Raw genomic sequence first — 278,815 nt, forward strand, 5'->3', positions numbered from 1 at the left:
AAATCGATCTAAATCTGACTGAAATAAATGTAGAGAATTTAATTCCATTCGAGCTATTTAACATTTCTTTCGCTAGTTTCGTTGCAAAGGAGACCTTTTAAAAACTAATCAAAGCAACTACTAATTACTTATATCCCATTTTTATCACTATTTGGTTTTGCTACTTATTATCCGCCCTTCGTACCAATTCACAATGCTAACCACATCCGATATCTACTAGATCGCAAGTTACTGTTTTGCTTCAAATTGTTGTATTCCGATGCTTTCCAATTTTGTAACTCTTTTTATGGGTATCATTGAGATAATGTCACTGCCAAAATCATAGTCCAAAGCTACGTTTGGATCAGATATGGATCTGATATGGATTGTTGGAATTTTGCTACAAGGTTTACATATGTGTCATTACCATGCGTCCTAAAAATGCGACCATTGGCTTTCTAACAGTGTAGACTACTTTCCATGTTAATGACGTTTTGTTTTCAACTTTTATACACAAGAAACAGACTACTTATAATATATTCATTTTGGTTTACCTTTGCAGTCAATGCATCATTCAAAATGAAGCCTGTCTTCAGTGATTCATGCATACACTTTGACTCCTTTATACTGTGTGTACATATTGTACCTCGCAAATCCAGCCGTACTAAAAGAAGAAAACGTCTTATCCTGTCAAGTTTTATATAGACCAAAGTCAGTAACTCGAGCCCATTACCTCAATTGATATCACTGGTTGTCGCCCGTTTTTAGCTTCTTTGATGTACAGCCTACATGTCTTACAATTTATCCTTCGACAATCAAGCCATTTTATGTTCCTATGGGCCCATCGAACCTACATTTTGGATTTATTGTGCGGAATTATCGATCCACTGCAGGTTGTACGCTTTATTTTAAAATTTCTGCCAGTTCTTTAGTGATTTGTCTCTTGTCGAGGCTTCGCCTTGTAAGACCACCATCCTCCAACGCTATCGTTGACCTAATACAAGCTCATTACGAGTTATCGTACCTTTGATTTTATTCGCTTACTTCGGCCTCGACGAAATTCGGAAGTGTTGCTTGATAATCGTTGCCTATTTTATTCATATTTCACGCTGTTTTGATAAAATTATAGTTTATTTATTAACTAAGCATTGTCCATAAGTTTATCACAGGGACATAGGCTTCTGATAGGACACTTTCATTGATCTGTTAGTTACGACAGTGTTTTAGAGACCTTGTAATTTCTACACATTAATAGTTTCTGCTTTAGTTACTGGGGCTTTTTTGTGTCGTTTCAGCAGAATGTAAGTCTAAGAGATTTATATGCAACTTCAGAGCATGGAAGTCTACCATGACTCTTGTTTTGTTTTTACTCCGTATAAACACTTTTTCGATATGCAGCGTCTTTCATAGTAGTCAATGGAAGATTGGGTTTCAGTTTTAGGTAATTATTAATCAGTATATACTGATTTGACAATATTTATGAGAGTAGCTAGTTAGTCATATACTAGTTTGTCTTCCTTTGCGCTGTTTTCATCATGCATCTTTTCGGGATCTTTCTGCAAAAAGCTTCAATATATTTTTCGCTAGTCCAAGATGTTTATTATTCACATGAAACGCACGTTCACAGCAATCGTCCTTTCGGCATTGAAGTGAACGAAAGCGGAATAAATCAAGGGATACAACCCTACAGATTGTTGTTGGCGATACCAACTCATTGTGGAGTATTCGCCAATTTTAGGTAGCCCACTAGGCGTAAGTCCCCCAGCATGGCTAAACATGGCTTTCGGGCCTGAAAGTTCGGGCGCATAGGGTTCATGCCGGATTCATTAGAACCAACTCATGATACTGCCGATGTCGGCCGTCCAGCAGTCGCTGGCCATCCTGATATCAACAACCATCCAGCCGACATCGACAGTCCAGTCGACACCGGCAGTCTAGCGACACCAGCAGTCCAGCCGTACCAGCATGGGAACCATTTCCTTCAAATGGTCCAGCCTATAGTTCATTATGGGATATTACTGATAGATCCGTCCGTCTTGCCACGCCGTCGGCATATTATCATTGCTATACCAGAGATTTCAATGAGAAATCTGTTCGGTCAGCTAGAACTTTGGTGCGGACGGTACCGGTGATTGCCTGACCGTCTTATATACCTCCAGCATCCGGACCTTCCACATGCTGTTCATACCCGATCCATTAGATATAATGTATATTAAAACCGCACCGTCGTCAGCCGTCCAGCCGTTGAGCTCACTGGTCCTGCCTATGTCGTCAGAAAGGGAAGGGTGCTTATCCAGATCATTCTGAGAAGCTTCGGATTAAATTCATCAACAATCCCTTCTCACCTCTTCACGAAAACACCATCAGATCGGGAAATGGATGCCCTTAAGATACGTTTGCTCATTCCCCCCCCCCTTAAAAAACAACAAAGAAAGAAAGGCACAAAATAGGCGGTAAGCGAAACGGAGAAACATGGGAGAGGCAGGGTGGATAGGGACCTAAAATATTGAGACTGACGGCACCCTCTTGCCGTCTGACGGAAAGGCTGATTGACTTTGCCGTCTCCATGTTGAACTGGATGAGGAGACTCCAGTCGAATGCGGGCCTCAACTTGATGGTTGCTTTTCGAAAAATAAAGAGCCTTGAACAAATCGCCATGAATTATGGCCATTGCACAAGATCCAAGGCATGAACCTCGTGCGACCTGACTCAGAGGCTCGAAGGTCATGCTTGGACATGCTGGGGAATTACGCCTCGTGAGCTGGTTAAAATTGGGGAATACTCCATAATGAGTCGATATCGTCAACAACGAATCATAGGCTGTCTTGATTAATTCCTTCTTTTCTTCCCTCCGATGCCGAACGGACGATCGCTGTGAACGTGCATATCATGCGTATAGTAAAAATTCCTCCTGAAGCGACCTTTTGCACGTAATTATCTTAGTCGCTCATATCATTTTATATTTCTGATTCCCAGGCATAATTTTATTATTTCAAATAATCTTGACAAACCTGAGCACCGCCTGAAAAGGTGTTACCATTCAATGAGATTTCTGTCTTACAAACAATCACATCAGACTAAAATTCCCGGTAAAACATTCTGACTCTTACACATGATTTCCTTATCGCAAATACACCCTTTCAAACAATCTTCTCGGAGTCTGGTTTCAGCTGAAATATTCTGCGTAAGGTTTGAACCTATGCATTGGCGCAAGGACGTTTTATCCGAACGTATTCAGATACACTGGATATGCAATTACATCAGATGGTAAAAGTTCGCAATGTGTGATAGGTTTATGTCATTGGTGGCATTAAATAAATCAGTATATCTGCCTAAATATACAAATTGCTTTTATTATGATATAAAATATATATTCACATTGATCTCTTGTCTTGATATTTAAAATCAAGTTTGGAGAGTACTAAAAGAGCGATTATCGATCGTAAGCGCACTGACATTTGCTTTTTATAATGCGTGACAACATCAATTTATACAAAGAAGACTATGAGTTGAATTTTAAAAGTTGTACCTCCTAATAAATGGTTTAATAATGACAAATGGGATATAAAACTACTCCTCTGATGCTTTACTGGAAATTGTGATGAAACCGTTACACCACCATTTTATTGGGGGCCCCGAGTGGCCGAGTGGTCTAAAGCGCTTACCGCTACGGATCACTGCCATCTCACCTCTGTCTGCGTCGGGTCGAGTCTCGGATTCGGCTAATGTGGTTATGTGAGAAAGCTTGCCAGGAGCTTCTCGTGGGTCGGTGGTTCTTTCCGGGGGTTTTCCGGGTTCTTCCTCCACCATTAATACTGGCCGCCATGTATAGCCTATCTTGTGCTGAAAAATGGCGTTAAGCCCTACAACAACAACAACAACAACCATTTTATTATGCACAAAACTTAAGACAGTAATTTGTCAATGTTTTCAAGTATCCGCCTTCAAAAGTAAGACTATTTTGACATCCTCGAAGTAAATATATGGAACACAATTGTCTCAAAACGTTGCATGAGATCTCATTTAAACCAAATAGGAACTAATGGATGGACAGGTGAAAAGATGGTCGAACTGATCAATGGACGGACACAGGTAGTACTATATGACCGGCTAAATTAGTGATGGCACATACAAATTGCTTGAAACGGTATAGTTTGCTGCTAAATGTTACAGGATACTTAGAAGAAGGAAAGGGGACATCGTTATTGCTATAATGCTTAACCATTTCTTCACCATCATGGTACCACCCCCATCTACAGATACTGAATTATGCATTGCTGACACTACCTAACAGTATGGTGTACCTGACTGTACTAGCTATTACGCACAATCGTATTTGCTTTTGTATTCGCTGATACCCATATCAACATCGAGGGTTACACAATAAGTATTCTTTACGAGTACAGATGACCTAAAATGACACAGATCATTTCATCCTCGTTATGCACTCACATCACTCCATGAGTTGACACGCTTGCCTGAAATAAAACAGTTGATAGTCTTGTATATCTGACCTTTTCAGTTTTCTTGGATTAAGAATGCATTAGCCCAGAATAGAGATGGCTACGCCCGTCTCTTTCTTTTCAAGTGAACGTGCATATTGTTCCTGCTACAGCGCGCTTTTCACCTGTTCCGTTTTTAGGAATACCTGTATAAACCAGAAACAGTCGCTTTACATTGCAATTCAGGCGTAACAAGATAAATACAAACGCAGCCGATTCAGTTATTTATTCCCTGGGAAAATATTAATGCTACAAAATATGTTTGTATGGTTTGTACAACCTGTGTCGTATCCTGACAAATAAGTATTGCAAGTGAATTTAACCGTATTGCTTTGCAGGAGACATCACACTGTACGGTTGATTAGGCACGTGGGAAATATGGCCAGATTAGCAGGCAATCACTTGTATATTTACGGCAAATACGGTGATCTATTGCCATTAAATGAAAAAAGAGACGATTTTGTCAACGAACCGTGCAAATGACATGTTTCGTCATGCATGCGTTGAAATGTTGCTTACATGTTTAATAAATTAAATGCATTAATAATACTTGGTTCTACCGTCCCATTTTTTAATCCTTCTGCCAATTGTGCACCTAAAGGTACAATATGGAGACATTTTTATAAAATTTAATTTTTTCATTACTCTTACGGACATTGTGTTTTATATCCAGTACAACTTAACTCCTACAGAGTTGACCAAAGTTCCTGTTATCATTAATGAAAGGGTTAGACTGTCCAAAATTACAAACTTCATTGACTGTGGCTTGTTTTGCTATTATATTCGACGTCATTCGATAAAAAAGCCGACCAGCCACGAAGTATATTACCTGCACGATAATTTTCATTGTAAATGACAGATTCTGTGAAGCATATAGCTTCACACTGTTATCAAAATCAGAAACGTGTAAAAAGATTTCCTGCTCCAACCAATGTTTCTGAAAGGCGGAATAGGCAGAAAATGGCGATCAACATTGTGTACTATATCACAAAACAGGGAAGGACAATGAAGAGCTTTCCGAGAAAACTACAGCTATCATCTTAATTATTTTCCTAACATATTGCAAGAGATCAAATCATCACACAGCCTTTAAAACGTTTACTGTACTGACTCAGGGATATACTTTTGCCAATGCGGGGATGAAATAGCTAGTGAACGAAAGAGAGAGATGCTATTTAAGCAAATAAGTCGTACCTTGTCGTAGGAAGCACACATTTTAACTGCATTCCAAGATCATCATTAAACCACTTCGTACTAGATTTCTGACATAAGGGAGAATATCAAAATAAGAACGGCCAATATAAAGCAGAACATGGGGAAAGATGCAAGGAATGTACCAATTCAAAGTACTGAAAGTCTAGTTTCGTCACGTTATTGTGTATATATTTGACCAAAAATAGGGATATGGTGTGATTGTTTTTCTTCTCAATGTGACAGATGTTATGCAAATTAGACCCTACACTGAGAGTGTGATTTTGTGTTTGACATAATATTCTTTTTCATAATTCATTTGCTTTCTTTTTGTGTCTCAGTCTTTCGATGACCGTATTATTGTAAGCGTAGCGTCAGTGTTTTCTATTTATTGTTTTCTATAAGATCACTGATCAATTTGGAACAGATTTTCTTTTGTTTTCTGGCATGGGAAATTAAAAAGTAAGTTTGGAAAACGCATCCATACTTGTAATTTAAATACGCTTTTATTTCATGTGTCCCGTTTAAACGAGTATGCATGAATATAAGAAGTGGTCAAAATGGAAGTGAGACAGCTGTGCTAAAAATACCATCTTTTTGTTTTGCTTTTATAACAATAAAAACATCATCATTTTATCATATACACGAAAACAATTTCTTGATTTATTATAGCGGACTAGATATATGAAGCCAATTGCTAATCAGCCTAGCTTGTCTAGACATTTTCATCTAGTGGCTAGAGCGGCCGACTGTGGCGTAGACGATCCGGGTTCAATTCCCGACCACGATATTCAGAATTCGCATCCCAACTTTTTACATTTAGGGGCTTCTCTGACTCTCATTAACTGGTTGCCATGATGGGAATGGAGTTCGATCGTTCTGATTAGCAAGTCTAAGTTACATTCATTGACGTATGTCAAGAAAACGAGGAGGGGACTCTAGCGGTTTAGGTCACATAATATCCAGGCTAACTGGTCCGGCCCTTTGAATCCACATAAAATACCTCGAAAGTATAGATATTAACGCAATCAGGGCCGTGGATGGGGTAGGACAACGAGGACAAAATTCCGGGCTTCCACAAATGTCAGTGGAATGTGAAATGTGTAATTCATAGTGGTGTAGTGGAAAATTGTTCTTATGACCCACTAATCATGTCGACGGCTCTGTAAGCAATGTACACTTAGACCAGATCGAAACAAAATGTTATCGAGATATTGAAGGTAAAATGTACTTGTCTGTGATATTTACAACTTAGGCAGTTTCCAGCCCTCAAGTCCATGTGATGGCAGTGGTTGAAACCCCGTGTTGAGTAGCACTACTACTTCAACGTTGCCGAGCCACAACCGTTTTTTTTTTTTTTTTTTTTTTGTCTTCCCGGATTGCTTTGTGATTGCATTATTCGGTATGGTAAGGAGTTGCGTAGTTGATGGACGTAGTCGCAAGAGTGTGTCATTACCGTTTCAAAATCACAAAATATCTAATTTGATGAAGTAACGATTTTGTCATGAGCGAAACGTCATATGAGACTCAATGTAACAAATCATCAAATTCTTTTGAGAGAGAGAGAGAGAATTGCCGACTTCAAATAACCCCAGTAATAAATGATGTAAAGCAGGGTGAGCTGGCGTGTGGCCGTCTAGCTCCCTCTCTGGAACTCTCAGACAATTTCAAGTGGGTGAATGGGGCAGACCCTTGACCAAGTGGGTGAATGGGACAGACCCTTGACCAAAAGAGATAATGTGATTCCTCTTGAAATCATAATGTTTTCACAACACGTCTATTCGTTTCAATAATGCACCTAATTCAGATTATATTGGTAAGGTATTTGATAATTACGCATCTTCCCAGTTCCACCACTGGAGTCACCAGTTCACAGTAGTATATAAAAATGGGGGTTCTGGACCACTTTATCAAAAGGTGATAAAGAGTGGTCTAGTAATGCCCGTTTGGATATACTACTGTATTTTGGTGTTTATGGAGCACTGTTTCAGAGGTTCACTCAGGAGCAGAAAATGAAGGTTCTGGATCACTTTATCCATACGTGATAAACATTGTTATATGGAGTCCCTATGGATCTATGCTACTGTGTTATGTGGGTTCTGCATAAATGGATAAATGGAGGTTCTGGACCAAGTTTTCAAGAGTATCCACTCCAACGCAGAGAGATGGGACTTCTGGACTACCCTGACGTATATGAAAATGGTGGAAAATGGTGGAACAATAATGGAGATGTCCATGTAGTGCTTGTGTGTAATGCTGGCGGGTGGCTAATTTGGCCGTGACGTTTTTTTTTTTTTTTTTATTGCTTTGGCTTTTTTCATGACGGTGCCATTGTCGAGGGTGACTTAGTATGTTTAACGCGAAGTACTATGAATTCCGTGATCGGTACACAGTCAATTTAATCTTTGAACTTTCTTAACTCTTCTTTATTGTCGTCGCAGTGGAAGGGATGTTGAGTTAGGTAAACGGAGGCATAGTTGGTGTGAATTTGGTACACGAGCGAGTCGGTATCGGTCACGAGTAGCGTGGCTTTGTTACCATACTTGCGCTTGATGAAGTGGTAATGAAAATCGAGCATGAGCCTTTTGGAGAGATCGAGAACGGCTGCTAGCATTGTTCATCATGAGATGGGGTTTTCTGTTTTAGATCTCGACGAGCTCTTCGTCAATGATTTTCATGTTTACAAAGGCATCATTCTCCACAAACATATCTCGTCGTTGTTGGTTATTGACGATTTCGATTTTCTTCTCATGTTTGATGTATTCCATGTGTTTGTTTTTTTTTTTTGAATACGCTTTTGGTCATTATTTCGAAGAAGACTTTGTCAAAAGCCGTGGTTGGCTCGTTGTGCTGCATTGAAGTCGATTTATGGTTTCATCCATGGAAATTGACAAGACTTGAGAGCCCGATGATCTTTGTCGAGCACGAGACCATGTTGGAGAGATGATGCAGTTTGTATTTTGGCTCTGTTTGCACGATTGGGCACTAGTGTTTTAACCATAGCGTTTTCGAACCTGAACAGGGTGACAAGAATTTGTTTGGCGCAGAACTGATAGTCGTTATGGTCGTCGTGGAGATGGGGTGGATATCCAAGATCGGTTTCGATGAAATAGCCCCAGTCGACTTGATATCCCACTTGTCTTTCTTAGAGGAATTGTTGAACGGTGATCAGTGAAAATCTCCTATGGGAAGGGGGTTGTGACATCGCCCATATTGTAGACATTGTTCGCATCGAGGTAGAGAATGAACACGGGTGGCTTTGTTGGATCATAGTTTATCATGTATTTATGGTTGGTTACGGTATATGTTTTGCTGATGACGGAAATTCCGCGCCGTATAATCGGTGAGCACAAACATGGCTGGAACGGTGAAGAGTTCTACGGTCACTCCAGATTGCTTGAGGATGCAATCCCAGGAGAGTCCTGGTGACGAATACCAAAGTGGATCAGGTTGGTAATGTTTTAAGCGCACGCGTCTGAAATTGTGCAGTACGTCCGCGAGCAGGAGTACATCCGTGTTGAGATAGACGTGATAATTGCCAAGGGTTTTGCAGCTGAATTCGTTCGATATCTTGTTTGGGTATTGGTATTCATTGCCGGTGATCCCTGACAAGTGGACTTGGGAATAAAAACGAATCTTGGGGTGGCAGCGATGTTCCGTCGAAAAGTGAAGAGGCATCGATACTTTGGCAGAGATAAACTCCTTTCTGTTGGAGGAAATCCACTTTCACACCAAATCCTGTTTCACGAAATCTTGTTTCTAGGTTTGTGAACTTAGGAGAGTTCTCAGCTAGTTCTTCCAGTGATGCCGGCATGAACTGGGCGCTATCGATGAATCACAAAGTTGCAATTGTCACGGACATGTACTTTTTGAAATAGTTGGGGATCTTTTTGATCTGATTTCTCACATCGGCATGGACTTGTTTGACGAGCGGATGATTGAGTGATGCCATGATAAAATATCCATCGTATCCTCGTTGATTAAGAGCGATCACCGGGATGAAATCTGAATATTTTCAGCGTAGATTACAATCACCATAAACATCTCGATAACGCCCGGTGACATGCCAATGAACTCTCAATTTGTTATCGTATGCCTTAAAATGCGCTTCACAAATATGACATCTCTGCGCTAAATTGTGTTGTGGCCGTTGTGGTGGTGTAAGTGGAATCATAGTTGCTGAATTTTCTCTGCGGGCGTTGGTTTGCTTCCATTCAGCCACAGCTGCTCAAAGAACCACGGAATGCCATTCTCACCACGATGTGAAGATACGGTGAAGACCAATGTTTATTGACGGAACAGAAGGTTTTATAGCCGTTCGTGCACGGAACATGATTTTGTGTCACATTGTTGAAATAATGGTATGGATCAGACGAGAGTCCTTCTATTTTTTCAAGGATCGCTTCTGACTCAATAGGATATGACACGACTGTTTGTATATTTTGTAGTGGTGTTCGAACTGTAGTGTTCCCTTGTGCGGCATCTAAACGGTTCGTAGTTCTTGGCAGTATCCCGATATGACATTATTGTGCAGTTTTTGTGGCTGAGGAAAGCATTAAAAGCAACGATACTAGAAATATTCATGATTTTTATGCTGAGTGTACTGGGATCATCATGGTCGACTGAAATCTTTAATATGCAAGAAATGGTGTTGTTAAATAAGGTAAATTGATGCTGCGTTGTGATGCTGTTTTCGAGCATTTCAAGACTACGAATTGTTTATCGCCCGCTTTCTTTTCATAGAGTCAGTTGCCGTTTAAGGGCTAGTAGATTGATTTTTGTAGTTTTTTTCTTGATGTGAGCTCGTCGTGATCGTTGTATGATCTCATGCTGTAGTCGAAGAAGTTTGGAAGGTTTATCAGTTTTTCCCTTGAGCGCTTTGTAATTGTCTTGCTGTTGCTTCATGTACTGCTTATTGGTGATGATTTCTTGTCCAGGCAAAGTTTATTGCTCTCTCACTAGCTTACAGCGGGTAGCGCATCTTTGCATACCTTTTAAGTATCCTACGACTCTTTCGATCAACTCGTGCGGAGAGGCATTTGACCATGGCACATTTACACGATACAGCGATTGATCAATGCTAATGAGACTACGAGTGAAATCATGTCGCAGGTTAAAATATTTTCCTGAATCTGCCACTACCTTGTGTAGAATTGTATGCTCCGTTTGCAAAGACAAGTTATTTATCTATCCTTGAGCTGATAGGTGTGTATATATAGTACCGTCGACTGCTTATTTAATTGCTTGATACTTTTGACAGACATATTTTAGTATGGCAGTTAGACCAGTTTCTCTCATCGTAGAGTTGTGCGGCCGTGACCAACACGTCCCTTGGTGAGCGTGAGAGTCACGCTGATGAAGCACATTCACGATAGCATCCTCGAGATCTCCACGACTTTGAGTGTGATCAGAAACCGAGTTAATTCCGCCAGAGCTTTTAAGGTTTCTTTCATTCATACATCTCGTGCAGAGCTGCATGATCAGATCCTCGTCGTAAAAGATCTTCACGATGATGTTACAGGATAACTCCGCACGTTGTCCTCATGTGAGTAACACCTGCTTGCATGCTGCTTTCTGTGTTTTCTCAAGCGTCAGTTCGAGCGTTACCAAAACGTTATTTCTAAGCACCGTCGCGATAGCTTCATGGAACACCATGGGTTGATGTAAGATCACGTCGACAACTTAGCTGGCAGCATTAGTGCTGTGGACCAAACCACAGTCAGACATTTTCTTTATATCCGTGGTGTACGTTTACCGTAGACTATTTCGAATCGACTCAGCTATGTTAACTCGACTGGTTGCCCACGATGTCCACGATGAGATCATCGACAGTTCTCATCTCGCAAATCAACAACGGCATGTCAAAGGGACCTCCACGTAGATACAAGCGTATTTTATGGAGGATTTTATCACACGTTAACATGGCATGCTTGGAACTATACTTTTGGCCTCCATTCGTGGCTTGATGCGTTTCATTATCGTTTGCAAGGCCAGTACGGCTCTAGACAAAATCAACATCATCGCATAATAACGCTTTTATGGTCTTATCTTTATCCAATCAGATTGTTCTGGAGTCTCGTCGTCGTTTCATGCGGTTCCAGATCGTTTGTGGAAAGCCATCACCGCCATCATCGTGTCGTCCCTATACTCCAAGCCGGCGTTTCGGACAAAGTTTCTTTTATTTATAGCATTTCGGAGTTTCTTTTTTCTGCAAAATCGTTTTAGTGCCATATCTTTCTCCGTACATTCGTGATCTTTTCGGTGCTCGTCATCACCTTCCTTTCGGCCAAACCGTCGTCGTTTGACGTAACCCGTTTTCCCGATCGCGTCACCAAGGCTCAGATGCAATTCGTTGATGATATCGTAGACGAGTCCCTCTATGATTTTGGCTAGAGAGCTGATTCTAGATAGCTGCAAAATTTAAATACCTCAAAAATAGTTATCGATGGCGTCTCTGAGCTGCTCATGTCGCATCGCTCACACGGACATTTGAAACGGTTTGACGTCGTGTTATTTCCACCGCTCATGGACCTCTTCCATCGACGATAAACGTGATTGTCATTGGTGACATAGGATGAATCCTGCCTGTAACTATCATCCGACAATAATTAGTGAAGCTTAATGGCCACTCGGACAATCTCTGGCATGGTCCTCTATAAGAGCTTATGCTAGATAGCAACGACCGAGAAAAGATCGTCAACAATGAAAATTTGAAAAAAGCTTAATCTAGGGTTGATAAGTTCTGCTGTGAGCGCTACTGGTTTAAACGTGGAATATTTCGTGCTTGTAATGGTGACGTACTATTCAAGCATGGTAACTCCGATGGCGATAGAACTACTATGAAGCACCTCTATTGTGCTGTCTACTTAGGTTCCATTCAGCCGGCAAGTGAGAATTCTCTCCGTGCCAAAGACACGTCCTCGTAACTGAAACTTCCATATAGAAACAGCGAAAGGAAGATGTATCTTCAATCAGCGCTTGCCGTAGCCACGCTATTTGCAAAACCAACATAGTCTTTTAGCGCCTATGAGTATTTAGACGACACAGACAGGACAATGCCATTTCGATTGTTTGTTTTTCCTGTCAGCAGTGGAATCACCTCGTTACCAATCGTGAGCGGATAATCAGTCCCGACGACACAGTTACGAATCCAGTAATGGTTTCCACTGTAGCGAGAATATTTGTGTTGAGCATACGAGATCCCCTGGGTGTTATCGGTGTAGGGCCACGTCTTTGGATGTCCGTAAAATCTGATCCTTCATCGACATGCACCTGTTTGGGTTGATGATGGTGTCGCTGGCAATCAGCATTAGATCATCACTCGTACCTCTGACGCGCGAACCCTCCACGGTGTGCTTGGTAATCGGATTATAATTCCAATAGCATCTCTGTCGACGTACATGGAACGATCCAGCGTTCCAAAATGAACGATCATCGTCGATCTCGTGTTCAGTCCGGTACTCACTCCCACTCGCATTGTTCCGGCATATGGTGACGTCATGGAAAGATCGCTGGTCAGTTGGCCGGTCACGGAGAAATTTTCAGCGATGACAGTTCCAGTTTTATCGTACTTACTATACAGTGCCACATCGAGATCTATAGACGACACGGTCAGCGACGACACAAACGCTTGTCCGTTTGGAGCTGTAAGTCCGTATAAAGTACTTCAACCCTTGTTTAAGTTGCCTATGAGAGTTCCACTTTCAATGAGAATTTGGTCTGCGCGATTGTACCCACGTGAGATCATCATGTTGAATTGGCATCTGGGGTGGGTAACTCACATCATCGATATTGGTGCTGCTGTACCCGCTTATGTTAAGATTGCCAAGCTACGAATCCTCGGTGATGTACACTTTTTCATCGAGCTCCCCATGGATGACCTAAGTACTGCTCCCAGGCCCCACCAGGGTACGAAACGAAGTTTAATACATGATTCACATAAATAAATGGTATATAAAATCGAACATCATTAACATCGACAAAAAGATGTCGATGACTCCACATCAGCATTATTTTTATGCCAGACTGCCATTACGTGATGGTGGGTCCGACCAGCCGTGGAAAAATGAATGTCCTCATGAACATGTTGCTGAATAACATGATGAATTACGATCGTGTGATCATTTACACGCTCAGTCCTCACCAGGACAAAAACAGTACACTGCATGAGTTTGGAAACTCTCTCTCTCGTAAAACTGTGTTTCTGAGCGAACTGGATTCGGAAATGCATAAGGACACAGGACACGAACATTACCAACGTCTACGCGAGCGCGGATCAAAAAATAGAGCAGCCTGACGCAGATGTATACTTGCTTCCCCATAAGGCCTTTCTGGACGGACGCGGAAAAATACAAACCTGCTGCGTGCGGAAACTTATGTGGAAGTTGAATAAATCACACTGCAAAAAGAAGAATGATCGTTATTCAAGTCGACGCAATATCACCTGAAAAATCAAACCGTTGAAGGTCTCAATGGCTAGTTTCCGGATGATGTTCAATGATGCTACATGCGACCGTGCGCCAACAACATGTGTTGGTTAAGAGATACCATGAATTAAGAGGGAGTGGATACTGATTTATCTACCGTTGCGGACATGCTTGGGGTGGCTTATGTTGGCGATGAAGATGCTCTTAATGAAGGAAATATAAGAATCCATTTTAAAATTGTATGTCAAGCTGGCTACAACATCGGATTCACAGTTGACGCGCCTTTACCAGTACCAGTAACTTCGGTGTATGCTGGGATATCCAAACCGTGTTCAGAGGCGTCAAGCACACACGGGTGCTGAAAAGAGATTATACCGCCCAGCACATTGCACAAGACAGCAGCAACAGTTGACTGAGAATTCACCATGACGTAGTTGTCGCTGTGGATTCCCAAAATCATTTCATTGACGGCGCATGCTCGAACTGGAATTGACACTTGCCAGAATTACCAAAATCTATACTTTAAGCCGCGCTGTATTTACATTCAGCTGCTTGATGATGCTCAGGTGACTACGTCGTGGAGGGCCGTCACCAATCTAGGCAGCGAGCGTCCCAGACACGTCAAGATAGTTCCTCAACGCAGAAATAGCATAAAGTCGTCCAAGCGTCAGACACACGATGACCGATCTATTACCGCGCGATCGTTTTCTTCGTGAAGACCATGGTGCCCAAACTGAGTCGGTTCTTGCACCGTTAGGACTTGCCGCATTGACCGGAACCTGTGCCGGAGCTACCCCAAAAGCGGTCATGGGAAATGGAATTTGCAGAAAAGGCGTTGCTCGCAGCGGTGTCAGAAGACGTGCCATTGTCAACTCGCCCATGGGTTATGCTAACCGACGTGTCCAAAAATAACAGCATTTATAACACTATGTCGTATGTTGCAATATATTTAACGCTGTCACTGCAGCTGAAGGAAAGTATCACTGTGGCAGCCATGCATTAAAAGGCCTGTGTCGATCAGGCTTAAGGCGTCAGCGCTAAAATGACTGAATCGACTCATTTTGAAGCATTGCCAAACCACCTTAGTCATCCAACATGCTAATGCACGGCGATGTATCGTTCTGAAATTGTCGGCGTCACAGCTGTCCAAACAAGGAGGATTCATCGGACCCGTGCTAGCTGGCATCGCTGCGACCTTACTGCCATGATTGCAACGGTCGAGGTCTCCATCTTCCTGGAACCACTCCTGATAGGGGAATTTACCGCAGGTGAAATAAACGGCATCGACCTCGAACAAATATTAGGATGACGCGTTGACCATTTCAGAGGTGTCTTTTCTAAGGATCAACTTCCTGAACGCATGACATCCGACGAGAGCTGAGTGATTAGCCTGCAAAATTGTTAAGATGGACATGACATTCATTGGTTCGCTGTCTTCAACGATCCACGTTACAGCGTCTAAGAGTATTTTGAATCGTTTGGTTTACCTCCTGATTAAGTCGTGAGCTACTTCCAGCAACCTCAGAGAGAGCCCTGTGCAACTGAAGAATTTAATGTGAATGGTACTGCATCGATTGCATCCAGCGCAGGAACAAAGGAACATCACCCATCGAGGTGATTTTGTCGCTAAAATTGTATGCGCTATAAAATATGAACATCAACTTTTGGTGCTTTAAATACAAAATGTTAAATATATTTGATTTAATTTATATTTTATTTAATTTGCGTTTGATTTGCTTTGATTGTTTGTGGGTTTTGGAATCTAGTTATTTTCTTTACATGAAATTGTAATGTAATTTTGTTTACTATGAATTTAATATTTTCCAGAAAATTCAGTTTGACATGAATCAATCCATAAATACCTAATAACATAAACACTTGTTTCTCTTTATAACTTAGTTCCTGGTTTTGATTGAGGGTCAAGTAAACAACTTTTCTCAGAGTAAAATGATTGGTTCTTATCAAGGACATACATGAGCAATGTGATTTTTATATGTAAACATGATCACGTGATCCTCTATTTCGCAATTAGGCATTTCCAAAAATGCGAAATAATTGTGATGTTTAAAGAGAAAGAAAGAGAGATCAGAGTCCGGGGTTTTAAAATGTGATGTCAAGTTGTTTTCTTCTGTTGTGACCTGTGTTGAATTTTTGAGTTTTTGAGTTATTTGTTAATTTTTCTTCAGAATATTTGGCCTCTAAAAGATTGATTCGTTTCTCTGGAAATATTATTGCATTCAAACAGAATTCTTGAAAAAAGGACATTTCTTGAAAATTGTATATGTATTTCCAAGACCGGAGGATTAAGTATTGTGTTACTACATGGGACTGCAGATTTCAACACAGTACAAGCTACAGCATACATCATCGCCTTCCATCTTGGATTCTTCGTCGAGACTCGAACTTGAAATCATTAGAATATTTCAATATTATGACTTCAAATCTTTTATTCGTGGGTTATTCTTGGATTATTTTTGGATTTGATTCTGGAACCGTAAGTTCATGTATTTTAATTTTGCTGAATTTTTCAAGAGAAATAAACTATGTGTTATATTTTTCAAAGCTCTTTGTCTTCACTCTTTCTGGTGTTGCTGTTTATTCGAGCCTAAACACGTAACATAAGAATAGCCAAAACGGATAGCATCGATCCCGTCGATATGCTTCCTAAAAATCATCTCACCATGATCAGATCAAGGTGTGCCGTATGTGGTTCTAACAAATCACACATCGTCACAGGTAAAACGCGCGAAACTGCATTTCCTACAAAATCATCAACATCGCCCACTCAAATGACAACTTAGTGTCATGGCTCTGTATAAAAATGTACCATTGCATACTCTGTGATCTCGACACGAACTGCGAAGACCTTCGCGTGGAAAGAAATCCGTGCGTAGGTGACAGTAAATGTTGTGGACAACAACAAATTCTCGGTGGCGTGCTGGATGTTAATGAGTTGATCGGAAAACTTCGAACCATATAATCCCCTACAACAACAACAGGACGAGCTTGATCAGCCACGTCAAAGTCAAGAACCCTACAACGGTGTCGATGCCATCGCAATGCAACACAATATCTGTTACAACGATCATCAGGACAACAAAGTGGGATGCGACAAGTTCATGCTGAGGGACTTAAAAACAATCAAACTAACAAATTTCAGAGAACGTGTAGACCGGGATTTTGTGCATCATCGGCAGCAAACACAAGTTAGATATTGAAATCAATACTGGATAGGTAAAATTAAAATGTAAGCTGATCTTTCAATACCTGCAATGAAGACACTCGCAAAAGAACTTCATAAACCAGCGCGCAACCTGTTTCCACGCGGCGGAGTCATCGCAGTCGCCTCAGACCATATTTGGTCGGCATATCTCGTCGACATGAGAGATTACAGAAAGTACAACAATCATTTCAAATATATCATGACGGTCATCAATGTGTTTAGCAAACATCCATGGAAAGTTCCACTTAAAAACAAAACAGGACGTTCTATCGTGGACGCGTTTGATAAAATAGTGGGTGCACGCAGACCCCCAAAACTATGGGTAGATCACGGTAGTTAATTTTATAACTAAACTGTCTCAGATTGGCTTCAACTAAACAACATTGACCTGTACATCACACAAACTCCCATTATTGCAGCTGTCGTCGAACGGTTTAACAAAACTCTCAAAATTAGCATGTTTAAAAGATTCACCAGCGATAACACCAGCCGATACTTGGAGACTCTGCCAGATAGTGTTGACCTATACAATCTCGCATGGCACCACAGCATTAAAATTACTCCCAACGTAGCCTCCTTGGCAGACCAACAACAACAGGTCAGATACGCTTTTTTTTAGGTCCAAATTCAAGGTAGGTGACAATATCAGGATCAGAAGACAAAAAGCCAATTTCGAAAATGGATACACCCGATGCTGGACTGAAGAAGCCTTCGTCGTCGATGCTATTCAAAAAACCATTTCAGTCACCTACACGCTTCAAATTTTGCAGGAGAACGAACTCATCCAAGGTTCTTTTTACAAGCTGGATGTATACAAAATCAAGCAAAAACCTATTCAGAGTCGGAAAAGTGATCACCACCCGATGTAACAAATCTCTCGTCAAGTGCTTTGGTTATCCTAAGCAATTCAATTCGTGGATACCCACAGTATCTTTGACTCAGTTGTTTCAGGTTCCGACGACAGAGTCTCTGAAATAATTGTATAATACTCCACGCCTATGTTCTTCCCAGAAACCCTTGTACGTTTCGCCGCATGCTTGTGGAAACTCATCCTCTCAAATATACGCTTGAACACATACTCAAATTTTATCAATTTCAAAGGACCCACTAATTAAACACGCGTCATCCTGTTCACCCAATAATAAAACTGATAACGCTGCAACACCGACAGTTGTAAATGCTTCAGCTTACTTTTGGTGTAATACTGATGCTTGTAACGTTACATCAGGCGCTGATGACTATAACTACGTCTCACCCAATCGTCGTTATCTTACTCGTCTTCATTTTCCTCAACATACATCATCTCATGAACATAACACAGATCCTTATTTGCATACGCTATAACCTCATCTGTAGGAATCAACTACTCCTTGGACTCATCTTCACTCAGTTCCAGTATTGGAATACTGCCGCGAACATTCTTACTAGAATCCAATCAATCACCCTACCAGGGATAGCATGGAAGAGATATCTCTTTATAATACAAAAACACGTCTCCAATACAGCCCAAAGTAGTCGAGAAACCCCATTTCTACCACTGAGTGATCCAGACCTCCATTTCCTACTCCTCAGAGAACACCTCAAAAATGTGGTTCAGAACCTCAATTTTTGCAGGCATAAAAGTGGTCCAAAACCCCCGATTTCTGCAATGGAGTGACCACCTCCAAAAAATGGCACAGAACCCTCATTTCTACATAAAGATCACTTCAAGAAAAAGTGGCTCATGACCCCCATAACACAGAAGTACATCCAACGGGTCCTTATCACGTAAAAATGGTCCAGAACCCCCATTTTTACGTCCAGAACCACAATCACCCTACGTTAGATTGAACACTCGTGAAAAAGTGGTCCAGAACCCCCATTTCTCCATAAGTCATAGTGGTTTAGAACCCCCATAACAGAGTTTTATAGATCCATGGGTGCTCCCTCGAGCACTTTTATCACATAGTGATAGATGGTCCAGAACCTTCATTTCCTGCTCCTGAGTGAACTCCTGAAAAAGTGGTCCATAATCCAAATAACACAGTAGTATATTGAAAACCCACTCTTATCACCGAGTGCTAAAGTGTTCCAGAACCCCCATATTTATACTACTGTTCACTCGTGTGTATCATGTTATTTTCAAAAAGTATTTTGTCTGCTCACTTAGGACTACATGTAGAATGGATGTGTGTCAAATCAGACAAATATATATTCTGTTATAGTGAATGAATGTAGGTCACTTCCTCTTAATGAAACCTAACATATTTAATAAATTAAGATTCTCGATCGAATATATAGCATTCAGGTCTATGTTTAATCAGTTGCTGTATGCAGTACACCATTAATGCAGGCAGCATTGTGCAAGTACAACATTCCTGCTAATAGAAAGTTCGTTGTATTTACAGTTTTCCGAACATACTAAATTCTTCCAATTCCAAAATGATAATAATTCTCGTGCAAGCAATGACTTATCATCCAGGTCATGCAATTCTCTATAGGGCGTATATTGGATTGTTAGGTGTGGTAAGTACACCTTTATAACAATGTGGGTTATACAGGGAATTCCCCTATCTCAGTTGAGCTATCTCATTGGTTGGTCATGTCACAATGAATTACCGTATGTAAGAACTTAACAGTATGAATGTTGTAAAATTGTGTTATTTACCTGGTTATAGATCAAATTTCCTATGGTATTGATCTCATTCAGTGCCGTCGCATTCAGACGATTACTTTGGTGTCTAATGGGTATACGAGGCATGAGATCTCAATTTGCTAACTTTCTAAATGATTGCAGGTGTAGGCTGATACAACTATATATGCGTGTGTGTTTTGAAATTTTAACGTAGATTTAACAAGTTTTCAGTCATATCTCTACGATGTCTATAGTGTGGCAGTTATAGTGATGTTTAGCACTGGGGCATAACGACCCAGACATATAACATATCCCACACAGTCATATCATCCTGACATCAGACCAAAAAGTCCTTACACAAACTTCTTGATGCTGAATGCCGAGCCAGGCTGCTTTTTGTACAAATTTTTATAGGCCTTTGGTATCGGCCGGGGATCGAACCCGCGCTACCCCCCCGTATCTGAAGCGTGTGTGTTGTATTCTAGACTACAAAATGAATCAATGTAGTTATTGGAAAACAGCAGTGACGGCACCAAGATCAAGTTTTCTTCTTAATTTAACATTGATTTCCATACGAATGTGTTTTTCTAATTCTAAATCTGTGAAAGTTTTACATACATTTTAAACCGATTGTGTGCGTGTGTCTGAGAGAGAGAGAGAGAGAGAGAGAGACAGAGAGAGAGACAGAGAGAGAGACAGAGAGAGAGTTAGAGAGAGAATAAAAGAGAAAAGAAAATGAATAGACTGTTACGATAGGCTTCATCCAACTGCGAACAGTTTTAAACAGAAGAAAAAGAAGACTAAGGAGAAAACGAAGAATACAAGAAGAGGAAGAAGAAATAAAGAATATGACGATGAAGACGACGACGAGGTTGATGATGGTGATTGTGATTATGATGATGATTGTTTATGCTGCTGATGATGAACAAGAAAGTAAAAAACACCGATAATGGCCTCTTGTTTGTCATATTTTGATATCAAAGTTGTACAAACTACATCCTGAATGATTCCGTGAATCATATTTTAGATCAGTGAATACTAGATATATCATCTGTATAAGTCGGGGTACTACAATTGAATGGATTTATTTTTCTTTCTCAAATGTTGCTTACTCAGCATTTCCTCTAAAGTTGTTGTTGTAGGGTTTAACGCCAGTTTTCAGCACACGATAGGCTATACATGGTGGCCAGTATTAATGGTGGAGGAAGAACCTGGGAAAACCCCGGAAAGAACCACCGACCCACGAGAAGCTACTGTCAAGCTTTCTCACATACCCACATTGGCTGAATCCGAGACTCGAACCCACGCAAACAGAGGTGAGATGGCAGTGGTCCGTAACGGACAGCGCTTTAGACCACTCGGCTCCTCTGAAGTAATGCAAGAAATATGTATCCATATCAATGGTCTGATTCTAGCATCTCATTAAAATGGATTAGAAAGAGAAAATGTTGAGTGTAACTAGAACATTTAAAAATCATACAATAAAAATAAGCAGTTTACTCATGTGATAGTTTCCTCAGAAGGAAACAAAAACCGTTATTTTCCCGCTAATTAGTTCAGCTAATCAGGAACTTGTATACTTTTAAATACGATATTTATTATTCAACGATACAATGACTAGTTGCTTTGCTCATTCGATAGTTAGTTGTATCCTCCCATGCGAACACGTGTTGTCTCCTACATACATTTTAAAACCTCAATATTTATGCTCTTTCTTCAATTAGAGCTTTTTCATGCCAGGCATGTTTCAGATTTTTGGCATTATTCTCAAGAAGATCTATGATGTTACGGTTTTATCTTTAACTTATGTCTTTTTCTTTTTAGTTTTAGAAAGACCAATTACACTCTTAGAAACAGAAAATAATATTTGTTTAAAATCTTAAATTGATCTTTCTTTAAACACTATACATGTATATTGTATATAGGTCAAAGGTTTTCATAAATACCAAGCCCAGTACCTCATTTTGGGTTTATACCCCAAAAGTTAATTTTGGATGAAAGTGACTCCGTTAAAAAATAATTATGTACGATATAAAGCGTATCTTAAATAAAATAGAACATTAATACTGCAAATGTGTTATTAAGATTATTGTTGAAAGTTATGGTGTCTTATAAGGCTTTATCTTGCAATATATAATATGCATAAAATAAATAGGTCTTTCAATCACGATGCTCATGATTATAATTATAGATACACACACACACACACACACACACACACACAGATATATATATATATCTATATATATATATATATATATATATATATATATATATATATATATATATATATATATATATAAATATATATATATATATATATATATATATATATATATATATATATATATATATATATATATACTGTAAAGGAAGAGTCCATTTCACAAAATGGGGGTGTAATTCCGATTTTATTAGAATGACTGCATTTATAGGTACGATAAAAGCTGATATTGCCTCTGAGGCACAATAGGGTAGTGTGAGTAAAATGCTTCAGCATCAATGTACTACCGCCGACTCCCTTTCCATTCCGACACGGGAATTAAACATGTTGAAATAATTTAAAAGGAACGCATGCAATACTAAACCTGTACCTTTACGCTCTATATATCTCCCACGTCCTACTGCACTCGGGAGGAAAAGTCTATAATAAAACGCTAAAGCGAACTTGATATCGCAGATAGACTGCATTTAAAAAGAGCTACCCAGTAGTCATTATTAAGAAGGACTCTTGGCTAAATTGACCTGTAACTGGTTTGACAAGGGCAGTCGTTCGAAATGATGTTCGATTCCTTTCCTTGAGCAGAAGCTGACACAAGTAGTTAAAATAATGGATTGCAAGAAAACGAGAGGCGTACCTGGGGAGGTAAGACGAAGTATTTTGTCGTTAGCAACGACTGTTTAAGAAAACATGGTGAGAGTCTATGCTCAGGCTATTGATTGTGAATAGACTTTCAAAAGAAGTTGTGATGGATAACACATTGGCTCGAACGACAATGCCTAACCGCTTTGCAAGTGCTTGTTTTCTGAACTCGCTATTGTTAGATTTTTCTTTCGTTAATGTATCTAAGATTTTTACCTATGATATAAGATCCGCTGCTTCGGCAAAGTTCTCATCACTGTATAAATATTTTGCAGAAAAGACTTTTTAGGTTGTATCTATCTATCTATCTATCTATCTATCTATCTATCTATCTATCTATCTGGCACCATAAAGTAGTAATGAATGGATAGCTATATGAACTTTTGTATAACTATGGCATCATTGATTTTTCTCAGCCTGTTCCATCCATCCGTCCGTCCATCCATCCACCCACCAACCGATCCACCCATCCACCCATCTATCTATCTTTCTATCTATCTATCTATCTATCTATCTATCTATCTATCTATCTATCTGGTACCTTGAATTAACAGTACATGTGTAGTGATATGAAGTTTAAGTTTCGAAAGTGTGTCATCATTGATTTCCCTCAGCTGGTTCCACAGTCCTATCATTTTTAACCAGCGTCACCCCATGAACGGAAGGCAATCCGTTACTTATTACTAGAATCAGCTTTCAAGACATACCACACGTAATTATTCATTTCTGATTTTTTTATGATCCCAAGCCCAAAATTCCAGAGCACTAAACTAAAATTTTAGTCAACATGCAAAATTATGATTTTGTTCGATATATTACCGCGAATTATTATCATTATTATTATTATTATTATTATTATTATTATTATTGGTTTCTGGGTGGGTGCATGGGTATTTGGTCATAGTTTCCTAAACTCATGGATAGCTTTCAATTCATAGAGGTGTGCTTATGTGCAAGTGTAACTCTGTTAAAAATATTACCTGTGAAATTAACTCATGTTATTAAGTTTATCATTTTCGTCCGATGTATCCAGAGCCACAGTGTATTTTAAGGACAGTCCCATCCTGATCTGGAATGTGCGCTTAGTTGAGGCGATATGGCTGGCTGGTGAAAATCTTTTCTTTGCCGACAGTGTGCTGCATATTTCTCTGAATTAAGATACATATTAGCATTAGCTGCACGTAAATAAACAATTTAATGATAAATAATAACAACAATCTGAAAGCATTCACACGTTGGAAGATATTTTGAAAAATATTGCCAAATGTTAGACGTTAATGTACAAGTTACAGAAAGGAGATCTATTAGCTTGTTATTAACTGCAAAGGCAATTTGACAGTTAGAAAATACTTCAGTGGTGTCACTCTTCCATCTTAATTCACTGACGACGACCAACAATTGCGCTAATGAAATAAATATTAGAATCAGCATTACTTGATATGAATATTGTCATGTTATGAATGATAACCAGTTTCTAGAATGAGACTAAAAGGGAAAATCAGCCTGGTTTGTTAACGGTGCAGTTAGCGCAAATTTGTACACAGTAAAAGAGCACGTGTTTGTTTATTGATACTATTGGACATATTTGTTGTTTTCGTGTCTGATACATCATGTGACCTTTATCTTGATCTGACTTGGTCCTCACCGTGTGAATTGAGTTTGCATATATACCATCCCATTGTATATTTTCACCACTAATCTACTTTGGCATGCAGATGTGGGATTGTGCTTACCTCTTCATATTCGACTTTTATTCTTTCAACATATTATAATTTGCAAGAAGTCCAGGTTCTACGTTTGATATATTTTAGCTCGTATCGTGGGCTGAAGCGAGTGCACTGCAATCTCTTTTAAAATGACATACATTAAATACACCAGTACGCTCTCTTAGCAAACATAATTATAGATATCACATGTGGGATTGATTCACAGTGTAAGCCGCGATAGGAAAGAGAAAACAGAAAAAAAAGTGGCGACCAATTTTTTTAATTTTTTTTTTTTTTTTGGGGGGGAGCCCCTCTTCAAGGCCCCGTTTTACGAAATTATTTCCTGTCATAAAGACCTCCATTGGTAAAATAAGACGCTTTTATGAACAGAAAAAAGAAATAGCAAAAGGAAGTGCCAGCGACCAGGTTCAATGACGTTGGATATCTGTTGAATCTTGGGTGATTATTATATTTTTCTTTTTCCATTTTTCTTGTTTCATTGCAATTGTTGGAACGCTTAGTGCGAAATTTTAGAGACTAAGAGGGATTTTGGTTTGTTAATTTGTAATTGTCACGTGTTTAGCCTCGAAATAAAGAGTAACAAAGGAAAGAGTGAAAACAATAAACTTTGACAAATGCAATACTTTATTTCCCTGGAAAAATTCTGTAAAAATAAAAAAATTATGAACTTACGGTTTAATAGAATCAAATCCAAAAATAATCAAAGAATAATCCAAGAATAAAATTTTAGTAGTCCTAATAACAAAATGTTCTTCTGATTTCAAGTTCGAATCCGACGTAGAATCCAAGATGGAAGACGATGACGTAAGCTGTAATGTAGGGTTGAAGTCTACAGTTCCTTGTAGAAAAAAAAAGAATTATCACACCGGTTTTGGAAATCTTAATAAATTTCTATTAAGAATCGCACACGTGTATTTTCCAGGAAAAAATAATGAATCCTTTTGTATCCAAGTAATTTGAAATAACTCCAGTCCGAGTGGTTTGAAATACCTCCAAACAGCACAACATACAACTCCAGTGTAACAGTCCAATTTCTACTGAGAATAATTCTCCAAAACAAAGGTTATATCGTCTTCTTAAATGTAAACAGAGGGTCACGTGATCATGTTCTGGAAGCTCGTAGAAATTAGGTACTTAAAGATCACGTACAAACAGTGTGACCCTGACGAAAACCAATCATTGTACTCTAAGAAATAAATTAATTGTTTACATCTTAAACACGGTTGTCCCATCATGACCTCCACAACAAGCAATCGTTTTAAAATAAAAATAGAACTTGTTTACGTGGTTGTTACAAATTTTGAACCAAGGTCAGGATCTAGATAGACTCCTGGTGTTTATAAAAGAACAGTCAAGGTCAAACTATTTTCTGAAATAAGTATTACCTCTAGTGAATAAATTTACATTACAATATGATGTAATGAAGAAAAAAAATTACCAATAATTAAACTGAAATAAATATATGTTAAATCAGATTTAATTAATTCAAATATACATAACAGTAATCAAGCACACATCTCCCTAAATGAATCCCGGATGCTTTAGAATGAACACCCTTAATGGGGTTTAGAGGGCCCAGGTAAGTGCACCTGGGTTAGTTTTGTTTAGATAAGTTTACCATTACCCATTCAACGATATTTGGTCTTTTTTCATAGCTCGCGGGTACCCTCCCCCCCCCCACTATAATAGAATCAGTCGCAGATGCTACCAATAAGTCTATCGCGTATTTTTGGACTCAACGCCATGAAGCAGTTTCCATTGGTCGATCGAAGGTTTGTCTGTACGCCTTAATCACTCCACCACCGGAATTTGATAAATATGCAAATGGAATTAAATATATAACTAAATCGAAGAGACAGACACTGAACATACACACGACTTTAGATCGTATAATTTATTTATCAAGTATTCTAGTAGTTGAAACTTTATATTTAATGTCACAGGTAAGTTTCTCTAACGAGTGTACAATTATCGACTTTTACTTTTTAAATCTCAGCGACTTGTTAGTAACGTATAGATCTTCAGCGCAATCAGACAAGTGACCGTGCTGTGGCAAACCCTGCGTGTTATTATTAGCACATATGTATTTTTAGCGGCTTGACACGTGCTATCGGGGATGTATAAACGATGAATAGAATTCAAATTCCTTTATTTTTTTGTTTGTTAGAACACAATTACGTTATATTGAATAACTGACTAATATCAATGTGTATTGTGTGATGTAGGTAAAAAAAAAATTGGGGTTAAACAACTTCGATATAGCTGAGATATATATACATTCTGCTACATGCTGTATTGAGCTTCAATGAATATCAAAATATTTTTCAGCAGCAGTTATTGATTTAAATTCCTTTATCTCGCCTTTATCAAGATTCATTGATCTAACTGGTCATGGTGTTGTATTTTTGTTTCTCCGGGTTATCCATGTTTAGTACTCTCACTTTCTGTGACAGGTTCTAAATTTTGTAGAATGTTATCTTGTTTATTGGAGTTAAAATGATCAGTAACTAAACCGTCAGCTATCACATCATTCGTAAACAAATCTGTGCAAAGATATTTTTTTATGCGTTTTTACAATCAGGAAATATGATATCGATTTGCGTTTAAACAAAGTTATTGACAACGCCAACTGGTTTTTAAATACGACAATGTCTTACAACTCAGGCGCTGCTCTCTTCATATTTATCATAGATCGGATAACATCTAAATTCATCTAGATGAAAATTGTTTTTTTAGTTTTCTCCATAGATACATGTCTTATCTTCTAATGTAACACTATTTTTCGGCAGAGGAATATCTGTCCAGATAATCCTTTGCGTCCTTTATTTTGATGTCATCATAAGCATTTTGCTTCAAGTAATATCGTTTAAGCGGCCAATATTTTCGTCCGCCGCAAGAAACACATACCCGTGTCTTTCCCTTAACCCGTACCGAACACTTCAACATGGTTGTCAAGTACTGCCACAGCGAACACTGGCCATGTGATATGCACAGTACTCTCCACGACAATTATTTTCACAAGGTGTGACTGATTCGATCATGAGCCATCGACAACTATTTTTGCCCGATGCATATTATATTATTGGATAAATTCCAATTGAAGATAATACTTTCCCTGATTATATAGAAGACTAATTCTAACTGCAATAACAGTATTTTAATCTAACCGGGATAAAATCAGCCCTCAGAAGGTCGGAAATTGCACAAGCAAAATTACTAAACGAGATAAAATCGTTATTAACTGTAACAGAAATTGAGAGATTAACAAAACTAGAACCAGAAAAGAGTAGAGATAGGTTTGTTGAACTACAACGAAAAACAATATTGGATATTTATCCACAAAACACTATTTGATTTGATCTAGATAGATATACCAGAGTTAAGAAACAAATACCATTTCTACTACAGCTGCATGCTTTTATCAAACAAGCCATGAATGAGTTTATCAACGATGGTATTGTTCATGCTTGGTCAACGTTTGAAATTGATGGCGATGGAACATTTATTGATTCCACAATGGATGACAAACGGGCGGCTACTATTAGTAATAATCTTGTTAATGACAGTATGTACATATTCAGAATAAACTTTATTGTCGATCATATCGCACAAGATGGTTCACAATGGATTATTCGGGATAAACTCGACCCTGTTAAATACTTATGTCAACATAGCAATGTAGTCACAATATATACCAATTCTAAACCGAATATTTTTACTGGAATAAACAAGCCATGCTACAATAACTCTTATCCAGTTTCCGCAATTGCTTATACAATGTATTGTTTAAATAAACCATACATAGCTGCTCTTGCTGCAATGAAAACAGGCTCGACAAATTGCGTGGCTCAACATGTCTGAGAATATTTCGTTTCAAAACGCAGGAATGGACTCAGGGAATCACGAATGCAAAATATTCACAATGGGAAATCCTTCTTGTCAACGGAGCTAAGATAGATGACGTGGTTATATTAGTAAAAAACATTAAAGATTCAAATAATTGTAAAAACAATAAGCCATAAGATTTTGTATAATTCTGGTAAATACTGTAGTAAGGGTGCTCCAATAGTTTTATATGATGATAATTCACATGCGTGGACCAACTCAATGACAAAATTTCCAAGGAAGAGAATGATACGATTTTACGACGCCGATATTTTTGAGGGAATCTACAACTTAAGTACGCATGACCCTGTATGAGTCTGGCTATTTCACGTAGATGAATCTTTAGATGAATTAACATGTTTTCAGTTTATGTTATCACCTGGAGTTATTTATCGGAATGAATCACTCCAAGAAAATATTAAATATATTTCGGTAAAATATAACGTAGACAATGACGAATTACTCAAAAACTGTTTTATGGCGTGGTCTGTCGTTGTGCGTATAATCCAACAAAATGATTCATGGCGACCAATTCCAAAAAAACTTCTCGAAGATGTATCACAATCATGTGTCAAATTTGAATTTGGTTATGGTGGTCTATGGAACACAGACTATAATTCCTCCGATATGATTATGTCGACAATGTCGCTGCTGATTCGGCGGTGTTTCTTGGACTTGGCGAGTGTCATCGTCATTTTGAGCTATTCGGGTACCTATCACACGAAATGACGCAAGTTGCAATAATCCGGCTACTACCAGCTATTGATCTTACTGGATTTGCGGAGATTGAATCATTGAAGTTTTTAGCGAGTATTCATCCGGTTATAGCAATTTCGTTTGGTATACATTTTAATAAACCGTATACCCGTGTCAATCGCAACGTTTGCTGCGCAAAATATCAACTTGGTTGGGTTCCAATAGAGTTATTACGATATATCTTAAACACTAAGATTTTAACGTCGTTAACAGTAACCTCTGCGACAATTTAGTACAAACAACAAAAGGACGTTTGGTTACCACAAGACAACAAAGATATTTGCAAAGAAATTATTGGTTAATTTACTCAGTGTTTATCACTTCGTTTTACAAGAATATTCAAGGATCCAGCAGAATTAGATTTTGTTATTAAGGACGCAGCGGCAAAAGGAATATTGGAGTCAAGGAGAAATGCAATAATACGAGATGGAGCAGTTATTGACCTGATAATTAGCTACTGCGACGGCAATTCTTCTCAGCTTACTAATTGGAGATCATCGACGATGTCATACTCGTATATAAACCAATTACCGATGATCAATAGATTTCCTAGTGACGCTGTTAGAGTCCCAAAGGGATTCTTTTTATATTAGTCGTTGTAAAATGAATCTCTTTGAGCCATTTTTTTTATAAGGACGTTACGGATACTCATTGGGGTTTGTGGCCAATAACACACGAACAAATACGTAAATATTTTGAATCAGTCGACGTTAAGGCACCTGATGTTTATCATCGCATCGATAATTTATGACAGATTTCATCATCACCATTGTAAATGGTCCAATCACGAGACATAACAAGGTATATCTGAATGGTCCTGGTAGTTTTGGTGAATCAACCCGTGCGATAAAATTATTTAGAATTTCAGATTTGATTGCGATGATGCCAACTCACCGACTTTCCGGATAGATGAGATAATGTAGTGTCAGCGCGTACATGTATCGCAGTTTATTTAGATGGCTTTGTGATGCATGGACACCTGAACGAATGGGTGAGAAATATATTCCGAGAATAATTATTTGGGACGAAATATGCACGGTGTCCAAAGAAATATTGATTGGCTACCAACAAAATTTAAGGCATTTATTGTGTGTGGGGATCCAGGTAATCTCCGCAGTTTACATGAGATCCCCTACATGACTGGCTGAAAACTACTGACTATTACGAGGAAAGGTTGTGCGACCGCCGACAACATAATGAAATATTACGACATTAAAAATCGTTAATCAGTCTACAACCAGATAAAATTAAATGTGAAATCATGCTAGTAGTAAATCCAGAGATACTTTTGTCTAATTATTTTAACTTAAGGAGCCCTAATGATCTAATAGTTGTATCCAGGAAAATTGTACGAAATTACATGCAGTGTAAATTATGCGATCTTCACAACAAAAAAAATTATCCAACTAAGCAAGTCCGATTATGTTACCGCCCTGCAGATACACGCCGGCAAAATATACTGGTTGACATTCCTTGTGACACCAATAGTGTCGCATGAAATAAAAGCTCGTTCTTAATGATATCGTCGTGGTTCAAGTAGAGGTTGTACAACAAGTGTTGTCGTTAAATCCATCGTGCTGAACTTTGGAATATGCAATAACAAATCTTTCTTCTCAGGGATTAGCAATATCAGATACTAATATCTAGATTGTCGATGACTAATATCTAGATTGTCGATGATTGCATTTTATTTGTAAATCTGACAAGGAGTCAGAGTAACATTCATGTGATGATATGATATTATAACATCATGACTGATGTAGGTACAGATCGGTTGCGATCCAATTACATGTTTTCAACGTGTGCATCAGCCACTCTAATTCGTCCGCCAACACCTTCAAGCAGCATTGTTTGGTCTGATATAATAACAGCGATTAATCTGTAACCACCAGGATCAGCCTGTAATGCACATATTCGAGTTCGGAAGTGTATGTCGACGGCTGATTCCCCAAACTAATATAGGTGTTCCAGTGAAACATCATAGATCGCATACAACGTAGTGAAGTCCCGCAGAAATATCTGCAAACCAGATTCAACATCCTGATCACTCCCGTTTAATGACACCAAGCGATAATACACACGTGCAACATGATTCCATTTGAAATTCACAAGCACTTCTTCGGATGATTCCTGATGTCCATTTATTCTAAGAGAAACTTCACTAATCCGGAGTGTGTTAAACACCATTGAGTTTCGTTCTTGTGAACCTACTCGGGTGTTTTCCTGCATCGCTATAAACACGTGCCGTGGCGCTGAAACTCCTTTCTGTGATGCTATCTGCCATGTGAATAACCCATCAACATTCATTATCAACCCCGACAGCCTTGACGTACCACTGATATCCATAAAAGAGATCAGCGGTTGTTCTTCAACGAGTTTTGGTGTTATTTTTGGTATCCACTACGAAAGCTTTATCCGTTTCACTTTACCATCATCAGCACCATCAGGATGACCGATTTTATCGTTGTCCGTAGCTTTCGAACTAGCACTATTGTGTTTTCAGCACCGAAAATAATTTTTGTGACATCTCTACAAAATAAAAAAGATATTTAACAGCGGCATTACAAAAGAAATTTCTTCAATGTAATTTAAGATCGATCGACCTGGCACAAATCCTAAGCTGAAATTATAATTCATTGATGAGACTGCATCTCCAGCGCTGTTCATTGTTACTTTACGATTCTCAGGGTGATCACTGATGTCCTTGGCGAACACGACTGATGGACTGGCGGATTCAATATTTGTTCCGTCAGTGATATATGTGGCACTTTAAACAACGCCGTAACACCATTAATAACAAAACCAATTCCATCTCCTATTCCATATGCCCTATCATCTGCTTTCAAAAGTTGGCCTTCGATCTCAGTGAATGCCGCGGTTGGCAGGAAATATATGCTTGTGTCTTGCACATTTAGCTCGATTCGTCCACGTCCGTCAGGTATACGTGCATCATAAGAATAATACTGATAATCACGCACTGATGCTTCTTTTGAGGACCGGTGCGTACCTATCAAATGCTGGATCAGAACCACACCAGAACATTTTTTTATATACGTTGTTGCCTAAACCAAAACGACCGTCGAGCCAGACCACTTCCGAATATCAGACTTGCTGTTATATTTCTTCTCTCTCGTCGGCTCTTTGTTATTTTGTCGGTGATGACACTTTAGCTAATTGTTCAACCTGGTGGCATCACTTCGTGCTCCGCAGTTTTACAGGCTGTGGTTTCGTCGTACTAACCTTGCGAGTCTGTCTTTGATGATTGGGTATGCTTTACCAGCAATATCACCAATAGTTCCAATTCACTTATCACTACCAACGTCTATGGCTCTCATACCTAATTGTTTTGCGATCCATTCTAAGTACATCTTGTATAGCATCGCCATGTCCATCTCCGTGTGATCATTTTATAAACTGATAATCTTGAATTTATCATCCTGACGTTTCCAGGCCTACATTGGACATTGTGTATAATTATGTTATTCTGTTACTACCCATATAATTGATCACTCTCTGTAGTAATTGTCTGTAATTTCATTGATCAGCGTCCGATAGACAGTACTGTCTATGACGCCACCGCTAAATAAATGCTGTAAAAAAGCATCTTCAATTATGATTTCGCAGGAGTTTTTTCCGGCTTGTCTACCACCAATCAGAAAGTTTATCCGGTATCACATGCGATTCAGGGATCACATTACGACATTGATTTTTACGACGTCGATAGCGCGTGGCAAGGCCACATCCAGTTGCTTCTTCTTCATCTACACGAGGCGGTCCAAATTGTAATCTTTTGGCCGATAAATTATCTCCATGTAATGGGGATTATCTAGGTTCCTTGACTTAGTTCAAATTGTTTGGGTGACGCTCATCAGTTTCGTATTTTTCATAGGGTTAGAAATGTAAAGAAGAATAATTTACCCTGGTTACTTCGCTGGTTATACTAGCTAATACAAATGACTTAGTATATCTTAGATGTTCTTCAAAGAACCTTTTATTCCCTTATTTTGATATGTGATTGATGGGTGTAAAATGGGTTTTAGAGTATAAAGCATGGCCTTACTTCAAATATGTACCTTTCAAACAAACTGCTAGCTCCGCTTGGTCATTTCCACTTCCTGGAATTCAGAGGTATATTGTGAAAAAAAGCTGATAGCTTAATTTAGATTTTACATTTAATATATTTGGTAATTCATTCTTTGCACTTTCAGAAGGTGTTATTTTCTAATTTGGGAACATTTATTTTTCCTATTTTAAAAACTGTTAAAGGTAGTGGATTTTAAACTAATTCAGGATGATGGTTTTAGCACAAGAGGGCAGTCATTTTAGTTAGCTTTATGCTTAGATCATTTACAGTATCTTCAAGTACAATATCCAATGACATTTAAGCCACAAGAAATGAAATTAACATCGAGGTGTGCCAACATTCTCTCCAATTTTCATGTTGCAAATGTAAACAACTTCACCTTACACCCACTACTTTCTCAGACGACCGTACTATCTATAGAGCAGCCCCCATAAAGAACCCATATGTATTATTATTGTATGATTTAATGTTGGCTTTATGACTGAAACAGTTCAGTATTAAGCGTTTAAACAGTCCATTTCAATCATTTTCCTGTATTTCCCCAACAGAACAGTATATATTAGTGTTAGAGTCCGCCACAAGCCCAGTTCCCCACTTATGATGAAAAGTGAGCTATTTTAAAAATGCACATTACATTGTTTCAACATAGCAGCCAATTTTATGCTGAAAGACAGAAACATGAAACTTGTCATAATTGTTCCTCAGATGTCCTCAATAAATTATTCAATTTGAAAAGGGATGGAACATATCAGGTTGAAGGAGGTCAAAGGTCCATGTTTAGAATATTTGCTTATTGTCTAACATGGATGAAAGACAATTTGCTTTTTTCAACATTTATTTCTTAATTCCAATACAGATGACTGAAAGAAACATTTTAACTATATATTTCTTTCACTTAATGAAATCTATTTTTGTCTTCACTATTGTATTATAAGGCTTTTAATATTAACATAATTAATGTCATTACACATACAATACTGTCTAAAGGCACATTGTGTAAGCAAGAGGAAACAAAGCATAATTAACTTATTTTCATGCATGTACTCAATATTAATGTACCATTTTGTTCAGAACACGATACATAATGATATGAAAGTAAGACAAATAATTGAAAATATTTTTCATATTTGTTTTAAGGTGTCTGTTGCAAATGTAAACCACTTCACCTTACACCCACCAATTTCTCAGAAGTTCCTAAGATCTGTAGAGCGCCACCTTAAATAAAAGTTTCTCCATTAATTTGTTGTAAACCATGTTAATTTCGAGACAAAAAACGAGTCCAGTTTTTGTGTGTGGTGAAATTGGTAACGTACTATCATACAAGCATCTGATTGGATAGTTCAATGAATCAAAACTACTTGGATAAAACAGTATTGTAGCCCCCTTTTCGCAAAGCGAGACCCTGACGTTATTTGGCCTTGATGAGGGGCTTCCCCCAAACATCGGTCGCCAGCACCTTACCCCCATTCTAGCGGCTGCGTGGCATAAAATCGTGTTTACTTCATAATGCGACAACACCTATTTTATTTATTTCATAGTGTGTCGTGACATATTGTATATACTTATTAGTGTTTTCGTCACAGTGTGGCATCATATATTGTGTTTACGCCAGAGTGTGGCATTAAATACAGTGTTTACTCCGCCGTATGGCATGATATAGCGTGCATGATGGTAATAGTTATTTCATAAATGCAAGTCGTTCGGAATTGTATAGATTGTTTTCATGGCTGTTTCAATAGATCTGTTGTATGTTTGGTTTTATTCTTAAGGATAAACTTTGGCTTGAAAAATTCCGTCTTGTAGCACCAAAATGTTTCATCTCAACAAATTTGTCACCCGTTATTTTTTTCCATCTGCTCTTGAATCTGATACATAAGTCTATCAGCAATTCTAATCGTTTGTTTCTAATATCATTATCAACCATGTCTGCTAAGTACTATTTTCTGAATCAAGTGTACTGCTCACAGTTATTGAGCATAAATGTTACTTCATTATCTGGCTCATTTTGTTACAAGCGTAATAATGAACAGATTATTTTTGTATTTGTTTTTGGGTATTTGCAATTCAAATTACAGGTTTCATGAGCAGGACATTTCCACATTTGACCTCAGTAGAGTTTTGTCTTGAACCTTGTATTCAGAGGCATAGCGTACTCACCTATGGTGCTAAATATTGTTTCTCTTATTAGCATAACAAGTACCTACTAACCTAAATGTCTCTCATCTTATTTGTGAATTTTGTTTGGCTCTTTTCCGTTCGCTGTCGACTAATTTTGCCATCCAACATAGCCATTTAGTTTTGATTTTGTCCAGGTTGCTACGGTTCCATTATAATAACTTGCATTTCAATATACGTCAGTTTTGCTTGTGTTCATTTCTTTTATATTATTTTATGTGTTCATTATAGCAGAACATCTGTTTGGATGTAGTTAATGCTTGTACGTAACACAGATGAAATAAAACAATGAAAACTGACGGACCTCAAAGTTCTTGCTTTTCACGTGGTCTAAATACGACAACCACACTGTTTTTGTAGTAATATAGTCGTATTCATGAATAGTATCCTAGTCTGTGAAAATATAAAATGATTGTCGCATATGGAATCCAGTTGTATCAAAATTCGTCTTTATATAGTCATGTATGAATCCGTGAACGCATGCATATAACTTCATATCTAGATAATATTCAAACAGCAATCGTCGCATCACCATCGTAAAGCATTTTATTTCGGGTATCGCTGGAGTAATTTGGTTTCAATTTGAAAAATGTATGGATATATATATATATATATCCATACATACAAACATATATGCCACCATTATAAAGTTTAATTGTCACTTTTGTTCATAGTTAAAAGTTACTGCATTTGTATATGAAGACATAAACGAGCATTGTAGGATGAAGACTGCACGACCTTGTGGAGAGTATCTATCCGACAAAATTGGTTCATATTTTCCCATCAAATTCAGTAACCCTGTTATTATTCACTCATTTCCTTATCTAACCATAGGCTTAGTTATATATCAAAATACACTACAAGGAACACAGTAATTGAACTTAAGCTGTATTCCAAATAAACACACAACCGCAGATCCATCTATACACAACAACGATATTAATCCCCACGTCAATCCACCCAGCGGCATTTGTACTTGGTCGCGTGCTTGACATCACTTTCAAAAATAACTGTCGTTTTTCCCTATTTAAAATTGAAATTTTAGAGTTCCATGCTATATAATTTTCATTTCATTTTGAGTGAGGCATGGAGGATGTTATTGCACTCGAATGTAGTCCAAATCATATTACAATTTCGAAATGTATAATTCAGCGTTTGAACACATGCCACAGCTCATGTAATTCAGATTTGCAGAACTACGAAAGTTCATTTTGAGGAAAATACAAACTCTGAATTTGTAAGTATATTTATGCCATTCTTATTTACATCTAAAACAGACATATTTATGCCTGATCACTTGCATGTTCCCCTAGCTATGTTATGACCTGTGTCATGTATGGCGTCTATTGTCTGCCTAAATCCGAACGATTGTGTCAACAAAGTTAACACACAGATATGCAAAGCAGCTGGTGTGTGACAAACCATTCAGCCAGTATCATTTTCGATGCTATTTTGATACAGACATGAGAGCACTGTTGATAATCTGAACCATTCCATTAACGGCAAATTACGAGCATTTCTCCTAAATATTTGTTTAAATGATCAGAATAGCATTTTCAATACTGCTCGTGTTTGTTGTGGAAATTGCGAATATCACGATCAGTCATTTGATTGTTTGAAAGTTCAATTTGTGACTCAGTAAACCTTTCACATTGTTCACTTGAGCATTTCTACTATCAAATAGACGAAAAAGCTGATATAGTTCTTCCACAAACAAAGCCAATAAACTAAAACATAACGTCTACTACGGGATTGTAAATGGTTTGTTTAAAAAGTAGTTCCTTCTACACACTACACTATAATAGTTGTATGCACACGTGTTGTGCATGTGCGTGCAATATCAAAGTGTAGAATACGGGATGATTCTGACAATGTGAAGTTAACGGCGCATAAAAATAAAATAATCATCGATATGGTCAACTAGAATATCAATATGACTCGGGCACAGTTAGTAACTGATGCAAATTCACACGTTGAAGTGCTAACATTAGTATCACTAGTGTTAGTAGTATTAGTATTAGTTGTAGTTGTATTAGTATTATTGTTTCAATACCAATAGTAATAAAGGTACTTTGAATCATTGATTGATTATGTTATCCTCTCATACCTTTTTCATATTCTATCTTGCAACCGTTGCCTAAATTTACTTTCTTTTCGCATTTAACTATTTGAGGGAAAGTCATGCTATCATATACCTAAGCGTACCATTAACAACCAATATCCTATTACATTTCTTAGGATGTTCAAGCTGCTGATGGTTTACATCAATATGAAAATCTGGATGGTGTATCCTTTAGCGGGTCAAAACAGACATTGCTCTGTGACACTACGTGCAAGAAAGACAAAGAGGAAACCGGTCTTCCGCTGTTCAGAAAGAGACAAGGACTTCGAAGAATTTTGAATATCGTTGTCATTTTGCTAGTAGTAATAGCTATCATTGCCGTAGCATTACTGACCCTGTATTTCTCCACTGAAGGTACTTTTTCCGTTATGCATATACATATATATATATATATATATATATATATATATATATATATATATATATATATATATATATATATATATATATATATATTTAACGTTATTTATTCACATAATTATGTTTCGAGCTAGATATAGTACCATTCCACGCCACGCAACCCCAAACTAATTTCAAATAACAGCTATTTGCTCTAACGCAAAATTTTGAGACACCTAAACAATTTGCGAAGGGCTGTACATGTGAAATGCTTGTACCTGAAAAATAAATCGTAAATGAGTACATTACATGCAAGAATGTAAGCGCGATGTGTGCAGATTCATGATAAAATTGTAATGTTCAAACCTGTTTTCTCCGTGTTGTTGACACATACAACCGAAATAAATTGGTACCAGATCTAATGTAACTCTAAACTTAAAAACCACTTTATCACTTTTGTGTGGATACTTAGTATCCTTGTTCTTTGTATTGATACTGTTTAATGATATCATTATCATTTGAAACTATTTGCATGCTTGATGTATCGCATTGTCTATCGTTGCTTCATAATCGTTTTTATCTTCTTACGAAAATGAACCTTTGTAGACAATGAAGTCATCTTTGCAACTATAACATATATTTAAAGTAAGAATTACTATTGTTGAAATGAGTTATTTTCTCACCTGTTTATATTCTATCTTATTTTAGGGCATTTCATAATTGCTTTCCTAAAATAGGATCACTACTAACTGATACTTATGTATCACATTTTTCATCAGTAGGCATTACGAACCCAATCACTTTCATGGGAGTCGCTTAGTAATCCATTTTTAGAAGCACATTCATATAAATCGAACTTTTAATTTGGCGATCCATTTCCAGCGATTATTTAAAAACTCAAATTTAGGGATTTTAAGTATTATGAATGCTTGTAATCGTAGTTATCTTGGTATTTTTTAATTACTAATACATTTAGAATAATCCTTACTTTATCATGGGAACTAGAATTTTGGTATATTTCTTCAACATATAACGATTTCCAAACATCTGTTTAATTTACATGTATTTTTGTTTATTTCATTTTTCTTTTCTAAAGTTGGTTCATACAAATATTTTAGAAACACAAGTAAAAGGGATTCAAACATCAATGAAAGCGATTAGAACAATGACAGATGCCAAGTCACAATCGTCTGATGACAACTCCCTACCAGAATCACAGATAATAACTGCAGACAATTCAAATACAACAAAGGCAAATATTACCATAGAACAACTAACTGAAGAACATTCAGCACAGGGAACCGCAAAGTTGACATATATTTTCTTTCCAAACACAAGCCAACCAAACGTGACATCGACTCCACAAGCAAGTAAAACGCAGATGAATACTTCCAGTAATTATATCATGCAAGACAAGAGCAAACCAACACCTACACGCCAGACGATTTCTAGCGGGAATAATTGCAATTCATCAGGTAATCAAATTTAATTGTATTGCCAAGAGTTGACGACTATCCATGAGTACAATTATTGCTTGAATTAAAAATTACACAAAGAAAATCTGTATCTCCAAAGACAATGGACTCCAACCTGCCCCCACTGCCTAGTGAGAGGCATGCGCACGAATATAAACGTTGATAAAGACATATTCTTTACTGCAAACAAAATTATTAGTTATACCAATGAAAATATGTTAATTCATGTATTCAATCTGTAAAACCAGTGTGTGGCTTTCCTTGTGGAGAATAAGGCACCACAGACATGCTGAAGTTCGGAACGTTCCACTTGTTTTGGCTTTTTATGTATGATGTTTTTATGAAGTGACCTTGGCAGGATAAGCTATTGATTTGACTTTCGAGAGCAGAGGGTATAATCCATTGTTACATAGCAACATTCATCTTCATAATTGTTGGAGCAACTAAGAAGTTTTTTGTCTCTATTTCCTGTATGTTTTTTGCATGCTAGATGAGAAGAGAATTATTCCATATTTTGTTTCATGCGATGTCCTGAAAAAAAAACAATTGTCAGTGACAGACAGTAAAGAATATTCCACTGAAACATCAATGGTCTATACAAGTTTCTGTTCAACAGAGTCATATTAGCATTTTGTAAAATAGTTTTGTTGTCTGAGTTTCGTTTTTTTTATTGACTATCGCAAAAGTCGTATATACTGTACTTTATAGTATAATTACTTATTATAACATCTTTTATCATCTAGCTAATTTATCGCAATTTGCATTAGTTTATGGTCCATACTAATTATCAAAGGAAGTGGAGGTCTTATAGGTAAGCGTTATACATTACGAAACTGGAAGACACCTATATGAGGAGTGATATGCTAGATTATTGTATGGCTAACATATATTTTTCTGATCTACGTCTTCGTTTTATTTGATGTGTTAATTAACAAATTCAGATTGTTTACTATAGATGGGAGATATTGTCAAAGCGAATGCATTCGACTAAGATAAGACTTCGGTATTACAAATAGGCACTACAGCTAATAATTCATAACTATTTGTTGTTTAGCGTAGGCACCGTTTTGTCTGAGTTTGATATAAAGCTTAATGTTTCATTTATGTTACATTTAATGCGATATTATGTTAACTCTGTTCATTAGTAATGTTAACATCTACAATTAAAAATGCTAACTGGAGAAGACATTAACGTTTTCTGTATATGTAATTGTTCTCAAGTTTTCTTGCCTCCTGAAACATGTTACGTTTAGTGCATGACTTGTACGTAATCCAATGTCGTTTCTGTTTTGCAGACTTTTTATATTACTGGGTACAATTGACGTTTCAGGGGTCTGTCTGGAATGACAATTTACTTGATAGTAAGAGCTACGAATTCCAGTTCACATCAAAGCTACTAACTACTGCTGTAAGTTAATTTCTCATTAACCTTGTGCTTAGATACTTATTCTGAACCGGGTGTTAAATTAAATAAAATGAACATATTTCGAATCGGTTATATTCATGTTGTGTCCGAAAGTGTTGCTTTAGTGGCTGAAACAGTACTCATGCAAAAAAGTAGGTCTACTTTGAAAATCTCATGCTGTTAAGACCATATTGCTCATTGATATAACATTACTTTTTGCATTATTGTTTTATCGGATATTTGTCTAATTTTACTTCCGTATGATACGTTTACACTCTTCGTGTGTTCCTTTATCTAAGTGTCTCTGTGTTATGTTACGTATACTATACATGTTATTACACTTTAATTACTAAGCATACATAGTTAACTAGTTATAGCGAACTATCTTCTATTACATGTTTTTACCGTAGTATACACAGGTCATGTCGAATCGTACATAGCAATACCTTTGACACAAAGATTGAAATTAAACTTGGAATTTGGAGAATGTCCGTTTTATATTGGAAGTCAAAACGTTGGAACACAATATTACTAGTAATATGAAAAGAAACTTATACCGCTTTATTTTATGTTTGACTTGTCTCGTCTCGTTTGCAGATGATGAGTGCAATTTCAGAGAGTAAATACAATCATGAAATCTGTAGTTTCACTGTACAGGGATATAGGTATGCTACCTTAATGTACGATATATGTCTATTTTAGTTAGCAAATATAACATATGGGCTTCCGATTATGTGAATATAATTGTAATAATGTTATCTCTTAACCTCCATCCTCCTCCCAGTTGCTATATACATTCAACTATAGTTTTAAATTCATTTGCAACGAGCTGCAGTAAAAGTATTGTAGCCCCAATGTTCTTGACAGATTTAGAGTTTTCCAGCTTTTCTTTTTCAAATCAAGTTAAATAAAGATTAATATTCATAAAAACATCAAAGATATATTATTTGATTCTGTCAAATCAATTTATTCAATTTTCTAAATATAATATAAACCAACCGTTTTTATTTCGTTTTGATTGCGTACAGTGTATACGCCTACCATTTCAGTGTTTACGTTAGTTACTTTGCATGTAACTCTCTTTATAGAAGTTAGTATAAAGTAGTTCTCCGTACAGTTTATACAGAAATAAACGCAGTCTATTTATATATATAAAGTTTAGATAAAAGAAGATATATGTGTACTATCTTGATTTTCATTGACTTTTGTGCCCACAGGATATTTTTAACATTATAATTTCGACTTTATGATAGACGTATGTCCTTTTGAGAGAATACAATATAAAAAATTCGCAGCCATTGACTACTGTTTGACCTGCTGGTAAGAACACAATAACAGCGCTTGATTCGAAAACTAAAAGGAAGAAAGTAGCCGAGTTGGATGAGTAATTAATGTGATTTTTGTTACAGCTTAGTGTTCCAGGACACCGATGCAGTGAATGATGTATCCACTACTACCGTGGTTGTTGAGGGAATTGTTCAGGGCATCTCTAACTCAAGCTTGAACGAAGAGGAGTTGTTACATATAGTAACCTCTGTGCAAATTAAGAATTTTGGTCACGATCCATCCAGAGGAAGAGTGAAACGTTTGTGTCCATTTTTGGTTATTTTATTGCATTCTTTCAATTCTTGATCTATATGCTAGTATTGCAAAGGGAAATATAACAAGTTGATTGAAGAAACTAAACAATCCCATAAATAAACTATAACGTAGCCATGCAGTTTATGCCTATCTTAGCTTTATTGTTAGTCATTATTTCTGTAACACTCGCGCATTTCCTTCGTAGCACAATATTCACCAGCCGAAAACCCCGAAATGACACAGAACGTAATTTTAGTTCCTTTGTGATTACAATATGTTTTTCTTCTGCTATCATTCGGTGACTTTACACTACTGTAGTCAGAAAATTTAAACTTTATTTAGCAGCATATTTCTGCATATGCCTTGTATATTTTCGAATTTATTTATGTGGAAAATACTTCTATTATTAACACAGGGTACGCGACATACGACGAGCTCGTCAGTACCACACCAACAGTCCATCTCGATTCTAAGACAACCACCGTCAAAACAATTAATGAAAACATCAGCACAGAAACTACAACAACTGAGTGGCAAGGGCTCACAATACCTGGAAAAGCTACCTCTACAGCAATCCCTGCAGAAATTACTGATAAAATGACTACCATGCCTGGAACAACACAGTGGGCATTTTCCAATATAACACGGACGGCAACTGTCACAACACCTTTAGCTCATTCGTGTTCAGCTAATGGTAAACAATGATATATGTCTTTGAAAGTCTCCATTTAAGCGCTGCAAGTGCGCAGGCATGCATGCATATAAAAAAAATGCATGCATAATTCCATACATACATACGTACATACATACATACATACATACATACATACATACATTCATACATACATACATACATACATACATACATACATATCAAATGATTGCCTTTCACAACTTGTCTTTAAACACCGCATTTACTCAAATATTATAACATATCTGTGTAATTTTCGACAGTCGTTTTGATGTCTTCAATTACATTTTAGACCTTGAAGTAAAGCTGTCGGAAGGATCATATGGCCGTTTGGAGATAAAACGCAAAAACTGCCCATCCGATTTATGGGGGACAGTCTGTGATGATATGTGGGATAATCTAGATGCGACTGTTGTATGCCGCCAGCTTGGTTTCCCGTGAGACCTTTAATTTTATCTCTGAATACACTTTCAATCAAATAAATTTCAAAAGACCAAAAGTATTTTTTAGTCAGTAAATTAAAGTCAGAAACGAACAAACATTAAAGAACTGCCTGGAAAATAGTGTACTTGATTGAACATAAATCAGTGATAAATTAATTGCTGACATAAAAGTCTGTGAAGCAATCTCGCTTTGCATTAATTTTAAAGAAAGTCGGATTCATCCAATATTCCATATTCTCTTCCATACATTTTTCAGTTGCCCATTTACGATTGGCTTCACAAAGTTAAAACAAAAGATTTACAATTAAACACCTAACATCATATTAACATAAAATTTTATAATACGACTATAGGTATGTGCTTCACGGCTTTCTACCCAGATAATGTTTTATATGTTCAATTGTTAATTCGTAAGTAGCATAAGACCGAAAGAAAGAACCAAACCGAGACGATTTTCATTTTTGTCAACCTTTGATTTTTTATTTTTTTATAATAACATAAATAGTTATATCTGTCTTTTCTCTTTTAGTGATACTACACCCGTATATGCGTACCGGGGCGCCTTTTTTGGAGAAGGAATAGGTTATATCTGGGCGAATCGTTTTGACTGCAGAGGAACTGAGACAGATATATCCCAGTGTTCGTTCCAGGGTTGGGGAAATATTCATTGTTCTCATATTCAAGATGCTGGGCTATCATGCGGTGAGTAAAATTTGCAAGTTCTGTTTTAATTATTGACATCTTGTTCGCTTCAAAAACTGATCTCTTTTAAAAAAGACTATTGCTATTCCAAATTAGAATAATTTAGATGTGAGAAAAACATTTATTGTGACAATGATTTATCAGTGTATTTAATTTTAGAAAGCAATCATAGTAAAACTAGCAGTTGTTTCAAATAATCTCATGTAAAACGTCGCATATTAAGAACACAACAAACAAAAACACGATATTAAACGGGACGTAATTGCAATAGATACGATGTGAAACTGTAACATGTGCCTATATTTAGTTTGTACTGGACATGACACATTGCACTCCATATGAAACATAATTTAATATTTGTTTCGACTCGGCCTAGCAAGATAAACAGTACAACCCCTATTTTGCGCAATTTAATGCTTTTGTGTAATAAATGATCAAACTATTTCTCAAGTAATGTTGTCAATATAATTGAAACTGAGCTGAGTAACGTTCTATCTTTAAGGTCAGGAGTTTCCAGTGAATAAAACTGCGATGACGACGTTACCTCCAAGGAAAACTACTATCACATACCTCCCTACATCACCATCATGTATGTATCAATTTATAAGAAGAACGCTAAGAAAAATATAGTTATTGTCTAAAAGGAGCTATGTTTATGACCGAGTTTTATTGTATTTGTATTAATTTAATGCTGAAAATAATTTGATTTAAAGGCTATGCTTTGAAGCTATTCTTAGATTTGCTTACTACTTTTAATTCAAATGATAATCAGCATCAAATTGCAAAGAGTCTTGTGTGGGCTTTATTTAAAAAAGAACTTTTATAACCCTCAAAACAGCTTTTGAATGCCATGATCGAATATTGTACACTCAAAAATATTTTGGGAAGATTCAGTTCGTTGGGTATTGCAATGAATATCTAGTAAGTTAACTTTATGGTGGACATGTAATGTTTAAGTTAGGTTATACAGTAAGTAGCGTGACACCAATGATTAACCCGTTTGTTTTTCCTAACCTCAAAATTAAAGTCTTGCATATTGCTGGTTTTGAAATACATTTCGTTTCCATTTCTGGAAAAGGCAAAAGGTAAATAAATGAAAAACTGAAAAATTCACTGTCACAATCTGAAAACCCGTGTTTATTTTAAAGATTACAATTCTCAAATTCGACTGGTTAACGGAAGTAACTGTCTTGAAGGAAGAGTGGAAGTATACTATAATGGTGCATGGGGCACAGTATGTGATGACGGCTGGGATTTCTACGATGCTGTGGTTGTCTGTAGGATGCTTGGATACAGGTAAGTGATTCCAGTCTTTCCGAATCAACTAATTACTTGCCTTGATCTTTATATTATCATTTCGTTTCTGAAAAGTTTCAATCTCAAAAGATTGACCAATGTGGACTTAATGTCTAAGTTCTTTTATTAAATGCGTCATTGCTAAATGCTGAACAGATACTAAATATTTATCTAGAATGCCATATTTTAATCACCAACAATAATTCCTTGTTGACAGAAGTATGTAACAGCTTAAAATAGTGTTCTGTTTCGATATAAGCTTGATAATCCATCTAGTCGTATAACAATCAAATATAAATTAAAACGTATATGAAATAATCAGGTATCTGATTAAGAATTATATTTGCTTAAAAACTACGTTCACTTAAGTGCAGATAAGCTGTTTCACTTTTTGGGGTTTGATCTGTTTTGTTGACATGTTTAAATAAGAGAAATCAGGTTTTATTTAATTCAGTAAAATTTACTTCCAGGTCTTCCTTTGTTGCATACCTGGCTACTCCAAATTGAGATAACCTTCAATAACACATTATTTTATTTCATGCTGCAACATAATTTGTCTGCACTTTCTGAACGAAAATCTTTGATATCTTACTGCAGTGGAATATCATACGTTTGCACTGTCCGTCAATAGACACTGATACTCTTATCTGAAGTTAAAGGTCTGGATAGTCCAACAGTAAGATGACCACTTCCCGTTAAATAAACTGAGTTCTGATGCGAAAAGTGACCCATCATGTTTATCCCTATTGCGCGTTTTTGCATTGAATTGCGAAGGAGACTTATATTAATGATGACTCAGTAGGATATCTACATATTGCTAGCCAATTAGATCTAGCATGATTTAAAAAGAATATTTGCTTGGTACGAGTAAATAACGGATATATTCCACTAGGTGGGGAAATAATTTCAATATTTGTTTAAGTGACTTCGAAAAACGTCACACGCAAATATACTGCATTTTTCACACACTCAACGAAATATTTCCGTCATTTACTCTTTTCAAACATATAACATCTCCATGTTAAATGAATTTAATTTATATGTGGGTAACTTTTGGGATTGGCTAGGCAAAATAAGATCACATTATGTACGGTATGAGCTGCGCTAGTAATGGTCTTCATTAGATGATAGAAAAATGGTCTTTCGTGATACTGGATAATTCAAAAGCACATACAACTGTAACCAAATGACAACCAATCATAATCTTTGATAAAGGTTGCACATCTCCAAGTATTCAATGGGATATTATCCGTAATCTGTTGGAAATCATAAACTTAACAGGAATGCCAGGAAGCTCATTGGTTGTTAATTATAATAATATATATAAATCTAATTAACACATATTGTCTTAGTACTTCCTCATTTTGACCAGAAGGAAATTTACATTATTGGATAGGTTTCTTGGGGCAACAGAGTCTACGGAGTCACACACCTTAGTCTGGACTTGTTTATGTTCAGTCCTAGCATACGTATCATAGCATAAAGGAATTAAATCGGATCAAAATAATACTATTCTGAACAAATTTGCTTAAGATTCAATCCGATAGATACAGATACATTTCTAGTCTGTAGTGTTCAATGCGGTATTGTTGAGATAATCGTAGAGAATATACAACGACCATGGAATAACTGTAATACTTACGTGCAACTAATATGTATTTAATCATAAACTGCAAAACGCTTAAAATACAAGTTAATATTAAGCTATGCCTCTTTCCAGCAACCACATTTATTTTATTGACGTTCACATTATTGTTTGCTATTAGACATATTTGTTTAAAGTATGCTAGCACGGATGCTCGTTTCCCATGAAGTACTATGACCATTGCTCCTTGCATTGATACTGCCCTATCACATGAATCATTATAAATTCAGGACTTTTGCACCATCCAGTGCGTACGAACCCATACAACCCGCGCACCCATATATATATATATATATATATATATATATATATATATATATATATATATATATATATATATATATATATCCAATATGTTTCAGTATATGGTAATAGTATACTAGTTTCATTATCAGCAAGATATATATTTTTCACTCCTGTCAGTATGATTAGTATCAAATGATGCGGCATTGACTACATTCTCGTTAGTTTAAGTACACTGCCTTATACTTTAAAACCTGTTTTGGTTCTGTTACATAAGAATATGAAAGGTTTCTTGGAAAATATGCAGGTTGAATATGAACATTGATATATATATATATATATATATATATATATATATATATATATATATATATATATATATATATATATATATATATATATATATACTCATTACCTAGTTTTATTGCATGGAATTGGTATTAATTCCTTTGTTTCTTATAAGATATCTTATTTTATCAGTGCTGTTGATGCTATTCATCATGGCGTAAACCAGTAAACCATTAAGAAGTGCATTGCAATATGCATGGCTAAACACATAAACATATTCTATAGACTGAGTTTTACAAACCCATTAAAGATACAGGAACAGTTCAAAATATGTTATATTTGAGATGATTGAATGCATGCAATGGCATACAGATGTTATATGTATAGTTTTTATATATAGAAGCTATTCTTTTCTCACCCAGCACTGTTGGAGCTACGGCAGTGTGCTGTGCAGGATTTTCCTCCAATAAAGATCTAGATATTTTTCTGGATGATGTCAGTTGTAGTGGATATGAAAGCTCGATATACAGCTGCAGGCATAATGGATGGTATTCTCATAATTGTAACCACTATGAAGATGCTGGTGTACGCTGTGGTAGGTATACTGTATGACAGATTGAGAGAATAATATAATCAAAAGATCATGCAGAAAGATGCTGAAGAAAATATTTTCCATTTAACAGTACACTTAGCTAAGGGTTCGGGAAAGAAATTTACTAACTGGTCAATCATAATCATGTTGCCGAAAAAGTATTTCGCAACCATACATCCCATGTATTCTTTAACTGAATCATGGATTTAGGTGAAATTATAGAGGCTGACACTGCTGTGGAAAAACGAGAAACACTTTCTGTAAACCTGTCCAGTTTTATCCACGGGTTGTTTTTCTGATACATTTATAATTCGTGGTACTGTTATTACCGTATCTCGTTAACATGGTCTTAAGCACGCATATTAGCTGGTTATTGTTATGCGTGTTACATGCTCTTTAACAGTAGATGTTCTTCGTTTATTTTACGAATAAGGTCATTGTGGTTTTAATATTAATGATCTGATTTTATATATATATATATATATATATATATATATATATATATATATATATATATATATATATATCATTCACTGATCATAAGCTGTAAACGTAAGGAAGTGCAATTACAAACAAGGATACATTCGATAGTGGTGTCATTATTTAAGAAATGTCTGATGTTAAAATACAATTTTAAGCTATATATTTGCGGAAAGGATATAAAGTTCTTTGCACACGGCATGAACGAGTGAAAATAAATAAGGTTGTTCCACTCAGTGCTGTTTGACGTGGTCGGAAATATGAGGTACCATCATTGAGAACCGTAAATTTTAATTTAACCATGTGAACAAGGTTACTTCCTTGAATATTGTATGAACAATACAGTTATTATATAGATGGTTAATACCTTTCAACGCATGAATTTTCAATCAATATGCGACATAAATTACATCTAATGTTTGCAGCAATTAGACAACAACTTAACAAATGTATGACATGCATGATTTAATGTTTAATCAATATGTTGGTCTCTTTCAATAGGAGGTACAATTAATCAGTGCGTGTCAGCAATTCCTTCTGTGAACTGCACATTTGACACTTCGACCTGTTCCTATGCTACAGTTGCTTTGTCAGGAACAGCAGTCTGGAGTTTTGGCTACATCTACTCATATTTTTCAAATCGTAAGTAGTAAATACGTTGTCCATAATATATATATATATATATATATATATATATATATATATATATATATATATATATATATATATATATATATATATATATATATGTCAGTGTGTGTGCGTTGTTTGCACATATGGGGAGAGTCGATGAACTTTTGGTGAGACATTTTTAAAGGTATGACAATTTAATTTTGTATAAGCCATCTATAGGGCAGTTCTACATTTGGCAGTACATGCCAAACGTAATACCGTCATTTGGGTTGTTTAGTGTGGCTGATAGGTTGGAAGACTTGGTGGTCTATAGATTGAAACAATGCCTAGCATATATGCATAAGAATAACAGAGACTAATAGTTATAACATGGAAGTACATTGACCCGCTGCTATTTGCCAGGACAGATGGTCGGATCACCTGTATGTGTCCTGTATGGTAATACATATATTTGTTCAGTTTTAACTCGCAACTTTCCAATCATATTAGGATTTCTAGGAGTGTCAATACCAACTTCCATCATTAGATATACCGATACCGATACATTATATCATTTGTCCGATATATTTGAGCTTAACCGAGGACAAAAAAAGAAATCAGTTCTTTTCATAAATATTTCACCATTAAAATAAAACAAAACACTTCACGTATATATGATCTAAGTAGCCGTATACTGATCTGGAAGCATTTTTCTTAGTCTGTCACCACCTACTTATCTATGTTGCCTATGAGCGCTATATATGAATGAACATTATTTTAAGCTTATCGAATGTGCTTGTTACTATGATAATCGAAGATATGAATGTATGTAAATTTCAGGAGAAAGGCTTGGAAATACGAAATAATAATAATAATAATAATAATAATAATAATAATAGTAATCATAATGACATTAAGGAAATACAAATGATAGTTTTGTACCACGTCAGGAGAGTGATTTTAATTAAAGTCATTGATGGAACAGGCACATCTAATGCTACTAAACACTTATGAACAAGAACAGCTTGTTTATAACAGTTTAGACATGCAATAGGATCTAGAGCTTCCACAGTTTCTCGATTTTACCACGTTCCTTGTCGGTGCATCTTTGTTGTTGTTGTTGTTGTGGGGTTTAACGCCATTTTTCAGCACACGATAGGCTATGCATGGCAGCCAGTATTAATGGTGGAGGAAGAAAATGGGGAAATCCCGGAAAGAACCACCGACCCACGAGAAGCTACTGGCAACCTTTCTCACATACCCACATTGGCCGAATCCGAGACTCGAACCCACGCAGACAGAGGTGAGATGGCAGTGATCCGTAACGGAGAGCGCTTTAGACCACTCGGCCACTCGGGGCCCCTGTGCATCTTTGATTAGACTCGATGGGAAGCGTTACTCAGAACTGGAGAGACTGTCAGCCTGATATGAAATAGCAGCCGAATTTAGTTTAAACTGTTTAGTTATGGCTTTACCATTGATAAAGTATGTAAAGATGTATTGGCGTTTCAAGCCTACAGCCGAGCAAGTTTTTATGTTAAGTTTATATACGGATGCTAGATCAATTTTTAAACATGTCGTTATATCTTCTAATATGTTTGGTCAACATTAGCGTTTAGCATACAAAAACATATTGTGCTATTTTAAATTATGAAACCTACTTAGTAGAGGATACGATAGATGTCACTATCATGGTAATATAAATTAGAAAGACGATTCATGGTTACAACCCTAGGTAACAGCCACCTGCTCCGGTAGGTCTAAACATTATATCGAAAAGACTACTTTAGTATCCCTCTTTACACTGTAATAAAATATGTAACATATTAAGAGTTTCTAGGGTTAGTCAAAATATGGGGAAATACACCATGTCTTACCTTATGCAGAATCGTTGCATCATGCCATTGCGATGACCAACAACAACGATTACAGTCGCAGCAACCAGCATGTGGCGTAAGGGCAGCATCTACGCAGGGTGAGGCCAAGGTCGAATTAATTATCCACCCCCACCCGAAAACAAAAGACGATGTTGAAGCCTAAGCAAATCTTAACACAAACGTTGCATGCGTAGTGACATTATGGTCCACAAAAACACCTCAAAATATAAAATAACTGAGGTGAGGAAAACAGGAAACTAAAACGAAATCTACGAATAAAACGGGCAACTAAACCTCTATGCAACATAGGCTAACATAAATAAAACAAATTTCATGCATGCAAACATAAACTGTAAAATGCCAGCACTTAATCGCAAAATAATATCACAACCACAAATGTTACTTTTACTGGACAAAAATGTTAGTAAATGGTATTTTTGAATTGTTCTACGAAATACTGAAATTAAGCTTTTGCTTAATACAGTTTGAGGATAAAGAGCTGTGATACAAATAATATTATTACTTGTACAAATAACTTTCAAGTATAAATAGCTTAAACATACGAGTAATTATTATTAAAGAAAAAAATTTTCTTTTTACGAAGAGGACTGCACTTGCCATATATTTTATGTTACGGGTCTGTTATTCCCGTGCTGTAGCTGGACAACTGCATTACTGAAAAAAGGGTTTCATACTTTTCTATCGTTAAGTAATCACAAAAAGTACTTAAAACTGAATATTATTTTTGCAGTGAATATGTATATTAATTTCTTGTTTTTTTTACTGCTTCTAATTCTACCTCTTTACACTTTTTGAAGTTTTGCCCTAGTCGACGAATTCAGCCAATAATATGATGATGTGTTTGTTTAACCCAGGAACATGGATACACGCATGCATACATACATACATACGTACATACATACATGCATGCATGCATGCGTACGTACGTACGTACGTAAGTACGTATGTACGTACCTACATGCATACATACATACAAACATACATGCATGCCTACATACATACATACATACATACATGCTTACGTATTTACATACATACATGCATACATACATACGTATTTATGTACATGCATACATACATACAGACATACATATATACATACATACATACATACATGCATGCATGCATGCGTACGTACGTACGTACGTAAGTACATGCATACATACATACAAACATACATACATGCCTACATACATACATACATACATACATACATACATACATACATACATATATATAGATACATACATACGTACGTACGTACGTACTTACATAATACATGCATATATATAAGCATTTATAAATAGATATATTCATGCAATATATTCTAACAATTCTTGTTTGCCATGTTCTGGTAGATTTTCTCTGAGCTGTTTATGTCTAATTTGATTGTCCATTAAGCCATTTTAATGGTGGAAATCTTGTTATTTTTCCCGCGCTAGAATTTGTGTTTATATATAATATTGGGGCTGATGGTTTGCTCCTTTATTGTTTCATATTTCATTGAATTACTTGGCTAATCCGTAACTAATCAGATGACAGGTCGTTATCTGTGTATTAAAATATGTACGTATCTATCAAACTATCTATGTTTTGTTATATTTCAGCATTATCAGGAGTAGCCTACTACACGAACGGAGACGGATTTGAAACTGACAAGGCATATCTCAAATCCCCTGAATTTTCGGTTAATAAAAACAATTCCTATAGTATTCAGTTTTACTACTGGATAAATGCATCCGCCGGAAATGCCTTATCACTCTACATTAGTGTTAACGACGTTACCCGCAGTGTTTGGGAAATGCCATCGCGTCACCGAGAGGAGGAAGAGACTTGGATGTACCAATGTGTGACTGTTGGAGAACTTGAGACTTCTAGCATAGTTTCTGGTGAGACCTAGTGCTGTATTGTCGCTTTTGGTATTGGCGATGATTGCGATACTAGTTTATTGCTGTTGATTGCAGCGATATTATCTAGCACTTTGACCGCTTTCCCTTTCAGTTATGCCTAAATAATTCTTCGTTTATAGTGTAGTAATGAATATAGAGAAGACGCCAACCCGCATGAATTCGAAATTAACGTACAATACATCATAAGCAGAACACTTGTGCATAATAACTGATAAATAATTTTAGTATATGTAAATAACATGCTGAGGAAAAAATTATTTCTCAAATTCACTTGACGATCTTTAACCGTTAAGTTATATGCATTAATGTAAGCATCAGCCGAAGCACATATGTCTTGTTTAATCTACTTACACAACTGAGATACATTTCAAGCATATATATATATATATATATATATATATATATATATATATATATATATATATATATATATATATATATCATAGTTCACCATGAAGAACAGGCAATGGATGGCGTTTCTGGTAATGTTTGTAAGTAAGAAATGCTAATGGTTTTGGATGCACATAACAAAATATTTTGAATTATAAAACATTTCGAAATAAAGTAATTAGAAGCACAATAAGTTCGAGAGCATTTGCTATTATAATCCTCTTCATTATTGTTCTTTTCAGTGTCTTTTCTGGCGACTAGAGGAAATCAAAGAACCAGAATTATTGCGATTGATAATGTTGCATTTGGATCAAAAACGTGCACATGTGCGTACTTAATGGTTTTGCTTGATTAGTTTGTAATTGATTATAAGAGTTTTAAAACTTAAAACTACATTCATGTTCACAAGCGCTCTGTGCTGAATGATGTTTAATGGATGAGTGAACACCTCTCTTTTGCATAAAGTGGACAAACGCTCTGATGAAACAATTGTAGAATGTTGAAATACTTGACGATTTTGGTTAGAATAGATAAATATTTGCTTGATTAGTCATATGATGTATAGAAATTTCGACCCTCACACGAGACAAATATTACGGAAAGAGATTCAGTTTATTTAATTAGGTCTTGCAAAAATGTGTTCATTTTGAAAACTTTGTAAAACTAATTGAACATTACCAACAGGATTACTCCCTGTAAAATATTGACCATGGCATATATTTTTTTATTATTATATTGTGATTGTAAGGTTTATGGTTACACCGTCAATTTTTGCATCTGTCATTAACAATAAATAAACTTTTTTTCTTTTCTTTTCCATCTCAGACGGGCTTCAGGCCGGAATATGTGACTTTGAACAACCAAGTGTTTCAGCGTATTCCATCAACTGTACGAATTGCAAAACGAGTGCACCATTGTTCAGGTGGCACTGGGCTAAAGGTGCAACTCCTTCGAACGGTACAGGACCAAACGTGGACAATACATTCGGCAACGATACAGGTGTGTACGCAAACTCTGTATAAGAAGAAAAACATAAAACCATGATGTCATTTGTATGAAGTGTGCATGTAATACTCCTTGTCAGCATTCAACGTGCACCAACTGATCGGTGTTTAGTTTTACAGATATTCAGAATTACACCAAATTTTGCAGATGCAACAGCTTGTAAAATGTCGTTCTCAAATTACAGATGCTTATAAATTATACATAAGCCATTGTGGAGTATATTGTAAACACGCTAATTCACTATAGTCTATTGCTTGTCAAAAACGTACATAAAATGCATTATTCAGGTATAATATGTTGGTCATGCAGCCCAGTATTTAGTTGATTTCTAGGTTTCATCACCACTGAATAGACATTTAGAGTTTATGAAATAATATCACAGTTCATCAAATCCTAGAAGAGAATTTCTACATTGTTTGCTTGGTTTTGATTTTGTTTGTACGTATCTCAATTCATATAATATTGGATTCTTTACAACGTCTTTTCATTTCGGTCCTTCCGGCCTTGCTTATGTATGTGATTTAATTGTCAAAAGTATCAAAGGATGTATTTTTTGCTAAAACAATATCGCCTATCCTACGCCAGTAATTTTTTATTATTCGGTTTGAAAAAGCACCTAGTGTTTTATTTATTTGACAGCAATCTGCTTCATCATAGTTACACGTTTTGCAGCAATACACAAAATACGTAACAATTATATATGTTTGTATAGTAATTGAAACCGGATCTCTTTGTCCTAATTATTGAACCTACCAATCATTAACTTACAGGCCGATATATGTATGCCGAAGCTACTTATGGACTCGAAGGTGATGCTACAGCGTTAATCTTTCCAGATGTTAACACTAGCATGACATATCGATCAATCCAGTTCTTTTATCATATGTATGGAAAGGATATTGGAACACTTAAGGTACGTAGGTTAAAAGAATGCATAACATACCGTTATTTTCCGGATCATCACAATCACTTTATATGAAGCATAACATTCATTTGTGTCCATACATCAGTGATTAATGAACCAATAAATACTCCATACCGCAAACCGAGGGTAACAGATACAGTTGTACAATACATATTCCGACGCATTTTTAGAACAAAGATTTAACCCAATATCCTTCTGGACCCCAGTGCATCGGTTTCCCCATCCAGGAATAAGTAGTCATCATGTAGCATTGGCGAGATATAGTATTCCACTTTCTTTGAATTATACATCAGTATACAAATGAGTATATTTTTCTCTAATGTTTCTGAATGGTACAAGAGACTTACCAGATTTGCAAGATTTTCGTTACTTGTGCCATTTGCAGGAATGAGAAAGTTCATAGATCCTGTACGTTAAGTCAGAAGACAAATATACAAAAATATGTTATTGTTGTTAAAGCTCGGAGTACTTACGCAACGAACGTTGGACGTTTGCTTATAAATGCTTTTCACAACCTTAGAGTCCGCTGGACATGCTTGCCAAACCTTAAACTAGTTATCATCGCATCCTCCGAGTCCTCGTCTGGAGTTTCTTTTTGGCAATATAGATATATCAACGCTAAATTTTCAAGGTCGTTTAATTGCCTATTCAATGAATGACTTAGTCCGAATGCATCAAAGTAAAATGTACTGTACATGCTGGTACAGAGTTTACAGAGCAGTCAAAACCCACACCATAACTAAACTAATTCCAGTAAGTTTATCCCTCAAAGATTTGGTACTGTAAACCATTCACACATGACACGTTTTTTTTAACTTTCTCAAAATGCCAACACCTTTGACAGTAAATGGCTTTTTATGTTCAGCTTTAAGTGTAATTTAAATATTTAAAAATATGTATTTAAATATATTTTTTAAACTTCATTAATTACTTTGGGGCAAAACTCCATCGAATATAATGTCTGGGTAAGATGAGTTACATTTATCTTTGTATTGTGGAGGATATGATCAATGCAAAAAAAGATAATAATAAAATGAACCACCCTTTGACTATTGACTTGTTTACGATTTTCATCATAGGTTGCCCTGGAGTCAAATAACAGAGAAAGTATTATTTGGCAAAAATCAGGAGGGCAAGAACAGTTTTGGAAACGAGATTGTGTGGCGTTGCCAGCAGATGCAAACGTCAGGATCAAATTTGTTGCCGTAAAGGGACCCGGACCACTAGGAGACATAGCGATCGATGATATTCGTTTGCTGACTACACTCTGTCCTCGTACGTTTAAACTCGTTAACATTTTGAATATAAAGCTTTTACTGTAATATATATATATATATATATATATATATATATATATATATATATATATATATATATATATATATATATATATATATATATATATATATATATATATATATATATATTTGTGTGTGTATGTATATATGTCTGTGTGTGTGTGCTTGTGTGTGTGTGTGTACGAACACTTTATTCTGTACCATAGTAAATACTGACTTTGTATTTGTCTCCAGTTAATTTTTCAAACGCTTACACTTACACCTTTAATGGATTATAATTTACGAATATTTAGGCAGTTATCTTTAAGTGATTGCTTTGTGATGAGTTTGATTGCTTTGTGATAAATTTGATATACAGCGTAATATGTAATGAGAATGGTAGCTTGGTTGATTTACTTGGACGTAATTTACAGTCCTACGCAATATTTTGCCTGCCTAACTACTTCAACGCTTTGTCTATTTCACATTTGACATTATCATAAGCGGGGAATAAGATGTTTCCTAACATATTACTTCAATGCCTACGCATGCTTAATAGGTAGTGAACATGTCCATTACATTTTAGAACATCTACTGAGTCGCAGGTCAAGAACGGTGTTTAAATATAGAGCCTTGACTAACAGTTGTTCATTCCTGTCTTAAGATTAGTCTGTGGAATCATTTTTAGTTGTGTTTAGATGTAATTAGAGTGGAATGATGTTTGTCTAGATTACAAAGCACTCACGGACGTTTTGGAGTAAAACATTTTGTTGCCATTATTGAGAATTCGTAAAAAAAAATTCTATATTACCTCATCGTTATAAATCAGCACATTCAGCACTATTGGAAATCATTCGGAAAATTCTATACTTTTCAAATTGTGATTGGATGAATACGATTATTCGGAAATAAAAGAGTGACTTTTCAATTTTCTGTTATTTTCCAAGGCAACAGGGTTCTGTTGAATTTTAGCTTACAGTTAGGTTCACGACCGTCTGTTACTTAGCGTAAGACCTCCACTCACAGCAATGCAGACTTTGGTATATTTGCACAAAAGTAACTATTTTAAGAGTTGATATTTAACAAGTAATCAAGTATAAATTATGTCACTTCACAACTTATATACCGAAAACTCCCATAAACAATTTTAGAATTTTGCAAGATGAATTTAGATGTATTTTATGAGGATGAATGTCTTACCTCATTTAAAGTTCTTGTCATGACTTATCCCTTAAACAGCTTTAGTCATGAAACGAACGGGCAGGTCAAGATCAAGGAACAATACACGGACGATGAAATCATGGCAGTATCTTGCTGAGCCCTTTACATTGTATGAAAATGAATGTATGTTTATTCAACGATACAAAATGTCCACTGTATACATTTTTTCCAGATGTTATCTCCTGCTTGAAAACTTTCAAAGAATGTGGGTATTCCAGGACATCAACCAGCAGTAATTTTACGTGGGAATGGAACGGAGAGACATCAAGTAATTATCTTACAGCATTCAGCACAAAACTCTACCTTGAAACAATACGTAAAGTAACAAATTAGTTCTCCAAGCTATGTGGGGTCTTTAATGATTTCAAATGTTAATTGCAAGCAGCGAAACTTTAATGTTATTCGTGATAGCAGACATACTATTTATAATAAATTGATAACTTCGTGCGATTGGATTGGACGAATGGAGCCAACATATTCTCATTTTCGTAATTTGAAGTACAATGTAACTGTGTACGTTAGAACTATGTAAGCACTCCAAGAAAATGCCATCGAAAAAATCCTGAAAATTGTCAAAATTTGCTTTACATACTTACGAACGCATTCTATTTTCTATCGTTCCTAATGGATGCCACTCTCAGGTATTCTTTACAATTATTAGGCATTCGGTTCATTTATACATTGTGTTTATGCTACTTTTGATTACATAACGTATATCTTCTATTTTTGGTAATCGTATTGCTTCCCTATACTTAATAATCTTATGACATAGTAAAATGCACGATAATTTTGTACAATATTTTGGGATCCTCGTGATTCCAAAACTATCCACTAATTGTCTACGGTGACATCTATATTTGGATAAGGCTTGTATCAAGGATCCATAATCCAGCTTTCATTGCAAAAAGGTTGAATAAGGAATGACACGAGGGAAACATAAATCAAATAGCTAAATTATAATAGCCCAGTCTCCGCTTAAAAGTCAGTTAAGCCATTCCGGTAATTCGAGTACGGAGTTAAAACTATGCAATGTCTAACGACCTTCTCGTAGTTCCTTAATATAATTGCTTTATGTTCCATTCATATTTGCTAAAGATGCTAGTAAAACTATTTTCCACAATCAATAATTTCAAAATTATTATGCTTCAGTTCCATCGTCGCAAAGGGAATGCAACTTTGAAAATGGAAATTGCAATTTCACATATGATTTCTGGCAAATAGTGAATGCACCATGGACATCATACTGGGGAGTAACTTTTATTGATCCTACCTATTCCAACAGCGGTAAGCGTTCTTAGTTTCCTTGTAAATCGAAGTCACTGCGCATATAGAAGTTTGAAATATATTCAAGACAAGTTGCTAATTGGACAAATTTCCTCTGAACAAATTCGTTTCCGGAGAATTGCAATTTTCAAGGTATTTTTGTTTTCTGTCATAGTTTTTGGATTAACCGTGCATGCGCCTTTAGACCTAAACTAGATATACGCGTTGTCGAAGCACACGTTGTGGGCTCTGAAGGGCTCATCAGCTCCTTGTGTCATTTGTGTAAAAAAGTTTACAAATGTCACATTATAACCTGATGTTTGTTAAACAATACCTGTACGAGAAGAAGAGCGTAAATACAGCTACAGCTTTTAAATCATATGATACAGGCTCTAGATATGCATGAAAGAAATAAGTTGTAGGCACGCTAACACGATCAGGGCAAGTTACGATTACTATCATCAGTTGTGTCTTGGAATGCGAGGAATAAAAAATAAAAAACAAATTATCATCGAAACACTTAATACACGCATTCATGCAACACTTTGAAAATACTGATGAAAAGTTAAACATGGAAAGAAAGTAATTTGTAATGCTATTCGGAAAAGTGTTTGCACAACTACAAGGGCAAAATGCGAGTTTTTATATAGACTTATAGGGAAAGGAACCAGATAGCAAAATCTAATTTCAAGTTTTTGTCATTTATGATAAGATCTGCAACAACGATGAGTTCACTTTTCGTCCATAAGCAATGAATGAATGATCGATTGACTGATTGATTCACTTGGCTGATTATACAATAAACTTCGGTTCTCCCTCTGTCCGTTTAGACTTTGAGATAGGAATGTATAAAAGATTGGCGATCTTCTACTTTGATTGAGTTAACAAATAAATCATTTGAACATAAACTGTGTAGAGTAGCAGAGATTTTTTAAACTCAGTGTAGGTTAAAAAAAGGACAATGATAGGTATAGAATATGGTTTTATTCGAATCTTCAAACTCTAATACTCCTTGCTGCAACTCAACCAAAGATATCTTTGAAAAGAGATATATTCTGAACGTTTCCTTTTATCAATCACGAAGATTTTTGATCTTTATTTATTGTGCATGTTTATTTCGGCAGTACATTATAGTTTATGCTAATATTGATCGTGATATCTAAGGTACTATGTTATACCATAATTCCATTCCATCACATGTTTTTCTCTGATATGTGTGAACATTCAGCGTTCAAACAGTCAGAAGTTCCAAACTAATATCACTTACTAACTTTTAACCATTTTGTTAATGAACATTTCCGATCGAACTTGTTAAACTTGAACACGTGGTTTATATCCTTCCAAAACATATTTGCTTTTTTTTTCTAAAGTATAACAGACGAAACATGGTAGTAAACCGAGACATTATTTCGTGCTATTTCGTGAATCATGTTTAAATGGATCATTGTAGTAACTCTCACGTTTAAACCATGAAACAAAATACAATATAATTACATTTGTAGCGTATAAATTCATGCCATTTTTTTCTGTTTAGGTCAATTCGTGGTTATTCAGGGGAACTACTATTGGAGTGGATATCTATATACAGCTTCATTTCCAGTGGACACCACAGACTGCGAATTATCATTCTTATACAGCTATTACACGACTAGTGATTTCTACGTCCAGTTGTATCAACACAGTAGTAACGGCTCCCAATACTATCTTTCACTAGATTACTATAGGTATTACAATGCTTCAAATATTTGGAACAGAAAGACGGTGATGTTGATAAAATTGAAGGAAATGGCCTTCATATCTTTATATGTCAGCGGATATCAATTCGCATTTGCTGTCGACGAAATTCGATTCTCAGATTGTGGTAGGTATCATAATCTAAATGAAAGTATTGTTACCTGCATTGTTTTCACCCTTTTTCCGATTACAAACTTTCATGTTGCTCGATAAAAATTGAAAATACATGAGTATGTTCTTCTAAGTTTCACATTAAATAGGTCATGTATTTCTACGTACGGACGGACAAATTATTGAAAGCATTATATGCTGTTTCTGTTTTTGGTGATGTGGAAAGAATTAAAAAATACTATTCAGTAAGGCGTGGGAATGATTTCACCGTTTAAGTCTTCGATCATACTGGTGCTACAGTTAAACCGTTAAGATCACTCGCTTATACGTGCAGAAGGAATTTGGTAGTGTACGATAGACCGAAAGTGTGTAAATTTATTGGTATTTATTTATTTAGAAACTTTGTAAATATTGCATGTTCTCTGCACCTGTGCAAAAAACCTTTATGTTTCTTTCCTAAATCAAGCTTATTAATTGTATTGACTGGTCAAATTATTCTAAGTGTTCGTGTTATATCATTGAAACATTATTTTATATTGAACATTCAACAGATGCATCGTCAGGGACAGCAGAAGGCGAAATAGCAGAGCTGTTGTCTCCAGTATTTTCTTATCTCGGAGGGAAACACTTCTTGACATTTTACCACACAATTAAATCCAACGACGTTATTCAGGTATGTACGTTCATTAGAGGGGCGAAGAACCATGTTCGCAATACCGTCTAATGTTCTTTATTATTCTGACAGTGAATAGACATATTTTCACTTGTATTCCTATAAAGAAGAAAATCAGTTTTTATCGGATCATAAATTTGAAAAAAATATTAACAAATAGTATGATACTAAGAAACATAACTCTCAATGTTCTTGTTGTATTTATAATTGTGCATAACGGATTACATGTTCAACATACTTGATGTAAATTTAATAATCATGTTAACTTTTGGACCTCTACATTTGCTTTTTATATCACAATCACATGAAAGGTATTCCTCATAATCACCCCTATGGATGTGTTGAAAACTTCCTTCTTATGTCCATACGTTTAATTTTGTCATTATTCGTTCATTGATATTTCCATCGCTGTAAAGGTCAGCGGATCTATATATTCATCCGACCCTCTATCTCTTTTATATATACCTGTATGGCCTTTTAATTCAATCTTTTAATTAACCATTACCCTAGCCAATGCAGGCTTTTGTTTGTAGAATAGGCTCGATGAGTCATCTATGCATGTCGGAAGAGGAACTTTGTGTGGAGACAACTATTTTATGTGGATTGATCACATTATCGTTTGACCAACGGACCATTTAAGGGTATGCCGAGGCGAGACCGATAGTAGCATCTCAAATGTAATACGCTTACGTTGTCCCAACCTCGGTTAGACGAGTGGTCAGAAGTCGTAGTGTATGTTCCATAAGCTATTAACATCAACTGTATGGTCTATGCTAAAACCATTTTTTAACTGATTTGAATACAGTTAACAAGTCACATTTGTGATTAATCAACAAAATTTATTCTATATGTAAGTGTATCAAACTATGTAGCGCTAACATTAGAAACGCAATAAAGAAACGTATAACTTGGTGTTCTTGTTGGGAACATAGGCGGATGGGGAGCCCGTTTAACAAATTATCTGATATAATGGAAACACCAAGCAAACGCACAACTAATTGGAACAGGAATAATAGCAACCAGTGACTAGGATGTAGACATTCGTCCTCGTTTGATAAATTATCCTAGAATTCTTATCTTTGAACCGAAGTCATGAGAACCGAAACCAAACAAAACTATCATGTTTAGTAATTGCTAAAGAACATCAGGGCTTGGGGAGTCAGCCAAAACGTGTACAAGGAGATTTCAAAAGTGTATGTTACTTGTAGAGCATAATTGCAAAACTCAAACTGACAATCCGCTTCGCTTCACGACGTTTGTGGTAGTAACCATTAATCTTCACCGTTCGTCAAAAGTGTTTGTTTGATCTGCATATTTAGATGGCCGTATTGAGTCTGCGATACTTGAACTCTCAATTCCCGAAACGTCTCACAAGTGAAGCGAATCAACATTCGCCGTAATGGCAGGTTGAGTTCAACAAACACATGTTGACACAGACCTGGGTCACGTTACCTTTATTGAAAATTTGAGTACACCCCTGTCGACCTTTTCATTCCTAATCCTATGATGTGTTTTAACTTGCAACTATTATGATCTCCAGAACGATAGCGCAAGTAGACTGCAATGTGTTCCAAATGTAGGCTCGGGGAGCACGAAAGTGTGCTCTGCCCATTTCTGATCTGAAAGGATAGATGCTATCTTAGAAAAACGTCAAACCTCACAACAGCTTTTGAATCAGTGATGTTCAAGTTGTTATCTGCGTGTTCATTTACATAAAGAACACAACACCTCAGTCCCATAATTATTTGAGTACTACGTTACAGGCCAAAGCTGCTTATGTATATCTAAACTAGATATCATTTTTCCCAATCGATATCCCTCCAATTACTCCAATCCATCAGTAGGAACATGACCTTCTATTTGAACAGTAACCAACACATTTTAACTTTGCGATTTTGACGGAACGATACATGTTGGTACTGCAAAGAAATATACGGGCTTTCTTCCTAACAATTTTAGTCTTTTTAATGACAAGTCTCATACAAACGTCCATCCTGCCACAGGGTCGTACGCGTTGGTAGATCCCAACAACTACAATCCATCTGTTTTCGATGTGACCTGTGAAGTCGGTAACGACCTATATGGTAGTTACTCCTTAACAATAACATTGAAAAAGGAACGATTTTCAATGCTCAAGGAACTGATGACAGATACAAAAGTAACAGTGCAGATTGATTAAGTTTCCAAATAGTTTTGCCGTGTAAAATAAAAACAAAGAAAGAAACAAATAAAATGAAAGTGTCCACATAATTCCAATATTATTAAAAGAACCTTTTGCTCTCAGCAAGTTGCAAGACTGTCTTGATGGAGCACCATCAAAACCAGTTGATTTGTAAATGAACTAACCTAACGTATACGCAAAGAAACAGAATTTAGAAATGGACAGAAACATAAACCTGTTGGCATGAACTTCTGCCTATTGCATCGTACTGATGACGTCCCAATGTTTTATATTGATGGTCGTGTTATTCCTATTTTGAAACTGTAAATTGTAAGGTGCATTTTTGAATGCAAATTAACATTCTTCTCTATATTTAGTACGTTAGAGACATATGCAAAACGACTTTTATTAAATAAGACCCATGACAAACAGTGACGCTCAATTTCGAAAATTGACTATAGCTCAATTGTGTATATATTAAATCGTACCTATAGATGTTTGATCCGATACAGAGTTAAGGACGTATGCTATATTGCATTTAGAATATTCTCTTGATATGATCCTCTATGAATGAAGCATCACTTTATCTATGATGAAATAAACTGCTTCTTTAGAACACTAAAAAGCAATCTTCTAACCCATTTTGCTCCGTAAGTGATATCCTGTTTAGGCCAAAATACCAAACCGTCCACTATAAGAAATCAAATTTCATTCCATCATCCAAAGAACGAATTCGTTCTCACCTTAAAACAGCACAACTCTTTGTATAAATTATTAGTCCATTATGTGATTAAAAGTCGCCACGGTGTTTACTACAATCTCCCAAAATAGTGTTTGCCTTTTGTCATTTCAAAATATATTTAGCAATTCGTCTTTTTTTATAAAAAAATTACATTCCATGACATAAGAGGTTTGTATCATAGCTACATCCACGTGTATACCAATGGTTCGAACGATGGAGTCAAACACAGAGCTGCCAAAAAACACATATCACTATCCTGAACTTGTTACCGGTTAAATTATCAATTTCAATGCAAATAATATAACATATAACATATTAAAACATTAAATGCAAAATCAAAGCTCTCAAAATCAACTTTACTTTTTCGCACTCCCTTTCAACATTGAAACCCTAACTAATCTTTAATCTGCCAATCCGTTACACTCCCAGATATTAAAGATAAATCATGTCCTCGTACAATCTTGGGATGGGTATTCAGTATTTTTGCTTGCCTGATCGCATTTGTATAAAGAGTAATACAAGTGCAGATAAAGCAGACAAATATGCGCTGCAGTACCATTTTTATTGAAAGTTCCATATACTGACTTCCACAAGTTTTTCAATCGTCATGTGTTACAGTTTTGGTAAATTATCTGGACTGAAAATTCGACAAACTTTAGAACATCACACCCACTATTGAAGAATGGCATTCTTCTTTAGAAAAAATCGGACAGATGATGCATTTTGTAGATCGCGTATTGGATACACATAATTGACTGATGCATACCATCTTAGTTTCAACTGACACTTGAACACACTCCTATCGAGTGTGTCAATTTCAGCCACGTGAGAAAGATGAATTGTAACGGTACTTACACAATGAAGCTGGATGAAGACGTACCGCCAGAGAATGTCTCAGACGTTTTAATGGAATTATACAATAAATGTTCACTATGTTTCTATGGCAAACTCCATGATCTAATTTGTATAAATTCCACAGGATTTAGACATCACTACATTTTATATTGTATTTTATTGTACTTTATGTTTACCTTTATTTGAATGGGTTTCCAAATATTCGCGTTATATGTTTTTGCACCTCCATAACATTAGCTATGATTGGTACCATATAGCCGTTAAAGTGCCGAAGTGTCGCACAATTCTACTATATTATTATTTTACCCACGATCATCTTAAGTACGGGATGAAATCTATCAATTTTATCGTGAAATGTATTGCTTACTATGGTTTCAGCTGGTTACAATTAACAACCCTGTGATAATTAGATTAGATTTACTTTCAGTAAATAGATGTATTCTAATAAGACTTTAAGAAATCCCTAAACGGCTGCAATCATATTTGACAGAAAATACTGAGAAAACTGAAACGTTGTAGAAAGTCGTTATATTTATTCGCTATAAATCTCAGCAAATTAATTTGTATGCAAGTTATTTGACCTCAGAACGTATATTTTAAATTATCAATACAAATTATATTTGAAATTAAATTACTTTATTCCATGTTCGCATTACTAACGTCCGAGTTCCAAAAGCATTGGTTTTGAAATGTAATATTAATAAGCATGCCATCTATATTTCTAACTAGTGAGCATATTGAAATCCGTCAAGAAAATACAATGGATGCAAATAATTGTAATTTAGAATATTCATAGCATTTGTTTACAATGTCAGGTTCTCCTACGAGGAAAGGTTGAGAACAGCACAAAATTAGAAGAAAACCTGGTCACTTTAAATTCTTTCGTAGACGAGGATGAACTTGTTTGCATAAATCTCCCAGATGTGGTTGGCACAATGAACGTTGTATTTCAAGCAAAGAAAGGTGACAATGAAATAAAGCAAACCACGGCATCAGCTTCCATAACCAATGTAAATCTCCTAGAAGGACAATGCCCAGGTAATGATTTTTGTACAAAAATACATCGTTTGGAACAGGGCGAACCGTACTAGAAGCATATTATGGACATTAATGAGCAAAGAATCACACTTGGGGTTTCGTTGCAAGATACAGTAAGATTTTCAATAAAGAGTTTTCTTCCTAGTAAAGAAATTCAAAACAAAAGAAAGGAGAACTATATAGAGAATAACCTGAAGCTGTACTTATTTGATGCCTATCTAATAATATATCACCTTTCATTCGATCTTGTCTCAGGAAATGACTGATTTGCGTTGCTTAAGCAGGCGTTGCTTCCACAATGAAACGAAATGTCATCATGGTTTTTAGAGATTTTGATTGACATGGTAACTCCAAATTTTCAATGATGGGACGAACCGATAATGTGATAGAAAAACAAGTTAGGTAAGTTAAAATTTTAAAATTGGATGTTTTCGGGTGCAGTACAGACGACCACTGTACTTGATCACAAATGCTGTCCCGGTTTTGACGTGTAATTTCAAAGAATTATTTTTGAATTTCTTGACGAAATTTTAACACCACTTATTCAAAGTAATATCATTTTTGTTTTTACAGATACCCTTGATTTACGTAACTGTACTTTCGAAGCTGATTATGTTCTGTGCGGAATAGTAGTTTCCACTCCAGGACCATCTATATGTGATACAGCAGCATATAGATGGACGAGGCATTCTGGACCAACGTTGACCGAAGGCGCAGGTCCTAGTACCGATCATACAACCGAAATATATGGAAAGAGTTTTAGTATGTTAAAGACATTGGAATTTTGACGTTGTAAAGCATTCAAAGACCGTATTTTTACAAAATATCTCTCATCTTACACGTTTATATTCTTTGACCAGCATACTCTCTTTTTGTTTAGTAAGAACGAATCCACTTGAACAGCCGAAGTTATCATTTCTCGTCCATATAGCGATCAAGAGACATTTATTACTCTTTCACTGTATTTAGATCTCGAACCAACATATCTGAATATAGCATGTACTTATTCCACAGTTACTAATCCTCAATTTTTGTCACGAAGTTATAAATATTGCACACAACTACGATCTGAATCTACAGATAAAGATATTCAAAATGTTGATCAGATATCTATTAAATAGGCTTCATTTGACGGAAGAAGGACCAAAATCAGCCAGAACATTTGGCGTAGTGAGTAAAGAAACAGAACACCATACAAAAATAATGTTATTAAACGCTTAGTTCTGTATTATATGCGATTTTGTTCTGTTTTAGTCTTATTACTACTACTTCGACTACTACTACGACTACTCCTGATATTTATTTTATGATATTTGTTATTAGTATTGTCGTAGTGTATATAAGTGATCATGAAAATAGCAGTTGTATGAACAGATAAAGTACATATTATCAAATAAATATTATTAGGGACATTATTGCTACTTTCATGATTACTCGATATTATTATTGAAATTATTACTATTATTATTAATGTTGGTTGTCCTGTCATAGTTATCAAACACTTTCTTCTTTTATAATTTATTTTATTAGCTGATAGTGGGCTAAAAGCTGTTGGATATTACATGTATGCCGATGCGTCTTTCGGAAACCAGGGTGACGCAACTACTCTACAGCTCAAAGAATTTACTGTTGGTAATTTCTGCTCACTGGAATTTTTCTACCACACGAGAGGAAGTTCAGACTCCAATCTGATAGTAATCGAGACAATTCGGAGACAGACAAACCTGTTTAGATCCAGGAATGTTGACGTCTGGATTCCAGGATGCATAATGTTGAAGAATGATTGCAATCTGGACAATAATTATACAAGAATTATCCAGTTCCAGGCTCAAAGGGGTGCAACACCATATGGTGACATAGCTATTGATGACATTAGTTTGTCCCATGAGCCGTGTCCTGGTAATTAATCTGTGCTATTCTTATATTCTAATAAAAACAAATCAGTTATTTCAATCGTATAATGGGATAAACGCTCATTTCCGTGAACCTAATTTGTTTTCTTGGTAACCAATTAGATTGAAATACCTTTAACTTTAAACACTCGCACCGTGAAAACTTACTGGTGTTAATTTGAACGATTTAGACAATCCATTTATACTTGCATGTGGTTTTGTAAATTTCGTAAGAGTTGGTAGTTTTCAGATATGATTGTTTCTTTTTTCTATTTTGTCTTTTGGAAATATGATCATAGATAATCATACAATTTTGTGAGGTATTCACAACGGTGATCGTTTTTTTATCTGACTTGTTTTATTTTGCAGAACATAATATCGCCTGTGATTTTGAAGACAGCATGTGTGGTTATGTAGGTGAACCGGGCTGGGTGTGGATCAGGTCTTCAAATGGTAAATATCACAATGTCCAAAGAAAAGTGGTTCATCGTTAAACGAGAAAAAAATATACGCCAATGTGGTAATTGAGAGTCTTTGTGCAGAACTCAGTATTGTTAGCATTGGTTTACTTCAGGCATGCAAAAGACATGTTTGGCATTGGCATGACTCAGAAATACAGTATAAACAGGATTAGAATCAAATTTAATTGCACTTCAGACGCTATGTTTTAAATAATACATATGTCAACAAGGAATAAACAAATGTCTTTATATCTAAATCAAATCCTTCGATTTTTATAGGCATGTAAGCCTGGTAAATCGAGTCATGACTATATATATGTGTGTGTGTGTGTGTGTGTGTGTGTGTACACGAGTAAGGAACAGTTTGTGTCAGAACCAACTTAAACATCTAAAATTAGGAAACTATCTCATGATTTTCGTTTAAACACAACGAAACCGTTACCGTTACATCTGGAAAACATTCGTGCAAAAATGCGTTAACCAGGGAAATATATTTTTACAGGCAGTTATATGAGAACGGAAGAGTTGTCATCGAAGCTTGTATTTCCACCTATTCGAGGTCCCTCCTGCATTTCCCTCTTCTATTCAGCGACTGATTTACGTTCAATCATGAATCCGACGAACTTAAGTCTGCATATTGGCGGATATGAATATCCGCTTCAAGTAGATGGTATACGCAGAATGATTAATGTTCTTATCACGTCTGAGATGTCATACCTGGAAATGTACATTGCAAGTGAAATGTACATCAGCAGCGTCTTCTTGCTGCATAACATAACTTACAGCTCCACTTGTCGGCCACTTGGTAAGCATTTACCTGTAAAGTCGTAACCAAGGTGTACGTTATAATCAGTCCTTATTCAAATCTGTAATAAATAGTGCTGCTATTTGGTTATGCTTAAAATTATGCACAATACCAGCTTTTTTGAGAAGACACTACATTCCTTTAATCAAAGCTATTAGTATAACTGTTGAAGAAAACTTTTGATGTACAAAACTATACAGGTGTCTCGCTCTTTAACGGAAATTGGCTTTTGTTCTGATCTCCCATTCTAGATATAAAACTATTTTATGTACGATGTTTACTTCATAATGGTTCTTTGTTTGGAACATGTACAGCTTGCATATATATGTATACCAAACACAAAATGTAATCCTTCTTCCAGAATGTCAGGCGGGAGACTTTAGCTGTCAAAACTATTGCATATACGACAGTCAGGTTTGTGATGGACAGATAAATGACTGCGAGAATGGAGAGGATGAGAATGAAATTACGTGTCGTAAGTAACCTTATTATTAGCAGTTACATAAAATATATTTAGACATGACGTATTTTCATAATTATTAGAACCTAATAGTTTCTGGGTTAATTCAGCCTGACTATAAGTGACCTTTATTAGCTGTGTTTCGGTTTTAATCAATGCAATTAATACACATTCCATTATTCATATTATAAATGGGCTGCATTATATAAAAATAATATATTTATGAAAGACACTGATAATTTAACAGCTGTGCAATTACATTCTTTTAAAACGCTTTTCTTGGTCATATTATTCTATACCAGCAAGAACTGATATAATAGATATGAACAGGACAAAACTGGTTTCATAACTACCCAAGACGAATTAAGCTCTAACTAGTAATCTGAATGCAATTACAAAACAGACTTGATAAGATAAGCAATAAATACAAAATAACGCGCTGAATGAATAAAGCTTCGTCACGATATGTGGAATGCAACATTTGCACTATATCTAGTAGGCCTACAGTTTATGCATTTTCATGTCGGTTTAATGTCTGAGAAACCAGCAACCTAGCTGCAATTTACATATTAAAGTAGGAGCAATATTGCGGTCTAATTTCTTTATATAATGCGGAGGTATCTGCAGATTTTATCCCAGATAATTCGTGCTTGTATATTAGGAATACTAACAGTAACAATACTAGTAATACTAGCATGTGCGACAAAGACACTTGTCACAGGATGAGGCCGGGTTTGGACTGGATTAGGGAAGACACCAAAAGCAATTGCGTTTACAAGATGTTTATTTATAAACGCAATTTAAATATTAACAAATCTGACACCATTATAAATCAAAAGGAAAAATATAAAGTTCCTAACATGGAACTATTAACAACACTTAACTCAACGAGAAAAAACTATAACATGAATTTAACAAATGGAATTTCAAACAAACGTGAATTAAGTCCTATCACCGATCAACAGCATAAAAGTATTTGATCTACACCCCAATATAAACAAACTTGAATGTATCGTTCATACAACGATATTGAAATGTATGCAAATTTGAATGTATCGATCATATGACGATATTGAATTGCATGTAAATTTGAATGTGTCGTTCAAATAACGATTTTGAAATGCATGTAATTATGAGCCTATCGATCGTAAACCGATATTTAAATAGGAATGAATGAAATTATGAACCTATCGATCGTTCATATAACGATAGGAATGAATGAAATTATGAACCTATCGATCGTTCACATAACGATATTGCAATAGGAACGAAAATTTGCTGAGATAGCAATAGTGGAAATAACATGAAACACTATATGTAACTATCGTGGTGCCCATTTGACGTCCAAGATGAAACTCCGGTTCCACTCGCTCTAGTCAACGGCCAGAGAAGCACCCACGCATTGTCCGCTCCTCTCAGTCTGTTGAAGGATCCCTCGAGAGCCCTCACATCAATCACAGACCCGATAGTCGCGAAGCCCTGGTCCCTCGCATCGAGAAAACCAGTACACTCTTACGGTCCAACGTCACCATAACACAGCGTATACGTCACACGAAACCACACAGAGTTATGTGACTCCACATCAAACGATGTATAAGGTATGGCAGGCATGTATAAGGCAGCTCTACAGCTGGTGACTCCACATCAAACGATATACAAGGCATTTCATAAGGCAACTAAACTTATAACAACTAAACTGTGTAGTACGTATGACACGGATAAGTACTTCTTCATTGATATATGTTGCGCATGCGCGCACATGAATTCGTTACCCATTACATTAATCGTTCAATGCATGCAGCGTATAATTAAATATCACTTTGTCTGTTCAGTAACAACAGATAGCTAACTCGAACCAGACTAAAGTATTTATAATATGGCGTTGTATAACCTAGGTATTGACTCTCTGTAGAATTTAGAATAAATTATAAAACATCTAAAGTATGAAACAATTCTGTCATATAAAACGAATAGTAATAAAGAATACTTAAATTTCATTACCTCTACAGCTGGAGATTTGCTCCCGTAAAGGAGTAAACCTGACAAGACTCGGCGTAATGTAATTTGGTTATAGAGAATTTGCTCTATATGTACACTAGCTGTGACAGATATGCGCAGTTAGGTACTTAGGTTTCACGCTGCAGGCAATTTGCTCGTGCAGCAAGGTTTGAGTTTCGTTCAGGATTTCGAAATAACTAGAGCCGAAAAAAAACATACCACCCTCGGGTGACGCTGTACGCGGCAACGAAACCCGAGTACATTTTTGACAATATATACATATTGATATAACTCACACAATTTCGTGACAACACTAGTAGATCTCAATGTGTGGGAAAATACGTGTTCTGCAACTAAACGTATGTACAACTACTATACCACCCAATAATATCTTTGAAGGTTTCTACCATTGCATTTTTCGATTTCTCAGACAACTGAAGACCACACTCTTACATACGAATACAAACTTACATTCTCTGTTTTGCACGTTCTATTTGGAACATGTATGTTCAGTTTCTCGTTCGTCACTGAGCAAAATAATGTGTTGCCCTATATCATATGTTGACTAGGTTTCCTAACTGTTAGAGCGAAGGGGGCCTAATGCGCAAGTATGGTATTTGCTTGTGTTTGGGCTTAACTATGCATGGGTTAGGATGCATCTAAAGTTATTCGGTCTGCTGTTGGTTATTTACTACAATAATGGTTGGGGGTTGACTTCAATATCACTCAAGATTCCACAAGGGACCAGTACTTTTGAATGATTTGACCTACTTTTGGGTTGCGTACATGATAAGTTAAATATCTGGTTCCAATTACCTTTTCATTTTCCCCTATGTACATTTTATCTCAATAACGTGCATTTTCTGTTTGAACTGTTTGATTCACCGTCTATGTTGCCTCCGCTCACTAGCTGTTTAAACACTTAACTAAGGGCTTTTTAATGTATGTTTCGAATGTCTTTATTTGACACATTGGTTACATGTTCTACAACTTATCCATGACACATGCGATGTATTCCTGGAACTAATGATAGATAGATAGATAGATAGATAGATAGATAGATAGATAGATAGATAGATAGATAGATAGGACAGACAGATAGATAGGACAGATAGATAGATATGATAGATAGATAGATAGATAGATAGATAGATATGTATATTTATTTATATACGCATACATGCTTATTAATACGTTATTTTACTTAACAGTTCTAAAGAAACTAAAAAAATTCAAATCGTTTCAGCTATCGAGGTATCTTGTGATTTTAACCGAAGATACATGTGCGGCTATTCATTTTTCATGGTGTATCCCGTTGTAGAAAATGACACAGGTAGGAATTCAAAATTCAGAATTCCATCTTTATTTCCTCCTTGATGGATATGTATAACAGATAAATGGTATATACACTAGAATGACAAGGACAAGACGAGTAATTACATATATCAATCACAAACTGGTACATATAACCATAAATGAGATATATACATTACATATTGATACATATATAAATATGAATATATTTTACATTTGGAATTCTGATAGCGTTTTTCTACCATTAAAATGAATCATTTTTATATTCTCTGACTCAGTATATTATGAGGTACACGATACAATTATCAAATTCGAGAACTAGCTTAGATAGGAAATCAAAAGTTATGATCAAGTATATAGCTACGTAATCAATGCTGTGCAGTCAATTTATCCGTTAGGCGACCTAGCGGGATACTTTTGAGTTCATTCATTTATTTGTCGTTGTTCCGTTAGTCATTAAACGTCACAAACACACATTCTTATAAGTTATAGCTTTCATGTGGAAAATATAGCAGCTGACAACATATAATTTATGTCAACTTCTGGGTTATTCGGTCCACAGCTGTATGGTAATTTCTTTCCTAACCAGTGCTGAACAAATTCTCCTTCAAATATGTTATGAACATATTCACCAAGTACAATATCAAAATCTGTGATAATCTGCGACCAAACTGGATCCCTCATTCTTTGGGTTTTTCAACACGAGATAAGAATATAAGCAATAACATAAGTACACGCTATATTTCAATCTTGGCAATTACGAAGTGTCATACTGTATGGCGTAACCAGTAAACTTTGACCACTTTATGCTCTTTGTCTGGATTAATGGAATGATACGTATTGTGGAATCTTTGAAAAGATGGATCATTAACGCATATATGCTTAAAGCGATTATCCTCATTAAATTATGATGTTCCATAAAATGTGTTTCCTTTCCTCCTTAGCGGGAATGTCTTTTGTCTGTACAAAACTATAGATAAAGTCTTTCAAGTCGTATTCGTGTGGAATTATATATATATATATATATATATATATATATATATATATATATATATATATATATATATATATATATATATGTATATATATATATATATATATATATATATATATATATATATATATATATATATATATATATATATCGGAAAAAGACCTATGTGTTTCATACAGTCATTCCTGCAAAGAAAGTTATACAATCTCATTAAGAATATTCTTTAAGACAACGTAATCTCAGGTATATGACATAGTTTGCGTAGGGAAAATAGTTTTCCTTTATCAATTACAGGCGCAATTCGGTTCAGCCCAAGCATGCTTTCTCTTATTACTGATCTGATCTTACGAGAAAATTATTGAATGTGCTTAACATATTGATGAGAAATGCATCTAATATTTTAATACCTTTCGATTCAATCTTTGACCATACCACGCAACCATGAAACCTCTGTTGGAATAACATTTTTACTTATAACTGAATTGCAGTACTTAAGGTTTTAATTTACATTCAGTTTTTCAAATCCCTGTAAGGAATTATATTGATTTGCTATCCTAAGTACATGCTTTTTTCACTTTTGCTACGGAGCTCATGTTGCCGCTCTATGTGATACCTACGTGCTGCCCGATTTATTGTTGCGAGGTTTTGAAAATTAAGGAAAATTGGAAATTTTATGCTATATGGATGTTGCGAAATAAGGCATGTTCCAAGAAAGTCGACATGCATTATTATATATGTACACATTAAATCTTTTGCACATTCGTTCATCCAGTTTCAAATGCCAAAATGACAGCTGATAGTGTTTTACGTCATACGGTTGGGGAGTAGCATTTGCCCACTAATGCGGTTTTCAACCTTTGTTCAGTAAATAAGTTCAACCCGACAAATCCAAATTAGAACACAACAGGTTGACGCTATGTTACTCCATAAAATTACGACATATCTGTGTTTAAATCGACAAATTTTGCTGTTATACAAAGGTATACTTGGTAATTATAGACGTAGTCGTTCCATTGTGCGAAGAAATAATGTTTACAATGTATAACACTTCTTGTTTATGTCCTATCGCACATTTATTATAACAAGTGGCTTGAAATACATCTGTATATTGGTAAATCAAATGAGACTAACATATATGACGCTTCTGGTAGAATATTGCAGTCCTGACTTAATTCAAGCCATCCTTATCGTCATGAATCAGAAGGATCATAAATATGTCTTAATGAAAACACTCTTTGATTGCAGATACACCCAACACCTATATAAGATTTAGAAGTACAAATCAACTTGCTTACGCTGAAAGTCCAGCCAGACGTTACAGCGGAAAGTCTTGTATACGCTACAGATATTACCAAGAGGGTGTAGGATGGCACAGAGTGGCAGCAAACTTTTCCAGTTTCTTATCAGACATAGTCCTGTTCAGTGATTATCTGAAGGCAAAACAATGGACAAAAGTGCAAGTTAATTTACCTACGGGAGAGTACAGTACTGTCTTTGAATTCAACACGGATTCTTCTTCCTCTGAAGCACGAATAGATGATGTGAATATTCTGGATGGACCATGCGAAAATAGTGCGTTATAAATAAAACAAGATAAAGAAAACTTTATGAATTAAATAGTATTACCAAGATAATTCTAAACTGTGTTATTTGTGTACTGGAAAACAAAATAAAATAATAGTAGATTACATATACATAACGGGAGATGATATCCGTTGATTCTGCAGATGCACGCTTGATTACACTAGGCAGAAATAGTATTTGATACAAATAATAGTACCTGACAGGATAGAAAAGTTTTATTTCTTATTCTGCGGAGATTGGAACCTAGGTCCGCAAGGAAACAGCATCATCGCCTTATTTGCAAGTAATGGTTTATGGACTGATGTCTGCTGGCATATATATATATATATATATATATATATATATATATATATATATATATATATATATATATATATATATATATATATATATAGATAGATAGATAGATAGATAGATATAGATATATATAATGCAAATCATATGGCTAATAACAGTCTTTTCAAGTGCAATGGATCCAACAAGTGATCACGTGTGTCAGGGACTGATTAAGATAAATGCAATAAACTGACAACGAACAGTACAATCTTAGAATCTAACTAGCCTGAGCGCTTTCGACTCTTAATGAGTCTTTTCAAAGTCAAGCAAAAACCATAGACACGACAAACATATAAAACACAAAAACCGTTGTGTTTGCAAAACTTTACATGGCTGTTTCTACAGGAACTAAACCTTAAATCCTCCATGTTTCAACTAGCTTATTTCAACCCTTTGCGGATGCTGGAAAACACTCTCATTGACCTAGAAAATCGACGACACCTAGCTCATCGATTTTTAGGTTAATAAGAGTATTTTCCAGCATCCGCAACGTGTTGAAGGGCGAGACATATGCATCACATTTACAGCAATTTACGACATGGATGTGAACATTAAAATATATATGCTGACACAATGTGCAGCTCTCACGTCAGTTAAAGCAGCATGATACGCAGTCATGTAAACCTCCGCATACAAGACAAAGAAATCCTTGGAATTGTTATCGTTATTGCTAATGCTTTTCGTAACACTTAAGGACATCTGTTTACTAATGAAGTAACAGTGCAATGTTCAAATTAAATCAACATCAAAGCTACAACAGCAGAAACATAAAGAACCACAATATATCAAAACTAATATCTATCTTCTCTACAGATAACAGAGAAGCTAGTGCTATTGCTATTTTAAGATTCCTTTGTAATTAATGATGATAACAGATAACACAATTTTGTTTTAAATTGTGTGCTGCCATGCAATATAAAATTTGTTTCTCAAAGAAAGAAATATAACTCACAATTCTTTGAGTTATGTAGGCCTATATTATATATCATTTAAGGAAAATTTTAAAAATTATTTTGTTCTTATACTTTTCTATATATTAAAACTACATCAGATGCATGCCTGAGTTTAGAAACTAATAAATGTATAACAAATTCTTGATTAAATGGATACATATGTTAAACTGTATTGTGCAACATCATAATTTCAGATAAGTAATAAAATCCATATATGCTATGATGGTTCAAGTATGCGAATATCTTCATACATATAATGCCTTTTCTTTCTTCTCTATAATTTTCAGACTCAATCTCGTGCAACAATGAAACAGAGTTTGAATGCAGTATATCGCTTTGGAATGAGGATATAATTGTCATATGTTTGTCACGTGATCTGAGATGCGATAGTAAAATTGACTGTCGTGGAGGAACTGATGAACTAGAATGTCGTAAGATTAATGTCCTGAATATAAAGCGTTTAGTCATTTGAGCTTAATTGTCTTAGTGAAGTGCCATTTAAGAACTTTTTGTCATGTAGAAGTTAAAAAGTGACTCATCGTAGCACTCTTATGTAACATCAAATACAGTTGAAGTCGTCCAAATCATAAACATGTTATTGTCTTATTTTGTTTGTTGTCCACAACAATATCTTGTCACTGCAAACAAAATTAAATATAGCAGGTGCTGTCAGACAAATTGATGTTTGGATTGCGTATCAGTGTAGAAAGATACAACAGATCAAACACGGGTGATAAAAGAATTTGTATCGTAAGTAAGTTAGTGTATTAATGTTTGCTTGAAGCCGTGCTGAAAAGACGTTTTGAAGATATAAACTTTATGTATCCATATACTTATTTGAAGCACACACCTACACTGGTAGCTCTCGATACAAGTAAATTCCTTATAAAATCAGAAAGTGACGTTAACCTTTTTTTTGTACGTTGCAGCTTTAAACGTAACTTGTAATTTTGAGGACGGTCTTTGTGGATACTACGACAAAAGTGAAAACTACAACTATGGATGGAGAAGAGAGAAAGCACCCTATGTGATGGGTACTACTAGTCTTTATGACCAAATGTTCGACTCGACTGGTGAGTATACTGTAATTAATATAACTATTTTCGAATTTTAGTTACACTATTACATTTTGCTATCTAAAAAATGTTCTCAAACTGGTCAGTTCAATACACCAGTCATAGAAGGGTATAAGTGGTCAATTATAGTATGTATACATGTTAACGCCATTGCAGGAGTTTATATGTATTTTGCCTTCTCATTTGTTCCTATAGCTCATGTATTTCTTATTTATGTACTTTCTTAATTACTTGTTTGATATGTATCAGATCGCACGTTCCTTATATTTATTAGGACAAGATATTGCATACGATTTGCTAAGTTACTGTAGCCATCATAGCGGACTCATGAATCATATCTCTTCATTGAGAATGGAGTTCTTAAAGTAAATGTCTTCAGAACTACTCGACATTTAATATAGATATAACCTTCTGAATCAAAGACAGACAACACGCAGAGGTCGGTAATATGCACAATACTAATTCTGTCCCGGCAAAGAGATATGCACTGAGGCCTTTATTATGTTAATGAGAGAACTCCCAAATAGGCTCTTTCTCATATGGAATGATGAATTGCATATATAGCAGTCCAACCTAATTAACAGGCCTGTGTTTGCTCTTATGTCTTTATATCTACGAAGATACTAATGTGTCCTGTAAAAAGTGGTTTATGATAAATGATGTTCTGAGGTAACAAAAGGTTAATACTGTAAACTACATCAATATTCAATAGATAAATGTAAGATTCCTCGTGGTTATTTTGTCATTTTATTCTACTGTAATTACAAATGACTTCTAAAAATAAACTTTAATTCAAACGATAAACTAAATTTGTTTTGTGCTAAGCATTTGTGTGAGCAACGAAAACAAGAGGGGCAATAAGACCACGAAGAAAGTGAAAAAGACTTATTGGCCATAAATACTTATTTGTACTATGCAAAATTGCACGATCAATTCAGTGTATAAATTTATATATATGACATATTTGAAAAGAAAGATATATTGTAAATGAACTGCCAAAATGCTCTAAAATAACTAAGATTCGAGACAAATGACACACTTAGTAGATCATCTGAACTATTTGTCAGTCCTAGAAAATATAATGCAGCTATCTGGTAAAAGATAGCAGTTATTGAAATATTAAAACTATTTAAGACAGCACTGATATCGCATAAGTGACACAGTTCATATATATTCCTTTAATTCATATATGAATAATTTCGTACAAGGTTTTAAATATTCCTGATACCTTTGCCAAAATTTGAATATAAATTGTAATACGGTTATCTCCCTTCGTGTAGGCAAGCCTTTCCTTCAAGGGTTTTTATTCCCTATTGTGGAAGACGTGGATACATATGAATACTTTGCCATTTTCGCCGTTTTTACTTCTGTGTAGTTCATAATGTCTTTGCTTTTGGTTTTTCAACCTCACGTGGACATTGTTTTGTGACAGTTTTAAAATTATCTTAGACAATATGCGACATATACGGTGATTGCACTTGATAGGACTTGTATTGACTATACGATATATATATATATATATATATATATATATATATATATATATATATATATATATATATAGAGAGAGAGAGAGAGAGAGAGAGAGAGAGAGAGAGAGAACCACGCAGCTACTTTCACTGTTGAATGTTTTCAAAGCAATTAGTTAAAGCAAAATATGTTGTTCACTTTGCAGGCTCATTCATGGTGGTTGGGTCGATCGATTCATTCTCAAGCAATACTGATGAACTACTAACGCCAAATTTTACTAGCTACAGCTATGTTTGCAGATTGAATTTTTCCATTGCCTACTACGTTGACTATTATATGAACATGTACATAAACCTATACAATAAAGATGGCTATGTAGAACAGCAAGCTAATATATACAGTAGCCAACAAAGAGCGGTTACCTGGCAAGAGAGGTCACTGATTATACCCATGGGTCAATATCATATTGGATTCCACGCCAGTGGTTGGGGATTTGTTCTTGCTCTTGATGATGTGCACATCTCTGAATGTACGTCAAAGTGTAAGTAAACGTACTTTTGAGAAAGCCTTTCATCGTGTAATAGTTTATTTTTTTAAATGCTAGCAGCAACACCTTCGAATTTAGAAAGTCTTAATAGTTTCACATACATGAACGGCTGTAAGTAACGTATCTCCCCTACTGATGTAGTTTAAGACAGATTTTCGAGCAAATGGATGACCAGAAAGGAGAAGAAAGAAATTACAAATATGAGAGTACATCTTAGCTGCCGCGCGTCGTGTAAAAGGTGGGTCTGCGGTCGGGTTGATTTTTTTTTTATTTGACAATTCATCACACGTGAACTTATCATATGCTGAGCCAGAGTACTTTTTCACAAATGTTCCACATTTCCTTAGATTAAATTACGTTCGACAGAGTAATGACTAATGCTTTGCCATATCGAAATTATAAATGAAGGTTCCATTATTTCAGAATGATGTTAACTGAATATACAAGTACAATTGTAGCACACGTACATTTATAATCAAATATTCTCCAATATCAATGTTCACAATTGGTTCTGTCAGAACAATTTTATCACACATATGTCGTAGATTAACTATATAGCAAAATGTAGTTCTATAAAGATACGTTGCTTTCTTACATGTAAAGTTAATTTGAGAACTGTGCATTATATATATATATATATATATATATATATATATATATATATATATATATATATATATCGCCATGTTTTTGTTTACCATTAATCTGCAACCTGCGTGTGCAAAACTAATTTAATTAATACTTGATATAATTGGTTGCGGATGTGTTAAAATATGATCAGTTTAATTCCTATTACAATGAGATTGTTGTTTTAGCAATTAAAACTGATATATAAAGTGCATATTGATGTTAAACCTTTTCGACAGCCTCTTGCGACGTAGATACAGAATTTCAGTGTCAAATCTCGACTGACAATGGAGTTATGAATGTTTGCCTGCACATAAGCGCCAAATGTGACCTATACAATGATTGTTTGGATGGAGTAGACGAAGATAATTGCTGTAAGTTGGTTTCATTAAATGAATGATTTTAAGTTCTGCCTATGCAGGAATTATTATCCATTGAGCTGTATGTATATATTTAACGGTAGGTAGAGTATATTATAATGTTTGTATGCTGACCATTTGTTGACGCTACTCTACACTGACTTCATTACATTTGGTACTCGGTTTCTCATGATACATATAGTTATAAATACTGTCAAAAATAAACCTGTGTTTATAAGTTCGACTCCTTTGAAATTTGAAGGTAAGTGTACCTGTATCTTTGGCATATTGTTCTGTAAAAGTAACTTCGTTTGGAATTTATGAACTCTAATTTTCTTTTGTACCATCAATTAATATTAAAACTGAATGAAAGTGTTTTCCAATATTTCATTCAGATCTAGCGTTCAGTTTCAAATATGTGGCCAATTAATTTCATATATATAGATAATACTATCTTACGGGTTAGAGAATTTTTAATTCGTACACTACGGAGATTCGAAACTAGGTCCGCTAGTAAACGGCACCCAACGTTTTGTTTGCACACACGAGACGATATTCCCTCACGACTAAGCACACATTATCGACTGAACCACATTGAATGTGTGTTTCTGTTCTGCCTTTGATTGTTCGTGACCATAGTGTGGGATACATGTGAATTATTTAATTGACACTCTCAAAAGGCAATAGGTAATATCACGTTCATTTCATTTTGAGTGATGCAATTAGTTTGTGATTGCAGTTGACAGTGTAGCTGAAATTGCAGTACTATTTATCGGCGTGTAACCAAGTTTTAGAACCCATAACATGGATTTGCTTAATTAAGAAAGTACATTTGGTGGTAAACAAGATGCAAAATTGTAACACTTTTTGCCTTTCGTATTAGCAGCTAAAGCAGAAGTGTTTATGCCTTGTCACTTGCATGAATGTTGTATGTACTTCAGCTATGTAATAACATGTATGGCTTCTACCTTGAGTCTGAACATTGTAACAAAAGAGTTAACTAGGAAAATTGCAAAGCAGCTTGCGTGTTAACAGTTCATTCAGCCGATGGAAATAAGTATTCATCGTCCTGGCTTATTGGCTTTTATGCCCTTATTATTTCATAAACACGTTCAGTTTCCTCGAATATAGTACTCCGATTCATAAAGGTCTACGTCTAGGATAGTTATGTGGGAGCCCATAACCTCAATATCCTTATCTATCCTATTTGTCAGATCACAGAGAGCACTGACATTAGTCATTTTTACGAAAAGTTACGTACATTTCTCCTAAATACATGTATAAATGAATAGAATGTTGCTTTCACATTTGTTGTTGACATTGCGAATATCACATTCATATGTTTGCTGGTTTGAAAGTTAATATGTAACTCGGCAATCTCGTCCACATCATTCACTCAATCATCTGAACATTCAAATAGGCGAAAAATCTCTGTTCATTCAGCAAACAAATCTAACAAAATAAACGCTAATAAGATTGATACATTAGCGTACATTGTTTACAACTAAAGTAGTTCCTGGGGGCCCCGATGGCCGAGTTGTCTAAAGAGCTCACCGTTACGGATCGCTGCCATCTCACCTCTGCCTGCGTCGGTTCGAGTCTCGGATTCGGCCAATATGGGTATATGAGAAAGCTTGTCAGTAGCTTCTCGTGGGCCGCTGGGACTTTCGTGGGTTTTCCCGGTTTATTCCTCCACCAGTTATACTGGCCGCCATGTATATATTTTCTGGTGCTGAGAAATGGCTCAATCTCTACAACAACAACAAAATAGTTCCTAATGCAGGATACTTTTTCTGGACACGTGTTGTGCAATATGAAACAGTTCACTGTGGAGCATTACTGCACAATTCGGACACTGTAAAGTTAATGGGGAACAGAATAGCATCTGATAATAACATATATCTTACATATTCAGAAATACTAATTTCTTATCTTTTGACAAATGTTGTCTAATTATTTATGTGAACATATCCATTAAAATCGACTGCTTACTCAGTTCATGCTCTATTGCTTTGATAACGAAGCTTGTTGTCCTTATTTATACACGTTGAATGTTTTCAATGTCCATAGGATTGTTTCATATATAAAAATAATATTGAATTGTGATACAAATACGCCAACAAGATTTTTGTTTTCAATCAAAAATTATGACTTCAACTACATCATCTTGATTTTCGCAGTGTCAAATGTTACGTGTGATTTTGATGACGGATTGTGTGGGTATAACAACAGGAGGAAAAACTACCTAAATGCATGGAGAGGAGAAAAGGCTCCCTATATGATGGGTAATACCAATCTCCATGATCCGAAATATGGCTTGAATGGTAAGTATAAATAAATGAAGTACGTGATTCACGATATTAATCCGTGTCAGTGTTACAGTTTTATGACGCTAAGGTGGTCTCAGCTGATTCATAAAGCTATTAACATCACGTGTAATCATTAGGATATTCAACTGCATGGAATTTTCTTATTGTTCCATGTGTAACCCGGTATAGGTTTCATTTTACTGCAGAAAGTTTAAGTATGTATCGCACTTTGCGGTGAATCAAAACCGACGTCAGCCGGTGTACAGGGTATATGACACTCATCGACCTGCCTGCACGCACAAGTCGATGTACAATCATGCCAAAATAAAATTCTGCTAAAAAGTCCGTGCTAGATTCATACGACAGACATTAAGGTATATTTACATAATTGTCGAGAGTTACAAGTATACATCAAAAACAGCTGAATTTGCTACCCCTGGAACCAAAGGGAGAATGATTTATAATATAAGACAAAAATATTATTTAATACAAATGATACTATCATACGGATTAAAGAATCTTTACTTCCTACTCTAGATATAGCATACCAGTTTTTGTCGTTCATACTTGTTCGATACATATGTTTGATCCATATTTACTTACAACATCCGGATTCAAATAATTGTCGTGCTTAATTCGACGTTCGCTCGTATGTATTTTGCAAAGCAATGAATGGAAGTTTTATAAATCAAATTCATTCCTTCCGTAAATCTAAAATTATTTAAAAAGCAGTTAAAGGAGCTATGTTATATTAGCATACCAGTCTTTTACGGAGATAGGCGAATGAGCTCGCTTTATAATGTAAACGTTTGACATTACTTATTTACGGCCCCGACGGATCCATGTACCATGTCAAACTTGTTCTATCCGCTGACTCAGAACAACACGCATACGAAGATTTTGTGTGCATATATATATATATATATATATATATATATATATATATATATATATATATATATATATATACACAGAGGGAAAGGGACAAAGAAAGTGAGATATGGCAATGTTCATTCATTTTGATTGTTTCGCTCTAATTCTTATTACAAAAGAACCACTGAAGATGATGATACTCTGCTTTTAGCTGGTCCCTACCTATGTTATTAAAGAACCACGTCGATTACTAATGAACGATTGCTGATGGAATGTGCAAGAGTATAATAAGAGCGCTTGACAAATAAATACCTATTCGGCTTGTTCTATTTAAAAGAGACGAACAGCGTATTCTTCAAATTGACAATTACATTTGCTATTTTCAGTGTGCAACTGAATTAATTTTATGAAGATTTCGGACGCAAAGTTAAACATGGAAACGCAGTATCATAATCAGGATTATAAATACCATCGTTTAGTCTAAAATGTAAAACCATTACTGTAACTTAATCGTCCGTTATAAAGATACACCATTGACAATTACCTTACTAAACGGAACGGCTAAAAGTATGGGTGAAATAGGCATGCTTCCAACCTCGCTTGTTAGGTTTTACTTTAGAGTGTAAGAGTTTTAAAAGTATTTCTTAATTTAATGTTTTAAATCGCTCCTTGAACCTCGATACTCTTATTCTACATCTGTTATTATATGCTTATAGGGATATAAACCCCAAGATCTCGATGTTCCGAGGTGTTTTAGTCAATAAAGTTGTTGTTTTTGTTTATTGTTCATTTTTTAATTTGCAGGGTCATTCATGCTGGTTGGGAGAACCTATGATTACCTTAGGTCAGATGTTGAACTTTTCTCGCCAAATTTTACCAGCTACAACTACATGTGCCATTTGAATTATTCTGTCGCCTTCTACGTCGACAGCTATATGTGGATGAACGTACATCTGTACCATAAGGACGGTCAGGTCACTGATTTGGATTTTATTTATACCAGCTATGGATCACAGGCCACATGGCAAGAAAGATCAGTGCGAATACCAATTGGTCGATATTATATTGGATTCAACGTCTATGGGTCGATGTTTGAGCTCGCCCTTGACGCCGTACATATCTCCAACTGTGATCCTCAATGTATGTAAAAGCACATAACTTGTCATTTTACCCTACTGACAATTATTTATTAACATGAAATATATGTAAACACAAATGTTTCGAAGCTTATATTGCACACAGAAATGAAAAGGAAAACGCCTGTGCAAGAAAGGTCACTCATTAGGCAAGCATAAATGAACGCATATTTTTCTTAAGAAATACAAAGTATACTAAAGACCACAAAGAGGAAACTGATGTTCTATTGAAGTGGTTTAATTGTATTTTTGCATGCAATAGATGTATATGGAATCGCACAAACGTGATCAAATAGGTTAGATCGTTATAATTCGTTAATAACAGGAATGAAACTGGTATAGCGTACTTGATTATACTTGTGATATTCTAGAGAAGTCTGCTTAACTTCATTTCAACTCTTTTATCCGGGCCTAAAGACTTTTCTCACTGTTTCATATACAACCGTCAATTTATAGATTATTGCTTCATGTGTATACCCTTCGTTTCTAAATAGAAATTCATTTGTGCGGTTAATCATTGCACGGAATCCAAACCTAAATCGAATGAATTATATCTTTCGAATCCGTAAAATTGTTTTGTGTAATTATCAATAGAATGTTATTTCACATAATAATGCATCCAATATATAAGTATATACGCTTGGATACATATATATATATATATATATATACATATATATATATATATATATATATATATATATATATATATATATATATATATATATATATAAAGTAGTTTATAACGGTCTCTGTGTGTTTAAAGTGTTATGATTTGGATTTGTAACGTAGCTTTAACATTTGTTTAGTCATATCACTACGATGTCTGCAATTTGGCAGTTTGTAGTGTTATTTAGCATTGGGGCATCAAGACGCGGACCCAGTCATATTATCCTGACACCAGGCCTACCAGTGCTAACACCAACCTCTTAATCCTGAAGGTCAAGCGAGGCACCTGTTAATACCAGTTTTATAAGACCTTGGTATGACTCAGCCGGGGATCGAACCCAAGATCTACCTAATCCGAAGACCAGGATCTAATCACTAGTCCACCGGAGCGGTGTAAAGGTTTCTACATCGTTTTGTATTAGGAGATTATTAATAATAAGTGTATTTGTTCTGAGACCATAAATCCCTTTAAATCTATGCAAATCAACAATAGCCCCTTTGATGTTTAAAAATATCACCATTGTAAATAGTCTAATGTTATATCTGTTCTTCTTGAAATTTGTTAGATCCTTCAACCTTTCAAGTGAGTTCATCCGTAAATTTGTTTTCATAAGATTTCATTTCTGGGGTAAACGTGTCTCTGATAATAATTTTCAAACCAATAAAAGCATTTGTCTCTTTGATTAATGTCATCACATTATTATGTCATGATTGAAAATGGTATTTTACTTAGTATATTTCATATTCCAAGAAACAAACTACTCGACTATTTTATCAATTAATTCTTCAAATCCATGTTCTTCTGAAAGCGAAACTTATTTTGTATGTTAATCATTACCAAGCTACATTTAGAAAAGGTTTGGTACACCACTTCTCTTGTAATTGTATCACATGTGACTTCTACATTTGCAAAATATAATTCATTCAATTCCTTGATTTAGTAACACAATGAACACACAATTAATCTTCGGAACATTTGAAGCTTTCAGAACTGTTTCCTTTCCAACTGGTATTAAGGGAAGCTTTTCTCAATGTTTGAAACAATTTGTAATTATTGATATTTGTTTCATCTTTACTATTTATCTAAATCAACCGTAAACCTGATTGTATAAATTAAGTCATCCACCATAAATTTAACATGTGATTAAATGTTTCCGCATTGAACATCTTGCTACCTAATCCAACCGATCTTCGTTTGGCAATGTTAAATTTCAGTCCTGAATATCTTGCAAAGAAGTTTTATACTTCAGTATTGGATTGCAAAGACTGAAAAGAATCATCAAGAAATAAAGTAGTATCATAAGCAGACTGACAATAACTTTTTATAGTTGATTATCATTTAAATTGATAAACAATATTTGCCACATAATGATAAGATATATGTGAATAGTGTATCACCTTGTCTATAACCCTTGCAAATATTGAAATAGAATGCATTTTGTAAATCTGGCGATAAGATAATAATGTACAACGTTTGATACCAATGCCTTAAATCTGGACCAGAATAAAAGCATTCTAGCACATTAGGAATACATTTGGATGAAATAGAATGAAGTTTTATTTCTCAGAATCGAGTATCAAATGTACACCTGTAATTTGTACCTCTTGTGTAATTTGCATAATATCTTATACTATCCTCGTGTTTTGCCGATATATCTTCCTTGTACAAAACCATGTTGATTGTTAGATATTATTTCATTCAATAACGCCTTGATTCTTTTAGCAATATCTCCTGATGCCGATTTCTATACAACCTTCAGTATAGCAATTATGCTCCATTTCATATAGAACTGCTTTATGATCCTCCTTAGGTACGCAAAAATGTATTGCCGCGTCCTAAAAAAGTTGAGAATGCCCCTGTTTGATATACTACAAAAATTGTTGTAATTACAAATTCCCTAATGTCAATCCAAGCGAATTAAAAAATTAAGTTGTGAAACCCTCCGGTCGTGGGCTTTTTTCATACTTCGCAAAGAAGCAAGCGCTTATGCCTTCTGACCGTAAAGAATGCTCTTGGAAAAGAATAATACTTGTATGGTATTAATATGAATCTCTACGTTTATATCCTCTACCTCTTTTTACCAATAATACAGATTATTATTCTTCTCTTTAGCTATCCCTAGAAATATAATTGACCAGTATTATTTGTATTTTAATCTGTAATTAATTTTGCAGTATTTTATTCATATAGATTTTTTTTGGTGGGGAGACTTAACTTGCTGAAGTCCCGCCCTCTTCTACAAACATTACACTGTATAAAATAAAAAGTTATCGAGACATTGTTCGCATAATTTCAAGCTATATTTATTTAGAACCCCAATATTTATAGCTTATGAGTACCAATGTAGTCCATTTTCTAAGTACAGTACTTGCTGTACAAGTTCATTTTCTTTTTTTTCTTTAAACTTTTTTATGTATACGAAATAGTGTTCTAGCAAAATTATATTCCGCTAATTTGTGACGAAACTATGTAGGTGTCATTGTGAACTCCATTATGATTATATATCTCTTCTTCTTTATTTTCACTTTCTTTACAACATCAAGTTTTGTCTCCTGTGAAAGGAGTTTGCCGATGATAGGTCTATTGGCATTTTTGTCAAACCTTCCAAGTCGATTGGCTTAGCTGATATCAATCGCTGTTACCGACTGCAGTTTACTATTCAGCAGATTTAACTTTTTTAATGTACTTATCTGTAGTTTCCTTTTGTCTCATTCATCTATGTTGATAGAGTCCTAGCTCATTCAATTTGTCCTTCAGCTTCTTGTAAGCATCATTGAATCTGGCAAGATAGGCCGTCTATGATTCGTTCTCTTTATCAAGAAAATAGGTTATATTGTTTAAGTTCTTATTCTTAATTGTAATGAGAATATTTTTTTCTTTCTATATGCTTTCTCGCTCTTAGATTATTGACATTTTTTTTTCTTTAGATCATTTTTTATTTCCATCTTGCTGTTTTAAAGAGGTGCCGTAAGTATTTATTTTATGACCATCAGTCTAATTTTAGAGACGATACAATTTTTGAAGGTAATATTTTATAACGCTTTTCTCAGTATATCAAGTTTTGAATTGTGATTATTGGAATGTCTATTATGTTAAGTCCAGATTAGTGTCGATCGGACAAATTTTACTACCAAACTCATTAAAATAATTTATTATTTCTTTTCGAATATAGCGATATTTTCCGACACAGCAGACTATTTTGCTGTTTAGGTACAACTACATCCAAGTGTATTTGTAATATGAAACAGAGTAGACAAATAGTATATTTACTTTGGTCACAAATATTAAATATTGCAGACTATATTTCAGCGTATAGTTGGTAACTTCTGTAGGAATGTACATTAGTTCACTTACGCATCGCCATCGTTATATATCGGTATATTAGCATAATATTCTTAATCCACTACATTTATAATCCACAGAGACTAAAGGATAAACTCAGAATTGAAGCTTCACAGAATATTACTATATTTCTAGTCAGTCTGAATAAATAATACTAAGGAAATCCACGAAATTAAATACCTTTGTGATCAAAGGTATGGCACGTGACTTAACCCAAGTGATCTCTAACATACATACAAACATACCTACCTACATACCTACCTACCAACCCACCTACCTACCTGCCTGCCTACCTACCTACCTACCTACCTACATACATACATAGGTTGATTTATATTAATACACGATTCAGATATCTCAACTGAACACGATAGACATACGTGCATAAATACAAAAGGACAATTAGTGTGCATAATATTTGTTTGTAGTATTATAACTAGACATAAAGCGAATTATATCCAAGATAAACGTGTAGTATTAGTTCCAATTTATTAAAGAAGAATAATAAAATATATTTTGACAACGTTGACCGAAAATGTAAATGAAACATTTTTTCCAGCCTCTTGCGATATAGACACCGAATTCCTTTGTCACGTTGCAAACGAAGATGGACTATTCAGTATTTGCCTGCATAAAACATCCATTTGTGACCATTACAGCGATTGTATGAATGGAACTGACGAACAGAACTGCTGTAAGTTGTGTACAATAATATAATGATTTCAAATGTGATCAGTTACTTAGCGCTAGGTTTAATGTAGTACATGTCAGATATATATATATATATATATATATATATATATATATATATATATATATATGGATAGATAGATAGATATTCGGATATATATATATATATATATATATATATATATATATATATATATATATATATATATATATATATATATGTATGTGTGTGTGTGTGTGTGTGTGTGTGTGTGTGTATGTGTGATGTTTTGCCAATAATACAACCTATTTTAAGTGATGCACGATCTGTGCCATTCAATATGTTGGTGAATATGGGATTTTTGGGGGATTTTATTCCCACTATAAAAGTGTGTTTAACTCGGAACGGAGGAACATATTATTGAATTCGCGCCGTTGTCAATGATTGTGAATATATATTCACATAGGCTAATATAATAAATTATAAGACAGCTCTATAATCCTTTACAAAAGGATCAACCTTCATAGATCTGAGTGGATGATAAAAGCTATACAGAAGTCCGGCCGCAGAACACGTATCCTCCACTGCTTGCCCTTTGACTGATATAACACGTATTGCAATTGCTTACAGCCTCAACTGGAGTTCCCAAACCAGGAAAGAAAATGAATCTTACTGGATACGCCGTCTTAGAACATTAAAACCAAGCATTATAAACCAAGACGACTAGAAAATACTATCACGAACAAATACAATTTTCTTTTGCAGGTGACACATTATAGATTAAATAATTCTCTAAATTTGCTAAATACCCTATAATGACACTATAGCAATGAAATATCCGTGATATAGTTTCAGCGATATAAAGTTACATAAAATAACAGATGTCTAGGTCAACAAAACTATGTTCCAGTATAATCAAGAGGTTGAAATAAACTAGTTGAAATATAATAAAGTTAAAAGTTTAATTACTTTAGAAACAGCCATGTAAGATTTTGTAATCATAACCGTTTTGCTGCTTTATTTGCTTGTCTTGATTATGTTGTTTGTGCTTTGAAATAGACTCATTAAAGAGTCGAAAACGCTCAGGCTAGTTATTTACTAGTTAATACTGTTGTTTTTAATTTATTATTATTATTAATACTATATTATATTATATAATATATATATATATATATATATATATATATATATATATATATATATATATATATATATATATATATATATGGCTGATGGATTTTTCTGTCATGGATTATATATATATATATATATATATATATATATATTTGCTAGCTATAATTAAAATTCATCTTTCAATGTAATGACACTTAAGTTGCTTCTACAAAATAATGCATGGAACAAACGATGACCTTGAAAAACCTTTATCCAGTCCAATTAGTAACATACGACCATAATCCTGATGAATAAAACGCAAAGAAATGGAACTCAAAAATTTTACAACACCCGCCTATTTTGAATCACTTGCTTAGTCGTCTATTCCGTTCAATGCGATCAAGTGAAGAATGGCAAAACTATTAGCAGTCATGAAATAAACCCTCTCATAATGTGCATCAATTTTTCATTATAACATGGATGTACGTACGTATTCTATTCTTAATTTTAATTATACTGGAACATCGCGACTAGAACTACGGCATTGATTATGCTAGTGACTTTGTATTTTCTGTGACAAAATTTAGCTTTGTCTGGAATTATGTTGTACAATAATGAACAAGTAGATTATATTTTTGTCAAAACCTCAATTACAACTGGGAATGTGTGTAAAACTGTGGGGTGACAATTGAGTCAGAAAAGATTGGACTCAGAAGAAAAGATTGGTAACAATTTTGCCAATCTTATGCTATGCAAGGCACCGACTAGTTTGTTTTATTTGGATTCTGCATTATATTTGGTAGATGAAGTCAAAACATCGCAATTATTCTTTTTTGGACCTATCAAATTATTTAATGTGACGTACAAACCGACAATTTACGAAATACATAGATTGTTAGATACAAAGAGCGAGTACTATATTACTACATGCATGCACCAATCTATGTCACTGAAATGAGAGAAGAAATCTGAATTTACCACAATAAGATTTTTATGTATAATGTTAATTTATTCATTTTTCTTTCTTTAGCGTTCAACGCAACATGTGATTTTGAAGAAGGCTTTTGCGGATATTACAATAAAGATAAATACGGATATAACGTATGGAGACTAGTGGAGGCCCCATATATGATGGGAAATAACATGATCAATGACCAGAAATTTGGATCTGATGGTTAGTTAAATATATTTGACTGACATTTTACAAAATATGTTTTCATATGAATCACTGTTTATACTTTCTATGTCAACATCTATAAAATGAAATTAGTATGGTTATTATGTCCCCCGAGTTTATTCGTTTAACAATTTATGAAAAAAATAGAACTCATTTAAACTACTATTTATTTCTATCTCAGGTAACATCATTGTAATATGGGTCAACTATCTTTTTTTTTCTTGGCAACACTGTATCCAGGCCATAAAAAATCACCCGTAAACGTGAAGTTGGGCCATTCATATCTGGGAGACTTCGCCGTGTTAAATAATATGTTTATATGTCAATACATACATGTAGAGGTACGTACATATTTGTATGCAGTTTTATACTTGCATGTATGCTTTGATTTGCTTACTTAAGCACAATATAAAATTAATTTCAACATGATAATATTATAATTAAAGGTATACAATGAGCTAGTTTGAACCATGCAAATCAATGGTATGGCATGACGTAAAAATTCAAAGGTGGTCGCGTGTTTTAGACGAATGATCATTGTCACATAAAACTGAATTTCGAACAAATATTTTAAAACTTAGGCGTTTTTCGTTTCGGATCTGTTAGTTTTGTTATATGGTTTTGAACGATCCAACACAGGTGGGTTACTAATATTATTATGACGAGGACAACTTTCGAAATTGTTATAGAAAACAAATTAGAGGTAAATATTATTTTATATAGCTCTACAAAGTGTCATAAAATATGGAAGAAAATGCATAAATTGGCACGTAGAAATGAAATTCATATTCAGCTGTAATCAATTTAATAGTATTATTTAACCAGTGTCAGCTGGTCAATAACTAAGACATAACAAATCTTAGGTTCGAAAATGTCATAAAAGATTCATTAATTGGTTCGCAAGTTATTTATCAATACGACAATATGCAAGAAACAAAAACATTATTTAACACTGGTCGTCTGGGAAAATCAAATACACTAAGTCTAGATCACCTGTTGTGCCGACGTGACATTAAACGATTACGACAAAATCCATCGGAAAAATACATACAACTGAGTCATATTTATAATGAAAACAATAGACAATGAGCCCTAAGATAACATTAAAAGATAATTATAGGATACTGCATAATAATGATGAAATATGAAAGATTTTTCTTTATCATACTGCAAGAACTTGGGAGAGAAGTATCAATCCGAAAAGAAGAATTCATATTTCCCCATACAAATTCAGTAAACTTACAAGTATGTACTCAATTTGTTATTTTCTACCTAACAATTAATAATGATAAGAATACACTACAAGAAACAACGTAATTGAACTCATGCTGCAATCAAAATAAATACACAACCGTGCATCCATCATTGCACAATAACATTATTAATGTGCACGTATGACCGCCCAGCGACATTTGAACTTCGCCCCGAGCTCGAAATTAGTTTAAACAAGAATTATCGTTTCGGTCTATTATAATTGAAATTTAGAGTCATAATGTGGAATGAATGCGCATTGCAACATTTTTTCCAGCTTGTCTGGAAAGGATGGGTGGGTTTTATCTGTCGAAGATTATACTCGGCTTGCGTTTCCGCTTGCGATGGAATTTGTTTATTAGCTATATCAATTCGATACGAAGTGCATTTGATTTGAACAGGGAGCACATATTGACTCTGTGTTTCTGTTATGCCACTGATTGTTCGGAATCATAGTGTGGACAAGCATTACTTATTTCAACTGAAATTATCAAAAAGACACAATGGAATATCATGGTCATTTCATTTTGTGTGCCTTAATTACAATGTAATTGAAATTGAAAATGTATCTGACATTGCAGTACAATTTATCGGTGTGTAATCACATTTTGGAACTCATGACATGGTTAATGTAATTTGGATTTGCTGAACTAAGAATGTACATTTTGAGGTAATTCAAGATGCAAACGTGTAAACATACATTTTGCCATTCTTACTAGCAACTAAAGCAGACACTTTTATGCCTTCTCACTTACGTGATCTTTGTAGGGATTTCAGACAAGATTATTGGTGAAATAAGCATGTTTCCTTCCTTGCTTGTTTGTTCTTATTTAGAGTTTAAGAGTCTTAAACGTATTTCTTAATTAAATGTTTTCTGTCCCTCCTTGAATCTCGACAGTCTTATTCTACATATGAAGTTATACAGTTATATAGGGATATCAACCCAAAGGTCTCGATTGTCAGCGGTGATCGCGCCAATAACGTTTTTTGTTGTTTTCTTTAAATTTGCAGGGTCATTCATGGTGACTGGAGGAGCTTATGAATACATGAGTTCAGATGTTCAATTGTTATCGCCAAATTTTACCAGCTACAACTACATGTGCCAATTGAATTATTCTGTCGCCTTCTACGTCGACAGCTATATGGAGATGAATGTAAAGCTGTACAATAAGGACGGTCATGTGGCTGATTTGGATTATATTTTTACAACATATGGATCACAGGCCACATGGCAAGAAAGATCAGTGCGAATACCAATTGGTCGATATTATATTGGATTCAACGTCTTGGGGTCGATGTTTGAGCTCGCTCTTGACGCCGTGCATATCTCCAACTGTGATCCTCAGTGTATGTAAAATCATATACCTTATTATTTTACCCTACTGACAATTATTTAATAACATCAAATATGTGTAAACACACATGTGCTGAAGCTTAGGTTGCACACAAAAATGAAGGAAAACATAACTCCATTAGGTCACTCAATAGGGAAGCATCAATGAACGCACATTTATATTTGGAAATGTAAGGTATACTGATGAGAAAAACAAAATGGGAAATGTTCTATTGATGTTGTTCTGAATGCATGTTTTCATTCGTGACGGCGTGAGCTTGATCAATTAGGTCTGAGGGAAATAATTCGTTGGAAGCAGGAATCAAATCCGTATAAAGTAGTTGATTATAACTGCGCTATTCTAGAGAATTCTGCTTAACACAATCCTGATTTCAAATGTTTTATCCGTGGATAAGTCTCTTATCACTGTTTGAGATACGAATGTCAATTTATGGAGTATTCTTCTATGTGTATACCTTCGTTACTGAATATAAATTCATATGCGCTGTTAATCACTGCAAAGAATCAGTGCCTATCTCGAATGAATTATATCGTTCGAATCCGTAACAAGATATTGTTGTAATTAATAATATAACTTTATTTTACATAATAATAGATATAAAATATAAGGCGGCATTGTACAATTATATATATATATATATATATATATATATATATATATATATATATATATATATATATATATATATGCACGTTTGCTGCAATAACAGCTAGCACCGTTCGAGATGTAATAAAAGGAAACATTTTTTCCAGCCTCTTGCGATATAGACACCGAATTCCTTTGTCACGTTGCAAACGAAGATGGACTGTTCAGTATTTGCCTGCATAAAACATCTATTTGTGACCATTACAGCGACTGTATGAATGGAACTGACGAACAGAACTGCTGTAAGTTGTGTAAAATAACATAACGATTTCAAATGTGATCCGTTACTTTGCGTTTGGTTTATTGTACTTGTGGGGATGTTGCTCAAATAATCGAATGTATCTTATGACATGCAATATCTGTACCATTCAATACGTTGACGAATATTGAAATTGTTGGGTTTTCTTTCCCTGACGAAAAGTTTGCTTAGCTCGATACGAAGAGAAACCGTTTTGAATTCGCGCTGTTGTCAATTGCTTGTGACTATATATATATATATATATATATATATATATATATATATATATATATATATATATATATATATATATATATATATATATATATATATATATATATATATAAGGGCGGCCGTGGTTTTGATTCCCGGCCGAGTCATACAAGAGACTTACAAAAATGGTACTAACAGCTGCCTCGCTTGACGTTCAGCATTAAGAGGTTAGTGTTAGGACTGGTCGGCCTGGTGTCCGGATAATGTGACTGGTTGGAACATCATGCTACACGTCTGCGCCATGATGCCCCAGTGGTAGACATCACTATAAACTGCCACATTGCCGACATGGTTGCGCTATGATTGAAACATTGTTAAAGCTACGTTAAAAATCAAAATCACATCACACACACACACACGCACACGCACACGCACAGACAGACACACACACACACATATATATGATCATATGAGTCAGTCGGAATGCATTGCTAATTACATTATCTCATATTACTCTTTCTTGAAACAGAAGTGCCTTGTTGCAATCGATCGTTTTCCTTGAAAGTCATAAATATGTGCTCAAATTTTGTACTGAAATGTTTTAATTATTACCTTAAGACTATTTTAATGGATTACTAACAACTGATATACCTGAATCGTACGTTTAAGAGACAATCATCATTGTCGGCTTTGAGATAAGTAATCTTCTTTTTAATAGTCACATGGTCTTGATTAGATTAGCTGATATCATTCAGAGTACTTTAATCTAAATGAAATCTGTTTTATAAAACAATTACAACAGATCAATGGCGACCTTACATTTGAAAAGAAATTGATTTATTATACAAAGATTATTCTTTTATATATTTACATTCTAAAGATTCCCAAACGTTTCCAAACTAGTTTAAGACAGGTTTAAAATCTTGAACTTTTTTCACTAAAATACCGATTTTGTTATAGAATTGTTCGCATAGGTGGTTATAATCGCTTTCTAGGAACCACTGCAAGCTATAGCTAAGATCCGTGTTTCAAATGTAACTTCTACAAAATACTGTTTAACAAATAATGACCTTTTACAGAATTTATCCAAACGAATGAATAATATGTAACATTGGTGGTATTACAACCATGATCATGATGAACAAAATGCAAACAAATTTTACAACACCCGATTTGTTATTTTCATCCATTTACTCAGTTTTCTATTCCGTTCAATACGATCAAGTGAATGATGGCAAATCTATTAACAGTTTTGTATTAAAACCTCACATTATGTGTATCATAATTTTATTATAACATAAATGTTCGTACTTATTATATTTTCCTTTGTAATTATACTGGGGCATCGCGATGAGAACTACAGCGTTGATTATGCTAGTGTCTTTGCATTTTCTCTGCGAGATATTGCCCTCTCTGGAATTATGTTTTACAATAATGCACAAGTAGAGTATGTTTTTGCCAAAACCTCAATTACAACTTGTAATGTGGATATAACGGTACGGTGACAATTCGGTCCATGAATTAGACTCAGAAAAGATTAGCAACAATTGTGCTAATCGTATGAAATGCAAGACACCAACTATTTTGTATTTTATTCGGATCCCCATTTATTTCGAGGATCAAGTCATAAAATATATCAATTATACATTGTGGACCTATCAAATTTGATTTAGAGTGTGTTTTTTTACTCTTTTTACCTTTTTGTCCTGGCGATGATTTTCGGTTGTAATAAGATAACCGGGTGGGATTTTTCGGATTTACAGCATAACACTTTTGACGATGATATAAATATAATGTTTAATAATGGCTGACTTGAATGAGCAACTAATTATGAGGATGTGCGTCTATATATAATCCAAATAATGGATTAAAATAACATAACGCATAGACTTAGTGATGAAAAATACAAATAAATTAATTTAGCAAATACAAAGACAAGGGGTGACTGATTCACAATGATTTCACAATGAAACGATGGATATAGTTTACTCAGGTAGTAAACGATGTAAAATGTTATTCATATAGTAAAATGCATTCACTCAGGTAGCGAAAGTATCGTGATAAAAAAGAGGGACAGCTATATAACTTATCTTTACAGTCACGAAGGATACACTGGGTTTCAGGAACTCCACAATTAGACCACGGCTAACAAATTACATGTACGGAGATACACTCAGTCATCAGTACACTGCCGGCTGACAAGACCTATCCGCACTGTAAAGGAATTTACGTACGGTGAGCTATGTATACACATAGTTTGTGCATTGTAGGCATTCGGTTCGTCCCATCAAGAACACTTCGCAGGTGCGGCATGGGATGAGCCGAACTCACTATTTCAAAATATAATACAATACACATAAATCACCTTCGGGTACCGTTGTACACAAAGAAACGAAACCCGAGTACATGTATCCAATAAAAGAAGTGTTTAATCCCGTGACATTGGCGCCATTTGATTTCTTTACGGAAATAGTTTTATTTCAGTCATATCCTAGAATCTGGCCCTAAACTACGAGAGCGCAAACTGTTTTGATTTAGGTTTCAGCATACAAATTTCAACTTGACTGACATCAAACTGATGAGTGCAGTAATGCTTTTGTTTTTTATAGGGACGAAATGCATGAAACGGCACTCTGTAGATATATTAGGTAAATCTCGAGTGAATCTCATGTTATAAAATATATATTTTTCATCGTTCTCATTTTTGTGTGACTCACAATTTTGTAATAGGTAAACTAACTGCAAGCCATTTAGCAAAGTATAAATACCACAATTATTTTAACCTGGGACATTTCCTTTTCCTTTTCCTTATCCTGTGTATCTACGTGGAATTTTCATCAGCTGATAAACGTCTTATTCAGTCGGTTCATGAATGGTCAGTTGCAACCATTACGGAGTTTTCGTTCCAATGCACGCCGTTTTAGAAATTGCAGTATGTCTTATGCTCTCACTGTATCCATGTTACTGCCTAACATACACCAACAGGTTGGTACATCGAAACTGACAACTTGTCTACTGAATGTTACCATAACAGTATAATTCTTGAGTAAATGTGAAACGAACCCAATTAATGATCTTTACTAAACAGTCTGGATACACCTATTTGTCATCTTTTGCAAATGACAAGCGGCTTGATCATCATATTCTTGATTATAATTTAGTGCTGGTTAAGCACGTAAACATATATCATTGATCAATAAACATCAAAGGAAATTAGAGAACATTATTGTTGAATTGTTTAGGGCAAGTATTATGATTTGGCAATATTAGTTCAAATAATGCAATCGTACGTTTCAACGAAGTACATTATTTAAAGTAACAGATAAACAGATAATGTATCAAATACAAATACAAAGATTATTAGATACGTGCATCAATATATAAAACCGAAACGAGAGAAGAAATCTGAATTTACCACGATAAGATTTATATGTATAATGTTTATTTATTCATTTTTTTTTGTTTAGCGCTAAACGCATCATGTGATTTTGAAGAAGGCTTCTGCGGATACTACAATAAACATAAATATGGATATAATTTATGGAGACTAGTGGACGCACCATATATGATGGGATATAACATAATTAATGACCAGAAATTTGGATCTGATGGTTAGTTTAATATAATTCTGACATTTTGCAAAATATTTTTGTAGATGGATCAAAATCTTTAATTATTGTTAATATATTTAATTGTAATTAGATTGTTTATTGAATTATTAGCCCTCAATGTTTATGTAACTTGTAACTGTTATGAAACAAATAAAATTCTTTGAAACTACGATTTATTTCTATCTCAGGTAACATCATTATAATAATTGTCAACTCTTTTTTATCTTGTCAACATCTACTCTAAACTTGAGAGAGATACAAAGAAAAACGAGCTGTAGGATAAAGGATTTATCTATGTTCAGTTACTTATATTTCGTCTGATATACTTTCAGGTTCATTCCTGGTGGCTGCAAGCAAGAATCCTTCCACATGGTCAACTTTTGATTTAATTTCAGCGACATTTAGCAGTCTAAATTCCAACTGCCGACTGAGTTATTCAATTAACTTCAACGTAAACAATTATATTGCAATGTATGTGTATCTTCACGACGAGATTGGTTTTGTCAAGCAACTTGACTATATGTACAGCTCGTCCGTGTATGTTGCCTCTTGGAACGAAAGGTCGTTGGATATACCTGTAGGTCACTTCCACATTGAATTTCTTGTAGAGGGACGAGATTACGAAATTGCTGTAGACAACGTATACCTGTCAAATTGTGCAGCAAAAGGTAAATGCGGGACATTTTGAAAGAATTTATATGACGGTCTGTCAAAAATGAAAGCACAACAAATCCTTATCTTATGGACTATGTATAAGTAATAACGATATGTTGATTAATTCAATTAAATTGTTCAGACTTTGATTGTTTAATGTAAATTAAAATGGAGTGATAAAATAATGTACACTATTTATAAAATTTCATTCATGAAATAAAACAAACTTGCATAATTTATAGCCTAGGAAAACAAATCATCATGTTATTATATTTAAATTTGATCATTTTTTCTCAAGCGGCATATTGCTATGATGCAATCGGGTTCAATAATAAATTCATGCTCTTTTGGATAAATATTAAGGTTTGGACCATACGGCTCATTTAAACTCCCCAAAATAACCCCATTCAATGAAATCACCTGCGTCAAATACTATAAACTGGATTAATTAAAAATAATGACACTATTGTCTAACCTTAACAAGTGGAATGTATTAACAACAGAGGTTTATCCGATACAGTTTCCATGTTACTTGTGTTGGTCTTAATTAATAAATAAACGTGGTTATACTTCCAAATTGATAGATGCGTTATTGCCATTATTATTTAAATAGTTAATACGTAGTTAATATGAACATAGCTTGCTAGAAATCAGCTTTGTAGATCGGCCATCAGAGCGGACACACTCCATTTACTATGTCATGAATCAGTCCTTTGCGACAAACGTTACGTCGTAATGATGTTCAAATATAATGTTTTAAGAACCTTTTCACATATTGCGTTTTTTTTAGGAAATACGAACTTTAGTTAAGAAGTTTCTTTCAGATTCTGGCATTTCAATTATGAAGGTCTGATTGTTCTAACCTGGAAAGATAAAATACAGACTGTAAACAATTTGCATTCAATTGTGTGTCTATTGTCAAAGATTTTCCATCATTTAAGCAATCTCTTCTTAAATGAGAAATCCCATCAATTTATTCATTATTACTTGCATTCTAAAAGCCACTTGCAGTAACGAAACTGAATATAGATGTCAGGTGTCCACGGAAAATGGCGATGTCAGTGTGTGTCTACTGAGAGAATCACTCTGCGATCACAATAATGACTGTAAAAACGGAGAGGACGAAACATATTGCGGTACGTGAAATCTTTAAATGATGGATGAGTTGGTTATAGGGTACATTAACCTGTAGGCTATAGTGTCAATATGCAAATGATTTCATAAAGACTCTGTTCGGTAAAAAAAATTCACTTGGAAAGGAAATTATTATATATGTTTAATAATAGCAATATCGCTGAAACATAAAAGAATACAATACTGTTTATATACACTTACTTATGTCAGCTCATTGTAATAGTATCAAATACATAATAGCTACAGCGTAATGGTAAGGTATTGTAGCAGTTATCATGCCATCAACTTTACTCAAATAACGGTTTGACTGATTTAAAGTGTTTCACACCCTTTCAAGATTGTACATCGTACAAAAATGTCATTCATACTATAGATGATCAAATACCCAATATCTTAATAAAAGATATTTAAATGAAGCTATTCCTTTCAAGTTTGTCATCATTGTTAAGGCTTCGCTTCTTTTAGGTCTCTTAGACAGCAACTTTTAAACGACATTGTTTATGGAACGTTAGGAACACGCTAATACAACAGTTGGGAGGTGAGCTTCGCTTCTAGATGTTATAAATGCGTTAGAAACGTCATCACACACTTGACGGTTCATTTTTAAATAAACTAATTAATACTATACTAATCATCTCTCCTTATATATATATATATATATATATATATATATATATATATATATATATAGCTTGTTTTATTTTTCTCTCTTTCTCTGCGCTTTGAACTCCCTGCCTGACAGCTAGACGCCAGCTGGAACGGTTGTTTGCACAGCTCTCCCAGTCACTGACATTGATGATCTTCATATCCTTCTTGCAAACATCTTTGTAGCGCAGATGTGGTCGTCCAATTGGTCGTGCACCTTCTGCTAACTCCCCATATAACAGGCGCTTGGGAATGCGCCTGGGTCCATTCTCTTGACATGGCCAAGCCAGCGTAGGCGCCTCTCGCTGAGAATGGAGAAGATGCTGTTCATGTTGGCGTGTCCTAGAACCTCTGTCTTGGGTACTTTGTCCTGCCACTGGATGAGCAGAATGCGCCGCAGACATCTCAGGTGGAAGCTGTAGAGTTTCCTCTCGTGTCTTGCACAGGTGGTCCAAGTTTCACTGCTGTAGAGAAGTGAGCTGAGTACGCAGGCTTGGTAGACACGCAATTTGGTCTTCTCGGTGTGGTTGGGGTTGTTCAGACTCCTGGTTAAGTCTGGCCATCACTGCTGATGCCTTGGCAATCCTGCCGTTCACCTCAGAATTAATGGTGAGTGAGTAGGAGATGTTAGACCAGAGGTATGTGAAGTTCTCGACAACTTCCAAGTTCTACCCATCGATGGTGACAGAGGGAGGGGAATCTGCATCCTGAGCCATGACGTTCGTTTTCTTCAAACTGATGGTCAGTCCAAATTCCTTTCAAGCATGGGAGAAGCGGCATACCAGCTACTGAAGTCCATCTTCAGTGTGTGCTGTCAATGCTGCATCGTCGGCGAAGAGCAGTTCACGGATGAGTACCTCTGTGACTTTAGTCTTAGCACGGAGACGGGCGAAGTTGAACAGCTTGACGTCAGCCCTGGTATGGATGTACACTCCCTCGCTGAAGTCTTTGAATGCGTACTGGAGAAGCATGGAGAAAAGATGGCAAAGAGCGTCGGCGCAAGGACACAGCCTTGTTTGACTCCGCTGATGACTGTGAAGGCTTCAGATGTTGCGCCATTGAAGCACACTGTGCTGTGCATGTTCTCGTTGAACGACATAATGACAGCAAGCAGACGTGGGGGGCAGCCGATCGTCTGCAGGAGTCTGAAGAGTCCACTCCGACTAACCAGGTCAAACGCCTTCGTCAGGTCTATGAAGGCAATGTAGAGGGGCATCTGCTGCTCGCGACACTTCTCCTGCAGCTGAAATAGTGAGAACATCATGTCTACAATTGACCTGCCGGCTCGAACTCCATATTGGGACTATGGGTAGACGCGAGGCTAGGATCTGCAAGCGCGCCAAGCCAACACAGGCGAAAGCCTTTCCGACGATGCTGAGGAGGGAGATGCCCCGGTAGTTGTTGCAGTCGCTACGGTCTCCTTTGTTTTTGTACTAAGTGATAATGCTGGCGTCACGCATGTCCTGTGGTATGTATCCCTGTTCCAGCAAAGGCAGAGGACTGTGTGTAGGGGCTGGAACAGTGCTGGTTTTCCGCTCTTCAAAACTTCAGGCGGAATGCCGTGGCTTCCAGGAGCCTTCTCAATGGCAAGGCAATCGATTTCTTTTCCGAGCTCTTCCAGGATGGGCTGTGTGTTAAGCTCCTCCATGACAGGCAGGTCTGGAATGGCGAGAAATGTATGAGGATATTTAGAAGGCGACAGGACACCCCAGCGACAAGACCGCCCCCCTCAAGTCCAGGACGGGCGAAGTCTTCACAGACCAGTGGAAACAACTGCAGCGATGGGTTGAGCACTATCTCGAGCTATATGGAACCCAAAACAATGTCAATGGAACTGCCCTGGACGACATTCCAGACCCGCCTGTCATGGAAGAGCTACACACACACACACACACACACACACACACACACACACACACACACACGCACACATATATATATATATATATATATATATATATATATATATATATATATATATATATATATATATATATATATATATATTATATATATATTATATATATATATATATATATATATATATATATATATATATATATATATATATATATATATAAGATTCAGAACCCGATGAATACATTGATTGTAATATAGCTATTGAAAAAAGACTATCTTCGGATTTATTTTGATTTATAATACGGGATACATAGGTGCATATACATTGTCTTTACACTTTTTTGTAAAGAAAACCGATCTTTATAAGCAATAATAAGTGGTTTATAGTGATACTTCACAACGTAAGATTGTGGTGATCAATTTGATCGTATACTATATTTTTATCAGTCTGTTAGCTGATGCCTACATGCATATTATTGATTTGTGTATAAATGAATTGATAAATGCATTTAAGGATGATCAAGCAATGCGTAAAAGTAAACAAAATTACTTGAAGCTCATGTTTGATGCAATAGTCATATATATATTTTGTATCACACATTTCTTTTGTTTCATTAAGAAACTAAGCTAGAAGGAGTTATTTAACTTTTACCAATCGAGAAATCCCAAACATACAAAAATCAACAAATTGCTTAAATTAAAAATCGAATGTATCAACAATTTTATTTATTAATATTGTGTTCATGAGGTCACGCTTTCTTAACTTGCACTGGAGGACCTATTTGTATTCATATATATGAAGCTTTTTTTTAAATAAAACTTTTATATTGACCCACATATTATCGATAATTTTAAGATTAAAACATCAGGGAATGTCAATATCGGTATGTTTCTTCAGCAACATTTCAATTTGTTGAATCATTGAATTGTATCAATATTAATATTCAGCATGCTACTTTATTGTATGTATTATATTATCTGGGTCTCTGGCAAATTGATAGTTCGCTGATATGGAATCAGTTTGTACTTTTCAGGGACCACTAATGGCAGTACAACCGTGTTTTCCACCATAAACGCAACAACAACATTGTCAGTTGAAGAGGATTCAACATGTGAGATAAATATTTTAGAATATACGTTTACTTGCTTAAGGAACATAAGCGTATTTTTTGTTTTATATCATTATTGGCTGACGTTTTTATACTTGTTTTGTTCCACGCATTTATTGCGTTGTTTGGCATAACTTATTATTCGCAGTAGCAAAATTAGCACTATTAAGACTTTATTTAAAATAACATTAAAGACGTTATATTAATCAATGACGTTTCTACATAGCCTTTGCTAAATGATACGCCACAGCGTGTCAAATGTTTCGTATGATAAAAAGACAAGACTCAAATACAGATAAATATTGTTGTATAAATATTCAAACTGTGTGAGAATGGTATAAACATAAGCCAATGATAAAAGCATGTGTACACGTACACATTTAACAGCTGTTACAAATACGTATTGGTGCCTTCCATAGGTACATATCACTCTGCATTATTTGGACTGCGAACTGACAGAATTACAAAAGCATCACTATTGCACTTTTGTCAATAGTTCAGTCAGTTGTCATTTTATGATACGAAAATCTTAGCAACAATTTTTTATCCATGGAAACAATCCTGACTCTTGACCTGTGCATGTTTGTTTATTTATGTTTGTATTAAGTTAGTTAATTTGTTATTATTAGTGTTATAGTCCGTAGTTGTAGAAATATTAGTGATATTAATTATGTGTCAGTTACAAGTTAAACTATTATATTGATACATTTCTCTGCTACTTTCTGAACTCAGTGCTTCACTTAGATTAAACCTTTTGTTCATATTCTACACGGTCTTGTGTACTTTTGGTTTACTCCGCATGCGTTCCAGCCTTTTCTATATTGCTTATATTCAGGTCAAAGCGATTTGGATAACGCATTTTTATACAGATCATTTAACGTCAGCTTATTTTTTAATAACGTTTACTGTTCTGATCAAAACAGGATATCCAGGATATACATTTAGCTTACACACTTTGATACTACTTGCCATCTGATTTTGGTTTCTTTATATTTTGGCTCTAATTCTAAAATAACCCACTTTTTATATTACCACCTCATTTAAACATATACCTAGCGTGCGAATCACTCTAAAGTAATTATAGTTTTATGCGAATCGTCAGTAAATTGATTTGTAACTCCGATGTTTCGTTCTTTGATCAAAATATCTCAGTCATATTCTTATATAACATTAGCGTCTTTACGATGCTGTCCTTTGTACTCACACAAATGTAATAAACTCTCACCTTTTCCGTTCCATAACTATGACAGCCAGCATGACTGTTTATACAACAAATAACTTAGTAGAGGTGTTGTACACGAGATAATTGTTTGCGTCAAATTAGCACATACATAATCGCTGTTATTTTAGCTGTGCGTGTAAATTCAAAAATTTAATTATATATTTATAACGAAAACTGATTATTTTAGTACTGTAATCATATAGTTATAATATAGAATACACGTGTAAATTTAATACACATTGTAATGTGACGCCTGTTCATGAATATGCCTTGATATAGTGCCTAATACCCATGCCATGTATAGTGGACAAATTAAATCAGGAGTTCTATTAAGTGAAATTTGATATTGCTTTGGGATTGATAGGCTCGTGAATTCATTACCTTTGCTAAATAGCACGTGCGAAATAATATGTATACGATTATACTTTATATTAACACAGATTCAACCTTTACAACTGGGCCCAATTCGTCTTCAACAACAGCGTCATCAGGTACCAGTATCAGGAACATTTGCATCCGCGTTGTCTTTGTGCTGTCTGACAGATGATTCATATTCATTTCTTTCTTGCTATTGTCCCTGGTTTGTTTTCTTGTCTTTGTGTAAGACGGGATGAATAATGGGTGGGACACAGTTCACATGGCAGAAACTTTAATTTGATTGTATTAATATAATTCAATAATTCAATCACAGTATTAAATGTTTTTAGTTCCTGACTAACAGATTGATAATAAAACGCACGGATTATAAGGCATACTGAATGAATGTCAAAATGATAGCTTGAATTTTCAGACAACCCTGGAATACTTTTATTAGTACGTTACTAATACTTTGGCTAGGGAATAAGAACACACAGATTAATATACTATATTTGTATACAATAATGTCCATGAACGTTAACGTTATTTAATAATACTTGTTGGACTAAGAAAACACAAATAAACTGTATAATATGGAGATTTTGTGGCTGATACTCGGCATCGGCGACTTGAACGTATTGTATCCTGGGAATATGTACATTATACATATTACCGACTCAATCTAACAATCAGATCTTTGTCCTGAATATAGAAGATGGGCATGATCAGCAGTTAAACCGAAAACGACTTTATTGGCTTATTGCTGAATTAAGTCTATTATTTATATCCTTTCTTTGCATTTCATTCACAATGAACGTTTAAATGCAAAACATGTGCACATTATCTATGTGTTAAAATTCACTGGCCATACTCCAACATTTTCCTATTTATATCAGATTTGCATTATAAGATTAAAATAGTTATACTCGCACAAAAAGAACAAAAATATCAAGTCTAAAGAAGAAATAATAATTTAATTACTCGAAATAGAAGTGTGCAACGCTGTTACTTCCCCTTAGTTACGATTTCCCACCTATAGAGGACGAAACCGGAAATGACGTACATTTATCCATACACGACGAAGTACATACTTCTTGTCGAAAAATAAAACACTATAAGCTATGGGTAGGGAATATTTAGATGAAACTAATGAAAATTAATTTACTGTTCACCCACATATCGGTATGCGTGCACGACGTATTAGACTGTGTCGCTTTCAAAACTGCTCCATTGTGTCAATTTATTTTGAAAATTCCTGTTAACGCAGGTAAAAAGAATTAATGCTGGCTTCCCTGTGTCGGCAGACTTTATAAAAAAATGAAAGAAAATGACACACTTAAAGAATCCAAAAGGAGCCAAACTTGACTTCCTTTTGTCAGCCGATTTCAGAAGGAAAACTCGGCACACTAAAAAGATACCAAAGTCAAGTTTCCGGGGATGGTTTGCATTGCAATAAAATAACCTAGGTATCTGATATCCTGTCGGTAAGTTCAAACAATGAGTTTATTGCTCCCTTCCGCTTGTGTTTATCACCTGGGCTTCTATTTGTTTGCCATGTTTAATCATAATTGGTGTTTGCAGGGCAAATATTATAATCAATAATGACTTGCTTTAAAAATACTTTTGTAGCTCATGCTAGCAAAAGGATTATCATTTGCACTCACATTGAATTTATCTTAAGATAATGATTTTGTTATTAGCGAGATAACGACGTATAGTTAACCTGGGTACAATAAAATCTGGGTTAGTTTTCAATAAGTAAATTATCATGCGCAAATGGCAGGTGTCTTCAAACAATCGGGTGATACTTTCGTCCCATTGGCGGTTTTGTTATTTGACATAAGCGAAACACTACACTAAGGATGCATACGCAAGCCGGCATTCGCTACATATGCTGAGTTCATTGATATATATATATATATATATATATATATATATATATATATATATATATATATATATATATATATATATATATATATATATATATATATATTAAAATATATATTAAAATGATTTTTGCTTGATGACAAAAGAAAGAATATTTGATAACAATGCAAGGTTAATTTCTTTCATTTTATTTTCAAACAAGTGTATGTTTATCAATTTATTTTGTACCGTAAGCGTGGAGGGTGGGCACAAATTAAGCACAAAATTATTTCCTTTCTAATTTATACGGAAAAATGGAGCAAATCTGATTGACGATATTGACCAGTAATGACAAGCTTTCAATTTCCGCGTGCAAACACTAAGACAACTTGAAAAATAAAAACAAACAAAATTAATTGATAAGAGCTTAATATTGCAGCAACTAAATACTGACAAAATGCTCAACATTGTTCTCTCTCTTTCTCATGTGTAATCTAGTATGTATTGCATGCAGCTGTGTTACAAAATTAAGTATATTTGTTATAATATCTCATGTACACTACCCTTAGCAAAATGTAAACGTATTATGTCGAATGTTATCTGTTACGTATTTTTTTATATAAATGATTATCGATAATTTGATCGGAAGACTTAAATTGAGAGTACCGTTGTGCAGATGCATATATTTTTTAGCATAAAAATATATATAAATATTTTGATTAGAACAAGCAAGATATGTCAGTTTGTGTTTTCTCTCATAAATATGTAAGTTATGAAGTACGATTATTTTCTTTCAAAAAGTATCAAAATAGTTTAGTTAATTTTTTATTTCTTTCTTAACAAATATCTTACATAACACCTACATTTTTTGAAGAAGAAGAAGAACGTACAAACTATTGTTAAGTTTGACCGAATTGTATTTCGAGTTGGGCAGAATTGTATTTGGACCAAAGTCACTATAATCAAGCATTAATGATAAACTTTCCCATCCTTCCCCTATTTGATCCGACAGATTAGATACACTTTTTTCTGGTACACGTGGTGTTTCGGAAAAAAAGAACACTTTTTCCCATCATCACTCTTTTGGTTACATCCGTATGCAACACAGTGCACCATATTTGCTGTACAAAAGAACGCTAGTACGCTATATAACAGACATTTTACTTGGGGAAATTAAGCACTTGAATGGCTAGGCTGAATATTAGGGATACATGTACGTCATATCCGGTTTTGGCACTCGGAAACTACCGTCTAATTAAACATTTTATGGTGTGCATACATAACCAATGCGTTTTATTTATAACTATAATAATATCACACGTTTGTACAATATAGGTGGCCAGTGACCTTTAAACGTGGCGGCGTGAATGCAGGTGTCAATATTAAATGAAATGAAATCCATCTTTTGAACTGAATAAACGCTTTTCGCAATGGAAGAAATATAACAGGTCAAATAAATTAGTATTATCTTCTGTCAGTAGTTGAATCATACTCTTTCGCATCTTTTCGCAATGGACTCTATTAAATCTTATAGTTTTAACTCTAATGGGTGGGCAGTCCGTATTTCATACCAGAAAGTTTTATGGATTCAATATGTATCATTATACATTAATGTATGCAACGTGAATATTAATTATGTAACTTCGATAAATATTAATAACAGGATATATTTCGCACCAGGGAGTTTTAGTACAAATGTTTTTATCAGGGTACTTTTCCAATGCAGGTGATTGTGTCCTGAATCCTGTACAAACGTGCACAGAACGAGGTTTTAAATATGTGACAAGGACAAATATAAGGGGAATAACAGATGTGACAGATGCATTTAACATTTTAAAAAAGTTTGAAATTTACGCCCACTATCTAAGTGGAATGCCGTGTACTGAACCAGGACTCACATTGTACTGTGGATGGTATACTACTGCTTGCCAGAATGGAGAAAGACGTCCAGTATGCAGGGAATCGTGCGAATGTAGGTGGCGTACGTCTAACAAGAAGTTCTTTATGTACAAAGAAACAAAAAATAATATTTGTCTATCCGTATATTTTGGCATGCATTTCTTTATTTTTTGTCATGTGCAATCGTATTTCACATATCCTATTGCCACTCCAATTAATGAGAATGAGTGTCTCTGTGTGTCCAACTTATATGAATAAGTTTAGTTATTGTTCATTTAATTAAGCATTTTCCAATTTTTTCATTTTCATGCCATTTATGGAACATGAATTGCAACTGGTACATTTTTCGTTATATCACATGACAAGAGCACACTGCACGCGATGTCTCTTTAGATGAAATGGACTATGTCCAATATATATCCAATAGAGTTAGTATGCTTGCAAAATTTGTATATGTTCATATTAAAGTTTGTTCTGTTCAATTAGGACAGTGTGTATGGCACTAAAACTGTATTTTAGTTTTCGTGTTAATAAAGAGAAAACTAGACAAAGTGATGATGTATGACCATCACAGCATATTGTAATATATGTGCATCTTCGTAAATGTATCTATTCATGCAAATCGATAAGTACTTTGTTTCATAATAGTGTAAAAGCATGTTTGCATCCATACTAGACTATATACAATGTTTCATTCAAAGACGATTTTTGTCTGTTACCGCCTTAATGAAAATGTCTTATATTTCTTTTCTTTTTATATTTTTGCCACAAATTAGACATTTCTTTTTCCAGACATTTCTATAGGATGCGGCGATTGGGCAACCTATCTAGGTCTCGAGAATTCAACAGAAATTATGGGATATTATTGCAAATATTTGCCATATATGAGCGAGGAACCGAATTGTCTTAACATTAATATATCAGGTATTACTTAACAACTCTACAAGTGAATTGTCATAACATTTCACTTCAAGAAAACGAACACTTGAAATATATTTAAAACAATGTTCAATATTCAGTACTATATGTAAACGCAGTATATCATTGTCAGTAATTTATATAGAATTATCTTGAGTATAATGCAATAAATGCATCGATATTTTATAGAGGCTGTAAGCACATGTTTTATTTTATCTTTTTCTTCAACAACTGTACTAACGACTTCAGTGTGACCGACAGTTTTAAAACATGGCAAAGACAGAAAGGCAATGCATGACACATTTCTGAATTGAGGAAATCATGTTATGCGTTGTCGCTGTTTTATTTCGGTTGAAATTATTAAAATAATTTCATCCACAGCCTATTTTATTCACTTCGTGCACTACATGTTTCTTTTGAGATGAAAGTTAATATTAAATACTTCAAATAATGAATACGAAATTTAGTACAAGAGAGAAATTGAGCTTGTAATCTGAATTTACATCACATTTTTTTTCTCACAATAATAATCGCTAGTATTATAATAAAAGGTATTGCTTATTTTCCAGCAATTATACTACCAATACAGAATAAAACAGGTAATATTGTTTAATATTTATTGTATAATGCAGCTTACAGGTATCATATAGTTGTAAAGTATTACGTATACAATGCATATAAACTGTTTTAGTTTTACCATAATTGTAAGTAATTGTATATAAAGGAGGAAACACGTGTACTATTTTCTCATAATATTGAACAGTAAACCAAAGGAATTTCGGCAGGTATACTTTGTAAACAAGCAAGATAAATGGCTCCTATAATCAACCTGTGAGACCGGCATAGAAGAATCCCATTATCTGGTCCAGTTAAATTAACTATTCAAGTCATAAAGTTACTTAAGCAGAAATTTGTATTCTCTAGTAATGTTCAGTGTTGTATTAAATAACGGTACATTTTATATTTAGTAAATGATATATTCGATACACCGATCTAGTTTTGATAGCGGGTAAATGTTATTTCACTTGTCAGATATGTGATTACATATATTAATGAGATCCACCCATTTCAGGACTAGTTATTTTTTAATACGGATATGAGGATTCATGCTTATAACAACATAATATTTCTAACATTGATCAAAATCTAATTGAAAAAGAAAATCAATGAAGTGATAATTAAAGACACAAACCAAAGTACTGAGTTTGAAATATGCTATAAGCCCCGGATTAACATGACAATATGTTACATGTAGATACGCCTGTCTGTTAGGAGAGCTATTGTTGGCTTCTTTACACAAATCTATTTTCAGTGTATGGTGCATGTGTAATAAACGCGTGCCATTAAGTATGTGTCCTTCTATAAGTATAATCATCAGAGCTGTGCAGCTTACTTTATCGTATGTCAAATTGCAATTTTGGGATCAAATATAGCTGTCTCCTTAGTTTTATTATAAGCAATTAAATCTTTAAAACTAATGACGATTTTTACAACGATTATAATATTATTAAAAATCAAAAATGTAGTAGATAGACAAACACTCTATAGAACGTTCATTCATATTTTCTTCTCAAATCGTTTGTTAGAGGGTTCTAATATTCATATGTCAAGGTTTATTTACTACAAATTTGTTGACTGAACACTTCGGTCCAGATATTGTTTAGCTCTTCCATATGATCTTAGTGTATCTATTGTACATTTGTGCACCGTTTATGGTGCGAATCATTTAGACACAATCGTGCGCCTATCTGTTCGGAATTTGGTGTCAGATTGTACGTAGAGTGCTCATCGGTATCCAAAAGTACTTTGCAAAGAATTCTTTGGAAATAGATTTTCGAAGTCATGAACTTGATTTACAATCAATAATGTCAAACATATTGCACATACGCATACATAGTAAGTTCCTCCCTTTTATAGCCAATAAGTCGCTGTTTTTATGTGATGTTTTGTCGCATGTCATCAACGTAGCAATTAATGCCAATTTTCACAGTACAATTATCTCTGAAAATTATATTATAAAACATTATAAATTGTTAACATACAAACCAAATATTAAATTTTGTATGTTAGTGACATCAATCCATATTGCTGAGAAATAATATTTCAAATATCTTTAGCACATGATATTCTGAAATGTATTTTTTAATATGAAAATGCACAAGCTAGTACTAAGTTCACAGGCATTTGCTAAGTACCACTGTATTTTCGTTTCTCTGCTTAAATGCAAACGTACTGAATATTTTACCCGATATTTTCTAAAAAGCTAAATCTAGGGCCATGTGAAATTAAGGGCCCACTTTAATTATCAGATGCTATTTTGAGTACGTAGCCATATTATATCCAGCAGTTTATTCTTCAAAAGCAGCTTAATGAATGTATCTGCATATCGTTAAGTGGTATTGCTACCACATGTATATGACAGCCGGATATGTCACATGTTCCTTTCTAGAAGATTGTGTCCAACATTTACAAAACAAATGGTAATATTTGATGAAAATGACACCATATAAATGTCATGATTAATACAACAAATTCTTTATAATTACCGCCTGCAATAATAATTAAACAAATCCAATTATCTGTCAAACAGCATGCATGTGAATGAAATGAATCCATTGCAATCTACGCAAAATTATTTTGCTGCATGCAAATTAAATGTGACTTTACTTTTAAATAAAACATATTAAGTCTGTGTAACAGTGGATTTCTTTATATATATTCTGAACTATTGATTGTTACTTAATTTAATTCTCCTTTGAAAACATATGACATATCTTTCATAGAACTAATGCAGTATCCTCCTTACAAAAAATTATTTTAGAATACAAGAAAATAATAGAAGATGTTAGGCTGATTGGTGGAACTGAACATTATAACGGCCGAGTTGAAGTAAAAATGAATGGTGTATGGGGAACAATTTGCGGAAATATAAATTATATGGCTGCTGCACTGCTCTGTGAGTTCATGGGATTCAGGTAAATTGACCAGCATTCATTTTAAGACATTATTTAGTTACCATAACAAACTCGACAAAGACGGCAATGTTTGTGGGAAGTGCTTAAATGTCATCCTTTCAGCTGTGTTTTTCAAATACGCTTTCTCCATCTTTCTCCATTTTTCATATCCGATATTTATGTTAAATGCTATTTATTTGTAAGTTCGATCCAATATTTTTCAAATTTAATTTAGTCGTGAAATAAACTAATGGCTAGATATACGATTTATACATGATTACCCATCATAATGTGATGGCCAATTGTTTATACACAGAACAGGCCTATCTATAAAATGTTTCTAGGTATTAAGATATTGGTTGTTGTTAATGATTGAAAGGAAACAATATGTGCCTTCTTGATTCAGTTCGCCTGCACAGCTAATGTATGGATCAACATATGGAAGTGGACCTGACCATCTGATATCAAACATTGAATGTGAGATGAATGAGAAGGACATCAATAATTGCACGATTGAATATTATAACGGCTGCTACTGGTTTGAAGAAAGCATGGGTCTTCAGTGCTGTAAGATTGTTTATATTATATGTTACTTGTATGCAATATGTCTTCATTCTCTTCTTTAAGTAATTAGAACGGGAAGAACTTTATTTTATTGATTGTTACTGCATGTTGAAATGAAGATTTATAAGCAAGTTTCAAGTTCAAACATTTGAAACCTTGCTTGCGTTATCAACCGCTCTAAACATTTTACAGTGTTTTACATCTGCATCGCATTTCAGGACAAGCATACATTTCGTTTTTATTGTTGCTTTACCACAGGCATTTTGCTATACAATAATGTGAGTATCTCATTTTGTGAAAACTATTCTGAAAACTAGTGAATTATACAGTCTGGCCTGGAATCTGTGATGATAATGTCTCCTCTTGACTTAACTATGGCGTGACCAACACAACAATACTTGTTTCCAAAGGTAAAGGAATAACAATTCATAGACTGTAATTAGGTTTAAGTCACATTTTTATATGACAAATAACGTATTTTATTTATTTTATCCCAATCATAAGACGAAACGCAAAACATAAATTTAATTATAAAGTAGAGGAACATATTGTGTTTAGAACTTCTGAAATACATAATTTACATTCGGATCGGATATTAAGCTTACTTTATAGGTAAATATATACTTTTATCTTTAAGGACATTTTTGTATACATAAAAACATCATGTCCTTAAAAGCTAATCACTGCTTGTAATAAAAAATGTAATTGAATGAACATGTTATATATAGCGTAAGACTAGCGCAATGAATTATAGAATAAGGAAAAAGTAGCAGTAATTCAAATTTGCGTAGGTTCAGTCTTTTCAATATTTACAACCTGCAATCTACATTGGCATGATACGCTTTGTTCAAAACATTTTTTTAACACCATTTATATCTTAGGTCAAAGACAAATATATAATTATTTTCAACTTATAGCTCCATCATCTGTTAGCTGTACGTTTGAACCCTCTACATGCGGTTACAATGGCGAGTACTGGATGATTGATAAATATACTGGTAAGAGTGGTACAAATACATAAATATCGCATATCTACATATTCATACATCAGTATTTCTAATGATGTTCCTGTTATTGCTTATATTTGTCTATCTAGGTATCTTTCTTTTTATTTGTAACATTTGTAACATTCCACAACATACCGTTATACCACTGTCTAGATCGAACGTGTGACTGTATAATATGGCGATTTACTTCAGCTTAAAGATTGGGATCCTTTATCTTTATACTGAGTGCTCAAGTACGCTCGCCTTAAACGATCACTGCCATCTTACGTATGTGGCCCTGGGGTTCGAATCTCTGGTTCGGACAAAGAGAGTATGTGATAAAGATTGTCAGTAGCTTCCCGTCGGTCGGTGGTTCTCATCGTGATAATAATGTCATGTATCAATTAATATGCGCTTAAACATGGAGTCAAACCCGAAACAAGAACAACTGTTCCGATATTGATGTCAACTGCCTAACTAATGATTTCCTTTATCATATTGTCGCAGAATAGAAACCGAGTGGGTTTTAGGACTAAATGAATAAGACAAACACAATGTGTGAAAGATCGAAATTTATGAAAATAATTGATAAAGAAAAAAAATGGTGTAAAAATTAAATGATTCTCTCACGCTTTCAACATATGATTTACCCAATCACTTTACACAAACGTTAGCACAGTGAAAGTAAACAAAGAATATGAACTCAATATGACATACAGATCCAAGAACCTCATTGACTGCATATATGTTTTCAAACAGTATTATATACTACAAGAGAGATTCACATTGCCTCAAGTATGGACTCCAATTAAGATTCAAAATAATCTTATGATATTGAAATGTGTTTCAAAATAATGTCTTAAACTATGAGAGAGATTCACATAATCTCTTGGAACACAACTAAGATTCAAAATAATCTTATGAACGCAGCTAAGATTCAAAATAATCTTATGAACACAACTAAGATTCAAAATAATCTTATAAACATACAAATGCGCCCAATTAGAGCAAGAATTGAACGAAACGTATGCCTCTAGACCCCTTGTACAGTCGCACGATTCCTTGGGTTGGCCCACACTCTTATCGGCCACTCGCACCCTTCATGCATGCACCATATGTACAGTCATACGTATACACACGTAGAGACAGCATACAATCCCCTTTTGAATTAGGTACATCTTCGTCTGTGGCTCAGACATACGTACTTCCATTCATACGTATCGACAGCTGGCAGCCTTAAATACTCTGGAAACTCCAGACAGCTCTAAACAGCTTCAGATAGATCTAGACGTATCTAGTAAACTCTAGTCAGCTCTAGCCATATTCACAGTCGCAGTCACAATCAGCTACAATAAAACCAAACTGGTCATAATAATAGTTTCTGTGAAATCTCTAGATATATCCTACTACATTAACCTCTAATAGTGACTTATAATTTAAAGTTCAAATTTGCGTTGTAATAAATGTATTATTACGCGATAAGACATTAGAAACCGAATAAGCTTCGCAAATCAAATGAAATATAAATTTAACACTTACCCCCATGGCTGGAGAACAACGGAGAACGTGCACTCCTTGACGTGACACAAAACAACCAGTGTAGGTTTAGAAATTGATCTTCTTACTTAAATCCATGGGATAGTGAGCAATAGTCAGGGTAAAATACCCGTGCATATCATGTTATTAATGTCCCTTTGTCACAAGTAATTTCCGGCGAGGTACATGTTAATACAGTCATTTACCTGGAAAAACACGCATTCACCCACGATAACGTTGTACGCATGTACAACGAAAAATAGTCAAATAGTTCTACAGCAAAAACGTTCCGTTTTGCCTAAATCTGTGACACATATGTTATCATCTATCAGTGGTGTTTATGATTTACGTTTAAGTTAATATCATTACGATTTTATTTATAAGCTAATTCAAAGCTTTGCTTAAAATTTTTAACAGGTGGAATGACTCTTTCTCCAGCAGCTAAAGAAGGCACCACAACCTTCCTTAGATCTCCTGTATTCACACTTCGATACAGTGGAAGTATTTTATTCAAATACAGAATAAGTCGAGCGGCAAAAGGAGCATTCGGCCTAAATATTACGTATGATGGTGGTGAAGAAAGTCTGTTCTCAATAAATGCAGAGTACGATGGAATTTTTAGTGAATGTGTAGAACTCACAGTTTACAGAGACCGGAAGCTGCAACTTGTTTTCTATGCAAATAGAGGACAGCCATTTGACGGAACGAATCTGACTATCACACTACTGGAAGTAACCTTGCAGCAGACAGCCTGCCAAAAAGGTATAACACGTGTATTTAATTTACTACGTAAAAGTCTGTATATATCCTTTGAAAGAATTTAATGAATATCCTAATATTGATCAGCACATAATTTGGTCCTAAGGTAAGCGAAGCATTTATTTGGTATTCTGCATATAACTACTGCCATTTATATGTGATCTCAGAAGGAGAAATATTAACATTATGCAATACGAAATGCAGGAACTTTTTAATATGTAAATGGTGTCCAAAACTCGAGACAAAGAAATTTATCAAACCGTTCCATAATATATCTTAAGAACTCAGTCAGTATTAATAATTATTATTTGCAATTTGCGCATATTTATTATGTATATTTAAGCGAACATTCAAATTCAGTAGTAAGTTTTTATACGTTTTCCATTTAGAAATGATTAATACACTTGAACTGTATAATATCACGTAAAAGTTGAAGTACATTGCTAACAAATGCACGTAAAATTATGACCATTAACTAGCTTCAAAGTTCATATATTGATAAAAAAATAAATAATTTGCGCAGAATAGTATGATATATATATATATATATATATATATATATATATATATATATATATATATATATATATATATATATATATATATATATGTGTGTGTGTGTGTGTGTGTGTGTGTGTTTTAATAATCTTTCATTTTTCCCTTTGTCAGAAATGTGCACATTTGAAAGTTTAAACAGTTGCCTTTTTTCCTACGGGTGCATTGATCATAATGCCTACAGATTTCATCTGTCCACCGGCACAGTATTTTCGCCTTTCACTGGACCCAATGCAGATCACACATATAGAAACAACACGGGTAGATATGTTATAGATTTTTAAAAAAATAAAAACTGCCATATGCCTGAAATTGATGCCAAGAAATGCATCCTGCCGTTTAATGGCTGTAAATTAGATACGTGCTAAAGATGTACTAGAAGTGTTAATTCCATTATTCTGTCTCTTTTTGTATCTTAAACATAAGCAATCATGGCCCAATTCTTGCATTTATTAATATATTATCTCTTAGAAAAATACAGATACGTGATAGCTGGACGGCTAAATTGTTAATTATTAATGTTGTAGACTTCCTAAAGTACTAACTACTTTGTTTAAATCATTTTAAGCAGTTAGTGGTGTGATTATTAGCCTTGTGATATTCCATAGTATGTTCGTGTATATTTTAGGCCACTATATGCTAGCTGATTCAAGTTATGGAACTGCGGGAGATTCAGCATCATTTTCTGTCTACAGCTATTTTGAGAAAACTGAGAATCTGTTTCTGCGATTCTTCTACAATTTGAATGGACAGAATGTAAACTCTCTCGAGGTATGGTGTTCTACATAGGAAGTGATCTCTTTTTAAAATAAATTCAATTCGAATTACATAGGTGATGCTTTGATGGAAGAACATTGTTTTGGTGGCAATTATACTCAGTCATAGTCACACACATTTGGTTAGTGTTTAGAGAACAAAATGTCGAATATAGACAAAATTGATTCTACCTTGTACAACAAATAAACCTCATATAGCAATTTCCAATGCCTCATACATGTATTGTTTCAACTGTTATCACATGTTGTAACAATTAACGAAAATCAAATATATCCCTGAATATTATTATCACAATTATCTGTCAATGGTCTGAGTTAATTGAAGAACATTTAGAATTAATGTACATTTGCTTGAGATTTCCATTCTGCTGCAAATCCTGATTACATTTCGTTCAACTCTCAATTAATATACCTACGACTGTATATTTTTCTCAACTAGTTTTCAACGTTGAAACCTTGCTTCATAGAGAAGAAAAAATCTTAGTGGTAGTACTCACTTTGAAAATGAACATGAACTTTGAAATGAGTATAATTGACAATATAACTATCCATATTTTCTTTCGTTCTGCGTTGATTTTATTTTGTTTTAAGTCACTTATATCTCAATTCTAAAAATTATATCTTCATAATTAAGGAATTTGTTCGCTCCACTACTTAATACGCAGGCATTACTATCATAATACAACTCAGCATTTATGAGCTAACCTGTTGCATGCTAAACTATTCCATTGTCGTTCAACTACAGAGGCATTCCTCAGTAATTAAACATAAATGAGAGTGCGAGGTCGCTTTCGTGAAATAGAAGCTTCAATAAACTTCTGCAATGTCGCTTCATCTCTGCCTCAGTTATAGCTCCCACCTGCTTATGGCATGTGGCATTGCGAGAAATAAAGGGCGGCATCTTCTGCACCATTTCTAGATGAAATACCAAAGCGTCACGATGATGTATTGTCTTTAGATGATGAGAAAGCAATTTCTAGTCGCCATTGTCAGTTTTGTTTTTCGATAGTTTTATTAGCGGTTTTCAGTGATATCATTACGTCTTTAAAGACCAATTAGTTACTGTTTTACTTTACAACGAACTTGTTAAGATAATTCAAACCAAATCAATCTTATCGCAAGTGCAGAGAAGTAAAATTAGGCGTCTTCATTTGGCTTTGATACAAAACAGAGTGTAATCATAATTTAACGCTTTAAAAAAGCATCCACATCAGTGTAGTCTTCCAGCTTTGAATAATTTGTAAGAAGAGGTAGGGGGCCTTGGCATTTTCTGAATTGTCTTTTACTTTCTTGTGTTTAGTTGCCTTTTGAATCAAATGAAAATTTAATGAACGTTTTCATAGCATTTTGAGCGTTTTGGAGCGTAATTTCAACATGATGATCAAAGTGCACTACATCCCATTTTTCTCTCAATTTAAGGTTTTCTTAAAAATGGAGAAATCTAACGAAAGCAAGATAACTGAAACCCTAAGCGGCAATCATGGACCAAGCTGGCATTTGTCCTGTACAGTTCTAAATATCTTGAAGGAAGGAAAATATGTATTGGTATTCAAGGCAAAAAGGGGCAATGGCACACAAGGAGACATTGCGATCGACGATATTACTGTCACTACAACGCCTTGTCCACGTACGAATCAATCGTTAATATGTTATATCATTTAACTTGACTTCTCATTTCTATCTCTCATGATATGATGTTAATAATGTATCCATGGACTATACACAGTCGGGGAGAGTGAACGGCATTGATCATTGCTACATAGCATCCAAGGCAAAACAAACATTCAGGCTTGGTTACGCATTTACAAGCATACATACATATATACATACATACATACATACATACATAACCTCATATATGTACATAGAGTACATCTAATTTACACATCAATGATAATTCGAGCATTGTAGAAGACGAACATTCTTGGGCTTAGCGGATTATTGAGCATTCTAGCAGACATTTAAAGACGTTGTAATGCCATTTATAAAGGCTTTTCAAGACTGTTTTGCGCAGTGAAGTTGAGATTGTATCGGTTATTAAAATATTTCTATATGTTGAGTTAAGTATTACCACAATGCATAATTAGCGAAGACATGTCTTTATGTATCCTAATATATGCCTTCGCATTGCGTTTATCGGGTCCAAATGAATATATTCTTCCAAAAGGAATGATTTATTTTCATGGGATCTAAACACAGTGACAGACTATTTATAGTTTTGTACTTGGTTTTTCAAGTATTTTTGTTTTTCTTACAAGCTGCTATTTTCATGTCGAAGACAACGATGATGATGATAATGATGTTTTTATTATAATTGTTTTTATTATATTTGTTATTTTTATTATTATTATAGTAACAGTTATAGTATGTTCGAAAAGATACAAAGACGGATCAGAAAAACAATAAAGTAACGTATCCTGAACACTATAATTCTACATACTATAATTGATATATAAATAAAGGAAAGGAGGCTTGAATAATAAGACATAGAGGGATGAAGACGCACGTTATATGTCAATATTTTTTTTAACCACATATTAAAATAGACTTTGTCTATAGTGTTTGCAGTTTCATATTTTTGACATTATAACATATAAATATATCACTTAATGTGATTGTGATTGGACCAAATATGCCCTATAAATTATTTTCCAGTATTTTCGTTATTGATTAGTTGCGACATGGGGAAACGTTTTAAACCCGTCATCTGGATTTTCTTGTTTTCAATCACCATTTTGGCCGCCATTTTTGTATTCGAGTCACGTAAGGATTTGGGGGAAAATGGTCTCGTTGGACAGAGTATGGCCGCTTTACAACAATGGGGCTTATTACATCAAGTATATGATATTACAACATGAAAAGTGGCTAAATCCCCAAGACAACAACATCAGCAAGAAATAAAGCTAAGGGTGTTGTTCAGTTCATAGCGAGTGAAATTTGTTTGCATGTTCTGCAGACTGCCTTTCCAAGTCAAATACGGCAAATATCCTGTCACAAATACATCTAGTAAATATTGGAATATATGCTTCAATAAATGAATATTTCAATAATGTAATGTTTAGTTGTGAATGGGACATGTTATGTAACGTAAACAAGGACCGTGTACTACAAACACTTACATCACAAACATTCTGTGTTGAAAAATGATTTTGTCTGTGTAAAATGTTATGTTTGTTCGGAGGGACGCTTCTTCTTTGACGTATAGATTGTGAGAACAGTATAATCAACTTTTAAACATTAATACTAGTTCAGCTTTACTTGAGACTATTTTCTACACACACACAACAAATTAAAGGTCCAACGTCTGTCAGAATGAACGAAATTATTCGCAATAGTTTGATATTATTCAACTCTTTTCATAAATTCAAGATTAAGTCCTCTATATACAAACAATATATATTGCATACGCATGATATTTGAGACCTGCGAGATTCATGCCTCAACTCCATGTTTAAAGCGAAAATCAGTAATAGTGTCACAGGACTATATCACAAACCGAAAAGGTCATACTTGATTATTCTAATTCATCACAGATTTTATTCAGGAAGAAAAATTTGTGTAGATCTTTTCTTTTCTCCAATATGACTGAAAAGGTGTCAAAAGAAGTAACAATATCGGCACGATTATTTCTTTAGATATATTGATACGTCCATAGATATATTATTACTCCCATGTTATCTTGTTAATTTCTAAAGTACATTGCCTTGGTTTTAAAAAAAAAAACTATTTTGATAGTATATTCTCATTTTGCGACTATTCCAAATATAATAACAATATAAGGATGAAAATATTCTTCATACTATTCATAACCTAAAAGTCACATATTAAAGAAATTGCATTTTTATGATTAAAGAGCAACTTGCCACTTAGCCTTTGTTATTATTACTTTTTTAAAATTAGTGTTATATTTTTAAAGTTCAAAACTAGACTTCACCACTCTGATCTGAATAGTTTTCCAATCTAGTTATTTATTTACTATAAAGCCTACAAGGTGTTCACTATCATCCAAGTCTACATTATTTTTCAAACCATTTTATCTTACAAACGAAATTGCTTAATCTATTTTCACTTAAATAAATTACTTTTTAGATATAATATCTTAATTTTTAACTTTGTATTTCCTTCATGATTCCAGCCATTGTTCTTATTACTTATTTAAAATTAGTGTTATATTTTTCAAGTGAAAAACTAGAATTGAACACTCATTTCATTGGCAGAGAGAGAGTTCCAAATGGCAATCCTAATATAGAACATAATTCTGAAATATTTCAAATCTGGCAGGAATTTGCTTGTGAAGTTTGAAAGTTGCTTTCGAAAATTAGACATCTCAAAATTCCATTGCGTTAGACGAACAAAGAATAAATACATCAGGTATAACTGAATTATGGTTTGTTTGCACTTAATGATAAACTTAACCCACATAACTAAAAAAAAACTACACAGTGTAGGTTGGCGTCATTTCCTTTGTCGTATACTTCTATGTACCATTTTACTTTTCCAAGTAGAACAATATGTTCAAAACCATTTCATAGGGACTCAAGTTAAAATAAACTTTATGTTCAACTCATTCTATTAAAAGGAATATTTTTTCACATACTAAAGGGTCAGCTGATAATGTAATAAATTCCAACATAATTATTATTATTATTATTATTATCATTATTATTATTATTATTATTATTATTATTATCATATATATATATATATATATATATATATATATATATATATTTATAATTGAGTATGTTAGAAAGTATTACAGAATCAGTTGAACCTTGAATAGTTTATTTTTAGTCTTCTCTCCACACACACACACACACACACACACACACACATATATATATGTATTATACGTAGAAGTGTTGTTTTATCTATATTTGGCTCACCGTTTAAAAAACAAGGTACGCAAATTAATGTAATCTATATCTTTATATACCTTGTCCTCTTGGTTCCCTGAACTTCTGTACAAAAGATCCTCAACTAATAGAATACAGCAGAGTAAACTCTTTGTTTATGTTTCAAAATGTTTCCACAACAAGGAAAGTGTCATCTTGTACTGCCTTAACACAATTGATAAGCATCCTAATTCTCTGTGATGAGTTTATGTTCAATTCTTAATTAAATAATCATTTATGTATTACAGATCCGGTTTCTTGCGACTTTGAAGAACCATACAAGTGTGGATATATCATTAATTCTTCCGTTTACTACTGGGAATCAACCAAATCATACGTTTTAAATGTATTAGGTCATCTTGATGGTAAATTACATTTTTTTTGCAATCATTTAAACATTATTTATGAATGGGGGGTTGAAACATTTTATTGTACGACTGTGATGTGGCTTTATTCCGCCAATAAGAATTGAATCCATTGAATCCATTTGTTATGTGAAATACAGTCTGACCTTTGTATTTCCCAGTTGAAAAAAAACTTCATTTATCCCTTACTTTAATACGTCCCATAAACGCTTTCATGCTCTAGATAAACCATTTCAAGCAGATGATACATGTATACTTTTAGATGTATTGTCATACTATCAAATACTATATAAGAGTGTATCCCATAAACGCTTGATAAGAATTTTCAATTATGAAAATATTCCGTCAAGAATTTAATTTTATCTTTGCAACGTTTGAATAGTCTGCCCTTCATGCTCTAGATAAGAAAATTTCAAGCAGAGGATACATGTATAATTTTAGATTTATTGTCATACTATCACATCCTTTATACGACTGTATACTTTCTTTCGTCGATTTCTTTGGAAAGCTTGGATACGAGAGAAGGGTTTATCATTTTTTTTGGACCCCCCCCCCAAAAAAAAAAGGACCACTTAGTTATAATGCCATGTACCGATATATTCATAGACTGTGCATCCTCAATCGGTGTTAATCATTATTTCGATTAGGTTTTATTTTCACTTTCCTTTGCAGAATCCAGTAACAAAGAGATTAGATATGAACTATATGCTACCGACTTTTCTGCATAACGTGTACCCAAACTGTTTCAATATTTGAGTTTTATTTTCCTACTGCATTTACGACATCTATACTCTTTTTATTTGCTCTGTTTCATTGACAAATTAAAATAACTTCTGTGCAGGATACCACATGCAAGCAGTATCAGATTCAGGCATTGAAGGCGACAGAGCTGTGATACAGAGTCCAACGTTCGATCTCACCAGAAGTACCAAATGTGTTTTCTTTCAATTCTATATGGCTGGAAATGATGTCGGAAGTTTGTCCGTAACAGTCTCATACGATAACGGAACTAAGACAGAACAAGTATTTTATATATCTGGTAACCAAGGGAATGAATGGTTCCTGGCTAACGTTCCACTCAACTACACTGGGTACGATAACGTTTCTGTAATTTTCACTGCATTCAAGGGACAAAACGGAAACAGTGTCGTCGCCATAGATGATATCGTCATATCTGAAAGAAACTGCATTTGTGAGTATGAACAACTACAAAGACCTCATTGTATAGTTTATAGGAACATTTTTATATCTTTGTTGTTCCCGCGTAATACTCCAAACTTCCGTTGGCAAACTAACCAATACAAACAAACAAGGAAAAGTCATCTTCCAAATTCATGTGTTCCTATGCAGTTAATCATCTGTCATCTTTGGTTCTGAATTAAAAGGTTCTAGAGCTGCTTTAAGAATTTAATTTCCACTCTCTCTCTCTCATTAGAATGTACGAATATGATGCATGCCTGGATTCAACGTCTGTACAGCATTACTGATCCACATAAACACGTTGGGAATAACACACAATCATTACAATCAACAATATGGTTCTCATTAGAAAGATAATATATTTCCTCATGCGTATTAAATGTGTTCAAATGGATGGAAGCAGTGAGGATATATTAGTAAAAGTGTAGATAAAAAACAAACATACTAAATGTTACCATCATTGATATTTCAAATTTCGCCATCATGGATCAGAAATACGACGCAAAACACATTCTTTGTCCAGCATGCGATTCGTTCTACGGCAAGAATATGCATATTATTCAACTGTTAAAAGTAATAAAACATTTCATTTTCAGATTTTAGGTTCCATAATCATTTCAGATAAAATAAAATGTTTACTTTATTCAAATTGCCACATATTTCTTATTCAAATAATAACACCGTAATATTCATATTAAAATTAATATGTTGCTGAAATTGTAAGCATGCCAGAGGTCAGAATTATCTATCCCACCCCCGCATTTGGGATCGATTTGTTCCAGTCTCCATATGGACGAATGATAAATGGGATCCCAATTCTAGAGCGCTGGTGTATTTAACTCTGTGGTGAAATGCGACCACATCCGAATTAAGTAAAAAGGAGCATCTCATGTTTTGGTCCAACATTAATTTTTCAGTTTTGTCTGAGGTTAGCATGTGTAGAACCGTTTAGAAATCATTCGAATATAATACGGCTGCAGGAGTTAATCATTTTCTACCAGAACAACTCAAAATACAATGAGTAAAGCTGTGAACGTTAATACAATCGGTCAATAAGAATTCATAATATAATATATATATATATATATATATATATATATATATATATATATATATATATATATATAGAGAGAGAGAGAGAGAGAGAGAGAGAGAGAGAGAGAGAGAGAGAGAGGGTGAGAGAGAGAATTATACCTGATATAGTAAACTTACATGTTGAAACCACACCAATTAATCGTTGACAGCATCAGTCATTGACTTTTATTAAGTGATTTTACATATATCTATCAAGAAAAGGCAAAAGCAAACTTTGCCTTCCTTGATGATTATTTCATACTGAATACGATATAAATAATATTCCAATCTTACTGCACATTTCAATCAATAGTCGAATCATTACCTATTGTGCAGAAAATAGTCGAATCATTACATATTGTGCAGGAAATAGTCGAATCATTACATATTGTGCAGGAAATAGTCGAATCGTTATATATTGTGCAGGAAATTTAGTGAAATAATATGCATATGACAGTTATGCCTTATTTAGAAAAAGAAAAAGACTAAGTTCGTTTCAAGATATTTCCAGGTTGCTGTCTCATATGCGTTTTTACACATATGTGCTGAACCGGTACATCCATTTACCATTTCATCTGATTCTTTTGTATCATTATTTTTCAGCTGGAATACAGCATGATACATGTGATTTTGACAGTCCCTTTACTGGGGCATACCAGTCAGATTGTTTCTATGATTCTCAATACCAGTGGACACGACATGTCGGGCCTTCTCTGACGAACGGAACTGGTCCACAGTTCGATGCAAATGGCGATCCAGGCGGTAACATCTTTATGTCATTGCTATTTGCACTTGTCGTATGTGGAAATAAATTTGGCAATTTAAAGCTAACATTTAGAATAACTCCCTGTTTGTAGTTACTAATTATTTCATTGAATAGTATACTCTACTCTTAAACCAAGCTGCTGTCTGCACGACTAATCTCTCAAATGTAATTTCGTTAGTATCAGGAAATACATTTTTGGTATCTTACCTGCGACAAATATACATAATGGACTTTAAAACTAGCAATATAGCCAACATATATAAAAAGTCAGATAAATATCTTTTAAACTATTTATTATATTCAAATACAGACTGTTGCAAAAAATCTTAAACATGAAATAAAGCTTTTACTTTTTAAACGAATTCGGGTTTTTTACAAAATATACAACGGTCGTATAATTTGTTTCTAGAAAGAAAATCATGAACAAACTATTCAATTGTAATTAATTTTAGGAGAGCAGGTTTTCCTCCATTTTTGTGTCAGTTGTGTCTAAAAGTAAGCAATAGTAACTGTTCACAAACTAAACACGTTATTAATTTCAAAATGAGTATATTTTTATTATATTTCAAGTAGTACTAAAACAACAGTTCTATAGACAACATATTTGATAATTACAATGTTATTATATATATATATATATATATATATATATATATATATATATATATATATATATATATATATATATATATATATATATAATTTGAGCGGTTAATTTTACTGTGTTTACAGGAGCATACTTAATTGCTGACAGTTCCTTTGGAGCAGAGAACCACTATTCAATCGTTTTCTTCCCGGGTATTATAACATCTTCGACCACAAAAGTTACCTTTTACTACCATATGTATGGGCGTGACGAACAGGTAGCCGATCTATCTGTCATATTCGCCACGGAGGCTGCATCCTTGGTGCTCGAGGATTTGTGCTGTGACAACGAAGACATATGGAAATTCAAATGTGTTGCACTCCCCTCCACATCACATGGTGTCCTACACTTTAAAGCGAAGAGGAAGAAAGGAGTTTTTGGGGATGTAGCGTTAGATAAAATTGGCCTTCTGGATGGAGACTGTCCTGGTATGTATTGGTATGCACTGATGCAAATATGTACAGTCTTATAAAGTGTTTAAATCCATGCTACATATTGATTTATTATATGCTCATATTTGTCTATGTTAACCTTACAGTGTCAGAATTGTGCAATATTTTACGATATTGCACACCTTTTTTTGTATTAGGAACTACTTTGGAAACAAATTGAATGAACTAAAGCAAATGTTTCTTGGCCTTTGCAGCTGCTTTGCAATATACCGCGTTAACTTGTTTGATACATTGTTTGGGATTTAGGCTAGCAATAGAAGCCAGACAGGTCATAACATTGCTGGGTCCGTACAAGTAGCATGCAAGCGACAAGGCATAAAAGTGTTTTCTTTAGCCAATGATAAGAATGGCAAAAGATAAACTTACAGTTTTACATCCTAAATTTCCTCGTAATGTACTTTCTCAGTTCTGCAAATCCGAATTACACGAGCCATGTTTATGGGTTCCAAAGCATGATTACACATTTCGAAATCGTACTGTAATTTCGTCTACATTCCAAGAGCAATAATTCCCTCCTTACTGCACTCAAAATGAAATGAACAAATTCAACTGCGTCTTTATGGTATATACATTGAAAGAGTTCATATTTTTCCCCACATTGTGATTCCAAAATTCAATGACAGAACACAAATACACTTGCAGATAAGTCCGGACGCTGCTTCATTGCTGCACAGATCAGATGTTAATTCATGCAGAACTGACACAGATAAATCCAGTCTAATCACTCACAATACCAAAATATATTAATTTCAGACCAAATGGAAAGGTTGTTGCAATGCGCATTCATACACAATATGACTCTCCATTTCAATTTTAAGTAGACCAAAACACCATTTTCTTTCCAAAGTGATGTCAGGCGCGCGACAAAGTTCATATTTATCTGGGTGGAGTTGTGTGCGCATTAATAATGTTGTTGTTGTGTACTCATGAATTTGCGCCGCTTCTGTGTTTAGTTTTGGAATGCAGCATCAATTCAGCTCCTTTGTTTCTTGTAGTGTATTTCTGTTTAGGTAATCAAGCCTTGGGTATAATAAGAAAATGAGCATATAACAAAATGGTTACTGCATTTGTATGGGATAATATGAACTAGTTTTGTTAGATGGATATATTGCACTCCCAATGTTGTGCAGTACATCCATCCGATAAACACGTTATTATTTCCCCATACAAATGCAATAACCTATAAATATCAGAAAAAATCGTTCAGAAGCAGAAGAACATGCCTGAAGATCAGGAATGTGCATGTCTTTGCATGAACATGTAATTTCGATTTCAAGTTAAATGAGGTTAGATTGCATAATTGAGCTATCCTTTTAAAAGCGTTAACAACAAACTATGATACCGATATGTTGATTTGTATATAGGTTCCTGTTCTAAGTTGGAAATATTATACACATACTATACAAATGTCATAATTAGATGTACTGTGTCATGTCTAGAGATTTCATAAGATTACTTATTTAGGCTATCATGAGGTTTTTAATTTTTTACATGACCTTATCACATATAATTATTTGAGACCGACTCCTAACCACAATGTGTCCTCATTTACCAAAGTAAAAATCCCCTTTTCGTACAGGTGGCCACCTAGGAAATCTATATACTATTTTGTTATATATTAGATTTCAATTTATTTATCTAAGTTAGATGATGGTGTTTTTTTCGAAGATCTTTTCACCTGATTAACGTTAATTTGTTTTGTGTAATAGATGCTAGAGTGTATAGAAATTGCTATCTCACTTATCATCTAATGATTTCATATTACACACCAGCGAACCATGATATTTTACTCTGCATTTCCCAAGCTAATTATTGATCATATCAAAGATTTGATTTCTTGTTGAAGATAACCCTCTTTTCTAGGTATATCTGTGTCATGCAATTTTGACCACACTGATTTCATCTGTGGATACCAAGGGACCTGGACACGGATAACAGATGGTTCCAGTAAGCATTTATTTCTATGTATTGCCAGACAACGTTAGAATTATAGCAGCGAAGCAATGTTGTTTCTTCAATTGATTAAGATCGATCAATGTATCTAGTGTGAACAGCAAAATTATTGCACATAGCGTTTTCAAAGTATGATATGCTGATTGATACATCATCATTCAGAATAAAACGAAAATGATGTTATCTTAATAAACGTAAGCAAATTTGAAACCTTTCGTCAGATATAGGATATATGTTTTCGCCACAATTTAACCTATAGTTGTATTGTTCTTATTTTTGTTTAGATTACTTCTTGAGATCAAACGGTAATGACAAGTTACGTTCACCATATTCAAATCTGAATGGATCAACCTGCATCACCTTCAATTACCAGTTGCTGACAAATGATTTTACATCAGGACTCATTCTTAACCTACATTACAAACTTGCTGCAACAAGCCAGTTTGAACGAAAACTCCTATTCAATCTAACTGGACATCAAGGCCCTCTGTGGAAAAAAGGTCAGATCCAAGTAAACGAAGAAGGCGCGTTGTCATTTTACATACAATTTTTATCTTCCGGAGCTGGGATCTTTTCTCTCGACAACATATCGGTCAATACAGGATTATGCAGTCCACTAGGTAAGTACCTAAACATAAAAAGAAAACAAATTAGTAACCTTTTATTATACCTTAATTTGCATAATATATTCTTCTTTCAGTTGCAGGTCTGAAATTAAGAAAACATTATAAACTTCAGATTAGGTCCATAGTTATCAAACATATCAAAAATATTTTTTCTTTTCATACATGTGGAAAATGTATTGCATGACAAACGCTAATGCGAGACAACCATATTCAAGTTAAGTTATATTATATTCAATAACCATAAATTGCTACATCTTAAATGATAACAAATATGTATTGTAAATGAAATAAAATATGTCCTTTCCATTTCAGAATGCACCTTAGATGAGTTTCATTGTCTTGAAAAGTGTATACCTTCCGTCAATGAATGTGATAAGAAAGCTGATTGCGCCCTTGGAGAGGATGAAGAGAGAACATGCCGTATGTTAAACATTTTATCATAACATTTTCTTAACGTTATCAGGAGAGCAAGCAAGTGATATATTAAGCCGTTGTTTTATTCCAGTCTGATATATAATCAAAGATCCTTTAAGGACTAATCTGATACTTTTTTCTTTAACAATCTGCAGATATCTTCTAACTGAGCTAGGTGCATTTTCTTTGACTAAACTCAGTGAAATATGCTGAGACATAAAAATGTTACAGCTGTTAGTTAATCCCTAGAATGTGATTTAAACCTTTCATTTACACAAATTATATATTCCAACCTTAGTATATAGTGGACATAAAAGTATACTTCAGAAACACGAATTTATCATATTATGGTTCCACCCTCATAAAATACCATCAAGACTTAAAGTGTTATTATATTCAATAAAATTTATTAATATGCTTTATATTAGATAGAAATAACTCCATATATAAGGCAGTGTTGATTTACCAAACGTAATGCCTCAGCATACGTGCTTTTATGCGCTATTTGTTATCATTGTAACGATGAGCCAAATATATTAAAAAGTGTGTCACACCTGTAATTGTCTGCTGCTATTTTCTTTTTTAATCTAATTTTACATCTGAAGACCCAGATATTATTTGCAACTTTGAAACAAGCTACCATTGTGGCTACAGGAATATGAGTTCATCTGATCAGTGGAACTGGGTTGATTCAAGATCATCTACGTTAGATGATGATGGTATATTTGGTAAGTGTAAATTAGTTATTATGTTCGTGTAAGGTTGACTTGTAGTTTGTATTGATTTTATATGTGAACAGCTAATTTGATTCACATTAAAAGTGACCCCAGTCTATCACAAGGAATCAACATTAAAACAGCAAGATGACGCATGCTTTGTGCAATTATTACGTCACAAAATACGAAAATTTTCCTAACATTTGAAAAAGCTGTGTCCATCTCTCCATATTTATATGGGCCTACCCTCCGGAATTCTTGTTCTATCTTATAACTGCAAAGGTCTTTGCTAAAAGCTTAATAATATAACTGATGTGGTGTATAACTTAGACTGTTCCAGAAATGAAAACTTTTGTCCCTCCTCCTCATCGTCTTATTCTGTTCTAGGTTTTTATAGTAAGGCTGTTTCATCATAAATATTTATTGAAATCTTAACATCTGAAATGAAATCAGATTTTTTAAGTTGTTTTCTCTTTTAATTCGAGAGGATTTATTTCAATTACTGGTCGGAATCACAAAGTGGTCATTAATATTTTCAAACTAAATTAATATTTTGGGATATTGAGACTTCATTTAGAGGCATGTTGTAAATATAAATATCGTTATGATATATCAAGCATGTTAGCACATCAACACTATTCCAGGCTATTGATAAAAGAGCACATTCAAAATAATAACTTATTCAGAAAACCACAGGAATTCAGTTGGAATGCTTTATACTTTCTGGACTTGAGGTAGAACTTTTATGACCTTTTCACGTGGTATTCAACTGAAATAAACCATTTGTTTAATTTTACTGAACGTATTGTTTTTCGTTGTTTTCTGTAACTTAATGTATGAGTATAGCGTCGCAGCATTATGTATATATGTGTGCGTGTGTGTTTGTTTTCGTATGTGTGCCTATCTCAACTAATATATATATATATATATATATATATATATATATATATATATATATATATATATATATATAGTCTGTCTATTTGAGTTTCGGTGCATAGGCATGGCTTATTTTATTGACCATTTATCTATCTATTAAAACAATTTATAGCTATTATTGTAATTTCTTTAATTTATGTTTAAATAAGATTGAGTGAACAAATTTGTGGCCCATTATTAAGTATTTGTTTATATATTACATATTATAGGTCATTTTCTCCTTGCAAAACCATCATACTATACCGCGATGAGTCTGAAGTCTCCTGTGGTAAAGATTAAAGAAAACAAATGCCTCCGTTTCGACTACTACAGTACTGGAGTTTTAAATGTATCTTCGGATCAAATCAGTCAGACGCATTGGGTAGATACTAACCCATACAACTACTGGAGATCAGGACAAGTAAGAAACAAATACCGTTATTGCACATGCACACATCAAGACACATAGCCAAGCAATGAGCAGCAATTATCACCCTAAAGCTAACATGCACATCAAAACCTACTTACATATATTGGGTATTTAATATTTATTGAACTTTGATGTTCTAATTCATGACTAATATTTGGAGATCCTTGTCTATACATTATGTTTTAAGACTGGACTGTTACTCCTGTGTTTATTTCAGTCTAGCCTCATTTTTGATCATGACGATTAATATGTACCATGATAATACAAAGGTAAGAATACACTGACACCCAAAACAACTCAGAACAGCTCAGAAACAGCTCTCGCTTACTGATAAAAGGCACACAATGTGAAGATAAATTTTCAATGTTGCAAAATGTATCAATCAAAATGTAAATGTTAAGTATGCTTACATTTAACCTGATGATCTCTGCCATATTGTGATTATGGCAATAATTTTATCATATCAGGCCGACTCAGTTAGTTCAATTAAATAACTTACCGTACATATTTCGTATTTGTTTTCAATCAATCTAGAAGGTTTGTAAGAAATGTTATTATGTTGTATATCTACCTTATGTCGTTAGTTTATATTTCATAATCTTACATATATAATGAGAAATAAAAGAAAATTCGCGGCTGTGAATAACAGAGATTAGCGTTTCTATAGCCAACACGTCAGGATAAGCACATTTAATCTGATGCAAAGATAACAACCCCCACAGAACGAGTGAATAGTCTCGTTTTATTCGCCCCATATTTGACGATCTGTCTTAATTCATTATTCTGAATAACAAAGTGATTCGGATTCTCAACATTCAGCCCATCGTTTCAGTGAGTGGATTATCTTTTATGTTTCTACTTGAGTTTACATTGACTAAAAACCGCTCATGTGGCCTAGTGGTTAGAACGTCCGCTCCGTCAGATAATATCTCCGTAGAGACATATAGGATATATGAGGGTTCTGAGTCGATTGAAGGAAATATTTCGCTAGTGAAATGCAAACAACATACCGTCACGATTGATAAAGCCACGTGTGATAATGGAACATGTTTCCAAATCATGAGTGAAACATTTAACTGTATTTACTCGCAAAAAGTAGATTTCCTATACGTAATATATTTATGAAGGCAGAACCATTTGATTTGCATAAATGTGCTGTCAAATCCAGTAATGCCATTAATGTCTGTACTGCTACATCGATAAAAATGAAGTTCCAAAATTTAACTTCCATTTTAGCAGAGAGGGTTTGCTGAAAATCTTCATCATAAGTATAATGTTTCAATTTGTATATTGAGTCACATTAATCACTGTTTTCAGACGAAACGGAAGACATTTTTCTTTTTATTAGCACATACATTGCTGAAGTGATTGATGTTGTAGCAATATAATGGAAGGTCCAACAGATACCCAATTAAGGTCCAACAGACTTCAAAACGTAACATCACTGAACAACATATTTAATGATTGTGTGCTAGTAACCTTCATGGACTGTGACTTCAATGTATACGTCCGTATTCAGTGGTGACTTGGTGTGAGTTGGCAGGCTGGCAGTCTATTTTACAACAGCCGCTACACCACAAGCTATGTTATCACTTAATTTAGGCTTCAACCGATATTAAGCAATGCCTGATTTTGCTTTCATTTTCAGGTATGGTTGTGCTTGCAAGGAAAGATAAAATCGCTACTTAAACGATTTTAGTACATTTTGTAATAGAAACATTTTCATAAACAAATAAATGCTGTTTATTGTTGGATATAACAGGTAAACAATACTGAATGGGTGACACAGCATATCGAACAGCAGCAGATCATATCACTATAGTAACTCAAAATGTGGACGAATCGTGCAGAACATTAATTATAAAACAGTCGATACTTGCGGCTTATTTGTACTGCTTGCGGTTGAATTTCAGGCATTCTGGATTTCACATTCTTGTTGAAGTCATGAATGCATACAAGAGGGCCAATAGTCTTTACATATTTTGAATTCATGAATGCATACAAGAGGGTCAATAGTCTTTACATATTTTGAATTCATGAATGCATACAAGAGGGTCAATAGTCTTTACATATTTTGAGATATGCTTATCCTCGTAGGAAGAAAGAATGGGAGAGAGATACATAAGGAAAAAAAGAAAAGTGAAATGTGCCAAAATATGGAAATACAAGCATGCATAATACACATATGGGCAGACATACTACCTAAATGGGAAAGTTCCAATTGTGATAAATCCATTATGAAGATTAAAGTTACATCAACATCTCATCATGAAATAAATAAATAAAATCGATATCAACATTAATAAGAAAATAATATGAACATAACTTGAGATGTGTAATTTAAATTCGCATTTAACAAATGGTCATTACAAATATTTGCAAGATAAACTGTATACATGACCCTATTTCAATTATCAAAAGCCTTATATTGTAACTGACAAAATGATGATACATTCAAGTATGTTTGGTACTCACAAGTTCTATAAATTTAAACATATTAGGTCTTTTGCTAATCCTAGGGGCCCGGAGTGGCCCAGTGGTCTAAAGCGCTGTCGGTTACGGATCACTGCCATCTCACCTCTGTCTGCGTGGGTTCTAGTCTCGGATTCAGCCAACGTGGGTATGTGAGAAAGCTTGCCAGTAGCTTCTCGTGGGTCGGTGGTTCTTTCCGGGGTTTTCCTGGGTTCTTCCTCCACCATTAATACTGGCCGCCATGTATAGCCTATCGTGTGCTGAAAAATGGCGTTAAAATAAACCCTACAACAACAACATGCTAATCCTAATATTGTTGCACAAATCTCTTTGGAAAAGTCCCCAAATTAATGCAATAAATGTGTAGGAAAATATAGTTGTTGGAAATTTTATAAATTTTCATATTTTGTATGCTTACTTATTGCATAAAATGTAACCTTTTTAACAATATCCAACCACAGTTTTGTATAACACTTCTTCATAATAATCTGTTTAATCATGTCAATAGGTAATCTGAGGCGTGATGTTTCATCTGATAATATTATTTTAGCTGGAACACTAGATGTACACCATTATACAATTTCAAAAGGCACATAATATTGTCACTTTTAATGACCTCTAAGAAACAAGCGTCCAATCAGAGTTTTACAGGGAAAAATCAACAACATATATACTGCAAAACATCTCACCCATTTAGGACTGGCCATGCCCCAATCTGGCTTTATGCAAATGATTCAACACAGGAATCATCATGGGAAAGCACCAATCACATTCCTAACAATGATTGACTTGTTCTCAACTAATATGTAATGCATATATTATACACTGGTATTTTTAACAAATCAAGCTAGAAAGAATATTTTGGCACCAGTGCTAACCTTTGACCGGCTGTTGTGGTAGAAAGGTCTTAGTATCAGCAGCAACAAGTTACAAGGCAACCCTTTGTAGTCAGTCCTGCTACATCATGGTAGACTTGACACTGAACTGAGCTCTCTAGGCTGTATTGGACACCTGATGACTCGAACATTCAACCCAAGAGCTAACAGGGTCACTTTCTTTCTGCGTTGAATATTCTTCTGTAGGAATCAACGTTCTAGTTGATGTCCTTTGATGTCGACATAGCGAGAGAAGACAATCAACTTATATCTGGTGAAGCAGAAATCCTGATGTCTGAAGTCAAGAATATATATGCAATTGTATTACAAAACAGTGATATGAGCGTAGATGTGGAAACATTCCTACCTATATCCAGAAAGTTGGTGAGAATAAAATAACCAATCAAATGCTAAAGAAAATGTATATTATGGATCCAATACGAAGAAATGATTGACATTCTAAGGAGTCTCATGAGAGGAGAAAGAACTGACAACTGGAATCTCCACATTTCATCCAGAGGCAGATGATCCCATATTATGCTGCAGTAGAGAACAATCGCATAATATCTATACAAAGACGTATATATATATATATATATATATATATATATATATATATATGTACCTTAATGAAATGATACAATTCCATACAACGTGATGGGATTCAGACGAGGTATAACCGCTGCCTCATAACTAAGCAAGTGTTGATGAGTTAGGACCATAGTAGCACTTACAAGAGGTAGAGATCGGTCAGAACTTCAGAAACATCTCTGCGTAAATGCAATGCCTGCCTGCACTGAAATCAATCACGCGACGCAAGAATTTGCAGAATAAATCTTCCAGACCAGTGATCAGCACCATGAAACATCCTGTCACCTTGTTTGAGATATCAGGTGTTTTGTGGCAGGAAAATTGGGTTATTTTTGCTGATTCATTGTAGAAGTAAGTACAAGACAGTCAAAACGCATCTATTTGTATTCCAGTGTATGCCTTAGATAGGGAAGCCTTACTGCATCGTTTGCATTGGAATACATTTTAAGAATGCATTTTGTATATGCACTACGTTACAAGAAAGTATGGGAGAAATTAAATGGTGTTAGACGGTTACAAATAGGTTATGTCGGTGAAAGATGCAACAGATGTGAAGATCAGCAACAACAGACACAATTATATTAATTCACGGTGATGCTAGCAGTAAAACAGAATGTGTTCTTGATAAATAAAGATAACACATAATGTTTCATATACATACTAGAAGAATGTCTTCAGAAAGATGGATGTAATACCATACATGCACTTTGCGATGCAGATGTTTTTATAGTGCGGACTGAAGTTGCTGCAGCCACTGAAAAAGACGTGATGATTGTAGCCAATGACACAGACATAATTGTGCTCCTTTGTTAATGTACCAGCCTGAAAAGCAGATAAACATTAGTTCAACCAGAAAACAGGCGTACCTCTAGGAAAATAAGAAACTGGAACATCAAAAGCAGCAAGCCGTCCCTGGTAATCTAAACAAATTTTCTTCACTTATTTTCTGTTCGGTTGTTATACAACCTCACAACTGCATGGAACTGGAGAAGATGGTAGATTCGTGATGATTAGGCAGCTTGAAGACTTTGCAATGGTCTTCAACAACTCCAGTTCTGCTGATGGTAATATGGTTGTGGCTGGTGAAAGGCTTTGGACGGTGTTCATAGTAATAAATATAATGATACCTTACATGAGCTTCGTTTCAGGGACAACGTAAAGAAGACCAGACTTGCCCACTTGAGGTCACTGCCTCCAACGTCTATTTAAACCAGGTCCACTCCTACGTGTCTACTATCACGTTGACGTCCGACAAGGCCATGATAAATTAAATATAAATAGAAAGAAGTCTAAGATGCTTTTTGCATGTGGCCTGTGATGCCCCACTAGCACTCTGCTGATTGTTGGAGATGATAACATGCAACTGATTGTATCATTGTAGCACTGCAGGATGCATGTGCCGCAAACACTATCTTTAATATTCATCTCCTGGAGGTGAATGTCAAGCTTTTCCTTGCACCAATGCTCCTGCTACGAACTGTGATATGGAGAAGACAGAAGGTTATGAGAACTGGCATAGTGATTTCTATATGTTCATATATAACTGTTGCAAGTAGTACTTTATTGTGACTATTTAGATATTGCATTAGACAATTTGACAGTAATTACACCTTAAATCGCTGTGGTCATTGATAGTACTTGTACAAGTTCCATATTATTGTCTTAAATTTAAAGGATGTTTTCCACGATCTTGACAGACACCAACAGAGTAAGCATTATGTTGATGTTAAGTAATATTTGTGTGCTATAACGAGCTAACTTTAAACTATTACAATCATTGGATTGTGAATTTCGAAACACTGATCTCTGACAATGCAGTTCACTATATAGTAATTATATTAAACATATATAAATTAGTAAGTTTGTTATATTTGCTTGAATCGTATCATTCAAGTACTAAACTATAATTGAATCAAGTTTTAATGTTATATGTAAACTGCAATCAATGCTTCAGTGACTACGTTTCGAGAGTTCTACTTCTGAATGAAATGTATATCCGTACAAAGGTACATCATATTGTAATGTATGTAAGTTTTCAATTTGTCCAACTACTATTCCTGTACTTTCATTATCATGTTTAGGAACGTGTTAGAAATGAACTGCATACAAATAGTTGCTACTGCACAATATATGTATAGTATGTACGCTGGAAACGAGGCTTGCCGAGTTCCCATTTAATGAAACATTTATGTAACGAGTGGTATGTCATTGATAGAGCGTACATACTATACATATATTTTATTTATATCACATACAAATGCACATATTATCACTTTCAATAGGGTTACGATATGCTCCGGGTAACTGTATTGACCGAGTGAATGAACTCCCATCCTTGCGACCGCTCCCCTGGCATAGTGGTTAGAGAGTCCGCCTTGGATGCAGGAGGTCGTGGGTTCGATCCCCGGCCGGGTCATAACAAAGACTTACAAAAATGGCACTAACAGCTGCCTCCCTTTGCGCTTAGCATTAAAGCGGTTAGCGTTAGGACTGCTCGGGATGGTGTCAGGATAAGGTGACTGGGTGGGACATCATGATACATGTCTACGGCATGATGTCCCACCCAGTCACATTATCCTGATGATGCCCAAGTACCAGACATCACTATAAACTGCCACAATGCAGACATAGTAGCAGTCATGATTGAAAAATTGTTAAAGCTACGTTAAAAATCCAAATCACATCAAATCACATCCTTACGAGTGTGTCCACTACAAAATGTATTTCTACGATTTTTCGTGTTGTTCACAATCACATATGCAAATTGATAGTTCATTGATTTCTTCTTGAGTTTTATTTTTATTCAGATTTAATAAAATCAATATAAGACACACTCATGATTTAAGCATGAAATTTGTTTTAAGAAAGTAGTGCATTACAAACACGGTTAGCTTCTTGCACACTGAAACTTAACTGTCAGGCATTCGAGTACTGGCGTATGGAAATTAGCGTGGAATATAAACTAAGCGAAAAGACGAACCAACAAGAGATAATTAAACTATATTAATATACTGACAGTTCATCTAAGTCATCAGTCTGCTTTAATTAACATTTCTAAAGATTATACAATTTCCTCTCTCTCTTTCTCTCTCTCTCTCTCTCTCTCTCTCTCTCTCTCTCTCTCTCTCTCTCTGGATCCACTAGGGTTGGTGTAACCCGGTGCGGTATCTCATGGTGTCACCCCATGGAACTCCTTTCTACATGGTGTCACCCTCTGAAAGTGTCACCCGATGCGGTCAGCACCCTCCTAGTGACGCCACTGCTCTCTCTCTCTCTCTCTCTCTCTCTCTCTCTCTCTCATTTGAACGGTTTGACTACACTTTACCATCATTTATTGGTCCAGAGACATCGTCGTATCACAAAATCGAAAAACATCTACGCTCGTATTTTCAAGAATTTTCGCCCGTATCTAGCTACAATAATCTAGAGAGAGAGAGAGAGATAGAGAGAGACGGGGGGGGGGGAGATGGGGGCTACCATTTTGACATTTTTATGTTTAATAATTAATAATCGAGTTTGTAAACATTATAATACGTTTAATAAACAAAGACAACTTTACATACGCTACAGTATATGTGCCTCGTAACCGACAAATTTAACATACTGGCCTAGTGTCGACTGGCGATTGCAGCTATGTAACATTGATATTATTAACACTGTAGATAGATCCCAAGCAAAGCGTAAACATATCGTTATGGCGAACGAGAGTACCGTAGGTATTTGTTACAAGTTTAGTTGTAATGTACTCATCCAGCGCCATATCTTTTTCTTTCTCACTCCAGATTTTTGCTTTTTTTTTGTCCCTTTAGCATGAAAGGGAAGAAGGGAATGGAAAAATAGAAAGGATTCCAATGAAATTGAGTACCATTTAAATTTCATTTAGAATACAGGCTCTATTAATACTTTTTATCATCATTTTCATATGCCATTTATGATTAAAGAATGAGTAGAAATTTTTCATTGATCTATAGGCCTACAAATGACAGAATATTTATATATTCGTATTATTGAGCCATGGACGGATCACAACTTGATCCAATAGTGTTGGTATATAAATATGCTTTATACCAACACTTTAAATGGCATTTTATTTTTAATGTATGTGGTATATATATATATATATATATATATATATATATATATATATATATATATATATATATATATTGTTATACGCACACGGGTATTTACTTGACCGAGCGGTTGTCAAACCCTGGCGCGATTCTCGCTAGAAGTCATAAGTTTCCCCGACTTTCCAAAGACTTCCATACAACCTCAGTTGTAAATCAGAAAGCCCGACGTGTCCATTCTATACCTAAATTTTCCTCTAATTAATGCAAGACCACAGAAAAACCAAACTGTCAACTATCCATCAACCGTACATCTGCGTGTTTTGGCTTCATTATGTTTCCGTACCACCAACCGTTCACGCCTTAGAACCTTTGTGAGTACTCCCTAACAATGGGAACTATTTTAACTCCGCCACCTTAGGCCAGTCAATGTATGCTTTCCAGGCACATTTCGCCGATATAACTGCACCATATTCGGCCGCATGGCGACATAAACGGTCTCTGCCAAGTCCCTTTTTATTTATGCCCTTGTGTAATTTACCGGTTTAATACCGTAAGTGCTGTCCTTGCAGTCACGCTACCAATGTATACCACTAGATTTTAATATGTACTATTTTACGAAAGGGACAGTCATTCGGTTCTGGTCGGAATTCACTACTAGTGAACCAGGACATCATGGAAACACACTAACACTTCACTCCGTGACGTTTGCTCCTATTGATTAGCTCATTAGTTCGGGCCAGGAATATTTCCATGGCGCCAAATTCCAATAATCAAACAAGTAATCACACAAATCTAAGAATTGCTTAAAACGGGGCACTACAACCACGTGCACATACTCTAAATTTACTACATTATATATATATATATATATATATATATATATATATATATATATATATATATATATATATATATATTCGTTGATATCTTATAGACTGGAATTGACATACCTAATTTTTATTCACTATTTATGTTTTGAACAGTCTATTCCTTGTAAGCAAAACTGTATTGTCTGAAGAAATTTTGTTTCAATTCGAATAAGCAACTAAGGTATTTTGAATGGAAATTGCCTAATTACTCTATTCGACTATTCATTGTTTTCAGTCTTTGAAGTGCAAATTTCTCCATTTTCAAGAACCATCTCGTTTTTATTGGTATCTAAATCATATTCCCCATTTTAGATTAATGTCTATCCCGGTGATGTTAGTATATACTTTTGGGCACGTCGATCCAGTCCCTATGATCAAGGGTCTGTAGTTGCCATTGACAACATCAAGCTTTTGAATGGAACCTGTATGGAACATAAACCAGGTAATACAAATTCTACCTACAAAGATGTTATTTCGTTTTCAAGTAATCATAATTTGCACTGATTCTGAAAATCTAATGTATTTTATTCTTTTTAACAGCATTTAAAATTTCCTTAAATGTTCATTAAGCATGATCAAGAGTGCATAAGTGCATACTTAATACAACACATAAAGTTCTTCATATTTTGTGTAATATGTGCTTGATTTCATCCGTTAGAGAGAACGATCCAGAGGAAAACATTTCAGATAGTTGCCAGCTAAGGAAGTAGAAAATATTTGGATAGCTCATTTAGGTTTTGGTGGAAATATTTAAAGAAAAGTACTCAAAGGTACAGTTGACACTTTAACATGAAGAATTTAAAGTCGCATTTTAAACAAGTGGTTACGAGTATTGTCGAATATATAAAATATCTTGTGATTAACGTCTATAGACTTTAACCAACAGAGTGTGTGTCACACAAATTATACACATGCAATAATTTATAAATAAACTAATATATGTTTAAAATCTCCGAATAAAGAAAACTGCAGTTAATATAAGTGTTGTACCGTAAGAACAATAGAAGTATACTCTGTTATTTGAAATTGCAATGATTTGCTGACAAATGCAAATACTAATTACGTAAGAGTCATTATGTATTGTCTTCTTGACTGTAAGCTTGCTTCACATACAGCAAACAATTAAGATAGCTCGCACTTGCATATTTCTCCTCCAATATTCACATTCATTCTGTATTTTTTTCTTCTATATTAAGACATATAAGGTAGATGCCAACAGAAAAGACGTATAGTAGCTATAACTGTTATACTGATGATAATAATGGACTTTTCAGCTCCTAGCGATTAATCTACTGGATCCCGTCCTATTGTTGTTTTGTAGAATTAAATTAAATCATATTTCCATCATATTAGCCTCCTTCCAAATCCTCAGATATAACAAATACTTCTTATTACCTTTATGAATTATTAGTTTCACTTTTAATATCTCTCTCAATGTGGTTTTATATATGTTTTTTAGCAAACTTTCATTCTGTGAGGAGCAATGACCTAACATATAAATTATACCAGAAATATCGTGAAAGTTTCTTGTCTATTCATTTGAAATGGTTTAATGGTTTGGGGCATTTTCGACATAATCTTGCATTTACAAACCAGAAATCTGCATGTACTCTGCTGGGGCAGCCATTTAAATATTTTTTCTTCTCTATTACCATAGTCTGTATGAATTCTGGAAAGTTACATTACGTTTTGTTAATCAAAATATTAATCAAATGCTAAATAACAGTCGTACGAATATGTTTAGTTTACATTAGATAAGAAATTGTGCTAAAACAACCCCATTCATTTTCATGCAGAATGTCCTGACACAATGATCCCGTGCGAAGATAATTATAAATGCGTTGACCAGGAACATTTGTGTGACCTTGTAAGGGACTGTTTTGATGGATCTGATGAGAGCCGTAAATACTGCAGTAAGCCATGTTATTGACTTTGAGTATTTTCGACTTAGCCTCGTTATCAATACAAAGCAATACATTGAATTAAAGATGGCCGGTATAGCCAGACGTGCACCAATACATCAGGCCGATGACTTGTTACAGGGTCAATAGACAATATCAAAGTGATAAACACTGTACCAACAAACTGTTTGCAATGCACAAGCTCATTTTCCAGAACGTTGTTTGCCTTATGTGAAAGATAAAATAAACACAATTTGAAATGGGCTTTATACCGCACTCTCTACACTGTTTTATCCTTTGTTATGCATAAATGTACATCATGTTCAAAATGGACTTATATAAGCTTTTAATAAAGACCTATATAAAGCCTCCTTATACAATTATCTAATGTTATATATTCATTGTATTAAACTGACTTGATTAGCAGGATTAATTTTAATATGAAGAGTAGCATACACCTATGTTTATTTATACTGGTCTACATTAGCATACATGTACAGCCAACTTCGGTATGTACAACATAAATTATATCTCAGTTTATTTAGGCAGATAAATTAAACTATATGCATTGATGTCGTAGCTCTCATTCACTGATCTTAACTCAGTTTGATTATCAACTCAAGCGTTTTCTCCCCGGTACAAATATGGCAACTTAGACAATAGATTAAAGTGTTCGAATATGAGAACATAATTATACCATTTCAACAATAAAAGAGACCTTACGATTTCAATCAGAAATTTTGTTTTTCACGGTACTTAAATATTTGTAATTGCGCTTGCGCAATTTATAAATTATAACAGTCAACGAGCAGTGCAGCGCAGCGCAGACCTAGCTGTTGTGATTATCTAATTTGTAGTGGGTGAACCATGTTTGTGTTTCCTAAATTTACGTTATAAAAGGAAATTCACTTTCGTCCCTTTGTAAAATGCTCATCTGAAGGCGACCAGCACTAACAAATAATTAGCATAACAGAAGCTTACAGCTTGATATGCCGCAGCTTTTCATTTTTGTTTCAACGTATTTCAGGTTTGTTAGATTGATCTATCAATACATTTTTTTCAGATGTTTCCATACAGTGTAATTTTGAAACAAAATCTAGATGTGGATACACAAATGTTTTAACTGGTGGTACAACCTGGAATCATACAAGAGGAAGTCTTTTCCAAATACCACAATTCGATAAGACCTACGGAACTCAAGAAGGTTAATACATGTTGATATTTTAGATTGAGGAATTTCTCACTTTGGATGTAATGAATATGCATCAAAGCCGGTTACTTAGTGTAAAAACGTGGAATGTTTTCGATAGAAAAAGTACTTACACTGTGGCATATATACGCCAGATCCACACACACACACACACACACACACACATATATATATATATATATATATATATATATACACACCTACATACATACCTACATACATAGGCCAGCACATTCATGAGAGCACTTATTTCATTTGTAGATTCATACACACATACATACACATAAACATACACACATACATTGCATTTTATTCAAGATTACGATTTGCCGAAACCAAACATCTATTGTAATAATCGTCAAGTAATTCTTTAATTATTGGGGAGGTTGTAGTTCATAATAATTGCATAGGATTTCTTTTTCTCACGAAAAATAGTCATCTACCTGTTCAATTCATTCATATCTTTCAAAATAAAAACATTAAAGTATTAAGATAATGAAACATATCATTTTAGTAGGATGTTTATGTAGTATTGCCCTTTACCTAGATGACTAAGCATTAAAGACAAATGGCTTTAAAAAACCTTGATCATCGTGATTTCTGGTTTGTCTAGGGCAAAGCAAAGATTTAGTATTTTATTGCAAGATTTCGTAATTTAAAATACACTTTTGTTCAATATAATTTTGCACATTAAATTCAGATAATGTCCTCTAAAGATTAACAATGATCGTATTACAATATTCTAATGTGTTCGGTCAATCGAGTAGTTCCAGTAAAAGCATTAGACCGTTCAAAACACTTGCAGCACAATGAAACACCTTCATTCTGATATTTGTGCTCATAACCTTGGATGTAACTGCCATTTTGCAGGTCATTTCATGGTTGTCTCTAACAGGCAAGATCCAATGGACCATTTTGGCGGAAATACTGATTCGTTTCGGATGCTAAACAGCAATGCATCTTTAATATCTCCCACTGAAGAGATTGAATCAGAGTCTTGTGTAGAATTCTATTATTACTTGAATGGAAGTGCGGTTCGACCCAATCCTCTATCGGCACAGCTCTTGGTATACGTTAGCATTGGTAATCAGAAGACACTCTTGTGGTAAGTTAGACATACCTTCAGACATATACATTCCTTTTATTTTCTGGATTTGGTTCTATCGATGCGGTGCATATTCTAGGTAGCAATACTCACGGTCACAATTTTTATGGCTGATAATAAAAACAGATCCTAGTAGCTGCTTGACTGTGTCTACCATCGCCCAGCTATTTTAACGACATATTTTGTGATCCTGGAGATGTTAAGGTTGAGATCAGTGCATCAACTACTTCATCGAAGCTGTTCAATAAAAAGCACTAGCACAGGAAGTCGTAATTAGCGAAACCAATATTTTAAACAAATTGCAACAAAATTAGACTACCATCTTATGAATATTCCAAGATCTTTAAAAAAGCCAAGAAACCATATGTTGTCAGATTTACGATTTAACAAATATACAAATATCTATACAACGATTTGTAAACACATCCGTGGTAACCCAGTATACCTTCCCTTGAGCAACTTTAAGCACTGTGCACTGTGAAGCACTCACAACGTTTTGACAAATTGATTGTTAATGCGTTCTATATTTGTGCTTACACTGTATGCAAAAATGCTGAAAGGTGGAACTAAATGGGTAATTTTTCCATACCAAGATCTCCTCAGAGCATTGTCGACAAATGAATTTTACTTTGAATGTTTGTGGTTGAAGTAGATGTAAAACCGCCGTAAATGTTGCCTAATTGACCACGATTCGTATCATGAATCTCGTATGAAATCTTCATTGCTAAACTGAACGTTGACCAGTATGCTTACTATTGAATGGACTGGTAGAGCTACAGTATCATATGCCCACAAATATTTTGTTTGAATTTTTTAATTTGGGTTAAGACGTGAATATACCTGCTTCATACAACGTACAGTCTGCATAAAAATAGCACGGTTTTATTCCTCACTAGGGTGTCTAGAAAAAGCTCATTTACGGTACGTATTTATAAATGTGCAACACACAAAGACACGCACACACACATACACACACATACATATGTATGTATATATATATATGTATGTATATATATATATATATATATATATATATATATATATATATATATATATATATATATATATATACAGAGAGAGAGAGAGAGAGAGAGAGAGAGAGATAAATATATGAACTATCGTATGTCTAATACGGTCGACTCCTTATAAAAGAAACAGAGGGATACAATAATGTTAATAAGATTAATTGTTTAATCTTTTTCATAAGCAACCTTATCTACTTCTTTACATGTATGTTCACGCCAATGAATTATAATGAATACACAATTACAAGATTCTACAAGCTTTCATCCTATATTATTCACGATATTTTGCTTTGACTATAGGTATGACCATGTCAATAGGACGATCAGTGGATGGATAAAGGGGTGGGTGCCTATCCCAAAGGGCAAGGTTAGTGTCGTCTTTGAAGCAAAAACATCCATCACTTCCGCAATATGGCCTGGAGTTGTCGCCCTTGATGAGGTGTCGCTGAAGAACGAGACCTGCTCCCAGTCACTGCACTGTGGACTAGACACTTTCAGATGTACAATATCTCGAGTTTGTATACCTGCGTATCTTCAGTGTGATGGCGGAAATGATTGCACGGATGGATCAGATGAAGACAGCTGCAATAGTCAGTTACTTTTGCATGTGTCAATATATTTTCCCTTTATTTCGTTTTGCTTGAAAGTCATTCTCTCGTAATGATTTTGTATGATTTTTTATATAAATACTGGCGGTCTTAGCTGTAACAGACCATCCGCATCACCTCCATACAAATAAATAGATAGTTGTTATAAATGGCATTAGAAACCACTCTGAAATTTAAATTCAAACAAATGAAGTAAATATACACTTTCCACATATGACAAATTGAAGTGGAATATCCAGACCTAAGTCGTTTGGATAACAGTCTAATTTCCCTGATTTCAGAATTTTCCCAACCAACACTTTGCGTGTGCCAGAATATGGCAAAATTACATTGTAAAATATAGATGTGTGCATGAATTTACATTGTTTCTTTATCATCTGTGTTTTGAAGACAAACACCAAGTGCATTAAACAATAGTCACTGTTAAATTTGGATTTGAATGTAAGAAACTTTTATTTGAATATATTTGACCATGTATGAGTTTTATCAATATTATTTGATTAAACAAATACATGTAAATGTAGATGGTTTTCAAAGAAGACCAAACTTTGATTGAGGAATTGTAGAGGCGAAATGTTAGAAGGAGTGTTAGAAAAAGAGTCAAAATTAAAAATGTAAGAAATGGGTAGATATACAGTTCCATTTTGGATGTTTTCTTTTCAAGATAAACCGGACTATGAAGTAATGCTAGTAGACGGTGATATGTCATATGGAAGTGTTGCAATATTTTACCAAGGAAAGTGGATACCTGTCTGTTATGGTTACGATGGAGACCTTATCGCCTCGCTTACGTGCAAACAATTTGGATATTAGTAAGTAAATTATTATATTATTCAGATAGCAATCATTATTTTGTAGATTCAAAACAAGATGCACATTCATTATACGAATCATTAAAAATAATTACGTTGTGTTATATACCACCGCAATACAATTTTAATTCGTCTCCAGTTTCGTGCAAACAACGAAGATAGACAGCACACGCAGTAAACTAGCGTAAACAGACACTGACACCTTAGGAAACTATGTAAAAGGCAATTACGAAAGACACGCAGAATTCAACAACCACTGACATAGGGAAAGATATATCAAGACTGCTTTCAGGACAAAACATTCAGGGATATTGGTATATAACACTTGTAATTCATTCGGAAGGCTATATCCTTTTGATATTGTGACCTTAAGTTTTAAGATTATTTTTGATTAAATTCATAATACGTTGAATTCCACTTATATTTACATTTTAAACATAGAGAACTAGACTATTTGTTATTTGTTACAAAATCATGATGGCTTTGCTTGTTTCTCTTACTCAGTTTAAACTCATAACGTTGTAACAGCTGACAAGATTCTTACCATGCTATTAATCAAACTGTCATTAAATCTCCGAGGAAACAAGGGTGCGTAAATTGCTTTACATACTAATTTATTTTGTGGCGATTGCTCTGTTCTTTGTGCATACCCTAAAACATATCTTACCAAACTAAAAGGAATTATTATACAATTCAATGAAAGAGGTAAAAATGAATACGTGTGCAATCTCGGTTAATGGATTGGTCTCTTGACGCACAAATAATTTGTTAAACATTTTTCCTCTGTAGGATTTCACTGGTAATGAAAAATTATAGTCCTGATAATTTTGTACGATTCAATAGTGACCCAGTTTTCATTTCATTCTGCAATCGACTTGAAGGTAATCAAGATTGCATGTGACGACGAAATTAGCTCGTTAAATATTGTCATGTTTGTATTTTAGGATTGTTGCGGAATTTGTTTTTATTATTTAATATTGTTTACGCTATAAGGTATGTCATTTCATGGCTTTGCCAGGTACTGAGACTTATCATTCGACCATACTTTATACGTCTCGTCGGAAAAGTTTATTCTAAATAGTTTCACTTCTAGGATGTGTGAATACTCTAACAACGGTATATAGGATGACAGCTAAATAAAACCAAATATTGATGTATTTGGTTACTTCATTGGTTTTGAGTTGATTATTGTGTGAAATTTGTTATTGAGTAGTGTGGGTTAAGGTGCCCAGAAACACATGAGTTGTGTTCAAACTTTCAGCTACGAACATTATATAGCAAGAGAAGTTGTAGGCTGTAAAGAAGAGTTCTAAAGTCTTTATAATAATTAAGTTTGGTACCTCTTTGCTAGTCTCCATTTCATTCATGAACACATTTAATGAAACGAGAATTTCATCAAGCGGTACACGGTCTTCGGCTTCGCTTTTTACCAAATAACATGTTGTGTCCTGGAGGTCGGAAGGTAATATGTTTAGCTAGAATGTTCGAGATAATTGGATATTTCCAATAAGGATTGCCAGAACGTATGGACTGTCGGGGTTTCTTGCCTTGGAAATACAGCAAGACATCAATATACTGACGTATAAGCATGATATAACCAGTAAAGCTTAAAAATGCCGCTGTCCTCCCCCGACACACAAATATACTAAATAAATAAGCAGAAGAAAATAAGCAAAACCAACATTCAAACGAAGACGACATAAGAAGAAAAACAACTGAATATTATTTTTTACAGTTATTATTCCAATGAAGCTGATAACGCCTCAATTGTATTTTTCAATTACGATAAATATATCTGAAAGTCGGGGGTAGCAGCAGAGGGGGCGAATCGGACATTTTGTCCAATCGTTATTTTGCTTAATTATTACTTTCTGCACTCAACGATCTAGTGTCGTCAGCGCCTGGTAAAAAAAAAAACGACGACGTCGTTGGGGGGATCGTCGCGTCGTCATTTGGTTTAATTAACACCTTCTGCGCGCCGATCCCCAGCGTCGTCAGCGTCCGGTAAGCACATCGACGACCGCGTCGATGTCATTGCCCCCTCTGCTGCTAAGTGGTTATTTACAATGAAAATTATTTACAACTAACCGAATATTTGGTCAAGTCCGATACGATATCGTGTCCGAGGATCATGTAAATTTATCGTTACGAATCCATGTGGGGTCGACTGAGCATGACTAAAAAAGTTTCGAAAAACATTAAAGTCCATGTCACCGCCGCACCATGTCTGCCAAATATTTCGTAGCGTGTGTGTATCAACGCCGTTGAACACAGCAAGAATATTACAGTTGTCTCTAATTACTTTTGGAATCTGAGTGTATCGTTGAGTGACATATATCACGTCAGTGTTTTTATGCCTGCCTCTGGAAAATATCCTAGCTGGGTTTTTTTGATTGTCTAACATAACATCATCGTACACGACTAGATTGTTAACGTCGCCATCAATATCATCAATACCCGGTGCATCATTGATATCCGTAATAAACTCAATAACATTTTTTTTAGCGATCGCTGATGCATTCTCGTTGAAATCTTTCAACACCTCGTAGCATCGTTGATCATCTACGCTAGGAGCAACCAAATACAACTTATCCCACTTCATCCATCTCATTATTAAATTGAGTAACAATTGCGTCTTGCCGGATCCAGATGGTCCGATGATAATCATCCGGATCGAGTTTGGTAACGCTGCAACATGCTTAACTGGTTCTCTTGTTTTAGTCGCCGAAAAATCAATTATATTCATATCTCTATACATAAATTATGGATCTATATTGTGTAAAGTGTAGAGTGCGTACTGGCACAAATGATATGACAACCGTTACAACAAGAAATAATAGATCGGCGCTTACTGGCAAGTGTGTACAATGCGGTACAAAGAAATTTAGATTTATTTCTATTAGACCCGGAGATGTTTTAAAAAAAAGCGAGGAGGTGACATCGCAGCCAAATTGGCAAAACTCCCCGGAACACCGTGGGCAAAGTATCCAGGAGAAAAACACCTCCCAGGATATAACTACTGTGGCCCCGGAACACGATTAGATATTAGACTCGATGATCAAAATCAGCCCAAACCCGGTGAGTATCCAATAAACGCTATCGATAAGGCGTGTCATGCTCATGATGTTGCTTACAAAAGTAGCGATCTGCAACAGCGTCATATCGCGGATGTAAAATTAATTCACGCATTAAATGCTATTCCTGATAAATCCGTCAAAGAAAAATTGGCCTCATGGTTGGTAAAATCGGCTATGAAAGGTAAATTAATGATTGGAAGCGGAGCTTCTGGCGCTGGTAATTGAAAACGATAGCGTTTATAATAACAACATGGAATCCATCTATTATTCTCCGAGAGGATACTGGAAGGGGAAGGCCGCAATTGGTAAGCTTGCAAGCGCTGCAAAGGTAACAAAGACCACTGCGGCTAATTGGTTATCCAAACAGGCTATATGGCAAATCTATCTACCACCGCCTAAACAAATCAACTTCTCGCGCTTTGATGTCAGCGTACCTAATGAAGTTCATCAGGCTGATATACTATTTTTGCCGCATGACAACGGTTACAAATACGCGCTAACCGTAGTTGATGTTGCGAGTCGATACAAACAAGCGGAGCCGTTAAAAACAAAGTCGGCAACTGAAGTAGCCGCTGCGTTTGAAAGAATTTATCGAAGAGGCCCTCTGCGCTGGCCAAATCTATTACAAGTTGATCCCGGTAGCGAATTTCGCGGCGCTGTTTTATCAACGCTGAAACATCATAGCGTCGCGATACGACGAGGTCATACTGCGCTACATCGTGATCAGGCAATTGTTGAACGATTCAATCGGACACTCGCTGAACGGTTATTTGGATATCAATACGCGAAGGAATTCATCCAAGAAAAACGATCTCGTGAATGGGTTAAAAGGTTGCCAGGTGTAATTGCAGCGTTAAATAACGAGATTACCCGAGCAATCAACATGAAGCCCAGCGACGCGATTAAATACGAGTATATACCCGGAAAATCAAAAATAAATAGCGTTTCCAAGCCGATTCTTGGCGATGTCACTGTTAGATATCTATATGAACCAGGAGAGCTTGAAGGCGGTAAAAAAAGGGCTACCGATCCTATTTGGAGTGTTACCACACATAACATATCAACGATAACACGATCAACTGGTAGACCACCGATCTACAGACTGGATTCAACTGCTCCTCAGCGCGGATTTACACGCGAGCAACTACAAGTGATACCTAACGATACTCAATTGCCCCCACGTGGTCTTAACTAGCGCCGTTGCGTCTATTGCACTCAAGACAGGTCAACCTCACATTGTTTTTGACATGACCGAGACTGTTATCGATCCTATCCACGGTAAATTGGCGAGTGTCTTTATCCGAATAACGCCAACTCATTATACAATTGCAACTCGCGCAGTGATTATTCTGTTGTTGTCGTAGCGAGATTATTAATTCGGCATCAATATCAAAACGCCGCTGTTTTTTTTTATCCTGTTGGCGGTAACCCGAGAGTTTTCTATCAATGACGCTTGCATCGATGGTGACTTTGTCGCCGGCTTCGTCGGTGGCTTCGTCAATAACAATTCTTCGAAGCTGATTTATCCTTCGTACTCTGGACACTGCAAGATAGACTAGATTCGACCATTCGATGCGATTATCAACTATCCAAACAATTGTGTCCGTGATGGTTAGTCCCTGCGAGGAATGTATTGTTGTTGCGTATCCTAGCGTCCACGGGGATTTATCAGCACGTAGCGCGTCCTCGACGACACCGATATCAACGAGCACGATATCATTCAGCACGAGAATTTGTTTTTCTGTCCCCGACGCTGTCGGGGCTGGAATTTCAACTTCAATGTTCTGCCGCCGTGTGTCCGCGGGTCTATAACATAACGGCACTGGACGCGTTGGAAACTTTTCCTTATGCAACGTAAACAACTTCCGCTGAAGTGTGTCTCTGACTATCTTTCTACTCGCTACAATCAAATCGTTTGGTCTCCATGTTTCCCAGAATTCATTCAACGGCGTTTCCGGAATTACCTCGCGGATTATTTCACACTGAACTCTATCCGGCTGTAATCTGATTAGTTTTTTAACCTCGCGCAGTTGTTCATCAAGTGCTCGGTAATCAGTATCGGTTTCTTCATAATAGTCCACAAAACCCCTTAACCAATCATGTGGACCCTCGCCGACAAATGGTGGTGGTTGGCCATGGTCGCCACACATGATCACCGCTGTATTCGCGCGCAGCAACCACTCAAGAAACATTTGTAAAGTATCTAACGAAACAGTACATATCTCATCCCAGATGATAATGTCGGGAATAAATTTTTCACCCATTCGATCAGGAGTCCACTCACCGCCGCTGTATCGAAAAAAGCTGTGATAAGTAACGGCGTCAACATTTCGTTGTTTTATCTCTCGCGCTAGTCTATGGGTCGGTGTAAGCACGATTATACTTGCCCGCGTTCGAAATAATTCAATTGCCCGAGTCGTCTTTCCTGACCCGCCACAGCCGCTTAAATAAACCGTCTTGTGTCTACAAATTGGATCAGAACACGATGGTGCATTAGACCATTCTGACAATTTATCACCACGTAAGTAGTTGTTCTCAACGGTGACATCTGCTGACGAGGAATAATCGCGTCGTATTTCATTTTTAATTCTCCATGTACCCCAACTCTCGTCCGGACTAGTAAACTCGGCTATGTTTCCCTTATACGCTACGTCAATATAAAATGAATCAACGGCTACTCTAACCGCGGTATCGGGGAATCTATTTATCATCGAGAATAAATTGATAGCGGCATAACCCAGCATAGACGCCCTCAAATGTGGATACGCCGGGCTGTCTCCATCGCTGTAGGTAACAACTGTACCCAACCTCGTTCCATTGGACAAGAAAGCTGTTTTGCAGTTCACGTATCTATTTTTTGCCACTGCGTCCTTGATTACGAAATCATATTCTGCGTCATCTATAATCAGCCGTGAGCAATATCGTTTGTAGTCGCAGTTTTTTCCACCTTGTGTGAACTTACCAATTATTCTTCTACCGAGATCTTTTGCCTCGCGGTTTCGTTGGTTAAATATCCTCCTGGACCATTCGATGATATATTCCTCGTCGGCATCAATGTTTTTTCTGGACTCGTCAATTATGCTATCTAGACGCTCCGGTTCTGGTAACCAGACTTCAGTCTGCGCCCGGTATGATATAATCGCGTCACTGACAATCAACGAAACTAGCATGCTACAATCAATCATATACCGTAGCAGCGCTATTGGCAGCCACTTCTTTTCAGCCATGTGTCTACCGATCCAAATATAGCAACAGCGATGGAGTCCTGCCGCGAATTCAAATGATACTATGCGAGCGAATCAGGTTAAATCAAAATCAGGCAGTGGTCCATTAATAGCAACACGAGTCATTTCATGACTGGGGTGTCCAAATCGTTTGAAATACTCAGCGGCGGATCCATACCCGAGAAAACTCGCTGGATAACAGGCAACCATATCAACCGAGATCATAGCGTCGCGGTTGTATTCAGTGTTCCATAGTCCACCGTGATAGTATTCCAAACAACTGGATTGTACATCCGGCAGAAATTCCTTGCGCGTTGGTCTCCACGCATTTTTCCTTGCTGCAACATGAGCTACAACCGATGGAATCGTAAAACAATTTGTTAGCAGTTGTTCATCATGCTCTTCAAATTCTATGGCGGTTTTTTTCATCCTGTTGTGAAATGCTTCAGTGCGATATAATTCGCCGTTTGGTCTTACAAACTGATCAAAGGTATCCGCATCGTTTTCAGCGCTGCGAAGTAACCACACTGATACAGGGTCGTTTTTACACAAGTAGGCAATAGCATCAAATAGTTTCCTCTCCGCGAGAAAACCGTCCTTGGAGAATTCTTCTCCTAAAAATTCTTCGGGGATATACTTTACTGTTCTATCCCGTGGAAATATTGTGATCGCGGGCGTCCATGCGTGTTCGTTATGATCAATAATTTTGATTGGGGCTCCCTTCGATTTATACTTCGATTCGTATAATACTTCACCGGTTATCGTTGTAACGGTTATTGGAAATCTCAGCGATGTTTCTAATCTCGCTATGTCGCTGATGGTTGCTCCACGCTCTTTTACGGTTAGTTCCCACTGGTTGATTTTGCTACGTCGTAAATCAGTCAATTTGTTTCCTCGACATGCATTTGTAAAATGCTCTATTATTCGTTCTGCTACACAATTTATCCCAGTTGACTGTTTCATCGGTTTCAGTTTTCCGATATCAGGTTTCTTATTTAACGGGTATATTCCATAAACAACTGCTGTTTCAGGATACGCTCGTTCATAGTATGGTCTATCAATTCCGGTTAACAACCCCGGCTTGGAGTCGCGGCTGACAGTGACTGTTTTCTTGTCGCTGAGAACTGGTTCAAATTTATCACGTATGATCCAATCGCCTGATTCCATCCGGACAATGAATTTTACTCTGAAGAAATACCTTTTACCGTCAAGTTGTGATATTATCATTGCTGCGCGGTTGTCGTTCATGGTAGCATCAACAACGCCATCAATTCGAAATGTTGACCAACTATGAGATGCACCATCACGCTTGAATTCCTCGATACAATCGCGTATTTTACTCAACAGGGTTCTATCGTTTATTAACGCTTTTGGTGCGTCCTTGAGGACTCTATCGAAATTGAACTTAATATTTTTCCGGGGCTTAATTGCTGCTAATCTCTCGAACTCATCCATATAATTAAAACAAGTATTTAAATGAAAGAATATAGTATAATGAATCACTGCAAATGGTTGATGATTGGGTCGACAACCCCGTGCAATAAATCATGTAGAGGTGAATTCTGCGGGTATCATTTACAAAGCGTTCGTAATGGTTCTCTTGGCCCCCTCCCGTGCTTGGTTTGTCACGTCGGTGTAAGAGGAAAATCGCAGTTGTGTATCAATTGTGGCGAAAAGCGATACAGGGAACTAAAACGCTATTATGACAAACGAATAAAAAACGCCGTCATTGACCCCACCGCTGACTTCGTCATCAAAACCCCCCAAGACTACGTTGAAAGATTTATAATTAAACCAAATAATAAATTAGACAAATAGTATTATTATACAAATGGACCAAGAATTTCAGCCGCATCCTGTGCTCGTCAATTACGAGGCATCTCGCGACGGCATTGTTAGAAACCGCAAACTGAAGAAGCCGGTTGGTACCGTAAGTAATCAGGGGTATCTGATGTTTGGTGCCGGAAAAAAAAATATCTCTGTCACAGAATCATCTATGAATGTTTCCACGGATTAATCAAAGATGGTCTCGTTATTGATCACATTGATGGATACCCTCAAAATAACAGACTGTGTAATTTGCAAGCTATCTCTCAGAGTAAAAACACCAAAAAAGGTAAAACAGGGAAGCACGCAAAAAAAGCAAAGAGCGTCAAATCGTTTGATACAACAACGCACGAGGAAAAAACATTTCACTCCATGAATGCGGCAGGAAAATATTTTGATATTTGTATGCCCGCAGTGCGATTTGTTGCAGAACAAGTATATCAAACAGCAATCTCAAAAAAGACCGGGCATAGAATTCGATTTTCGTATATAGATACGAAGTCACCGTGACAAGGTCACGTCTGTTCCGGAAGAAAACAAAGTATTCAGTATTGTTGAACACCTCGGGATTGATACACGGGGTTTCATTTTTTTTTATTTAAAAACAAGATGTTTTATAAGAATAATGAATATCGAAGACATCAATAATATATTAGCCGAGATTTCAAAATTAAAAAATCAAGGAATTGAATTATCTGATGGTCTCGACAGTGAAAAAATATTATCCGATTATGAGATTATTAACGAACAGTCGAAACGGGGGCGTTTTACCCTGGCCCGCGAGTACTTTTTTATAAAACGATTACAACATACGATCAATGAAAACTTGTACCACAATGACGCAAATGCATTCATTGGACTATTTACTGCCGTTGAAATAATACGAAAAAAACTCGGACGTGTTTATGAACGACGCCGGGAGATTTCTAGTAAGATCAAAAACATTAGAAGGATTATAGACGAAAACTCCGTGGAGCCCCCGATGGTACACTCGGCGGAAAATTAGAAAATTGCGGATCAATTTACAATAATGGTAGGTGAATCACTTACTACTCGGCTAGCCAGAGAGCGGCTAGCAGCGCTTAAAAAGTTCATACCGTTACGAGACAGAGTGAGAGAGAAACTTCAAACGCGACAACAAATGCAAACTGATTTTATTGTTGGAAGCGAACAACTCTTTGCCCCGGTAACTAAAGCGACTAAGGATGTTACGGCGGCAACTGTACCCGTTCTTGGTGCGCTTGAAAAGATAGCGGCAGAAACAGAACAAACAAAAAGGTCTTTAGAAACACTCCCTGCAAAAATAGCGGCTGCTACAACACGGAGGCCACCACCACTCGCTATAACCGAACCACAAGAACCTTATGTTACAATGGCCGACGAAGAAGAACTAGGTGCTACTGCGAAAGAACCAGAAGAAGAAATACCCGAAGAAACACCAGAAGAAGAAATACCGGAAGAAAAAGAAGGGAATATACCCCGTATTGTACTCAAGAAGAGCACAATAGATCAAATTAGAGGCTTCAGCAACAGGGAAGAATTAATTAATTTTGCTGCCAACAATTTTGCTAAGAGCATACGAGATAAGAAGCATATCAATAGCGGTTACGAGAAAAATATAAAGTCGTTAAAGGACTGGGCAAGAATAGTGTATTTAGCAAGTAAACATAAAGATGCATTACCACATCGTAGTAAATCCGATTACGACGCATTCCACAAGGAAGTTAAGAGTATAACACCAAAAAAAGGAAAAGGATACTCTGTTGGTAAAGAATCCTACGGCGTTACCTGTCCTGGTAGTGTTCTCAGTGATATATCACGGCTAGAGGTACTAATTGGAGGAAAACGAGCCGGAAATAACTCTACGGAAATAATCAATGAGGCCGCTGATATTTGCAAGCGGTTATTTACAGGCGGTATTATGGACATTAATGCATATCGAACGCTCATAGACGAACTCGTGGATGATTAATTGGAAAACTGGTGTTTTTAATAAGGATGATCATACACTACAACCATGATAAACCAGTACTCGTCTACGTGGTAAACTCGCGATTGCCTGTTTACCACGCGTACTATGGAGACGGTCTCGGTAGCACCATTGCGGGGTTATTTACAAGAATGGCTCCAAAAGTAGCGCCGTTAGCCAAACAATTAGGAATGAAGGCTATTGATGTTATTCGTGATAAGGGAATTAGTGCTATTGGAGATGTTGCCGGAAAGGCGCTTTCAGCCGCGCGGGACAAACTAATGTCGTTGGTGAAATCCAGGAGAAAAAAACAGAAACCACCGGTAATGCCATCAACGACAGTGATGCCTGCAAATGTCAGTAAAGTAATAAATAACGCCGTGGAAGAAAAACTAGAGTCGTTGGCGGCGACTCAGTCGTTGGCGACGACTCCGTCGTTGGCGACTTCGCCATCCGCCGATGCGGCAACCAACGCGCTCATGAACGCGATAGCGGGGAGTGGTTTAAATTCAAAGAATTTACGACGAAAATATCGCAATTGAAAACATCAACATGATAAATAATAAAATGTTTGCGCGTACCGCTGACCCCGCGTTTGATATGGACGCCCCAGTGCGCAGGGATGATTCTGTCCGTGATTATCAATATTATTCTTATTATGCAGCGCAACCCGACCTACGATCGCGAATTGAACTTCAGGTCCAAGATACCAGTAAATACTTTCTGCCGTGTGAAGCGTTTATCGAAATCGAGGGAGAACTCGTGACAAATGCCGCCGATAATGCACCATACGCAGATGACCATCGTGTTCGAGTTGGCTTCGTCAACAACGGTATCATGGCGTTATTTGAGAGCGCCAGATATCTTATTGACGGGCGAGAAATTGAATCAATAGAACGCGAGGTTGATGTTGCAACGACGATAATTGGGTTGGCGAGATACTCGGATGATTATACAAGATCGGCGGGCCCATCTATAATGTTCGCAAAGGACACCACTAATAACGCTGACCATCTTCAGTACATCAACGTGCTGGTGGAAGGAGATACCGCAACTAACCCACAGGCTGAAGCAGCCAATCCAGACCGCAGAGCAAGACCAGGCGCTAATTTCACTGTTATAAAAAGCACCAACAATGATTACAATCTAGGATTCGCAGCACGAGTAGGAATGTTGCAAGGACCACGCCGACAGTTTTCATGCGCGATTCCACTCCATCACATATTTGGATTCTGCAGAAATGTCAGAAAAGTTGTCTATGGGGCTAAGCATACAATCGCGCTGACGCGAAGGGGCGATGATAACAATGCAATATGGCGTGCTGCTGGCGTCGCTGCCGGTAAGGTTGTTTTAACTAAAATGGCATTGTGGATGCCGGTGTTGACTCCATCAGTTACCACGGAAGCACGATTGTTAGCATTTATGGAACAGGGAGGGAAATCGTTGTTGAGTTGGCTAGCGGTAACAACTGATGCTAAAGAGGATAACGTCGCCGATACGTTTACATGGCACCTGGCATCAAAACAAGGTGTTTCAGCCCCGCGTCATATATTTGTTGCGTTACAGAATAGGGAACGATTGGGTAATCAAGAACGCAGCCATATGATATTTGATCAATTAGGAGTCAGGGATGTTTCGCTGAGAATAAACGGACAACAGGAACCATCCGAGGATATACAGCTTAATTACGGCGACAACCATATCGCACGTGTGTACCATCGATTGCTGTCGTATATGGGTCGTGATCAAAACGTCGACACTGGTTTGCAAATATCACAACTTGATTTTAAAAACCTGTATCCGATTTATTATTTTTCGTTGGAACATCTTGATTTAACGAGACAATCCGTCGTTGATATACACTTCCGAGCTCGTATAGCCCCGGGTGGCGCCGATTATAGAGCGGTTGCTGTCATTCTCAGCGATAAATCAATGCTGCTAGAAGGCGTTGGTGGACGAATGAGAATCGTTGATGCGCCAGTGGAAAACATGTAATTGAAAACACAAACGCGTTTACAATAAAATGTCGTATAGTGTCGTCAGTGTAGAGTTGACTGATGGTCAAGTCAAGAAATTACGATCAAAGTCGGCTAAACAATGCGGGACCACAATAACGCTGAAGCCGTCGCAGATGGCAGGTGGTAATCATAAGATATCGTTGAAGGCGCGTCAAATAAAACATTTCAATGATGCGATGAAGAATAAAAAGGGTGTTCAAATAGATTTTTCAGCCGCAGCAATTAAAAACATGGAAAAGACCGGTGGGATATTTCCGCTGTTAGCTGCGATTCCAGCGTTGATTGCCGCGGCGGCCCCAGCAGTGGCTAAGGCGGCGGCGTTAGGAGCCGTTGGTACTGCGGCGGGGATGGCATTGAAGAAGGCAACCGGGAAAGGCTACAAAAAAAAACGACCCGTGGCCGGAAAGGGTCTAAGACTACCGGGAACCCCGTATTCATGGTACTCGGGAAAGGGTCTAAGACTACCGGGAACCGTTTATTGACTCGGGAGTCAATGACTCCTGAGTCTATGACTCCCATGTCTAATTTTGATTTAATAGACGCCGCAAACGCGCTAGCGATAAAAAACTTCAGAGGTGTTTTTATGAGGGATCAGTTACCGGCGGCCCCAAGGAATACTGAAACAGGCATAATTAACCTCGATGGGTCCTCCGGAGCGGGAACTCATTGGGTTGCATACGCGATTGATCCGCGTGCGATCGTCTATTTTGATTCATACGGGTTAGCCCCGCCGAAAGAGTTCATGCGGTATGTCCGGGCGTGTTCAGCCCGGGCGTGTTCAGCCCGGGTTTTTTATTCCACGCTGCCAACACAGCAGTTAAGTGACCCACCGATATGTGGCCGTGAGGTATTGAACGTACTTGCGGCGATTTCATCATCGCGAAAACCACCTCATATGGTTGTAAACGAATACACTAGTGGGGTCGTAGAAGCTCAACGGATTTTAGAGAATAACATTTACAATAATAATGATTGATATCTGGGGGCGACCGGTTTCGGCGCTGAAAGAATCCACGGAAACGGCCGCCGCCGACATAAAAAAACTAATTGAGGATGAAATCGCTGATATGTTGAATCTAACAAGTGTTGACCCGGGCGAAATAGTTGTATTTCAAGACCGCCAGGGTAAATTGAAATCCGGTAATGTGTCACTGAATGACGTTTTAATACGACAGCGTGATGCCGCCGAGGACACTATCGCGCTGTATAACAGCGACGGACGACTCAAACCGGGTGAACATCTGTCGACGGTGACGGATAGGGTAACATTAGTCCAAGACGGTTTTATAAGGTTAGATAGATCGGTGACCGATATACAACTCACTACCGCTAGTTTTTTTGGGACCCCGACGGTGACCGAACCAAATCTTGCAACAATAAAAAATACTATTTCGGAGTTTACGACGCTGTCGGGCCAATTTACCTCGTTACGAAAAAATACTAACAGGATCGATAACGCCGTTGATAAATTCTTTGGTAAAAAAAATGTCAAACCGGATGAGATTACAATAACTATAAATGATATCACTGCGTATGGACAGGAAATAAAAACAATCAACACTAATGTTGCAACGAACAAAAGGAGTATAGACGTGCATGAACGGGAAATAAATACACTCATTACTAATGTTACAACGATCATAAATAATGTGGACGCGCATGGACAGAGAATAGAAACAATCAACATTAATGCTATAGCGAGCAAAAAAAGTATAGACGTGCATGAAGGGGAAATAGAAGTACTCAAAATTAATGTTATAGCGAACAAAAAAAGTATAGACACGCATATACAGGAAATAAATACACTCATTACTAGGGTTGCAGCGAACAAAAAAGATGTGGACACGCATATACAGGAAATAGGAACGATTAAAACTGATGTTGCGGCGATTAAAGACAGACTACCTAAAATGACAGAGCAACTCGAAAAAATAAAAATCCCTCACGAGAACACCGTCAACACAGTATACACGATTCGGCATGGATCATTCGCTTGGACTCCTACACAGAATACAGTAAATATCACCGCAACTGTTAAGGGCATTTATCGATTGACACTGGTTTCAATGATGCAGTTTAATATATTATCGTCGAGTTCATCCGGGTTTAACAATACAATATCAACAATTATAGACAAGGACGCAACTGAACCGTTCACAATTTATGCCGTTGATAGAAATCTAGCCGGGGCAAACATTACATGGTATGTGGAATTTGTAGCGAATCTAAGTGAGTAATTAAAAACACTAGCTCTTTTAGAATAAAAATGACCACCAAGGAAATTGAATCAGAGGTATCACCGACGTCACATCAATATCGATTCGATACCGTAAAAGAATTTTCCGCGAACTTGAAAACGCTTTCCGAACAATACCGTGCAAAAATAAAAAAATACCGCCGAAAAATAACCACCATCGACGCGGTCGTGTACTCGGTGTCGGGCATAGTAGCTGGCGCCGGTGTTATTTTATCCACGGTAACCACGATAGCCCCGATCGCTCTTCCAATCGCTGTCTCCGCAATGACAACAGTTGCTGGAGTCGCCAACGCAATCACTAGGAAGATATCATCGTGTTTTCAGAAAAAACTCAACGAGTATACAGTAAAACATCAAATAGTATCCGACGCGTACTCGAAATTATCCGGGTTGATCTCGTTATCGATTGATAATTTGTTCATATCCGATGTTGAATTCTCCACGATGGTCCAGTTGTATAGCTCCGCGATGTCAAAAATCGAGGATTTTCAACTGGAAGCCGGAACCACCTGGTTGTTGAAATTAGACACTAAAGACAACGAATAATAATAATGTCGCTGAACCCCGAAGGGTCTCAATTACTTCAGCGGATCGCGGAGAATACCACTCCGGTACAAACAAATATGATATCGATAACATCAACGAAACCCGAATTCAGTGTAAACTTTCCATCACCGGTTCCAGTAAAGGAAATAGCGCTGGCAAAATTGCGAGTATATCACAGTTGGCCTAATATCCGAGCGGACGCATTCAACGGACAACAACCTAATAACTCGCTGGTTTTTGCACGGACAAATAAACCCAATGGGACCCCAGACTGGGAGGAGGTTACAATACCAACTGGGTCATACCAAATAGAGCAAATCAATAAAGAATTTCAACGCAGAATAAAATCGATCACAGGAAAAGAATCAAAAATCGCTATTACGGTTCATGAACCGACGTTATCGTCGACGATTGAAATAAGCACACCGGGATATATGGTTGATATTTATAACAGTTCAATAAGAACCATACTAGGATGGCCTGAGAATCCACCCGCGGACGCCCCCCCCATCAACTATCCTCAGATACGATAACGGAGATGGTGGTAGGCATATTGCTCCATACAACGTAAATATTGCATCGGTGATAGCAATCAATCTGGTGTGTGATGTTATCGAAGGGAGTTACCAGGTGGATACCAAGCAATCAAATCAGGCTCAACAGGGATATATCCTTTATTCGTTTTCACCAACAGCCCCTCCGGGATTTTTAATCGTTGAGAGTCCGATTAATCCGGTCTATATGCGATGCCATGATCGGTTTTTAACGAGAATTAATTTTAGAATTACCGATCAGTCAAATAACCTAATTGATCTGCAAGAGGAGGAGTTAGTGATCACTCTGTTTGTAAGATCATAAAGATTTTCATTGTAAATAACCACTTAGCAGCAGAGGGGGCAATGACATCGACGCGGTCGTCGATGTGCTTACCGGACGCTGACGACGCTGGGGATCGGCGCGCAGAAGGTGTTAATTAAACCAAATGACGACGCGACGATCCCCCCAACGACGTCGTCGTTTTTTTTTTTACCAGGCGCTGACGACACTAGATCGTTGAGTGCAGAAAGTAATAATTAAGCAAAATAACGATTGGACAAAATGTCCGATTCGCCCCCTCTGCTGCTGGGGTTGGGGGGAGTTGCAGAAAAGTTTGTCTTTACGCCGAAGTGTCGTTTAGAGAATGCCGCAATAATATTCTGCAATTTGCCATATATAAATATCAAATGAATCAAACACAAATGAGGACTTACGAGTAATGGTAAGATCAAAGGCATGATATAGTTCCAGCCGACGTAATAGATCGTCCATCAAAGATCATTGGCGACGGAACAGGTTTAAGTATAACGCATGCCAGTCATTTACACCTTCATCAAGGTTCTCTGTCACTTTCGTTCTTAAAGCTATTATAAAATAAGCATCCACCACAACCATGTCATCTTTCTGTTATTTATATTGGAACTCGGTTTTAAATAATGAAATTATCTAATTTGTAATATCGAATTTACATTTATATGTTTTCAAATCGTTCTGTGCTTAATCTGTGCAATGTCTACCTAGACGGTAATATTTATATAATTACGGATAAATTTGCAGTTAAACGTATAGTTATTAGACCCATTTAATCGTAAAATGATTAAAACTGCACAGTTTACCATTTTATTATATGTTCATTTTTTTCCCCGTTAACTTTACATTGTCAGAATCGTTCAATATTCCCCGATACTGAACGGGCGCGACAATACACATATAGCATTCACGTGAATAAAGGAATTAATTTCTATTTTAAACAAACAATGACGCACTTTTGATTTGGAAACAAGTCATATACACTCGCGATAGAGGCTCTTTACGTTGTGGTAGTTTAAATTTGTTTCTGAATGCACTAAAACATGTTTCGTGGACTGCAATAAAACCAAGCTGTTTTGGCACATATCTGCGTTGAATTAATGTTACGGATTTATTCTAGCTACATTATATAAAAGACGGATGATTGTGTCCTTACAAATAGTATACAAGTGACAAGGCATATACTGTCATCTTTATCTGGTGATAAAAATGGCAAAATAAAATATACTTACAGTTTTACATCCTGAATTTCCTCAAAATGTTTTTCCTTAATTCTGCAAATCCGAATCACATGAGCCATGTCATAGGTTTTCAATCTGGATTACACATTTCGATATTGTGCTGTAATTTCGATGATAAGTGCAATTGTATCCTCCTTACTGCACTCAAAATGAAATAAGCATCAAATTCCATAGCTTCCTTTTGATAACTGCAATTGAAAGACTTCATATTTTTCCACGTTACGATTTCTAACATTCAATGACAGAAACAGAAACACATTTGCAGACGTAAACACGCTTCTCCCGCGCCACTTCAATCCGATGTATTTCATGTATAATTTGCACAGATTAATCCAGTCCAAAATCACAAACTTTCGTCGAATCGAAACAAAATACCAAAATATATTCATTCCAGATCAAATGGAAAAGTTGTTGCAATGCGCATTCCTTCACAGTATGACTACACATTTCAATTTTGACTAGACACGCCATTTTCTTTCGAAAGTTATGTCGAGCGCGCGACTAACTTCAAATTTATCTGTGCGGAGTTATGTGCGCATTAATAATGATGTCATTGTGTAATGACAAATCTGCGTTTGTGCATTTAGTTTGGAATACGGCATTCATTCATTTACATTGTTTCTTCAGTGTATTTTGTTAAACCTTAGGTATAATAAAAAAATGAGCATATAACAAAAAGGTTACTGCATTTGTATTGCAAAATATGAACTCGTTTTTTCGGAAGGATATACTGCACTCACAAGTTCGTGCAGTACAATGTCGTGTCGAAAGCTGAATATTCACTGTGCTGAATATACTATTAGAAACAAATATGTAGTGTACGTCCGCTGCAGTAAGTTGGAGAGACGAATATATTAGGGAAGGAAAAAACCGAAATTAAATGGACGACCGCAATGTTGAATAAGAAGCCCGATGGCAGCACATTTCAATTCTTTTGAACTGCATGCATCTAGGTTATAGCTTCCTTGACCCTATGGCAAAGTGCTGTTATTTGTTGCCATAGTGACCGTCATACATTTCAGTTACAATTATGTGGGTAATATTTGTGATCCGAGTTGGCTCAGGCTTGGATCTAAAACATATATCATCAAGGTCTTGAAAACAAAGCCAATAAGAGACTTTGAAGTCTATTAATAGGGTATTCTAACATCGGATTCTTACATATGTTTAATCATTAATCAATCATGGAACATATGCTTATCTCATGACGATATTGGCTTAGTACAGTCAAGAGTGAGATCCACTTACATTTCGATGTGTTGCCTCGGGCACATGAACATGTTGAATACGTGGATCTGATCCTATCTTGAACAAGTTTGATAAGTACCCTTGCCTTGTAACTATTCACACGTTATTTAATAAGCGAGATACACCTCTATAACCTACATAAACTCGCATAACCCCAAAATGGATCAAACTGCAATATGGGCCTATATTATCAATAGCTCAGGGATATTTGGTCTTGGGTGAGATCAAAAATATCAATATATTATCTTGTGGCGTCAAAAGTATCAGAGAAGTTTGAAAAAGAGAGACAGCAATGCATAATACTGATATGATCTTGTGCAAGAGGTTGATCAAACATGTTCAGTTAAGGCTGTGGTCCAGGCTATACACTGCCATCTTTAAAACTATGGTCATAAAAATAAAGCTCCTTAGTAAAGTTTTAATGATATATGATAATGGATATGCGTAATAAGTGTAAAAGATGCGATGGTTACCCCCACTGAGACTTACGCTCTTTCTGAAGCGCATGAAAATCTCAGAAATGTTCCGCTCTGTGTACAATTTATACCGAACTCATTTCGATGCGGTAAATGGGGCCGTCAATGAACTATAATTCAAGAAACTCCCGGGGAGAATATTGTACACTCAAATAAGCTCGAAAAAGTAAGTGTTTAACCTCGTAATTGTCATTTTGTACTCAATTTCGCTATTCTCTACGACAAATGCGTCACAAACATTTTTGTATGGGTAAAGTCGTTGTTAACCTAATTACACATCTGTTTCAACCATTTTGATTCATAAATATGTCAGGAGCTCGAATTCTACACCCGATATATTTACACCTGCATTCTGTGTTAACCGGGTACATTATAATAGTGGAGAGTCGTCACAGACATTTCTAAGGATCTTTAAAGATCTTACATATCATTATCTTCTTAATGCCATGAGCAGATCTGGTGGATGTGGGAGTAGGTTCCCTTCCTCAACCCCCGTCCACCTCGACGAAAAGGGCACGAAACAGACAGAATGTCTCCTGGAGCATGTTTTATGTTAAATTTAGATGATTACAATTATGCCACAGAAACGCTCAAAATCGACGTTAGCTCTAGGCAGTCCCCTCCGGTCCACCACCAGGTATTTCCTCCTTCAGACTCTCGGGTATTATCGTAGGCTCCCCTAAACCATACTACGCAATATTCCCAAATCCACCACTGGATAATTACATAAATCGCAAAGCTTGTTCGTGCTCAGATGTTCCATGACATCTTGAACGTATTGAACATTTCCAGTCGCTATTTTTAATTTGGTAGGAGACATCAAAAACACATAATAGATAGATTGCAGTTTTGTTCATATGTTATACAATATCCCTCTATCCATACCAATAACTGCGTCACTAAAATAAACAGTTTCAATGTCACTAAGATTATTTCATCACTATTTTTACTTTTTTAGCCAGCTCGTCTATAGACTGATCGTGAACATAATGACATCTACAAGCCTAACTTCTGCTTTGTAATTTCACCCTATTATTTTATGATCCTAGCAGCTACAAAATTATTCCTGAATGGAATAAAGTCATTGCCGTTTTATTCCTTGTAATATTTTACATTTGCATTGGGATCGTTTTTATCAAATTATATTTAAGTGTATTTCGGTCACATCCCGATTAGTTATGAATGAACAGCTGTATGCAGTTTGGATATTTTTTGCAATACAAATTACATTTGCGTGTGTCAAATTAACATTGGAAAGTAAGCGCTATATCATCTCTTGCTTTGGGTTCAGTTGTGTCGTTTGCATGGATGAAAGATGTATTTTCTAACTTAAAATGATTTTCTTATGTCTGCTAACCTCATAGACTTCGTATTTTCTGTGTTAATTTTCGATAAACTAATGTGACAGTCGTATCAAACGAAATGTAAAATAATCTAATGCAATTGGTTCCTGTTTCATCTGTTCGTTTGTATCTCATACGGATTGATACATCATACAAAGGACCGTGATGGATGTGTTCGTGACTAAAATTCATTAGTATACACTCTCTATACTACACTTGGTACATCTGAAAATGAACTTTAAGTTTTTCGAATCATTGTTCATGTTTGACAGTTATTATCCTTTTGATAAATGCCTGTGTGCACTCTTTGGTATGTCTATCAATGCAAACATCAACCTCTAGAGCTTGGATATTCTAAATAAAAATATTGATAGAATTCGTCTCTCTTTCTTATGGTGAATTAGGGTGATTATATAATATAATTTCTCACGTAAAGTCAACCATGATGCTGCTTAACCAGAAATAAAAAGTGCACAACATCTTTGCCTGCCATGTAACTATGGTATTTTCTGCACATATCTGTCGTACGTTTCGATGACATAATCCGTCAGAAAGTGTACCATTTAAACAAATATAACGTCATCCTTCAGAGCATGAATTGACTAGAGTGTACTGGAGTGACCTTTTGATAGAATATATATATATATATATATATATATATATATATATATATATATATATATATATATATATATATATATATATCCTAAGTTAATAGCCAAATACTACATACTTCTGGCCTTCTAATACAACAATACTCTCTACCTTGCTTGGATATACTGCAAAAGCAACCGTATACCTCAGACAGAAGTATGTTTCAAATAATTGTATTCGTATGCATTCTCTGAAATTGGTCGGATTTTGTTAAACGAAACTGTTCCATTTTATTTTGTAAGATCCTCAATAAGTTTTAAATAAATATGTACTTGTGTATATATATATATATATATATATATATATATATATATATATATATATATATATATATATATATATATATAAGAATACAAGTCATATGGTGAATAACAGTCCTTTCAAGTATACTGTATCCAGCTAGGAATCAGGTTTGTCAGTGATTGCTTCACAAAAATGTAATAAACTGACTACGGACGTTGCAAAACTAGTATCATGAGTTTTTTCAAAGGTAAATACCAAACATAGACATGACAAACAAATGAAACAGAAAAACCGTTGTCTTTATAAAACTTTCCATGACTATGACTTGTTGCGGATGCTAGAAAATATGTTATATTGACCTAGAAGTCGATCTGCCATAACTACATCTGTTTTTTATGTAAATTTCTGTATGCGAACATTATATCCCGGATATTTCATTGTTATAGTGGCAGTTATAGGTTATTGGGTGACTAATAGGAAAATTTAGAGAGTTATTTAAAAGAAACAATGTCGGCTGCAGAAAGATACTTTTATTTGTGAATGTCTATTCTTTTCTAGTCTTCTTGATTTCTAGGTATAAACCGGTTGGTTTCAGTGTTCTAAGGCGGCGTATTCAGTAAGATTCCTTTTCTTTCCTGCTCTCGGATCTCTAGTTGGGTTTGTTTAGGAATTGCAATAAGTGTTATATCACTGAAAGTGTGGCAACGGGAGGAGAAGTAATATGCGACTGGGCTTCGGTACAACTTCATTTCCAATTATATCTATGAAGGTTTGTCATTTGTGTAGCTTTTCAGCTTCTCTGACATACTGAATGATTCAGATATTACATGTGATGAGATAAATTACATTCTCTGTTTTGCACCTTTTGTTTGGACCATGTATGTTCAGTTTTTCTCTTGTCACTGTGCTAGTCATGGTCTCTATCATATGTTGACAGGTTTTGAACATTTTATCGCCGCAGAGGCAATATTGACTAGTGTGGTATTGGTTAGTGATTGGTGTTAGCTTCGCCCTGAGCAGGAACTCTATGAGATATTTTGGTCTCCAATAGGCTAATACAGGCTTGTTTGGGAGGATTAACTTTAGTGCGTCCGATGATTGCACGATGGGCAAGTGTTGTTTCCCGGTGATTTTACCTACTTTGGGGTTGTCTGGATGGTAGGTCAGGATAAATTATATCCTATCGGCCTTTTCTCTCCACATTTTAGTAGGTCATTGCTGTTTGCTTGTTTCGCATCTTGAGCTGCCTCCGCAAAAAGGTCATTGTCGTACCTCGGTAAATTAAATGTTTAGATATTTCGTCAGACCATTTTTGGAATGTTTCATAGTCGGAGCCAATTCTGCATATCCTCAGTGCCTGGCTATATGGGATGTTCCTAATGCGGTGTTTCGGTTGGGAGGATATACTGGTGTGTGACGGTTGGCTTTGATCAGATGTTTATATGGAGTTTCTTTTCGACCAGTCATGTTGTTGTGTACAGGAAAACGTGGTTTGATTTGAAGACTTCTGCCACGAATTTTATCGAAGAATGGAAGTTATTTATCTTTAATATGAAGTCATCCAGATTTTCTCTTCCATGTTTCCACTTCATTTCTATATCATCGATGAAGTGCACCAACTGGTATGGTACATGGTCTACTGATGCTAACAGTTGACCCTCCAGTTTCCCAATATAAATATTTACATAAGAAGTGACCATTTTTGTACCAATTTCTGTTCCATTGATTTGGACGTAGTTTCTTTCCTTAGATTCAAAGATATTGACGTCTAAACAAACAAGCAATGCATCTGGCAGTAATGGTTCGCACGCTTTGCTTTTTAGGAGGTAAAATACGGTGTCCCGAAGATATAAAGGTAATCTGTGAACATGTGGTCTCATGAAATGATCTAAATATTCTGATATCCTTTCTTTGGGATGCCAGTTACCGGAGATCGTAGGTCTGACTGGGTTTCCTTGTTTGTGGATTTTAGGTAGAAGATCAAATTTACCTGTCCTTGGGTTTTTCTGGGCTTAAGTAGTTTTTAGTTTGCTGGTCTATGAGCCCGATTTGGTTCACCTCGTCAATAATATTTGTGATGGTTTTTGCATATTCCAGTGTTGGATCATGGTCTAGTCTTTGGTAGAACCTAGTGTCACTTAGTTACCTATTTCCTTCACTAATGTAGTCTTCCCTATTCCTAACGATCACAGCGGAACCCTTACCTGTAGGCTTAATTATGATCTCTGTTCTGCTTTTTCAGTGATTGTATGGTATCTTTTTCTTCTTTTGTCAACTTAGAGCATCTGTTAGTATGGCTGATGTGTTTGGAAGTGTCGTTTGCAACTTCTGAATATGGTATGGTCGCAGCTAATACTTTCCTCGGACTGATGTATTGGCTGTAAGGGAAAATGGGCCTTTTATATATTTATAATTTATCGCTTCCTCCTACAGTGGACGCTACCGATCTGGTATCGCCTATTCCTGGCACAAACCTGTGACGCAGACGATGTTTGTTACGTGCCAGTACGCTCAAACGAATCTTTCCCAGTGCTCCATGTATGGTACATACTCCACCTGCAGTTCTTATCAAGCTGTATTATGTAGCAATACAGGTATGTAATGATGACAGATGCTACAAATCTATCTATATATCCATTCTACATTATGCACAATTTTAGGTCAAATTTACAGGATCCTATTTGATGTCATTTTTAAAACTTAGTAAGAAGAAAAACCAATTAGAATTATATTATATTATTGTATTAGTTATGAAATATTGGAATTAGATGTCAAGTTGATGCATGTATTAAACGCCTCTTCAATGTACGAGACAGTGACTCTATTACTGGAAGAAAGCATTCGGTTCAATGTGTATTATAAGAGAGTAAATTTGCAATTGAATACCAAAATGGACAGTGGTAATCAATTAAAATATCAATAAAATGATGATATGTTTAAATTTATAATGATGTACCAAATGAAGGCAAGCGACAAATTTATTAATAATACTTCTTTTATTTCGCCATCTCTCTCTCTCTCTTTCTCTCTCTCTCTCTCTCTCTCTCTCACACACACAAGCACACGTTTCGTAAACCGTATGTCTACATTAAATTACATGTTTAAAATGACCTTTCTAAATCTCTATACAGCGTAGAATTTGCTAAAACAGGTTTTCCCTTAATCTACAAAGAGCAGTACACACATAACCCTTCATGGTTGGAAACACTATAATTGTTATATACATATTTTATTTTTTCTTAACTTAGAAATTAAAGAAAGAAAACGATTTCCCTTTGCTTGTGTATTTGATCACTAGTTGGTCCGTATGCTGCACAATTCTTTTCTTCCCTTGAAATGACAGTCATTAAACGCACCTTTACACCAATTAACTGTCAGTTTGTAATGTAATCATGTCACACGTAGCACTGAAATGATTAAAATATAAATGAGGTAATAAAGTTGGTAAATTGATTGGAGACAAACGCATATTTCATTTACACTAATGGTTCTTAAAAAAGCTTGAACAATTTAATGTTGAAGGTTTAAGTCTTAGTTGACCTTTAAGCTCCTGCTTTATCCTTTGTTACTCGATCGGTCCGTCAATACTGGTTTTGACCGCCTCGTCCGATTCAGTATGAAACACGCCCTTCGTGCAAGGTGTTATAGAGTGCTAAAGTGGTTACTTCGCAAAAGTATCAATACATAATCACTTCAGTCATTATAAGATGTTTCGGTATATTATATACACGTGTTTTAAACGTCAGTATTGCATACTGCAATTGTATCTAATTATTAAGAATTCCATTGATACTATTACATAACTAAATATATTTGTCTTGTTCTCACTGTTTTCTTACTACCTTGCGTGTCGTAGTCTAGGTTATTGTTCCGTTGAAATGGCATTTATATGAAGCAAACGGAAAGGCGTATTTGCATTCACCAACACATCTGCGTGTGCAGATAGTCAGCTAGTTTCAAATGGAGTTATGTGAAGTTTGTCCTGTCATATTTAGAAAACAAACAACACGTTCTAACCAAAAGTGTTGTCACACAATTAATTATTTTCTTAAACTAGAGGGGTTTTATTTTATATCAACGAGCTTTTTCTTTGATTTTGTTTCATAAACTGTGGTCATTGTTCTTACTCAATACAAAGTCGCAATATCAATACAACATACTCTTAAGTGAGGAACTGGCTTTGTGAAAATAGTTAATCAATGTGAAAAACTAATTCAATTGTCACGATGTAGTATTCATTTATTAATCTCAAGTTGATAGTTTATCATATAAATATAAATATTGGTTATTGATTAGAATATTGTTTGTATATAGAAGTCTAATTCATATTGAACCCTACTGCATATATTCACATAAATCATCTTGGTTATCGCTTGTTTTTTTTTTTTTTTTTTTTTTTTGGTGCTTTTTTAGAATGTTTCTCCGGAGAACGTATTTGTCCAATGTCCACCAAATGTGTTCCTGTTCAATACTTCTGCGATGGTATTCCAGACTGCCCGTCTGCTGAGGATGAGAAAAATTGCGGTAATGTATTGCCGTGATAAATTTATGTTGCAAAAAGTTCATGACTGTATTATTCAAAGCTCACTACAATATCGAAAATATAAAACTGAAATGTATTTTAAGTGCACACCATTCGATCGGATGAGTCCATACATTATTCTACACGTGCAGATTTTGTGTCTACTTTTCTACTTTTCTATATTTCTGACAAAGATGCAAGAAACAGGTAATCCGTACAAACCATGAGTGATAAACCATTAATATGTTGCACGTTCAATCTTGTTTCCATATTTAATAATGTTCCTATGATCCTAAAATATTTTTTGAAAAAAGACGTAAATAAATAACCCATTTACTGTAGCATACAGTAATGTTAGTTTACAACATTAATAGGTAGAAACAGATTAAACTCGATTGAACCAGAGAGTCTTCTTTTGCCATTTAAAATCTTGCATACTTATGATAATATTTTCGGACTAGTCTTATTAATTTGACCCATATTGTTAATTACTGCTGTCTTTCACATTGATATATAACAGTATGCAATAGCTGTTTATCAAACACACATAATCCCAAGTCCCATTAATTTTGCAAGCTTATTAATATGCACATATAATGACGTTATGTGATTTAGTAATCACAGTTGTTTTTAAATTTGATTATACAAATTAAATGGTGTGATAAAACCGCAATGCAATCATGAGAACACTTCCAGAGAGATGACGCCGATGGGTCGAGATTTTAACATGAAAACAACAATAACTGTATAAAGAGAAAATACTTATTTGGATACGATATAAACCTTTAAAATTAGCTAAGCTACGATGCAGCATCAAAGAGAAGAACCATGCTGAGTTAACAATTTTAAGTGTCAAACACCCAGGTAGCTATTCACAATGTACAGTGAGGATTACTTCGAAATTAGCACGCCACATACCGCAACGTGATGGTTAAACATCAAGTTATGAAAATCGAATAAACTTTGTGTGTACTTGCTGAGGGTAAATACACACATTTGTTTTGCCTAAATTCTTCCTAATATTAATTCATTCTGCAGCGTTTACTGACGACCGATCGAGACATTACGGAGAACACAATTAGATACAAACCTACTATGTGACTCCGTATATCGCAGGCAAACAGAATAAAACAAATATGACCGATATAAATATGTAATTACAACAATTTATGAATTTTCGAAACAACACTGGGCTGAACAATTAAAATGAAAAATGTAAAGACATACACCATGCATTCAGGAATATCATTATAGATCGAAAGCCTGAATATATATATATATATATATATATATATATATATATATATATATATATATATATATATATATATATATATATAACATCGAAACATCGGATCCTTTCAAACTTTCTTCTATAAAACGACAGATATACTACAATTGTCAAATAAATAAAAACAAATTAAAAAAGAATACAATTTATAATGCAAACGTATTTAACTCAAAATGAATCATGAAAATAGGATGATGTGCCACAAAAATTACAAATACCAATTACAAGATGTGTGTACTATACTAAAATATACCGGGCAGTATATTTCTTCGCATATGTTGTACTGTTTTTGCAAATACTTTCTAGGCCTAAATTTAAAACAACTTTACAATATGTATATCGGTTTAAACTAGAGTAAAATATTTAACAAAGGATTCTTTATTCATGCATAAGCAAATAATCTGTTATCAGTGCTACGTATGCATAAAGTTTATATTAGGATACATTGACAGTGTGCAAAAGCGTATAGGCATCTTATTTACAATGTAGTCATTACATTTGTTTTGCTAACCTTTCAATACATTTGTAGCCAGGTGCAACAGTTCAGAATTTGAATGTGCAAACCATCAGTGTATCCTAATCTCGCAGAGATGTGACGGGATTGCGCAGTGTAAAGATGCTTCAGACGAATATCGCTGTGGTAGGTGGCCCCATGATTTTGTATTACATTATCATATATGAAGCATTTATTATGGTCGTACTGCCATTTTTATTTTGAATTAATCATTAATAGTTAAATGATTATTTTTTTATGCCAGTACTATTACTATATGACCATATATGGGTCGAAACATTTTAAACTCTTACTAAATGTACGAAATAGCAAAGCCTTTGACGAAATTGTGTCATGTTTGATAATAAAAATTGAGTAAATTGCTTATTTTATTCAAGAAAGAGTTGTTTACTTAGTGTATCCAATGATTTTATTTCTCAGTAATCATAGATGACAGAAATGGTTCCATCTCTATATTTCACGCGGGGTCTAATTATCTCCCAGTTTGTTCCTCAAATATGACTTCTGTACTGGCCAGCATACTTTGCAAAATATCAGGCAGAGGGTAGGTACACGCTTATACACATACAAACATGTATACATATTAGGCTTACTTACCAACAGACAGACATATGGATACACGCACACAGTTCACACAGAGATATATATATATATATATATATATATATATATATATATATATATATATATATATATATATATATATATATATAGCTAGATAGATAGATAGATAGACTTGTGAAATATAGATTAATTTTCTAATGTTGACTAATAAGAAGCATTTAGAGATTTAACATACCAGCATATAGCGATTTTTGGATCTACTACACCTTTTTCAAAAGCAAGCTAATATAGAATACTTAAGCACAGATTCTCAAACAGTCTATTAAAATAAAGACAAATGTAAACTCCTCTGGCATGTCAAAAGTGAAATAAAGAAAGCATATGGATTAATACATACTGGTTATGCCAAACAACCTTAGTTATTGCAACATTGTTTTAAAACTGTTATTATTTTTAACACTTAGGTCAAAACAAACATTTACAGTGTCAGAAACGTTAATGTTATACAATTATATTTCATTTGTAGAATTGCATCACTGTATAACTCAGCACAAAAAGCTGTAAATGGACTGGCACTATCTCCTGATTCTACAGTCTCTGGGACGCTCTTACCCGGATACCGAACGTTGATGTAAGTTGTATATTCTTGGCAATTTGCTAATGATATGTAAGTATGTAGAAGGTTTTTCTCGAACAGTATATACAATTATTATAAAGTTTAATTTGAAGGATTGGTCAAATGGCCACGTTTTATATTAGACGAATACACATAATGAACATTTGTTGCTGACCTGCCTTTATGTCTTTTTCGAATACGTTAACCAATCAAAATACCTTAGAAGAACTTCCACTACCTAGCAAATCCAGCCCTCCTAGATACTACGTTTAACTAAAGGGAGCTAAACGTTGTCTTCCGACCTATTTGGCGGTCGGGCAGAGTTACCTCCCTTTAAATATAAGACTTGGCGGCACAGTGCAAGAATATCCCAGTCATTATTTATGCTCGTGACAAGAAGGACGAGCTGGTTATGAGAGAACTCGCAAAAGCCAGAAGCTACGTGGAAGATGTACAACTACAAGTTGTATTAGTTTTTAACTTCTAAAGAAATTATACTCCGTCTATATTGTCAGCTTGTTCTCTCTTTCTATACCGACAAAATTCTGCTTTTAAACGTTGCCACAATGTGTCGTCGTCACACAATTTGATACTTGTACGTAGAGACTAAGCAACTTATTTATTTTATACGTGCAAGTCTATAGTGCTCATATATCTCATATATGTGTAATCTCTTTACAAATGGGTACATATTGGCGAGTTTATATCCAAGGCTTACGTAGCGTCCGGGCGCCTACTTTAAAGTGCTTACTTGTACGGTCAGTCTCTGGGATATTTTCTCTACAAGTAATGCCTCATAATGGACTTTGTCGCAACTACTGTGTACGTTTCTATAACGGTGCCTCAGTTCCCCTTTACAAGTAAGTTTTTTGTGTAAGATGCAGACACCCGTGTACATTTCTCTATTTATTCCGTTATGGTAGGTCAGCGCTCTATAACTTGCCTATTAAGTTACCTCCTGGACATTCGTGTTGTTATAGGAGACCCTTGCGTCATGTTTATATGCATAAACCTTAAATCATTTTTATCGAGCATTTACTCTCTCGCACGTGTAGCCTATGCTACTTCGTAATTTAGGTTCGGGCTATATTATTTACATATGCGCATTTCTTTCTGCTCTGAAGAACTCCTTATAATTCCTTCATTTTTTGTATATAAAGGTGAGTTCTTTTGAAACAGTATTTTTAGCCTTGGAACACCATGCTTCAATGATTCTATCTTTACAGCCGTCTTTGACCTTACCAACAGGTAAGCATTGTAACTGAAATCGTCTGCAACCACCTGTTCCAGGTAACCATCATTTGGAGTAGCTTTGCGCCCATACGATACTCAAACATCACATGTGCAGGCACACAGGCTATTAAAATAGGTGGTATTATCATTAGATTTTACCCGTATGCTTCCTTTCTTTCTTAGAATTATCAATTTCTGGGTCACCCTTTTAATGATTTAGCTCTGCACGGACATTGGGTTATAAGAAATGTGAAGGGCTACAGATTTATCTGATTTTCTCCATGTTGTCTTACAGATTATAACTATGGGGAAATCGCAAACAACATAGAGTTCAGACCGAAGACGTAACTAGACTGCACGCTTATATTTCCCACGGTGTGAAACAAATTGTGAACAAGGGAGATAATTCACCTAACCCTTTAGTAACGAAGCTCCAGATATTGACACGCTCGGAAACAGTCCCGGAACTCAAGTAACCAACACAGTGCATATCATTTGCCTCCTCGGGGTTCGCTTGATTCCTTCTACAGAATGGGACAGTGCTAACAAACATCCAAGTTGCATCTCATTCAGCAGACATACGGACATGTTACATGGATCAATCTACCATAACCCGCCCCAACTGATAATCCTAGCGATAACCTCCTCACAACAATGGCCTGTTTCCGTTGAGACAGGCCTAGGCCATATACTATGGAACAATAACAGCCCGGATTCCTGTACGCCGGACCCGACTTTGCAGATTTGTGCAGGGAACAGTCTAACTCATACCATCTCGTGATATTCATTCGACATGATACCACGAGCAGATCCTCACACTCAACGTATGTCGCTCCTCATTTTATCTACACTCTGCTACGAGAAGAGCCTCTTTACTCAGCAACTGTCTTGAAGTCACGTTTTCCAGGAGCGCTCGGTCATTCATTACAAATCTCTTTTATTGCTCCCAACGACAAATGTCTTAAGATACTTCAATTCATTTATCCTCGCCCCTTAGTTCCCATTCGAACTACTACAGCTCCATGAGGGAGCCTTTGCAATCAGTGTGTGTTTAGAAGGCGCATACCTTCATGTTTATATTCATAAGGCCCCCAGGACGTTCCTGCGATTCACCTACAACATCGTATATTAATTTAGGTCACCCCATTTGAGACCCAACGTCGATCTGGTGACTTCACCCATCTCACGGATCCGACAAATATAGTAATGGCGCATGTACGGACCATTTATTTGAAGGCAACATCAAGTTACCTTTACAGCATCGTACAATATCTACAGCGAGTTACCGCTAACCAGTCATGGCCCTTGTTAGCAATCTGGACTTCTAATCAACAAGGAAATATCCGACCTAGTGGAATCTCAACGATTCGTTCATCAAGGTTGTTGTTGGCATCCGTTAGTCTCGAGAGACGATGAAACTGCGCCCATGAGAGATGTCCCGATTGGTGGTTGTGCAGCGTCTGCTGTGGCTATGTAGTCCAACGCGGGAGTGGCAGTCCTTGCTGCACTTGCTGCACTTGAAGGATGCGTCTTGTGCTGGTTGGAGATGCTTCTTCTTCCTCTGCGATCGTCTTTCATCAGCTAGCATGCATAGCTTGTCCTCTCCGGCTTTCAGACCAGTGACCAGAGCATCTCGCCATCTTGATCTGTCTAGAGCGAGCTCTTCCCAGGTGTTGACATCGATGTCAAGGGCTTTCATGTCGTGCTTGTAGACATCCTTGAAGCGGAGATGTGGCCGTCCGATCGACCTTTTGCCAGAGGCGAGTCCCGAATAAAGAATGTCTTTGGGGATCTAGGTATGGACTTCAATACACAGGGACCTTATTTGTCTCCTTCAGAATAGAACATTGAAACGACCCATGATAGCACCTTACTTTCGAGGAATTAAATCCACACGGGCATGCTCGACACGTTAACGGACATCATAGTCATAGGTCGCGTTCTACTGCATTACTACTTCTCTTCCTGCACGAATGGAGTCCTTATGTTTGCCATTTCACCATCCACACACAATCTGCACCACATTTAGGCACCATCGGCGGAAAAGAGGATCATCCTAACTTGGCTCATGGCGGGTATGCATATATGGTCTACCCGCTTGAGATTACAGTCTGTACAAATGCATGTACAAACGTCTGGGTAGACGGTCCACTACCATCATTTCGGGTCTCCAGCGGTACCTACTCTCCCCAAGAACAATTATCTTCATATCATTAATTCTGGAGCTGACGGCCATTGTGCAAACAAGAGTTCTCATTCTAACAACTCTGCAGTACTGACATTATCTCAGCAACAAGGAATGTCTCAACCTTTCAATGAGATAATGCTTTATGTGCATCAACAAGGATGGCCACATTCCCCAGACCAATACGTCATGGTGTGCAATTTATCTCAAACAACAAAGATGAACTCAAATCCTACAATGGTGATTTATCTTCAACAACAATGAGGACCACAGACCCCAGACCGTTGCGTTATGGTGTGCGACTTATCTCAAACAACACCGAGGAACTCAATCCTACAATGGTGATTTATCTTCAACAGCAAGGATGACCTCAATCCCCAGACCATTGCGTCATGGTGTGGGACTTATCTCTAACAAGAAAGTGGAAAGCAATCTTACATTGGTGAATTATCTACAACACCAAGGATCACTCCCATCCCCACACCTTTGCGTGATGGTGTGGAACTTGTTGAAGTGGTGTTGTGATCAACTAACCATATAGGTACACCATATCAAGGGTCTCCTCAACGCACTGACCGAACTTCATCAAGAAACAATCGACTTGATCAAAAGGAATGGTCTATTATATCGCTCGGTTCCCATTTAGTTTTGTACCCGATGTGACCGACCATTACGAATGCCATACTCCTATCCTATGCAACTCCCATCCCGGAACCAACAGCTTGGGCAGTGGACGACTTATCTTTGGATTGGACCCACCTCAAACACTAACCTCCCAACACCTCTGATCCATTGTGGTACACTGCACAATGTAATCAGCATGTAGCCTCATCCTCGTCACAACACTTTGTCGAAAGGATAAGGGCGCTCACCAATTATGTACTTTTGAGAGAGTGACGCATGTAAGGTGAAGTTGTTTGCATTTGAAACATGTATGGTGCAGAGAATGTTTGCATACCTCTATGCTACATTAATGTAATGTGTCTGACATTTCTTTGGATATTGTACTTTCGGAAATTATACATGATCTAAGCACACTGCTAACTAAAATGCTTCTCCCTTGTGCTAAATAAAATTGGCCTGAATTGTCTACAGTACACTATCTGTAGCAGCTATTAAAATAGGGAAAATGAATTTTGCCAGAGTAGAAAATACCAGCTTCTGAAAGTCCAATGAATGAATTACCAAACATATGAAATGTAAAAAGTTATCGGCTCTTTTTTATACAATCTACCTCTGAAGTTCAGGAAGTAAAAATGACCAAGTGAAGCTAGCACTTTCTTGAAAGGTGCACATCTAGAGTAAGGCCAAGCTGTCTAATCTATAACCCATATTACACCCATCAATCATAAAACAAAATAAAAGGGAATTAAATGTTCTTTGAACTATACTTAAGACACACAAGGCCTTTATTAAATAACAAGTAAAACCAGTGAGGAAATCATTTTTCTGTAAAATTCTAACCGTATACAAATTACGAAACTGTAGAGCGCCACCCCAAAATAATTATAAAAATGTATGCAATTATTATTCTTATTTTCATATCATTATTTATGATGCTCAAAATAAAATGGTACATAGATATTGATGTCAAGCATAAAAATAAGCTAATTATGCTCATTTTGCCCTTGCTTACATAATTTGCGATGAGGCATGGTTGTGCGAATAGTGACCTTAATTATGGGAAACTTGGAAGCATTAGACTATAGGAATAGAGTTAACTTAAATTTGGAACTGTTGCATTAAATAAACGAATTATCTAGCGAAAATGTTATTTTCATTTATTTGCAATGCAATTAAAAAGTAAATGATGACAAAGCAATTCGCTTCTTCAATTTTAAACAATAGGCAAATATTTTACGCTTTGACACTTGACCTTTATGAACCTCATCTGTTCTATACCATTTCAAACTGTACATTTTTTTGTTGACATTCCAGGATTAATTCTGGGTAGTTTCATGTTCCTGTCTTGGTTGCTATTTTGACAAAATGTAATGTTCATTTATAAAATAGCTCACTTTTTATCATAAGGGGGGTCTGGACTTGTTAGGGACTCTGATAGTAATAAATACTATTCTATGGTGGGAAATACAGTAGAATTATTCAATAGGACTGTTCTGATTCTTTCGACTTAAATAGTTCAGTCATACAATCAAACTTCAATCATACAATACTAATACCTATGTTCTCTTTAAAGGGGCACTCACCAGTTATTATGTACTTTTGAGTCAGTGACGTATGTAAGGTAAGTTGTTTGCATTTGAAACATACACAGTGGAGAGAATGCTGGCATAACTCTATGCTACTTTAATGTAATGTGTCTGACATTTCTTTGGATATTGCACTTTAGAAAATTATACATGATCTAAGTACACTCCTAACTAAAATGCTGCTCCCTTGTGCTCAAAATGATCGGCCTGAGTTATCAAAAGTACTCTATCCGTAGCAGCTATTAAAATAGGGAAAATGAATTTTGCCAGACTAGACAATACCAGCTTCTTAAATCCCAATGAATTAATTACAATATATATATATATATATATATATATATATATATATATATATATATATATATATATATATATATATATAAGATGTAAGAACGTTATGGGCTTTTTTTATAAAATTTACCTCTGAAATTCAGGAAGCGAAAATGACCATGTGGAGCTAGCACTTTTTTGAACGGTGCACACCTGAAGTAAGGCCAAGCTGTATAGTCTATAACCCATTTTAAAATCATGATTCTTACACCAAAATAAAGGCAATTAAAGGTTCTTTGATCTATACTTACGATATAGAAGGTATGTTTTAAATATCCAGTATAACCAGTGAGGAAATCCGGGAAAAGTATTTTTCTTTAAAATTCTATCCTTATGAAAAATACGAAGCTGTAGAGCGCCACCAGATGTGAATTAACTAATCCAACAATCTTGCATCGAAATTTCTTTATTCACTCACATAACCACGACAGCAATTATTTCATTCTTGTCCGGAGTTGTCTCAACTAGGACCTCATAAATAAACATGTTCTAAACTAGTCGTGGAGAGAATCGCTTAGGAGTGATGGCCCTCCACTCAGAAAGCATATGAAGTCAACGGCACAGTTTCACCCAATGGTGGTGCGTAAACAAGCATATCTTACCTCTCTAGGCATCGATACCGCAGATAGAGAAAAGAGAGAAAGTTAGTGCCAAGTACTATCCAAGGTTAACGCTCCACGATCGCCGTCATTAGTTATTATCGTAGAGGATATCGGAAAATCCCAGGACTCCTCTGACCTTGTCCCAAACTCCGTGTATACACAGCCATAATGTTGACCCTTTTCCGGCTGGAAAGGATACTTTCTGAGTCATTTTCAATGGAATCGTTGGCACTCCTTTTCATAAACGACCGGCTTCCACATGGCATTAGTAAGTGCAGGAAGAATTCTTGAAATACATGTCTATCAGCAGACCCGATTTACATGCAAGATGGGTCAGTATTTTTCATGAAAAGCACCTTATTTCATTGCCGAGAACCGTCTCACTTCCACGGGTAGCTTAACGTTTGTCACGAACCCTCTGACTCATCTGGACACACCAACAAAAGCCTACATACAAGACTCAGTCCAGGATTCCATGTGATGCGTTAATATGAACAGAGCCGTTGCGTCGAGGGAGATCATTTTCTACTTCACATAAAAAGACAGGAGTATAAATCGTAACAGAATATCACGTCCTAGAGTAAGGTTGTTATTCCCTCAGCAAATAGGCCCGAGCGCAACGAACATTTACACACTTTGGCTCAAGAGGTATGTGTAGTTGCCACCATCCTAACATTAGACCGTAACTGTTCACTAACCGACAACAGTCAGTTTTGGGATGGAGGTCGGAGTCCACATTCTCTAACATTTATACCCGAATTTGTCATTCCTTAGAGGCTAATTCGATCTGGTAGAACTTATACCCGCAGCTCGACAGGTTTCCCTTCCAGATTATCGACAACTTCTTAAAATGCAGCTTCACGACTTTAGCAGGATTTGGGTGTGGTAATTTTCCTCTTTTGAAGCCGCGCTCCTCCAGTCTTTTACCTAGAAGCTGCCTCAGCTCCATAAGGTACCGCAAATAGTATCTCATGGGAAAGGGAATGTAACCTCCTTCCATCTCTTACATATTCTCCTAATGTTTAATGAATGGGGGAAGCATTAGAAGAAGAAACCATTTTTTCCTAGTAAAATATGTTTCTTTGAAAATACTTACACATCCATAATACACAACCACCCATCCAACCCCCAACTCCCAGACTTACATCCATACAGAGAGTGCATTCCGCTCCAAAATAAATGGGATTACTTTACACTGTGTCGCCAAGTCTTATAAGGGTCCTGTAAGGGAAATACACACTGTCCGACCGCCAAATAGGTTGGCAGACAATTTTTAGCTCCCTTTAGCTAAAATCAGTATCTGGAAGGGCTGATTTTGCTAGGTAGTGGTAGTTATCATATGTATTATGATTGTGTAAGTATTTCACATGGACAAATTGGTTTCTATAAGGCACCAATCACAGTGTAATAGTTGTGCTATTCTAAAATTAATTTGATATGGGATATGACAATATAAATGAATAACATGAGGCGTTTATATTTCCAGTCATAACGTCAAGTTAGTATTAAATGTACAGAATGATAGCATATTTGTATTCTTCTTCTTAACATGGTTAATTCTATCGGAAGAAAAATATCAATATCTCTGGAGAGAAAACAAAACTATTTATGTAATTGATAGCTTAAACCTGATATCGATGTTATTGCCTTCTCGGTTTGCCTCTTTCATCGATACGAGGTTAACGGAATACCACGTGATCCATGAGTCAAGAAGGCGTGTAGGAAATGTATGCGAACGAAGCCTTGTTAAACATGTACTTATAGATCATGATCGACGCGCAGCTCAACATGTCAACTGTCTAGTTTATGTGAGCCATCTACTAGTGCACACGACACGGTTATTTTGACAACCTTCAATGAGGCTCTGTCAAGGCGATCGGGACAAGCGGCCACGGAAAGAGCGTGTTTGCCCGCACGCTGATCTTATCAGCAATAAAAGGTCACTTCAAGTGTTTCTTCGTCATCTGTCTATCTATACGCCTGAAAAAGGCTAACTTGTGACCATCAGCTCAAATTCCAACATCAGTGTGTGCATCATAACACCAAAAGTATAACGCTGTTGCCTGAGAAATTTCAAGTGCAAATTACATGGACTTCCATCTTGAATCGAATATGGTAATAAATATGATCATATTCAAATATTTATCAGTAATTCTAGTTTATTAAAACCATATATTTTGTGCCGTTCATCACTGGTGATATTTATATCACTACGATGGATAATCATTCCAGTACTTTTATGTGAAGTAAACAAAAGCTGAAGCTGATAATGAATTCCAATATGGCTTGTTAATGTTATGTACGCAATGGCACTTGTAGCCTGTATCTATGTTCTAATTACAGACGCTCAGTGAACCATATCCAAAACATCCAAAACTGTTCTGGATATCGCAGAACTGCTAACTTGGTTTCCTGCCAAGCCCGCAGACACGTCAATGAATGCTAATGACATTTCTTAGTTTCCAACCTTGCCTGTGTCGTTAAATCAACCTACACCTCAAGGTGTACATGTTTTATTGATTATGTACTTGTTTGTATGGAGATGGTTGCAGAAACAATGCCCACCACCCAGTCAAAGGCTGGTGTCGACTCTTTGATTTAATTGCCTTCTGTTTCGCAAATGTGTAAATTGTTGGCTGTAAATATAATTTGCTAAAAAAGCATATAATTTATATCTCCAACAGATCGAGAACGAACTGTGATATTCTGTCTCGTATTGCTCAATTGAAACAGCTGAAAATGATAAACGACAGTTTCTACCAAAATGGACTTAGAATCTAATGTTACATGGACAGTTTCTACCAAAATCGAATTCGAATCTAATATTGCATCAACCACGTTTGCAAAAATGCATATATAATGTAGTTTTACATCCACGACAGTTTATGCCAAAATGCACTTTTAATATTACTTTACAACGATAGTTAATTCCACACTGGATTTAAAATCTAATGTAACAAATACGAGATACTTATGCAACCTAATTATTATCTCATTGCAGAGATACCTGTTACCCGTTGGAAATACAGTGCCAGCTTATAGGTAAAATCATTTGTAATATGCTAAGCAGGTAGTGTTTGTTAAATATTATAATATCTGTGAGATTTCTTGTGTATTTTATTTCATTCAAATCTTATTCAGTGGCATGCATGGTGGTCACCCGTTTCAAAAACGTTATCGATATTTAACCTTGTTTTCTGTTCGCATATTGTTAATACATGTTCTAGCAAGCAAGAGTGCGGTTCTTGCTGCTTCTTCTTAAAAGGGTTAGACGTTTCACTTTAAGGTTGCACGTTAACTTCATTTAAATCTTTCACATCGATCGAGGTAACAAAACACATAAATCGTCAAGCTCTCTGACGTCTGTGTTTTATTTTCGTTATGACTGTAATATAGCTATCTGACTACAAATCGTATTACAGGTTGTACCATCAATGACAATTGTAAAATACGATAACGTCAGCTAATTATTAATGAGGAAATTTGGTAGCTGCTCAGAAGACACGTCCACATCTACACCAATAATAAAGCAATTCAAATCCAATAAAAAAAACTAGTATTCACTAGAACATGACGTTTTTACAATAATGGAGGCACGTATTTCCCACTAATTGAAAACTGAATCCATTATTTGAGGACCAATATTGAGGAAAGGGACAAACTATCGACCGCTTTGTCATTAATAAGGCCTGTTCCTTGATTGGGTAGATCAGCAGTTATAAACTTCATCAGTCAATAAGATTCTCAATGGACTGCAACTATTTTATATTAATTTGACAGCAGGGAGCTATTACCTTATTGCAGTGGGGCATATTTTAACGAGTATCTGGTCACGAACGAAGTAACAGAAGAAGCAAAGCCAACATGTTTTATAAATCTTAACAATTAACTTTACTTATCAAATTTATAAAATGAAAATTTAAGAGGAACTTACAGTATTATGAAGTTAATCCAAAATATTCATAAACATTTGTATTTAAGTCATAACGAATTGAGTGTTCAGATCAGATCATTGATTGTAGATATCGCTTTGAACAATACTCCTTTGAATAATCCACAATAGTCCCAGAATAATATTCTCGTTCAATGAGCAATCTGTGGTTCCATTGAAACATCCTAACAAATGTCTCCTAATTATCTAATCACAACATTGAAATACATCTGCAGACTGATTTTTCACCATATAGAATCAAAATCAGAAATAGGAATGCATCCAAAATAGGAAAGAATCTGATTGTTTAGTTTTCGCTTTATATGAGTCTATTACGATTACATGTCGCAATATACACTACGCGTGACATATCTTACTACACAATACAATATTTAAAAATATATATTCATGTGATATAACCCATCCAACAGGACATAACGTACTTCTTCTAGGAAACCAACTGGCCTAGACCCTCCAGAAAATGAGACAATAAACCAAAGATGTCTGAAGGTTTTATTATTATAAACCTGACATCATATATTAGCAGATCCTAAGCAATCTGCACTCGTAATTTCTTAAATATTATATTATACCCCAGTACATAAAATACCTATAAAATATATTGACTACAGATGATCTATATAATTTATTGTCATGAATAAAACCTACACGTAATATCGATTGTCATAAATGACGAGTCACAAATTATTAAGGTGAACATAACACCGTAACACAATGGAAACGCAAATTAAACGACATAACATGATTGCAATATGCATTCATTTGATATTTCCATTTTAATTCCTAAATAGGATATCTGGCATGCTCTCTATATAATTGTGATCAGCTGCGAGTAATATAATTTATATATAAACTATTATCTAGGATAAGAAAATATCATTCTGATAAAATATAAAATACAATGTAAGATCCCTAAAATATCAACCGCCTAAACATATGTATGTATGTATGTACGTATGTATGTATGTATGTAGGTAGGTAGGTAGGTAGATATGTGTGTGTGCCTGTATGTATGTGTGTTTGTGTGTATGCATTTTGATTCTTTTCTATTTCATCTCCACAGAGTGCGGTACTACTTCTTTGACAGACGAAGTGGTTCTGCCGAAAATACTTTTCGGTCGTGAAGCGACATTAGGCCAGTTTCCTTGGCAAATAGCCTTGTTTCTCTATGGTTCGTTCCACTGTGGCGGATCCATCATCCATCCGAACTGGGTTCTCACTGCTGCTCATTGTATTGAGTAAGTCAGGAAATTAGTTTAGTCCATTATTACCCGCATTTCTTTTTTATATAGTAGAAACTTCTTAAGAATCATCCGTCTGCTTCAAAACAAGGCAGATTTTCTACGTTGTAGACATCTCCATGTATTTTTATCATAATTTAAGTTCTGTATAGAATACGTTAGGAGAATATGCAGTTTTCCACTATATTTCCTAGATAATTCAAATTTAACATACATTTAAAAGAGAAATGTTACAGTTGTTATAATACTATTCCAGTATTGTGCCCGTCTTTTGCTTGCATACTGCAATCACAAACTAACCCGACCTTTTATTAACCCTGAGAATACTCCTTAATACTGATTATTTCTTCGTCGTTCAATGAGTTCTTGTCCTTTGTTCATATTCTACATGACATAAAATTATATTTTCCTAATCTGTACGACCAAAGCGACTCTTTAAAATTGAACAGTTAGCCGGAACAATGAATATATTTCTTTTCTTATTCCCTGTATTTGTCCCAAGTGTCATCTATTCTGTGTATTTGTTCTACACGACGAGCTATTAGTTCCCTCGCTATATTTGCAATCAATACATTTATGGAACTTAAGACTTAACAAAGATAGTGATTAGAATCCTTTTCCGAACTATATATACAATCGGTTTACCAAAGCAGTTTTTATCCTGAGGTCAAGCCCCTCGTTACGAAGTTGGAGTACTTATTTTTGTTTTAATTATTTTGCATTTGAGATTTTAAAGATGTTTTTAGTGTTTAATCTGTCAAATTCTTTCCATGCACTGCATTTTGGTAATCATTTATCTGTTGTGGATAGAGCCTGAACATTGGCTTCCAACGGCATGATTTCGAATAAATGAGAGAGATATATCCTTAAAGGACTTTATCTCTGCTATTTGCAGCAAGTGATGTATGGAATCACATTATCTGCACACTCACCGCCTTCTTTGCTGCCATGAATGTCTGACAGTGTGTACGATATCTATACTACTTTCCTAACTAATTATATCCTGCTGTATTAAGGGACATATCATACCACCAATTCGAATATATTTATATGTGAGCAAGAAATACATTGCTGAGGAATATATATATCAACGTTATCTGCTCAAACATGTATTGGATGGTTTTGGATGATGTTTTCAAAGAAAGAAATAATTGCTCATCAGAACTTGGCAATATAAAACTACATTTGTGACACGTGCTGTGTAACGAAAAAAGACTTTAGTGGTTTTGACCTAGCGTTGATTCAGTAGGGAAAAAATACTTGAAAATCAGCCGTCCTTTAAAAAGTACAAGACTCTGTGATGGATCAAGTAAACCTTATTCTTAATGATGTATTGTCATCAATCGAACATTTTGGAGCCGCCTTCCAGAATTAAGGATAAACCTCAATTGTTAAACCTGAATTAAACCAGGCGAATTGACATATGTTAGATATTTGTTTATTTCATTAGATGGCTGGTGCCACATGATCAATAATGCTATGAATGACTTGAATCGTTCATGGCAGTGGTAATTGAAGAAAGTATCAATCTGTATTTTCGTCTTGGTTTTTATAATAATGTTGATTTATAGTTTGTCCATATCAAATAAAATGAAAAAGAAAAGAAATAATAAAAATAAACAAAAATACAACCGTTGTCTACAACAGCAACAAAATCAGACTAAAGAAAATTAAAACCAATGGAAAGGGTTCCTTGGTATATGATAGAGCGTTCACAATATTACAATTGAGAAATATCGCTGTGCATCAAGGACGGCGTTGAAATTATTACCTACCCGTTAAAAATACCGTCAGAGTCCAAAATATAATTACACTATGAGTAATACTAGAACGGTTTCAATATTTGTAGTCAGAGATATTGCTGTGCAACCATCGCGGTAAATAAGTCTTATTAACAATTAAAGAAATTGTATTACAGCCCAATCGTAATTATGAAATTGTATATACACTTCAGCGATCGCAAAAATTTCCAGTGAGAAGAAAACGTCGCACAACTTGCATGATAATTGAATATTTTCGACGGGGATTGAACCCTACTATTGAACTGCGAAGGCAGGTGACCATTCAGTACAGGATATTTATCTGGGTTATTTGTTGGGGGGAGATTAGAATGGCCTTATTATTTTCTTCGACGGGTTTCATAGGGACTGCATACCATTTGCACAGTGCAATGTCACAACTTTAAGGCACCGTTGTACAAACTGAATTGTCAGCTTCATCAGTTACATAAAAAAATCCATCTGCATTTTCATATAAACGTTTTTTCATTAATTGATATTTGATTATTAAATGCTAAAGTTTTGGTTAACATGGTTCATTATTTATGACACAGTTTTGATTATGAACACGTAAATCCTTTAGCTGTGTTATGGATGTAAAACTGGGTTATGACATATTTTCCGTGAAATGATTTTTTTCTTCAAATTATATAATAAAAAAAGCAATAAACATACTGTATTATCAAAATTATAGTTCATTATTGCAACATAGTCTCACTATATGTATGAATAATAGCAGCACGAAGCTCCCCACTAATATGATGGTCATGGAAATGTAAAGATATGATAAGCAGGGCTTCACGAATCCTGTCACTTTTTTAAAAATAAAATAATCTTGACTATGTCTATTTAGCCATGCACTCTGCATCAGGTCAGAATGTTTGTCGATCTCGATCCCGAGACATTAATAATATTACATAGGATCTCCTCGCGATCATTTGAGTTCTTCACAAATAATACACCTTGTGCATCAGCAACTCCTCGGTAACACTGGTGTCGTCTGGTATCCAGTCGTTAAGAACAACGAAAACACTAAACGTACCTATATTTGCATGAAAGCGTGGTCAAAAAAAAAGGAAAACCTTTATTCTATCCAGTAGCTTTCGCTCGAAAATAATTAAACAGATTTATGGTCGTTCATTTCGAATAATACCAAGATTGTTATATCCGATATTACGATACATTGCGTGTCTGTAAAACATGACATAAGATTAAATAAACAGATTACCTTATGATTCGCAGGGGACTGAAGAACTGAATGAGATATCCCTTCCTCTTTCTTCTCTGTCTCCATTTGGTCAGCGGTAGAGTTCAGCTTCTCTCTCATCATTAAAAGTTCCCTTCTTGTTTAAGGCGTTTTTAAAAATGGCACATTGGTTCTGGCTAGCAATACCATTTTATCCGCAACAGCTACCATGCCTGATCAAACTGTCCACTATCCTTTTACTACGTCATCAAATTCATTATTAATGTTTTGTCGTCACTGTCGGATGCTTCGTCCTCTGGGATCTGATAAGCCACATTATGAATAAATATTCATGCACTTTCCTCTATGTATATTGTATGGTCTGATATTAAGGAGAGAGAATGATACGTGGATGCACGAACGCTACCAAATGTTCCTCAATTCACATAAAATAAATCAAGAAAATTTATACAAGAACGGTTTCAATAAACTATAATTTCTGTAAAACAAAACATTTAAAACTCACCATGCAATGAACGATTCCTTCATTTCATTTGAATATGAGGTCGTGGACATTTTCCCAAAATAATAATCAAAAAAATTACAACATTCCTAAAGGTGCTCGTTAAAATATTTATTGAATCAAACACGTGCAAAGGTTATAATCAAGGGTTCTGAAATATGTTGCACCACATTACAACGTGGCTTCAGTGTCCTATGGTAAAATATACTTCCAACTATGTATTTCGCACCACATCACAACGTTACTTCAGTGTCCTATGGTAAAATATAATGTCCAACTATGTCTTTGTGTCTTCTTATTTGCTTAATTAAACTTTCAAATTATATGTAGAATTTACAAACTATCATATAAATCTTCTTGATAGCATCAATGATAAATATGTTATTTTTATCATCTTCTGTATTTTCTAATTACAATTTTCTCAAACAAAACAAATTTATTTAAGGAATACGGAAAAGTGGTGGGAAAAGACCGATAATTGGATTCAACTCAGTTTGGTCTGATAGCCAATTAAAATGTTTATAAATGTGCGGACAGTTTAACCAGTTGTGCCTTAGATACTGTTACAAATAATCGTTTTATCCTACATAACTCTTCTAACCTCTTTACACTTTTCGCGGAACAAAACCTTTCCAAACGTCATAGATAATATCACAGATAGCAATATCTAAAAATTTATAAAATTTAAATTTTCAATTTGCTAAGGATAATAAAGGACTTGTCATCCATATTTACATATTTTAAGGTTTGATGTATTACTCAAGCAGCAAAGAATAATAGAATTCATCACTTACTATAAATACATGAAAACTTATATAAATTTCTTCATGTTCATTGTTTATTAAATATTTTTTTACATTAAATATTAATTTAGCCAAAAATACATTGTTATATCCAAAAACCGAAATTACCAAGAGTCTAGTATCGGTCACTATTAAAATGTAAAATCACTTCCTAGTAATCATGACGTACATAAACAATGACGTCATATTTTCGGTGCAGTATTTCTTCAATTCTATCGCTATAAAAAAGCAATGAACTCACACACACACACACACACACACACACACACACACACACACATATATATATATATATATATATATATATATATATATATATATATATATATATATATATATATATATATATATATTTATTTATTTATACATGTGTGTGTATATATGTATCTATACATGTACCTACATAAGGATATACACATATTAATATTAATATTTATTTTCATTGCGTTGCAGTTATTATACTTCCGAATACAGCATCAGGATGGGCACAGTCGGCCTGACTGACACATCTCAAGGACAGGATAAGCTGGTGTCAAGGACATATAGTCACCCTCAATACAGTTCCTCTGACTTAAGCTATGACATTGGGCTTTTGTACTTCGCAACACCAATTGTGATGAATGACTATGTCCGACCGGTTTGCTTGTCTTTTCAGTCATTCTACCAAGACTTGCTGAATCAGGGTCCTAATGCAGAGTGTTACATAAGCGGCTGGGGCAGAACGGAAGAGTTCGTACTTGGTGGTAAATATTTTATAACTGGACTGATTCACTTCTCAGGTGCAAATCTATACACTTTCTGGAACTTATTACTCATTCAGTTTTGTTTTCCTTTTGGAAGAAATACATAAAAAATAGATCATTCAGAATTTATAAATACAAACATCTGGTAAGCGTCTTAAAGGTGTATATGCAATGCACGAGGGCGTGTTTCGCTTGATAAACATGCCAAGATAAGATGATTGTATGAAGGTAACGTATTATTGAGGAATGACATGTCAGGCACAACGTCTACATAGTTGTGCTTGTTACCAGAAGCAATTTGTCCAAGAGTCAATAGAGGCCTTTTCTACTCTAAAATCCAAGTGGTATATTGTATGCATATATATGAATGTCGAAACAACAATGTAGGTGCCAGTGTTTCCAAAACTACCTTGTAGGGAAAACTTATACCTTAAAAAAAAAACAACATATTAACGGGATTAAAATTGATTTTGGTTAAAGAGACTTAGCGCTACCTAGTTTGAAATTCAAAGCAATATGCATATCTTTAATTAGGTATAAATTGGTTTGGAAACAGTTTTAGCATGTATGAATGTAGTTGATGGATGCTAGATTATGTCCAGCTGAAATAAGTTCCCCCAAATTATGTTTCTCTGGCTATTCCTGCGTTTGGTGAACTGTCAATGATTTTTTGCAAAAGCATTCACACAAAAGTTAATCAGTAAAGCTGCAAAACATGATGAAATATAAACATCCGCTGGAGCATCGACGATATGATAAACAGAGATATGAAGGACAATAAATCAACCATGAGGAATTTATCTGTTCACCAATGAGTACAACAAACACAAAAAGTATACAATGTAGCCAGGATCCAATAAGCAATAGCAACGCCGAGACGACAGAGACTCAGCAAAGCTAGATGTAGAAGATTTAAAGGAAATAATGAAAGGAAAGAAATTAATGAGAAAGAAATTTTCGAAATCCTTTGGGAGAATAAAATGAACATAATTGGTTCGACTGGACGACTACAAAGCCCAATTGCAACAATGCCAGCATAGATCCACGCTGGGCGAGGACACATGATAGACAAACTAGCTTTTTGACGTGAAATGCTTCACACATTAATTTAAAGGTATAACCGCGTCTGTGTCTCATTGAATTTTCGCGACAGTGTCTCGAAATGTTAGCTAAATTACCGACTTAGTTTTGTGCATGAACGATTTAAACATAATTCATATTGAAATACAGCGCAACACCATTCATTCAATACATGCTGAAAATGACGGGTGTGTACATGTAATCCGCCATGTTCTTCCTGAGTTTTGGAAAAGTTCATTTTTTGATTTCTCAAACAATTCAATGGGAATCGCCCACATTAAGGTCTCTCCGGTGGCCTAATTGGTTAGAGTGTCGCGGAATAGAACCCATGTTGAGTAATAACAAAAAATTAAAAAATGCAAAACAAAATGATATCAGCGTATCCCTCGCATGACGCCTACAGAAGGGTCCCAGCTAACGCCCCCCCCCCCCAAGTCCTGCTTCATTTTGCATCAAATCCATGTAGTTAATAATATTCACTATGTATCCGCACATGAACTATAATAGTATGTATTGCGTATATCAAGCAGCTTAAAATGACTTATTTATCTTTGTGAACAATTTTATCCAAATTTATCTCCACAGCGGGATCCAGAATTAAAATGATTTCCACCATATCTTCAAAACATTATTGCAAAACCAGTTTTTTTTCACAACGTTTTATTGACAATATGAAATTTCATTTGTGAAACATGTAAGTTTAGGTCAAAGGCAGCTAATCGTTTTCTGAGCTACTGAAGTGTCACGAGGTTTACAAATAAGATACTTAAAGGAATGATAGTCGCTGATCAGACGACTATCTATCTATCTATCTATCTATCTATCTATCTATCTATCCTTCCATCCACCCATCCATATATATATATATATATATATATTTTATCTGCGTCACCAGATTGAAAGTACTGACTGTAGAAGATTGGACTTATTTTGCGAATTAATTTATGTGGATAACAAGACAGAGAATTTGTCTGAGAGTATGATTTTATTCGCTTCAAATTTGTCCTCCTGGATCAGTAATTCGTAGGGTACGATTTCATGCTAGTATTGTAGAAGGACACCCTAGCGTCAATGGAACTTCTATGTTAAAAAAGGCAGTTGTAAACCTATCGTCAAGGAGAATTTAACATGGAGAAATTAAACATAGGATGTATAGAAGCAAGGGATTCTGACTGTCTAGCGTAAAACAAGTTGGTTTGTCTAAAGACAATCGGAATGGAACAGATGGATGGCGTCATGGTACTGGATATTTGCAACAATATCCGCCAGGAGTTCTATAAAGTGATATGTCTCGCTCTGCCAAGCATTATATCCACTTCTATGCCCCGCCCCGCCAAGTGTTATAGCTTATATATATAAATATAGTATAGTGTGTCTGTTTAGTGACAAGGTAAATGGAACAGGTGGGGTGACATCACGGTACTGAACATTGGCAACAATTTTGCAAGGGGCTGACCTCAATCAGGCCAAACAAGAAACAAAAAGAAATAACGCTTGGCGGCGCGGGTAAGTTCAACTAGCTCAGCTGTGAAACCATATGAATAAAACAATTCTTGGCGGGACGGGACATATAACTCGATATAATCTTGGAAGGACCGGAAATAACTACTGTGCGAGACTGACCAACAAACACAAACATCGCCTGGCGGTGCGGGACATATCACTGAATAGACATAAGCAAACAAATACAGAAACAAGCAAGTGAAGGAAAACATCCCTTACAATAAATTCACATAATATCTATTATCCACACAGAAGGGAAGAAAATAACCCCGATATCTACTATCCACACAGAAAGGAAAAAAGAATATCTACTATTAATACAGAAGGGAAGAAAATAACCCATTACATACTATCCACACCAATATCTACCATCCACGCAGAAGGGAAGAAAACTACCCCAATATCTACTATCTACACCAATATCTACTATCAACACAGCGGCAAAGAAAAATATCAATATCAATTATCCACACAGAACAGAAGAAAAGAACCAAAATATCTACTATCCACACAGAAGTGAAGAAAGTAAACCATTATCTACTATTAACACAGAAGTGAAGAAAGCACCCATTAAATACCATCCACATAGTGTAGGGACAAGAGTTTTTTGTTAATGAAAAAACAAAAATACATACATACATACATACTCACAAACGTACGAGTGAACACATACAGACTAACGTACGCGCGCACAGCAACGCATAAACAAACACAAACACATACACACTACTTTATAAAGTCAGAGCAACGAAGTGTTTAAAGTCACCCTTTTTTTTAATCCTAGCAACACACCAAGACAGACTAATATTTTGGCATTTGATTAGTATGTTTTTCTAGATTGTTGGGGTATCCCTTGAAAGGGTTGTTTTGTTAAGAGTTTTATCAATCTCATTAACACCTGGGATTACGTCCCCGTCTGGCAGCAGGCATTCCGACAGGATAGGGTCTACTTCTTCGGAAAGAGAAGGAAAACTCCTTGGTGTCCATACGGCAGTCCACAGGGCTTCAGCCCATCTCCTGATGTTGCTAATGTTGCTGCCGCTCTCTCTGCTTCTGATGTCTGGACTTCTCGGTCCATTCTTCTTGCTCCTTCTTGATTTCGTCTTTAAAGACGTCTTCTTATAGGTATTGGACTACTGTTAACCTCCTGATATTCTCATCAGGCTCGGGTATCAGGTTTTGCCTGATACTATGCAAATGGACGCCTCCTTCGTTCAGATTTGCTAATCTTGAAGTCATCTCCATAGGTTGACGCATTAACAATGGATGGCTAGACTGGAGACCGTCCCCTTTATATGGCTCAAGAGTGGACGCGATAGAAAAATCCCTATGATATTTTTGGGTGGGAACCCTATTTATTATTTCATGGTGAGGGATAGAGATAAAAGTCAAATGGCATGTATTTTGAATAAAACATGTTTAAAACAAACCACTAACACCTTTTTGAATTTATAACATTTTTATTTAACGAACAACTAACCAGCACATATTATAACAATCCATACAATATCAGCTAACACATTTTTGACAAGATTTACAACGTTGTGAAGTCAAATTAGACTTGTACTGATGGAGGTCATTTTACCCTTGATGTACACTACGATTCCTAGCTAAAGACAAGATATATTCTCCCATTTACCAAAGAGGGATAAGAGTCTTAAATGACTTCTAATAGTCAGGAATGACTTCGCTCAAACTGTTGACTTCTAGAGTATTATCGAATTCGGTATACAAGATGACATTCACTGTGTTGGGTAGAGCTTCTTCAAATTGAATTTGCGCATGCAGTTGGCCAGATTTTATAGGGTTGAGATATCCTTCGTTGCTGCTTTGGACTGGAGTGAAATCAAATGCCAATAAAGCATAGTCTCCTGCATAATCTTTGTACGAATTGAAGTGGCAGGTGTTGCTCCCTAACTGTCCCATGGCTTCGTACAAGTACAAGTACTATCTCAAGTAATTATTCTCGGCTAACTTAGGTTCAAAGGATCTGGTACACAAGGTGTTGCCATCGCGACTGACTTCGATCTTGGACACTGTGTGGTGCTTAAACTCGAAAGGATTGACACTAACGGCTCCGTTGAGGGCTTCGTTGCTGAAGATACCAACGAGTAAACGCTTGGGTAACTGTTCTTGAAGCAGATGATTTTTAATCATGGATCGGAGTTCAGCGGCAATGGTGAATGTTTTCACTTCCCGACTTCGTATCGGACACTTGGCGGTCGTTCTCCTCAAAGTGTGACTAATGTCCTTTCCCACTTTAGGTAACATGTTCAGGCATCGCACGTAAATTCTGGCTTAATGGATGATAGTTTTGTACTCGTTGGCACAAGCCATCAAATGAAAAACGGTACTGATGGGATTCCGTCTCAGGCTAATATGCACTCCGTTCAGCAATTACTTTTCTTGCAACCACTTGTCCAAATGCAAACGATTCATCCGATTTTAACTACGTCCTTGTAGGATGTTCTTTTGACGGTCGTTAAAACCCACATTGTGAGAATCGTCAACTGCTGTCGGAACTGTGTCGCTAAGCTTGTCCACTCATGCTGTACCAGGTTTCCATACCACGCAAGTATCCAGATGAGTGTTCTTGGCCTCTTTTTTGTATATCAAGAGATTTTCCAGGTATGCTAGGTAATGGTAAGTATCAATGCTGGAGCTGACTAATTTGTTATTAAAGTACAAGTCCGCTTCGCAGAACAAGGAATTAATGCTACTCTAGCATCGGCTCCCGGAGCGGTGTTGTCCGTTTGATTAATTTGACTGTCAGGTACACGCAACTGCAATTCGGATCAATGTTATCTTCGGGGTGTCCTTTGATTTCAAATTCGATGGGGGCTGAGGTCGTAAAAGAGAAGAAGGGATACTATTATACCCATTGGGATTCTTGCATCGTCATCATGGTGGGTGGCATGGCAAACAGATCCAGTTCTGACATGGAACATTCGCTATACTCTAGGTACATCATTTTTTCTCTCTGTGATTTAATAATATGATGCATCTAAATCTCGAAGGGTTCTTCTTATCTTGATCTTTCTAGTTCTGAGTGTGTGAAGTCATCTGGAGTGGTGTCTTCGTCGACTCTTTTTGCCTTGCTTTTGTTGAGGCATCATTGAAGCAGGAATAACTGGCCCAGCAGCTTCGGCACAAAATGTCTTTGCCAGTTTGAAGCAGGACAATTTGGCCAGCTCTCAAGAAGGCTTCTTTGGGATTTTGTTTGTCGATGATGATATTTTGGAGAAATTCTTTGCAGTGCGTCAAAGCGTAATCTTTCAAGACGTCCAATCATCGTGTCATTATCGGTTTCAAAACGGGGCACCGAATGGAACGCCGATTTCAACATATCTCTTAACAATGTCCTCGCTGTAGAGCAACTCTTCGGTACACTGGATACATGACTTACAAGTCGTTATATAATCTCTTTCGAATGGGGAGTTGCACTGTGACTTTCCATTTGGAAAATGGAATATTTTGTCCCAGATCTCCTTTATTACCAATGTTGACACTGTAGAAATACAACTTACTAACGGGCAAATAATGAGGATAGAAAAATGCACGGTGAACGTGATAGATGTTTACACTTTTCTCGTCAGCAATGACGGCAGAATCCACTTTGAAAGGAATTACTTACAATAACGTGCGAACGTGTGTCCCACCATTTTGTACTCCACCACATCGGATTACACGAAGATCAAATTCAATCTTTCGTTCAATTTTACCGGATGACGAGACAACTCTAAAACTGTTTGTTGCTTAAAATGCTTATATCAGGGGAAAAATTACCATTAGATAAAGTGATGTTCTCTCCCCCACCTTGCCACGTAAACTAGGGTTAAAAGTAATATAGAACGTTTAGGCATCCGTCAATTTCATCAATAGGCAATGTGCCACTTGATGATGCTCGATCGTGACATGCTTGTTCTGTTTGGTCAGGGCTTTGCCAAACTGAGTCTCAAAAATAGTGGCAATCGTTTCAAACAATTGTTGACTATTACAATATTAGCCTGCAGGAATTTTCATCTCAAACATAATCAAGTATAATTGTTTTGTGATAGTTGTTGGATTGGTAAAAACGGTGATCATTGATATTCAATATTTATTGTAAGTATATGATTCGGATTTCTACCCAAAACATCGTTTGATTTTCGGTGAGGTTTAGGAGTTGTGTAATGGCGGTAATGGGATGGCTTTGATCTTGCTTTCTATTTTCACTTCGGGTTACCCTTCTTTCTTTTCCACTTCTGTCGTAGGAGGCGTGGATATTATCTTTTTATCCTAAGCTTTATCTTCATGTTGTGGTGAGGGGGAAGGGCGTTGAAATCTTACTACGAATGGGAGCTGTTGATGGTGTTTGAAAGACTTCAAGTGCCTCTTCTTCCTCAGGAATCCGCTTGACTGCATCTATCATGGAAACTGGAGGTGGTGGTCATGGACTTTTCATCAGGGTCTTAAAATCTTTCAGAGTCGTTAGAGCTATATCTTCTAAAGATTCTTGGCGAAAGAATTGCAGTTGTTGTAACACTTGTCCGTACCGTTGAGAATTTTCCGTTTCCGATCCATTAACGATTGCAATTCGTGGCGTAACTAGGACATTTTGGTCTAAGAAGGATTTGGGAGACAATTTGCGGGGTCCGTTGTTCTTGTCAACGATGGAACCTCATCCATTGTTTGTAAGGCACTAAAGTCAGTTATCTTCCTTCCATTGATTCCATAACTCACGCCTGAGGTCTTTGGACCCCAAAGGTCTCTTTTATATTCTAGGTGCTTTTTAATCTTGATTTCATGAGTCCTTCAGCATTGACCCAATACTCCTTTCAACAAGGGTCCTAACAACATGGGCAAACATTCTCTGTGTTGTCCCAACATTGTGTTCTTGTGACGGACGGGTATTTTCTTTTGGACCATTGAGCGAGGAACGTGTCGATGATTGGCTAAGCATTCTTTTTGATGTTGAAACAAAGGTATCGTGACATTCAAGACTTTGAGGCAACATAACCACACGGTATAGACGTAATCTTTGGAGGATGTTTGAATGAATTGTTTTTGCATGGATCGAGGCGCTTTGCACAAGACGGACAACACGTCTAAATGTTTCGCTAAACGAGGGGACAGCCATTTTCTTTTCTTTCCTTGGTGTTATCGGAGAGATGACTTATGAGGGTGACATCTTCGTGTGGTCCGACACAAACACTGGTACATATGGTCTGGTACATGTCATTTTTAAAGTGGAATGTGTCAACACTGATTGTCGGTCCGTTGTATCATCTTCACGGCAGGCATGACTAAATTGGAAGAGTTCTTGCTTTGATAATCAAATAAATACTGTAACATGTCAGATCTTTCTTGGACTTTGATTTTGGGGGCAGGTAATGTGTGATCAGCTGTCTCAGTAGTTGAAGGGGTGGAGGGTGTCTCAGCTGGAGGAGAAGTTCCTGGAGACACAGGTTTCCATTATTTTATCAATTTAGGAAAGACGTGTATCCAGTTGGATTAGGCTAGTGTCACCAGCAACGGAGAAGTGGAAGAACCTGAGACTACTAGAGACGCCTTTACCCTTGATTCAGGTCGCGACTTGTGGATGTAAGTTTGCGTCCTTTCCAAAGTAAATCTCTTGCGGGTAGATGCTGTTTTCTGGGGGTTTTCAGAGGTCGTTCCCTTCCCGGGACTGTGACATGATCTTGACACCACTGTGCTTTTTATTCTGGATCCATAGGGGTCAGGGAGTAACTTTTTTCCTTGAGGATGACTTTGGGGTCATTGGGATCCCATTTTAAGAGGGAACAAACGATGACACCTCCACGAGATCCGCTACCTCCAGGTTTCAAAACGATTTGATTTTTGGTTTGAGAATCGATGCGGAGATCGGCCAGTTGTGTGATGACTACTTTGTTTCTGTCAAAAATGCATTTGGTTTGTTGATGGATTTGAATGTCACCGTAATCCATCGTAAGACTTCTCTGAGACTCACTTCTAAGACACCAGCACAGACGAAAAGTGTTAGAAGTTTTTAAATATGTTTAAAATCAACCGGTACGTGTACACAGCAGGCCCTCTGTCTTGACACCAGTGGTGAGACAGATATGTACGAATTTAAAAATAATCGGGGATAGTGGATTTTAAATCCATGAGTAAATCGGCGTAAGTGGATTGAGTGTCATCGTCATACGCATGAGTCAGCCAAGGTTTTCCTACCTGTTTCGCTAACACTTGCACTTGCTATTTATCTCCAGGATTTTTAAACAAGACCATGTTCTGAGCATTGAGAATGATGGTGCGACGGGCTTTTCTTTGTTGAAACAATTTGGGTGATGTAAATAAACTGGCATTCCGGTGATGCCCTTTGCTCGTAAACCAATTTAATTTCTTCTTCGCTTCTAAATTGTCGTCGAATATGTCCTGATGAGCTTGAATGGGGTCAGACATGATCCCGTCGTCTTTGCCAGGAATGCCTTCCACAAACACGATGGAATCGCCTTGACGTTCTCGAAGGAGAATGTACGCCGATTGCCACTCTTTGTAACACCACACGATACATTGAGGTGCACGATCGGTCAAATGATTTTTATGTTCAATCAAACGTTTGACAAATTCGTTTTTTGCCTGAACCGCGCGGACCTGCAATTAACATGTTAAAGGGATGTCGAATATACAAGGCCTTCCAACTAGCACGATCTAAGTTTTCGTTGATGACATTGAAAGTGGAGAAAAAGGGAGCAGAGACAGCAGACGTAGCCATAGTGCAGGGAATGTCACTTTTGAAATAAGACAAACAAGACAAGAGTTGTTCAAATTTTCAGGACACGTTTATTTATTGCAAGTTACAATGGAATACGAAAGAAAAAACTACTTAAAAGACAAAGGGTTAAGTAAAACGATAAGCTACACATTAAAGCAATCAAATTTGATTATAGACATGTCACTGTTTAACCCTTTTGGAGACGAAAGATGTTCCGGCTAGCTGTAACAGGAGTTCTGCTTCTCTTTGTTGTTTGGCTCGGTCAGACTGTTGAATAAGTTTCCAGGCTCTTTTCCATACTACCGTGTCGTATTTGTCGGCATACGTTCATCCTACCACGATGGTACGAGCGAAACACATCTGGTCTTGAGGGTTGGTAATTCGGACGAGGCTAGTTTTTTATGCTAGACAGTATCAATCCCCTCCCCCAATACATCTTACATTAAATTGCCCCATGTTAGTTTCCCCTTCACGCCAGGGTACACCCCTTAGCCGTGTTAACATAGAAGTCGCATTGACGCTAGGGTATCCCACTACACTACTGATGATGGTCATATACCATGATGGTGAATCTGATGACTGTACTATGTCACAGACAAATATTTCAAGTCGCTTAGATCATAATGTTACTATCTTGACAAATCATGGTTAGCAAAAAACAACTATTTGCCAAGATAGTAACAATACAATCAATGAGATTTAAAAGTATTTGTTTGTTACATGATATGGTCATTAGATCCACCATCTTGAAATATGCCTAGCGTTTCAAGAGATAGTTATACGTTTTACCTATACCAGTAAATTTCTCGATACCCATTTTTTAATATTTCATTATAATTTGCAGTAATAAAAAACTCATTTTGCTTTTTCTATATTTTTACAAGAGAACGACCAAACCATTTACCGGATTTGACCTAAAATGTTTTTCTTGGTCGCTGAGGATCTTTTTGTGAAAGATGTATCTAGAGTATTGTACAGCATAAGCATGTTATAAATACCACCCTTTCAAAGTTCCATTTTGCAATGTTTTTTGTTTCCTGACGCACACTAACTTATTTCTTGCTGTCATGTAAATAATATACTTCAGGGCATTTTTGCTCTTTGGTGATTATGTTCATGCCAGCTTTGTTTTTCTTCGTTCGGGCGCCTCTCCATATGTCAATATATTTATTATAATTGTCGTTGAAGTGAAAAAAAAGTTGTAAAGGTTTCGGAAGGATGGTCTTAAAATACTATACAGTGTTAACGAGAAATTGAGGCAACTTTTGAGTCTTACTACTGTAATTTCTCTCGTCTTTAAGTTTTTTGCTAAAACAATGTCTAAAACTTTAAGTCATAATTCTTTTCAATTTATGTTTTTGTTTTTTTCTAACCTTGCTGATTTCTAAGGGATACGTATTAAAGGGTAATAAAACTTTTCTTATCATTTGTTTTGTTAATGCGATATAATATATAGAAGTGCTTTTATTGTTTATGTAAGTAGAAATACGTCAATATATAGTTAACGACCTAATATTTGTGCGAATGGACAAAGAGACAAAATATATCAGCAGTGTTTATGGGTGTTATCATTGCAGTGACAAACTTCCTTGTGTGTATATCATATTCGTGATCTATTTGGGCGTTACGCAAGCTTGTTTAAGCTACACAGATGTTGGTGAATCATACGTTCAGATAGACTGAACGCCTTAACATTTAAAAAAGATTCCAATTCAGGTTAGTAAATCGGATTTAAAATATATAAAAAATTAATTTAACTTTTTGCTTCAAAATATAAGCTGAATGAAATTTTCACATATGATTATAGTCAAACTGATTTTGCTACACAGAAACTATATAAACTTTTAGTAGGTCGATGCTATATACATTGTCCAATAGGTCTTTGCGATATATTTACAGCAGATTTGATAAGTGGTGACGTCATTAATCTACATAAATCGGCCATCGAGTCGTGAAATATTGAATGGTCTTATACTGCTATTTGTTTCAATAATTTTTCACCACAAATTTACCAATCGGGGATTATATTAGATTATACTCAAAGGAATAAACTAGGTCATCATGAAATGAGAAGTTGCATGAGGTCGATAGACATTTTCCATTTGATTTCAATACAGGTCTCAAAACTTTAGTGGGTATTTAGGTGACAAATATGTGATAAACTACTTTAAAATTGTTTATTCGCACATTTTACGTCGAAATCTTGATGCAATCCCTTATGTCAATGTGCTTTTTGTACGGTGATGTAGGTCTGAAAATATGAAAACATCAATCCTTATTTCAAATGCACTAGGAGCTATTCGAATCTCCGCTACCTTTATAGAACTATTCTGTGTGCAAATGTACAGACTGGGAAACGACAGACTTCCCAACAGTTCTGTTTGATATTTCAAGACAACTTTTTCTGTGATAAATGTTCAGCTGGGAAACATGACTGTACAACTAGAATGTGAATAACACACAGACGACGGATCGTTATAGCACCATAACTTAAGTAAGGACAAATAGTCACATTTGCTAGTGCACGCTGGACCAGTAATCTTGACGTTTCGATTAGTTTGCATTTATTTATTGGATATCCCTAAACAATTGAGTTGGTGCAAATTATTAAGGTATATTAATAATTGTTTTCAATTTTGATATCGCATCAACACATTTTGAATGGATTGGTACACAATATATATTCACCTCCTTGTTGCATTGTATGTAATATTGCACAACATTACGATTTCACTATGTAAAATGGTAAAAATACTATTTCGTCAGGAAAGGGACATTAAACAATAAGCAGCGTTTGTACTGACACGTTTGAGATTTACAAATTAAATGCATCTAGCTGCAGATGATCTATATAAATGATGAAACACTCGTATAACACTCTGAGTTTTATTCAGTAGATCATATAATTAGATAACGGTACGCACTTCCATATGCAGTTACCTTTATATAAGTACAATACAAATATTCAAAACGAATGTATCAGATAAGAGTACAACTATGCAAATCGTTTTTTGTAAGAAAACGAGGCTTTGGCTCATCTTATAAATAGATCATGTTTTCACCATCCCTGCGACCCTTATGGAACTATATGATGCATTGATGTAAACGATCGTAAGATTAAAGACAAACGTGGAAATTACTTGAACTCTATATGGTATTCAATATGTCTAGCTCGTTGACTACTTCAAATTAAAATGACAGGTGGGGTTTTGAAATGAGGCTAATGAGTTCGGGGCTTCATTCATACGAAAGAAAAAATGTTAAACATCGCAACAATATATTAAAGTTATATACTTGTGTATACATGTGATAAATTTAACGAAAATTTAATGGATTACTGATAAAAGTAAACAATCGTGAAATGTATTTTCCATCCGCTCAAATCGAGGCTTAAACTTGATTCCTAAATTTCAATGATGTCTTAATATCACACATATACTTCCGTAATCTACATGAAAACTTTAATTTTATTTCCGTCATATTTTAGACACTGGCTTCAGATCAGAGAATTTTAAACATACTATCAATTACCCATCTAAAAACACTTTACTGGCCAAACAAATGATCCATGGATATATTTTTGTGTAACTAATTGTCAATAACCAGAATTAATTCAAAGCTCATTTGGACAGTGGACGTATGCTGCAAGTGATGGCATTGCCATAATGTACAACCGTTAATAATTCTCTAATAAAATGTAAAATTGAGGTGCTTTCCTATCTCTGGATGACAAATTGTTCCCCAGAGGTTAAATAGAGATTAATAATTTCGATAATAACTTAGTAGGTCAGATTAGATTGACTGGAAGTGAATGTAGAATTTACGACGCCACAAATAGTGCATATCACTAGTACATCAATAACATGATTATATCAAGTGCGATACAATATTGATACGTATTGATTTATCGTACACAACCACAGCCATCTAAAATTATACAAAACAGAAACATATATGATATTGGATTGTCAAGCGTATTATAAGTGTATTTGTTGCGGTATATATTTGTCTAATGTTCGTTCATATGTGCAACAGAAATAAGTAATGTACTAATCGTGACTTCCATTTATAGACGGTAGAACAGATAAACTTATGATGACAAAAGTGCACTTGATTGCCAGTGATGAATGCAAAGACAGCTTCCCATTCAGCATTCAAGACACAGTTGTATGCGTCAATAATGAAAATCTTGGTGAGCCGGCATGCTATGTAAGTATAAATTCCTTACATCGCTAACAATATAGTATTGATAATTAAACGTCGATGTGATTGATTCGTATAAAATGCAAGTATTTCTTTCTTACGATATTTGAAAACAATATATTCTTTGAATGTGAATTACTTGAAATTTACAAAAGTCAACGTTATTAATTTCCACATGATATGTGATTTCTTTTAAAAATTATTTGAATATGAACCTAAAATATATTTCTAAATAAATACATTATCAGGAATCGCAAGTAAACGCTTCTATATATTAATTAAATCTGTTGAGGGTTTTATTCATGTATTTGTTCCATCCATTTCTGAGAATGGTCGGATGTTTTCAGTGGAAACACGTGTTCTCCAATCAGAGTTGCCATAGTGTATATTTTTTAATGTAACGTTTCAGCCATCTTAATTTAAATTTGTTTCTGATTGTTATGACCTTAAAACAGATACAGAGAATATCCTAAATCTTAATTAGTTCACATTTGTGTCATTACTATTTCAAGGTGATGGATGTTGAGGTGTTTCAATGTTATACCTCACAATGATTCAAATTTCTCATCGAGGGCAGTTTTTCATATGTTGTTAGATACTGAGTCGAAAAGTACGCTTCCGTGTCTCTGGAATAAAACCGGTTTGATACCTTTCAGTTTTTACTAAGGCTGGTTAAGCCAATTTTCCGTGTACGTTCTTCTGCAGGTCCGTTCAATTTCGCGAACATATATATGGTATAATTGACAACAGTTATGAATTAATCGAAAAATGTTATATTCTTTATAAACACACATAAACGTCAAGTCTGTTTCAAAACATATACACAGGGAGATTCTGGTGGACCCCTGGTGTGCAGAAATAAATATGGACGATTGCAATTAGTTGGAATTACCAGCTTTGGCTCCGCCGGAACGTGTACAAGAGAAGTACCGAATGGCTACCAACTAGTCCACCCCTATTTGAACTGGATAAATTCTATAACAGGTAAAGATATTACACATACAATCGATATTTTTAATGAACGTGAAAACGGCCTCAACTTCAGAGGCAAGATATCACAAATGTATGCATTTTGTGAGTTCCTGAATATAGATATACCGCTCAGCAAATGAAACTCTATTGCAGTGATCAAGAATTTTGAGTTTATATATATATATATATATATATATATATATATATATATATATATATATATATATATATATATATATATATATATATATGCTGTTTCCTCAAGTATAGATATGCAGAGTAGTTTCCATCCTGATCGCTAAATGAAGAATATGCATAACTAGAATTTATTGTTCAGGTCTGTCCTTGAAAGTATAACTCGTTAAATGTCAGACTAAGCGTCACTCTAAAACGAATCAGCAGCACCCCCTCAGATGTAACTATAGTTGTTATATTCAGCACATTCTCTAGCTCAAGGTGAAACAATTTATGATTCAAAACCTGAGCTCGCTGTCATGAAGCATTTCAGGTGAGAATACGAATTCCGCTCAAGATTGTGCACGGTAATTATTTGTTGACTATGATATTATTCCTGCACAAGACATATTTTAAAAATAAATGCTGGGTCTTTGAGGTTCAGATACTCTCACTGTGTCATTGTACAAATTTTAACAGTAATTACTGAAGTCGAGAATTTGTACGAAATTAGGACCTCAAATTGAAAAGCTGTGTTTACCATCACAGTTAATTATTTTTTCTCTTTTTCAAATCCAAATGCTTTTATGTAGTATTGTGCTCGTGTGAGAAAGTCACATAAAAGCATGCAGCCCAAATACATAAGAGCGCACTAAATGGAAATGATATCATCTCACTAAACCCCTTTAGCATGCCAGTAATATATTTTTATTTTTTACCTGAGTAACCTGTAAATCCTGCCACAATTTAATGTTACTCGGATTTGTCCGGATAACTTTTTGGCACCAAGGTGTGATCAGCTATCTAAAGCGAAATGTAGTCCGGAGGACACCCGTCATTACGTAAGATTGCACAACCATATTCACCTTACACACTTTAGGTCACACAAGGTTCTGACTGTAATATACTAAACAAGACGCGATGGCATTTAAAGAACATTTTAACATTAAAGTATAAAACAAGGCTTACAAATCAAACATGCTCCTCTTTTCGACCAACCTTTATTTGATTCAAAATAATATGCGCAAAGTTTGCTCTTGGAAAGGTAAATAAAATGAATAAACAAATCTAATTCACCTCGTCAAATTAAGGTTGCGCTAAAATATAGTTCCAATATCACTATTCAATTGATATCATTACAAAATAATATGGCATGATGATTACAAAGCGATATTGTGTGTTCAAATACCTTATCATAAAGAAAACGGTTATTTTCCTCAAGTTTACATACCGAACGTTTCTTAGCATGTACTTATTTTTACCTGTCTGTGTAGTTTAGTAAGGTCAGTATCTTAAAAGGCAAACGTAACTGATGATCTTCAGTACGAGGGAAATAGTTGGATGACCATTTATACGAAAAACATGCTGTACTTAGCCAACAAATCTTAATGCAAACAAACAGGTGCCCAATTTACTCTTCAGACGCATATGCATATTTTGCAAACGTACTCAGGTATGTTGGATATGCAAAATAGACTTTCAATATCTCAAGCAATATTTTATACATTTATATAAGGAACGGTGAAATACTGGTGGTGTGAAGTCCGATTTGCATCTCTGCAGAGAAAAAAAAACAATTGCATATATTACTATAGATGGCAAGATTGTTTTCGGAACTCTTGATACTTTCCGTCCAGGTGGCGGAATGTGAGCGCGATCGTGCTTTATCGTAAACTATATGGAAGCACATCCCCCATAACAGCATCGCAAGAGTATACTTGATCCTAAATATTTACCACAATGAGCCCGACAATCAATTTTAAAAAAGATGATTTTGAGTTGAATTCGTACAATGTTTTTCGGATGCTGATAAATGGCTTGCCACTAAAACGTTATATATGTAAGTATTCCTGTGATTCATTGGTGTAAACTGGATTCAAATGCATTAGATCGCCGTTGAATAGTCACAAAATTCAGTACATTAGTTTCTTATTTATCAATTACTCTGCTTCAAAAATAATCACGTACAGTCTAGGAAGGTGCTGAAAAAGCACGATGCCGCGCCACAAATAACCCCTGTACAAACTGGAGGAACCGACCGAGAGATAGTTCTACTGACGTACAGACGGGTTACAGTGTAACTGTTGAAGCATACAAATAGGTTTAAATCTAATATTTATAACTGTTTTATAAACATCTTACACTTTTAGAATTAAACTTCACTAACTTCAACTTCTGAGGAGAGAGATGTCGGGAAGTATGTTGGTGTTTCGTAAAGGTAAGTTTTGTCATCTTATTTCAATAATTGTTTCGATTTACGCCTAGTAATCTTTATTTTCCCATTAAGCTGTAACTGGACTAATTAGAGCAGTTTAAATCGATTGGTCAGTTTTATATTATAACACACTTTCTTTTCATTTTGTACATACGTCATAAAACTTACCGTTGTATGCATAAGACTGCACATGCAAACTGCTTTATCGCCAGTAGAACGTTGCATTTCACTTCTCTGAAATTCATTATATACGTGTCGAACCCATTATGCCATCATGGCGTCAGGATTTTCACTGCGATGTTGTGCCACAAAGAACTGTATGTTCAACTGTATGTCATCAATGCTAAATTTGTATCGCCGGTAAAATATATCACTGTACAATTTGAGTTAGTCCAAGTATTTAATGACTGTATCTGAGTAGTAAATTATCAACTCTCATTCGAGGAAAATACAATACAACAATGTGCTCTTTGGCACATGTTTCATCAGGAGGGGACATTGCGATCCTTTCCATTGAATTAGCGTTGCGATCTTTAAAGGTTGTACGCCACAACAATCTACTAGAAACTTCACATTTCAACAATTGTTGGTGTTAAAAATGTATATCTCTTTAGCTTAATAAACATGTGTACTAGAATGCTTTATTTGTGTTGATACTATGATGTGCCCTTAGTCAACGCTTACAGCGCGCCCATAGAATCATATGTGTGGGGTATCTCATATCCGTGTAACTTTTTTCTTATTTTTTTAAACTTGTCCTGGATCTCATAAGGCGTTCCAATACAAGCCAAAAAGGGCCGGGTAACCTAGGTTTTTGCAGAACCAATCAGTCGCAATTAAATACGACTGCACCCCAAAATAAAATCATTATTACGTGTTTGTTTTCTCTAAGAGTATTTTAACCAATAACGTAATTCATTCAAGCGAAAGTATTATTAACGCCTAAACGAAATATTAATGTATGATGAATTTAACCTCTTGGCTTTCGAAGCGGATAAGGATACGTTTCAATCGGCAGATTCCGAGAAAGCAAATTGCACTAAATGAGAGTTATGTCATTCAAGCTGAATGCAATACAACCAACAGAGCACAATCACTTCTATTGTATTTTGTTTATGTGTAGACGTATGTGATTAACAAATAAAAGAGAATAGTCTCGATGAATGTGAATTGAAAGCAAATCCACTACGTTCAAATCCTCAAAATCAATAAATTTCCTCCATCTTATTACTATTACACTATTAATCTTTATCGGTGTATTTCACGAACGTGGCAATTAACCGTACGCTTATTTTTTGTTTCAGGTGTGTGACTGAAAAATTAATATGCTGTAAATATAGGCCAAGCCTAAGTTTTTATTTTGTTATTTTATTATTAATCTTAACAGTAAAATGTAATGTCGAAAAGTTTCCTTTATATACCACTTGTATATTCGCAATTGTCTTTTTCTCTTTTATATGTAATTAATGGGATCCATATTATTCATTTACAAATATTGTAAAACTTATATCACTGCTCTTGTAGGTGTATATACTTTTTAACCGCTCTTTTAGATGTACATACGTTTACCACACTACGTAGAAGAAATATGTTTACCCTCTTACAATTACATTCACTGCTAAAAAAATGTTAGTGTCTTCAATGCGAGCCAAGTTGGAATATCATTAACACGAAATACATAATGTAGCTAGCCATGATTTTTTTATATCAATTGGTGACTAATTCCTACAGGAATAATCATCAAAATTGTAAGGAGAAAAATAAATAAATGCAAGGATCTGGAAGACATTTTTGAAAACATTCTTTATAACTTGGCTCAATATTTCACCTAGTTTATACCATAGGGAGAAATAAAATCCGTGATAATAATATGTAAACGGTTTATGTCTATCTTTTTGCGCATGTTTCTCTGCAGATCCGTTACTTCGTTTGAAGAATATACAAAATCCAATTCCCTAACAATCATGAATATGTGCTTGATACGACAATATAATATAATAACATATTCGTATGAATGATTCACAATTTAGTCACAAATAGTTGTGCTAACGAAGCATTGTATGTTACAAAGAGCTAAATACATTTAGATTCTAGCACAAACTGTTCAAGGTATCATTTTTCTTCTTGTTGAATATTGATTTTCTACATAATATCCACTGAGTATATCTAGATTATAATTCTAGCGATGTAATAAATTGTGCAAAGGAATTAATACCAAAAGAACACTATATTCGTCTTCTATTATTCGGTTCTTTTCGGAGGTACTTTAAATAACGGATTGTATGTCTCGGTGTAGAGAACCGTGGGATGTATGAATCAGCCTGTGTGTTTGTCCTGATGTAAAAGATACCCACTTTTGAAGCGTAACTCTCAACACTCTAGATGTCTTTTAACCCAACTTGATACCAATGTTATAGGAGGTATATCTTGCTTGTAACAAAACATAAAGCATATTGTTCGTGGTGTCATGGAGACACTCTTGCATCGTAGCTTGCATAAAATGAAACTTTGGGCAAGTAAATTAAGTAATTATTCTATAAATTTGTTTCACTCTCTTGCCTGTATTGCAAAGGTATCACGTATCCGATGGTGTTGCTCTCGTCACCTTGCACAATAATCCGCCAAAACATCACCCCCACTGTCAGCATGCATTACAGTGAAACGATGATGTACAACTTTCTAGGCCCGTCTGTTTTTCAGATGTCCAGTCTGTCAGTATAATTTGTTTATTAGACAGTCTGTCTAGTCTGTTCATCTACCTCTCTGTCAAGTCTTTATAACTGACAACATCTCCATTTGTCGACAAAGAACTCCGCTTCGAAGTTCTAAGTCTCCGAACTGTTCGAGGTACACTCAGGTTTAGCAGGCATGTAAAAATGGCGCAGAAGCCCCTATTGGTGGTTAAATGTTCATCCTTGCAATTCCAACTACCGCAACATAATGTGTGGCTAACATTCAAGCAATAGTTGTTTTAATAGACAAATGTCAACAGCCGTTATTAAACGCTCTTGCCTGTTACGTGGCGATTACACTACCAAATCCTATGTTTTAATGCGCTTTAGTTGTAATAAAGAAACAAGTCAAATTCCCTGATACACGTTGCCTAATTTTCATTTTCTAAATTGCATACAAATTTTTGATAATACGTACATATACAAACATCCTATGCTACAGTGTAGAAAACTGCTCCAGACTATCGAGATCTCTGCCTTTTCACTGCGCGCGCATGGACATACCCTAGCTTTGCAAAGGAGTACAAGAAAAAAAGGAGCAACATAATCGGTTAATTAATACCTGGATATGTTTGAACTCATCCACTCAAAATTGGAGATTTTCAATATCTCGCCATACGTTTACAAAATATACCGAATCACGGAGAAAATATTTAAAATTAAGGATTTTAATTTTTGCAATCAGGTTTTGTACAAACGGAAGACTTTAAGCAAGAGATGAAAATAGCTTGCTTCAAACATAAATGTTTTCTCTATCCGACAAAACTCTATAACATATAAAAAGCTGCAAAACATAAGAGACCACAAGAATAAATGGTAACGAAGTATATACTTGTGTTACTGAGAGAATCCGTTAAAAGTTAGAAGACAGTAGCCCTACAAACAAAATGAACGTTTAAAATGTGAAATAAGTGGAGAAATCTGGACTTTAGCAAACTAAGTTAAAATACGCCCATGATGGGAGTTTGCTTTATTCACAAGACCAGATGGAACACAAATAGTACATCCAAAGTCAGTTCTGTTGCGAAAGCGAAGCTACATAAAAAACACTTGATGATATATTATAGAATTGAAGTCTGGGCGTCATGATAACAAGTATCACATAACGAATTTTAGGAAAAAGAAATTACCAGTTTCCAAACTTTTTATATCTGCACCTAGCCAGGCCGAACAAAAACAAGTGAAGATGGTCCACATTATTTTGAACAAGATCAAGCGGAAATACATTCATATTGATGCAACAAAGGCGGCATTTAAGTTTACTTAAAATTTCAATCAATGAAGGAATAGCAGCTACTGACACAAATATTCAACCACGTATGCTTTTCTCGTGAAAACATGTTGTTTCAGAACGACAATCAACCGTTTGGAAATGTTACAGATGAAAAAGAAAACATTTGATGGACAAACTTGAATCCGAAATGCAAAATACCAGCTATGCGCATTATGTGCAAAAATATATTTAAGCTAGTATTAATAGAGAAGATAAACATAAAGACTGAAAAATGAAATGAGAAATTGAGAAATGCATGTAAATGTGGAACAAAATAAGTAAACCCTAATGTGGTTAGATGCAATTATCAAGGTTCAAATGCAAAATATTGGTGCGCATTTTTCTACATTCGAAAAAATTAGTTTGTTAAGCGAGAATCTTAGACAAATGCTTTTGTTACTAAATAACCAAACTCACAGCACAACAAACTTACAGGAACTGTAGCTTGTCTCGGAATACCATTTGGTGCATTAAAATGTATGTTCCCATTAACCAAGTAACAAAGTCAGCACAGCAACTGTATTTAACGACCTCAATTTTTTTTTTATTCAATAATTAATCTCTTTTTTAAATATCCTTGGCATCCGTCCGTCTACCGGAGACGATGGCATAGCTCCAAAGTACGCTTTTGCTTATCCTTCTTTTTAGCTCTCTTTTCAGCTTGTTTTATTCTTCTCTTTTCCTCTGCGTTTTGAACTCCCTGCCTGACAGCTAGACGCCAGCTGGAACGGTTGTTTGCACAGCTCTCCCAGTCGTTGACATTGATGTTTGCTGTCTTCATATCCTTCTTGCAAACATCTTTGTAGCGCAGACGTGGTCGTCCAGTTGGTCGTGCACCTTCTGCTAACTCCCCATATAACAGGTCCTTGGGAATGCGACCTGGGTCCATTCTTTTGACATGGCCAAGCCAGCGAAGGCGCCTTTCGCTGAGAATGGAGAACATGCTGTTCATGTTGGCGCGTTCTAGAACCTCTGTGTTGGGTACTTTGTCCTGCCACTGGATGTGCAGAATGCGCCGCAGACATCTCAGGTGGAAGCTGTTGAGTTTCCTCTCGTATCTTGCATAGGTGGTCCATGTTTCGCTGCTGTAGAGAAGTGAGCTGAGTACGCAGGCTTGGCAGACACGCAGTTTGGTCTTCTCTGTGAGGTTGGGGTTGTTCCAGACTCTCTGCTTAAGTCTGGCCATCACTGCTGCTACCTTGGCAATCCTGCCGCCCACCTCAGAATCAATGGAGAGTGAGCTGGAGATGTTAGACCCGAGGTATGTGAAGTTCTCGACATCTTACAAATTGTACCCATCGATGGAGACAGAGGGAGGGGAGTCTGTGTCCTGTGCCATGACGTTCGTTTTCTTCAAACTGATGGTCAGTCCAAATTCCTTACATGCATGGGAGAGGCAGCATACCAGCTGCTGAAGTCCATCTTCCGTGTGTGATGTCAAGGCTGCATCGTCGGCAAAGAGCAATTCACGGATGAGTACCTCTGTGACTTTAGTCTTCGCACGGAGACGGGCGATGTTGAACAGCGTGCCGTCAGCCCTGGTATGGATGTACACTCCCTCGCTGCAGTCCTTGAATGCGTACTGGAGAAGCATGGAGAAGAAGATGGCAAAGAGCGTCGGTGCAAGGACGCAGCCTTGTTTGACTCCGCTAATGACTGTGAATGCTTCAGATGTTGCGCCATTGAAGCACACTGTGCTGTGCATGTTCTCGTGGAAAGACATACTGAGAGCAAGCAGACGTGGGGGGGGGGGCAGCCGATCTTTTGCAGTAGTCTGAAGAGTCCACTCTGACTAACCATGTCAAACGCCTTCGTCAGGTCTATGAAGGCAATGTAGAGGGGCATCTGCTGCTCGCGACACTTCTCCTGCAGCTAACGTAGTGAAAAGATCATATCTACAGTTGACCTGCCGGCTCGAAATCCACACTGGGACTCTGGGTAGACGCGGGAGGCTAGGATCTGCAAGCGCGCCAAGGCAGCACGGGCGAAAGACTTTCCGACGATGCTGAGGAGGGAGATGCCCCGATAGTTCTTGCAGTCGCTACGGTCTCCTTTGTTTTTGTACAAAGTGACGATGTTGGCGTCACGCATCTCCTGTGGGATGTATCCCTGTTCCCAGCAGAGGTAGAGGAGTGTGTGTAGGGGCTGGAGCAGTGCTGGTTTTCCGCTCTTGAGGACTTCAGGCGGAATTCCGTCGCTTCCAGGAGCCTTCCCACAGGCAAGGCAATCGGTGGCTTTTCCGAGCTCTTCCAGGGTGGGCTGTGTGTCTAGCTCCTCCATGACAGGCAGGTCTGGAATGGCGTCCAGGGCAGTTCCAGTGACATTGTTTTGGGTTGCATATAGTTCGAGATAGTGCTCAACCCATCGCTGCAGTTGTTTCCCCTGGTCTGTGATGACTTCACCCGTCTTGGACTTGAGGGGGGAGGTCTTGTAGCTGGGAGGACCTGTCGCCTTTTTGATACCCTCATACATTCCTCTTGTATCCCCGGTATCAGCAGCTGTCTGTATACTGTTGCAAAGGTTCAGCCAGTAGGTGTTGGCACAGCGGCGGGCGGTCTTCTGGGCGTTATTCCTTGCAATCCTGAGGGCTTGTAGTGTTCTGGGGCTAGGTGCAGCCTTGTATGCCAGGAGGGCTTTCCTCTTTGCCTCAGTCACGGGCTCCATCTCCTCCCAGTTTGCCTCATACCAGTCGACATTCTTTCGCTCCCTCTTCCCGTATGCTGTGATGGCTGAATTGTACACAGAGTCACGGATATGAGACCACTTGGAGTCAATGGTGTCATCAGGTGTCACTTTGGTGAGGGCTTCCTTCAGTTTGCTGATGAGCTGCTGTGTTTTCTCTGGGTTGCTTGCACAGCAGGTGTTGATACGTGGGTGGCCCTTCTTCTTGGTGTGGTGCAGCTACTTGGGTAATATTCGCACCTTGCTGGCCACGAGAGAGTGGTCCGTGTCACAATCGGCACTGTGGTAGCTGCGGGTAAGGAGGACACTGGCCAGTTCTACACGCCTGGTGATGATGAGGTCTCGCTGGTGCCAGTGGCGTGAACGTGGGTGTCTCCACGACACCTGGTGGATCTCCATGCATTTGAAGAAAGTGTTGGTCACACATAGGCTGTGGGAGCAGCACATCTCCAGCAGTCGCTGACCATTCTCGTTGATCTTGCCCCTTCCGTAAATGCCGAGACAAGTGGACCAGGCCTCATGGTCAGCTCCCACTCTAACATTGAAGTCTCCTAGTAAGTAGAGGCCTTCATTGTTAGGGATAATGGATATTGCCTGATCCGGAGCCTCATAAAACTTGTCTTTCTCCTCGTAGGTGGAGTAGAGGGTTGGGGCGTACACGCTGAAGATGTTGACCGGGCCTAAGGATGTTGACAGCCGAAGGGCAAGGATTCTCTCAGTACCTGATGATGGAGGTTCAATGAAGGCAAGTAGCGTGTTCTTGATGGCAAAGCCTACACCATGCTGCCTAGGTTCATCCAAGGGCTTCCCCTGCCAAAAGAATGTGTAATTGGCTTCCCTGATGGTGCCGCTGTCAGTCAGTCGGGTCTCCTGGAGGCAGGCAATGTCGATGTTCAGTCGGGAGAGTTCTCTGCCAATGACGGCAGTCTTCCGTGCATCGTCGATCTGCTGTAGGTCAGTGGTCAATCCAGGACACATGGTCCTGATGTTCCAGGTTGCAAAACGAAGAGTTGGAGTCTTTTTAGTTCTTCTTTTAGTCTTTCCTGGTGCAGAGTTTTGTGGCCCACTTGTCGAGATGGTTCTCTAAGCTCCACGCACCCAGTGAAGCAGGCAGGCCATGGCGGGCAGCACCTTACTGACTGGGGGCTGCCCAGCTTGAGGCGGGCGGTAGCTGTCCAGTGAGACCTGATGATCTCTCCTACCGTCAGAAGTAACCCCTGGCGCCAAGCTCTACGCCAATCGAGCTTTGACTTAGAACCGGTAAACTGCTACTTCTCGTGTTGTGCCGACGCCGTACGACGACGCTGGAGTGTCCTCTCCAGTGGAGCTATGAAGCCTGGGCAGGGTGGTATGGAGAATCAGCTGTTGTCCATGCAGCAGATCCCCCTGGACCACGCAGCTGGTATGCCCAAGGGAACGACGGATGCCGATACAGCTTGGCACCAACGGCGTCGCAGGAGTTGCCGGATTGACATTGAAGTCAATGTCGCACCGCCTTAGGGACTCCATCTCCGGATTTTCTGTCGGGGTTTACTCCCTTAGCCTTTCCCATGAGTGGGTATAGCCACAAGGCAGCAGAGGTTTGGAATCGGAGTTTTCCTTCTCCTAGATGAGCTACCATCCAAGGTTTACGAGTCCCGTCTACCCGAAGCAACTGGTTTTAAGGCACCAGTGGGCCGCCTTCATCCCTTCTCCTGTTAGTAGAAAAGATTGTCTGCCGGGCTACAAATCTAAGCCACTCGCGAAGGCCAGGAGCTGGATTTTAGTTGACAGAGGCAGTAAGAGGCGCAGGCCGTATGGGGCATTTTAGAGGATTGGGGCGCTTGTCTCCCACTCCCACCCCGGGCAATGTCAACCTTAGACCACTTTTTTAAATAAAAGCATTTAAAACAATCATACTTTAAAACAGACAACAATTTACAATGTTTATTCAATATTGCCTATCCCATTATATTTAGGACATTACGTACGGCCTGAACTCATGATTTGCCCGGATATACAAAAGTCTATTTTCTTCTCACCAAATAATTCACTGATACTTGTATTTGTTTCTTAATCTTCTTTTTAATTTGTTTGTATCAATCAAAATGTATTCCAGTAATTGTTGTCTAGTGGGTCCAAGCGGATGTTAGGTTGTGTTTCCGACATTATTCCAGGTATAACTAAAATATCTTAAAATACATTTGCTTTTCTATAACGATGAACAATTTGAACATTTCCTAAATCCATACTATTTTAGCCATGTTACAAATGAAGATGTTTTGCCATTTATCTTTATTGCCTTAGGTGCCAAATGTGTTATTGCACCTGCTTTCGTGATCTTCAAATTCCCTACACCACGGGACTTTATCTGGATGTATTGTGTATATCTTCGTTACTCTCTCTCTCTCTCTCTCTCTCTCTCTCTCTCTCTCTCTCTCTCTCTCTCTCTCTCTCTCTGACATCAAACTCTACCCTTATTGCATCTATCAGTATGCTTGTGTTACACGAGCTGCCATTTATGGATGCTCCACATCGAGGGTGAATTCTGAAGCAGACGTAAAGCTGTTGATGGTTTCTATAGAACACTAGTAGAAATTGTTGCAAAAGCTATCAAGATAAATTATTGAGACAACGAATTTATTTCTCAGATACTAATATATGAGATGACAGAATTGAACGATATCGCTCATCTGATAATCAATTGATCAATAATCATGAAATTGGTTATGAAGAGTTTAGTTTTCTCATCGAAGGGTACAGAAACTGAACAATTCTAAAGTAGATGATAAAATCGGAAACATAAAGCAAATGATTTAGAAGAATGAAAATTTAATGAAATGATACATATTAAAGAAACTCATAGAAATGAAAAACATACGTTAAAAAGAACAGATGTCACTCGTGGATGTGCTACTTTTTCCGACAAAAATTATTGGCACAGAGTTTGGAGACCAAAATATCATGTTACGTTCTATCTCAAGTAGATATACACTGCCTTGGGCTCACTCTACAATCCTACAGCAGCAGGGAAGTTGTACAGACCAGGTGGCTCAGATAAATTTAACCCTCCCACCAAACATTTATCCGTAGAAGCCTCAGAAAGCAGAAATAACGCCTCCTACGCAAAATAATCCGCAAAATTTCCCCCCAAATTGCATTTTCGGGCATAAAAAAAAGGCGGCTTTTTTGGGGGGGGGGTATTGTAAAATTTGTTTGTTATTGCAGGATTGGGTTGCACTTTTATGAGTAAATTTGATCGAGACCAACTCGATATCTACTACGTGGATCATGAAGATTAATCGTGACAAAACCGTGTGGTGTTGCCTGAGCGTTACTGAAAAAATTTTTGAATTTATTTATGTCCATGTCGCCGTTGCACCAAGTTTGATGAATATTCCTCAGCGTGTGAGTATCAACGCCATTAAATACCGATAAAATATTACAATTATCTCTAATCACCTTTGGAATTTGCGTATATCGCTGCGTCACGTAAATCACATCGGTGTTCTTGTGTCGGCCACGCGAGAATATCCTAGCTGGGTTAGTTTGTTTATCCAGCATCACATCATCGAAAACAACAAGATTATTAGTATCGCCGTCTAAACTTTCCACTGATGGAGTTTCATTGATATCCGTTATAAATTCTATCGTGCCATCCTCAGTATTATCGCTAAATTCCTTCAGTACTTGATAACATCGCTGATCATCAACGGATGGCGCAACTAAATACAATTTATCCCATTTTAGCCATCTCATTATCAAATTTAGCAATAACTGCGTTTTTCCAGATCCCGACGGTCCAATAATTATCATTCTAATCGAATTTGGTAATGCCTCGGTGTGCTTTACTTGCTCGCGTTTTTTCGTGGCTGAAAAATCAATTACATTCATGTTATTAGAATATTATGGATTCATATTGTGTTAAGTGTCGCACTCGAACTGCTACGCTAAATCCAATCGAAGTCGTTACGCGCAACAACAGAAATGCAATCAAGGGAGAATGTGCGGTTTGTGGGACAATTAAGTTTAGATTTGTAAAAAAAAAGATAGAAGAACCGGAGGAGACATTGCCGCCTCCATGAAAAATCTGCCAGGATTGCCTTGGGCAAAATATCCCGGAGAGAAACATTTGCCAGGATACAATTACTGCGGACCTGGCACAAGACTAGATATAAGACTTAATAATAATAATCAACCAAATCCTGGTGAAGAACCAGTAAATGCTATTGATAACGCATGCTATTATCACGATCTCGCATATCGCAGTGGAGATTTAGAACAACGACATCTCGCTGATGTGAAGCTAATTCACGCAATAGACGCCATTCCTAATAAAAAATTCAAAGAAAAATTGGCAACTTGGTTGATAAAAGGAGCAATGAAAGGTAAATTAGTCTTAGGTGCTGGTAATTTATAATGGAACAAATATATTATTCTCCGCGAGGATTCTGGAAAGGAAAATCAGCAATTGCCAAACTTGCTAAAGCGGCAAAAGTAAAACAATCCACCGCTGCATCATGGTTATCAAAACAAGCTATTTGGCAAATTTATCTTCCTCCGCCTAAGAAAATACCATATGCGAGTTTCTCTGTCAGTGTACCTAACGAAGTTCATCAAGCCGATTTAATGTTTCTTCCTTACGATACCGTTGACGGAGTTATATACAAATATGTTCTGACGGTTGTTGATATTGCAAGTAGGTACAAGGAAGCAGAACCATTATCGAATAAAACAGCAACGGAAATAGCAAAAGCATTTGAGAAAATTTATTCACGATCTCCATTAACATGGCCGAAGCTTCTCCAGGTTGATCCAGGACGAGAATTTCTTGGCGCAGTTACTGCGTTAATGAAAAAGAATAATGTTAAAATCCGTCGCGGTATTGTAGGTGTTCATCGCAATCAGGCCATCGTTGAAAGATTCAACAAAACACTAGCGGAAAGATTATTCGGATATCAATACGCGAGAGAATTTATCCAAGATAAACGATCTCACGATTGGGTAACAAGATTACCTCACGTGATTAACGCACTAAATAACGAAGTAACACGAACAATATCAATGAAACCCGCAATTGCAATTACAAAAACAAATATACCACTAAAGCGAGGTTCTACTATTTCGCCCGTGCTAGGTAGTGTCACGGTTAGATATTTATATAAAGAAGGAGAAGCCGAGGGTGGCAGAAAAAGAGCAACCGATCCAAACTGGAGCGTTACAACGCATAAAATATCGGCCGTAACAAGATCATCGGGAAGACCAGCAATTTATTTTCTAGATTCACTAGCACCACAACGAGGATTTACCAAAGAGGAACTACAAGTAATTCCAAAGGATACTCAATTACCGCCATCTTCGTTAATGTGAAATCTAATTCTACCTAACTGAGATAATTTTCTTACTCGAGAAACAGCTAGATAAACTAAATTTGACCAGGAAATTCTATCATCGACAATCCAAACTTGGCCATCTACTGTTAATCCTTGTGATGAATGTATCGTTGCTGCATATCCAAGTTTCCATGGAGATCTTTCAGCATTTATCGCATCATTGACAAGATTAATATCAACGAAAATAATATCATTCAAAACTAATATTTTTTCTTCTCCGCATGGCAAAGTAACATTAATATTTTGTTTTCTGGTATCAGCAGGCCTATAGCACAACGGAACCTGCAACGTTGGAAATTTCTCGCAGTGAAGCTTAAATAGTATTTCCTGAATAGCATCGCGAATAATTTTCCTACTAGCAACAATCAAATGATCTGGACGCCACAAAGTTAGAAAATTATCCATCGAAGTCTCGTCAATTATTTTTCTCATCACATCACATTGAAATTTATTAGGTTGCAACCGAATCATTTTTTTAAACTCAGTCAATAAATTATCATTAGATCTATAATCAGCATCAATCTCTTCATAATAATCTACAAAGTTTCTAAGCCACTTGTGAGGGGATTCACCATCAATAGGATCAGGTTGTCCATGATCGCCGCACATTATTACCGCGGTATTTTTTTCTTCTAGCCAACTCAGGAATGATTTTAGTATAACTAAATTTACTGTGCAAATTTCATCAAATATTATAATCTTGTTGATATATTTGTTTCCCATTCGAGCCGGATCCCATAATCCACCACTATATTTGAAATAACTGTGATACGTGCAAGAACTAACACCACGCTGCTTTATTTCTCGCGCTAGTCTGTGAGTTGGAGTTAACACTATCATATCAGAATTTGAAAATAAGTTTATTGCTCTTGTTGTTTTACCACTACCGCCAGGACCATTTAGGTAAACGAATTTATTTCGTGAAATCGGATCAAATGCGGATGCTGCTGTTGATACTTCATCGCATTGGTCTTTATGAAACTTATCGCAATCTTCTACATCAGCGTCTTCGCAATAATCTAGAATATCTTCGTTTTTTATTCTCCAAGTTCCCCAATCTCCATTGGCAATTAAATTTTCCAATCTACACTGATATTTCTTATCGATATAAAACGAATCCGTTGCAACTCTTACCGCGATATCAGAAAATTTATTTATCATTGACAGCAAATTGATACTCACATAAGCGAGCATCGATGATCTTAAATGAGTATACTGCGCCGATTCTCCATCGAGATAAGTTATCACTGTTCCTAATTTTTCTCCATCAATAATAATATTTTCTCTGTTGCAGAATATTCCACGCGATACTGTATCGGCAATAATAAAATCCATCTCAGCATCATTGATGAATAATCTAGCGTGTCGGTGTTTATGATCAACTGATCCTCCTTGAGTGAATTTACCAATGATTTTTCTTCCAATATCTTTCGCGTTCTCGCAGTCCGTGGGTAACCACACTTCAGTTTGTTTCCTGTAGGATATAATCGCTTCACTTACCGTCAGCGATATCAACATCGACGAATCCAACATATATCTCAACAATACCGTAGGGACCCATCTTCGCTGAGATAAATGCCGACCAAACCAAATATAGCAGATTTTATGCAAATTCTCAGCAAGTTCGAACGAAGTAACATGAGCGAATCCGGTCATGACAAAATCGGGTAACGGTCCGTTAATTGCCACTCTCGTCATCTCGTTGGTGGGATGACCGAATTTAGCAAAGTAATCCGCACAATCGCCATATCCGAGGAAACTTCCAGGATAACACGCGCTCATGTCAACAGAAATCATATCTTCGAAATAATACTTGGTATTCCATAATCCTCCATGGCCGTATTCGATACAGCTAAGTTGAATATCATTAAGAAACTCATTCCTTGTAGGTTTCCACGAATTTCTTTCTCTCGCGGCGTGAGCGGCAACAGACGGAACAGTAAAGCAGTTTGTCAGCAACTGATCTGGATTTGACGAATATTTCTCCGCGATATTTTTCATCGCTTCATGCAGTATTTCATCACGGTAAATATCTCCGCGTGGCAAGATAAATTGATCGTATCTTTCTTCGCTAGAAAATAACCAAACCGATATTGGATCAGACTTGGCTAATAATTTGATATATCGGAACATTGCATCAGAATTGTCTTTTGCGCCATCCGTGGAAAATTCCACGGGATAGAATTTAACAACACGATCTCGTGGAAATATCATCACTGACTGGGTCCACGCATGTGAATTATGATCAACAATTTCGATTGGAGTTCCTCGAGATTTATATGGTGATAAATATAATATTTCACCCGATAGCGTTTTTACCGTAATAGGAAATTTAAGTTTCTTGCTCAGCGCAGCAACATCATCAATCGATGCGCCATCAGTAACTGTCTTTGCCCATGAATTAATTTTATCCAATCTCAATTGGGTCAGACCAGATCCGCGACGAGCATTTTTCATATGCTCGATGACGCGCTCGGCAACGCAATTTATCATCGGTGATTCTTTCATCGCGGGTAAATTTTTCGCATCAGGATTATTATTCAACCGATAAATTCCATACACTACAGCACTGGAAGGATAAGCTCTAGCGTAATAAGGACCATCAATTCCCAATAACAATCCTGGTTTCGAATTCTTATCAAGAACGACGTTTTTTTTTCCACCGCGCACTGGATCTCGTTTATCGCGAATAATCCAAGTATCATCGGGCATTTGTGCAATAAATTTTATTCCAAATATAAATCGCTCTTCTTTGTGTTCAGATTTTATATGCTCGATTATCTTCTTTGCTCGCTCCAAATTCATTGTAGCATCAACAAAGTTAGTTTTCCACGTCGACCAGGTATGAATCGCTCCATCATCGAAAAATTCTTTCTTTGCACGATCTACCTCAGGTATGATATATTCTGCCTCATCAAGATCAAATAAATCCATTATTATATTTTAGACAAATGTTTAAATTATAATGAATCAATGCGCTTGGATAATAGTTGGATCAACAAAATCATGCGATAAATCCTGCAGAGGTGAATACTGTGGCGCTCATATATACGAAGTTCGACGAGGTAACAAAGGACCACAACGATGTTTGATTTGCCAAGTTGGCATTCGAGGAAAGACAAGATTGTGTTTTTCTTGTGGAGGAAAGAAATATCGTGAGCTGCGGAGATATTATGAAAAGAAATCTTCCTCAGTAATTTCTTGTGAAGAAGATTATATTAATCGTTTCAAAGCAAATTATGATTTAGAAGTATAAAATATCATATATGGAAATGAAATCAACGATTCCTATGAACGAGTATAGATCTCATCCAACCATCGAGGGTTACGAAGCATCTAAGGATGGAAGTGTCAGACACATCAAGACAAAGAATCTTGTTGGTCATATTAATATGAATGGTTATATCAAAATTTCAATCGCCAAAAATAATAGACGAAGAAGAACAGATTACTTCGCTCATAGATTTGTGTTTGAGTGTTTCAATGGACTCATCAAGGATAATTTGGTTATAGATCACATTGACGGAAATAAACTCAACAATAAACTTTCCAATCTTCGAGTTGTGACTCAAAGTGAAAATTCAAAATTTGGTAACACTGGAAAGCATCCGAAAGATGCCAAGTCAGTTAAGTCGGTAAATCAAGAAACAAACGAAGAAATTATATTTGTGTCGATATATGCTGCTGCGAAATTTTATGAAATTACTCCAGTATCGATATGGCGAGTAGCGGAGGGAATAAACCACAGAACATTTTCCTACAATCTCGGTGAGTGGATTAAATTTTCCTACATCCCAATAATATTTGATTCGGAAAATGACGAAGAATAATTGAATACTACAAAATTAGTATAATGGACGAAGAAACAATAAACGATATCATTGGAGAGATTAATAATTTGAAAAAAAAGATAGATCTTCCATCGGATCTAGATACAAATAAAATTCGATCAGAATTCGAAACAATTGTTCAAGGAAAACTTGAATACAAATATACGCTGCCGTCCGAATATAAATTAGTAAAAAAGATCCAGATTGCGATATATCAATCACTTGCGACAGTCAGCGATGATCGCATCGAGGATTTTGTTAAATTGTCGATGTTGGTAGAAAATGCTAGATCGACTTTATCCGACGCATACGAATCAAGAAAAATTACAAGTTCACGCGTTAGACAATTGAAAAAACTTGTTGATGAGAATAAAGCAAGAGAATCCTTGATTCCTAAGACGGCATAAATTTACAAAATAAAAAAAAAGATTAATTTTGAAAAATTCTTCTGGGTTTTATTTATTTTTTTCGTTTGTTTTTCCCTGGGATACAGATTTAAAAGTCAAAGACTTTCGATTACGATCTCACCAACAAACTAATACTCAGCGTTTCTCCGCGAATATCAAGTAAATTTCCATCTTGATTTGTTAGTTTGAAATTTATTCTTGATAATAATCGATTATGACAGCGTAGGTAAAACGGATTAACCGGCTCCTTTATTATCAAATAACCCGGAGAGACTGTGGGAGAAAATGTATATAGTACAAAACCCTGTTCCACTTTTGATATTGTAGAATCAACATTATAACTTCCTTCTACAACATCAGCGTGAAGATAAACAGCAATCACTTCGGTTATATTAACAATGTCAGGAGAAATGTGCCTTCCTTTTCCAAATCCATCATTATCATGAGTTAGGATTGTTTTTATCTGTGATTTCTTCTTAACCCACGCGTCGTGTAATTTAGGAAATAACCTATCAGCCGTATCAGTGACAAATTTTCTCATCTCATCAACGTTATAGCCGGGAAACTTATAATTTGGCAAAGTCTTTTCGGTTAGGTTATGTCGTTTCTTGAAAGCGTCAATAATATAACCAAATTTACCACCCATACCAATGACAGCACTATCTTCTATATGATCTATCGCTTGGTTGTTAATAAATTCCATATCGGCGGCTATTTTATTTATCCGTTCCGTTGTTATTATAATTTCGTTACACGAAGTTTGTACATTAAATACGCACTCTTGGAAATAATGTTCCAGCAGATTCTTTTGTTCTTCGTATTTGTCTATAATTCTAACGAATAATATTATAATGCCATCCTCGAACAAATCCAACTCAGAAACTGACCCTAATAAAAAATCAGCATTATCTTTTATTTTTTTATATTGACCAATAAAATCCGGATCGATTCCGTGGTAGTCTTTTTTATCGCTGATAAAGTCGGTCTTCGCCGGTTCTGGTGTTATTATTCCACCGGGCGGAATATTAGGCCAACCAAACACTGACCTGATCGATGAACGGTAAATATCTACCATATACGGCGATTTTACTTCAATGATTGATGATAACGTTGGTTCGTGTGCTGATATCTTTATTCCTGGATGAGCATCGCCAGTAATATTCGATATTCTAGTGTTGAATTCTTTATCAATTTGCTCAATCTCATAGCTGCCGGTTGGTATATTAACGACAAACCAACTAGGAGTTCCATCGGCGTGTTTCTTATCAGCAACAACAAGTGAATTGTTTGATAATAATTTACCGAATGATTTTGATCTGATATTAGGCCAGCTATTATAAACTCGTAACTGTATCAACGCCATTTCCTTGACGCTAATTGGAGTTGGAAAACTAATACTAAATTCGGGTTTCGTTGAGCTTAGTGATATTAACGTTGTTGTCGGCGGTGTTGTGTTTGTCACTATCTGGACTAACTCGGACATTATTATTATTCATTTGTTCAATCTCCGAGTAAATACCGATCATCGAATAAAATTCTATATCGGATATAACTCCATCGTTGAGACTTTCGGAAATCAGCGACGATAACTTCGAATATGCGTCGTTAATTTTAGTTAGTTTGTTTTTGTACGATAATAATTTCTCACTTGTGCACGAAGATATTTTTCTTGCAATGATATTGAGAACGCCAGCTATCGTTGTTGTTGATGAAATTATTATCGTTGCTACGATCGGCGCGATTGTTGTTACTACGGATAAAACAATACCCGCACCGGCGATTATAGCTGATGCGGTATAAACAACAACATCAATAGTAACTAATCTGCGCTGGTATTTCTTTATTTTTATTTGATACTCGTCTATTTGTTTTTTTAGCGAATCTTGCCATGATCGCGCAAGATTATATCGATAATCCGATGCGGTCATTATTAGTTATTTATCTAGCCAATTGAGCTGGGTTAATCATTTTATATTCTTCTCATCAAAACCCGCTCCAGTTAATTTATCAGGAGATAAATACTCGAAAATTATGAAATAACGAATTGGTTCCGTGATGGTTCTATCTGGTGGTGTTAGTTTGAAAGTTTTAGCGATATTTTTTTTCATGGAAATAATTAAAAATCCAAAAATATTCATTACTTTATAATCATCGGTTGTTATGATAAATGTTATTGACTCAGTAATGGTATATATTCGATATATACCACTAATTTGCGGAGTGAATGTAAATTCATCATTAAGAGGATACCAATAACGGTAATCTGCGTGAACCACAAACGACACACGACAGGGTAAATTATTTGTTACCACTTCATTAGGTATCGTGATACGCGCCAGTTCAGGAATATTCAACTTTAATAGTTCAGGAATATTCAACGATGATAGTTTTGTGTTGATACCTAGAATTTCTTTGTCGTATAATGTCGTATCAACTTTTTTACTTATTGCTGTATTTACCTTAGCAATTTCTTCGTTGATAGATTTTACTCTCTCGTCAAGATCGTCGTGTGATGTTTTATCGACCTTTCCATTAATGATTTGACGTATCACGGAAATTTCTTCATTAATTTTGATAATATCCTCGTTGATTTTTTTTGTTTTCTCGTCAAGAAAATTATGTGATGTTTTATCAACTTTTTTTTCCATTACGGTATTTATCTTGGTAACATCTGCGAGAATACCAGTAACATCATCGCCGATTTTCTTCGTTCTTTTTAGGAGATTATCATGTGATGATTTATCAACTTTTTGATTTGCTAATACACGAACCGTTTCAACTTCCTTATTGATTTTAGTAATATCTTCGTCGATTTTCTTTGTTTTCTCGTCATGTGATGTTTTATCAACTTTTTGATTTGCTAATACACGAACCGTTTCAACTTCCTTATTGATTTTGGCGATATCTTCACCGATTTTCTTTGTTTTCTCGTCGTGTGATGATTTATCAACTTTTTGATCACGAACCGCGTTAATATCATCGTTGATGGATTTTGTTTTCTCGTCGTGTGATGATTTATCAACTTTCTGAACCATTGCGGTATTTATATTTGTAACATCGGCAAGAATGTTAGTAACGTCCCTGGTTGTTCTTGTTAGTTTTTCACCAAGATCGTCGTGTGCTGATTTATCGACTTTCTGTTGTGTTAATCCACGAACTGCTTCAATGTCCTTACTAACCTTAATAATATCATCACTGATTTTCTTTGTTTTTTCGTCGTGTGATGTTTTATCAACTTTTTGATTTACTAATCCACGAACTGCGTTAATATCATCGTTGATGGATTTTGTTTTCTCGTCGTGTGATGTTTTATCAACTTTCTGTTGTGTTAATCCACGAACTGCTTCAATGTCTTTGCTAATCTTAGTAATATCCTCGCTGATTTTCTTTGTTTTTTCATCGTGTGATGTTTTATCAACTTTTTGATTTGCTAATACACGAACCGTTTCAACGTCTTTGCTAATCTTAGTAATATCCTCGCTGATTTTCTTTGTTTTCTCGTCGTGTGATGTTTTATCAACTTTCTGCTGTGTTAATCCACGAACTGCGTTAATATTATCATCAATTTCATTTATTTTTCCGTTGTATAATAATTTATCGACTTTTTCATTTATTGAGGCATTTATCTTGGTAACGTCGGCAAGAACACCATTAATATCATTGGTAATTCTTGTTAGTTTTTTGTTAAGATCGTCGTGTGATGTTTTATCGACTTTTTGATGCGTTAATCCGTGAATTGTTTCAACGTCCTTGCTAATCTTAGTAATATCATCACCGATCTTCTTTGTTTTTTCATCGTGTGATGTTTTATCAACTTTTTGATTTGCTAATACACGAACCGTTTCAACTTCCTTACTGATTTTAGTAATATCATCACCGATCTTCTTTGTTTTTTCATCGTGTGATGTTTTATCGACTTTTTGATTTGCTAATCCACGAACTACGTTAATATCTGCGAGAATGCCAGTAACATCTCTAGTGGTTCTTGTTAATTTTTCACCAAGATCGTCATGTGATTTTTTATCAATTTTTTCATTTGCGATTTGGCGTACTGCGTTAATGTCTTCATCAATCTTCTTTGTTTTCTCGTCAATTTTTTGCTGCATTAATTCACGAACCGCGATAATATCTTTGCTGATTTGAGCGATATCATCATTTATTTTCTTCATTTTCTCGTCGTGTGATGTTTTATCAATTTTTTGATTTGCTAATCCACGAACTGTTTCAACATCGCTGTTGATTTTGGCGATATCATCGTTGATGGATTTTGTTTTCTTGATAAGATCGTCGTCACCTTGACGCGATAATTCACGAACCGCTTCAACGTCACTGTTGATTTTGGCGATATCATCGTTGATGGATTTTGTTTTATTGATAAGATCGTCATATAGTATTTTATCGCTTTTTTGTTCCGTTATGTTTTTTATTTCAGTAACATCGGTGATAATATTAGCAATATCTTCGTTGATTTTATTTACCCTGTCGATGAGATTATCATGTGATTTCTGATCAACTTTTTTCTTTGTTAGTTGATCTGCGACGAATGAGGTATCGGTAGTTTTCTTTATATTCTCGTCGACTTTCTTGCTAAGTTGTTTTAAGTTTTCATCAAGTTTTTTAAGATCGTTAGTTAGTTTGGTTAGTTGTTTTGTAAGTTTTTCTTGATCTTCGTCGTAGATTTTTTTATCCAACTTTAACAACAACGTTGATATTATATCTTTATCGTGAACTTCTTTATCCAACTTTAACATTAATGCTGCTGAAAAATCTTTATCGAATTTTTCTACATCAGCGATATTTGCCTTCGATGATAATTTCATGATAATACTATTTATGTCAATGATGTATTTTGTCACCGAATTCGATAATTGAGTAAATTGATTAATATGTTCATTATATTCGTCTCGTTTGATTATATCAACTATTTTGATATTGCTAGTTTGTAACCGCCCTTCGGTATTTTGAAAAACAGCAACTTCGCCAGGATCTATCTCTGACAGCGACAGAAGATTGTTAATATCACTCTTGGTTGCAAACTTTGATTTGTCAGTGTCTTCTTCGTCCGTTTTCTTTCTGAAGAAGGATCTACCGTAAATGTCAACCATGATATTTATCTACGGTATATTCAAATAAAATTTTGTGATAAGGGCGGGATGATTTTGAAATTGCATCAAGAACGTTAATTGATTCTGGACCGCATATTGGTGGATCGGTTGATGTTTGCGTTGGAAGTGTTGAATACCAAACTGGAAGTTTCAGCGAGGAAATATATTTGAAAAATTCGTTTGGTGGTGCTAGTCCATATGAGTCAAAGTAAATGATTTCGCGAGGATTAATCGCGTACGCAACCCAGTGAGTGCCAGAACCGGAATTTTTATCGAGATTTATTATTCCTGTCTCGGTAGAGTTTGGTTTGTCCGGTAATTGATCTCGCATGAATACTCCTCTGAAAAATCTTATTTTCTTTTTTTTTGCTTCATTGATTAAATCTAAATTCGATGATGGCGCGATGATCTTAGGCCGGATCCGTACATTGGAGGTCGTCCTAGTCTCAGGCCGGATCCGCGATGGTATTTTTTTTTACCGTATCTTCCTCCGGTAACTTTATCCAATAATTTTTTAACTCCGAATCCAGCCGTTGCTGATAACGCGCCCGTTATCAACGGAGCTAATAAAGGCAATAGGAAAGGAAGGAAGCCACCTACCTTGATCATGTCTTTCACTGCGCCAATGGAGAGAGTTACATGAACACCAGAATTCGCTGATCTGGCTTTGGTAAATCGTCCGTGTTGACCTCGTGTCAGTGATAGTTTGTTAGGTCCACCGTGAATCTGATTATTTTTCAAGATTAATTTTAAACCTCTTCGCGCCTTTGTTGCTGCTTGAAGTTTTTTTATCTGACCCGGGGTCAGTGTTACGCTAACGTGTTCGTATGGCATATTAATAATCACTTTATCTAAATTTAGAATTTATCACATATTTTCTACGGGCGCGTCGATGACTCTCATTCTACCACTGATGCCTTCTAGGATCATTGTTCTATCACTAAGGATTATTGCAATTACCTTGTAGTTAAGCCCTCCCGTGTTAATTCTGGTTTTGAAATGAATATCGACAACAGATTGTTTTACCAAATCGAGATGTTCCAATGAAAAGTAATAGATGGGATAAAGTTTATTAAAATCTAGTTGTGATATTTGCAAACCAGTATCAATATTTTGATCGCGACCCATGAAACTTAACAATCGATGATACGCACGGGCCGTAGAATAATTTTCAAAATCAATGGATATTTCCTCTGATGGCTCCTGTTGACCGTTTATTCTTAGTGAAACGTTTGTTGCTCCAATATTATCAAATATCATATGACTATATAGTTGATGATATCTTTGAGTACGTAGAAATGCAATAAAGATATGCCTCGGTGCAGATGTTCCTTGCTGTGATGCAATACGCCAAGTGTAATCGCCGTTAATATTGGTAGTTGTGGAATCTGTTGTTGTTGTCAGCCATGACATCACAGATTTACCACCTTGGTTCATGAATGATAATAATTTTTCTTCCTCGATTATTGATGGAGTTATCGCTGGCATCCACAAGGTAAATTTTAGTAATCTTACTATGCCGTTATTATTCGCGGCATCATTGGGACCTATCACGCCGGTAGCGTAATCGACGGCACCTTCTCGCCAAATAGCATCGTTGCTATTTTCTTTTCTAATAAACGTAACTGTGTGTTTTGCTCCATAAATAATTTTTCTAAAATGCCTACAAAATCCAAATATATGAGATAACGGGATAGCACAAGCAAATCTTCTGTTACCCCCTGCTAGCATAAGCTTTCGCGTGGCAAATCCGAGATTGTAATCAACGCGAGAGTTAATAATCATATCTTCGATAGCAGCGGCTGCAGGATTAGGAGCGGCGCGATCGTTAGGTTGTCTGATGTTAAACGGCCTACTCTCTGGACGATCAAAATTATCTTTGGCAAACATCATACTAGGGCCAGCTGATCTAGTAAAATCATCCGAATATCTTGCTAGACCTATTATCGTCGTTGCTAAGTCAACATCATTAGTAATTGACTCAATCTCTCTTCCGTCAATCATGTAAGTGGCGCTCTTGAATAACGCCATAATGCCGTTGTTGACAAATCCGACTCTAAAATCATTATTATAATTGGTACCATCTAACTTTACAATCTCCCCAATAACTTCGATATATGCCTCAGATGGAAGAAAATATCTTGTTGTATCGTGAACTTGAATTTCCAAGCGATTGGGTGTATTTGGTTCAACCGCAATATATGAAAAATACTGGAAATCTCGTACTGATGTATCCCTACCTACAGGCTCGTCCATGTCAAACACTTCATTTGACACTCTTGCGAACATTATTATTAATGATATCGTCTAAAACGAAGACCATCTCCTGAAATGAAACTTGTATTTCCAAGATTTGTGTTTGCAATTTCATGCGCTAGATTTGTGTTTGCAATTTCATGCATTATATTTGCCTTAGCAACTTCCTGTGCTAAATCGTTTATTTTCTTATTTGCTGCGTCGTTTATGGTTTTGCTAATTTCGGATGGCATTTCGCTGGTGATAGGTAATTTGACTGGCCGTTTTTTACGTATTAAATTTAATATTTTACTTTTGACAGCGTTGAATCCTTTACTAGCTAAATTGCTAATACCAGAAACAGCGGTCTCACCAATCTTTCCTATTGCTTTTAATCCTAATTGTTTGAACACAGGACCAATTTTAGGTGCTACTCGAGTGACAAGACTTCCAATGATATCGCCAAATCCATTGCCGTGAACGTATTTATATACTGGCAATCGAGAGTTAACTACGCGGACTTGATTGGGTCTACGTTGATGTTTATGAACAATCATATTATTTCAATTGTATTGTTTTAATCAATGAGCTCGTCAATAAGTTCCTTGTAAATGCGAGAATCAATTACACCGCCGCGAAATAACCGCTGACAAATATTTGATGCCTCGTTGATTATTTCAGGAGAATTATTTCCAGCTCGTTTTCCTCCGATTAATACTTCAAGACGAGAAACATCGTTGACAACACTGTCGGGGCAAACAGTATATCCGCTTCCTGTTTTTGGTGGTGGTGATTTCTCTTTTTCCTTGGGTATTGGTACTTTATGTTTAAATTTTTTAAAATGCTTTCTGGGTGGAAATTTTTCTTCTCGATCTAATTTATTTATTTTTGTTACAAGTTTTATATAACCAGGGTCGCTTGGGTCAATAGGTTTATCCACAGAAGCAAAATACACATCACGAACCCATCTGTCTTTTGATAGGAGACGAACTACATTTGATTTATAATATTTTCTCATGTCGTCTTCATCATCAAGTCTAGCTATTTGAATTAATTTATCTTTGTCTTTAAATTGCTCAAGAGCATCGTCAGTAAAAAGACGTGCTGGTGTAGGCCGTTTTCCCTCAATTTTTGGAATTTCCTCTGGTGTTTTAATTTCCTCCGGTACTGTTTCAATTTCACTAGGCAAAGGTAATAATTCCTGTTCCTGACCAACTTTTTTCTCAACTTCGTATTCATGTATGGCATCTAAAAATTCAGCAAATACTGGATCATTATATTTAACCGATTTGACATCTCTGTACACATAATATACCCACCTTGTCCATTGCGCAAATGTCACGTTTTCAGCTTTACCAGGTTTCATAAAATTTTTTCGTTTTGTTTTCTCATAATTTTCTGAAGCAAATTCTACAACTTCTTCCGGACTCATCGATTTTATCCTTGTGATAGTATCATCGGTAAATCTATTTGCACCTGACCGCACTTCTGCTTGTTCTTCTTCTTCTTTTTCTTGTTTCATTTGTGCTAGTACTTGTGCTTGTTCTTCTTTTTCTTGTTTCGCTTGTGCTAGTGCTTGTGCTTGTTCTTCTGCTTGTGCTAATGCTTGTTCTTGTGTTTTCTGTAATTCATCTCGCAATGCTTGTGTTTGATCTCGTATTTGTATTTTTGTTCGTGCTTGCTGTAATTGTTCTTGTATCTTTTGCGTTTGCGCTCGCGCTTGTGTTTGTGCTCGTGCCTGACGCGCTTGTGTTTGTTCTTGATGAATCTGCTCAAGTTGACCAGGAACAACTCGAGTATGTTGCTCGATATCTTTTGTCATAGGAATAAGACCGAGTTCTCTAAGTTCCTTATCTTCCTTTTTACTACCATATGCGACTTGTTCGATCACTCCGGTGACTGGACTTAACCACTTTGACGATACTTCACCAATATGATGTTGTGAATCATCGTACTCACGAACTTTTTTCTTAAATAATCGTTTTGTCGGGATAAGTTTCCTTACTGCCGCTAATTGCTCTCGCGCTAATCTAGCAGATTGAGGCTCTCCAACTGTGCTAGTTTTTTTACTCATCTTATTTTCAATGATATTGTTTTAATGTGAAATAAAATTAGCATCAGCAACCCAATCCTGCAATAACAAACAAATTTTACAATACCCCCCCCCCAAAAAAGCCGCCTTTTTTTTATGCCCGAAAATGCAATTTGGGGGGAAATTTTGCGGATTATTTTGCGTAGGAGGCGTTATTTCTGCTTTCTGAGGCTTCTACGGATAAATGTTTGGTGGGAGGGTTAAATTTATCTGAGCCACCTGGTCTGTACAACTTCCCTGCTGCTATCCTACTCATGTTGTTACATCCTAAATCTTCGAAACAGGTTTCTTTAGTTTCTAACTTTTGAAAGCATGAATATATTTCCAGTGAAATTAATGTACATTAACCCAATCAGAGCAAGTGTTAGAAATGAGAAATTAGCAAGGAGAAATTCATACTATTGTAAACATATATATCCCAATTTACCTATCGACACCAAGAGACACGTGTTATTAGACGAAGAAGAAGAACTGGAATTAAATGTTATGCATTACTGTAGCTAAATTATTTCACTATAAAACAGCCAACAATGTCAATTTTGTTCGTATTTAATTATGCTTTGTACACATTAAGATGGTTGTTGAGAGAACACAATTCACCCAAAGGTTAGTTTGTGCATACATCTTTAGAATTCTAGGCATAACTCTTACCTGGAAAAAATGTGATTTAATAATTGGATAAAACGCTGTTAGTGATATGTGCCATTATAATATTTTATTACATCCGTTTCGTTTTTTTCCATAATACAATTCACAGGTATCATGAACAATGAGGCATCAAATCCTATATGAATTATGTTAGATTTAATTTCAAATGATTATATGTTTGCTTACATGCCGAATACATAAGTGGGTAAGTGAGAAAGCTTGCCAGTAGCTTCTCGTAGGTCGGTGGTTCATTCTGGGGTTTTCCCGGTTTCTTACACCACCATTAATACTGGCCGTCATGTATAGCCTATCGTGTGCTGAAAAATGGCGTTAAACCCTTTAATAACAACAACAACAAATACATAACCGTTTTAAAATTATTATACCAATTAAGTTAGTTTTCTTTTTTTTGTGAGCCTTAGTCGTAGACGTCCAATCCGGTAAAGAAGAGATGTGAAAAATGATATAGATGGTTATTATATATTATAAGTTTCTTTTTCTTTAAATGACTAAATCTCCAATCAACCATTAAGAATATAGATTGACTAATTATTATCTTTAGTATAGAGCATTGTTTGGCAGCTAACTTGCAGCAAATAAACCAATATTTCATAGTTTGGTTAAACAAAAATAATTTCAATTTCCTAACAGTTAAAATGACAGTAAAATTACGTAAATGGTCATTTGCCCTTATAATAACAATATGTATACATGCCCATTTAATCGTTCATGATCGATCTGACGTCCGATGTAGATGTTCAAGCTGTGATTCCGTATCACACATTATGTATAGCACACCCAACCTGGAATTTCGATAGTAGACTATTTCATTATTCGTAATGATTTATTGTGTTACATTTAAAATTCCAACACAACTTTGTAAGTTTAAGAAATGCAGTCAATTTGGTGAAAATGGCAGCTTGAGCTGATAGTGATAATGAAATATTTGTATGCATTTCGTGGTATATAGACCGAACAATTATAGTCAGTTCATGTGAACAACACTATCATGGGTGGAATATCTGACATCAAGTCCTCTCATGAAATTGATGTGCAAAGAGACGTCACAAGATAAGAGGGAGACGGAGAGACAGATAATATTTTTTTCATAACAAGGCAACATCAAACTAAACAAATCCAAGTACAATACATACAGTTTTGTCACATAATAAAATCAGTATGTTTCAATCTTCTTAAGACTTATAAAAGTGCAAAGCCTGACGAACCATCAATGAACCTACTAGTATGTTTAATTGTCTGCTAGAGGACGTGCACGCTTTCATGTCGTTTAAATCACATCTAAATGTAGTATTTGTCTTTGAATACAAAGGAAGAACAAACTCGCATAAGTCGTCATACACTGTACTTCCGTGAGAGTGAATTAGATTGTCCGTCAAATTCGTGTCAATTTTCCCACACGGGTCTAAAAGCGGAATATGTGAATCAGCTTACGAAACGTTCAGTCTTATAAAAGCTATGAGTAAGTCGTGTGCTTGCGTATTTAGGAGTGACTTTGTTTACCAGCCATGACGCCTGAAACGGAACATAATTAATTTAGATTAATCACCAAACGCATACAATCTATACTTGCATTAACTTTGTTAAAGCTTTTATGTGACGGATTAGTTATTTGATATCTTAAAACGTGATTATATCTACACTGTACTTGTCGATTTTATATGTGTAATAGCTCTATGGAAACAAAATTAATACATCCGTATCTATATAAAAGTTATTCATAGTTTTCGTACCTAATCTATTTTAAATTTAGACATTGTTTGCTACTGAACATAGGTGTGTAACAACAATATCTTTTTTTAGTCTAACACGTGGTTGGGAATGGTGGTGGTAACCAGTAAATAAGATTTAAACGAGTGTAACTTACTTACCTATTCTTATACGCGTATATTTATGGTCAATATAAATGAATAGGTTATTAAGCATTATCTTTCGTTGTAAAGATAGGATATAATTAGGCTACACTTTAATCAGTTATTAAAATAAAACAGTGTTGCAATTTAAACAGGCAAACACTCTCTTAAAATGATATAAATAGATAAAAAGTATATTAGTAGTAAAAGCCATATTAATAATATATGGTTCTCAATTTTATTAAAAATAATATAATATTACTTTTTTATATTGGAGTTTTAATTTTGCATCAATCAAATAAGAATGATCTTTCATAAGATTTTCCAAAATAGTTTCCCAAACGATCGGAAAGCAGGACGAGGAATAATGTATGTTTTGGTGATGTTTTTTTTTCTTCTAAAATTGCAAATATGTGAATCTAATCCACACAATAAAGAACATATAAAGCTCACTAATTACTGCATCCCTGCGATATTTTCAAGGAAAATAATCACCTAGATGATTTTCAGATATAACAATATATGTTTTGTCGGATCTACCTAACTGGACCCTAAAGAACTTAAAACTCAAATGATTAGTATAAACAAAACTGATTAATTTAGCGACCAAGTATTGTTCCGAGAATAATAAGGTAGCAATAAACTGCACATGTTCCTTGCCAGCAGATTATAAAATGAGAACTGGTAAACACGAGGCAGAAGAGAAATTAGATTATAACAAATCTTTGCAAGGTTTGAAGCGGGGTAAATAACATCACTACATGATTTAGATGTCCTTGTCTTAGTACAAAGCACAAAATAGATTATCTTTTTTCGTACGCATTTATTTGTATTCACTCTTCTCTTTTCAATTTAGTGAGCAAATTCAACACATTATTGAACGGGAACATTTATTTCCTCACATGTTTATATAGATAGTTCTGTCCTATGTTTCATAAAAATGGAATCATTGTTCAGCAGAATCCAACTTTTTCTGCCACTCATGCAAAACAGAAACAAATAATAATGTATCCGTCATAATTGTTACATGTTGTATGGATTGCACGAGAGGTGTCCCAAGCCACGTGATATAGTTTCTTTTATACTGTGCATTAATAAGAAAGATTGTATGCAAATTCAATTAGTGTTCAAAACTTTATGTTCCAGTACATGTCAATTACTTGGGACATATATGTAGTGAACAATTGCAATTGACAAGATAACTTGTCAGAACTATATGTAATGGTAACACACTTTTCAATAGAAATAAAAAACAAACAACATTTGCACAAATATATGTTATCATGAAAAAACAACGATGAATCGATAGGTTGTACCGTCTATCAGCATAATGTATATGTCTCACCCCTTGAATAGTATGCGAAAATGTAGTTCTTCAATCAATTAATGACTCGTAAATTAACCCTTTATCTATTTCGAAGAATTAGATTGTCAATACGTATATATTTTAGAATAGTCTGACACTAGTTTCCAAAGTGTTTCTGCCGATTTCATTTTTCATCCGTCTTTCCTTTCTTTCGCACCTCTGCCAAAATGTGATCAAGTTGTAATCAAAACATCAAAAGTCATCATCGACCACATTTGATTCTAATATCAATATAACCCATCAAAACATCCCGCATTTGTCCAAAGTCTCTAGATTACGAGGATCAGGTAATAAATTAGCAAACTTCTGTGAACATTTGTAAGCCTTTGTAGCATTATGCAACCACCTGCTGCAACGACTGCTGGAACGATTCCCGGACCCAGTATACTGGTTCTATATAGTTTCCATAGTGTACGGTTATGACGCTTGAAACTTAAAGGGTCTGAGAGAGCATCTATCTCTTTAATATTATTTAAAGAATATATTAATTTTGAAGAGCGGTTAATCTCAGCTATGAAACGGTATGTGCGTTCAACGGCCCTAAATATAGTATGCTAGTTCTTTCGCCGGTAGAATCACTTGTTAAAGCTAATATAGACTTCGTTATTGGTAACCTGCGCAATATGATATGTTCCCCATTCATAGGTTCAAATGCTTTGCTTTGAACACAAAGATTTACAGCTTTCATTAGAAGTATGGTAAGTAGCTGTTTTTCATATGGATAATATACATCGGGGTACATTTTAATACCTCACAAATCTATTACTAATAAAATAAAATGACTCATATTATGAGCACGATCAAATGTTTCTCATGCAAATTAGACCTTTTTCGACGAGCCGGATGTGCACTTTACTAAGAGTACATGAGGAACCCGATCTGAAGTTAGAGGAGCGTTCGTCAGTTAGATACATTAAGCACTAGTATCTGGTTGCGGCATTTCAATTGTCAAAAATATCATAATTTAGAAAATTATCCATATCAAACTGTACAAATCAAATGATATAAGCAATTAAACCTTGTAACAATGGAACGGTATTATAAGTCTTTCGAATACGTATTAATTAAGAACTTTGAATGAAAATTAAACTTCAAACGTTATAACATATACAACGTTGTTCACAAGAGTATGATAAATAACCCTTATAATATTACATAAATTTGTCATTATACCGATCAAAATGGCCCATTTATTCTGACTCTTGATAGCCATAAGGTACGATAAAAGGCATGGTGATGGCCATAAGGTACGATAAAAGGCATGGTGATGGCCACAAGGTACGATAAAAGGCATGGTGATAGCCATAAGGTACGATAAAAGGCATGGTGATGGCCACAAGGTACCATAAAAGGCATGGTGACCAGTATTCCATTTTCAGAGGCAATTAACATGCCAACACACCTGGATAGAAAAGTCGGACTAAACGTTTCATCCTACTGCACATGATTTACCTGTTGCAAATCAGCTTACGAATTATATTCAGACCTTGTAGGATATGATCATATGGTTTGTATTTGTTCTTAATATGATTGCAGTATATGTAGCACAAGTGGATATACTGAGGATCACAGGTAGGTGTGAGTAAGGATTGCATTGTTCCCCTTACAGCATTGTATCAATCGGCTTAACACATTGATACTATGTCATGTACCTTTCTAAAAAAAACAATATAAACATTAATATATCTTTTATCTTTAATAGAGAGTAGTACCCACTTTATCAACCCTTATACAGTCAATGATTTGCCAAAGTTAACTATAATACCACATTAACATATCATTATTTTGGTGAAAGTCAAACTTTGTTTAATGGGACCAAGTTTCGTCAACTTTAAAGTTGTATCAGTTTATCATACAAACTTCGCGAACTTTCGATAAGAAATATTACGATTTCTATTTGTAAATGTCATAAATGATGGGCTATCAAACGACAATAACTGTTGCTTGGTGTCTCTCCAAATGAGGACAGACCCCTTGCTTGAAAATACAATAAAGTCACTCTACCTTATTAAACTCCATGAGCATATTAAACATTGGAAAGAAAATACCTTGCAGGATAATTTATGACGTTAGCTGAGTGCTCAATTCGTTTGGTATTTTACACGAAGATTCTAAAACTGGAATATTTCACACATGATAAAGACCAGTCGTTCACCTTAACCGCAAGAGGGATCGCGTACAATTTTCACTGTCTAGAACTCCCGTAGAGTACCAATGATACTAAAGCTGAACCAGTAATGACAGGCCAGAGACCGCGAGTTAATACGTCCTAGTTAGTACATAATTATTAACATATTTGACAGGTACTAGGAGGTTGGGATCGATATCCTGATCTTTCCACAAGTCAGGAACAGACATCTCAGCCGAAGCTGTAGTGATTTCACGTGTGCAAACAACATAGTTATAATTGTATGCTCACAATATCAAACAAGTTAGCTTACGAGTAGACGAGATTTCATCTGTTATTCTCTTTAACATGTGTTTAGCCAGGTAAGCCAGGTAAATTAATATATTCTAAGTTGAAAGATACCCACATCTTTTCAGTGCAATTTCCCATCACTGTTATGTCTTCAGAGCCAATGACAGGTTTTTTTACAGGTGTGAATAGAACGATAATTAAGATTCAATCACTTGATAATCACTTGAATGTTGACAGTCTCGAAATGCAAGAATGCAATGCGTTGTATTACACAAATGTAAATGCAAATTAATGTCATGAAATTATGCACATAAAATAGATAAACTATCAGACTGCATATAAATCAAACCCCAAGTATTTAGAACAGACTTGGGCTAGACTCTTAAATACCAGTATATTTCGACTGAATTCTCTCTCTCTCTCTCTCTCTCTTACCTGTTACCTGCATACGAATGAATCACAAAGATATAAATTAAGTATTTCGAATATACAATATGAATGTATGTATGTAGATAAGTATAACTGACTTTGCAGGTATATGTCATATCTGTCAGTTTGTATTTATGCTTACTGTACCGTTTGTTATTATACATCAACCTATATATACTCCTGTTGATGTATCTAAATGGGGCCACGAGTGACCGCAGGTATAAGGCGCTAACCTTACATATCACCTCTGTCAACGTACACTCGAGTAACAAGCTGGAGCAGCATGGGTATGCAAAAATGATTGCCAGTAACTTCGCATGGGTCAGTAGTTCTTGTTTAAAAAATATGGGTTCTTCCTCCACCAGATATACTGGTGGCTATACGCAACCTATCATGCACTTACATGTGTATTAAACCGCAAGCAAATCTAACACATCTATTGAAGTTACTCCTTTAAGACATATGTAACATATATGGTTTAGGGGTAGATTTCTGCCTCTTTCGTCTGCTTCGACAGATATGTAAATACAAGCCTCAATTTAAGGCAACACAGTGGGTTTTAATATAATGATCACATGTAGCCATATGGGTTGCTCCTAAATCTCTATGGTCCAGTGAATAATAGTAATAATAATAAAAATATATCCACATTAAGATGTGAACACTACAATGCCACTAATAATGTTGCGGATGTTAAGGAACAAATTTGTCATCTTCATGTAAACAACATTGCAATACAATCCTAAGACACAGTAATATAATTAGGTCAGTCTCCAATTTAACAGTCAACTTAGATAACAAGTGTATAAATTTCCCGATGGAAAACTACTGTCCTATATTAAGATCGATATGATTACAATTAGATATCCGCTGTTATAAATGAAGATCTGACAGCGACCGCTTAGGGATAATGTTCTGGTAACCTATGTTATTACCATAATCGCAAAGTTTTTCAACCAATCAGATGAAGTTTAAAATCTTCGCATCTGTAAACATAGCGATGTGGCTGAAGAGCATGAATGTGTACTGAACGATTTTATTCACGTTTAGAGTTTTGTAAGCTGCATTTCCATTGGCTAATTCAAAGGTCATAGAACATGACCCTAACAACGTAAGACAGCGGATATCTCATTATAATCAGATTGAGATTGAGATTTAAATAAACTTGTTTACTGACATTGATAATGATCTGAATATGTAATCTGTAATCTTAGAGAAATATTAGCTATGTATTATGATGTTTACAAAACAATGTCACTGGTTACGTACACTATTAACTTGATTTATAACAAGGTCAAGTACACAAAATATATGATCATAACATATAAACATTAATAAAGGCAACAATAAAATGCAAATGATAGATAGATAGATAGATGCATTGCACACAACATCATCATATCGACTACGTGACCAGTATCACCAGTATCATCAGTACTGTAACACTTCGGTCTTTAGAAAATGAAAGATATTGTTTGTTTACTTTGGTGTGTGTGTCAGTAATATTATTCGTCTTTAGGAAACAAGCTGTCGCCGACAGATTAATTTATCCTTTGAAAAGTTCGCCATTTTAGCCTCAGTCAAATTAAATGTCAAACTTTTTAGTTGTTGGATGCTTTCTCAAAAGATAGACAAATATTTTTAAGAACCAATCAAAAGCCTTGCTAAAATATTGACCATACAGATCTACTACAAACACAACTAAATAAAATCCATAACTAGTTCAATCAGACGACATTGGGAACCAGTGAGTTCTACTAAGTCACAATACTCAATGACATGTAATAGAATCAGTGTCAACACGTCCTTTCTGTGCCAAATGAAAGCATTTTCGCTTTAAGGTTTTATACAAGAGTGATCAGCAGCGATTCTTGATAGAAACCAAATATGTCCCGACCGAATCTGGACAACATGTGCCTTTAAATCAGAGCATGAACGTATACATTTTAGTTACAAACGTAACTTTCGGGTAACCAGTTCAGATTTCAATAAAACACGAGAGTTTTTATTCATCCACCGATAACTTGTCCATACATTTAGGCAACTGATCCTCTAAGTTATCATTTTTAACAAAAATAGGATATACAATAAGCATATATATATATATATATATATATATATATATATATATATATATATATATATCTCCTATATATTCCGTCTCAGGACAAAACCGTCAGAAATTTTATCAGCTTAATTACGATAAAATAACATTGTTGTTTTTGAGCAAAATGTTCCATGGTGAAACATTTATTTAATTTTCTATGCCCAGTTTAATTACAAAATGATATCACATTTAACAAGAACACACACAAACACATATAGATATATATATTCTTGAAATTTCGAAATAGTTATATAATTGGGCAAGGATGTCTGCAACTGTCTATTACGTTTCATGTTTGTGAAACATTGATTCGGCGCTGTAAAGGAAGAAATATATATTGACATTAACTTGTAATTATATCCAACACGTTGTTGTCTGCACCTAAGAGAAGTATTTGACATCTGTACTTACTTAAAACGATCTGATATCTTTCGTGTTTGCTTATGGAACGGACGAATAGAATGTATACTTCAAACGAAGGCTTGATTGTGGCAATTTGGTTAAAGTTAAAGTGGTGCTTTCTAAACAAAGTGTGCAGACTTTGCAAGTAAAATGATCATGATTGCTGCGAAATAAATAATGGCCTTGCAAATAGCGTAAATTTATACTTGCCACTTAAACTATCTGTATTATGATGACGCTTTTAATGTTGGAAGAAATGTGTGCATTTACAGAAGTCGATCGAGCGTACTCCAACATAGGTTGGACTGATTGATAATAATAATACAAAATACGATTGAAATCCTAACGAACCATTTCAGAGTAAATTAAGCGACAAATTCATGCTAGATATTGTGTCAATTTGGAACTTTTTGATGCGGCTTAAAGCATAAATAGTGTACACGATAGATAAATAGTCTTCCAAAATCTAAAAAGATGCACATTTTCCTAAATCATGTGCATTGGTAGTTTACCTTCCTTAAAAGTATCGCAACGTTTTCTTGTTGTGTTTATCTTCCATGCACAGAGGCTACTTTTAATTTTACTTTGTATGTATCTAATGTCTCGTCTTTCTTGCATCCTTTTATGCCACAGTCAACGAATGCGTCATCATAAGATTGATGACACTGTCAAAATTATCCAAATAAAGTATTATCTTGTTTGCAAATCTTATTTCCACCCATCATCGTTAGCCTTTAAAGTGCTTTATAAACAAAAACTTGTGTGGCGTGGAATAATCTAGTTCAGTACAAAACATGGGTTTGGCTTCTCTTCCAAACTGCAACCAATTCATCGCCCTGTTTATGTATTATATCCACGTATAGAAACAAAACAACAAAGAAACAGGTGTGGCACATTGAAAAGTGACGACGAAGTAACACGAGTGGCGCAATGATCTATTCACTTAACACAATTTGATTCTGGGTTTATTCTCTCTGTCTCTCTTCATCCCTCCTTAGATTAAGCAATCTTTCTGTTTTCTTGTCTGACATTACATTCAGAGAATCGTTTTTTTAAATCCCCTAACCTTTACTGTAATATAGCAATAATAATAATAATAATATGATAATGAGTAATTAGACAGACCGCTCCGGTGGCCTAGTGGTTAGATCGTTTGCCCCGGATGCATGAGGTGGGTCCACCCTAAAACTTCTAACAATAGTGTTGACAACTGCGTCGCTAGGCGCTCAGCATTAAGGGGTTAGCATTAGGAGTGTTTTGCCTGGTGGCAGGATAATATGACTGGGTGGGACATCATGCTACACGTATGCGGCATGATGCTCCAGGGCTAGACCTCACTTTAAACTGTCACGCTGCAGATATCGTAGCGATATAACTAAAACATTGTTAAACTACGTCAAAAATCTGAATCACAAACACACAGACACACACACACACACACGCACACACACACAGAGGAATAAAGTGATGATGATTGTGAAGGTGATGAAACCTAAGACACGTACCACTCTATCGGATGTCATTTAAAACTTTCATATATTAAGATTCAGATTTTAAAAAAAAATGTTCAGTTTAGATGGTTTCATTTGACCCATAAATGTTAACCGTTAAATATTAGAGTAGTGTTTCAACAACGTTCAATAAGACGCCTATTTGATACAACGGTAAGATAAGGCTCAAAATGATTATCCAATTGTTGATTTTATGGTGCACCAGAGGTTACATGATAAAATAGTATGTGTCAACAAATTTATTACCAACGATCAATAAAAATAGAAAACACATCGGTAAGTTGAAAATATATGAAGGTTACCGATTAATGGCTTGTGAAAAGGTAATTAATTTAAAAGTAATAACTTAGATTTATTAAAAGTACAAAGGCTAAACTATTCAAAGAGAAATGGATTGAAAATTTTAAATAAATGTGAATTTCCTTCAAGAAATTCTAAACGTTAGATAAATGCTTCTTCATGTGCTACACACAGTACTTACAATTTCGTGTAAGTGAGAAATCGAAAAAATCAAATATAGATTATTTCATGGTGAAGGGTTCGTTGCAGGAAACGCACTCAGGCTAGTTATCGTTCTTTGTCACCTAGCTGTGGGTGAAAAGATTACGGCCAATTCCAAATCTTACAATGACTATCTCGTGCTTGCAGGTGGATCGGGTGGAAGGAGGCCATTTTCCTAAGACTCGTATGATCACTAGTTATTAACAGCATCTTTAAATTATCACTGGGGGTTGTTAAAAAATAAAGGATAGTTTTCTACTGGATTTAAAATCAGTGAATGATATTTTAAAATCAGATGGTTGTGCAGATATGAACATTTTAGCAGCGCAGCAGGCTTTTTCATTCATTTTAATACGAATAGGGCAGGGAAATCAACAGCATTCTGTACTGTTTAGAGGTGCATACATCGGTAATTTTGATTAGAATATTTCCAGTAATGGGTTCTCCAGCTTCTTATTACGTGGTGACGGAAGTACTGATAGTGAATTGGAGATGATAAATATTTCCTTTAGATACATTTCATAGCAAGCTATATAGTCTAATGTATGCTGAAAATATCGTTGCAATCTCTGCAAGCGAACTTTCATAGCGTTTGTTTAACTAATGAAGGCTGCACCAGCCTTTTCTTTTGAGCCGTGAGTGGAAATAATTGTGTAGTTCTTAAATGGCATCGAGAACATTTGGCCCAAAGACGATTCGGGTCAAATTGGACCAAAAATAAGCTAGTCGGCCCTGTTCAGGAGACAATTCGGCCCAGTTCGAAACACAAACAAACAATTCATGCATCTTTATATCTTAAGCATTTTAATTAAGAGGTTTTTCTACATTTAATTTGAAATTGTGAAAGTTGTATGCCCCATAATCACATTCTGAGTTTAAGACTTCCTCTAAAATTTTCAATATTGATTTATTTAACAATAGTATTTAATATGTATTCATATTAAATTTCTAACAATCTCTCCAGAGACAGTAGAGTACAAGTATATGACTTGAGCGATTATATTACTGAGCCATGTGGGAAACGGTTTGTCTTAGCGTTTACGTCGTTGGACCAAAAACACGAGCTGTAGGTACTTCACTTGTAGGTTTATGAATGACAATATATTATGTGTTAAATCTAATAACTCCTGGCACATATTTTCAAGGGATAGGACTTAATTCAACCTCAATCGGTAGGGCTTCTTGGATATCAATTTAAATGAAAGTTACTAAATGGATTAAATTCTCTGACGATGTTTTCTTATTCAATAATATGTGTTAAAAAACCCACACGAAATCAACAAAAAGGCATTGGTCTGAGGAGGTCATTGCTTGTTATTTATTGTTCACTAGCAATAAGTGTTATCAAGCCTTACAAGTGTAAGTATGAAACGTCATTCTGTGTAAAGATGATAAGTTGGATTATTTAATTATAAAAGTCTTTATATGATGTGTCATAGCAAAGGCCGACTTTGTGGGCTGACTCTGCAATGGACCAAGTACGTTATGGGAAAATTTCTTAATTAAATTTGTATGGAAGTAGTGAATGGGGTCGGTCTAGGGACAAGGGGACTTACAATTAAAAACAGGGTTGAGTCACTCTGGGGACTATGTAAATTTAACATGGGAGACATTGTTGGGTCACTCTAGGGACAATGGGAATTTAACATGGGAATAGAGTTTGGGCTTGTCTAGGGACAAGGGGAATTGAACAGGGGAATAGAGTTTGGGCCTGTCTAGGGACAATGATGCCAGAGGGCCAAACACAACAGAGACAGAGACAGACTTACACTAGTACAAGCCTGAGATTTATATATAAAGCATTACCAAGACCTGAAAGTTTGCTGGGGTGTTCAAAAATTTGCATAATTGTAATCATGCTATAAATAGTTGCAATCAAGGAAAAGCTCAACGCCAAAATGGATGTGACTAAAAGTAACGCTAAAATGACGAAATTGTCCTAGAATTTAATGGAGAATAAACATATCTCCGAAAATTAAGTTACAATGGTTTAGACTAAAGTGCATAAAATTAGTAACTACTTACAATATCAACTTGTGTGACGATCGTGGATAAACACCCATGTATCTTTTTTATAGCTATAATCAGCTGAAATTCCTATGAAATCTCACTATCTATTTATAGCTACAACTTGTGGGTTATTGCTTTAGAAAACCCCACTATCTTTGTATAGCCTCAGCTTGAGTGACGTTCCTGTTTATGAACTCTAGTGCATATGTATATCTACAACCTGTGGAAAACCCCAAGTCCATATTTATAGTCTCAAAATTTCCAGAGTAAGTGATGTCACTCTACTGGAAACTAAGGGATAAATGGCAACAGTGTTGCAAGTGGCTGACCTGAATACGCGCTACTGTAGTTAGGTAGGTAGAGTGTATTTGATAGGGATAAAGTGAGTTTTATAGGGACAAACATACACCAATACATACACACACACACACACACACACACACACACACACAACGTACGCGCGCGGACATACGCGCGCACACACAAACACACACACACACAACGTACGCGCGCGGACATACGCGCGCACACACACATACACACACACACACACAAAAAGAGGGAAGAGGAAAAAAACAAACCCCAAATATACTATCTAAACATGGAAGACGAAGAATACAAATCCCATACCTACTATCCACACAGAGGTGAGATGTAAAAACATAAACCCCATATATAAAATCCACGTAGAGGGAAGAAGAAGCAAATAATCCAATATACACTATCCTCAAAGAGGGAAGAGGAAAAAGCCATAATATACTAACCACACAGAGGGAAGAAGAAAACCATTATACACTATCCACACGGAGTGAAGAAATAACCCTTTATATATACTATCAAAATAGAGTGAAGAAATAACCCATTATATTTCATCAACACAGAGTGAAGAAGAAACATTTTTTTTGAAAGCACCTAAGCCCTCACCAGCAGTGACCAACTCTGCCAAACACCTACACCCCACCCCCACCCCAACACTACAAACCCCATTTCACCCCTTATTTTACAGCATCAGTGTGTGATTTTATGAAACATCAAGACACAAAATGATGGATGAATAGACTGACTATTGTTTACCGACTTGCATGCCTAAAGAGCGTGCGTGAAGGAAAACATCCTTCCATTTCAATTCTAACTAAAACATGATCCAGAGGGATAGAGAGAGGTGAAAGAGCACAATTTCATGAAGTGTGAGTAAAAACAAAACACGCCATCTTATTATAGAATGTCAAGACCAAGAGACACTTACGTTTTCTTTCTGGTCTATTCTCTTTTAGAAGGTAGTATGAAATTTCACATCAGGCCAACGCATCGGCTCACATTGTCAATTTTTCCATTTCCATGTCTTCACTGGCACAAGTTCTTCCTCATCTTCAATTTCTTCTTCTTCTTCTAAATCCCTCTCATCTTTTTCGTCTTGTTTCTGTTTCTTCTCTTTTCTCTTAGGGCACTCTGAATCACAGTGTCCTTTCTCCCGACAACGATAATAGGTATCTTGACTTTTGTTTCTCTTTCTTAGACGAAGCAGGTATTCTGGGGACAAATACCCATTTACCTTTGCAGATATAGCAAACTTCATCAGCACTTCTACACTTTCGTATGACTCTCATCAAATCAACGACCAAAAGAGTAAGTTTTGTTGCCACTTTCGCCTGTGAATTATGCTTTCGTATGACTTTTAGCAATATTTGACCAGCAAGTCGATCTGTGCTGACTCTTCCGTCTTCTTGATCGTTTGAGAGTGGAATGAATACTCTGACTCTAAGACACTCTCCCTATATACAGGGACCTGCTGCGTATGAAACCTAGTCAAATGTAATTTTGCAATAAGATGAAACGATTTCATTGAAAAGTAAAAGGCAATGACGTGCCGTGTCGCCTCACACTAGAGCTGAAGTGTTAGCTCAGATCCGTGTCAGCGATTTCGAAGACGACATATCTGAGCTTTAATCAATGCTCTACTCTTGTGCTACAAAACCACGAGTCCTGATTCACGCCAAAAGAAATTTCGTTCGGTCCATAAAAAATAGTATCACATTTGAGAAACGCAAAAACGAACTTCCAGAAAACTGAGAACGACGGCTTACACCTACAACGTGAAATGTATGAGTTCAAGTAGTGCGTAAAACTTAGTCAAATTAAATTTTTATGGTCAAGACGAAACGATCTATTTTCGAAGAAGAAAGCATACACCAAGCGACAATGGCGATCCGTGTCACACAACACTTTTCAAAATGTATTATTAGAGGTTTGTTCTAGCGATCTGCACGGTTAAATTAATGGTTTACGCCAATGGTTTCTATTTGTAATTAAATTTTTGTAAAAACGATATGTATGTAAGCGAAAGCTAACACTCACACACACACACACACACACACATGTTACTGCATTGGGTGACAATAGAACGGGCAGTACTTTAGTCTGGAGTGTTTTGAGAAATGGGCAGACTTAACATTACATTGGAGAGAGAAAGAAAGAATGGTAAAGAAAAAACGTAGGTCACCATTTTTGGTTTGTTATTTTTTGTGGTATTGTAGGACAAAGATAACTAAGACAACCTCACATTCTATGTGAGAAATGTTCATTGTTTTCATTCATTCATCAATTTTATAAAAAAAGGTATTGTGATATCTACTGTCAACTGACTGCTTAACATTTTGCTGTATATCTCAAATTTAAGAGATGTCCTGTGTTTCGTAGCACACGTGACTAACAATGTTGAAGAGCTTTCACAAATCTAAGGCGGGGAAAAAAGCAGCATCAAAACGCGCTTTGTTCTAGGAGTCACGGTACTAATTCAGTCCCCATAGCAAACCTATGCAAACCCCATGATCTTCAAAGTTCAGTAACTTACAGTATTTGAATACTCATGATCAAACCTATATTTATCAGTATAGATGAAAACTGGATGTCAGCTTCTGTGTAGAGGAAAGGATATGAGCCGCGGCATTTTCTGGACCTGCATTTGTTTGAAACCTGTGCTTTCAATTCTGCACCAAAGAGTCAGGTGCTAATTTTAGTAATGAGTGTTCCAAACTCAAGAATGTTAAAGGACTGAAATTCCATCAATAAAACAATGTCTCTATTTTTCCACTTACAACTAGGATAAGCTCTCAAAAGATTCTTTATCCTACAACACAACTTACATTATTGACCAATCCTGGTCAGCTTAACCCATATAAATACTCTATTTTAGGCAGGCTGGTTCCCATTTTTCCATACTATTAGTAAGTGTGCTCTCTATCGACAGTCTAAACTGAGAGAAAATAGGTCGAACATTGATAAATTTGTTTCTGAACGCATGTTTTGGTTTTAGAATTCAGAATTAAACATAGGCAGGGTAATACAGTGCAATGACACTCGCTTTATTCTTTAAAAAGTTATGTGTTTGTTGCCTTTCTGAGAAGAAAAAATAAGGGGTAGACCTAATGTTGTAAGGTTTTCCGTGACACATTGCGGTGCCAAAATAAGGATAAAGCTAAGATACATAAATTGTCCAAGCTCATCAACTCGAGATTTCACTTCATCCAACGATTTACTGATAAAACAAATCATCGTTATACAATTGTTAGAGTGTAAGTTTTTGGAAAAAATGACATGACAAACGGAACAGCTTACGTATTTATGGTAACTACTGATCACATATTTTGGAGACGTATCTTCAAAATGAACAAATACTATTAAGATTTCAACAAAAACTACTATAAGAGAGAGAGAGAGAGAGAGAGAGAGAGAGAGAGAGAGAGGAAAAAAAGAGAGAGTATGTTATTCCTACTTTTAAAAAGAATTACGACAATTACGTTTGTTTTTTATGGCATATTTTCCCTAAGAAATTTCAAGGAAACACACATTACACTTAGAAAATAAAATCCATCGGAAAAAATCCACCATTGTAAAATATCACCAGAGTGAACTGCTGACAAATGCGACTAAAACGTACTCACAGAATAGTACAATTAAACATATTTCCTTGATGTATTTTGCAATAAGACTGACACAATTTCCATGGGATCGCCCATGGTACGATTGTTCGTGCATTAGTTTAATTTTTTAAAATATTTATTTATATAAATAGTCTATAGGAGAGACCCAGTAAAGCATGACCATTCTCGTCACTGTGTGAATAGCTACTCAAGTCAATTCGAAGTGAACGCGGTAAGAAAATAAGTAGAGCCAATGAAATGGCTTACAACGGGTGATGCATTGTTTTGTTCTAAGGCTGTGTGCCAAAAGTGTGTGCGTGTTTTGGAAAATGGTAAAAATTAGATATACAATTTTCTCGTGACACTTATAAAGTGAAGAGTCTGTGCAAGTGTCAAAAGCCAAAGTCATATAACTTTTGTATTTTGTACGGCTTGTAAAGATTTTCACTTTATAAAATGTGAGGTATCGCAAGTTATTATCACTAACAGAAGTGGAACATAGGGGCTTGCAAGAAAGAAAATAACTCAGGCAGTTGGTGTCATCAAGAGTGCTAGAGACGGTACCCGAATTTGCTTGCTTGCTTACTTGAATTAAAGTGATTTTTGCTCCAATGGAGCATGTATCACTGGTTTAATCACGCACCGCGTGATTTTTAATTACTCCTGGGGAAGGAAAGAGAGCCTCATCCCCCATGCTTTCATGTACTCACAGAGTACTTTTAAATTTAGCCACTCAGGTGTAGGACTAACTATTCCTTAACAACCTGACTGAAAGGCCTTAAACATGAGTGGGAATAGTCTCACCACACACTCATTTTTCTTAGCTGGATTGAAATGCCTCAGGTGTCAACCCAAGCAGTATGTAACGCCCGCTACGACTGGTAGGCAACGATGACGTCACATTAGGACACATGGGCGTGTGGCAGGTGGAAATCGTTCCACATTCTGCCACGTGAACGAAGTCCGAGCGTGGTAAAGGAGGAAAAAGGTGCTGAGCAAGCGAGCCATGGATGATAAGTACTCCCCAAAACGCCAGCCCGTACTTATTTCAAATCAAGTCGTTCACCAAAAAAGAAGACGTGTACGATATGGAAAGCATTCTCAAACGCTTAACCCGTAAAGTGGGCAAACGACGTGTCAAATAAGTCAATTTACGTTGGAAATAATATCCAACCAGTTTTGATTCTTGGATCGGCGCTTCGCAAGTCATCGACTATAAAAAGAAGTGACCATCATGCCCTTTCACACAGACGCAGCTACTACTGCTACCACTCCTTCACCCAGTTCTTCTCTGCAAGATTTACAAAAACAACCCTTGGGTGTGTGGTGTGGAGAACGTGTGCCTAAAACGCAAATCGTCGTTTTCTGCCAAATCTTCGTGGTGTATTGTGTTATCGGTGCAGCCATTGCCAATTTGAGTTTGCAACAAGGAGACAAACAATTGTGGACCATTTTATTGAGCAGTTACATCGGTTACCTGCTTCCCAATCCTTCCCCGCCTCAAATTCTCCTCGAATGGGAACAACGGGAACCTTGTGTCCAGTGCCAGTCACCACTCCAACAACAACAACCCCATTTTAGGCGGAGACACTCCTCTGACTTCCAGTAACCCCTCGGACAGTCACAGAACTCTGGAATTATGAGTCACACTAACCAATTTTACTTAACCTTACCCAGTGACAGTTCCATTGAGGTGTTTCCCAATAATACTTTGTGCTGTTACACGGCCAAATTACCTCAGGTCATCCAATTAAATCACGAAGCCCATTGGGAAGTGGCTTTAGTGGAAATCATTCACCCAACACAAATCAAAAACATCACCGAAGAGCAAAACACTTTCCAGGTGGAAATCCTGAATGCCCAATTGGAAGAAGAAATAAATAAAATCAGGTTTTTAGGGGACACAAGACCAGCCAGCAATTCAGCCTTCATTATCTACACCTTGAAAATTCCTTCAGGTTATTATTTTACTGTTGAACATTTGGTGGACACTATTGCGGACAGGTTCAACTTAGCCTTTGGCAAAGCCCTGAACAGAGCCAAAAAAGTGTGAAGATTGAGTACCATAAAGTGGCCCATCGTCTCGTGAACAAATTTCAAGATACGGACACGTTGTCCCTCAGGTTCAATGGTAGTTTGTTTGAAATTTTGGGTGGACATGCAGAAATGGTGGGAAACAATTTGAGCCCCAAGATCAGCAGTAATATGGATTTTTACAGAGCTTTTGGAAACCCGGTAGAACTGAACTGAATTTGATCTTTGTGTATTCCGATGTGGTGGAGTACAACATGGTGGGACACACCTCTGTGCTGTTACTGCGTGTCATTCCTTTCAAAGTGAATAGTACCACGAACAATGACCAGGAAGGTGCAAACACCTATCACGTACACCGTGAATTTGTACATCCTCACTAATTGCCAGTTAGTAAGTCGCATTCGCACACTGTCAACATTGCTATAAAAGGAGATCTGGGACAAAATATTCCATTCTCCAAAGGGAAAGTTACAGTGAAATTCCATTTTCGAAAACGGTTCTCTAACGAATTGTAAGTCAAGAGAGCGACGAGGGACATTTTCACCCAATAAAATCCGGCCAGATGCGTGTGGAATTTCAGTTTGCAGAAAATCTACACGCAGATAATACGGTGAACGTCATCCTGTATGCTGAATTTGACAATACGATATAAACCAACAGTTTGAGAGAAGTCATTCTAGACTATTAGAAGTCATGGAAGACTTTTATCAATGTTTATATAGTAGGGATTCTTTGGACATGGAATGTGAAGATCCTGAGGAAGGAGAACCCCAAGACAAAGACGAAGAAGTCATCATGATGAAGTCTAGATGGCCAGAACAAGAATCACATTTAGTTTCCTGTTATGCTATAGTCTTGACAAAAAAAAATAAGGAATTGATAAAGAAAGATTGCTATGGATGTCATAACGATCATCCCAGTCAAATTCAACACGATAAATGCCTGATGCTGAGTCAAGAAGAAAAATTGGACGAATATCTGGACGAAGCTTGGAGTCTCATCTCGGAAGAAGACGTGTTGCAACAGTGGTATAAAGGCTTGAGTGAACATTCTTGTCCTCCATTAACAACTCAAGAGATCCATCGCATCGAAGCTCTCTTGGATCAGAGTTGGGAGACAAAGCGAAGAAACGGTTACTTGTCAGACATTTTCAAGTAAAAAGTCAGGATCGAATTGATCACTTATCATTACCTGTGAAGAAAAAACCCACACAAAACAGGAATACCTGGGAACTTTATTACCTTTTGAACCACAGTTCGTACACTGCTTCTTGGAATCCTGTCGTCTGTGCTAAAGATGAACTCCCTCATCGCAAACCTCAAGGCCATCTAGCTTATGTGATCGACAGTCATCTCCCAGGAACCTACTGGGTAGCCGTTTACTTTCCTCAAGAAGGATGTGTGGAATATTTCCATTCGTACTGATTGTCCCCTTTGGAAGACGATATCATCAACTTTATGAGAAGAAATGTTCAGACCACCCGATTCAATAATGTGAAATTACAAGGCACAGATTCCTTGGTGTGTGGACAGTACTGTGTGTATTTTCTGCATCATCGCAGCCTGAGCTATTCCTTAGAACATTTAGTGACTCATTTTGATCCTCGTTCTTCTTCTAGAAATTATGTGAAAGTAGATCGATGGTTCTGTGACCATTATACTGGTCTTTTGTCTCAAGCTAGGAAACATAGTGTCCATCAATGGCTTAATGACTTCCAACAGTGGAGATCACAATTTCATTCACAACGTTGTCAGCCCTGTGCAAAATAAAGTGTTTGTTAAAAAATGTTTGTGATTTGAAAAAAAATGTTTAATGTTAAATTGAATAGTTATTGTTAAAATGTTATAGTTACTTGTTAGTGTTATGTTATTTTGAATAAAAAATATTGTTTTGAAAACAAAAATGCCTTTGTGGTTTGTTTTGCTATAGGAATCTTGATTCATGCTCTTTAACTTCTTACTATCCCTCTCATGACACTGACTGAACGTTCTGACTCGAAAACCGTGTAGGGATGTTTTCCTTCACGTCCGCGCTTTCACCATAAAACCGGGGGCAGTCTCCAGTCTGACCATCCATTGTCTACCCATCCTCCTACAAAGATGTGCTCCAGACTAGCTAAGCTAAACGAAGCCTACGTGAATTTGCATAGGGTCAGACACAGTCTGATACCGAAGCCAGAAGAGATAGAGAATGTGAGAATGTTAAAAGTCACTGAAGACCTGATAGAAGAGTTCTTCAGAGAAGAAATTAACAGGGAGAAAGAAGAATGACAGAGAAGTACAGGCTTCAGAAACAGCAGAAAGAGCAGTAACAGCAACAGCAGCAGCAGCAGCAGCAACCTGAATCTGACAGAGGCTTTGTCGATTGTCGTATCGATACCAAAGAGTTCTTCTTCTCTTTCCGAAGAAGCAGACCTTATCCTGGGAGAAAGCCTATCGTCTGAGGAGGCCACCATCTTAGAACCTGAAAGATGGCTATAGCTTCAAGTTCACAAAAAAAAAAACACCAAAAAAAATTGGGGTCAGAGTTCTCCCCCAATTCTACAGACAAGCCTACACTGGATACCCGCTCAGTCAACTGGTAGAAGCCGCTGCTTACAGTGCCGCCCATCATAGCAACTCATTTCCTGATATCAAGAATCATGAGACTAGGAGTGCGGAAAAGATCTTGAGGGCGAAAGAGAGACGTGGTTCATTCCAGCAGAAAAAACAGCCCTTTTTAGGGCTCCAAAAGATTGCCCATTATTAAATATGGAACCATATTTGCCTTGTTACCCCTCCTTGACTAAACTATTCTCGAAACAAACTTCACCCATTGGAATACCGCAACAAACTTAACTTGTTAAACCTAACAGTGACAAAACTTGTATATGTCGCTTAGACATATTAATTTAAATAAGACCAGTATGGCTATTTTTATGTACACTAAGTACTAATATTAAATAGATACGTTAGGAACTAGGAAATTTAAGAGAATCGTTTGATTTGAACTAATTGCACAGGTGGTTAACACATTATTGGTACTTTTTATTGTCCAATAGCAAAAGCTGGACTTGATTTTAAATAAGTAGGAGCTGGCGTTTTGGGGAATAATAAACATCCATGGCTCGCTTGCTCAGCACCTTTTTCCTCCTTTACCACGCTCGGACATCGTACACGTGGCAGAATGTGGAACGATATCCACCTGCCACACGCCCATGTGTCCTAATGTGACGTCATCGTTGCCGACCAGTCGTAGCGGGCGTTACATACTGCTTGGGTTGACACCTGAGGCATTTCAATCCAGCTAAGAAAAATGAGTGTGTGGTGAGACTATTCCCACTCATGTTTAAGGCCTTTCAGTCAGGTTGTTAAGGAATAGTTAGTCCTACACCTGAGTGGCTAAATTTAAAAGTACTCTGTGAGTACATGAAAGCATGGGGGATGAGGCTCTCTTTCCTTCCCCAGGAGTAATTAAAAATCACGCGGTGCGTGATTAAACCAGTGATACATGCTCCATTGGAGCAAAAATCACTTTAATTCAAGTAAGCAAGCAAGCAAATTCGGGTACCGTCTCTAGCACTCTTGATGACACCAACTGCCTGAGTTATTTTCTTTCTTGCAAGCCCCTATGTTCCACTTCTGTTTGTGATAATAACTTGCGATACCTCACATTTTATAAAGTGAAAATCTTTACAAGCCGTACAAAATACAAAAGTTATATGACTTTGGCTTTTGACACTTGCACAGACTCTTCACTTTATAAGTGTCACGAGAAAATTGTATATCTAATTTTTACCATTTTCCAAAACACGCACACACTTTTGGCACACAGCCTTAGAACAAAACAATGCATCACCCGTTGTAAGCCATTTCATTGGCTCTACTTATTTTCTTACCGCGTTCACTTCGAATTGACTTGAGTAGCTATTCACACAGTGACGAGAATGGTCATGCTTTACTGGGTCTCTCCTATAGACTATTTATATAAATAAATATTTTAAAAAATTAAACTAATGCACGAACAATCGTACCATGGGCGATCCCATGGAAATTGTGTCAGTCTTATTGCAAAATACATCAAGGAAATATGTTTAATTGTACTATTCTGTGAGTACGTTTTAGTCGCATTTGTCAGCAGTTCACTCTGGTGATATTTTACAATGGTGGATTTTTTCCGATGGATTTTATTTTCTAAGTGTAATGTGTGTTTCCTTGAAATTTCTTAGGGAAAATATGCCATAAAAAACAAACGTAATTGTCGTAATTCTTTTTAAAAGTAGGAATAACATACTCTCTCTTTTTTTCCTCTCTCTCTCTCTCTCTCTCTCTCTCTTATAGTAGTTTTTGTTGAAATCTTAATAGCATTTGTTCATTTTGAAGATACGTCTCCAAAATATGTGATCAGTAGTTACCATAAATGCGTAAGCTGTTCCGTTTGTCATGTCATTTTTTCCAAAAACTTACACTCTAACAATTGTATAACGATGATTTGTTTTATCAGTAAATCGTTGGATGAAGTGAAATCTCGAGTTGATGAGCTTGGACAATTTATGTATCTTAGCTTTATCCTTATTTTGGCACCGCAATGTGTCACGGAAAACCTTACAACATTAGGTCTACCCCTTATTTTTTCTTCTCAGAAAGGCAACAAACACATAACTTTTTAAAGAATAAAGCGAGTGTCATTGCACTGTATTACCCTGCCTATGTTTAATTCTGAATTCTAAAACCAAAACATGCGTTCAGAAACAAATTTATCAATGTTCGACCTATTTTCTCTCAGTTTAGACTGTCGATAGAGAGCACACTTACTAATAGTATGGAAAAATGGGAACCAGCCTGCCTAAAATAGAGTATTTATATGGGTTAAGCTGACCAGGATTGGTCAATAATGTAAGTTGTGTTGTAGGATAAAGAATCTTTTGAGAGCTTATCCTAGTTGTAAGTGGAAAAATAGAGACATTGTTTTATTGATGGAATTTCAGTCCTTTAACATTCTTGAGTTTGGAACACTCATTACTAAAATTAGCACCTGACTCTTTGGTGCAGAATTGAAAGCACAGGTTTCAAACAAATGCAGGTCCAGAAAATGCCGCGGCTCATATCCTTTCCTCTACACAGAAGCTGACATCCAGTTTTCATCTATACTGATAAATATAGGTTTGATCATGAGTATTCAAATACTGTAAGTTACTGAACTTTGAAGATCATGGGGTTTGCATAGGTTTGCTATGGGGACTGAATTAGTACCGTGACTCCTAGAACAAAGCGCGTTTTGATGCTGCTTTTTTCCCCGCCTTAGATTTGTGAAAGCTCTTCAACATTGTTAGTCACGTGTGCTACGAAACACAGGACATCTCTTAAATTTGAGATATACAGCAAAATGTTAAGCAGTCAGTTGACAGTAGATATCACAATACCTTTTTTTATAAAATTGATGAATGAATGAAAACAATGAACATTTCTCACATAGAATGTGAGGTTGTCTTAGTTATCTTTGTCCTACAATACCACAAAAAATAACAAACCAAAAATGGTGACCTACGTTTTTTCTTTACCATTCTTTCTTTCTCTCTCCAATGTAATGTTAAGTCTGCCCATTTCTCAAAACACTCCAGACTAAAGTACTGCCCGTTCTATTGTCACAATGCAGTAACATGTGTGAGTGTGTCTGTGTGTGTGTGTGTGTGTGTGTGTGTGTGTGTGTGTGTGTTAGCTTTCGCTTACATACATATCGTTTTTACAAAAATTTAATTACAAATAGAAACCATTGGCGTAAACCATTAATTTAACCGTGCAGATCGCTAGAACAAACCTCTAATAATACATTTTGAAAAGTGTTGTGTGACACGGATCGCCATTGTCGCTTGGTGTATGCTTTCTTCTTCGAAAATAGATCGTTTCGTCTTGACCATAAAAATTTAATTTGACTAAGTTTTACGCACTACTTGAACTCATACATTTCACGTTGTAGGTGTAAGCCGTCGTTCTCAGTTTTCTGGAAGTTCGTTTTTGCGTTTCTCAAATGTGATACTATTTTTTATGGACCGAACGAAATTTCTTTTGGCGTGAATCAGGACTCGTGGTTTTGTGGCACGAGAGGAGAGCATTGATTAAAGCTCAGATATGTCGTCTTCGAAATCGCTGACACGGATCTGAGCTAACACTTCAGCTCTTGTGTGAGGCGACACGGCACGTCATTGCCTTTTACTTTCTCAATGAAATTGTTTCATCTTATTGCAAAATTACATTTGACTAGGTTTCATACGCAGCAGGTCCCTGTATATAGGGAGAGTGTCTTAGAGTCAGAGTATTCATTCCACTCTCAAACGATCAAGAAGACGGAAGAGTCAGCACAGATCGACTTCTGGTCAAATATTTGCTAAAAGTCATACGAAAGCATAATTCACAGGCGAAAGTGGCAACAAAACTTACTCTTTTGGTCGTTGATTTGATGAGAGTCATACGAAAGTGTAGAAGTGCTGATGAAGTTTGCTATATCTGCAAAGGTAAATGGGTATTTGTCCCCAGAATACCTGCTTCGTCTAAGAAAGAGAAACAAAAGTCAAGATACCTATTATCGTTGTCGGGAGAAAGGACACTGTGATTCAGAGTGCCCTAAGAGAAAAGAGAAGAAACAGAAACAAGACGAAAAAGATGAGAGGGATTTAGAAGAAGAAGAAGAAATTGAAGATGAGGAAGAACTTGTGCCAGTGAAGACATGGAAATGGAAAAATTGACAATGTGAGCCGATGCGTTGGCCTGATGTGAAATTTCATACTACCTTCTAAAAGAGAATAGACCAGAAAGAAAACGTAAGTGTCTCTTGGTCTTGACATTCTATAATAAGGATGGCGTGTTTTGTTTTTACTAACACTTCATGAAATTGTGCTCTTTCACCTCTCTCTATCCCTTTGGATCATGTTTTAGTTAGAATTGAAATGGAAGGATGTTTTCCTTCACGCACGCTCTTTAGGCATGCAAGTCGGTAAACAATAGTCAGTCTATTCATCCATCATTTTGTGTCTTGATGTTTCATAAAATCACACACTGATGCTGTAAAATAAGGGGTGAAATGGGGTTTGTAGTGTTGGGGTGGGGGTGGGGTGTAGGTGTTTGGCAGAGTTGGTCATTGCAGGTGAGGGCTTAGGTGCTTTCAAAAAAAAATTTTCTTCTTCACTCTGTGTTGATGAAATATAATGGGTTATTTCTTCACTCTATTTTGATAGTATATATAAAGGGTTATTTCTTCACTCCGTGTGGATAGTGTATAATGGTTTTCTTCTTCCCTCTGTGTGGTTAGTATATTATGGCTTTTTCCTCTTCCCTCTTTGAGGATAGTGTATATTGGATTATTTGCTTCTTCTTCCCTCTACGTGGATTTTATATATGGGGTTAAAACTCACCTCTGTGTGGATAGTAGGTATGGGATTTGTATTCTTCGTCTTCCATGTTTAGATAGTATATTTGGGGTTTGTATTTTTCCTCTTCCCCCTTTGTGTGTGTTTGTGTGTGTGTGTGTGTGTGTGTGCGCCTATGTCCGCGCGCGTACGTTGTGTGTGTGTGTGTGTGTTTGTGTGTGTGTGTGTGTGTGTTTGTGTGTGTGTGTGCGTATGTCTGCGCGTACATTGTGTGTGTGTGTGTATGTATGTATTGGTCTCTGTTTGTCCCTATAAAACTCACTTTATCCCTATCAAATACACTCTACCTACCTACCTACAGTAGCGCGTATTCAGGTCAGCCACTTGCAACACTGTTGCCATTTATCCCTTAGTTTCCAGTAGAGTGACATCACTGACTCTGGAAATTCTGAGACTATAAATATGGACTTGGGGTTTTCCACAGGTTGTAGCTATACATATGTACTAGAGTTCATAAACAGGAACGTCACTCAAGCTGAGGCTATAAAAAGATAGTGGGTTTTTCCAAAGGAATAACCCATAAGTTGTAGCTATAAATAGATAGTGAGATTTCATAGGAATTTCAGCTGATTATAGCTATAAAAAGATACATGGGTGTTTATCCACGATCGTCACACAAGTTGATATTGTAAGCAGTTACTAATTTTATCCATTTTACTCTAAACCATTGTAATTTAATTTTCGGGGATATGTTTATTCTCCATTAAATTCTGGGACAATTTCGTCATTTTAGCGTTACTTTTAGTTACATCCATTTTGGTGTTCAGCTTTTCCTTTATTATAGCTATTTATAGCATGATTACATTTATGCAAATTTTTGAACACCTCAGCAAAATTTCAGGTCTTGGTAATGCTTTATATATAAATCTCAGGCTTGTACTAGTGTATGTCTGTCTCTGTCTCTGTTGTGTTTGGCCCTCTACCATCATTGTCCCTAGGCAGGCCCAAACTCTATTCCCATGTTAAATTCACATTGTCCCTAGAGTGACGCAACAATATCTCCCATGTTAAATTTGTATAGTCCCCAGAGTAACCCAACCCTGTTTTAAATGGTAAGTCCCCTTGTCCCTTGACCGATCCCATTCACTCCTTATGGACCGAATCGTAATGGGCCGACTTTGCTGTTATCCGACTTTGTTATGGACCGAGATATCATAGAATTCTAAACATAAAAAATGAAACAAAACGATTTACTTGGTTCTATTTCCAAAGCTAGAATTTATAATTTCGACGTAACATCATCCCTGGCATTCTGCTAAACACTATACGGTAATGCACATGGTATTTAAAAATTCGAAACCAGGTCCGCAGGTATACGGCAAGAATCTCCGTAGAGTACAAATTCAAAATTATCTTACATGCATGGTAGTATTATTTCCATTATATATTAATTATGCCTGCAATTAGAAAGCAGTCTTATATAGAATACATGGATAGCACTTTCCTTTATGTATGGTGTCTATTTATAATTATCTATAATTCAATATACCTTGACTTGTTTTCATTTGAATCTGGAACGAATGTGTTGATAGATGAGAATGAATTACTGGTTCGTCAAGCGAGTGGATCAGCTACACACGAGTGCATTTAATACCGATTAAATAGCATCATTTTTTGGTGATATGTGCTTAGTCGTGAGGGATTATGGGCTGGTGTGTGCAGGCAAAGCGATGGGTATTGTTTGACCGCGGATCTGGCTTCGAATCTCCGTAGATTACGAATAAAAATAATTATCTGACCTGTATGATATTATTATTATTATTATTATTATTATATATATATATATATATATATATATATATATATATATATATATATATATATATATATATATATATGTAGAGAGACGGACATACAGAAACAGACTGAATTTTAAGGGGCCCCGAGTGGCCAAGTGGTCTAAAGCGCTCTCCGTTACGGATCACTGCCATCTCACATTTGTCTGCGTGGGTTCGAGTTTCGGATTCGGCCAATGTGGGTATGTGAGTAATTTTGCCAGTCGTTTCTCGTGGGTCGGTGGTTCTTTCCTGGGCTTTTCTCGGGTTCTTCCTCCACTATTAATACTGGCTGCCATGTATAGCCAATCGTGTGCTGGAAAATGGCGTAAAACACTACAACAACAACAACAACTGAATTTTAAAGTTAATGTATTTGATGAGTCATAACGATTAGTTTCATATCAAACGTTTCATATCTTGCATTGTTTACTTCTTGAATCATATGTAGCCATATATATATATATTACATGCATTCTCCATAATTTTGTCACGATGAAAAGTAACAGTTACAAAATTACATGGTAAGAATAACGTTAAAGGTGTGATACAACGTTGAAGATAAATAATAAATAGCATTCGAATGAAATTCAATATGTTCCTTTATTCGCACGTTAACAGACTACGAACATACTGACTTATTTGTCTAATATTCATTCACGATTGAACCGCTCCCGTTCATAGATTATGCACGCATTGCACTTTTCGACCACGAAATGAAATAAAATTAAGTAACTTTTTCGAAATAATGTACATTTCCGCTGACTATAACGTCTGTATTAATAAGCCAGATCTTATTTGTTTTGATTACAAGCTCATTTTGACAACATCAAATATGATCTCTGTATGATTTCAAATAGTACAGTCTTAGTGGACAAAATTATAAGTTGTTCGCGTTACTGAATTTACTCTTGATTCATTGTTGCACGTCCATGGTTAGAAATACCCCGGTATTTGGAGACAATTTATTTTGATCACTCAAATTGCTGCCTACACGGTTACTTTAATGTCCCTGTATAATTTTCATCTTGACCATAAAATCATAAAGCCGATAACTTAACTATAAATAAATAATTAAGGGACAGCAACTATGGCGACAGCAGTTAACATCTAACGAGTTTGTTAATTACCACAAAGTGCCGAATTCAGGTGAAACGACCTTAAATCAAAAGTCTAAGACACCGAAGAGCTAAGCATTATGAACCATGCACCCATTGATCACGTTCTCAGTTGCAGCAACGATGACACAAAAAAGAGACATTCAACAATGTAAATGATCAAAATTACCAAACCACACCCAAAAAAATCCACTTAGTTTCAAAGTTTCAGAATATGATTTGAAGAGATAAATTTGTATATATTTCTTTTACGGAACAAGTTTAAGTGGAGGAGCTTTCAAATTGCATAATAATGTTACTCAAGAATCAAATGTTTTTACTTAATAATTTGAAAAAGACTGATTCAACGTTTGCAATCATAAGAGACATATCAACTGGTAATAATTTTCAGATCAAAGTCACAAACTGATTAGCAATGTTATCAAGTGTACTTTTAGATATCTTTCTTTAACGTTATCAATGTTTTCACCAGCACATTAGATAATTCGCTTGATAGTTATGAATGCTTTCACTTTTAGATTAAATATATTGATATCATATCGGATATCAATGTTACCAGCTGCATAATAGATATCTAACTTAAATGTTATCAATGTTATCGGATATACATTTAATATCTACTTTGAAGGTAAACATTGTAAATTTATGTTTGTGTGTGTGCCTATGTGTGTGTCTGTGTGTTTGTCTGTGTGTTTGTCTGTGTGTTCAATTATATCATCATCGTATATTAGTAAAGCTGATAATTGCTATCTGGATTGACGGTTACAAATGGTATCTTGTGTATGTTACATACCTGCCTTAAAAAGGTTATAAATGTGATTAGATGTATATTAGCTATATGCCTGTATCGAGCTAACACAATAACCTGGTTAAATTCGTAAAAGTAACAGACACCCCAATCTGTCTTACTATATCGCCTGTGAAAAAGATAGTCATTTGAAAACAAAACGCCCGTATAGTCCTGATGTTAAACGCCGAATGCATTCCAACTAAAAACTGGTCTATTTACAATAAACACCGATCGTATTTTTGTGTGCTTTATATTATATCATATTAATTCCCAACAAAGTCATGTTTCAAGAATGAAGAAATCGCTTTTTTAACACGATTTTCATGAAGTCAAAATAATGAAGCATTTTCATTAAATATCGCGTATGTGGAGTAAACTCTGTGCATATGTATCCACGTGTTTCCTTATGTCAATCTCCATGTTGTTCTGCGCATTACAATCTTCCATTTATTTACTCCTGTATCAGTTTCATTATATATGCATTTGTCTCTAAGTGGTACACGGTCTAGTATTACAACTACCTGTACACATTCATGTTCACATCAGTAATTTTGTCAATGCAGTGTGGCTATGTTTGTGCATTTAAGTATTTTGTTGTACTTTGAAAACACACTCTAAAAGTTTGGAGACTGTTATAAAACCACGTCTCTACCGATTTTTGTGTGGGTGCGCGTATATATATATATATATATATATATATATATATATATATATATATATATATATATATATATATATATATATATATATATATATATTCCTTTGTTTATCACTGATGTTGAGGGGCCCCGAGTGAACGAGTGGTCTAAAGCGCTCTCCATTATGGATCACTGCCATCTCACCTCTGCCTGTGAGGGTTCGAGTCTCAGATTCAGCCAATGTCGGTATGTGAGAAAGCCTGCCAGTAGCTTCTCGTGTGTCAGTGGTTCTTTCCCGGGTTTTCCGGTGTTCTTCCTCCATCATTAATACTGGCCGCCATGTATAGCCTATCGTGTGCTGAAAAATGGCGTTAAACACTACAACGATAACAACAATAATCACTGATGTTATTGGTTACCATAATAGATTTATATCAAATGCAGGAATAATGCAAATTTTGACAAAATATGGTCCATCAAAATATGAAGCCTGATGTTATTCACTTGCGAAGATTTTAAATCCATTATGATCACTACAACGTTTTTTCGGAGGGTGCTCTCCTCAGACCATGTAGGGAGGAACTCCTGCCCTACTTCTTGTTAATGTACTATATTGTTTGTCTTTATTTATAATTTTCAATCGTTTATACGAATTTCATATTATCATATTTGTATGTATGTATATATATATATATATATATATATATATATATATATATATATATATATATATATATATATAAGTATTTATACTGAATTTGTTTTCAACGCGGTCGACCGTTTCCTCTAGGGTTATTTCAATGGCCATATCTGATAAATAGAGTTCGTCTGTCTGTTTATTAATCTTTTTTAGGAGTGGTACTTTTTTTTAACTATTAATGTCTCTCTCGAAATATTTAGTTCTCCAAACTGTAATAGCGGCAAGTTCCCTCTTGGTCTGATTATATATCCCTCATATCCTTTTATGCTGATTGAGTAAATTTATTGTAGAATGTCCGGGTTCCTGGATTTAGGGCTATTATTACTACGGACGTAGTCGTAGCAGGTACTCCTTCTCTCGGTATGTGTATCATATCCAATTCCTAGTTACCTTCCTGATAATAGAATTCAAGGTATGGCCCATCTTCAGTCTCAGTTCTTCTTGATTTAAAATACCTGTCCAGTTTCCTTATTGCATTAGGAGCCTCTGCTATGTTTTCTTGTTTTCTAGAATTGTATAAATTCTTGTATATATCTTATACTTTCATATAAAATTTCATCGATTCTGAAGTTCTGTCTTGAAAGTTACTTTGCGCTCCTTCGAGCAGCCTTGGTTGCTAACTGTTTCCTTGGAACCTTTCCTCCTGTAGTCTTTCTTACTGTCTGTATTTTTCGTGCCATGGCAAGAGTTTGCGTAAAATCAAGTATTTAAAATCGCACTAGTTGCTTTTGAGTAAAATGTGTCAGAATCATTACAATGTAGCTTCAGAGATAAATGCAGATGTTCAATTTAAATATATCGTTAAATGCACAGACCTTTAAAAACGTAAATTTAGTTGCAATGACCAAGAAAATATATTACTTTTTACCACAACATTATGGGGCTTGTAATATTATTACATTAGACCTGGTTAGATCACGGGTATTATATTAACCAATGTATAGTGCCACTGATGCTAAACGTTCACAAATATCACCATTAAAAGAACAAGAAACACGTTCTCATGAAATATTTTGGATGGCCTTTGCAGCTGGACATGCATCAACCTTTTCCTTAATGGAAACATCCAGAATTTTGTTACCTACACCACACAGTGATTTATAGCCTGGAAACATAATCACTCTATCACACCGAAGGATGCTGCTTATTGGATCTGACTTGGCTTTTGAAATGGCATAATACATTTTAAAGCTTTGTTATAATGCCATCATTTTACAAGGGACAGTGGCTGAATCATTCCACATATTGCATTGGTAAAATACTTAGGATACGAATCCATGTACCACGTTATAAACGTTACATACACTGAATATACTTACGTATATCCAAATACGAGTTAGTGTAAATCTATATATACGGCTCGATCACTTAGAAGATCGCCTTAGTCAAATAGCAAACTGTAAAGATTGTCTAAATTACTCAATCACCTTTTAAGCTTTAACATCTTATCCGATTTGTAGATAATTAGCATACGATGGAAGATATTGTAAATCTTGCCTGAGGTATTAAAAAAAAAGGTTAACCAAGTGTTGACGCGAATTAACGTTTCCCTGTATGTTATATCCAACAACTAAAATAGTGCTGCTTTTATTTAGACTTCAACAGTTTTAGGGAATAACAGCTCCATAAAAGAAGATCATGTATTTTCCTACCATCCCGACAAAGCAATGATTAATTAATTCATTATTTAATCTAACAGGTTGAATTTATCTAGTCCCGTTGCAACTCCAGGTAACTAGATACCGCAACAACATACGTGAACAACCGCGCGTAACAGGCGTGTTTGATATTTACAAATTTTCTTCCACGTTCAATATTACCCTGTTCCAGCTACGTTCCCACTTTCCCAAGGCAACCCTTTGGAGACTTTCATACGTTACCACTTTCCCAAGGCAACCCGTTGGTGAATTTCATTTAGTAGTCCTTGTAGGTTCTTTGTTTGCATGTTTTGCCTTCTCTTCTCATATTTTGAACTTACAGGTTACAAGTATAGAGCGATAAAAGTAAACAAAATTTAATTTATCAGCGATGGTTCTGAGTTTCTTTAAATGTCACAACATATCTTGTACGGACCCTGACGTTCATAAGTAAGCATACATTTTTATGTAGTTGCGTTTGCTTTTAGGTTGAGCTTCATGCAAACCTCTTGCTTGCAAACGCAATAATTTTGTTTAAGTTTATATCGTTTCCTTGTATGCTAATGCGCCGTGCAGTAGTGTTCTTGTACATTAAATATAGTACATAATAAGCATAACATCATAAAGAACTTGAAGTCAACAGTACAGCAATTTTGAAGCGAGCTCCCAGCTGTTGCTGTTGTGTAGATGAAATTGAGTACAATTTGATACTTACGTCATACCGTACGCCATTTCTCGAAAGTATTCTTATTAGTATATTAGATACGGACGTGAATGGCACAACCAACTAGTTAGATTAGGGGTATGTGACCCGCAAAATCATTGGCACCACAAGGTGTCATGAGAAATGTAGGTAAGGTGCGACCCTTGGGCCATCAAAAATGCCTCATGATGCCCTCAGTATTGTCTGAGTTTTCGACCCCTGATTTAGATGGACCAACTCATTAACGTACAAACTAAGCCCACCACTTCTCCCCATATAGATCTTTCTTGGGACGTTAAGCATGATTCTATAGAGTATAGAAATATTTATGAACAATCTCTGCAGCCTGTCCTTATGACCCTGTATACCCAATTTAGTCATTCAAACCTAACAGTCCAACATTTATTTAATTCAATGTGAAGATATATATATCAACGTCAACCAACACAAGCAAAATCAAACATACGTATAACAAATTAAACATCTGGTTAATTAAAATATTCGTAACATACAATAAATCATACTTGATGACAAATGTTGCAGGTTATATTTTTAATGATGATCCCTTTCATTATATGGTCTTAAGAGGTTTTTTTTTAGTTCTGACGAAAAAGCGGCAGTTTTAATTGTGCACATAGTTGAAAGCTGCATTCCTTAGCAGAAGAATGCTAAATAATGATGGCGACATTATCCAATCACTTTTCTCGACACGATTCAATGCAGAATTGCAACAATTATTAGCTATTTCGAAACATTATAACTTAAAAAAAGAAAAGGAACTAAAATAGAGATGAAAATGACCCATTCACTATATTTCTCTTTTTCTAATTTGCTATTTTGTGTCTTCAGTTTTTTCACGGGTACTCCCATTAGAAACTGCAACTGTAACAAATTGTTGCTGCATAATCTACTGAAAACCCTGCTTGTGTTGATTCACAGTCAAGCCCAGGATACCCATTGTGGGTATAATATATTTTATCATAACATGCTTGATCGTCACGTTAATCACTAAGTGGGGATGTGGCATGAATAAGACAATAAAGAAGGAAACTCTTATATTACAAACCCTATCTATTGTACAGTTTCCAAAAAACAAATGTGTTCATAAAAATAATATAAAAGGAAAAGGCAAATGCTGATAACGTTGATAACGATATAACGCATATTCAAAATTACGTGTCCTGTCGTTTCCTCTGTTTTCAAGTTAGATCTCAGATATTTTATAAAATCAGGAAGCTGTCGTTAGTTAATGTCAATTATTGTGTCATTTTTAAACAATAACAAGGGGTAATTAAAGATTTGTTACAAACGTTTCCTCATTAAAGTTATCAGACAAATCTGACTGCTTGTAGAATGATAACTGTTTATATAAATATCATCTCTAACACTGGTCTTCTACTTTGTACTTTTCAACAAAAAGGCGCGAGGAATCACGAATGATACTTATGATACGTTTTCTAAACTAATCGTCAAGCCATTATCAATATTTAAACAAATACGAGTTTGGGGATTCTAAATGTCATGTTCTGACTTTTTGGTGGGGATATATATAACGAGAGATGCCAATAAAAGATGTATTAAAAGTTAATACTGGCCTTGAGAAAAGCGTTTAAAGAGTGCCAATCAGTAAGTTAATCTCGACAGGTTTCGTCTTCTGCCCATGCCATAGATGACAAACCTATGCGGCGTACAGTGTATTGTGCACTCGGTCATTGTTCATTGGCTTTCTTCTTGGCAATCGCAGGAAGACATTTCGCACAATGTCTATTGGATTCTACACGTTTCTCTTGTATTGTAAAGCACGCCAAAAACAAAATATTTGACTAGTTAAACAGGCCGAAAATTACAGCAACTATGTACCAGACTATGTCAATGTCATTTCCTAGTAATCATTTAGTTTTACTTGTTTCTCATATATTTCTCAAAAACAATATTATAACTGGTGCTAGTAAATGCCTACATTTTTCAGCTCAGACATTGTCCTTATTTAACACTCATAGCTACGATCAACACTGTAAAATAAAATATATTATTTTGAGTAGTACATTGTCAATAAAGATATTTTGACTTTGAATAATTGGCCTTTGTAAAGTGTATGACATAATGTATTCCTACAAATGACACTGCGACTGCTGCTGTGATAAAGTGGTTAAAGCACCCGCTTGGGATGCGGGAGGTCCTTGGTTCGATCCCCGGCCTAGTCATACCAAGACTTATAAAAATGATGCTTACAGATGCCTGGCTTGGCGTACAGCATTAAGAAGTTAGTGTTAGGACTGGTCGGCTATGTGTCAGGATAACGTCACTAGGCAGGACAGCATTCTACATGTCTGCGGCATGATACTCTAGTGCAAAACATCACTATAAACTGACATAACTGAATAATTTTTAAAGCTACGTTAAAAATACAAATCAGATCACATCACATCAAATGATATTCCATAGGGTTATAGTCCGCCCAAAAGTATCAAATGACAATATTCGGAACAATGATCATTGATGTGCTAGCAGATGTGTTAGTAAATGTGCGTAGTAAACATAAATACGGCTGTATCCATTAAAATAGCGTATTCTTCTAAGTCGTCCTCATTTGTTCGCTTATATGATTCTGATGTAACAAATATCCATGCCTATCTAGATACAAAACTTTCTGACTCTCTGTAAGACAGACGATGCACCAGTGTCGGTAATGGAAGACGTAACGGTGACGTCCGATCCACTTATTCCCATAGTTCCTCCATTCTTATCTTCCACACTGTCTTAGTGCTGAGCCTTGGCAACTCCAGAAAGCAGAACAATCATGGCATCCACTTCTAGTTGAGAATTAACGCAGACTAGAAGTTATACCTGATGCTGAATGTGTTCTTGGTATACAAAGCCAGCAACATTGTGGATAATACGTATAATTTTAACAAATGATTGTCATAACTTTTCATTTCCCACTTTAGTCAAGTCTTTACGAATTTTTATAATACGATACGGATTGCAATATACTATCGCTACCTAAGCTGATATACATAACATAATTAGATTAAATAATGTACCTAAGAAATATGTTTGATTTTCTTTGAGAGGGGGTGTTTTTCAGGGAGAAAAAAATCTTTGCAATTAGGATGTTTGTATATTGTATGTTGATCGAAGGTATTCACTGGTATTACCAATCACTTTTTCATATGATAAAAGTGTTTAGATGCTTTAGCAGAGAAGCCAGTGAAAAGGTTTTATTATCTAGACATTTAAGTAAATTTCAGATTCAGACGTATTGCAATAATTCAGAGCCTACCTATTATTAAATATGAAACATGCCGCCGATTTTGATGGAGCTCACTCTAAAATCAAAAGAAGAAGGTATTGGGTATTGTAATAAATGCAGCGATGATCAGAGCATAACCAAGATTTGCTTTTTGATCATCAAGATTGCATCAGACTGTAAATGTGGCACAACAGATGCCAATAATCATCACAGAGAAGGTAATTGCAAGCAATAAAATATGAGAAATATTTTCATCGAGTTCTGCCTTCATTAATCTGGAATGAATGAACGTGATTTTATTTCAGAGAGAGGGAACGGATTTCATTCTTAAAACAAATTAATTTTCCAAGATGACAAAAGGGTCGAAATCAAGTCAATTACGTTTCAATATTGACAAAATCCCGATCATGTTTTCATAATGAATACGGACAAAGGTATTATAATAAACTTTCGGAAATGTGACATTATCTGTTACCACTGCAGAGATCATGTCTAAAACAAGGAACCCAGACACTTCAACAGAGCACCCGAATACATTTCTGGCATAACAATCTGCATAGTTGATGCTAACACCATTCTTATGGATGGTAGTTGTTTTAAAGTATATGTATTTCTTTTTACCGTTAGGATATAAAACCTTGTCCAAAACCCCTCGAGTAATCACTTTGGCAAGGCGACATAGATCTAGCAGTCGTCGCAAACCGACACAATGTGTCCCGGATAGATCTGGAAATAGGACGTGGTATGTTCTCGGTTCTTGCTCGCTTCGTTTTTTTATGGAGTGTGTAAAGCCTTCAAAAACATCCCCACTTGAAAGCGGATCATTCCCATGGATAGCTGTCTATTTACGAAGATCAAAATCAACATAAACATCTACTGATGCCTGGTAGCATATCGACCATACCAGGCAACATTGCCTCAGCTATAGTGTTAATGTGTACGTAAAGGTTCAATAACATGTTGCCACAATTTGTTGAAAGGATTCTGTAATTATAAAATTAGAAATCGTTTGATGTCATCAACATATCGATGAAACATTAGCATCCATATCTTTAATTTTGATTATATAATCACTTAATGTTATGTTGATTCTCCACTTTTCCTAACTAATTATAAGTAGATTTGCGTAATTAGAGTATAAAATAATACTTATATTTACCCAAAAGAAAACATATTTTAAAAGTCTAGAGCGTCTTTATTCATGGTTTAGTCAGTGAAGTGTTACGTATATCTGATTTTATATATATTTGTTTTAATTTAATTTGTTTGTTTCTCAGTTTTAATTTTTTCTTACATGCCTTTGTAATGTAAATTTATTCACTGGAGATGATATTTTTCAGGAAATTGGTTGACCTGAATCATTCTTTTCATAAACACCATTTGTTGATCTAAATTCTGACCTTGATTCAAAATTAGTAAACAAAGTTCTATTTTATTTTACAATTATTGGTTGTTTCCAAGATCATGATGGGATTACATTTAAGATGTAAACAACTATTTTTATTTTTGTATTTCTTAGAGAAAATGATTGGTCTAATCAAGGTCATATTCTGTGTTTGTGATATAAACATGATCACGTGACCCCCTTCTGACTTCGCAACTAGGGAGAATTTCGAAAATGTGTCTTATATTACAATGTAACGTTTGTTTTAGAGAGAGAGAGATCTCAGGGTTCTGGCTTTTACACATGGTATCAAGTTGTTTTCTTTGTTATTGCCAGATTTTGAGTTAATTATGTTCGGATCATTTGGATTTCAAAAGGATTAATTCTTTATTCTCTGGAAATATGTGAAGAGTGCTTACACAGATTTTCGGAAGACATTGTTTACAAGTTTAATTTGGATTTTCAATACCGGAGTGCCATTATTTGTATTTCTACAAGGAACTGTAGATAAGCACAGCACTGACTACAGCATATGTCATCGTCATCCATCTTGGATTTTCCATCAGGATTCGAACTTGAAATTATTCGGACATTTATTACTAGAACTTTTGCAATTTAATTCGTGGATTATTCTTAGATAATTTTTTAATTTGATTCTTGAAACCATTCTTTTTTATTTTTACAGAATTTTCCAGGAGAATAAATTATTTATTAAATTTTAAAAACTTTTTGTACAGAATGGCTGCTCAGCATTAAGCATGAAAGGCTATATACTAGAATATCTTCCATGAAATAGTTTTAACTTTTATGTGTCTATTTTAAAATGAAGTGTTTTAAAGGTCAGAATTTGCAAAGAGGTGGTTCATTTGTCATTTTCCTTCTTTTTATTTGTCTCTTCTTTGCTTTTTTCAGCAGTGCATATAAATTTGAAGATAGTAAACATAGGTTGTATGATTGTATGAGACCTTAAAAAGTGGTTTTGTTTTCTTAGCATATCATTAAACGTTTCATGCTTTGTCTGTTTCTTCGAATCAATCATTTTAGCCTTACTTTTGGCTGCGACTTCTAAGGGTACATCGAAACTATGTCTATATTATTACACGCTCTACTACTGATGAAAATTTACCAAAGCAAATACTGCAAATACATTTGTCCATGGAAAGCACGTTCAGGTTTTCTAAATATAAAAATGCTCAATTCCAATGCATTAAATTATGTTCTTTCTTGCTGTGCTCTTATTAATGAAACCTTACACGACCATGCCGTTGTCCATACACAAACGTTCATATTAATTGAAGATACAGTATCTCCAATATGACGAGCAAGCTGGATTATGAAAACAATCAACAAAGATGGGCAGAGAATGGCACCTTGTGTCATCTTACATTGTATTCTAATACTTTCAGAAACGTTCATTTAAAGTCACTTTATGAGACCTCTCGTTCAAGTATGAAGCAAACCATTTATGAGCTTTATTACTATTTGGATGATTTCATGGGTTTTTTTCTAGGAAAAGACATGATGATCAAGATCAAACGCTTTTTGAAAATCAACACTCGCAACTATCTTTCCTCCACCGAAAGGCGGGAGCCATGTGTCAAGTAGTTATATCAAAAGAATACAGATCAGTTAATGATGCTGTATCTCAAATCTAAAGTGGAAAATTGCTTATAAAAAAATAAACAAAAGTGGTTTATTTTCAAAGACGTGTTATTATAAAGACACTTTCAGAATTATTTCATTCAAGTATGAAGCGAACCATATACGTCCAAGTCATGTGACATAGCATTCCCCATCAGGTTTGGATTGATCAAGGACTTTATATAACCCAAACTATTCTTTCACATCTTTAAGATGTAAGACCTCTATCGTATCCTGACACATAGCAAGAGAAACTGCAATATATCTATTAATATTTTGAAAGAAACATCTATCATTGACGTCTAGTATGTGAAGAAGATAGTAAACGGACGTGTTGCCAAAGATTTAATTCTTTCATAAGTGAAACATTTGCACTATAAATATACTGCATAGCAGCTGCACATGATGCGTTGCATTAAGAAACGCAGTGAAACCAATGTTTCTTTTTCGAGTTCTCTGACGTTGTTCCTTTTTATATCTAACATAACGAGACGGCAAACTAGTTTTAAGGTTAATGTCTTAAGCCCCAACCAAGCGTGATCTCCAAGGCTCTCGTAATGAAACTGCTCAGCAAAACATTGCATAAATGTTCACCAGGTAAAAGGGACGTTGGGCAGGTGGGTTAGCATGTAAATGTGAATGAACCACCACGATTGTCAGCAGGCGCCACTGTATACAGCCAACATGTTATTAACAAGATATTCATCCACAACAGCAATGTATATAGAATTAAATAAACTTGGTTGGGCGATCTGACCTGATCGTAAGGCTCGAATGCGATCAGACTCGTTTACACTAGCTTTGCACAGTAACACATGTTACATATTTTATGAAACCTTGTCCGTTACACTAAGAGGCTGCACTTT

General features: G+C 35.8%; 1 protein-coding gene across 1 annotated transcript; it reads left to right on the plus strand.

The window, feature by feature from the left end:
* Positions 1-40,659: 40,659 nt before the first annotated feature.
* LOC149783473 (MAM and LDL-receptor class A domain-containing protein 2-like) lies at positions 40,660-213,833 on the plus strand. Its single transcript, XM_089931714.1, has 79 exons — positions 40,660-40,769; positions 41,364-41,431; positions 42,176-42,351; positions 42,763-43,041; positions 43,331-43,475; positions 44,011-44,183; positions 44,686-44,772; positions 45,332-45,479; positions 48,078-48,250; positions 49,229-49,369; positions 52,845-53,126; positions 53,780-53,863; positions 54,363-54,536; positions 55,313-55,455; positions 56,547-56,742; positions 58,138-58,233; positions 59,115-59,249; positions 60,763-61,089; positions 61,625-61,746; positions 66,320-66,542; positions 67,116-67,304; positions 68,073-68,441; positions 68,804-68,887; positions 69,398-69,700; positions 70,062-70,175; positions 73,405-73,491; positions 75,712-76,038; positions 77,627-77,770; positions 78,269-78,412; positions 80,091-80,426; positions 81,299-81,433; positions 83,599-83,742; positions 85,405-85,740; positions 90,308-90,442; positions 92,562-92,705; positions 94,971-95,306; positions 96,067-96,201; positions 99,878-100,021; positions 100,354-100,689; positions 101,677-101,811; positions 105,349-105,426; positions 107,086-107,136; positions 110,598-110,843; positions 111,563-111,694; positions 112,258-112,287; positions 114,510-114,663; positions 115,049-115,209; positions 116,124-116,204; positions 118,146-118,490; positions 119,157-119,303; positions 119,671-119,813; positions 121,238-121,445; positions 124,962-125,078; positions 125,920-126,270; positions 127,956-128,114; positions 128,851-129,192; positions 131,080-131,163; positions 131,454-131,789; positions 132,108-132,215; positions 132,815-132,937; positions 134,074-134,264; positions 143,466-143,595; positions 144,950-145,066; positions 146,118-146,258; positions 147,135-147,369; positions 148,695-148,984; positions 149,667-149,814; positions 173,217-173,377; positions 175,197-175,307; positions 177,126-177,236; positions 177,531-177,654; positions 178,201-178,305; positions 187,852-187,892; positions 189,866-190,040; positions 194,787-195,076; positions 208,471-208,607; positions 209,429-209,585; positions 211,898-211,965; positions 213,267-213,833. The coding sequence occupies exons 2-78, from the start codon at positions 41,364-41,366 to the stop codon at positions 211,924-211,926; spliced, it is 13,338 nt and encodes a 4,445-aa protein (XP_089787840.1). The 5' UTR covers positions 40,660-40,769; the 3' UTR covers positions 211,927-211,965; positions 213,267-213,833.
* The last annotated feature ends 64,982 nt before the right edge of the window (positions 213,834-278,815 follow it).

This window comes from Sinohyriopsis cumingii, chromosome 14, assembly GCF_028554795.1.
Source record: "Sinohyriopsis cumingii isolate HCF-2022 chromosome 14, ASM2855479v2, whole genome shotgun sequence".
NCBI classification, from domain to species: domain Eukaryota; kingdom Metazoa; phylum Mollusca; class Bivalvia; order Unionida; family Unionidae; genus Sinohyriopsis; species Sinohyriopsis cumingii.

Coding starts and splice junctions, on each gene's coding strand:
- LOC149783473 (XM_089931714.1), top strand. CDS start 41,364: ATGATGAGTGCAATTTCAGAGAGTAAATACAATCATGAAATCTGTAGT. Junction 48,251..49,228: donor AGATGCTGGTGTACGCTGTG/GTAGGTATACTG, acceptor CTCTTTCAATAG/GAGGTACAATTAATCAGTGC. Junction 132,216..132,814: donor GGATGAAGAGAGAACATGCC/GTATGTTAAACA, acceptor TTACATCTGAAG/ACCCAGATATTATTTGCAAC.